Source organism: Macaca thibetana, chromosome 4 (genome assembly GCF_024542745.1).
Source record: "Macaca thibetana thibetana isolate TM-01 chromosome 4, ASM2454274v1, whole genome shotgun sequence".
Classification (NCBI taxonomy): Eukaryota; Metazoa; Chordata; class Mammalia; order Primates; family Cercopithecidae; genus Macaca; species Macaca thibetana.
The window spans coordinates 71,017,192-71,305,549 of NC_065581.1; the positions used below are offsets into that span (position 1 = coordinate 71,017,192).

Below are 288,358 nucleotides of genomic sequence, written 5' to 3' on the forward strand. Positions count from 1 at the left end.
CTGTAATTTCAGCACTTTGAGAGGCCAAGGCAGGCAGATCACTTGAGGTTAAGGGTTCGAGACCAGCCTGGCCAACATGGTGAAACCCTGTCTCTACTCAAAATACAAAAATTAGCCAGGTGTGATGGTACACACCTGTAATCCCAGCTAGTAGGGAGGCTGACGCAGGAGAATAGCTTGAACCTGGGAGGCGGAGGTTGCAGTGATCTGAGATTGTGCCACTGCTCTCCAGCCTGAGCAACAGAGCAAGACTCAGTCTGAAAAAAAAATTACTTTTTTTTTTTTTTTTTTTTTTTTTTTTTTACAATTAGGAGCATCTTAGTTTTATCAATAACTGTATTACCATTGTCACACTGTGCTCTGGTATGAATGTTTATGTCCCTCCACCCACTACCCCAAATTTGTATGTTGAAACCTAATCACCAATATGGTGGTATTAGGAGGTGGAGCCTTTTGGAGGTGATTAGGTCATGAGGGCAGAGTCCTCATGAATGAGATTAGTGCCCTCATAAAAGAGGCCCCAAGAGAACTGCCTTGCCCCTTCTACCATGTGAAGACACAGCAAGGAAGTATTATCTATGAACTAGGAAAGGGTCCTTACCAGACACTGAATCCACTAGTACCTTGATCTTGGACTTCCCAGCCTCCAGAACTGTAAGAAATAAATTTCTGTGTTTGTGTCTATTTTGTTACAGCAGCCTGAATGGACTAAGAAACATTGTTACAGACATATCTTTTTTTTTTTTTTAATTTTGAAATGGAGTCTCACTCTGTCACTCAGGCTATAGTGCAGTGGTGTCATCTTGGCTCACTACAAACTCGATCTCCTGGACTCAAGCGATTCTCCTCTCTCAGCCTCCCAAGTAGCTGGGATTACAAGTGTGCATCACCTCACCCAGCTAATTTTTGTATTTTTTATAGAGACAGGGTTTCACCATGTTGGCCATGTTGGTGTATATATATGCATATATGTATATACATGTATACACATGTAAAATTTATATATATATAATTTTTAAATTTTAAATGTATAGAGATGGGGTCTTGCTATATTGATCAGGCTGGTCTTGAGTTCCTGGCCTCAAGCGATCCTCCCATCTCGGCTTGCCAAAGTGTTGGGATTACAGGTGCAAGCCACTGCTGCTGGTTTGTAACAGAAATATATGTTCTCTTTCCCTTGATTTTACCCAGTAATCATTAACTCTGAGACACGAGAAAAGGATGAGGCTATGTGGGGTTCATGTAGTATCTCCAATAATATGTTGCATCAACTTCCTTGACCACTAGGTGGCAGGCTGGTGCAGAATGGCAGCTGCTAGGGAACCTGGACAGTGTTCTGACTGAGTTCTATGGACACTGGCATGATGATGACCATCTGCAGCAGGCTTTTCCTGTATTCAGAATGTAAAATGTAGATGAACTCAAGTGTCTGTCACCTTATGGACCTTCAGCCCCAACTGCTATTCTTCATTTCTGCTTTAGACCTTCATACACAAAAAACTAAGTGTCTTATTGAGGAAAATTATTATCTTAATGTTATTCCAGGGGTCCTTAGATAGACATCTGGAATGAAGAGGGGTCACACTCTAAAATTTTGAGTCATTTCTGAAAACCCATATAAACATGTAACAAAGATTAAAAAACAAAACAAAACAAAACACCAAAGAATCCAGAAGTGGTGATGGGAATTGTAAAGAATGTATTAACTACGGTCCCTGGAGAGACACTGCAGCCCAAGAGAATTATCTTTACTTTTCACTGTTTATGAGAAGTCAAAGGTTTCAGGGTGAATTGGCTTTTAGGGGTCCTTCCCTGGTGAGGTGAGGATCCAGATCTTTTCTCTTCCACTTTACTCTTTTCTCCTTTGTAATGGTATTACCTCCAGTATTGGGAGGGGAAGGCCAGTGTCTCAACCAAAATAAAGAAACTTTTGCTCTTAAGCTCTTTAGATTGAACAAACTCCATTTTGGAGACTGACAAATTGATCTGCCATAAATGACCTCCATGGGAGTGACGTTGTTGTCTGGTTGAGCTACTGCCTCTGGTGCTTGAATCTTTCCAGACTCTCCCCTTCCCTCCCTCCTTCCACTCCAGCTCTTGTCTTTCATGGCCTGACTTCTGGTTCCAGTGCTAGCCTTTCCCCCTGAGGTGAGCTATTTTATATCCTTGCTCAGTATTCCAAAGTTGCCTTGTTAGTCCTGTTGCTGTGTTATTGATGAGGCTTTATGACTGGCACCTGAACTTCTTACTTATCCTACTCTTCTGTTTTGAGACTCTTAGTGCTATTCACACTCAAAGTGTATTCACACTTTTACTTTTTTCATTTCCCTGTGGTTGCTTTATGGAAACAAATTAATAGAAAATTCAAGAGAGCCATGCGTGGTGGCTCACGCCTGTAATCCTAACACTTTGAGAAGCCGAAGCAGGCAGATTGCTTGAGCTCAGGAGTTTGAGACCAGCCTGGGCAATATGGTGAAACCCTGTCTCTACTAAAAATACAAAAAATTAGCCAGGCATGGTGGCTCATGCCTATAGTCCCAGCTACTTGGGAGGCTAAGGTGGGAGGATTGCTTAAGCCCAGGAGTTTGAAGCTACAGTGAGCTGTGATTGTGCCACTTCACTCCAGCCTGGGTGACAAAGCAAGACCCTGTCTCAAAATAAAAAAAGAAAGAAAGAAAATTCAAGAGGCTTTACAGACATACTTTTAGGAACTTATAAGAGTTCAGTGAAGAGTTCAGTAGGGTTGTTGAATACAAGCCCAAAATGCAAAAAATCTTGTATATCACCAATAACCCATCAGGTAATGAAATAAAATAAAATGCACCATTTACGAGAACGTTAGGTCTATAAATCTGACACAGGATACGTAGACATTTATGGAGTAAAGTATGAAATATTATTGTAGTACGCAAAAACATCAATATGGAACTATACCATGCTCATGTATAGGAACATTCAGTTTCATAAAGGTGTTGATTCTAAGTTAATCTACAAGTTAAATGGAAACATCATGGCAATAAAAATGCCATCACACTTTTCCCTCTGGAACTAGACAGACTAAAATTCAAATGGAGAAGTAATAGTCTAAGAACAGTCAAAAACAATTCTGAAAGAGAACTAAGGGTGGAGATTTGCCTATTAGATATCAAAACCTAACACAAAGTTATATTAGTTAAAGCATGAGGTGTTTGGCCCAGTGATAAATAAATCAATGGAAGAGAAATGAGAACTTGCAGATAGACTGAAGGATACATGGCAAATTGATATACATGTAGTATATTAGTTATCTCTTTCTATGAGTAATAGAAATCTCAAAGTTGCAATGGCTTAAACAAGATAGATGTTTATTTCTCTCACAAGAAGTCCAGAGGAGGGTGGGGGAGTGGTGACTTATGCCTGTAATCCCAGCACTTTTGGAGGCCGAGGCGGGCAGATCACTTGAGCTCTGGAGTTTGGGACCAAGCTGGGCAACATGGTGAAACCCTGTCTCTACAAAAAACACAAAACATTAACTGGGCGTACTAGCAGGCACCTGTGGTTTCAGCTACTTGGGAAGCTGAGGTGGGAGGATTGCTTGAGCCCAGGAGGCAGAGATTGCAGTGAGCTGAGATCACTCCACTGCACTCCAGCCTGGGCAACACAGCCAGACCCTAGTTTTTTTTTGTTTTTTTGTTTTTTTTTTTTAAAGAAAAAGAAAAAGAAAAAAGAAGTCCGGAGGAGCCAGGCGTGATGTCTTACACCTGTAATCCCAATGCTTTGGGAAGCCGAGGTGCAATTGCTTCAGCTCAGGAGTTCAAGACCAGCCTGGGTAACACAGTGAGACCTTGTCTCTACTAAAAATAAATAAGGTTATTCAGGTGTGGTGGCATGTAGTCCCCATGGGCAGGCTGAGGCTGAGGTGGGAGGATCACTTGAGCCCAGGAGTTCGAGGCTGCAGTGAACTATGATCCAGCCATTACACTCCAGCCTGAGTGACAGAGCCAGACACTTCAAAAAGAAAAAAAAAAGAACTCCAGAGGAGTCAGGGACTTAGACTTCTATCATTGGGCATCCTTTTCTTTTTTACTTTTACTTTTTTTTTTTTTTTTTGAGACGGAGTTCCACTCTTGTTGCCCAGGCTGGAATGTAGTAGTGCGATCTCGGCTTACTCCAACCTCCACCTTCCAGTTCAAACAATTCTCCTGCCTCAGTCTCCCAAGTAGCTGGGATTACACGTGCGTGCCACACCCAGCTAATTTTTGTATTTTTAGTAGAGACGGGTTTCGCCATGTTGACCAGGCTGGTCTTGAACTCCTGACCTCATGTGATCCCCCCGCCTCGACTTCCCAAAGTGCTGGGATTACAGGCATGAGCCACCGCGCCCGGCTGGCATGGCCTCCTTTTCTAAACTCAACTGCTGGTTCTAGATGGCTGCTTCAGCTCCAGCCACCATGTCTGTATTCCACTAGAAGGAAAGAGGGAAAGAAAGGGAAAAGAAATGCCTCCTCCCTTTGGGGACATTTCCCAGAGGATGCACACACTATTTTCACTAACAACTCCGTGGCCACACTCAGCTGCAAGTAAGACTGGGAAATGTAGTTAATTTTGGGTGCCCATGTTTCCAGCTAAAAATTCTTTTACTATTTTTAGAGCTGAGCCTGGGAGGGTGAGCAGAAGTGAAAATGTGGCAAGTGTGTGAAAGACACAGGCTCAGGGCGAGTCCTGAAGTGGGGACTGCATGGCAAAGCAAGTCCAGCCAGGATGGATGAGATAATGTCAGAACTGAGTCTGACGAAGTATATTTTGCTTGTAGAATGTCATGTGAAATGTAAAGGAATCACCATTGTTAATATAAGTTTTGGAGAAAAAAAGTTATATTCCAAAAATTTTTAAAGCCCACTTCTAAAGGTTTCTGCAGTTTACAATTAAAATGTCCTTAATCCTGTACCCTTGGATAATTAAAAAAAAAGTTTAATATTTTATCAAGCAGGGAAAGGCAGCATTTCATATTTTAATACTAGCAACAATAGAGAAAACAAATGAGAAAAAAATAGAGAAAACAAATGAGAGAAAAATCATAGATGTTTTTCTTTTCTTTTTTTTTTGAGATGGAGTCTCCCTTTGTTGTCTAGGCTGGAGTGCAGTGGCATAATCTCAGCTCACTGCAACCTCTGCCTCCTGGGTTCAAATGATTCTCGTGCCTCAGCCTTTGAGTAGCTGGGATTATAAGCACGAGCCACCACGCCCAGCTAATTTTTGTGTTTTTAGTAGAGATGGGGTTTCACCATGTTGGCCAGGCTGGTCTCGAACTCCTGACTATAGGTGATCTGCCTCCCTTGGCCTCCCAAAGTGCTGGGAATACAGGCATGAGTCACCACGCCCGGGTATAGATGTTTTTCAGTGTGGTTTTGGTGAACCACATTTTACGTGGAAAGTTTATGATAGTGTTTTGTTTTAGAGGAAAATAAAACTATACGTGGCTGATAAAGGATTCAGCCCAAGATCTGGGGCAGGTAACCTAAGAAAGTAAAGCCAAGACCACAAACCCAGAGATATGAGTGAATTTGTGATTCATTTCTATTTGGTTTGTTGCCATTTCAAGCCATTTTTATATTTCTACGACTATTTTCTAAATATATTACATGCAGATTTATGTACGTGTATTATTTTTTATTCTTTTTCTTTATACAATTCCTTTTTGAAGAAATCTGATTTGCTAGAAGTTCAACAGGCAAACACATTTTTGCATAAGGAGGTAAATATAATCTTTTAACAGCCGTTGAAGCTTGATTGATGATACCTTTGACTAAAATGTGCCAGTGGAAGGGCGTGGCATACTTGAAAGAAAAGTATTTAAGAGTAGGTGCGGAAATTGCCCCTAGGCAAAGACGGCTTAACCTTGGTAGAAATCACTGACCTGAAGGGTGTGTTTGTTGTATTTTGTGGGGGCGGACAGGATGTGAAAAATGAGCTTTTGTGTTCTGGATGAGCAGTGAAAGGGCAGTGGCTGCAGAGAGAGCTTTGAGGCAATGGTAGACTCTCCATGCAGCTGGCCAATCTTACCCAAAGGGAGAGTCCTCTGGGGGAAAGGTCCATGCCTGAAAGTCTGGTACTTAGTCAGGAGGTCCTTCCTGCAAAGAGATGGATTGATGGGGAAGAGGGCATTTGGCCCAGTCCAGGGCTGCTACAGCTGCTTTATTGTGCACTTAGTGATCCAGTGTTTTCTACCTCTCATTCCAATCTTCCCTTCTTGGGTGTCATTCATCTTCTGAGTTTCAAAGCATGGTGCCTGGGTTCTGGGCAGGACAAAAGTGGAAGAGCCAAAGGCTAGTTCCCTTGAGGTGTTGTCTCCATTCAGGAAGAGAATGCTTTCTCTTCAGTCTTCATTTTACATCTCTTTGTCAAGGATTACCATACATGGACACGTCTAGCTGGATTGAGCCTAGAAAGTTGCCTATTTTAGCTTTCCAGACTCTGGCAAAGGAATCCACAGCAGAAGGAAGGAGTGGATAGCTTTTTAGTGCCCCATCTGCAGTGCTCCCTCGTAAGACAAGTTGGTAATTACATAGGAAGTGTCTGAAAACCAAAAGTCCATTTAAATCCATGGCTTCGTTCCATCCTCTCTTTTTTACCCCAGTGATATTGAGGTGTAATTGACAAAATTTTATATATTTAAGGAATACAATGTGATGTATGTGATGTTTGATATACATTGTGGAATAATGACCATAAGCAAGCTAATTATAACATCCATCACCTTACAGTTACCATTTGTGTGTGTGTGTGTGTGTGTATGTGGTGAGAACGTTTAAGATCCACTCTTTAAGCCAAAGCATATTTCAAGAATACAATACAGTATTATTGTATTAGTCTGTTTTCATGCTGCTGATAAAGATACACCAAGACTGGGTAATTTATACAGTAAAAAGGGCTTAATGGACTTACAGTTCCATGTGACTAAGGAGGTATCACAATCATGGTGGGAGGCAAGGAGGAGCAAGTCATGTCTTTCACAGATGGCAGCAGGCAAAGAGAGAGCTTGTGCAGGGAAACTTCCACTTTTTTTTTTTTTCTGAGATGGAGTTTCGCTTTTGTCACCAAGGCTGGAGTGTAATGGTGCAATCTGGGCTCACTGCAACCTTCACCTTCCGGGTTCAAGTGATTCTCCTGTCTCAGCCTCCTGAGTAGCTGGGATTACAGGTGCACACCACCACGCCTGGCTAATTTTTATATTTTTAGTAGAGACAGGGTTTCACCATGTTGGCCAGGCTGGTCTCAAACTCCTGACCTCAGGTGATCTGCCCACCTTAGCCTCCCAAAGTGCTGGGATTACAGGCCTGAGCCACCACAACTGGCTGGAAACTCCGATTTTAAAAACCATCAGATCTCATGAGACTTATTCATTATCATGAGAACAGCACAGGAAAGATCCCCCCACCATGATTCAATTACCTCCTATTGGGACCTTCGCACAACATGTGGAAATTCAAGATGAGATATAGGTTGGGACACAGTCAAACCATATCATTCCACCCTGACCCCTCCCAAATCTCATTTCAAAACCAGTCATGCCTTTCCAGCAGTCCCCTAAAGACTTACTTCAGCATTAACTCAAAAGTCCACAGTCCCAAGTCTCATCTGAGATGAAGCAAGTCCTTTCTGCCTATGAACCTGTAAAATCAAAAGCAGATTAGTTGCTTCCTAGATACAATGGAGGTGCAGGCATTGGGTAAATACAGCCATTTCAAATGGGAGAAATTGCCCAAAACAAAGGGGCTACAGGTCCCATGCAAGTCCAAAATCTAGTCAGGCAGTCAAATCTTAAAGGTTCAAAATGATTTCCTTTGACTCCATGTCTCACATCCAGGTCATGCTGATGCAAGAGGTGGGTTCCCATAGTCTTGGGAAGTTCCACTCCTGTGGCTTTGCAGGGTACAGCCTTCCTCCCGGCTGCTTTCACTGGCTGGTGTTGAGTGTCTGTGGCTTTTCTAGGCACACGGTGCAAGCTGTGGGTGGATCCACTATTCTGGGGTCTGGAGGATGTGGTCCTCTTCTCACAGCTCCACTAGGCAGTGCCCCAGTAGGGAATCTGTGTGGGGACTCCCACCGCCCCATTTCCCTTCACAGGTTCTTGCCCTAGCAGAGGTTCTCCATGAGGACACCACCCCTACAACAAACTTCTGCCTGGGCATCCAGGCATTTTTATACATCTTCTGAAATCTAGGCAGAGGTTCCCAAACCTTAATTCTTGACTTCTGTGCACCTGCAGGCTGAACACCACGTGGAAGCTGCCAAGGCTGAGGTTTGCACCCTCTGAAACGACGGCCGGAGCTCTACATTGGCCCCTTTTAGCCACTAGAGTGGCTAGAGTGGCTGGGACACAGGGCACCAAGTCCCTAGGCTTCTCACAGCACAGGGACCCTGGGCCCAGCCCATGAAATCACTTCTTCCTCCTAAGCTTCCGGGCCTGTGATGGGAGGGGCTGCTGCAAAGGTCTCTGGCATGCCCTGGAGACATTTTCCCCATTGTCTTGGTGATTAACATTCGGCTCCTCATTACTTATGCAAATTTCTGCAGCCGATTTGAATTTCTCCTCAGAAAATGGGATTTTCTTTTCTATTGCATTGTCAGGCTTCATATTTTCCAAACTTCTATGCTCTGTGTCCCTTTTGAAACTGAATGCCTTTAACAGTACCCAAGTCACCCCTTGAATGCTTTGCTGCTTGGAAATTTCTTCCACCAGATACCCTAAATCATCTATCTCAAGTTCAAAGTTCCAGAAATCTCTAGGGCAGGGACAAAATGCCACCAGTCTCTTTGCTAAAACATAACAAGAATCACCTTCACTCCAGTTCCCAACAAGTTCCTCATCTCAGTCTGAGACCACCTCAGCCTGGAATTCATTGTGCATGTCAATATTTTGGTCAAAGCCATTCAACAAGTCTCTAGGAAGCTCCAAACTTTCCCACATTTTCCTGTCTTCTTCTGAGTCCTCCAAACTGTTCTGACTTCTGCCTGTTACCCGGTTCCAAAGTCACTTCCACATTTCTGGGTACCTTTTCAGCAGTGTGCTCTCTGCTGGTACCAATTTACTGTATTAGCCCGTTTTCACACTGCTGATAAAGACATACCTGAGACTGGGCAATTTACAAAAGAAAGAGGTTTAATGGACTTACAGTTCCATGTGGTTGGGGAGGCCTCACAATCACGGTGGAAGGCAAGGAGGAGCAAGTCACATCTTACATGGATGGCGGCAGGCAAAGAGAGAGAACGTGTGCAATGAAACTCCCGTTTTTAAAACCACCAGATCTCATGAGATTTATTCACTATCATGAGAACAGCATGGGAAAGACCTGCTCCCATGATTCAATTACCTCCCACTGGGTTCCTCCCCTGACACTTGGAAACTGTGGGAGTTACAATTCAAGATGAGATGGGTGGGGACACAGCCAAAGCATATCACTATCTGCTAATGGGCATTTAGGTTGATATCATAGTTTGGCTATTGTGAACAATGCTACAGTGAATATGGGAGTTCAGATCTCTCTTTGAGACTAATTTCAGTTCTTTTTGATATATATTGAGAAATGTGATTGCTGGATCATATGGTAGTTCTATTTTTAATTTTTTGAGGAGCCTCCACATTGTTTTCTCCTTCCTTCCCTTCCTCCTTCCCTCCCTCCCTCCTTCCCTCCTTTCTTTCTTTCCTTCCTTCCTTCTTCCTTCCTTGTTTTTACCTTCCTTCCTTCCTTGTTTTTACCTTTCTTCCTTGATAGGCTAATTGTCCTTCGTGAAAACATTGTCTTGATGAACAGAACACAGCTTTTTGGCAGATTTTGGTAACTGTCTGTGGTAGATTGAATTATTTGTCCCAATTTTCTCCCATCCATATCCTTTACCACATAATTAAGTTTGCAGTTCCTCTAACCAAAAGGTGGAGTATGCTACCCATTCTTGACTTGGTCCTTGACCATGAAACTTGCTTTGGGCAACAGGATCTTCACAGATGTCAGGTAAACAGGACCTAAAATGTGCTTGAGCAGTGGAGCTTGTTCTCTTGTGCTTCTACCATGACCACAAGAAGGCCATCCTTCTCCCAGACTACTTTTCTGAGGAGAAGAAGAAACACAAAGTGTGATCTGCCTCAGCTGGCCTGCAAACTTGGTATCTGAAGCAGAAGTTTATTGTCGGTGTAATTTTGAGGTTGTTTCTTTGCTGATTAATAGATTAATAAGTTTACAAATTGTCCCATTAGGCAACAAATTCCCAGTTGGCATTGGTAGATGTAATCTCAGATTAATGTATCTTCCCCAGATAGTACTTTGCTGTTCAAAATATAATAATTAAAATCATGCACTAGAAGAACACTAGAAACTTTGTAAGAACTCAAACTGTGATTCCTTTTTGTCTGGTAGATTTTTTTTTTTTTTTTTTGAAAAAAATACCTTTGCTTTTACTCTGATATTTATGATAATATATTAGTATTTTAATTTCTAATTGGCTGTTGTGCAATAAAAAATACACATATTGGTCTCTGCCCCCTAGTCCCTGGCACAGAGTTCTTAAAACTCTTGTAGTTTCCTGAGCAATAGGAGTGCTAGGAGACTCTTTCGTTTTAATGTTTGGTTTCTGCTCTGGTTCTTGAAACAGAGTTCTTAATACCTTTTTAGATAGTGGTGCTAGGATAATCTTTTGTTCTAATATTTGGTCTCTGCTCTGGTTCCTGACACAAAACTCCAAAGACATTTGTAATTTCCTGAATGTTAGCATCTGACACAGAGCTCCTAAATCCCTTGGAATTTTCTGGGCAATAAGAGAGTCTTTTGTACTAATCAGGTAACTCTTGGTAGGCTGCTGGATAGAGGCTGGTCACCAGAAAGATCAGGCTATGATTAGAAGCCTGGAACTTCCAGCCCACCCTCATTCTCTGGAGAAGGGAGAAGGGCTGGAGATGGCATTAATAATTATTCCTATTTGATGAAGCTTCCATAAAAATTCCTGGATTATAGGGTTCTCAGAGTTTCTTTTCTTTTTTCTGAGACAGGGTTCCTTCTGTCACTCAGGCTGGAGTGCAGTGGTGTGATCAAGCTCACTGCAGCCTCAATCTCCCAGGCTCAAATGATCCTCCTGCCTCAGCTTCCTAAGTAGCTGGGACTATAGCCACGCACCACCACATCTGCCTAATTTTTTTGATTTTTAGTAGAGACAAGGTTTTGCTATGTTCGAGACCAGGCTGGTCTCGAACTCCTGAGCTCCAGCAGTACTCCTGCCTCAGCCTCCCAAAGTGGTGGGATTATAGGCATGAGCCACCAAGTCCAACTGCTTCTGTTAATTAATTAATTCGTTTGTTTATAAATTATTCCATTGGGTGACATTTTCCAACTTCCAAACTAGCATTGGCAGAGGTCATTTCTTTTTTTTTTTTTTTTTTTTTTTTTTTTTTTTGAGATGGAGTCTCACGCTGTTGCCCAGGCTGGAGTGCAGTGGCGCGATCTCGGCTCACTGCAAGCTCCGCCTCCTGGGTTCACGCCATTCTCCTGCCTCAGCCTCCTGAGTAGCTAGGACTACAGGCGCCCGCCACCGCGCCCGGCTAATTTTTTGTATTTTTAGTAGAGACGGGGTTTCACTGTGGTCTCGATCTCCTGACCTTGTGATCCGCCTGCCTCGGCCTCCCAAAGTGCTGGGATTACAGGCTTGAGCCACCGCGCCCGGCCCAGAGGTCATTTCTTATACCCTTTATTAATAAACTGGGAAACATAAATAGCTTCCCAGAGTTCTGTGAGCTGCTGTAGCAAATTAACCAAACCCGAGGATGGGATTGTGGGAACCCCAATTTATAGCTGTTGGATCAGAAGCACAGGTCACAACCTGAGTTTGTGATTGGCATCTGAGGTTGGGGGCAGTCTTATGGGAAGGAACCCTCAACATATGGGATCTGCTGCTATTTCCAGGTAGTTTGTGTTGGGATTGAATTGACTTAGATGATGCTCAGCTGAGTCTGCTGTAGAATCTGCCAGAGAATTGATTGCTTGGTCAGCGTGGGGGAACCTCTTCTATGCATTTTGGTGGCCAGTGTGTTATATTGAGTGTATAAAAGTGGGAAAACCACTTTGGTTCAGTTTTTCTTATATCCTTAGACTACTTTATAGTCTTAATATGCTTATGACATATTTCTTGATCCAAGAAAACTGTAGACACTTTTTTTTTACTTTATAAGGTTCTTAGTGTCTCAGTCAGTGCTTTAATTCTTCATCCCTCTTTGACTTTGTAAATTTTTGTCATCTGTGCTTTTTAAATTTTTAAGTATTAACACCATTTACATTCTGTTTTGTAAACATTGTGTATTTCACATATTTCATAAAATTTAAGATATTCCACTTACTTTAATACCAAGAAAGAAAATATATTGTCGATTATTATTATGACACCATTGATTGTAAGATCAGAAATGTTAAAAATGTGAAAAACATGTATTTTAGAAATGGTGAAACAGTGTAATTAAATCTTCTTTGTCAATACTTTTATTCTGTTATAAATCAATAAACCATACTTACATCAACACGACTAAATAATTATTTTTCACTGCAAAGCCAACTAATGAATCATGATATTTTCTTTTTTATTCAGTGTTCGCTTTTCCCTTGAATTTCTAAATTCCCTTCCTTTTTACTGCACTATTTTACTTTATCATAGTCTCAGTTTTCTTGTATTTCATTATGTACATCTATTAAGATCCCTTTTACTGGCCGGGCGCGGTGGCTCAACCCTGTAATCCCAGCACTTTGGGAGGCCGAGGCGGGCGGATCACAAGGTCAGGAGATCGAGACCACAGTGAAACCCCGTCTCTACTAAAAATACAAAAAATTAGCCGGGCGCGGTGGCGGGCGCCTGTAGTCCCAGCTACTCAGGAGGCTGAGGCAGGAGAATGGCGGGAACCCGGGAGGCGGAGCTTGCAGCGAGCCGAGATCGTGCCACTGTACTCCAGCCTGGGCAACAGCGTGAGACTCCGTCTCAAAAAAAAAAAAAAAAAAAAAAAAAAAGATCCCTTTTACTTCCCTTAAGACCTTACCCCTGGAATTCTTCCTATTACAAGTTCTCTCTTCATCATTTTTTTCTGGGGTTATATATACATTTCCCTTTTTCTTGGCTTATTTCAGTGGGTTGCTAAATATGTCCTCCTAAAGTAACTTCCTAAAATGAATTTGTGAAAGGCAAAGTTTCTGAGTCATTCCATTTCTGAAAATGTTTTTATTCCTTTTGTTTGTTTTATTATGCAGCTGATGAACTTTTTTTTTTTTTTTTGAGACGGAGTTTCACTCTTGTTGCCCAGGCTGGAGTGCAGTGGCGCAATCTCGGCTCACTGCAACCTCTGCCTCCCAGGTTCAAGCAATTTTCCTGCCTCAGCCTCCTGAGTAGCTGGAATTACAGGCATGTGCCACCACGTCCGGCTAATTTTGTATTTTTAGTAGAGACGGGGTTTCTCCATATTTGTCAGGCTGGTCTCGGACTCCTGACCCCAGGTGATCTGCCCGCCTCGGCCTCCCAAAGTGCTGGGATTACAGACAGGTGTGAGCCGCCGCGCCTGGCCTGCAGCTGATGAACATTTTATCTAAAAAAGGTTTGTAAAACATGAAGAAATGCTTATGATGGAATAATTAAGTGGGAAAAGTAGGATACAAAGTTGTATTATGTTTATAACGTAATTACTCCTTAAAAAGGATACCAGCAAATTATGTGGAGAGAGAAAGAGAGAAAGGAAATACAATAAAATGAAATAATGCTTGTCTCTGGGTAGTGGTAAGACTGTAGGAGATTTCTTTTTTTTCCTTTTTTTTTTTTTTCTTATCTTTCAACATTTTGTGTACTGAGCAGCTACTCTACCTGACCTCTCACCCCTTCTCCAGGGGGCTAGATAGGGTCACCTTCATGTTTCTGCCCTGTTCCTCCCCTCTTCCCTTTCAGCCACCCACCTGCACTCTGCTTTCCTGCTCTTCTCCCCAGCCACCAGAACCCACAGGCAATTAACACTTTCTGAACAAAGGAGCCAAGGTTTTCCCCATCATTTTTCTAAAGGCAAAAGTGCATGGCTGGGGAGGGAGACTAGAAAGGCAAATAACTGCTCCCTGCCAGTCCTGGTCTCACCCCTCCCAATGTCCATCTGATGGGGACATGGACTCAGGTGGCCCCCGGGAAGCCCCCAGCTGGTGTCATGGGCAGAGCAGACTCTATAAAGGGGAGGTGGGGTATGCCATACACCTGTATTTTTTACTTTCTGAAGCTTGGTTTAGAGTGCTAGGCAGGAGAGAACACTTGCCCATATTGTTACCAATGCGCTACTTCACTTTTGTGGGTTTAGGGCCACAATCAGGCCTGTAGCTCCTTTATTTCTCAGAGGCTGTCTTCCTTCAGTTTTTCTGAATTGTGGGACAAATGCACATGCAGCTCTGGACAAAGGACACTAGCTTCTCCTGCAGGTTACCCATGACATGGAAGTTGGAGGTGGTAAGATGGACATGGATTCCACTTCTCAGTTTTTTCTTTATTCTTACCCACATTTAGCTTTTTTCCCCTGGCTGACTCATAGTTATGTTATGCTCCACACCACACACAGGGGCAATGGCCTGCACAAACTGCCCTACCAGCTCCCATGATTGCTTAGGGTCTGTCTCACTCGTAGTGGTTCTGCCTTTCTCATTGAACCACATCTGTATTACTCTGTTCTTGCATTGCTCTATAAAGTAACAAAAACTTGAGACTGGGTAATTGATAAACAGAAGAAATTTAATTGGCTCACAGTTCCACAGGCTATACAGGAAGCATGTCAGCATCTGCTTCTAGGGAAGCCTCAGGGAGCTTTTACTCATGGTCTCAACTTGAACATTGCCAAAGTATGGCGGAGCGGACTGATATATGGGTTCATGGCATCTTACATGGCAGGAGAAGGACCAAAAGAGGTGGGGGGAAGTGCCATACACTTTTAAACCACCAGATCTCATGAAGACTGTCACAGGAACAGCACCACAGGGGAAATCTGCCCCATGATTCAATCACCTTCCACCAGGCCCCACCTCCAACATTGGGGATTACAATTTGACATAAGATTTGGGCAGGGACACAGATCCAAACCATATCAACACCCTAAAGACAGCTCAGGAGGGACACAGGAACAATGTGGGATTCTTATCCAAGAGACCATTTGGTTTTCATGCAATAAGCATAGATGATATTTTTGGTATCAAAATTCAGAAATTTTATTCAAAAGAGCTTCTAAGATGCCTTCTCAAAAATTATTTACTAAAATAATATCACTATTATTGTTTTCTTCTTAAAGGAGATATATATTTATTGTAGGAAACTTGGCATATCCAGGTAATCACCAGGATACTAACATTTTGGTGAATATCCTTCAAGTCTTTCTTCAATACATAGATCTGTAATGTCTATGTACACATAAACACACTTTATTTTTTATAAAAATAGAATGAAATTTAAATTCTGTTTTATAAAACAGACTTCTCCTCTGATATGGTTTGGCTGTGTCCCCACCCACATCTCATCTTGAATTGTAGCTCTCATAATTCCCAAGTGTCATGGGAGGGACCCAGTGGGATGTAATTGAATCAGGGGGGCGGGTCTTTGCCATGCTTTTCTTGTGATAGTGAATAAGTTTCACGAAATATGATGGTTTTATAAAGGGGAGTTCTACATATGCTCTTTTGCCTGCCACCATGTAAGACTTGACTTTACTCCACATTTGTCTTCCACCATAATTGTGAGGCCTCCCAGCCATGTGGAACTGTGAATCAATTAAATCTCTTTCCTTTATAAATTACTCTTACCTTTAAAATATAAAATTTATAAATTTTCCTTTATAAATTTCCTTTATAAATAATAAAGTATGTCTTTATTAGCAGGGTGAGAACAGAATAATATACCCTCCTTAATAACATATGACTATTAGCCTCTAGATGATTAAACAAGCTCCAATTAAACAAATAGTTTTTAATTATTTCAGTATTCCATTGCATGGATACACTGTAATTTATTTAATCCTGTTTTTGTCTGTTTTGTGTTGCTATAAGGTAGTACCCAAGGCTGGGTAATTTATTAAAAAAAAAAAAGGTTTACTTGGCTTACAATTCTGCAGGCTGTTCAAGAAGCATGGCATTGGCATTTGCTTGGCTTCTGGTGAGGTCCTCAGGCTGCTTCCACTCATGTGAAAGGGGAAGGGGAGCTAATGTGCAGAGATCCCATGGTGAGAGAGGAAACAAGAGAAGCGGGAGGTGCCAGGCTCTTTTTAACAACCAGTTCTTGTGGGAACTGAGTACTCACTCACCCCCACCCCCAGGGAGGACATTCATCTATTCATGAGGATCCACCCACAGGACCCAAACACCTCACATTGTGCTCTTCCTCCAACACTGGGGATCAAATTTCAGCATGAGCTTTGGGTGACAAACATCCAAATGATAGCAAACCCAGTATCTTATTGTTACATGTTCAGACCATTTTCAGGTTTCCTTTTGAGACAGAGTCTTGCTCTGTCAACCAGACTGGAGTGCAGTGGCACGATCTTGACTCACTGCAGCCTCCACCTCCTGGGTTCAAGTGATTCTCATGCCACAGCCTTCCGAGTAGCTTTTATTACAGGCGTGTGCCACCATGCTGGGCTAATTTTTGTATTTTTAGTAGAGACAGGGTTTCACCATTTTGACCAGGCTGGTCTTGAACTCCTGACACAAGTGATTTGCCTGCCTCGGTCTCCCATAGTGTTGGGATTACAGGCGTAAGCCGCCATGCCTGGCCCATTTTCAGCCTTTCTTTTCTTTGTTTTCTTTCTTTTTTCCTTTTTTTTTTTGAGACGGAGTTTTGCTCTTGTTGCCCAGGCTGGAGAGCAATGGTGCGATCTCGGCTCACTGCAACCTCCAATGCCCGGGTTCAAGCAATTCTCTTGCCTCAGTATCCTGAGTAGCTGGGATTACAGGCATGTGCCACCATCCACACCTGGCTAATTTTGTACTTTTAGTAGAGATGGGGTTTCACAGTGTTGGTCAGGTTGGTCTCGAACTCGTGATCTTAGGTGATCCACCCGCCTCGGTCTCCCAAAGTGCTGGGATTACAGGTGTGAGCCACCACGCCTGGCCTCATTTTCAATTTTTCTTAATTAAAAAAACCCACTTCTGAGATGAACATTTTTCATTAATCCTTTTAACAAATTTTTATTGAATAGCTACTCTGTACCAGGCATGTAATAGCCTCATCTCTATGCAAATCCATATGCCTAAATTTCTGCATGACTACGCCTTTCAACAAATGTGTATTGTTGGAAGGAGGGCATAAACAGGAAGGTGGCATTACTTTAAAATTCACACAGATTTACTTTTATACAATGTGGTTCTAAGCCTTTCTGTAAGTCTTCTCGGGAGGCGACATTATCAACTAATCTTTTGCAGTCCCTCTTATGTTTGTCTACCTCTAGAATACACCTGAATTTCTTAATCCACCTTTATGAACTGAAAGATTGAGAAGAATTTTCTCAGTGTTCCTAATTGCCTTTGCTCATCAAAGTGCCCCCAAATCGCCCCCACTTGTAGAGCTTCCATGGCCCACTGTCTTCTAAAGTAAAGCAGAATCCCAGTCCTTGCTCCAGACCTGCCAAGTCAGTGTCTGTTTTCATGTGATTCCCATACAACTGGCATGTGAGAAGCACTGAGTTAGATCTTGGTGCTTGGCCCACCCTTGACCCTGGTCCTCCTCTCTGAGGTGAGGAGACCAGCAGTAACAGCTGTGTCAGGAACAGGTCAGCACCCAGGGATCCACACAGACACTTTTGGTCTTTCCTAAGTCCTGCCTGCAAAGGAAGTTGGACACTAAAGATAGGCTGCCTGTAGGAAACGACATAAGGACCTTTGCAAGCTGTTCAGCAGGGAGAGAAAGGGGTGGAACAGGAAAGGGAGGAAAGCAAGTTTCTGGACTCCCCAAACCACAGTGTGTCTAGGTGCTACTTTCTCACTTTTCCTTATTTAGCACATAGCTTTGTCATGAGACATCTTTTTGCTGACCTCTTTTCCGTTTGCATTTTGCCCCATATTAGAATGCTACCTTCTAAAACCCCTCTATGAATTAGAAAGTTTTAAGTTGTCAGGGACTGAATGTGTCTGTTTTCCAACAGTTTCTGGCAGTTCCCTGCTTTTATGGTGTAGTCATGGTGAAACCTGAGTCATCTGAAGATGGTGGCAGTGCCAGAGAGCAGGGGAGAGGAGCTGCAAACAATCCAGGAAGAGTTGGGCATCAATAACTCCTGGGCACCACCGGCCACTGGCCTTCATTCTGACAGGAGAGCCACCCGAACCCTAATTGTGTTCAGACAGATTGCTCCAAGCTTTACAGTTCTACCGAATTCTTTCTGTAGCAAAAACATAAAGGCATCTTCTTATTTTTTTTTTCAAGGTTCCAAGTAGCAACACCTAACGTCTGCAGTGCCAGTTCTTTTCTTCTTTTTGTTCTTCTTCTTCTTTTTTTTTTTTAGGTGAGAAATCATAACATTTTCCTGGAAAGGAAAGCAGTAGACCTCATTTTTTGTTTTAAAGAAAAATAGTTTTTCTCTGTTTCTATTCATATACATTAAGTAACTACCCAGGAAATATGACCCGGTTTGGCGCGCGTGTGCGTGTGTGTGTGCCGTTTCTCTAAAATTCTGACTCATAGTCTGGAGGACAATGATTGACTTTTTTCCACTTCACATAGCTGCTGTGAATTTCTCCTCACAAGGATGGGCCTGTTTACTCACCCTGGGCATCGTTGGTAGAGCGCTAGTGTAAACACCCTGAGGAACCCGGTGGGCCGGGGAAGTGGGCGCGCTCTGTTCTCTGCGGCCAGCCGGGACGCCGGGGCCAGGTGGGGCCGCCTGCGTTTAGCGACTGCTTTCTCACCCCCTGGATTGGCGATGTTTTTCCACAGCAGCGAGAAGCGCCATTGTAATAGGGATGGGAGGGGTGGAGCCTCCAAGTCCTGTCTCAATTTAGATCTCTTACTCTGCTGTTAGGCGCGCCCATTTCAGATTACTAAACTCGAATTAAGAGGGAAAAAAAAATCAGGGAGGAGGTGGCAAGCCACACCCCACGGTGCCCGCGAATTTCCCCGGCAGCGGACTGTAGCCCCTGCAGACGCCGTCGAGATGCAGGGCCCGCCGCTCCTGACCGCCGCCCACCTCCTCTGCGTGTGCACCGCCGCGCTGGCCGCGGCCCGCGGGTAGGAACGTGGGCGCGCGGGGGGCGCGCGGGCGCGCGGGCCTGGGCCGCTCTGTGGCTCTGGGCCGGGGCTTCGGGGAGGTGGCGGCTGCTGTGCCGCAGCGGGTGGGAAACGCCCGCGCGGCTGCAGTCCCCAGCCTGGCACTGGCCTGGGAGTTTGACCATATGTAGCTTCAGCGTGGCTCTCCATGGGACAGTTACTTTCTCTACTCATGAAGTTGTTTAAGCGTCTCCCTGGCCATAACAACTTTCTGAAGAAGAGTCATTTTATTTTTAGTTCACGTTGCCTCTGCCTTTTGCTTTTCAACTTTTTGCTCCCAGATTGCGTTTCTTCTCTCAAAGACATGATGTATTTTTTCTAATCAAGATGTCTCAACCTTAGCATTGCCAAAGTGTGGCGGAGGGGACTGATGTATGGGTTCAGGGGCAGACATTATAGGAAGATAACAACAGCACCCAATAATGGAAAGCCCCATTCATTCCTAAAGATTTCTGTAGTTGAGGCTTAACCCCTAATTAAAGCGGAGAAAGTGCTCCTTTAGTGACTTCTTTTTATGATCCGTTATACCTGGAATTTTCACCAGTTGTAGTTTATTTTCAAATGGTATATTTCAATCAACGGTATTGGTTAAATAATTTTTTATCCTCGTTGGGCAGCAACTCAAACATAAAGGTTTGAATAAGAAACAGGCAAAATCTTAACCACCACCACCACCAAGAAAATAATCACGCTGGGATAAGGTCGTCTGTAAAGGAGAAGCTTAGAGACTTGCTTTGCCAATAACTCCAGTATGCCCCGGTGCAAGCCATTTACATCATGGTTCCTTCTGTGCTGTTCGTGGTTTATAAAATGGAAATAACACAGGCCTTCCTCTAGTAGTGATGCATGAATTACTGCATTAAAATTGATTTATGGGAATTATTGTTGTTTCAGTAGCATTTCAATGCAGTTGCTAAATAGAGCAGTGGGCAATGTTAACGGAAACGACTGCAATTGGCACAGTATGGGGTGCCTATCGCACTAGGAAATCTGAGGGTCACAAAGGAGAGGAGATGTGAGGATAAGAAACTTTGTTTTTCCATTGTTGGGAACTCTTTAGGCCCCGGTTTCTGGTGACAACCCCAGGGATCATCAGGCCCGGAGGAAATGTGACTATTGGGGTGGAGCTTCTGGAACACTGCCCCTCACAGGTCACTGTGAAGGCGGAGCTGCTCAAGACAGCATCAAACCTCACTGTCTCTGTCCTGGAAGCAGAAGGAGTCTTTGAAAAAGGTAAGATAAACAGCATAAAGTCTTACCCTTCTGCAGTAATAATTGGAATATGTTAATAAGGTCATGTGTTAGGTAGTATAACAGAGAAACCCCAAATTTGCAGTAGCTTACCTAATATACTTTTAATTCTCACTCGTATAAAGTCCTAGATAGTGTTCCCGGATGGTCTTCCAAGTGCAGATTCAGAGACCCAGGTTCCTTCCATTTTGTGGCTCCATTATCAGCATGTGGCTCCCAAGACTGCAGGGGAAGAGCATGGAGTTTCTTCATGGGAGAAGGGGAAGAGCATGGGAAGAGCATGTAGAAGGTTTTTATGGGATAGGCCTAGAAATAGCTCACATCACTAATGCTCATATGTATAGGCAAAAGAGGATGGGAAATGTAGGCTAGTGTGTGCCCCAGAAGAGGAAATGGGCTAGTCTCTAACACAAAACCATATTTATTGAGTGCAAAGTATTTTACAGAATAGGCCTGTGGGAAGGAAAGGAAAAACTACACAGTAGTTAAAATCCAGTTTTATGGAATATTTCTTAAGTTTTAAAGTAACAAGAAAAAAAGAAAATAGTGTGAAAGTGGGAGCCATTTGTAACAGAACCAAGTTTGGTTCTTGTTTCAAGTCTGGGTTCTAACATGGCCCAAGATTAAATTGGGCCAATGAATGTCTTCTTTTTCAGTACTAAGGGAAAAATAATTTTGGGGGGAAGAGGTAAATACTTAAAACTTTTTTCATTAAAATGAACTTTTATTGCATTTTTTTTCCTTTTTTAGATTATTATAATTATTTTTAGAGACAAGCTGTCAGCATGTTGGCCAGGCTGGTCTTGAACTCCTAAGTTCAAGTGATCCACCCACCTTGGCCTCCCAAAGTGCTGGGATTACAGGCATGAGCTACTGTGCCTGGCTGAGACATACATTTTTGTAAAGTTGAGTTATTTTTAAAAAAATCATTTAAGGCATGTAATGAAGGGTGGATGGTATTCCATAACGGTTCATTATAGAAGTGTTTATTCTCTACGAGCATAGAGAAATGAACACCATCATGAAATGAAATAAAAGTAAAAGTTTATCTGCATCTGTGGTTCTTTCCCCACTGGAAGTTCACTGGGTAGGTATATTTGGAATAGGAGTCAGGACGAGATGGTGTGTGTAGGGGCAAGTCACTTTGTCCCTCATAGAAGCAATGTCAGGGAAGTGGGAGGTCTTATTTCCCTGGAGGGGAAGTATAGGTTAGCCCTTAAGATCTGAGTTTGAATCCTGGTACTACTTTGCTACTAGTTGTGTGATGTTAGGTAGGTTACTTAACTGCTTTGAGCCACAGTTTCCTCTTCTATAAAATGGAAATAATGAAATTGACTTCCCAGGGCAGTTATAAAGTTAAAATCTGTATGTAGTACCTCTTAGGCATACAATAAACAATTGCTAATATTATTAGTATAATAATATTGCAGAAGAGGATGCAGAAAGCCCATTTCCTTTTTACATGGGGGCAGACTTCAACTTTCATTATTGAACTATCATTTCTGAAAATGAATAACTCCTGATCTTATGATAGTTGCTAAAGAAAATATTGAAATATTAAATAACAGGACATAATACGTAAGGTAGTTCCACATTCATTGTTTATTCATTAAGAATTATGAGTGGGAAGAGGGAGGTGATTGAAAAACCACCTATTGGGTACCACACTTATCGCCTGGATGATGAAATAATGTGTACGCTAAAACCCTATGACAGGCAATTTTCTTATATAACAAACCTGCACATGTATCCCTGAAACTAAAATAAAAGTAAAAGGAAAAAAAGAATTTATAATATTGGCTCCACTAGTGTGGCAGTTTTCCTGCAATGCAGAGGTCCAGAATATATACAGATGTTTTTGATAAATATTTGAGCTTTGCTTGGACATTTACATACTCTAATTTTAGAATTTCACCTGTTAGGTCTTTTCTGTAATCTCCATTATCAGTCTCTCTCTTTTTTGCAACAAATGGTACCTCCATTATCAGTCTCTCTCTTTTTTGCAACAAAAGGGGGTGCATGTTGTTGTGGCTTGGTTTTCAACTTTATTCTTAGATCTTCTTTTGGGAGAAGGTTTCCTCATATGCCCATGGGAAAGTTCGAGTACTCAAGACTGGGTGGGGCAAAGCTGTCCTGGGAGCAGAATGGATCTATGGAAAGGAAAAAGGGAAAATGCTGCTTCTTTCGTGGGCTGTTTTTGACTGTATCGACATAGAGTTTCATTGACAATGGCATTGCTAGGAGCACTCTCCTCTTTCAAAGGAGAATGTTACTGTATTATCAGAGGCTGGGAGTTATTGTTCTCAGAGCAGATGCTTCCTGTAATGTGAGGACTTGAGGATCAAGACACTTCTCCCTGCTTGTCTTCACTTCCTTTGCTTTATTTGGCTTCTCCAGTTGTAACATATGTAGATAAACCAGGACTTCTAAATCAGGGGTCTGGATCTTCAAGTATCTGGATGTGGATTCGTGTTTTGTTTTTTTCTCCATCACATAAACACCAACAAATAAATACCTTTTGTTTTTAAGAGACAGGGTCTCACTCTGTTGCCCGGGCCAGAGTGCCGTGGTGAAATCATAGCTCACTGCAACTTGGAATTCTTGGGCTCAAGTGATCCTGCTGTCTCAGCCTCCTGAATAGCTGGGACTACAGGCAAGTGCCAGCACGCCTGGCTAGGTTTAAATTTTTTTTTTTTTTGTAGAGATGGGGTCTTGCTATGTTGCCCAGCTGGTCTTGAACTACTGGGCTCAAGTGATCTTCCTACCTCAGCCTCCCAAAGTTCTGGGATTATAGATGTGAGCCTGATTGTTTCATCATTTTCTTTTGAGCCACCCCACCCCCCCAACAGAAGGTTGGTTTTAATAAAGATTTATCTGGTAGTAGAGCTGGGTAAGGCAGTGGACTGTTTCTTAGTAGCTTATTTCCAGCAGTTCTGGACTTCTTAGAAATCCTCAGGGTAGGGAGGTGTTTTACCCAAACCACAATAGATTCTGTCTCAATTTGCATCAGAAATAGTAATAACTAAAGGGTTCAAATGGAAAATGTATTTAATAAAGATGAAAAAGTATGGCATTTCTTTAGGGAAGAGTTCATTTGTTTGTTTGACAGATATGGGGGAGATTTTATTTACATTTCCACTTTTATGGCCAGGAGTGTAGGTTATATTACTGTTATTCATTTAAAAAATACATTAATCCTGTATTTATTGGGGATTGATTGTAGTTTTTTTTTTTGAGATGGAGTCTCGCTCTGTCACCCAGGCTGGGGTACAGTGGCGTGATCTTGGCTCACTGCAACCTCCGCCTCCCTGGTTCAAGCGATTCTCCTGCCTCAGCCTCCCTAGTAACTGGGACTACAGGCATGTGCCACGATGCCTGGCTGATTTTTTGTATTTTTAGTAGAGACGGGGTTTCACTGTGTTAACCAGGATGGTCTTGAACTCCTGACCTTGTTACCTGCCCACGTCGGCCTCCCAAAGTGCTAGGATTACAGGTGTGAGCCACCGTGCCCGGTGATTATGGGCTTTTTTTTGGTGATTAATAGACCTTTAGAAAAAGTATTTCTGCTACACTTTGCAGAGTTCTGGAAAAGTGTATCAATGCCTTTCTAGTAGTGAGATTCAAAAGATTGCTTGTCACTGTCACCACTGTCACCACGTCTACCACCATCAGCATCATTGCCATCATCTCCACAGTGATTAGAACTATGTTCCTAATCTTATCTTCCTTTGCATAAAGAGTTAGTTAAATAAACATAATTGACAAAAACATAGTAAAAGTTCAGCAGGTAATAATTACCAGAGGAGAGAAGATGGCGCAGCTATTGGCATTTAAAATCAAGTCAGACTATTGTATTGGGTGGAGAGTGAGTCTGTCCCTTTATCTCTTCCTATATATATATATATTTTTCTTTTTCCTTACTGTGAGGTTGCTCTGGAGTTCCATGCCAAATCAAGAAAAAAAAGTTACGAACATTTTGAGAACTGTCCTCTCATCTGTAAGGCACATAAAATAATTTAATTTTTGTGATGTCCTTGAAACCATAATTTCTGTTTTATTTTCCCTTCTTTTGCTACAATTTGACATTTTCATTTGTAAACTTTCAGTAGTTTTCCTGAACAAGAGTCACTTCAAGTAATAAAGAATATAGCCTTTCTCCCTCACTAATGAATTCATCATCATTAGTTTCATGTAAACCTGGTTTAAGAAAAAAATCCTAGAGGCTGAGTGCAGTGGCTCACAACCATAATCCGAGAGCTTGGGAGGCTGAGGTGGGAGGATTGCTTGAGCCCAGGAGTTTGAGACCAGCCTGGATAACACAGTGAGATTATATCTCAAAAACAAAAACAAAAGAACCCCCCAAACCAAAAACTCCCAAAAAGCGAAATCGAAAATGCCTACCGAAAAATCTGGGGACTCTGCATGGGCGTCTCCTGGTAAGTGCCTGCTGGTTTGGTAGCACTATTTTTTAAATGCTGCCAAGCCTACTTCCATCTTCCCATTGAGTTATTGGGGTGGGATGTGCTCTATAAATGTGTCTATAGCCTTTAATAACTTGCTTTTTCTTTTTGCCCTAAAATTCTGGAGAGTTAATGGAGTATTAACCTTCTTTTTTAAAAGATTTTTTAAAAAATATGTTTTTTTTCCTTTGTTGTCTTTCTCACATTGACTGTGGTATATTTTATTTTCCATCTTGGCTCAGTAAGGGTGGGAAATTTTTAAAAATTGAGATATTAGCTGAAAAACTTAAAAAAATCATCCAGTTCGGTTAGGATGGTTTTCTGATGGAAACAAAGCTCCTGAACATGCATTTCATGCCTCGTAGATAAAAATCAGTCCCATGGTCTTTATGAAAGTAGATTAATTAGTGTAATGTGTGGGCAGATCTCCCAGAGCAGGTTTTCACAGGCAGCTTTGCCAACAGAACTCAGTCTGAACCTGCAGTTATGTGAGAATTATTTTTAAAGGGTGTAGGCTTTTCATTCACACATCGTCTTTGCTATTGTGTGTGATGTGTATTAACAGGTAGGTGGTGCTTGAGAATAAAGGACCACAGCGTAATCACGATGTGCCTGGGCTCTGGAGCCTGGCTACCTGGGCACAGATGCTGGCCATTCCACTTAGTGGTTGTGTGGCTGTGGGCAGTCATGATCTCACCAGGCTTCAGTTTCATCATCTGAAAAATAGTGGTTTCTGCCTTATACAATTATGTGGATATTGTGAGGATTAAATGAGGTAACATATTCAAGGCACTTAACACAAAGGAATTATTCAAGAAAATGGTAGCTATTGTTACTAGAAGAGAGTAGCAACAGTTTATGTCGAAGGCAATTATTAATCACCTATTGTGATGGTCTTGAACTGGGAGCTCTATAAAAGACACACCCCTAGGAAGGGATTGGAAGGGATTTAACATATTAAATATCCAGTTTCCTCATAGTACCAAGGACTTTATGCACAATATTTAATTTTAACACCTGATGAAGTAGATACTCTTGTCTTCATTTTGGAGGTGAGGAAATTGAGGCAAAGAGAGAACAATTAGTTTTTCTGAGTTAACCCAGTTAGTAAATGGTGAAGCCTGAATTTGAAGTTAGTTGTATCTGAGGTCCAGAGACAATAAGGTTTTCTATTGCTGGGAAGAGAGTGAAGTATTTTTGTTTCCTTGATTTTGGGATATTGATGCAATGTTGCATAGTCATCTTCCACTATAATCATTTTCACATTGCTTGCAGTAGTGTAGACCTGGAACTTACGAAATCTAATTTGAATAGAAAGAATTACAAGATGAAATGCTAGCTCTCCTCTTAGTTTACTTTCAGCCTCATAGAGTTTTGGAGCTGGAGGGGACCTCAAAGATAAGCCAATTCAATCACCTAATATATGGCTGAGGAGACTGAGGTGAGGCATGGGATCTGGGGATTTTCCCAAGGTCAAATCACTTATTGGTGGCAGAGTTCAGGTTGAAACAGATTGCAGGTTCCCAAATTTGCAGTCCAGTGCTATTTCCATTATACGCTACGAAACTTTCCTGACATATGGAGAGCTGAGCTTAAGACCTAAGATATATTTACATATGCTGATTCTTCTGATATGGAAGAAAATAAGGCTAACTAAGGAGTTTAAAAATGCTTACTTGCATCTTGTAAAAGTTTCTTATTTTAGCTCAAGGTGGAGTTGCTCTTTATGCACTAATGGTTCTGTATAAGGGATGGGGGCTGGGTTAGAAGCTTCACAGACCTTTTAAAAACTAAATTCTGTTGCTGTGTTTCTCAAAGTGCAAATTGTATTTATTAAAAAGGTTGATTCATGGCCTCCCTCAAGACATGGGTAAGAATCAAGAATCTCGGCTGGGTGTGGTGGCTCACGCCTATAATCCCAGCACTTTGGGAAGCCAAGGTAGGTGGATCACTTGAGGCCAGAAGTTCAAGACCAGCCTGGCCAACATGGTGAAACCCTGTCTCTACCAAAAATACAAAAATTAGTTGGGTGTGGTGGCGCGCGCCTATAGTCCCAGCTACTCGGGAGGCTGAGGCAGCAGAATCGCTTGAACCCAGGAGGCAGAGGCTGCAGTGAGCCGAGATTGCACTGGTGCACTCCAGCCTGGGCGACAGAGCAAGACTCTGTCAAAAAAAAAAAAAAAAAAAAAAAAAAAGAATCCAACCTTTATGTTCCGCCATCACCACAGGTGATTCTTAGTCACATTAGAATGAGAACAACTGCCTTTTGGTATCTCACAAATTGTGCTCGACCAAATGCTGGAGAGCTCGAGGGTGAGTAGCATGCCCCTGCAAGCCTGTGATGATTCATGGCAGCGGAGGGAAGGCTCCTCCTGGACTTTCATGTTTGCTTTTAAGCAGCCTTCAACCCTAAGCGCTGGTGTTCACTTTCAGCCACAGAGAAACATGACTTGGGGTTTGATTGTGAATCAATGATTGGGTGAAGTTAAAAGTGAACACACTGATTCTTTAAACTCCAAATTAAACATGTGCTGCTCCTCTTCTAGCACTGAATGAGTCACTGTCCTAGTGACTCACTGAAGGGTTGTGGTGGAAATAGAAAACAGATCCCATAAGAATTTGGGCTGGGTTACTGTTGATCCTTTATGTCCTGTGAAGAGGGCTTTACAATGCTGAAACTAGTTGTTTCCCCACAGACATTTCTTCTCATTAATGTATTATTTATTGATTATTTGCTGTATGTGAAACATGAGTGAATGGGGAGTGGGGAATAAGAGAAAGGAAGGCACTGGAGGAGATTCAGAGGTCCCAGAAGGATAATATAATATTAATAGTGCAGAAGGCTGGAGGAGTTTTTATTTTTTGTATAAAAAATTCAATGTGGTTTGTAAACAGTGCTTCTTGTATGTGACCCTGTGCCTGGTACTGTTACCTTTTACTTCCAGAGCTATACAGATGTCCATTCATAAATGTCCCATCTCTGCTGACATATTTGGCATTTGGAGGGAACAGTTACTTCCTGTACTAGAGACAGGAAGGGTGTGCCGGAGGAAAGAGCTGCTGGCTAGGTGTGGCAGTTAAGAAAAGGAGATAGGGGTTTGTGTATGTATCTTTTGAAAAGATGTTTCATTCTGCTTTGGATATGAATTTGGGGAGACATCCAGGTGGAGATGTCCAGCAGATAGTTTTGAAACTGCAGCTGGGGAGAGAGATTTAGGCATTGTTTTCATAGAGGTAGACAGTATTTTGAAGTCCTGGAAATACATAAGATGCACAAGAGAGACAGAGCTCATGGGAAGAACAAGACTTTTGAGAGAAGCTTGGAAAGAGGAAAATAAGTTAATGAAAGGGAGAAGACCGGACACAGTGGCTCATGCCTGTAATCCCAGCAACTTGGGAGGCTGAGGCGAGCAGATCGCTTGAGCTCAGGAGTTTGAGATCAGCCTGGACAACATATTGAAACCTCATCTCAACTAAAAATAAAAAAAATTAGCTGGATGTGGTAGCATGTGCTTGTAGTCCCAGCTACTCAGGAGGCTGAAGCGGGAGGATTTCTTGAGCCTGGGAGTTCAAAGCTACAAGTGAGCCACGATAGTGCCACTGTACTCTAGCCTGGGTAACAAAGCACGGCCCTGTCTTAAGAAGAGAAAAAAAAAACAGAAAAGAAAAGAATAGACAACGAGCAGTCAGAGAAGGGTAGATTGAAAATGTTTCAGAAGTCAAGGGAAGAAGAAGTTCCAAGAAGGAAGGTTTAATAGTATCAATTCTCTCAGAAGGCCAGAGAAGAGAAGATGAGGACAGAGGAAAGAACATTGGTGACCCTTAAGCAAGTGGCTTTAAGTCGAATGTTGGGAGCAAAAGCAAATTTGAAGGAATAAATGGATGGTGATAAATATAATCAGAATTTATTCTTTCCAGAAGTTTGGTGGTTGAAAGGAGAGAGGTGGATGTTCCCTCAAAAGGCACATTAGAAAGGTGAAAGTGGTTAAGGCAAAGGAGAGGGTGGATAATTCCTGGGTTAGAAGGGGTGAGCTCAGTATTAGGGGCAGAGGGAAGTGGATTATCCTTAAAAAACCCTCATACTTTCTTCTTTGAAGAAAGAAAGAAATAGAAGAGAATCAGTAAGGAAAGAAATATTTTGAGGTATGAAATTGAGACGAAGAATAAAATTGAAATACAGTTTTAGGAAAACTTATCTTTTTTTTTTTTTTTTTTTTTTTTTTTTTTTGAGACGGAGTCTCGCTCTGTGGCCCAGGCTGGAGTGCAGTGGCCGGATCTCAGCTCACTGCAAGCTCCGCCTCCCGAGTTCAGGCCATTCTCCTGCCTCGGCCTCCCAAGTAGCTGGGACTACAGGCGCCCGCCACCGCGCCTGGCTAGTTTTTTGTATTTTTAGTAGAGACGGGATTTCACCGTGTTAGCCAGGGTGGTCTCGATCTGCTGACCTAGTGATCCGCCCGTCTCGGCCTCCTAAAGTGCTGGGATTACAGGCGTGAGCCACCGCGCCCGGCCAGGAAAACTTATCTACCCACCTGTAAATTGCACAGATCTGGCCACCACTTTATAGGAAAAGGGGGTAAAAGTTAAAAGTAGTGGCACACCGGAAAGAGAAACACAGGATTGGAGATCTTCCCTGGTGGTGCCCTGAACTGGGTCACCATTGGATTGTAGGAAATTGGAATACAGGGGCTGAAAGTCATATTCATATCTGGGGGAGCTAACACAGAGGGGAAAGAGAAGAGGAAAGGGCTGTTTACCATGAAGATATGCCTCAGTTGAAGCTCAAGAGGACTGGGTGGAATTACTTTATTACTGCCATGGTTGTCAGTGAATTTGTAATTCACCATCTCTTGGTCTGGGCCAAGATGACCAGCATACGAAAGGTGCAATGATAAAACTTGGCGAGGAGGATTAAAGTGGATCTTGGTCTGGCTCTATCTCTTCCACTCTTCACTTCCCTTGGAGAATTCTTTGAGGTGATTTTCTTCCCTTGCAAGGCTCAGGGTGAAATTGGTCAAAGATTTGGTGGAGGGGGTAGCAGTAGGTAGGTAGATGGCAGATCTGTGGGTTGTTAGTTCTGAAGAAACGATTCATAAGTTAAATTCCGAAAACCAGACTGGTAAAGAGCTTGGAAATAAATGGAGAGGAACATTTTTAAAGAACACGTAGCAGCTCCCTTTTGGCTGGGCTGTGTTAGGAATTTACATTTATGAAAATGTAACTGGCAGAAATGATTTAGTATTACAAACTTAAGTTTCATTGCAATATATGTTAAAGCTCTTCAGGAATATAGATAAGATGGGGAATTTATTATTCTCAGCACTTCAAATTTATTCAGCACCAAACTACATATGGCACAATGCTGAGTGACAAATATTTGGTGACCACACGAGGTTCTTGTGCCCATGCTCTTCGCAGGGAAGCAGAGTAGGCTTCATTTGATGTGTCAGCCCAAGTTGATTGTAGAGGCTGATTGGAGTGCTGTGTTGACAGTTTCAAAGTCAAGCCTGGGTTTTCTGGACTAGAGAGCTGGATGAATTAGCTGTGTCTGCCATGGACATGGGAGTTGGGGAATGTGGTATGAATGCTGCGAAGGATTCTGCAGCCCATCCATACATTTTATTTGTGGATCAGTTGAAGAGGAATGGTCGAAGAGGAATGGTAACCTACAGAGCTACATAGGGGCTTGAGGTAGTAACAACATGGATAAGAGAGGAAAGATGAAAGAGTGGGTGTATCCAAATAGTAAATGAGAGTGCAGCAAGCTACAGAGGAGGAACAAGGAGAGAAGGAATATGAGGTTATGTTTGCACTACTGTTTTGGAAGGAATAGCTAGGTCTGTCCTGCACTTTTTGGGAGGCACAGTGGGTTTGAATGGGCGCTCGGAAACCACACTGAAATTGAACCCTAGCATCACCTAATAATAGTACCCACCTCATAGCATTGTTGAGAGGATTAAATGAGATAATACTTATGAGCTGTATCATCCAATATGGTAGCTACTAGCCACATGTGGTTTTGAGCACTTGAAATGTGGCTCATATAAATTGAGATGTGCCATGAGTATAAAATACACAATGGATTTTGAATACTTAGTTCCAAGAAACGCAATAAAACTTGTGATTTTAAAATAATGATTTCATGTTCAATGTTAATATTTTGGACATATTGAGTTAAATAAAATATGTTTATTAAAATTGATTTCACACACTTATTTCTATTTTTTTTTTAGTGCACATCTTTAAAACATTTATCACAATGCTTGGTACATAGAAAACACTCAGGGAATGTTAACTATGTTGTACCTGGTGTTTCCCAGTATCAGATATTAATACTGATGCCTGACCATGAGCCTGTGGCATGAGTCCAAGTCTCCCTGCTGATGACTCATTTTGGCTTAGGTGGATCTTCAACCTTATTCCTTATCCCTTGAAGAAGAAGAAAATCTCCCTAAAAAGAGCCACAGAGGTCGGCAAAATTTCTGTAAAGGGCCAGATGCTAAGCGTGTAGGTTTTGCCAACCTTCAGGTCGTTATTGCAGCTGCTAACCTCTGCCTTTATAGCTTGGAAGCAGCTGTAGATGGTGCGTAAACAGATGAGCATGGTTGTGTACCAACAGAACTTTATTTACGGATGCTGAAATTTTGAGTTCATATAATTTTTACTTATCACGAAATATTATTCTTCTTTTGATATTTCCCCCAGCTATTTAGAAATGCAAACCCATTCTTAGTTCATGAACTGTACAAAAAACAGGCGTGGGCCAGACTGGATCTGTAGGCTGTGGATTGCTGACCCTGCCATTAAGAATGCCCTGTATGGCCGGGCGCGGTGGCTCATGCCTGTAATCCCAGCACTTTGGGAGGCCGAGATGGGTGGATCACGAGGTCAGGAGATCGAGACCATCCTGGCTAACACGGTGAAACCCCGTCTCTACTAAAAAATACAAAAAACTAGCCGGGCGAGGTGGCGGGCGCCTGTAGTCCCAGCTACTCGGGAGGCTGAGGCAGGAGAATGGCGTGAACCCGGGAGGCGGAGCTTGCAGTGAGCTGAGATCCGGCCACTGCACTCCAGAGCGAGACTCCGTCTCAAAAAAAAAAAAAAAAAAAAAAAAAAAAAAAAAAGAATGCCTTGCACATTTATCAGCCAAGAACCTTGCTTGACTTTGGGTTTTTCATTTGTACTTAATCTAACATTTACTTTATAGTGCACCATTTTATTTATTTTACTTTTAGTAGGTTTGTGTTTGACCTGCTTTTTTTTTTACTCAGCAGTCTAAATGGAACAAAACTTTGTTTATGAAACTCAAATTTATTAAGATATTTGTAAGCAAAGGGAAACAAGAGAGAAAAATATAAAAGGAGTATGTAAGGGACGAAAGGAGATTTTTTTGTTTGGTTTTGTTTTGCTCAGAATACTTGTGTTTTCTGTGTAGATTGAATTTCCCCAATAGTTATTTTGCCTTAAAGTGACATTAAACTGTGAAGCAGAAACATTGTATTTTTAAATCTTACTTTAAGTTTTTAAAATTTTTTATTTTTATAGATTTAGGGGGTACATGTGCAGTTTTCTTACATGGATATTTCGGGTAGTGGTGGAGTCTGGGCTTATAGTATAAACATCAGCCAGATAGTGTATGTTGTATCCATTAAGTCATTTCTTATCCCTCACCTGCCTGCCATATGAATCTCCAATGTCTATTATTTCACTGTCTAAAAAATATTGTATTTTATACAAAAATTAGCCAGGTATGGTGGCTCATACCTTTAATCCCAGCTACTAGGGGGGCTGAGGCAGGAGGATCGCTTGAACTTGGAAAGCAGAAGTTGCAGTGAGCCGAGATCATGCCACTGCACTCCAGCCTGGGCAACAAAGTGGGACTCCGTCTCAAAAAAAAAAAAAAAAATTGCATTTTAAAGTTTTGTTTTCCATGAATTTGTGGGCAAAAACCCCTATTTCTCACCTTGTTTATCTGTATATCAAAGAAACTGCTGAAGCATGAGGAAAAAAATTTAGTAAATTGATAAAGAGATCAAAATTTTCAGCTAAAAAAGTGATAAACTTAAATGTATTATTGCATGAGACTGAGTAGCAAAAGGTTGCCAAAAATAATTAAGCAGCAAACACTGTCAGGCATATATATATATATGTATAGTGTATATATATGTATATAGTGGAAAATCCACTTTTTTTTTTTCATAGAGAGTATTTCTGTACCTAGTTGGATTTCCATTTACACAGTACTCCTTCCCTTCAATGATTTTCCAAAGCTATTTGGTGAGGACAGATGTCAGATCAGAAGAGGCAGCATATAATGGTATTACCGAGTATGTTTAAAAAGTTAAGGAAAGGTTAGTTTTTGTGTATGCTTATTACACAATTTAAAAATAGCTTTGACTCTATTTGTAAATCAAACGGCCAGTTCTCAGGCTGTGCCAAATGCAAAGTCTTCAAACAAGGTTTCTTCCGAGTTGCTTAAGCAGCACTGGGAAGGAGAAAGCATCTGAAAGGGATTTGAGATTGACTGTCTCTGGTTATACACAGAAATGATTGGAGTTTTATAAAGTTATCTATAAAAACGCTAAGAAGAACCTTACATAACAGAGTGTGTCTTTAGTTAGTGATTTAAAAGAGTGCCATACTGGGTTTCAAGAGGTGGTGACTGTTTCCCGTGTCCGAATGGAGCCTTGCCAAAAGGGAGAAAAATGTTCACAACAATTTGCAAATACTATCTTTTTAATTCTCAACCTAGCAACAGCAGAGAAAGAGATTATTATTCCTCTCTCATCTATACTGCCCCCATTCTCCTCCCCGCTGCTCCCGATTTTGTGTTTTGGTTGTGTAAATTATTTCTAAATGAATAGAACTTTCAAATAAGTCCTATGCTAGGACTTCATAAGTGCCTAGGAAATTCCAAGCTGTATTTGTAAATTTAAAGGGAAGATCAGCAGAAAAAAATGTCAAGTACTTAAAATCGACCTTTTAATAAGAACACATGAGACCAGCGAGTAGGCCTTAGATTGGATGTGTCCACACATCCTCTGAGTCGCTCCCTGGATCCAGCAAGAAACGCTACAGTATAGCGTTTGGGAAGAGTCCTTTGTATTTTGTATTTTTATTTGTTTTTAAATAGAGATGGGGTCACACCATGTTGCCCAGGCTGGTCTTGAACTCCTTGCCTCAAGGGATCCTTCTGCCTCAGCCCTCCCAAAGTGCTGGTATTATAGTCGTGAGCTGCCATGCCTGGCCTGGGTAGGACTTCTGTTTCTAACTCTGTATCTTTCTTGCATCGGTGAACAGATAAGGTCATGTGTCTGAGCACTAGGACCCAGGCATGCAGCTGAACTGCTCTTCCAACTTCTCTCTAGTGAGAGAATTCCTCAAAGATTTGACTTGATTCAGAGCTGCATTAAAAACAAAAGAAAACAAAAAACACTTCTACTATGAAATGAGATTTCCTGCACTTCAAATCTGTTTAGCTTGTTTTGAAGTGCCAGAATACTTGGCCTCCAATAAGTCAATGTCCGAGAGCCTCATTTGGATTGTAGATTCCCAACTGTTTTTTTGCTTTCTCCTTGCTGATGTCATTGGATAAAAATAAATTACCACCCCCACCCCCGTCATTCTTCATCCGTATACATTTGCTGCCGGTGGGTGGGTGGTAGCTGGTATCAGACCAGGGCAGGAAGGAAGCACATTACTTCCTCCAGTTATGGACCTAGCATAAGAGTCAACCCCTGATGATTTATCCTAATACAATGAAAAATAAGTAACTCTCAATAATGGAGGGTGCTGGTTTGTTGGGGCGAAGCTCACTGCAGTTCGTTTCTATTTTATTCCAGTGTGGGACATTGTGGTGGATGCTGTGTTTTAGGGCCCAGATCGCCCTTCAGGGATGAAGGACCTTTTCCTGAAAGCTGCTGGGAGTGTTGTGCCCAACTGCCTTCAGAGCCAGTTCCCTCTGATGATTATATCAGCTAGAGAATTGCCTTGCCCGTGGTGGCCTCCCTTCTGGGGATGGCCTGCATTATGTGACTGATTGATGTGGGGTATGAAGGTCCAGCCCTTTCGTCCCAGTTCAGGACAACTCTCACTGGCTGTGACTGCTTCTGAGCTGCCCTGGTGGATGCCTCTTTGGAGCCTGCATTGCAGCCCCACTGCTGTCTCCCTTAGTCCAGTTTCCCCCGTTCCCTTCTGCAGGTGCTGATCCACTGAATACTCCTTAGTAAACCTCCTGCATTGTAATTACCATCTCAGAGTCGGCTACTGTTTAATTTTCCTTTGAAGAGGAATGTTTCAGATCTTGGAATCAACTTCAAAACATGTCAAAACTGTGTAGTGTGAAGAATTGACATGAGTTGGGAAAGTGTTTAGTTTTTATATCCTTTTCAGAGTTCCTGTATGACACAAATTATTTTAGAGTTAGCTCCGCTGCTGCATTGCTTAGAGTATAACTCTAAGTTTCTTCTAAGGGCAACCTCATGGAAGAAGAATCCACAGGTTCTGGTGAGTGATAAACTTAGAGCTGAGGAGAGAAAAGAGTTCAAGATGACTGAGATTTTGAACATCTGTGATTGAGGAAGTGGTGATAGCAACATATACAAACAGGCTATCCAGGCTGAGAAACTTTTACTATAATCAAAAATATGTATAATAAAAATAATGGTGAGGCCCAGGGCCGGGACCGGTGGCTCATGCCTGTAATCCCAGCACTTTGGGAGGCTGAGGTGGGCAGATCACTTGAGGTCAGGGGTTCGAGACCAGCCTGGCCAACATGACAAAACCCTGTCTCTACTAAAAACACAAAAAGTCAGCCAGCTGTGGTGGTGCTCGCCTGTAGTCCCAACTACATGGGAGGCTGAGGCATGAGAATCTCTTGAACCTGGGAGGTGGAGCTTGCAGTGAGCTGAGATCATGCCACTGCACTCCAGCCTGGGCAACAGAGCAAGACTCTGTCTCAAAAACAGACAAACAAAAAAGCAGTGATGAGGCACAGTGACTCACATCTGTAATCCTAGGGCCTTGGGAGGTCAAGGTGGTAGGATCACTTGAGCCTAGGAGTTTGAGAGCAGCCTCGGCAACATAATGAGCCCCCATTTCTATAAAAAAATAAAAAAAGTTAGCCAGGCGTGGTGGCCTGTGCTTGTAGTCCTAGTTACTGGGGAGGCTGAGGCAGGAGGATTGCTTGAGTCCAGGAGTTTGGGGCGGCAGTGAGCTATGATTGTGCCACTGTGCTCCAACCTGGGTGACAGAGTGGGACCCTGTCCCCTCCCCCCCAAAAAAAGTATGTATAATAAAACCAACAGTACAACTGATTCTTTTTTTTATTTTTAATTTTTGTGGATACATAGAAGGTGTATATATTTACAGGGTACATGAGATACTTTGAAATAGTCACGCGATGTCAACAACCACATCATAGCAACTGGGGTATCCGTTCACTCAAGCATTTGTCCTTTGTGTTACAAACAATCCAGTTATACTATTTTAGTTGTTTAAAAATGTGCAATTAAATTGTTATTGACTACAATCCCCCTGTTGTGCTATCAAATACTAGGTCTTATTCATTTTTCTAACTACTTTTCATGCCCGTTAACCATCCTCACTTCCTCTCTAACCCCTCACTACTCTCTCCAGCCTCTAGTAACCATCCTTCTACTCTCTATCTCCATTGGTTCAATTGTTTTAATTTTTAGCTACCACAGATAAGTGAGAACATGCAAAGTTTGTCTTTCTGTGTTTGGCTTATTTCACTTAACATAATGACCTTCAGTTACATCCATGTTGTTGCAAATGACAGGATCTCATTCTTTTTTATGGCTGAATAGTACTTCATCATGTACATGTACCACATTTTCTTTATCCATTCATTTGCTGATGGACACTTAGGTTACTTCCGGTTACTTCCAAATCTCAGCTTTTATGAACAGTGGTGTAACAAACACGGGAGTGCAGATAGCTCTTTGATATACTGATTTCCTTTCTTTTGGGTATATACTCAGCAGTGGGATTGCTGGATTGTATGGTAGCTCTATTTTTAGTTTTATGAGGAACCTCCAAACTGTTCTCCACAGTGGTTGTACTAATTTTCATTTCCATCAACAGTGTACGAGGGTTCCCTTTCCTCCACATCCTCACCAGCATTTGTTACTGCCTGTCTTTTGGATAAAAGCCATTTTAACTGGGGCGAGATGATATCTCATTGTAGTTTTGATTTACATTTCTCTAATGATGAATAGTGTTGAGAGGGCCTTTTCATATACCTGTTAGCCATTTGTCTTCTTTTGAGGAATGTCTATTCAGATCTTTTTCCCATTTTTAATTGGATTATTAGATTTTTTTCCTATAGAGTTATTTGAGTTCCTTATATGTTTTGGTTATTAATCCCTTGTCAGATGAGTAGTTACAAAGATTTTCTCTCATTCTCAGTTGTATCTTCATTTTGTTGATTGTTTCCTTTATTGTGCAGAAGCTTTTTAACTTGACGTGATCCTCTTTGTCGATTTTTGCTTTGGTTGCCTGTGCTTGTGGGGTATTGCTCAAGAAATCTTTGCCCAGTTCAGTGTCCTGCAGAGTTCCCCCAAAATTTTCTTTTAGTAGTTTCACAGTTTTAGGTTTAAGTCTTTAATCCATTTTGATTTGATTTTAGTGTATGGTGAGAGATAGGGTCTAGTTTCTTTCTTCTGCATATGGACATCCAGTATTCCCAGCACCATTTATTGAAGAGACTGTCTTTTCTTCAATATATGTTCTTGGCACCTTTGTCAAAAATGAGTTCACTGTAAGTGTATGGATTTGTTTCTGGGTTTATTGTGTTCCATTGGTCACGTATCTGTTTTTATGCCAATATCATGCTGTTTTGGTTACTACAGCTCTGTAGTATAATTTGAAGTCAGGTAATGTGATTCCTCCTTTTTTTTTTTTTTTTTTTTCCTCAGTATAGCTTTGGCTATTCTGGGTCTTTGGTGGTTCCATAAAAGTTTTAGGATTGTTTTCTCTATTTCTGTGAAGAATGTCATTGGTATTTTGATAGAGATCGCCTTAAATCTGTAGATTGCTTTCAGCAGCATGGACATTTTAACAACATCGATAATTTCAATCCATGAACATGGAATATCTTTTCATTTTTTTGGTGTCATCTTCAATTTTTTTCATCAGTGTTTTATAGTTTTCATTGTACAGATTTTTCACTTCTTTGGTTAAGTTAATGCCTGGGTATTTAACTTTATTTGCTGCTATTGTAAATGGGATTACTTTCTTGATTTCTTTTCCAGATTGTTCACTGTTGGCATATAGAAATTCTGCTGATTTTTGTATGTTGATTTTGTATCCTGCAACTAGACTGAGTTTATCAGTTCTAATCGTGTTTTGGTGGCATCTTTAAGTTTTTCCAAATACAAGATCATATTGGCTGGGCATGCTGACTCACGCCTGTAATACCAGCACTTTGGGAGGTGGAGGAGGTCCAGATCACTTGAGCCTGGGAGTCTGAGACCAGCCTGGGCAACACAGGGAGACCCTGTGTCTATTTATCTTTAAAAAATAAATTAATTAAAATATTATATCATCTGCGAACAAGGATAATTTGACTTCTTCCTTTCCAATTTGGATGCCCTTCATTTCTTTCTCTTGTCTGATTGCTCTAGCTAGGACTTCCAGTACTGTGTTGAGTAACAGTGGTGAAAGTCTTGTCGTCTTCCTGATCTTAGAGGAAAGGCTTTGAGTTTTTCCCCATTTAGTATGATACTGGCTGTGGGTCTGTCATATATAGCTCCTTTATGTTGAGGTATGTTCCTTCTATATGCAGTTTTTTGAGGGTTTTTATCATGAAGAGGTGCTGAATTTTATCAACTTTTTTTAGTATCCGTTGAAATGATCATATGGTTTTTGCCCTTCATTCTGTTGATATGATGTATCACATTGATTGATGTGCATACAACTATTTTTTTTTTTTATACTCAGAGTCAGTGCAGAGCAGTGGTTTGGAGCTCAGACCCACGAGACAGGTGGCCAGGGTCAGAAGCTTGGCCCCAGTACTTTTTGTCTGTGTGACCCTGGGCAAGTCATTTCACATCTCTGTGTCTCAGTGTTCTCATTTGTAAATTAAGGGTAATAATAGTATTGTTGTGAGCTTTAAACCCATTAATATATGTAATGCTTTGGAACACTCTGTAGGTGATAAGTACTATTATTATTATTATTTTATTCATATAACTAAAAAATTGCATTCTGTCTGATCTGTTGGTTGTTTTATTATTGCTAAACACAAATTTAAGTCTTCTATCCCCTAAACTAGTTCTGTCCAATACAAGTATAAGTCAACTACATAAGTTATTGGAAATTTTCTAGTAGCCACACTAAAAAAAAGAGAAACACGTGAAGTTATTTGTAATAATATATTTTATTTAACCCAGTAATTTACAAATATTATTAGTTCAACATTTAATCACTATAAAGTTATTGACATGACATTCTACATTTTTTTTTGGGTTGTAAGTCTCAGAAATATGGGGTGTATTTTACTCTTGCTGCTTATTTCAGTGGCTCAATAGCCACATGTATTTAGAGGCTCCTGTATGTGACTGAGCAGCTTTAAAGAGTTGCTAGTTAATCTTGCTCATTTCTGAAGTGTTCCAATCAACTGTTGCTGTGAAACAAGCCACCCGCAGATTTAGTAGATTAAAACAACAGTGGTTGATTATTTCTCACAATTCTCATTTAGCCTGTACACGCTAGATTGGTGATTGTTGCCATTATTTTTGTGATAGTTGTGAAATTTTTGAATTCCACGATTCCTTCTACAATTATTAGTTGGAATTCTGTGGTAAGGAATAACTCTTTCTTCTCTTTCACTCAGTCATGTATTTAATTGTCTATCAGCATGAACTCATAGATTCTTGTTTTATTCAGTAGGTTGTAACCCATTATTTATTTTAATATTCAAGTGACCCGACCATAATATTTTAAATTAAGAAAACACCCTCTCCACACATGCTGAGGTACCTGGTGAGATCAGAACAAATTCTGCTATATGGATAGTATTCTCAGTTCCATCCACCACCACCCCTGTATTGCAATGTTTAAATGTTTCAACCCAAATATTTCACAAAGTCTGCTTGCAGAGCCCCATGCTTCTCTTCACAAATGTTCTTACAGTACAAAATTTGCCCTGTAAATTGTCTCTCTTTATGGTTCCTTTGAAGGTTTTACCAAGTTTACTTGCCGAAATATCCTGGGGCTTTTCAATTTCACTTCAATTCAGTATAGAATATAATAAGTCTTTCCCATTAAAAGTAAGCTTAATGAACAGAAGTTTCTTCCTACAAGGTAAGATACTCCCAAAGCACAGCTGGTGTATATCCAACGATATAAAATCAGTATGTTGAAGAGATATCTGCACTCCCACATCCACTGCAGAGTTATTCCCAATATCTAAGATACGGAGTCCATGTTAGTGTCCATCAATGGATAAATGGATAAAGAAAGTGTGCTGTATATACATAATGGAACACTATTCAGTCTTATAAAAGAAGGAGGTCCTGTCATTTTCAGTGACGTGGATGACCCTGGAGGACATTATGTTAAGTGAAATAAGCCAAGCACAGAAAAACAAATATTGCATGATCTCACTTATATGTGGAGTGTGAAAAAGATGAGCTCATAGAAACAAAGGGTAAAATGGCAGTTACCAGAGGGTGAAAGGAATGAGGAGATGTCGGTCAACGGACACAAAATTCAGTTATATGGGAGGAATAATTTCAAGAGATCTAGTGTACAGCATGGTGACTATGGTTAATATCAACATATTGTATACTTAAAAATTGCTGAGAGTAAATTTTAATTGTTTCTTTCCACAAGTAGTTATGTGAGCTAAGGCACATGTTAAATAGTGTGATTTAGCCATGCCATAAAGTATACCTCATTCCATAAGGTATGCATGTATCATCTATATGTGGTATACCATGAATATATACAATTATTACTTGTCAATTAAAAAAAGAATAAAACATTTTCAAAGTTAATTTATGTGCACATTAAACCCATCCTAGAATAATAATTTTCTAACCAAAAACAGATCCAGAACAATGCTAAATCAGGATGCTGGAATAACAGTGTCAACTGGGATAATCCTGGTGAGGACTCGTCTTGTCCAAAGAGCCCCTTGTGATCGGGCCAAGCCTCCTGGCTACTGTTCTCTTTCTGTCTGTGGTCTTTGCTCACCCAGCTCTTTGGTTTAGTAGACTCAGGTTGATCTCCACTGCTTTGCATTTGCTGCTCTTCTGCCTGTAACATTGTACCCCTCCTTGCTCATATGGCTAATTTCTTCATATCCTACAACCCTAGACACTGGCATCATTTTCTCTAGGTGCCTTCCCTTCATCCCTCCAATGTGCTCCTTGTCCTACCTGTACTACATGTATCTGTTCCACAATACTTCCTTCTTCACCTTTTTGAAACACCATGTTCAATATCCTGTTGTTTAAGAATCTTACTCTTTGCTTCCTACGATGACAGTTATTAGATGAACTGATCTGTGCTAGGTGGTAAGTGATGGTGATGAGTTACTTATCTGTTCCTGAAAACATACTTGTATTTCATTGTGGCCCACTGGGGTGGTAGTCTTCAAAGTGGGTGTGCACACATCTAAGAGTATATAAGACCATTTATAAGGATGGAAGTAGAAGATGTAGTACTTTTTATTTCTATTATTTTATTAAGCAAAGCTAAGAAGTTAAAGTTTTTCTCTTTTTCTTTTTATTTATTTATTTAATTTTAAGACAGAGTCTTGCTCTGTTGCCCAGGCTGTAGTGCAGTGATGTGATCTCAGCTCACTGCAACCTCCACCTCCTGGGTTCAAGCAATCCTCCTTCCTCAGCCTCCCAGGCAGCTGGGACTACAGGCACGCCAGTATGCCTGGCTAATTTTTGTAGTTTTCAGTAGAGATGGGGTTTTGCCATGTTGGCCAGGCTGGTCTCGAACTCCTGACTTCAGGTGTTCTGTCTGCCTCAGTCTCCCAAAGTGCTAGGATTACAAGTGTGAGCCACTGTGCCTGGCTATAAATTAAAGTTTTTCTAATGTTTAATATTTTGGTTGAGAAAATACATGTATATAAGTTTATAAATCTAATTTGACATTGGTAAGGTATACTAAGTGTTTTTATTGATGGAATACTCTATCATAAAAATTTGAAGACCATGTCTGTAGGGGCATACTGACATCCCCAATGGAAAACTCTTCAAGCTTTTTGACACTATAATAGCTAACATATATCAAGTGTTTTCTATGTGTCAGGCACTGTTCTATATGGTTTACAGGTATCAACACACTTATTCCTTACAACCACCTCATGAGATTGGTATGATTGTTAGCATCCTCATCTTATGGATGAAAAAAATTGAACTGGAGAATCAGGTAATTTGTTTAAGGACGGGCCAGTATGTATCAAATTCTTGATGTGGTCTGATTCCAGATGCTGCTAGCTTAACCCCTGCTGTGTACTGTGCTTTGCCCTGGTGCCTCTGCTCTCACCTGATAGACCCATTTGGCTTCCTGGAGGAGAGGGACCACATCTGTCTTGCACATTGTGCTATTTTTTAAATGAATGAAGTAACCGGGGCCTATTCTTTCCCTCTCTCTCTTTAAAATCATCTTTTGCTCCATTTTATTTCCCAAGGGCCTGCCATCTTCGATAGGAACTTTGGACAAGTACTCTTTTATTTTTAACATGAAACCATTTTTCCCCCGGAGATAAATGGATCTGATGAGAAATTGGCATGAGTTTAATTAGCAGTCCTATGTATAGAAACTTTACATGAAGAAAAGTCTGCATCACCCTAGTACTCATGAGTCAGTTATGAGTCCCAGCTCACCCCTGACATGACTAATGCCTTCCTTTTTTCTTTTATCACGAGGGTGTGAGAACAAGAAATAAACTTCAGGCTACTACTGTACAGTGAAGTGCCCCGCAAGCACGTATGATCTTAAAATAGCAACAAGGGCAGCAGCACCATGACAACAAAAGTAATAATGGCAAAGAGAAGCAGAACCTAATGTTTTTGGGTTCGCCCACTAGATACCCTTTTAATCCTGATTTTTAATCATTTGGCACAAAGATATGTAATAACTTATTGGGTCTTCTGGGCATTTAAATGTTATTTTGGTTTGACCAAATGTATTTATGATTCCATCTACACATATAAGTGTATTGGGAAAGTTTTGGAAGGTTTGTGTTCTATCATCATATTCAAATTGTGCTAACTCTGTTTTCTTTTCTGTTTTCCTTTTAGGCTCTTTTAAGACTCTGACTCTTCCATCAGTAAGTATTCATTTAAAAATTTTGGTTTCAGAAATATATTGCATCAGTGAGCTAAATAAATATTTCATTGGATTTTATGTCAATTCACACATTTCACATAAATTTGACTTGAGTTTAGTTCAGCCTTCAGATTATTTATGAATAATATTATTTCAAGGAGATTGATTATGAGGCTCTTCAAACTCTTGGCAGAGATTTTCCTCTTGTAAAATAGAGGACTTCACTGAAGGAAACTAGCCTGGACTATTAGCACAGAAATCTGTACTGGTCATAAAAAAGAATGAGACCATGTCCTTTGCAGGAACATGGATGGAGCTGGAGGCCATTATCCTTAGCAAACTAACATAGGAACAGAAAACTAAACACCACATGTTCTCACTTGTAAGTGGGAGCTAAGTGATGAGAACACATGGACACATAGAGGGGAACAACAGACACTGGGGCCTACGCGAGGGTAGAGGGAGGGAGGACGGAGAGGATCAGGAAAAATCGCTAATGGGTTCTAGGCTTAGCAACTGGGTGATGAAATAATCTGTGCAACAACCCCCATGACACAAGTTTACCTATGTAACAAACCTGCACTTGTACCCCTGAACTTAAAATAAAAGTTAAAAAAAAAAAAAGGCATCTGGACTGGTTTGGTCCTACTTCTGTGGTAATGAGCCTTCTAGTGTGGAACTCTGCTCCTCAGTTTCCTTGTCCTTGAAAAGAGCAGTGCCATGCTGAGACATACTAGAACTTGAGGCAAAAGGAAAAATCGGTAACATTGACCCTGTCTTTGTTTAAAGCGTCGACTTTTTTGTTTATAATTTTTTGCATTAATTTTGGTATTTTAAAATATTGTATTAAAATATTATTTGCTTGATTCCTAAGTTTTTTGGTACCCCCTTAAATTTTGCACCTTAGACAAGTGCCTCATTCACCTCACCATAGCCCTGGCCTTGGAAAAGAGAGTGAAGATACCATCTTTATCTCACAGCATGTCCTGGAGTGAAATGAGATGTGGAAGTGTTGTAGCACTTGCTATAGAAATGGAAAGGGGTTATTATTTTGTTGAGAGAGTCATAAAACCTCATTATTAAATGTTTGCGAATGAATCTTCCTATAGCTTTGATTTAGAGGTTTATACTTTCATTACTATGCTTTGTTTTGGGGCTTTGCACGCTTAATGTACGGTACAGTAAACCACAGCATCCAACATCAGGTGCAATTTGATAATATGTAATTTTCTGAGAACAGATGACTAATGACTTAGGCCCTGACACATTGCATACTTGATTAGTATCAGTATTACCTCATAAGCCAGGTTTGCTTATTACCTTAATTTTTTTTTTTTTTTTAGACAGGTCTTGGTCTGTTGCCAGGCTGGAGTTTGGTGGCACAATCATGGCTCACTGCAGCCTCAATCTCCCAGGTTCAAGCAATCTTCTCACCTCAGCCTCCCGAGTAGCTGGGACTACTGGCATGTGCCACCATGCCTGGCTAATGTTTTATTTTTTGTAGAAACAGGTCTCCCTATGTTGCCCAGGCTTATCTCAAACTCCTGGGCTCAAGCATCCTTTCTGCCTTGGTCTCCCAAAGTGCTGGGATTACAGGAGTGAGCCACCACACGTGGGCCACTTAGTACCTTTTGAAAGTTACTTGTCAAGCACATTCTGAAACCACATTTATATTGGGGGGTTCATAAAGAATATTATACTCTCAAACAATACTTTATAAAAATTACTTAGTATGCTATATCTATTCTGTTTCTTACATATTATATTTGTACTTCCTTTCCTAAGAAATATACTGTTGCTGATAATAGAAAGCGGAGGAAAAAAAGGCATAAGCGGGCAGAAGTAGGGGGAAAAACCCTAGAATCTTTGTGGCAATAAAACATTAGATTGCATTAAAATAACCTAAAACATTAGATACTGGCCCCAGGGCCTGTGTGCAGAACTTTGTTGAAAGGGTATTCCAGTGGTAAGAAGAAAATAAATCCTGTGTCATATATTTGCCCTATAGCAGAAGGAGGGTGGGGTTTAAGCTCAGGAATCACAGCCTAAAGTACAATAATTGTCTGGTTTCCTCAAGGGAGTTTGCAGTTTCACATACCAGAAGTGTAGAAAGGCTGAAAGGAGAAGGTGGGGCAAGATCATGAGAGTTTCTTTCAGTGATACTAGTATAAACTGTACGTGTCTGAGCTACTATTAACTAGAAATTTGGCAACTACACTTCTTTTTTTGTTTTGTTTTTGAGACGGAGTTTCCCTCTTGTTGCCCAGGCTGGAGCACAGTGGCGTGATCACGACTCGTCGCAACCTCTGTTTCCCGGGTTCAAGATTGTCCTGCCTCAACCTCCTGGGTAGCTGGGATTACAGGCATGCACCACCACGCCCAGCTAATTTTTTTTGTATTTTTAGTAGAGACAGGGTTTCGCCATGTTGGTCAGGCTGGTCTTGAACTCCTGACCTCAGGTGATCCACCTGCCTCAGCCTCCCAAAGTGCTGGGGTTACAGGTGTGAGCCACTGCGCCCAGCCTACTGTACTTCTTTTAAGTCTTAAGTATATGAAGTACTAACTCTCACATCCAGTATTTGTCTCTGATATTATGCCATTTCAATTGTATATAAATATAGCTATTATTTATTGAAAGCTTTACTAGATATTATATTTTGGAGTGTATCTCTTTTTAGTAAGGCACGGTTTGAAAGACTTAGAAATAAAGTGTATGGACAAATTGGAAATGCTTGACAAAAAAAGAAGGCTCTGCATTTCAATGAGTTTTCAATTAAAGCAGAACCAACTTTTGTTTTTTCCCAGTGAGAACATACCTGTGAATAGAACCACCTTTTAAGTGCACTTGAATTCTGACATTTGTAAATGTAATATTTTAAATTATTTTTAAGGTCTTTATGGCTTTTTAGTGTAAAATATAAATATTTCAAGAGTGTATTAACACAAATGTGTTTTTTATTTCTGATTTACTCATTGTACTTCAAGACACTAAAATAACCCTCAATATGGTAAATAAAAAACATAAATTGAGACTTAGTATAAATATTATTGTTTTGTACACAATATGGCAGAAAAACTTATTTTGTTCTCTTTGTCAAATGAGGGAGTAGTTTTATTTGATTAGAAATGTTTTTATTGTGTAAGTATAATTACTAATATATTTTTAATGGAAACTATCATCTTAGATTTCTCAATTTTATTTTGAAAAATTGTCTCCATTATGTTTAGTAACTGGCATTATTCCTGAAGTATATGAGGATAAATACTATTGTGTTGTCTCAGTTTCCTTATAGCAATGAATCCTTCAGAGAAGGTGAAATGGCTTTAGACAGCCCAGATTAGAATAAGTAATCCTTATTTATTGTCTAGCAAGAATGTTTTTGAGCATGCTTACCTTATGTATCCTAGGCAGAGAGCTATCATCTCCTCAGAGAGTTTGCATTTATGTATACACAAAATAGACGTGCATAAGTGAGAATCAACACACCCAATCCAGAGGCTGATTGATATTCTGTTGGTCAAAGCTTTGGGATATTGTCAGTTCCCAGACCCTTGTCCTGCTTTCAGACAGCCTCTCTCTGTGGGAACTGCACCTTCCTCCAGCCCTGTGCCCTCTGGTCAAGGAGTCCAAAATCTCTGTGGGTAAATAATTGACTCTGTGTAAGAGCTGTGGAAGTCACTTATCAAGGAACAGCTTTCCCTCCCCCACCCCCACCAATTTTGGGAACCCTTTTCAATAACTGTGGCCCAAGAAGGCAGAAGGCAATTTACCAGTAAAGATGCAGGAGCTTCTATTACCTCATGGTGTCCACTCTACTCTGGGCAGGTTATAACCCACTCCAGATCAGGCACAGAGAGAGAAACTTTCATTAAAATTGCTTAAAGTCAATAATCTTTTCTCCAGTCTCATTATGTGCCCCCATTGTTAACAATGGAGCACTGAAGTCTGCATTGACACCGCAAGACTCTGGAGCACCACCCAGAGAGCATGGTGACACCCCAAGACATGTGGTGTCTTGCGTGATGACCCGTGCTTCGTACAGGCACCCAGGTCTAATGACTCACCAAGGCCCATATTGTCATCTCTGGGTGGCCTCCCTGGGATTAACACTGAGTCTTTGAGGATCCAAAATTACCTAAATTTTATATATGGCAAGGTGGGGTGTTTAACAGGGAAAGTTAGAAAAGCAAATTAGTTAAGGTAACCCAAAAGAGCAGCAAGATAGTCAGTAATGTTTCCCCTGAGTCAGTGTCAGCTCCCTGAAGGAGGGTGGACTAGGAGGTAGAATAAAATGTTTTTGGGCACATTTGTGTTTATTTTAATTCTTTGACCGTTTAGGCTGCTTACGGTTAATAGGCTTCTTTAGCTCTAGGCCTCTGTGTCATTAATTTGACATCAGTCTTCAATCTAGCATCTGTTCTGGGACCTCTGTGACACTAAAAATGATAAACTTATGTCAAATCATGAAGAGCAATCCCATCAAATATATTTTTAAACATGAAATATTTAGAAGTCGATGCCATTTATAAGCATGTTATATTCTGTTTCCTGTGCCAGGAAACAGAATATTGTATGCTTATAAACAGAATATTATATATATATTTTCTTGTTTATAATATTAGAAAATCTGATTCAAAGAGTCTGAGGACTGAAGTATCACTTGAGAAAGTAGGATTTAAGCTTGCAAGTTCCAGGCTAGACTCTCTGCTCTACCAGGGAACAGGTCTTTGGTTCCTGTTGTATCCCACGTACCCAGGATAACCTGGTACACAAAGGGTGCTCAATAAATACTTCTTTAGGCTGGGTGTGGTAGCTTACATGTATAATCCCATCATTTTGGGAGGCCAAGGCGGGTGGATCACTTGAGGTCAGGAGTTCGAGACCAGCCTGGCCAACATGGTGAAACCTCGTCTCTACTAAAAATACAAAAATTAGCCAGGCGTGGTGGCGCACACCTATAGTCCCAGCTGCTTGGGCTGCTGAGACAGGAGAATCGCTTGAACCTAGGAGGTGGGATTGAGATTGAGCCACTGCACTCCAGTCTGGGCAACAGAGCAAGACTTCGTCTCAAAACAAAACAAAGCAAAACAAAAAACTTCTTTATTGAAGAAAAGCAAAAATTGACACCAGAAGTCATTTGAAGGTAACATACTGATTGTTTTTCCTAACATTTTATTATTAACTTTTCAAATATAGAAAACATTTCATAATGAACACTCCTATATTTGCCATTTAGGGTCTACTGTTAACATTTTACTATACTTGCTCTATCATACATCTATCCATCTATCCATCTATCCATCTACCCATCTTTCTATCCATTTATTAATTCATCTTATTTTTAAATGTATTTCCAAGTAAATTGCAGACATCAGTACTCTTCTCCCTAAATACTTCTTGCTGACCATTTTATTGTTGACAGTGGTTTCTTGCACTTTCTTCATATTCTTAACTACATTGATAGCATTCTGATGTCTGCTATTATTGGAAAATCCCCTTTGAGTTATCTGTAGACAAAACTTATTTGCAAAAATGAGTCAGGATATAGTTTCAGGACCTCAGTTTTAATATGAAAATCAACTAAAAGTCAAGCATGCTAGTTATCTATTGCTAAGCAACCCTAAAACTTTGTGTCGAACAACAATAAGTTATACTTTTATTACTTCTCACAGTCTTTGTGGGTGAAGAATTGGGAGCAATATGGTTGGGCATTTCTGATTTGGTGTCTCACGAGGTTGCAATCAAGATATCAGCCAGGACTGCAGTCATCTGAAGGCTTCCCCAGGGCTGAGACATTCTGTGAGGCAGCTCATTCACCAGGCTGACACGTGGTTGGTGGTGGTTGGTGGGAGGCCCTGGTTCCTCCCAATGTGGACCTCTCCACAGGCTTCTCTAGTGTCCTTACCACACCACTTTGGCTTCCCCCGAGTGAGTGATCCAAGCGAGAAAGAGAGACAACAGGGCAGAAGGTATTCTTTTTCTGACATAGCCTAATTCTAGGATTTAGAAGCAAATCGCTAAGTCTGGGGAATTAGGCTTCACCTTTTGAAGGGAGGAAAGTCAGATAATTTTTGGACATATTTTAAAATTACCACATCAAGGAGTGTGCGTGCGTGTGTGTGTGTGTATGTGTAGTGTGTGTGTCTGAAATGATTTTAATAAGAATATCCACCTGAGGGATTGTCGTGAATTAAAATGACATAGTGCAGGTAAACTGCTTAGTATGACTTTGGTCTGCTAATGCTAGAAGGTAGGATTTCTGTTGTTATTATTGTTATTATTATTATTATTATTTTGAGACAAATTCTTACTCTGTTGCCCAGGTTGGAGTGCAGTGGCACGATCTCGGCTCACTGCAACCTCCGTGTTCAAGCGATTCTCCTACCTCAGCCTCCCAGAGTAGCTGGGACTTCAGGCGCGTGCCACCACACCTGGGTAATTTTTGTAGTTTTAGTAGAGATGGGGTTTCGCCATGTTGGCCAGGCTGGTCTCAAGCTCCTGACCTCAGGTGATCCGCCTGCCTTGGTCTCCCAGAGTGCTGGGATTACAGGTGTGAGTTACTGTGCCCGGGAAGGATTTCTGTTATTCATAGTAGTAGTAGAGGTAGCAGCATCATCATCCCTCCCAAGACTATGACACATAGGCACAAGATGCATTAGGAGAATGCATCTCAGAAAACAGATTGAGAGAATATAGCAAGAAAACAAATTTTGTGCAAAAGAGCCTTTCGTCAGTTGACTACCTCAAATAGGGTGATCGTGGGAAAGAAGGTTGAAGGATATTAGATATTCTGACCTGCAATAACTGTTACGGAGGATGAATTTGCACTTGGAATAGGAAATGGCAAGGTGACTCCTGCAGAGGGAGAGCACTGGGTTATGTGTCCCCCATTCCAGGAGCCCTGTGATGTAATTGGAGAGCAAACTGCAGGATGTTAAAAGAGGGAAAACAAATTATTTAACTCTGATGCCTGGGAGGGGCAAAATTTCAACATCGCAGTTACTTTTGATATTACTGTGTATTTACGTTTTTTATTCTAACTTGTAATTAAAACATTTTTGAGGTAAAATAATGAGACCTTGATGTGTGATCTCTTTTTCCCCCCAGCTCCCTCTGAACAGTGCAGATGAGATTTATGAGCTACGTGTAACCGGACGTACCCAGGATGAGATTTTATTCTCTAATAGTACACGCTTATCATTTGAGACCAAGAGAATATCTGTCTTCATTCAAACAGACAAGGCCTTATACAAGCCAAAGCAAGAAGTGAAGTTTCGCATTGTTACACTCTTCTCAGATTTCAAGCCTTACAAAACCTCTTTAAACATTCTCATTAAGGTAAGTGCCAGACAGAAATGAAGCAAGGAATTGTAGCCATCTTACTAAACCCCTCTGGGAAGTTCTGCTTGTGTTATTGACACTGGAATATCTTAGAATTCACCTAAGATAAGCTTTCCTCCCAACATGGAACTCCTCTAATAGGAAGGGAGGTGGTGCATGCAGCACTGGGTTAAGAGCTCAGCCTCTAGAGTCAACCTGCTTGAGTTCCAGGCCTAGCGTCTTCATTGATTTATATAGTTGTCAAACATTTATTAAACTTCTGCGTTCCAGGCGCAGCTATAGGGCAGTGAACAGAAGAGATTAAGTCCCTGCTGACACTAAGTTTATTTTTCAGTTGGGTAGTAGGAGACAGACATAATAAACATACAAATATATATTTATAAAGGGACAGATATATATATGTATTTGTGTGGGTGTATGAGAGAGAAAAAGAGAGAGAGTTTGTGTTTGCTACTTTCTTTTTTTTTTTTTTTTAAGATGGAGTTTCACTCTTGTTGCCCAGGCTGGAGTGCAATGGCACAATCTTGGCTCACTGCAACCTCCACCTCCTGGGTTCAAGTGATTCTCCTGCCTCAGCCTCCCAAGTAGCTGGGATTACAGGCATGTGCCACCATGCCCGGCTAATTTTGTATTTTTAGTAGAGACAGGTTTTCACCATGTCGATCAAGCTGGTCTCGAAATCCTGATCTCAGCTGATCCACCCACCTCGGCCTCCCAAAGTGTTGGGATTACTGGTGTGAGCCACCGTGCCCAGCATGTTTGTTGCTTTCTCTAGGGTTGTCTGGGAAGACTGATTTGAGCAGAGAGCCAAAGGCAGTAAAAAAAAAATAAGCCCATACAGAGGGGGAAGCACATGGAAACACCTTGAGGGGGAGCTTGTTTGGTGCATTGGAGGAACAACAAGCTGGCAGTGTGCTGGAGCCCCGGGAGTGAGGGGACAGGTGCTAGGAGATGAGGTCATATACAAGTAGGTGGGTTAGGGTGGGGCTCATGCAGGGCCTTATTGGCCATAATAGGGACTTTGAAACTTATGCTAAGTGAAGTGAGAATTCACTGGAGAATTCTGAGGACAGACTTGATGTAATCTAACTTAACATCTTAAAAGGATCACTGTCAGCTCTAAGAAGAATAGATGCTAGATGCTAGCTGTGTGATCCTGGGTAAATTTATTAACCTTCTAGAACCTCAGTTTCCTTATCTAGAAAATATGTAATAATAGTAAAACGTCACGAGGTTTTTTATGAAGATTAAGTGAGATAATTCAAGTAAACCATTTAGAACTGTGTCTGGCACATAGTACATGCTCACTAAACGTTAACCATTATTATTATTTTAGGAACCCCTTTTGAAAGGTAGTAATTTTGTCTGCTGCTTAATACTCTGATGATTTGGAGGCACTGTGGTTAGCACACTGAGTGCTTTCTTGTGAGAATCAAGTTGAAGACAACTGAGATCCAGCTGGGCCTGCTTTTCTATATTTAAACAGAGAAGAACACTGGACATTTGATCGTTACTTGGAAATAGGGTGACTAACATCCCAGTTTGCCTGGGATGCCCCTGATTTTAAAACTGAAAAGTCTCTGGTCCTGGGAACCTCCTTAGTCTCAGGACATTGGTTACTCCAAATATTCTAATGAATAACATAGGGTGGAAGGTAAAGTAGGCCTTTTAGTTTGGTATCTTCCTATTCTTAGTTTATTTGTTGTTATAAATTAAAACAACAAAACCCAATCAAATAAACATGTATACATTTAACTTTGAGCCAAGATATGTTTGTAGCCAGTACCACATTGGTTGCCATGGTGCTCAATGCATATTTCTTGAACTGAACTAGCATTATTTCAGAGTTTGCCTTTGCTATGTAATGGAATGTTTGTAAGGCAGGTTGACAGAGTGAATAGCATTTCTAAATTCATGTCACCCTCTGAGCAGAGTTGAACTGGCTCCATTCATACCATCCTTCATCATTTATCCACATATATGGAGAGCTTACTGTATGCCAGAAAGTATGTGTACAATAGATGGTTTAATAAATGTATGGCTGTCTGTGGGTGTTTACATTCAATGCTTCCTTCTATTGCAGGCAAATAAAAGCACTGCATAAATTACCTGTTCTAGACACTAACCCAGAACTAACCCTGCTGGTTCTGGATAGTCTGTGCATTTTCATAGTTCTGCCTCTTTGCACTGGTATCTTCCTTTGAACATTTGATTTGCAGATTCTTTGGGCTCTTCTGTGCAGTTTGGGACTTAGCAGACCACATTTGGCTTTCTGAAAAGGGCTCAGAGAGACATTCCTCTTGTTAGCTCTGGTACTGATAGGACCCTCTTGGTCAGGGGAGGGGAGTTTAAACTAAAATTCTACCTGGAACCCAAAGTGTTTTGGAACTGTGAGTGAGGGGTGGCCATGCTCCTGTCTCTGTACCTGGGAGGTGATACTCAAGGTGGACTCAGGTCTAGCTGCCTTCCTCCTTGTAACTTGCAGAGGCCAGGTGGGAGCACTGATGTGAACTCTTTCAGCTGAAAACAGACAATTGGTGGCTTGGCAAAACTTTTCAGAAAAAATTGGGACTTAGCCTAACTGGAGCCCCTGACTGAGACAGTTGTACTCCTTGGCGCAGCACCACCTGCAGGCTGATGTGGAGAAGTGCACTTGAGAGTTAACTTGGGGCCCATCTTGCCCAGCCAGGAATGGCTGCAGGATGTAGCTAAGATACTGACTGTCACAGCACATTCAGGGTGTTCAGCGTTGTTCTTGGGGACCGCGGGCCATCTTTGGGTATTACTCATTTTGCATGCCCGGATAACTGGTCTTCTTAGGAGGGAAAGGAGCTTTGAGGCCTTTCGGCAGTAGAAAAAGCATAACCTATGTCTCCCATGCTTCTGGCCTCCTCTAGCCAATTTGGCCTGACACAGTGGAAATGAGTGCCTCTGACACTGCGGTGGCGGCTGGCATGGCTGGTTTCTGCTCTGACCTCTCTGTTCAGAAGCTGTTGGTACGGGTGAATGATCTTGTAGGGGAACAGGTGTTATTGGCTTGGGGGTATATCCTGTGACTGTGCCCTGACACTCTGTTTTGGAGCAGTGGTGGCCAACTCAGAATCTGACCCCTGGCCAGGTGAGGAGGCTACCTTATTTGAGTGATTTGAATTCTCTAATTCTACATGCTGGACAGACATGTCCTTCACACATAATCCAGAAATAGTACTCACGGACATATTCTCCAGCCAGGGAGCTTACTGCTTGAGACAATCAGGTACCGTGTGCTGTGTTGAGGCATCTGACAGAGATCCAGAGCCATCTAAAGGTGACTCGAAGGGCATGTGGGGCCACTATTCCAGGATCTCTGGCCTGAAGCTTTTCTGGCTGTGACGGGGGCATCGTTCATACTGTATGTGGCTGTGTTGTAGCAGCAGATGACCACATGTAAATGCTGGGCTCTGCTGTGACACCACCGTGTTTGGCTGGTTCAAATCCTGATGTGCCTTGTAGACTTCTGGTGTTTCTGCATTCTCCACCTCTGCCTTATTGGTGACAGTTAGACCTAGGTCCAAGACAGGCGTGGGAAAGCAGAGGAATTATCTCATTCACCCCCAACACTCCAGATCCCCCAGGTGCAAAGTCATCCATGAGGTCAGTTCAGACTTCATTGTCCAGGAGAAATGTATGCCCTCACTACCATAATGTTTCAGTCGAATATGGACTTTCCGTTTTCCTACACTTCAGGTAACACCAAGAATTATTGTTGTTATTATTTTTATCTGTGTCAGTGTGACAGAAGAAACACAATATTATATTGTTTTCGTTTGTATTTCCTTAATTAGTAGGCAGCATATATTTATTGGCTATTTGTATTTCTTCCTTTGTTCCTGAGCCTTTGAACTTCATAGCCTTCCCATGCATCATGCCGTGGCAGGCACAGTAGGACCAACTGCTGATTACAATGCTTGGCCCAGGAGTTTGCCAAGGATACAGCGACCTGCTTGTTCTTGACTTGCTTTTGGTCTCTGGTTTTCACAATTGGTTTCTGGCTTATTAGACTGCTTTCTGCACAGTTCTCAGCATTGTACTTACCCCAACTGTCATATCTCCACTCTGGGAGAGAGGTTTCTTCTGGTTTCTAATAACTGGCCCCACTCACTACTTCTAGTCAAAGTTTAGAGAATAAGACTAAGGGAAAATATTCAACCGCTGCTCTCAGTCACAGTCTAGTTGGGAGTAATAAAATATAAATTTTTGGCAAAATAAAATATGTAAAAGAAACATATTTTACTGCCTTTAACAAAAATATGTACTCAAGAGAGAGAAACTCCAGATATACTAGGGACTTTCCAGGAAGCAATCACCTCTGCCTATTGGAGGCATGTATAGGAGGCAAGAAGCTGAAACTGATTTCACCAGTGGACAAGGAAGGGAGGGATTTCCATGCAGCAGTTGCAGAGACCTGCATGCATGGGCTTTTGGGAATAAACTGCAAACAAATCTGTACGTTTGGAGGAAGATGAGCCTAGAAATGTAGATGGAGTCATATTAGTAAGGGCCTTGTAAACTATGCAAAGGAGTGTAGACTTCCTGTAGGCAAACAAAAGCCATGAGTACCTAGTGGTCTAATATAATAATCATATACTATAATCAGGGACTATAAAAAGTGTATAGTCACTGCTTTTTATATACCAGGGACTATGCCAAGTATTTTAACCACTGTAACTCATTCCCAGATTTGTGTTTCAGATGGATCACATTATTGGCAGCGGGGAAGATGTATTGGAGAGGGCAAGACTAGAGGGGGAAGATTAGTTGCATTAGTTAGAAAATAGGACATGGTGGCTGGATGTGAGGATGGAAAGAAGGAGACAAATTAGGGATATATTAATCTAACAAAGTTAAAAGGTCTGGAAATATGAGAGAGGAATCTAGGATGACTGCTGGAATGGCTTGGATGAATGTGCATGAAGGATTGTTGTTTGGGAGGTTATAGGAAGAGTGAAGTGTTTTTCATGTATATCCGTGATTGAAACATCTCTCCAATATGCTTTTGTTGAGTTAAAAGGCAGACATGAGTTTGGATTCTGAATTTCATCATGCACTGGTGCTGTAATATTGAGTCATGCCAGTCACTTGAATGCTCTGATCCCTCTCCAGGCATCAGTTTTCTCAACTATAAAGTGAGGATAACCCTGTCCTAAAGGAGAATTGTAATGACTAGAGATAAGGCAGAGTGCCTGACACATATTGGGCCTTTAATAAATAGGGCCTGTTATCTCTACAGTTAGATTTTCTTTTAACACTACTACCACCACCGCTGCCACCAGGGGTTTGGTGATGTATGTGTTGTAGTGTTTCATGTAGAAGGAAACAGGGTGCCAGGAATTAAAAGGTGGAGCAGAATCAAGATGAACTCAGGAGAAATATGAGAAAAGAATAAACTTTGATTTGTCTTCTTTAGTAATATAAAGCCTACATTTTCCAAAAACTATTCTTGTGTCATATTTTGGAGTAAAGTTCTGGATCTGGGTGGGAATGCGGCAAGGCATCATTCCTAACCTGATAAGATACACATGCACATGGGCAGCCTCTACATAGTTACATGTCTGGTTTTCATTTTAGGACCCCAAATCAAATTTGATCCAACAGTGGCTGTCACAACAAAGTGATCTTGGAGTCATTTCCAAAACTTTTCAGCTATCTTCCCATCCAATACTTGGCGACTGGTCTATTCAAGTTCAAGTGAATGTGAGTATAAATATATTTTTTGGGGGAATGTTAAAGTGATTTAATTAGGTCAGGTGGGGAAATATCTCCAAAGTCGTTTATACAATGAAGAGAAAAAAATTAAGGTGAACATTTAGACAATTTAAGCGGTTTATTTTTAACTTATGATGTTTATCAAGGGTTTATTTAGCCTTCATTCTAACATATTAGAATTTTCATCACTGTTGTCTTTTTCTATGATATAATGTGTAAAAGTTAAAACATTTTGGCATTTTAGTACACAGTGTTTACTTATTTGTTTCATGCATTGTTTTAAAAGTAAGTAATGAATACATAGCTATTATTTGGCAAATTTTATGCCTTAGAATAATGACTCCTAATGAATGATTAGACTAACCTACTTTTATCTTTGTTTTAAGAAACAGTGATTTAAATAACCACACCAACCTCTGATCCCCAATCCTTTCTCCCTAGCTTCTACACCTATTGCCTTTATTTGCTGCCGACTTGTATAGCTCTGAAATCTAAATGGAGGGCATTAAATGGCATATAAATCTAAATTAAGGGCATTCATTGAAATGAATGAGACACAAATACAATGAGACATAAACACTTTTAAAAAGCAATGAGACTTAACTGTTTTATGTGATATAAATTGGTCATTTAGTATATAACATGTAAACCTTTATATTTTTCTATAATATATTTATGTGACATATAAACATATAATATATAATAAATTTTTTCTGTATCTAAAGGGGAAGATATGTAATATGAAATGCATGAAATTATAGCTTATTCTAAGCATTGTTGCTGAGCCTTGAGTAGGTGGGACTCGTGTGTGAATTGACCTGTATGAGTGAGAAGAGTGCTGGAGGCACAGTGGACTCTCACCATTTGCTTCATGGCTACCCTGCATCTTTATGGGTGTTTGTATGATGTGTTTACCAATATTACCCTTTTTAATGTAGCAGAAGCTCTATTGAATGTATGATGTGGTTTTTAAAGAACACTGGAGGCCATATTATGAAAGGGGTTCATACTTTTAGAGAACAATGTAATGCATGACCATTAAAGTCATGGACAATTTGCAGTGTGGTCTTTGCTTATTTTCTTATTTATAACAGTGTAATAATAACCACTGTTATAAAGGAAGCCTAGAGCAGGGTGTGATGAGTTCTAGGGGCAGTGGGATTCTTTATATCTGAGCTTGTAGAGAAAGTGGAAAGAGAAAGGCATTTGTGAAACTTAGAAGATAGGGAAAAATTGGTGTAGGAGTAGGGAAATGGAAGAGAACCTTATGTGTCCGGGGATTTGGGAGAAGTTGATGTTACTGGAGCATGTGGAGAATGATGGCGATGTAGATTAGGAAGCACACTGTGAATTTAAAGTAGTTTGAATATTATTTTCAGTTCCCACTTAAATTCTTCAGAATCACCTTTTTTGTCCATCTGTCTATCCATCCATCCGTCCATCCATCCATCCATCCATCCATCCATCCATCCATCCATCCTTCCATCCATCCATCCTTCCATCCACCCACCCACCCACCCACTAACCCAGTATGTGTTAAAGACTTATATGGCTGTGATGAATACAAAGAAGGTAAACACATGACCTCCATTTTCAAAGGTCATTGTCGTGGTGACATGAACAATATGATAAAAATTAAATGACATAAGGGGGACAGACAAACACAAGGCAGTGCAGTAGCAGAGGAATTGTAAGGTGCTCAGACCAGCTTGGTGATAAAGAGGGTTTATCGTTAGCACAAGCACTGATGTTTTGGGGCCAGCTGCTTTTTCTGTCTCCCATGGTCTGCTCTGTTCTCCTTTCACTCTTCTGCCAACCTTTGAGGTGTTCTTCAGTTCTCATTCCATTGGCTTAGCTAAATAACCATCATGCCCAGAGTCTTTATTTTATTTATTTATTCATTTATTTTTATTATTATACTTTAAGTTCTAGGGTACATGTGCATAACGTGCAGGTTTGTTACATATGTATACATGTGCCATGTTGGTGTGCTGCACCCATCAACTCGTCATTTACATTAGGCATATCTCCTAATGCTATCCCTCCCCCCTCCCCCCACCCCATGACAGGCCCCGGTGTGTGATGTTCCCCATCCTCTGTCCAAGTGTTCTCATTGTTTAATTCCCACCTATGAGTGAGAACATGTGGTGTTTGGTTTGCGGTTCTTGCAATAGTTTGCTCAGAATGATGGTTTCCAGCTTCATGCATGTCCCTACAAAGGACATGAACCCATCCTTTTTTATGGCTGCATAGTATTCCATGGTGTATATGCACCACATTTTCTTAATCCAGTCTATCATTGGTTGACATTTGGGTTGGTTCCAAGTCTTTGCTATTGTGAATAGTGCTGCAATAAACATATGTGTGCATGTGTCTTTATAGCAGCATGATTTACAATCTTTTGAGTATATGCCCAGTAATGGGATTGCTGGGTCAAATGGTATTTCTAGTTGTAGATCCTTGAGGAATCGCCATACCGTCTTCCACAATGGTTGAACTAGTTTACAGTCCCACTAACAGTGTAAAAATGTTCCTATTTCTCCACATCCTCTCCAACACCTGTTGTTTCCTGACTTTTTAATGATCGCTATTCAAACTGGTGTGAGGTGGTATCTCATTGTGGTTTTGATTTGCATTTCTCTGATGACCAGTGATGATGAGCACTTTTTCATGTGCCTGTTGGCTGCATAAATGTCTTCTTTTGAGAAGTGTCTGTTCATATCCTTTGCCCACTTCTTGATGGGGTTGTTTGATTTTTTTCTTGTAAATCTGTTTAAGTTCTTTGTAGATTCTGGATATTGGCCCTTTGTCAGATGGGTAGATTGTAAAAATTTTCTCCCATTCTGTGGGTTGCCTGTTCACTCTGTTGGTAGTTTCTTTTGCTGTGCAGAAGCTCTTTAGTTTAATTAGATCCCATCTGTCAATTCTGGCTTTTGTTGCCATTGCTTTTAGTGTTTTAGTCATGAACTCCTTGCCCATGCCTATGTCCTGAATGGTATTGCCTAGGTTTTCTTCTAGGGTTTTTATGGTTTTGGGTCTAACATTTAAGTCGTTAATCCATCTTGAATTAATTTTTGTGTAAGGTGTTAAGGAAGGGATCCAGTTTCAGCTTTCTATGCATGGCTAGTCAGTTTTCCCAGCACCATGTATTAAATAGGGAATCCTTTCCCCATTTCTTGTTTTTGTCACGTTTGTCAAAGATCAGATGGTTGTAGATGTGTGGTATTATTTCTGAGGGCTCTGTTCTGTTCCATTGGTCTATATCTCTGTTTTGGTACCAGTACCATGCTGTTTTGGTTACTGTAGCCTTGTAGTATAGTTTGAAGTCAGGTACTGTGATGCCTCCAGCTTTGTTCTTTTGACTTAGGATTGTCTTGGCAATGTGAGCTCTTTTTTGGTTCCATATGAACTTTAAAGTAGTTTTTTCCAATTCTATGAAGAAAGTCAATGGTAGCTTAATGGGGATGGCATTTAATCTATAAATTACCTTGGGCAGTATGGCCATTTTCACGATATTGATTCTTCCTATCCATGAGCATGGTATGTTCTTCCATTTGTTTGTGTCCTCTTTTATTTCACTGAGCAGTGGTTTGTAGTTCTCCTTGAAGAGGTCCTTCACATCCCTTGTAAGTTGGGTTCCTAGATATTTTATTCTCTTTGAAGCTATTGTGAATGGGAGTTCACTCATGATTGGGCTCTCTGTCTGTCTGTTATTGGTGTATAAGAATGCTTGTGATTTTTGCACATCAATTTTGTATCCTGAGATTTTGCTGAAGTTGCTTATCAGCTTAAGGAGATTTTGGGCTGAGCGGTGGAGTTTTCTTAATATACAATCATGTCATCTACAAACAGGGGCAATTTGACTTCCTGTTTTCCTAATTGAATTCCCTTTATTTCTTTCTTTTGCCTGATTGCCTTGGCCAGAACTTCCAACACTATGTTGAATAGGAGTGGTGAGAGAGGGCATCCCTGTCTTGTGCCAGTTTTTAAAGGGAATGCTTCCAGTTTTTGCCCATTCAGTATGATATTGGCTGTGGGTTTGTCATAAATAGCTCTTAATATTTTGAGATATGTCCCATCAATACCGAATTTATTGAGAGTTTTTAGCATGAAGGGCTGTTGAATTTTGTCAAAGGCCTTTTCTGCATCTATTGAGATAATCATGTGGCTTTTGTCTTTGATTCTGTTTATATGCTGGATTACATTTATTGATGTGCATATGTTGAACCAGCCTTGCATCTGAGGGATGAAGCCCACTTGATCATGGTGGATAAGCTTTTTGATTGTTGCTGGATTTGGTATGCCAGTATTTTATTGAGGATTTTTGCATCGATGTTCATCAGGGATATTGGTCTAAAATTCTCTTTTTTTATTGTCTCTGCCAGGCTTTGGTATCAGAATGATGTTGGCCTCATAAAATGAGTTAGGGAGAATTCCCTCTTTTTCTATTGATTGGAATAGTTTCAGAAGAAATGGCACCAATTCCTCTTTGTACCTGTGGTAGAATTCGACTGTGAATGCATCTGGTCCTGTACTTTTTTTGGTTGGTAGGCTATTAATTATTGCCTCAATTTCAGAACCTGTTATTGGTCTATTCAGGAATTCAACTTCTTCTTAGTCTTGGGAGGGTGGATGTGTCCAGGAATTTATCCATTTCTTCTCGATTTTCTAGTTTATTCGCATAGAGGTGTTTATAGTATTATCTGATGGTACTTTGTATTTCTGTGGGATTGGTGGTGATATCCCCTTTATCATTTTTTATTGTGTCTATTTGATTCTTCTCTCTTTTCTTCTTTATTAGTCTTGCTAGCAGTCTGCCAATTTTGTTGATCTTTTCAAAAAACCAGCTCCTGGATTCATTAGTTTTTTGAAGGGCTTTTTTGTGTCTCTATTTCCTTCAATTCTTCTCTGATCTTAGTTATTTATTGCCTTCTGTTAACTTTTGAATGTGTTTGCTCTTGCTTCTCTAGTTCTTTTAATTGTGATGTTAGGGTGTCAATTTTAGATCTTTCCTGCTTTCTTTGTGGGCATTTAGTGCTATGAATTTCCCTCTACACATTGCTTTGAATGTGTCCCAGAGATTCTGGTATGTTGTATCTTTGTTCTCATTGGTTTCAAAGAACATCTTTATTTCTCCCTTTATTTTGTTATGTACCCAGTAGTCATTCGGGAGCAGGTTGTTCAGTTTCCATGTAGTTGAGCGGTTTTGAGTGAGTTTCTTAATCCTGAGTTCCAGTTTGATTGCACTGTGGTCTGAGAGACTGTTATAATTTCTGTTCTTTTACATTTGCTGAGGAGTGCTTTACTTCCAACTATGTGGTCAATCTTGGAATAGGTGTGATGTGGTGCTGAGAAGAATGTATATTCTGTTGATTTGGGGTGGAGAGTTCTGTAGATATCTGTTAGGTCTACTTGGTGAAGAGCTGAGTTCAATTCCTGGCTATCTTTGTTAGCTTTCTGATTCATTGATCTTTCTAATGTTGACAGTGGGGTGTTAAAGTCTCCCATTATTATTGTGTGGGAGTCTAAGTCTCTTTGTAGGTCTCCAAGGACTTGCTTTGTGAATCTGGGTGCTCCTGTATTGGGTGCATGTATATTCAGGATAGTTAGCTCTTCTTGTTGAATTGATCCCTTTACCTTTATGTAATGGCCTTCTTGGTCTCTTTTGATCTTTGTTGGTTTAAAGTCTGTTTTTTCAGAGTCTAGGATTGCAACCCCTGAATTTTTTGTTTTCCATTTGCTTGGTAGATCTTCCTCTATCCCTTTTGAGCCTATGTGTGTCTCTGCATGTGAGATGGGTCTCCTGAATACAGCAAACTGATTGGTCTTGACTCTTTATCCAATTTGCCAATCTGTGTCTTTTAATTGGAGCTTTTAGCCTATTTACATTTAAGGTTAATATTGTTATGTGTGAATTTGATCATTATGATGTCATTATGATGCTAGCTGGTTATTTTGCTCATTCATTGATGCAGTTTCTTCCTAGCATTGATGGTCTTTACAATTTGGCATGTTTTTGCAGTGGCTTTTATCAGTTGTTCCTTTCCATATTTAGTGCTTCCTTCAGGAGGTCTTGGTGGTGACAAAATCTGTCTGCATTTGTTTTCTGTAAAAGATTTTATTTCTCCTTCAGTTATGAAGCTTAATTTGGCTGGATATGCAATTCTGGGTTGAAAATTCTTTTCTTTAAGAATGTTGAATATTGGCCCCCACTCTCTTCTGGCTTGTAGAGTTTCTCCCAGGAGATCCACTGTTAGTCTGATGGGCTTCCCTTTGTGGGTAACCCGACCTTTCTCTCTGGCTACCCTTAATATTTTTTCCTTTATTTCAACTTTGGTGAATCTGACAATTATGTGTCTTGGAGTTGCTCTTCTCGAGGAGTATCTTTGTGGTGTTCTCTGTATTTCCTGAATTTGAATGTTGGCCTGCCTTGCTAGGTTGGTGAAGTTCTCCTGGATAATATCCTGAAGAGTGTTTTCCAACTTTGTTCCTTTCTCCCTGTCGCTTTCAGGTATACCAAGGAGATGTAGATTTGGTCTTTTCCCATAGTCCCATATTTCTTGGAGGCTTTGTTCATTTCTTTTTACTCTTTTTTCTCTACACTTCTCTTCTCACTTCATTTCATTCATTTGATCTTCAATCACTGATACCTTTTCTTCCACTTGATCAAATCAGCTACTGAAGCATGTGCATGCATCACGTAGTTCTCATGCCATGGTTTTCAGCTCCATCAGGTCATTTAAGGACTTTTCTACACTGTTTATTCTAGTTAGCCATTCATCTAGTCTTTTTTCAAGGTTTTTAGCTTCTTTCGATGGGTTCGAACATCCTCCTTTAGCTCAGAGATGTTTGTTATTACCGATCGTCTGAAGCCTACCTCTCTCAACTCATCAAAGTCATTCTCCGCCTAGCTTTGTTCCGTTGCTGGCGAGGAGCTGCATTCCTTTGGAGGAGAAGAGGCCCTCTGATTTTTTGAATTTTCAGCTTTTCTGCTCTGATTTCTCCCCATCTTTGTGGTTTTTTCTACCTTTGGTCTTTGATGATGGTGACGTAGAGATGAAGTTTTGGTGTTGATGTCCTTTCTGTTTGTTAGTTTTCCTTCTAACAGTCAGGACCCTTAGCTGCAGGTCTGTTGGAGTCTGCTGGAGTTCCACTCCAGACTCTGTTTGCCTGGGTATCACTAGCGGAGGCTGCAGAACAGCAAATATTGCAGAATGGAAAGTGGTGCTGCCTTATCGTTCCTCTGGAAGCTTTGTCTCAGAGGGGCACCTGGCTGTATGAGGCATTAGTTGGCCCCTATTGGGAGGTGTCTCCTAGTTAGGCTACCTGGGGTCAGGGATCCACTTGAGGAGGCCGTCTGTTCATTCTCAGGTCTCAAACTGTGCTCTGGGAGAACCACTACTCTCTTCAAAGCTGCAGATGTTTCTGCTGCCTTTTGTTCAGCTATGCCCTGCCCCCAGAGGTGGAGTCTACAGAGGCAGACAGGCCTCCTTGAGCTGTGGTGGGCTCCACCCAGTTTGAGCTTCCCAGCCGCTTTGTTTACCTACTCAAGCCTCAGCAATGGCGGACTCCCCTCCCCCAGCCTCACCACAATGTTCCAGTTTGATCTCAGACTGCTGTGCTAGCATTGAGTGAGGCTCCGTTGGCGTGGGACCCTCAGAGCCAGGCACAGGATATAATCTCCTGGTGTGCCATTTGCTAAGACCGTTGGAAAAGTGCAGTGTTAGGGTGGGAGTGTCCCAATTCTCCAGTTACCATCTGTCACGGCTTCCCTTTGCTAGGAAATGGAATTCCTCGACCCCTTGCACTTCCCGGGTGAGGCAGTGTCCTGCCCTGCTCCGTGGGCTGCACTCACTGTTGGACAAGCCCCCGGTGAGATGAACCCGGTACCTCAGTTGGAAATGCAGAAATCACCCATCTTCTGCATCGCTCACACTGGGAGCTGTAGACTGGAGCTGTTCCTATTCGGCCATCTTGGACCCTCCTCCGCCCAGTCTTTTAACGGAGCCTCTGCACAGGTGGCTGGCAGCCTGTGGGTGGGCTGCCCTTGGGTCAAGGTGTCCATTGTTGGTCCATTCAGATGCCACCTCTGCACAATGACCAGCAAGAGCAGTTTTAGCTGGATAACAGGTGCAGAGGAATTAATTTGTTCATTGAATGGTGGACAGAATAAGTACCCGATGAGAGGGGGATAGAAAAATAGAGGAAGACTTTGCAAAAGATGTGAGATTATACTTTGAAAGATTTGTAGGATTTATCATGTTGTGGTTTGTGGTCTTGGCTTGTCATATTGCTTTTATAGAAAGAAATGTTCTTAAGGAAATTTAAGTGCTTAAAAAATGAAAAGCATTTGCAAGATCTGGCCCTTGCCCACCTTTTCAGCCTTGTAAAGTGCCGCCCTTCCTTTTGAACTGTATGCTTTAGGCATCTTATGTCCCTTACGTTTCTTAAATTCACCCATCTGTCTCATTCTAGAGCCTTTCATCATGCTGTTCTCTCTGCTGGGAATGTTTTTTCTTCCTTATTCTTGCTACTTGCTTTTAACCTGCAGGCATTCTCTAAAGTGGCCTGACTGTTCCAGACATTCCCATAGCGCTGTGTGCTTCCCTTAGTTCATTCATGTCACTTTTAATTAGTGGTCCATGATAGACAGTAGCCTTTGTAAAGCTGGTGGCCTTCTGGTCTTGCTCACCTTTCTATTCCTGGGACCAAGTTCAGTGCTTTTGCATCTAAGTAGAAAGCAGTATTTGCTTAAAACGAATGTGTGAAAACTATGTTACAATAATTTGTCTTGAACCAAATATAATTTTCCCTTTTCTATATTCTATAAAGCATCTTTATCTTTTTGAAGACAAGTATATTGGTCAGGTACTGATCATTAGAGGTATGTTAATTTGAGTCATTCAACTAAGAAAAAATAAGCCCCTTAAAAAAAGAGCCCTTTTAGGACCACCAGGGGTCAGTATAACCAAGGAAATGTTATGAGAAGCAACTGAGGCCTTGGTCTCTGGCTTTTGTTTTTCTTTGACTAGTGCGCAGCCTTAAAGGACTGTATATTGCTTATTATTAAACCCCTTTTCTTTTAGTAGTGAATTATAACGTGGAGGAAATGTATTTATTATTTAAATAGCCCACCATTAGAGACTATATTTTTATTTTTCGGAGGCAGTCACCATTCTCAGTATAAAACTCAGGGAGAGGAAAATACTTATTTTCAAGAAAGTGTTTTTTAATTTTTTAATTTTTAAGAGACAGGGTTGCCCTCTATCACCCAGGCTAGAGTAAAATGGCACAGTCATAGCTTACTGCAGCCTCGAATTCTTGGGCTCAAGTGATCCTCCTGCCTTAGCCTCCTGAGTAGCAGGGACTGCAGGTATGCACCACTACGCCTGGCTAATTAAAAAAAAAAGTCTTTTTCATAGAGACAGGGTCTTGTTATGTTGCCCAGGCTGATCTTGAGCTCCTGGACTCAAGCAATCCTTCTGCCTTGGCCTCACAAAATGCTGGGATTACAGGTGTGAGCCATCATACACAGCCTTTGGGAGAGTGTTTTGAAATTCAATTTTGTCTGTAGAAAAAATATGGAATGATATGAGTGCTCCCACTGATGGACAATTTCTTTAAGAATTACTGGAGTTATCAGAGCTTTGATTTGTAATGACTATACAGGTGGTTAGAAAGTGCTGTTCTTCTGTTACCCTTTGTCGTAGGTCAGGAAAAGGATACTTTAAGTAAAACATACTTGAGGGCTCCTTGGCATTTCTCCACTTGTATTAATAATATGTTTGTTTGTGGAATAAGAGTGAATAAGTCCTTTATGATACCGTGTTAACCTTTCTAGATTAGTCTAAATTGTTTGCCCTTCAAGTATTGTATTGCTTTTCACCTTCAAAATTTTTTATGATAGTAATGGTGAATAATCATTTTGGTCTAGTAGGATTTCTAGTTTTCTTCTTTTTCTTTTCTATTTTTTTGAGACAGAGTATCACTCTTCTGCCCAGGCCATGGTGTGATCTCGGCTCACTGCAACCTCCACCTCCCAGGTTCAAGCGATTCTTCTGCCTCAGCCTCCTGAGTAGCTGGGATTACAGGCGTGCACCACCACACCCAGCTAATTTTTGTATTTTTAGTAGAGACGGTTTCATCATGTTGGCCAGGGTGGTCTCAAACTCCAGACCTCAAGTGATCCACCCTACTCGGCCTCCCAAAGTGCTGGGATTACAGGCATGAGCCACTGTGCCTGGCCAAGAAAGGAAACAGATGTTTTGGGGGATTAGTTAAGTGATTTGCCCGATGTCCCACAACTTCCCAAACTAGGATTAGAACCCAGGCCTTTTGACACTAAGTCCAAGGCCCTCTCTACACTGCCACCTTGCTTTTCCATCTTATATTTTATCTCTTTCATTGCTCAGCATATGATGGTGGGACGTAATAAGTTCTCAATATATACATAGACTTTTTTTTTTTTTTACAATGCTAGTTTAATTAATTGCAAAGAAACTCTTGATGATTATAATTTTTAAGACCTCTTAAAATTAGTAAAGTTTAGTAAGAACCCTGACTTTTTTTGTTCTACTTATATGTATGCTCAATTGACATACATATTCTAGTGTGAATAGTTCTTTGCTACTTTGGGGATTGTACTTCTTCTCTTGAGAATATGACCAAGTTTTCTACCTCTGCCATACTTTGATTGCCCAGCTCTTCATCATTTCTTTGTGTAGAGCACCAAGCCCTCCCCTCAGAGGGCAGAGGTATATTTTAGCTATAACATCTTTTCATAGAAGTGTGTTTTATAGGGCTGTTATACTTCAGGTACATTATAAGTTGAGTGTGGGAGTATATTCTGATTTGATAATTGACTTGAAAATAAACCTTAAGAAGATAATGTGTTTTAAAAGTTAGACATTCCTTGTATTTCATTTTTTTGCAATATACTTCTCTAGGAACCTTACCTTATCTTTAGGTATGTTACCTCTTGATTGGTGTTGACAGCTTTCTCAAATAATTGCAAATGGTTTTTTTTTTTTTTTTTTTTTTTTTTTGAGAAAGAGTCTCACTGTTGACCAGTCTGGAGTGCAGTGTGCAGTCTCAGCTCATTGCAACCTCCACCTCCCGGGTTCAAGCGAAATTCCTGCCTCAGCCTCCTGAGTAGCTGAGATTACAGGTGTGCGCCACCATGTTCAGCTAATTTTTGTATATTTTTTTAAATTATTAGTATACTTTAAGTTCTAGGGTACATGTGCACAACGTGCAGGTTACATATATATACATGTGTCATGCTGGTGTGCTGCACCCATTAACTCGTCATTTACATTAGGTATATCTCCTAATGCTATCCCTCCCCCCACCCCCTCCCCACAATAGGCCCCGGTATGTGATGTTCCCCTTCCTGTGTCCAAGTGATCTCATTGTTCAATTCCTACCTATGAGAGAGAACATGCGGTGTTTGGTTTTCTGTTCTTGTGATAGTTTGCTCAGAATGATGGTTTCCAGCTGCATCCATGTCCCTACAAAGGACACAAATGCATCCTTTTTTATGGCTGCATAGTATTCCATGGTGTATATGTGCCACATTTTCTTAATCCAATCTGTCACTGGTGGACATTTGGGCTGATTCCAAGTCTTTGCTATTGTGGATAGTGCTGCAATAAACATATGTGTGCATGTGTCGTTACAGCAGCATGATTTAGAATCCTTTGGGTATATACCCAGTAATGGGATGGCTGGGTCAAATGGTATTTCTAGTTCTAGATCCTTGAGGAATCGCCACACTGTTTTCCACAATGGTTGAACTAGTTTACAGTCCCACCAACAGTGTAAAAGTGTTCCTATTTCTCCACATCCTCTCCAGCACCTGTTGTTTCCTGATTTTTTAATGATTGCCATTCTAACTGGTGTGAGATGGTATCTCATTGTGGCTTTGATTTGCATTTCTCTGATGGCGAGTGATGATGAGCATTTTTTCATGTGTCTGTTGGCTGTATGAATGTCTTCTTTTGAGAAGTGTCTGTTCATATCCTTTGCCCACTTTTTGATGGGATTGTTTATTTTTTTCTTGTAAATTTGTTTGAGTTCTTTGTAGGTTCTGGATATTAGCCCTTTGTCAGATGAGTAGATTGCAAAAATTTTCTCCCATTCTGTGGGTTGCCTGTTCACTCTGATGGTAGTTTCTTTTGCTGTGCAGAAGCTCTTTAGTTTAATTAGACCCCATTTGTCAATTTTGGCTTTTGTTGCCATTGCTTTTGGTGTTTTAGACATGAAGTCCTTGCCCATGCCTGTGTCCTGAATAGTATTACCTAGGTTTTCTTCTAGGATTTTTATGGTTTTTGATATAACATTTAAGTCTCTAATCCGTCTTGAATTAATTTTCATATAAGGAGTAAGGAAAGAATCCAGTTTCAGCTTTCTACTTATAGCTAGCCAATTTTCCCAGCACCATTTATTAAATAGGGAATCCTTTCCCTAATTCTTTTTTTTTTTTTTGTATTTTTAGTAGAGACGGGGTTTCACCATGTTGGTCAGGCTGGGCTCAAACTCCTGACCTCAGGTGATTCACTCGCCTCGGCCTTCCAAAGTACTGGGATTACAGGCATGAGCCACTGTACCTAGCCTGCAAATGGTTTTTCCCTCCTTTTTTTTTTTTTTTTTTTTTTTCCTGTAATAAAATACACGTAACATAAAATTTACCATCGTAACCATTTTTAAGTGTATAGTTCAATGATATTAAGTAGATTCATATTGTTGTACATTCATTACCACCATCCATCTCCAGAACTCTTTTCATCTTGCAAAACTGAAAATCTATACCTGTTAAACAATAACTCCCCATTCCCTCACACCCCCCAGCCCCTGGCAGCCACTGTACTTTCTGTCTCTGTGGTGTTGGTTAGTCTTGTATCAGCAGAATCATACAGAATCCCTTTTTGAGACTGGCTTTTTTCTCTTAGCATAATGTTATTATGGCTCATCCATGTTGTAGCATGTGTCAGAATTTCCTCTCTTTTAAAGGCTGAATAATATTCCATTGTGTGAATATACCACATTTGGTTGCAAATGTTTTTGCATCTGTGATTTAAAAATTATATTCCAGGTTACTAGAAGGTGACTTTAGGTGTTCTTTAAAAGAAAGGCTAATGTTGGTGTCTGAGAACCAGGCTTCTGGGAGCCAGTAGGGATCTGGCCAGAGCAGTGCAGCCCACAGCCCAGAGTTCCAGGTCTCTGTGTGACCCAAGCACTGGTGCTCATGTTCCTCCGAGAGCCCAAAAGAAGAGCCTGAGTCACTGAGAGATTCCTGGTCATTTGATGACGGCAGCCCTGTGCTTTCTTTCCTCAGTGTCAGATGGAGGTCTTTTCTTCCTTCTAGAGTGGCTCAGGCATTTGAGTTTACCATAATGGCCACCTGAGGCTGCAGCTGGTTCTGAAACATCAGTGTGCCACAGAATCAATGGACTAGGAGCTTGTTTAAAGATGCATAGTCCAGGTCTCACTCCCAGATCACAATTTACTAATTCTGGCATGGGACCTAGGAGTTTGAATTTTAAATAAGCACTCCAGGAAATTCTACTGGTTTTTTGAACCACATTTCGAGAAGTGCTGATAAATGCCCGCAGCTAGGCATCTTTAGAATGCATCTTTTCCATTGAGAGGCAGTGTTGGGCAGTCAACAAGGTATGGAACTGGGGACAGGCCATCTGATTTATTCTTTGAATTCCCCAGCAGTGCTACTTTCTCTATTTACTTTACCTTTCTAGGTAATCAGCTCAGTAGAGCTCCCCAGCACCTGAGACACACCTAAGTCAGAATTTTTGGGACAATGTATGTCCTTACCAACAGCTTCTCTAGTGCTTCAGATGCACAGCCAGCTTGGGAACCGCTGAACTTGATAGTCTTGTAGTCTTTTCTATCTGTCACCAACTACAATTTCTTAACCCTTGTCTTAATCTTAAGCCATTGTTAGGGGTAGGGAACAAGAAATAGCAAGCCGAAAACTCAACAGGGTTAAGGCTTGAAATCATTCTTCTGGAGCCCTGTATAATGAAACGGGGTATCAAATTATTATGTAACTCAGAAGCCATCTACATTGAGTTATTTCTTTGCTTCTAACAGTTATATCTAGTTTCTTTTGAGTTAGTTGTTTTTTGTAGATTAGGTGAGGGTTACCAACACCTTACTGCTTTTTATAACCTTTCAGGATATTCCTTATTTTTTCTGGCCTTGTTGCCCAGCCTCTGCCTGGGTCAGCTTGCTGCTTCTGTTAAGTTTCTTTGGAGCTGTTTTTCTTTTGCAAAATAGCACATCTTCGTTTGGACAGTTCTTGCCCCTAAAGCACTCTACCAGTAGCATCTGCTTAACCCGCCTGGCTTGTGATGACAACTTAACAGAAAGTAAGGAGCAAAACTTTGACAGGTCAGAACAGAGGGGCATTCTCTCTGAAATGTGGTTGTGGCTTCCAGAATACTTTTGCTAGTCTTTGCTTATAAGAAGAATGCTTTTTTTGGGAAGGATCTCAAGCTCTTACTTCCTTGTTCAGTGAGAAAGGGAGGAAGGAGTTGGTTTTAGAATATTGATTTCTTAGAGCGTCAGCTGGCAGAGCTCCGCACTTTCTCCTCCATTCTTCCAAAGGCCCCGATAAACACCCCTAGAATAGCATTTATTAATCAGTGTAGTGTTATTTTCCTTTTAAAAAATTGTGGTAAGATGTACATGTAAAATTTACCATTTTAACAATTTAAAAGTTAAGTAGCATCAAGGGCATTCACATTGTGGTGCAACCGTCTACCACCATCCATCTCTAGAACCTATTGTTATCTTCACATACTTGAAAAAATGTCTGCCTCATTTCTTAAATTGTGAGCTCCTTGAAGACAGGAATTCTATTTGATTAATTTTCATATTTATTCTAATGTAATATCTGACCTGTTAATGGGAACTCATTCGTGCTTGTGGTATGAAAGAATGAGTGGATAGAGATTCTTCTAGATGATTGTTGTTATTATCCTTTGTGATGTTCTTTGACTTCTAGTCCCATTCTGCTATATGATCTTGCAACTTAGTAGAAATATCTTTGTATATTTTCATTTTGAGAATATATATCGTTGCTGTATTTGATGAACCTGTGAGCTAATGGAAAACGGGACTTTTGGATTAATGCCCTGGACTTTCTTGTTTTGAAAATTAAAAAAAGATCTTAGGCAATAACTGAATATTCTAGTTTGTTATACAGTCTAAAATGCACTCATAATTTTGGTGCCGTATTATTCTTGTGTCTTTATTGAGCCATTTGATCTGCTAGTGCCAGTCCTTTGGCAGTGTGCATTTTAATTTCTAGGCCTCATATACAGATTTTTATGAGGAGTACTTTGTTTTGTTCTTTCTTTCCAGAAGCCACAGGACCCCTCCTTTCAAATGTGTCTTCTGTACCCCTCTCTGAAGGTACATGTTTTTGGCATCAGTTAGAAAACTTTGGGGTCAGACTTTAGGATGTTGTGTTCATCAGTGAAATGGAGGGTCTGAATACGTAGCATCATCAGCACATATCATAGGGTCTCAGTGCTATAGAGGATCCTAGAGGTCACCTAGATCCATCTCCCCGCTTTATGGAGGGAGAATCTGAGATAAGTGACGTGACCTGGTTAGGCTCACACAGTGTGTTGTGGGAGGGTCAAGACTAGAAGCTATTTTACTGATACTTTCAGTTCTGTAAAATTAAATTATTTATTATGTGCAGCAATTGCTGTTTTATTTATTTATTTTTTCTGAGACAGAGTCTTGCTCTGTCACCCAGACTGGAGTGCAGTGGTGCCATCTCAGCTTTCTGTAACTTCTGCCTCCCGGGTTCAAGCGATTCTCCTGCCTTAGCCTCCTGAGTAGCTGGGATTACAGGCATGTGCCACCATGGGCCTGGCTAATTTTTGTACTTTTAGTGGAAACAGGGTTTCACCATGTTGGCTAGGCTGGTCTTGAACTCTTGACCTCAGGTGATCGGCCCACCCCGGCCTCCCAAAGTGCTGGGATTACAGGCGTGGCCAGCAACTGCTGTTTTAATATGGCCTCCTTTTAAGGTTTAATTTAGATGTCAACAGGGCTTGCTGTATGCATTGGTGGAGAAGATACCCACTTCTTTTATATGACTTGTGGATGCCACAGGGATCACCTTGTTTGCACATTGGATTGTTCCCACCGTGTCCCAGATTCTGACCACAGCAGCCATGTGTTTAGATTGAAGATTTGAGTCCAGCATGTAGGTTACTTGGTTGATCTATTTAATATCCATTAATATACTATTAAGGATTACGCTGCTGTCACCTCACAGCCTCTATAACCTTGGTCATATGAGGCATACAAAGATTTTTTTTTTGTTGTTTGTTTGTTTTTGAGACAGTCTCGCTCTGTCGCCCAGGCTGGAGTACAGTGGCACAATCTTGGCTCACTGAAACCTCCGCCTCCCAGGTTCAAGCAATTCACCTGCCTCAGCCTCCCAAGTAACTGGGACTACAGGCACCCACCACCATGCCTGGCTAACTTTTTGTATTTTTAGTAGAGACAAGGTTTTGCCACGTTGGCCAGGCTGGTCTTGAACTTCTGACCTCAAGTGATCCACATGCCTCTGCCTTCCAAAGGGCTGGGATTACAGGCATGAGCCACCGTGCCCAGCCAAGAAGATTAATTTTTAAAATAACTGTTTACCTTTAGGTAGATTCACAGAAAGTTGCAAAGATAGCACAGAGAGGCCCTATATAATCTTTACGTGGTGCACCCAGTGGTTATATCTTATGTTATTATAGTACAATATAAAAAGCAAGAATTTGATGTTAGTATGGTATGTGTGTATAGTTCTATATGATGCTTTGTTTTCAGTGGCATAGAGGGAGTTTTGGAAAATGATAACTCACTGGGCTCTGACTAGTGGTGGCAGCCCTGGGTGAGGGGGAAGATGGCACTGAAATGAGTACCAAGTCCCTGGGTGGAGTGAGGAAGGGGAGAAAGAGCAATAAATGGAGTTATTTTCCCTCAAGGGTAACTTTCCTATTCAATACGAAGCTGTAGCTATGCTACTGCTTTTTTTCCCTTGCTTGAGATAGGTGCCCAACAAAGGTGGTCATGTTACATGTCTTTAAAAACCATACTTCCTTCAACTTTGAGTAGGAACAGAGAGGGTTAAATGGGTGGTTTTTGTTTATTGTTTGTTTTTAAAGGGATATGTTTCTAGTTAGTACTTTTTTAACATTAAGGAAACAAGTTTGTCCCCTGTACTGCAGATGGTAACACTGTTTTAGGAGTATGAATGTGCTTGTGACACTGGATACCTGGCCACTCTCCTGCTAACTGGAGGCTTGTATGGTTTATGTCTTGGTCATTGGTTAGATCCATTATTCCCAAGTCCTATCACTATGAGTGACTGTCAGGTATAGACCAGCTTCAGTTCTTCAGGTGTTTAGTTCCGGCCTTGATAAGAACCAGAATAATATTTGTAATCCTTTCTAATGAGGGACAGGATTCAGGAAAAAAACTGTCTCCTGGGGAGGTTCTTATTCCTCCTTCCTCACACTCAGCAGATTATCTTCCTTTCCACTTCACAGAGAACACAGTCATCAGATGGGAATTTCTTTCACTTTTTCTGCCAGATTTGCATGTCTTGTCTGTGCCCATCTCATGCTTATTCTCTTCTTTTTACAGGAAAGGTCCTATTCTTCATATCTAAGACCAGCATCCTGATTTCTGCCTTGGCTTCTTTCTTCCTCTACTTTCTCAGAAAACTTACAGTGTTGACAATCTGTTTCTTCTCAGTCTTCAAACTGGATCTCTTTCTGTCTTCGATCTTTTTACAAAATCTAATATGTTTAATTCCTTCTCATTGAACAAACCAAAAATATAGAGAAATACTATACTTTAACTGTACTTCCTTTTCAGTGACTTCACATTCCCATTCTAGCCAGTCTTCTAAAAAAAATGTTGTCTAATCTGTCTGCCTCCATTTCCCCAACTCACTCCAATTTGGCTCTGAGATTTCTTTCTACTTGCTTGGTTTCTTCTTCTTGGTCACTTTTATCATTTACTCTCTATTACTTATTGATATCTTTCATTTCTCACTCTAGGGACATTCTTCCACAGACGTGGTTTCAGTTTCCATCTATGCACCAGTGAGTCTCAAATTGGCCTCTCTGAGAGGACCTACACCTCTGAGTTATAGACCTTTAAAACTATCTACCTATTCAACATCTGTACTTGGATGTTTCAAAGCACCCCAAGCTCTTCATGTCCAGTATCATTCTTAACAATCTTTCCCCACCACACCTGGCTCTTCTGTAGCATTTCCTATCTTATTTAATTGCTCTATCCATTCAGTTGTGCAGGCTGGTAACCTTAGAGTTCTTGACACCTCATGCTGCCTGACCACCCACATTCAGGCCTTCACCAATTCCCACAGCTTTTGTCCTTAAATACATTTCTTTCCTTCCATTTTTTTAAAACCCTGAGACAGAGTCTTGCTCTGTCACCTAGGCAATCTCAGCTCACGGCAACCTCCATCTCCTGAGTTCAAGTGATCTTCCTGCCTCCGTCTGCTGAGTAGCTGGGAGTACAGGCGTGTGCCACCATGCCTGGCTAATTTTTATATTTTTTGTAGAGATGGGGTTTCACTATGTTGCCCAGGCTGGTTTCTAACTCCTTAGCTCAAGCAATCTGCCTGCCTCAATCTTAAATGTATTTCAAATCCACCTACTTCTCTATTTCCACCTCTCCCTCCTGTGTCCAAGTCACTATTATATTGTTCCTAGATATTACAGTGTCTCCTAGTCTCTCTGCAGTTAGTTTTTTTCCCTTTGCAACCAATTCTCTACACAGCAGTAAAAATAATCTAAACATTAGTTGGATCATGTTATTCCCCAGCTTAAAACTCTTCAAAGACTTTCCACTAGCCTCAGAACAAAATTCAGATGTTTTCCCATGGCCTACACAGGGTCTTACCTGATCTGACTCTGTTTTTCCCATCTCATCTCCAGATTTCATAACTCTCTGTAAATGTTAATTCACAGTTTTTATCATAATTTGTAATATATACTCACGTATGTGGTTATTTGATAAATATCCTTCTTTCCACTAGATCAGAAGGTCCGTGCAGGGTTGTATTCCTATTACACTTGACACTCAGGTGCAATGAATATCTCTTGAAGGAATGGATGAATGAATACATTTGTTGTGTTTGGGCCTCGGCCCTGGTAATTCTGATTCAGTAGCTCTGGGGTAGGAACTGGACCTCTCTATTTATTAAACCCACCACAGCTGATTCTGATGCTGAGTTTGGGTTGAACCCTCAAGAGAAATACGTTGCAACTACAGTTTAGACCACAGATGTTTAGACTGTAAACAGGAAAGGGAAGGAAAGGATGATGTAAATGTTAACCAACATTTTCTCTCATTTTGCAACCCTGTTGACTCTGTCATTCCTCTAAGTAGGTCAGTGTACATCAACTGACACTTTTACAGGATGATGTTTCCATTGTGATTTCTTGTTTATTTTTAAGCTCTCCCAATTTTATGGTAAAAATAAAAGAGGGGAAAAATAGGATATTACATGATTGCTGTTATGTAGGCAATAGGTTTAGGCATAGTCAGATTAGCAGGGATCTGAAGAAAGCTAAAAATATGAAGCTTTTCTGTTGTATGCGAGGGTGGGAAGAAACACCAGTCAGTACAGCATCTAAAGGTGATAAGACACAGACCTGGCCTTCAAGGAGCTTACAGTCAAAGAAGCTTCGTGTAACAAATGCAAAGAGCATTAGATTAGGAGTCCTAAGACCTGGGTACTGTGCTCTAGTCAAGGGTGCATGGCATTTCAGCTGCGGTTCTCCATTTCCTCAGTGGTAAAATAAGCAGTTTGGATCAAGGGATTTTTAAGGATCTTCACAGCTTTACAAGTCCAAGATAGGGCTGGAGGGGACTGTAAGACTTTGATGGGAAGTGGTGGGCTCTGAGCTGGCTGACAGGGCTCTGGGGCCGGGAGCAGACACTGGCTGGAGTGGAGGGCTTGTAGAGAGTAGTAGTTGAAGAGAAAGATGGGGGAGTTTGTGGGCCGAGCTGTGGAGGTTATTGGCTAACAGGCTGAAGTTTTATATTTCGTTCTGTAGACAGCAGAGAGCTCTAAAAACTTTTGTGTGTTTTACTTTGAATTTCAATCAATGACGCAAATTTCAATATAGAACTTCTGAGGACAGAGGAAACAAAATGTGTGTGAATGAGTCTCTCTCAAATTATAGAAGTTATAGGATCATACATTCATAATTTTCCTCTAATTATAAAAGTAATGCACGAATAAGGTAAAAACATCCAAACATGATAGTGTAGAAAGTGTGACACCCTTATCATAAACTTCCAAACAAATAAAAATCATCAGTATGTGTTGTCTTCTTATTGCTTGAGTAGAAAGTTTCTACATAATAGTATGACATGATTAAAGTTGCATTTTAGGAAGATCACGTTGGTGGCAGCATGTGGGGTGATTAGAGGGAGAGAAGCTAAAGTCCAGGGGGCTACCAGGGAGTTAGTATTATTGTTTAACAGTATACGAATACCTTCAATGTTAGCTTGTAATCAAATACCTTCAGTGTTAGTAAGTTCAAAGGTAATAGGGGGCTGCTGTATGAGAGCAGAAAAAATTAAAGAGGAATGGATGAATTCTAGAGACACTTAAAGGCAGTATTATTAGGGTTAGTGACTGGATTTCGATTGGGCAGAGGAGAAAGAGGAGCAAAAGGTGCCTGAGAATTTCAAACTGGGTCTTTGGGAGAATCACCCGTGATCAGTTCTAGAGAAGTCAGGGATGGAAGCTCAGTTTGGGTGAGTGGTATGAGCTGGATGTATTTGGACTGAGCCATCAGAAATCACATTTAGGAGCAAAGCAGAGAAGCCATCCAAAGCAATAGAAAAAGAACAGCCAGTTTTGGGAAGAGAAAAGCCAGCAAGTTCAAGCACAGAGCAGAGGGGAAGAGATTCAGAGAGAGTGGCTTTCCAGGTGCTGCAGAGGCCTCAAAGAGAGTGAGGCCTGAGAAAAGTGACGGGCGGTTAGACGAAAGCAACGTGGCATACCGAGCATCTTCTGGTGCCAGTGAAATGGGAGAGGCAGAATCCAGATTTCAAGGGCAAAAAAGCACATAAATAGCTATACATAATATAGCTATGTAATGTAGGCTATTGTATACAAGAGTCTACAACTTCTGTTCCTAAGAAGGAGAGAATTAATATGATTATCTGGTGGAGGCAGCAGCAATATAATTTCATTTATGTTATGGTATTCCTATTCTTACTTAACGTATTCCTGCCCAGTTATTTATGTGTAACTGTGAGGTTGAACATTTATTACTTGACAGGTGAAGTAAAAAAACACATTATTCTTGTACCATTTTGTCCTGTTCTTTGGGATGAATTCTTCTCTACTCCTTGGATAAAATGCAGGGAAAAATCCCATCATTTTTATGGTTACTCTTTGGTAACAAAAGGTCCTGTCACGTTTGGTTACTTTCATATACACAAACGGTCTACATTCAGTGATTAATATGTACAGTCTAATAAAATAAAATGCTCCCTTCTCCAGCTTGGGTCTTCTTTGGTCCGGATGCCTGCCTCCAACTCACTAGGCTGCCTTTGACTCCTCCAGATTGAATTGGGTGGAGGAAAGAGAAGTAAGGGTAACAAAATTCTCATCTGATGTATAAGGATGGGTCATGTGAACTTGCTAATATTTGTCCTACAAAAATGGCAATTTAACGTAGTTCAATGTAATACTGTTGTCATTTGCATTAGACCTCTCTGGGAGGTCAATGGAAAAACTAACATTTTTTCTTTTTAAAACTCCTTTCTGTATTCCTAGGAGGACCCTTAAGATTGCTGGGAGGTCTTTCATCCAAAGTACCCTGGATGCTTTTGAATCTGTCTCCTCCAAATGGCAGCTCATAACTCCATCTTTAGCTCCTGGGCATCTAGATCATACACCTCCAGCTTCCCTCTTCTGAAGGCTTGCCTTATTCCTACTAAGGCTATTTTGATCAGGAGAGAAAGCAGTCCCATGCTGACTTGCTCTTTTGGCATGTCTAGTTGAGGGAAAATGCTCATGCTTTCTCTGATCCTCAACACCCAGGAGATGCAGACCACTTCTAGCATAGCACACTCTTAGCTCCACTGTCAGCACCAATATTATACCCTTTAGAGTTTTCAGGTGTGTCAAGAGCCTACTCACTGACAGCTTGAGGATGCTCCCAGGGACACATACCCGGTTGTCTGCATTGTCTATGGAAGCCCCTTTCCCTAGGGCTTGAAATGAGGGCCAAGCAACTCTACCTGATGCCCCAGGGTGGAGTGTGTGCCACTCCTAGTTCATTGAAAGCTCTCTCCTGAAATTCTCGTCTAGTTTTATTTTTATCTTGACCTTTCCACCTTGGTGATGGGTTAAGAGTTGCAAAACCAGTTTTTGGAAACCTCCTTTGCAAGTGCTATGTGGTAGTCCTTCACCTATGGAAGGTGGACATAGTTGACATCTATTGTCTTGGGGGACAAATGCAAAACTGAGTCTGACATAGTTCCCTTTTAACCTCCCATTATGTGCAGATCTCACAAATTCAGTGCCTTTCTTAATCTTTAAGTAAAAGGTACATCCAGACACTGGAGAGTAGTGCTAAAACAAACTATTAGGGAACTGAAATGACCATAAAAGAACATAATGAACAAGCAGAAATAATCCAACCAGCACCTTAGTTTTGATTCTGGCATTGCTTTTTACTCCAGAAGCAAGAGTTGAAAGAAACTGACCTGCATTTTAAAATGTATTTTTTAATGGTCAAGGAATATGCTATATTTCTTCAAATTTGTTAAAAATAGAAACTCAAGAGTTGGATGGCATCATGGTTAGGGAAGAAAAATTCTGTAACTGAAATAGATGGTTTTAGTAATTCACATGTCTCAATTTGTATTCTAGTCATAGCATACTTCTTAAAAGGGTGGTAAAAATAACGTGTTTTCTCTTTCCAAATTCATTTGTCTAGTTTCTGTAACATACACCCTCACAACGAATTACTAACTCAGGGACAAGAGGTAGAGAAATTACAGAGGTTGCTAAGAATACCTGCTGACTCTTATTTTCTACTTCTGCTTTAGAAGTTGTTTAGAAAATCTAATCAAGACAGGCTTACATCCAATAGAAACAGAGAGTGAATACATGTGCTTCGGAGCAGGTTTTTAGGAGAGAGCTTTCCCCATGGAACTGTGACCATATTGGGGAAAGAAGAGCTCAGAAGACATGAGTTATGCTTCTCTTGCCTGGGGAGGTGTTTGCTTGAAAAACATGCTGCCCAAGTATTTAAGCCTTCAGGTTAGCCTTTTTCCAATTGTTGGCAGAGTGAATGAGCGTAAACTATATCTGATGAACTACAATTAGCACAAATACTCATTTTGAAGCGGATAAAATTATTTCAAAACTGAAGGAAAATTGTTTAGTAAGAGAAACTTGTACTTCCTACAAAAGGACTGGATTTTTTTGCTCCACCTTTTTAGTAAAGTTTAGTAAAATTTTGTTTAGTTAGCTAGAATGAACAGAAGAGTTTGGGAATACATTTTATTCATTTTTTTAAACTAAAGGTTAGCAAACCCTGGCAGAAAAACCAAATGTAGCCTGATACCTGTTTTTTGTAAATAAAGATTTATTGGAACATAGTCGTGCTTGTTTGTTTACAAATTGTCTCTGGCTAACAATCTCTGTTGCATTGCAACAGCATTGTTAAGTAGTTGGGACAGAGACCATATGGCCTGCAAAGCCTAAAATATTTACTATCCTGTTCTTTACAGGAAAAGTTTGCGGATCCCTGTTCTAGATTAATGAAAGTACTCAGTATCGGTGTTTTTGTGGTTATATATGGCATAAATGGCTGTTAATTCTCTGAATTATTATTAATTTTAAATATTTCAGTGTCTTTTGTACTTGATTATATATTTCATTAAAACAACTGAATCAATTCTGAAAATTGGTATGGCCTGTTTGCCTAAAGGACAATACACTGGACATTACAAAACTCATTTCTGCTTTTCAAATCCCTTGGACAGTAAAATAATTTATTTGTTGATTTGCATTTTACTACTTATAAGCACCTTGGGAAGACATTGTGTAGTAGAAAGCATGCTGTCAGCACTCACTTACAAAATGTTTTCTAGATTTATTGGAACAGTTTAAAATGTCAGTGAAAAGAAAAACTTTTCTTCCTTTGTGTTCTTCGGTTTTCTATGATGGCTGGATGCCTCCACTCCTTGGGGCATTCATGTTCCTTCTACGTAAAGGGCAGAGAGTTAAGGTTACTCTGTGGATCATTTGCCTCTTCAGGGTTGTTTGATCCTTCTCAAGAGAAGATTATTTTAATGCGTTGCAGGAGATGCTGCCTAATAACTGAGGCTGATTTATTGAGTACTGTAAGAACCAGACTGGGGACAAGAATGGACTCATTTATTAATTTATACTTATGTTTATTTAACAAACATTGAAGGCATGCTTTACCAGGTTCTGTGCTCTCAAGGATTTCATAGTCTCTTACAGGAGATGGACACGAAGCAAGTGATTATCATATATTGTGTTAGGCAAGATGATTGAGTTATAGACAGGATATTATAGGAGAGAAGGGGCATCTAACCCACCATGGGGAGAGGGCAATCAAGAAAAGCTATTTGAAAGAGGCTAAATCCAGATCAATAAATCCAGGACATTGTGTCAGAAATTGAGGTGGAGATGTCTAGCAGGTGGATTTGAGTCTCAATCTGGGATAGAGATAAGGATTTAGGTGTCTTTATGCTAGAAATGGCAGTTAAAACCCTGAAGAGTGGGAAGAGGGCTCAGCATGGGAAAGGCTAACATTTAAGGATCAGAAACAGGTGCATAAAGGAAACAAGGAAGGCGTCAGAGAGATATTTAGGAGTAACAAGAGAACAAAAGACAAGAGTGTTTAGAGACTGAGTGAGGGAATGGAGACGGTCAGTGGAAAGATGGAAAATCCAGGATTGATCAGGGACTGGCAGTGTAGGAGGAGGAGGGGAGATGAAATTCATTTCAAATATAATCTAATGTAAACTACTTGTGTGTTAAACAAATGATGACCTAAAACTTAGTTTCAGGCTGTTGTTTTAAGTAGGCTCAAATAAGTAAGTTGATTTCCTATATTTGTAAAAGCCAATAATTTTTATTTAATCAAACACACATTTATTGAGCACTTATTTTGTACTAGGTTGACACCTCAAGGGACAAACTATGAGGGATACAAAAATGATCAAAAAATGAAGTAGCAATATTTAAGCTAAGCCCTGGAAAATGGGGAGGGATGGGAGTACATGTAAGTCAAGAATAGGCAAGAGTTAGAGCAAAAACACAGTGCATGAAACCCCAGGACCCTGTCAGTCTTGAATTATCGTTCTTGACTATGTCTGTCTCCACCACTAGACCCTCTAATGCTGAGGACTGTGATTTATAGAGCCTCAGATGGTGTTTTGCATGTCGTATTTACTCAGTTAATGTTTGCTATACGAATGAAACTTGAGAAACAGAAACATCATAATTGTTACTTATTCCATAGTCTTGCCTGTGCTGGCCTCAGTAATAAAGCAAAAACTAACTTAAAGACTAACATTCCTATGTTCATCAGTAAAACAGATAATAGGTAAATTACCTTCTTGATTTGACTTTTGAGAATGACATGTTAGAACTTATAAATGAATCAAATACATGTAATTTATAATGTTACTATATGATATGAAAACAATTTGAGATAGAAGCCACAAATATGAAATTCCTTAAGACTTTGATCAAAACAACACAATTTCTTGAGATTTCCTTTTTTATTAAAAAATTTTTATTTTTCAACAACAGCTAAGCAAAGATGGGATCTTCTTTACATGACAATGTCGAAGTCAATTTATACACAATTTATTTGTTAGCATGTTAGTGATTATATTTGTTTTATATTTTGAAGTGAACTATGGCCTTCTTTTAGGACTGAACAATAACTTCTTGGTGTACAGATGCTTTAGATTAACCAAGGGTACTTGTTAACAAAAACTATTATTTTATAGCTACATCTCAATGTTTGAGTTGATAAATTTGGGAATTAAATTTACAATACAAATTTCATTAGTGGAATTACATAGCCAGTTTGGAGAGGTTCTATTTATTGTGCTACCTTGATTAGAATGAACGATTTAGAAATATGAAGAGTTGACTGGGCATGGTGGCTCACACCTGTGATCCTAGCACTTTGGGAGGCCGAGGTGGGCAGATTGCTTGAGCTCAGGAGTTTGAGACCAGCCTGGGCAACATGGCAAAATCTCATCTCTACTAAAGAAAAAACAAAACAAAACAAAACCAAACATTAGCAGGGCTTTGTGACTCGCCTCTGTAGTCCCAGCTAGTTGGTGGGCTGAGGCAGGAGAATCGCTTGAGTCCAGGAGGTTGAGGCTGCAGTGAGCCATGTTTGTGCCACTGCACTCTAGCCTGGGTGACAAAGTGAGACTCAAAAAAAAAAAAAAAAAAAAAAACAGAAGAAGAAATATGAAGAGTTAGATAAATGATATGGTAATAGCCCACATGTTTTCTTGTTGATTGTGGAAAAGGAAATAATTAGCAGTATCTATTATAACAGCATAGGATGTATTGATTTAAGGATTATAGGAGAAAATAATTCAAGGAATTGGAAAGGTGAAGCATGTCGTTCCCTGAAGATTTTCCATCCTTAATTATTTATAAGTATTTGAGTTATGTGTAACTTCACTTTCTCCATTAATTTTTGATAATGATATCCAAAACAAATCTGAAGTTATTTGTTAGTTTGACCTGTGTTATCCTTGCTTCATAAATTCCTGAATTATCTAGTTTAATCTAGTGCTTATTTCACAAATGATGGAAGTCAGATTAAGCAGTTTGTTTAAATGACCTGCAATGAATTATAAAGATAGCTCACCTTTTTATGCTAACGGGTTGGCAAGAAAAATTCCTGAAATTTTACGGGCTTCATGCTGCAGTTGTCTACAAATACACTTCCATAAATGAAAATAAACAGGTTTGTTCATTGTATCATTATAAATGTAATTTAAAAATTAATTTTCTAAATTGTTTTATGCAAGTAAACAAGCAAGCAAAATAAATAAAAACTCTTATATTTTCTTGTCTTTTTTTTCCCCTGCCCAATAGGACCAGACATATTATCAATCATTTCAGGTTTCAGAATATGGTAAGAGTTCCTCAACCTACTTTGGAAGAAAAAAGCATTTGTTACTTTCAGCAGAGATTAGAGAAATTTTTAAGAGATGTGTTATTTGAAGTAAAAATATCAATGGAGTTAAAATTCCGGTTTTTTTTTTTTTTACAGGCCTAAACATATTTTTTTTTCCTTTGTAAAATTTCTAAAATCTCATTATACAGAAAAAAGTAGAAAAAAATCGCTTATAGTTGTATTATGCTAGTCTTTTTCTTATCCACAACATAATTTTTCTATTTTTCTACTTTGTCATGATCATAAAATATTTAAAATGTTGCACTTAAAAATACTTAACAAATTCTCTTCCATATTTTTCATTTGATTGGCATTGGTAAAGATGGTCTGTTTCTCAGGTAAATCCTTTTCTTGCAGGTGCCATACTTACAATATCAGTTAGAAACCCATAGATAAAAACAGTGGGACCCATCTATTTTGTTGGTGAATGGAGAGGAATGAGAGATGAGAGTGAAAGCATAGGATCTTAGTATTAGTTATAATTTGAGTAGTTATTTTGAGGTTACACATGGAGTTCTTCATTTGATTTGAGCTTCTTTTTGAGATTGGGTTTTATTTAGGCAGTAGAAATTATAATATACAGGTAGTAATATCTCAGGCTCTGTGGGCCATGTGTGTCTGTCATTACTACTCAACTTTGCCTTGGTAGCATGAGAGCAGCCAAAGATAATATGTACATGATTGTTGCTGTGCTGCAATAAACTTCATTTTATGGGCATGAAAATTTGAATTTCATATAATTTTCATATGTCATGAAATATTTTTCTTTTGATTTTTTCCAACCAGTTAAAAATTGTAAAAAATGTTCTTGGTTCATGCTGGTCATAGTTTGCTGAAGTCTGATCTGTAACTGTGCTCTCCAGTAGCGGGGCCACTTGCCATGTGTGGCTCTTGAGCGCTTCAAATGTGGCTAGTCCAAATGGAGACACCAGATGTCAAAGACTTAGTACAAGAAAAATGAAAGCAAGAAAAATAGTTCATTAATAACCATTTTTAAATTTTGATTATTTGTTGAAATGATAATCTTTTAGATATATGGGGTTAAGTAAAATATAAAAATTAATTTCACCTGCTTATTTTTGCTTTTAAAATTTGGCTACTAGAAATGAAAAATTACACATATGGCTCCCATTTTATGTCTTTTAGACAGCCCTGATCTAGAAGAATAAATCATAGGGGACCAACATTTTTATAGGCTATCTTTATATCCCATTGTGGTGGTATACTGGGTGGTTGTATGTTGTTGCATGAGGTATAGTGGAGGTGGGGAATTGATTGCAAACCTGTGATGTTTGAGGAAGAGGCATTTGGAATTCCTTGGTGGTGGGGATTGGGAGAGTCATAGTTGACTCATGTGACTTTTTTGGTCTCCCTGTCCTAGACTGGTCTAGAGTCTAGGAGTGTCTTGGTACATTCAGGGCCATTAGCCTTGATTGGAGCTGAAGGTCTGCCCTATATTGTTGACCCTTTGGTTTTTTTGATACTTCTCTTATGTTAATTGAATGGTGAGGTGCCTTGTTATGATCCATCTGCCTCAGCCTCCCAGAGTGCTAGGATTATAGGCATGAGCCACTGCTCCCGGCCTCATACCTTCATTATATGAGTTGCTTCTTTCGTCAGAGAACTATAGAAAAAAAGTTTTACAGACTGGAAAGAAACACACATTTTTTACTCTGGTGGAGTGCTTTATATCAATTATAGTATTAGTACTTATAAAATGGTTTATACCTTAATTATTATTATTATTTTTTGAGACGAAGTCTTACTGTGTCACTCAGGCTGGAGTGCAGTGGCATGATCTCAGCTTACTGCAACCACTGCCTCCTGGGTTCAAGCAATTCTCCTGCCTCAGCCTCCTGAGTAGCTGGGATTACCGGTGCGCACCACCATGCCCAGCAATTTTTGTATTTTTAGTAGAGACGGGATTTCACCTTGTTGGCCAGGCTGGTCTCAAACTCCTGACCTCAGGTGATCCACCTGCCTCAGCCTCCCAGAGTGCTAGGATTATAGGCGTGAGCCACTGCTCCCGGCCTCATACCTTAATTATATAAGGCTGACCAAACTAGGGATTTCTAGTTTTGGGTGAAACAAAGGGCTTTTCATCTGTCTTAATATGTATTTGGATTCTAATGAATTTAAGTTCAAATAGTACAAATTATCAACTCCTTCAGAACAATTTTATTTTTCATTTTGTTCAGTGGAAGATGATAGTGAAAAGATTTACCCTTGCTTTTCTTTTCCAGTATTACCAAAATTTGAAGTGACATTGCAGACACCATTATACTGTTCTATGAATTCTAAGCATTTAAACGGTACCATCGTAGCAAAGTAAGTGTCATTTTTCTTTTGATATGACTTGAAACCATTATAAGACTGTTTGACCAAAAGCTGATTATATACTTCAGAATATTAGGGCAATTTTTGCTTATTAAAATACCTTAGTGGACAGTAAACGACTATTTCTAATAAATAATTAAGCATAGGACAGATCTCTACATTTCTCTGCATCCATCGCTCTGCTTGCAAGCTGACCCAGTCCTAAAATATTTCCAATAGACTAGTGTCTTTCTTAGACTTATTAAGGGATTTATATTATAGATAGCACTTTTTTTTTCAGATGACATGGAATTGAGGTAACTTATCTTTACTTAAATTCTATTTTTTTCCACTGATAATGGAGATAGAGCTCTTGGGGGAGAGAATAGGTTGCCTTATTACAATTAACAGATGAGTAAATAATCCACATTTATCCATTACATCACATCGTATGAACACAGAGACTTCCAACCCACCTAACACAACAGATCTATGGTGGCTGTCATGCTTTTGACTCACTGTGTTGAACAATGCAAGGCATTTTGTTTTGCTGAGGCAAAAAGCGTCATCAGAGTTCCAGACTAGTGGTTCTCTGAAGTGCAGGCTGGGATTGCCCTCAAGTAATTCAAGGACTCTTCTCTTGTAGCTTGAGAGTGAAGTTCAGATTCTTTAGTTTATTTTGCAGGGCTCTTTTCTGGATTCATGTCTTTTGAAACATTCCACCTTTCTCTACTCCAGCCCATTCTCTACTGTCCCAAACTCTATTCTCACATTTTACTTTAGCTTCTAAAAATGTAAAATGCTTTTTTCTAATAGACCATTACATAGGTAATTTCAAGGCTTACTACTTGCCCCCAACCCTCCTTATAGCCCTCATAACACTAGTCACACAGTGCTGCTGTTTGCTCGTCCACCTTTCTGAACGTGGCTCTGTGTCTTATGTACTATAGTACCTTGGTGCCTACTACAGTGCCAACCGTGGAGTAGGTATCCAATATATACCTACTAAAAGAACAAATAGGCCAGGCACAGTGGCTCACACCTGTAATGCCAGCACTTTGGGAGGCTGAGGAGGGTGGATCACTTGAGACCAGGAGTTTGAGGCCAGCCTGGCCAACATGGCAAAACTCCATCTCTACTGAAAATACAAAAATTAGCTGGGTGTGGTGGCACACTCCCAGCTACTCGGGAGGGTGAGACATGAGAATTGCTTGAACCTGGGAGGCGGAGGTTGCAGTGAGCCAAGATTGTACCATTGCACTTCAGCCTGGGTGATAGAGGGAGACTGTCTCAAAAAAAAAAAAAAAAAAAAAAAAAAAAAAGAAAGAACAAATAGATAAGCAACATGACCCTTAAGATTTCAGCTCTAAGCTATACGTAGCACAGCAAAGGTCTTCATACCAAATCAAAAGCCAGATATTTGGAGTTCTGTGGATATAGGAAAAAAGAAATTCAGTTTCTCCTATATCCACATTCAACAATTAACACAGAAGACTTCTGTGACTTCTGGTCAGGAAGAAGTGGGTGAGGATTTCTCCCCACCAAAACCCAATCAATCAGTTCTGCAGGGGACACCAGGGGGTCTCCTCTAGTTCAATTCAAGCCTGACACTATCTACTGGGAGACAGCATCAGATCATAGATGACAATTTGCTCCAAGACTGCCCCTACTCCAGATGCCACTCACAAGTAATAGATTGTCACGTATGCTTCTGACTGATTGGCTGTAAATCGGAGTTACCACTACCTTCTCTTTGGGTTTGACTAATTTGCTGGAGCTGCTCACAGGACTCAGGAAGACACTTTGCTGGCTTATTGCAAAGGATGTTACAATAGATAGAGATGGAGAACTGGAAGAGATGCGTTGGGCGAGGCATGTGGGAAGCAACACAGAGCTTCCATGCCCTTTCTGAGCACGCTGACCTCCAGGAACCTCCATGCTTTCAGGTCTCTGGAAGTTCTCCAGAGCCTGTCCTTTTGGGTTTTATGTTTTCTTTTTCTTTTTCTTTTTTATTTTTTTCATTTACCACTGATCAGAAGGGAAGGTATTATTTTATAATCTTTTTGTCCTTTTTTGTGCTATGGCTGCTTTCAGAGAAAAAATTCCTTGTTTTGTTAATGATACTATCCTAGAATATTTTTATTTTTTATTTTATTTTATTTTTTAAGCGATGAAGTCTCACTCTCTCACAGGCTGGAGTGCAGTGTGCAGTGGTGCAGTCATAGCTCGCTGCATCCCCGAACACCTGGGCTCAAGCGCTCTTCCCACCTCAGCCTCCCGAGTCGCTAGGACTACAGGTGCGAGCCACCATACCTGGCTCATTTTTTTTTTTTCCTTTATAGAGATGGGGTCTTGCCATTTTCTCCAGGCTGGTCTTGAACTCCTGGCTTCACACGATACTATTGCCTTGGTCTCCTAAAGTGCTGGGACTACCGGCATGTTCCACCACTCCTGGACTGATTTGCTTTTTAAAAATTAGTCAAGCTTTTATTTTCTGAGTGATTAACTTATCCCAAATGCTTCCAGGTTCTATTTGGGACAATAATTGTATCTTTGTTTCACAATTATTATAGCCAGCTTTGTGTTTGGAAAACTAAATCTGTTTCACATTAAAGTCAAAATTAAAATTTTTGTGTCTGAGAGTACTTTAAATTATATTTGGTTTTTAAAGATCCTTTTACTATCATGTGATATAACTCTGTTAAAATACAATATCCTGGCATTCTAGTTTTGCTTTTATTTAATCTTTAGCACGATACAAGTAGAGTCAGGTTTTGAAGACTCTTGAATGAGTGAATTTGATGCTAAGGTTGCTAACCAGGGTTTCCACTGACTTTACTGTTTTTATTTGGAAGTGTGGGGCATTGGAACGTGGATTTTTTTTTTCTTCTTAGTTTGGAATATGCTATATTTTAAGATTTGCTTTTGAGTTGAGTTGATCCAGATGAGGGGCTGTTTCTGTGTTCAGTTAATGGACTCAGGAAGCAGCCATTTACTGCTATGATTTATAGACTGCAAAGCAAAATTGACTTCCATGTCTGGCTCAGCATTTCACAATAGAGATAGAAGCAACCCAGGAAATGTACTTAAAAAAGGCTTTCTGGCAGTAAAATGTATTGCCTCTTCTTCACATGAAAAGACTTTCCTATAATGAGAGAGGATAAAATTAATACGTAGAAAGAAAAGTAGCAGAGAATGATATTTGACTCACGAAGCTAAGTTTGGACTGGGCTAGGTGGCTCGTTCCTATAATCCCAGCACTTTGGGAGGCCAACATGGGTGGATCACTTGAGATTAGGAGTTCGAGGACAGCCTGGCAAATATGGTGAAACTCCATTTCTACTGAAAATACAAAAATTAGCTGGGTGTAGTGGCAGATGCCTGTAATCCCAAGTGCTTGGGAGGCTGAGGCAGGAGAATCGATTGAACCCGGGAGGCAGAGGTTGCAGTGAGCTGAGATCATGCCATTGCACTCCAGCCTGGGTGACAGACTGAGACTCTGTCTCAAAAAATAAAATAAAATAAAATTCGCTGGACGTGGTGGTGTGCGCTTGTCATCCCAGCTACTCAGGAGGCTGAGGCAGGAGAATCTCTTCAATCCTGGAGGTGGAGGTTGCAGTAAGCCGAGATCATGCCACTGCACCCCAGCCTGGGTGACAGGGTGAGAGTGTGTCACAAACAAACAAACAAACAAACAAACGAAAAAACAAAATAAAACAAAAACAAAAACCAGAAACTAAGTTTGGTATTATGGATTTTAAAAATTATTCTTATTTTAAATTTTTCTGCAAAAAATCAATTTTTGACAGCCATGAGCACATTTGGTGCTCCAGAATCTACGGTCTAATAAACCTTCCTGGCTGATATCGGAACATGCAGTAATAGACCATGGTGATTGCACTATCAGCTGACATTCAAAAATCTTTTAAAGCTGTGAAGTTTCGTGGGCAAGCAGTTAATGGGCCACTCCAGATTTCTAGGAGTGAAAGATTTATGTAATCTTTAAAAAATCTTTGGGCAGGAAACTGTCACTCCCAATTATGATCAGGTGTTTTCTGGAGTCTTTCAGATGGTCAGAGGTTGGGCAGAGTGTGTTTTAAGAACTGTTTTAAGGTACTATAGTTAAAAGTCTTCCCATTTTGGAAGCTTAAATTCAAGGATCACCTTTTATTATTTGTTTAGTTTTTGAGATGGAGTCTCACTCTGTTGCCCAGGCTGGAGTGCAGTGGCACGATCTTGGTTGTGGCCTCCGCCTCTTGGGTTCGAACAATTCTCTGCCTCAACCTCCTGAATAGCTGGGATTATAGGCACCCACCACCATGCCCGGCCAATTTTTTTGTGTTTTTAGTAGAAATGGGGTTTCACCATCTTGGCCAGGCTGGTCTTGAACTCCTGACCTCGTGATCCACCTGCCTCAGCCTCCCAAAGTGCTGGGATTACAGGTATGAGCCACTGTGCCCATCCAGGATCACCATTTATTAAATACATTTTTTGTTGGTTTTAGTTTAAAAAATTACAGTAGTAGTATGTTTTTAATGTAATTTTTTTTCTTTTTAAAATTTTCTTTTTTTAGTGTTTTGCCATCCCATAATGTATTATTTATTTATTTATTTATTTCTTTATTTTGAGACAGAGTCTCGTTGTGTCGCCCAGGCTGGAGTGCAGTAATACAATCTCAGCTCACTGCAACCTCCACCTCCTGGGTTCAAGCAGTTCTGCCTCAGCCTCCAAAGTAGCTGAGACTACAGGTGCCTGCCATCATGCTCAGCTAATTTTTGTATTTTTAGTAGAGACGGGGTTTCACTATGTTGGCCAGGCTGGTCTTGAACTCCTGACCTCGTGATCTGCCCGCCTCGGCCTCCCAAAGTGCTGGGATTACTGGCATGAGCCACCAGGCCCAACCCAGTGTAATTTTTAAAAAAATGTTGGATTGCTAATGTATGCTATTGAAAGTAGTATTTGTATTGTGTTCTGACAATATCAAGTTGATACATAAAAAGACTATGTTTATAATTATTCAGGTATACATATGGGAAGCCAGTGAAAGGAGACGTAACACTTACATTTTTACCTTTATCCTTTTGGGGAAAGAAGAAAAATATTACAAAAACATTTAAGGTAACTTTTGCAGACGTTTTATAACTTGTGATGGGTAAAATATGTGTATTTTTTCTAGAAATAAGATTTAGTATTGACTTAACAAAAAGTTAAGTGTAAGAAAATCAAGAGCTTTCTAGCACTGAACAAGTGAAAATTTACGCAATTATAGTGATTAAAATGGTACTAGAGCTAACATATTTTGTGACTTAGTTTGAGTTTTATTTCTAAAATTTGAATTGCTAAAATGATAATACTGAACTTTTAAACAAAACAGATAAATGGATCTGTAAACTTCTCTTTTAATGATGAAGAGATGAAAAATATAATGGATTCTTCAAATGGACTTTCTGAACACCTGGATCTAGCTGCCCCTGGACCGGTAGAAATTTTAGCCACAGTGACAGAATCACTTACAGGTTTGTAGACTTTAAAGTGAAGGTAAAACGATTTATGTGACACTGCTTTATCATCTTTCTTATTATAACTGGCATTTTCATTTGGGAGCATCACTGGCTTTCTAAAGATGCTATTTAATGTTGAGATTGTTATGACTGTTAGTCTAAATTGCAGGATGATTTTGTAATGGGGGACCTTATTTTCTATGGAAGTCACTACTTCAACCACATGTGATAGCTCTTTGTAATTTTTTTTTTTTTTTTCCCCATTTCTACTCTTTCCCCCTGAAAACTACATGGAAAGGCTTACATTTTCAGCTGGTTACCTTCTTTTTAAACTCGCTGAAATCTCAGCTGCTTCTACACAGTTTTCACTTTTAATATGCAAATAAAGTTTAGTTTCTTGGACCTTTCTGTTACTATTTCAACAGCGTTAGCCAATCCCCGAAAGAGCAAAAGACTATTCTTTCATTGGCCTTAATTTGCTGCTGTTGTACATGTCACTGTGGTAGAATGGCGGCAATGGTGCTTAGAAGGATCCATAGAGAACATAATAGAACTGTGTGGTGCTTGTAGTGTCAAAGCCAATACGGGAATGAGGCTTATGTGCTCTGATATTTTAAACCTGTTTGGCAATAGGTTAGATGGAGAGATTTGGTGGATAGAAGCTTTTGGTGAAACATTACTTCTGTTTTCTAAATTGTGCAATTTCTGAAAAAGGTATTGCAAGAAATGCAAGCACTAATGTGTTCTTCAAGCAACATGATTACATCATTGAATTTTTTGATTATACTACAGTCTTGAAGCCATCTCTCAACTTCACAGCCACTGTAAGTTGGTATATTTATTTCCAGTCCATAGCAGTAAGTTCAGCTTAATGAAATAGAATGGGAAATAATATTTTCAATGCTTTTCCAAAAATTTAAGCCAAACAGTATATAACTTTGTCTCTTTAGATATGGGGGGCATGTAGATTTGTTTCCAAATGACCTTTGTCTATTTTTTCTAAAAAAGTAGTTTTCAACAATAAAAATATTTTTTTGAAAATGTATTTTTTTATAAGCAATTTAAGTTAGATGTGGATTGCTACACTGAAGCTTTTATTAATTAATTGAAATAATTAGATGGTAGTCAAAAATTGCAATTTCGGTTTGGTTTTTATAATGATTAATTATAGTTCTAGCAAAGATGTTACATTAAAAATTATCAACAAATTTCATTTTTTTGGCCGGGCGCGGTGGCTCAAGCCTGTAATCCTAGCACTTTGGGAGGCCGAGACGGGCGGATCACGAGGTCAGGAGATCGAGACCATCCTGGCTAACACGGTGAAACCCCGTCTCTACTAAAAATACAAGAAAATTAGCCGGGCGAGGTGGCAGGCGCCTGTAGTCCCAGCTACTCGGGAGGCTGAGGCAGGAGAATGGCGTGAACCCGGGGGCGCGGAGCTTGCAGTGAGCCGAGATCGCGCCACTGCACTCCAGCCTGGGGCACAGAGCAAGACTCCGTCTCAAAAAAAAAAAAAAAAAAAAAAAAATTTCATTTTTTTGAGATGATGTTGAATTAACACATTAATTGTGTGAATTTTGACAACGAGCAAGGCATGGTGTTGGGCAGGGCTATGGAGCTAAGAAGGGCTCAATCTCTACCCTCAGGTTCACAGTTTTTGTGATGGTGACAGGAAAATATATACATAACTGTAACTCATGGCAGATTAAGATTAGTGTTACAAATTACTTTCTGTAGGGATTTAAAGCAGGGGTTGGAAAACGTTTTCTGCAAAGGGCTAGATAGTAAATATTTTCAGCTTTGTGGCCATGCAGTCTTTGTCACAGCTACTCAGCTCTGCCATTGTATCGTGAAAGCAGCCAGAGCGAATTTATAAATACGTGAGAGTGGAATGTGTTTCAGTAAAACTTTATTTACAAACATGCTGGATTGGACTATCAGCTTGCAGTAGTTGGCTGACCTCTGATTTAAAGAAAGGAGGAGTCAGGCTGGATGTGGTGGCTCACTCCTGTAATCCCAGCACTTTGGGAGGCCGAGGCAGGTGGATCACCTGAGGTCAGGTGTTCAAGACCAGCCTGACCAACATGGAGAAACCCCGTCTCTACTAAAAATATAAAAAATTAGCCAGGCATGGTGGCACATGACTGTAATCCCAGCTACTGGGGAGTCTGAGGCAGGAGAATTGCCTGAAACCGGGGAGGCGGAGGTTGTGGTGAGCGGAGATCATGCCATTGCACTCCAGCCTGGGCAACAAGAACAAAACTCCATCTCAGAAAACAAAACAAAACCAACCAAACAAAAAACACCAAAAAAGAAAGAAAGAAAGAAGAACGGAGAGGTCACTTGTTGAATGGGTCAATTATTGTTTCAAGTAGTTTCTAATTGCCGTGATCTTAATTTAGTTTGAAAAGGTAAGTTAAAAAAAAATTGAAGCTGCAAATGGTAATTTCTGAATGAGTAGAGTGAAACCATGGGTGTTCAGGGAGGGAGAGTTGGCTGTGGGATAGGCATGGAGGTTATTATGGGATGCTTTATGGAAGAGGACGGTCTAAACCGTTTTTTAAAAGATTAGTTGGATTTTAAATGCTTGGGCATGGGAGTGGGAGGTGGGGAGCAAGATAAGAAGTGAGACAGGAAGGCGAGCTCTGCTGGCAAGTTCAGGGTGCACTCAGAATTTGAGGGAGACTGCTCAGGCTGTGTGCAGGAGGAAGGCAGTAGCCCAGGAGTAAGGGGATGGGCAGCCTTGTGGTGGTAGCTGTGGGAGTAGAGAGGATGGAAGAGAGAAGCTTAGGACTTTGGTGTTCATTGGATTTGGGGGACGGGGAGGGGGAGAGGGAGGGAAAATTCAGAAATGTAAAGTCTTGCAGAATTGTGATGTTAGCAAAAATAGGAAAATGACATGGTTGCTCATTTTAGATGTGTGAATTTGAGGTGTCTAGGATATCCAAGTAGAAATTTCCTGCAGGTAATTGGAGGTGTTGGGCATGAGCTCCAGAGCAAGGTGAGGATGGGAATTTTGGCTTCAGGGTGCAATGACAGAGATGACAAGCTAAGCCATAGGAGTGCTGAGACCTTGGAGGAAGAGAAAAGAACAGATGTCCAAAATTCCCACATTTAGGGAGAGGGAAGAGGAACTGAAAAGGACACTGAGAGGATGCAGAAAGAGAGGTAGGAAGTGAAGGGGGTTGTTTTAGAGCCATGGAAGGTAAGGGAATCCATAAGATAAACAAGGGAGTATTCAGTGATGCTGGATGCCTCCTAGAGAGCGGCCACCGAATCTGGATATTATAGTGCTATCAATAATTTTTGAGAGTTCAATTTCATGAGAATACTACAGACGGGAACTGTATTTAATTGTATTTAAATCCTTTGGGTTTTAAAGATGTTTTGTTTTGACCATTAGGTGAAGGTAACCCGTGCTGATGGCAACCAGCTGACTCTTGAAGAAAGAAGAAATAATGTGGTCATAGCAGTGACACAGGGAAACTATACTGAGTACTGGAGCGGATCTAACAGTGGAAATCAGAAAATGGAAACTGTTCAGAAAATAAATTATACTGTCCCCCAAAATGGAACTTTTAAGATTGAATTCCCAATCCTGGAGGATTCCAGTGAGCTACAGTTGAAGGTGCCATCTGTTTCCCATCATTGTGTCACTGCAACAACACCATTACAGTTGTAATATTGTGGTAGGCACTCAACCTGTCAGACCTGAAAGTACATAGGAAGTGGACACATGTTTCTATTTTATAAAATGGAGGAGAGTGGTAAAAGTAATTTAATGACAGTGACTGAAGGTTAGACTAAATTTTTCCTTGTAAGTTCATTTTGAAGAGCACAGCAAAATACAGCAATGTGAAGATATGATGAAGTTCTTCAAACCCCTAGTCTAGGGTTTGAGGTCAGTCATTTGAAATTTTATTTTGGCAGAAACTGAAAGAACTGAAAGGAATATATATACACATACACACACACACACACACACACACACACACATATATATACACTTTCCTGTGTTTTAAAGCTATCAGTTTCTTTACAGTATAAGCTATAAAATGATGAAAATCCAATGTCTGGTGAATGTATTTTTCTTGCATTAAAAAAAAGTGAAAATAAATTTGGTTTTTAATAACTGTTCAGCAGGTAGCATGTTTTCTCAAGGTGTTATTAAAAATGAACATTTATAGCTCCTTTTCTTTTGTTACAGGCCTATTTTCTTGGTAGTAAAAGTAGCATAGCAGTTCATAGTATGTTTAAGTCTCCTAGTAAGACATACATCCAACTAAAAACAAGAGATGAAAATATAAAGGTAATGCTTACAACTCACTTGATAATTGTAATATAATTGGACTATCTTGCTTTCGATATGTACATATTAATTAAGTTTTTTTTCTAGGTGGGATCGCCTTTTGAGTTGGTGGTTAGTGGCAACAAACAATTGAAGGAGTTAAGCTATATGGTAATCTCTTATAGAATCTAAATTAATGATCTATTATAGAATCATCTTTTTATTCACATTTAAGTTCAGGGGTACATGTGCAGATTTGTTATATAACTAAACTCATGTCATGGGGGTTTGTTGTACAGATTATTTCATCACCCAGGTATTAAGCCTAGTACCCATTAGTTATTTTTCCTGATCCTCTCCCTCCTCCTACCCTCCACCCTCCCATAGGCCCCAGTGTCTGTTGTTCCCCTCTGTGTGTCCATGTGTTCTCATCATTTAGCTCACACTTATAAGTGAGAACATGTGGTATTTGGTTTTCTGTTCCTGCGTTAGTTTGCTAAGGATAATGGCCTCCAGCTCCATCCATGTTCCTGCAAAGGACATGATTTTATTCTTTTTTATAGCTGCATAGTATTCCGTACTATATATGTACCACATTTTCTTTATTCAGTCCACCTTTGATGGGTATTTAGGTTGAGAATGATCTTAAATGGTATCTACCTTATATCTACATTAAACTTACTAATTTTTATAACTCAGCCTCATACCTTTTTAGCCTGTCCTTTCTACATTGAAGTCAAATAAAAAACCTTTTTCATTTCTTCACCCATGTTTGCATTTCCAATTTAAAATAGATAACTAAATCTTGTTTTATGTTTAAGATTTAAAATTCTATTTGATAAGCAATATATATTCATTATAGAAAATTATACAATGTAAGAAAAACAAAAAAGAAAATAAAAAGTGCTATCCATGACCATGTAATTTTGCTAATTCAGCTTTCCCAATGGTGCCCTGTATTCCTTCCAATCAAAAATAGATTCTTGACTATGAAGCTACTGTTGCTCCAATCAGTATTACTTTAATCTTACCATTTTCTGTTTCTCGGTGTATGCTCTCTGTGTTTGTCAGAGAGGTTTTCCTGCATTCAAAAAGACTTTGAAGCTGGTTTAAGTCAATAATTTGTGTGTATGCATACAATTATGATTAATTTAGTTTCAGTTGAGATCCTACTAGGTTTGGCAATAAATTAAACCCATCTACTATTCTTTTCAGGTAGTATCCAGGGGACAGTTGGTGGCTGTAGGAAAACAAAATTCAACAATCTTCTCTTTAACACCAGAAAATTCTTGGACTCCGAAAGCCTGTGTAATAGTGTATTATATTGAAGATGATGGGGAAATTATAAATGATGTTCTAAAAATTCCTGTTCAGCTTGTTTTTAAAAATAAGGTAAGATTTAAGGTAATGATGTTTAAAAGAAAACTATATTAGTGAAGTCTGAGAAATGTAATTTTTTTTTAGAAAAGTATCATTAAACCAAATTGGTTAGAAATTTACATTATTCTATTTCTAGAACTATGGTTAAACTTTTTAATATTTAGCACTACATATGTATTTTCACTTGTGGAGTTATTGGGGATTGATAGTCTATTTGTAAACTATGGTTGTGGTCTTTTAAGACTTTAACTCAGATCATGAAACCGTTTCAGAATTTTTCAAATGGTTGAATTAATATTGTTCAGGAACAAAATTCCAGTGGTAACATGGAATTCGTGTGGTGTTGATATTGCAGTGATGATATAAAGGGTGTGGGAGGGAGTAAGGCCATCTAGGATAATATGTGGAAGCAGAGCTGGACTTTCATTCATCTATTTAATTAGCTGGAAACTAGCCCAGGGCAACTTTTCAATGAGCTTGATTACCTTGCATGTGAGGATCCGTGTGGAGTCTAGTCTCCAAGTGCACCAGTGTCTTTTTTAGCCCAATGTGACCAGCTTGAGTAGGAAATCCCTTTGGAACCCAGCTCTGAAAAGAAACTTGATTGCATCATCTTATGTATATCAGAATGAGCCATTGCTCTCACTAACAACTGCTGCCCTCTTGGTCCTCTTATGTAAAAAATTATTGCTTTAAATAGTGATTTGCAGAGTATGGTTCTTCTATTTCTTTTTTCTTTATTTGTTAAAATATTTGAGAAGTAACAGTACTGATCTGTACCTTCTTTTTTTAAAATTTGTGTTTATTTATTTTTTGAGACTAGGTTATGAGATTGGCTAAATTTTTGTGTTTTTGGTAGAGACAGGGTTTTGCTGTGTTGCCCAGGTTGGTCTCTAACTCCTGGGCCCAGGTAATCCACCTGCCTCAGCCTCTCAAGGTGCTGGGATTACAGACATGAGCCACTGCGCCAGGCCTGTACTTTACTTTTGTTGAGAATTATTACTCTCACTTTGATTGTTAAAATATAATACAAACTTCTGTTTTTTTTAGCTTGTGAAAAGAGTTCTTGCAAAGATAACACTATGTTTTGTTAGTGTTAGAGCACAATTTTTGACTTCTAGTTATCCTAGTAATTGCCTGACAAAGGTGAATTTTAAAGTAGAAGTTATGGAGGCTTAAACATTTCAGAAAGCAAGACCAGGTTCTAACGCTAGTTACAGTGTAAAAGATCATGGACTTTGAGGAAGCAGAGTAGGTTAATAGCATACTTTCAAGCAATTTCTTAACTATAAGAGATTGGAAATTAGTTTCAGTTCCATTTGCAACGATATATCTTCCTCTTATTTTTATGTGATAATCATCACATTTATAAAGAAACAACATAATTAGAAATGGAGTATGTCTAAGCAAGAGAAAGTTAGTGAATGTTTATTAATGTTCAGTAATGACTATGGAATAAGTGAATGAGCTGTAGGAGGAGCAAGAGATGTAGGTTTAGAAATCATCCACACAGAAGTGCAAGTTGAAGCCATGGGGCTCTGAAGTACAGAGTGAGAAGCACAAGGTCTAAGACTAAGCCTTGAACATGCTGCCCCCTCTCCCCCACCTGTTAGTGTGTAGGTGGAGAAAGTAACCTACATACAGTGGTTTGAGAGGCATGTCAGAGAAAAATTGCACTGGACAAGTTAAACAGGTAAGGAAGGCTTTATTCAAGACTATTGCAATAGAAGAGAAAGATTAAACTCAACTCTGCTGAAACAAAAGGCAGGAGAGTTTTTAAGCACTGGGGTGAACTCATCTAAAAGTGCTGGAGGACATTGTTGGGAGGTTGGTCAATGTGATTAGGTAGTCTGTGTTTGCTAATTAGTACTTACTGAAGTTAGGCTTCCACCCTCCCACAGAGACTGAGATCAATTGGGACTCTGTCTTTCTTGATGATTATACTTCAAAGGGATGGCCCAGAGGTCCTTGAGAAAGAATGCCTGGGTTGTAAAACTGCCCAGAGGCTGGGAGAAGATTTATATCTCAAAGGGTTGGAGAAAGAATTTATAATTGCATATTTTCTAAAATAAATGCTCTAAGAAAAGGGAGCTCAGGGGCTTATAGTTAGGAAGAGGCCTGCCTTTATGAAGTAGAGTCAACTTAAGGGGAACGTTAAGGCCCTCTTGGTCAGACATTATAATCACTGGCACAGCAGAATGTTGAGATAGAGCTAGATGAAATGAAAATTCCCAGTAGGGGTCAGGTGCGGTGGCTCACACCTGTAATCCCAGCACTTTGGGAGGCCGAGGCAGGCGGATCACCTGAGGTCAGGAGTTGGAGATCAGCCTGACCAACATGGTGAAACCCTGTCTCTACTAAAAAAGATACAGAAATTAGCCAGGCATGGTGGTATGCACCTGTAATCCCAGCTACTTGGGAGGCTGAGGCAGGAGAATCACTTGAACCCAGGAGGCGGAGGTTGCAGTGAGCTGAGATCGTGCTATTGCACTCTAGCCTGGGCAACAAGAGTGAAACTCCATCTCAAAAAAAAAATAAATAAATAAAATAAAAATAAAAAAGGAAAATTCCCAGTAGGAAGGGGCCTCATGACAAGGCCATTTGGTTTAGCAGGGATGCAATGACTGATGCTCTTTATAAAGTATTAGATTAGCAGGTCCAGGACCATGCTTTCCTGAGGGTAATGGTGAGGAAGTTTAGAAGGCCATGGAGACACAGAGCATGAGGGCCTGACTAGTATTTGCTCTAACCACCCCCTCCCTTGGAAAGGCCTCCTGTCACCCCCAGTCCAGGGTGGTTCTGTGAGTCCCGGAGGAGCTTTCCTTGCTTTCACAGCTAAGTTCACATCACCAACACATAGGCATCCTCTTTTGTGTTTCTCCTTTGTATAGTGGCCTTCCCCAGGTATGCTAGACACTGCTGTCTTCTACTCAGCACTGGCTGGGATCTGAGGGCTGGGAGATGGACAAAGGGAAGAAAAAAGATTCAGAATTGAAGAATAATTCAGATTTATACCACTGTGAGAAGTTCTATGTCTTGCAAACACTCTGGGAGTAGTTTTTTTATTCCTTTCCCTAGAGAAGGGTTATGTATGGTTTTAGAATTATCCCTGAGCCAAGGCAAATGTAGAATCTTTGCTATATTTTGAGCCATTGATCTGCTATTGGCAAAGATATGCTTTAAAAAAGTGAAATAAGTTAATCCTCCTTTCTCTCTTTTTTAGATAAAGCTGTATTGGAGCAAAGTGAAAGCTGAGCCGTCTGAGAAAGTCTCGCTTAGGACCTCTGTGACACAGCCTGACTCCATAGTTGGGATTGTAGCTGTTGACAAAAATGTGAATCTGATGTATGCCTCTAATGATATTACAATGGAAAATGTGAGTTTAGCTATTTTTTCATTATGAAAATTCATATTACAAGAGAAAAAAGAAACTTTATTGTATTACTTTAAATATTTAAAGAAAATTTCATGAGTTCCTTTGCATGTGTAAGTCAATAATTAGCAAAGCTTCCAAATAAAAAATAATCTGTATGGTAATGGTTATGTTGGAAAGAAGCTTATGTGGTTAGTGTCCTTGCTGTCTTTCATGAGAATTATCACCTAAAGTTAGATGGGAGGAATAAGTTCTGGAGACCTATGGTACAACATGGTGACTATAGTTAATGATAATGTACCATATACTTGAAAATTGCTAAGAGAGTAGATTTTAAATGTTCTCACTGCAAAAAATGATCAATATGTGGTATGTAAGGTAATAGATATGTTAATTAGCTTAATCATTCCACAGTATATACAAATATCAATATGTCACACTGTACTCCATAAATATATACAATAAAAAAATGCCACTTATAGTTTTCCTTCATTTTCATGTTACATTTTAAGACACTCAAGGAAGTACTAGGAAATTGACTTGCATAATTCTGGGTTACATTAGATAAGAGAGCTTTAGATAATTTTTGAAGCGTGTTCTATTTTGGTTATACATAATGGTTATAACTAATTACAGTTCCCATTGGGCCGGGCATGGTGGCTTATGCCTGTAATCCCAGCACTTTGGGAGGCCGAGGCGGATGGATCACGAGGTCAGGAGATCGAGACCACCCTGGCTAACACAGTGAAACCCCGTCTCTACTAAAAATACAAAAAATTAGCTGGGCATGTTGGTGGACGCCTGTAGTGCCAGCTGCTTGAGGGGCTGAGACAGGAGAATGGCGTGAACCTGGGAGGCGGAGCTTGCAGTGAGCCAAGTTCGTGTCACTGCACTCCAGCCTGGGCGACAGAGCGAGACTCCGTCTCAAAAAAAAAAAAAAAAAAAAAAAAAATTGCAGTTCCCATTGAATCAGGAATTTACAGTATATTCATGGGGTGAAATCATGTTACTCTGCAGAAAACTTATAAACCAAGAAGTATATGAACATCTAGCATTGCATAAATGAATCCCATATTCATTAGTCATTTGATTTTTATTTATATGTTCTTGATATATTCTTGTGTACCATTGTCAGTTGTAAACTAGATTGTATAATTTATGTCTATTAATGGATTCAGTAGAGTGATTAACAATACATCAGGAAGAAAGTTATACATAGGTTGATTTGGTCATTATATTGTAAAATTTAATTTACTTGTGAAAAATTGTACATTTTCTTCAGTTTATACAACTATTTTTTTCAATCTTTTCTTTTTTTTTTGAAAACTTGTTTTACAACCAATTGGTCATTTTTTTCTCTTTGACTTTTCCTGAGTTCACATTATTTTTATAAGTCTGTAGATCTTGCATTTGATTTAACTGAATATAATAGCATCTGTTATTTTATAGCTCTCTAAATACATTGGTAAATATATAATTACATTTTTTTCTTCTCTACATATGTGTATGTTTGTATGTGTGTACGTGTATGTGCTGTGCTCTATTTACATTTAAACATATGCATGTAATATATATATTTACAAGCATATTTATATATACATATAATATGTGTATATTTACAAGTATATTTATATATACAGATAATATACGTATATTTACATTTTTTTTCCAGATATTAAGATTGCTTTCTCAGCTTTCTTTTGGTTCATATTTTCCTGGTGTATTTTTACATTTCTTATTTTCAACCTTTTGTAAGTTTTTAAGTGTATCTTTTAAATAGCATATTACCGTATTGCTTTTGTTTTTCAATCTAATCTAATAGCCAACATCTTTTAATAAGCTTTTATAAGTATGGTAATTCTTTTCCTAATGGGGACTTTTTTCTGCTTTTTTTATATTTTAAAATTTAGATTCTTTTTCCGTGGGCTAGATTAAATTTGTTTTGCTGATTTAGAAGTTATGCATTCTATTTTTGTTACTCTGTTAGTTAAACTGTACCCATATTAATTTATCCTTGTTGGTTTCTAAAGGTTATCAATATTTGAATCTAGTATGCTCCTATATCCTTTTGGTCTCTACCTCTGTCTTTTCCTTCTCCTCCTACCCTGGCCAGATCATTCTGTTCGTGTACAGATTTTTAGCTCCATGTTATCATAGACTGCCCTTTCAATCTATGCTGTTCTTTCATTTTTTAATTGTGGAAATCTGTGTTGATTATTTCTTCCTCTCCATTTTATTTTTTCTTTCCTTCTGGGACTTTTGTTATTTAGAAATTGACACTTTTACTTCCATCCTGCATATCTCTTAGTTTTTTGTTTTATGTTTTCTAACTCTTTGTCTTTTCTGTGTTTCTCTGGGAGAGTTCCTCAGTTGACTATTCAGCTTAGTGATCATTCATTAGCTGTATTTATCCTACTTTAATCTCTTATATTGTGTCTTTTATGTCAGCTATTGTTTTTAGTATCTATCATTTTCCTTTGTTTCTTGTTTTTGTTTTATATTCTAATATTTCCCATTATCTCCTTGTGTGTATTTGATATGCGTATTTTAAATTATTGAATTGACCTTTTCAGTAATTTTGTGTCACATGCTATATGTTGTCTAGTTGGATGTCTTACTTTTACAGTATTTATACGCTTTGGAAGTTTAGTTGATTTGGCAGATCCTCTGATAATATCTATTTGGGAAGACTGAGCATCAGGTTCCAATCTGTGTAAGTCCTGTGAATCCCTCCTGAGGGGAGAGGACTAGCCTCATGGACTAGAGAATTACTCTTGATCCTTTCTGCAGCCTGCCTCTATTCAGAGTTTCACTCTTAAACCCTTGGGGAGAAGAGCACCAGTAAGAAAAGGTCTCCTGAGGTTATGATTCACCAGCCCTGAGCGTTTGGAGGAGGAGGAGAGGAAGAGTGAATGCTTGAGGGACATAGTTCTGTCTGCTGTTTTCCTCACTTTCCCACACTAGAAGGGCAGAGGTGCTGACCTGGTATTATCTTTTGGATACTTGCACAGGCAGTCTGAGCTGCTACTGCTGTTGATTTTGGCAGCGAAGTTGCCAGGACTGTGTGTCCTGAGCAACCCCCTGGAGGGAAATAAGGGCAAAATTTAAAAACCTCTCCTCCAGCCTGTTTTCTGACTGCTATGTCTGCTGCTGTGTCTGGCTGCCTTCTGCCTTAGACTGAAGCTGTGCAATTTCTCCCAAGACCAATTCAAGATGTCCGCCACTCTTCCTGGGGTTTTCTCATTATGCATGTTGAAGTTTCCTGCTTGCTTTTATTGTTTCTCCAGTTGGTTCTGGAGGAGGGAGTCAGGAGCCTGTCATAGTAGACTGTTTTGGCGTCTTTTTTTTTCTTGTTAAATTTACATGTGTTGTCAATAGCCTCTTGAATGCCTTGGAATAATTTAAGTATATAGATCTTCCAGGAATAATTTTAGATGTTAGCCTTCTTGTCGTTAGCCTATGCTGCAGCTTTGACAATGCTTTGTTTATTGAGCCAGTGAGAACAGGAAGATTTCTTTATGAGATAGATGCTGCTTTTTCTTTTTTCTTTTTTTAAAAATAAATTTTATTGTGTATATTTGAGGTTTGCAACATGATGTTATGGAATACATATAGGCAGTATAGTGGTTACTGTAGTGAAGCAAATTTACATATTTATCATTTCACATAGCTACATTTTTGTGACAAAAGAAGTTAAAATTGATTTAATGAAAACTCCAAATATCAGAATTCTATTAACTATATCTCTCATGTGGTAGATTATATAACTGCATTTTTTCATCCCACATATCTGCTATTTTGTATCCTTTGATGTCCATATTCCCATTTTCTTCTTCCTTCCCCCCTTGCCCCTGTAACCATGTTTTGTTTATTCATTTATTTATTTAAACTTTTAAGTTCAGGGGTACATGTGCAGGTTTGTTACGTAGGCAAACTTGAGTCATAGGGGCTTGTTGTACAGATTATTTCATCACACAGGTATTAAGCCTAGTACACATTAGTTGTTTTTCCTGATCCTCTCCCTCCTCCCACCCTCCACTGTCTGACAAGCCCTACTGTGTGTTGTTCCTCTCTATGTGTCCATGTGTTCTCATTATTTAACTCCCACTTATAAGTGAGAACATGTGGTATTTGGTTTTCTGTTCCTGTGTTAGTTTGCTAAGGATAATGGCCTCCAGCTCCATCCATATACCTGCAAAGGAGATGATCTTGTTCTTTATGGCTGCCTAGTATTCCGTGGTGTACGTGTACTATCATTGCTGGACATTTAGGTTGATTCCATGTCTTTGCTATTGTGAATAGTGCTGCAATGAACATATGGATGCATACATCTTTATAATAGAATTATTTATATTCCTTTGGATATATACCCAATAATGGGATTGCTGGTATTGAAATGGTGTTTCTGTCTTAAATCTTTGAGGAATTGTCACATTGTCTTGTACAATGGCTGAATTAATTAACACTCCTACCAACAGTGTATAAGTATTCCTTTTCTCTACAACCTCACCAGCATCTGTTATTTTTTTGACTTTTAAATGATAGCCATCCATTCTGATTGGTGTGAGATGGTATCTCATTGTGTGTTTTTATTTTATTTTATTTATTTTTGAAACAAAGTCTCACTCTGTTACACAGGCTGGAGTGCGGTGGTGTGATCTTGGCTCACTGCAACCTCTGCCTCCCGGGTTTAAGCAATTCTCCTGCCTCAGCCTCCTGAGTAGCTGGGACTACAGGTGTGCACCACCATGCCTGGCTAATTTTAAATTTTATTTTAGTAGAGATGGGTTTCACCATATTGGCCTAGCTGGTCTCAAACTCCTGGCTTTGTGATCCATCTGCTTTGGCCTCCCAAAGTGCTGGGATTACAGGCGTGAGCCACCACGTACATGGTCTGTTAGCAAAATTTGCTTGACAAAATCTCGGTCTGTTACCCAAGCTGGAGTGCAGTGACGTGATCTTGGCTTACTACAACCTTCACCTCCTGGGTTCAAGTGATTCTCCTGCCTCAGTCTCCCAAGTAGCTGGGATTATAGGTGTGAGCAACCACGCCCAGCTGGTTTTGTATTTCAATAGAGACAGGATTTCACCATGTTGGACAGGCTGGGTTCAAACTCCTGACCTCAAGTGATCCTCCTGCTTTGGCCTCCCAAAGTGCTGGGATTACAGGTGTGAGCACTGCACTTGGACTCTTTATGGTTCTGATTTTCATTTCTCTAATGATCAGTGATGTTGAGCTTTTTCTCATATGATTGTAGGCCACATGTATGACTTCTATGACTTCTATTGAAAAGTGTTGGTTCATTTCCTTTGCTCACTTTTTTTTTTTTTGGAGATGGAGTTTCCCTCTTTTTGCCTAGGCGGGAGTGCAATGGCATGATCTTGACTCACCGCAACCTCCATCGCCGGGTTCAAGCGATTCTCCTGCCTCAGCCTCCCAAGTAGCTGGAATTACAGGCATGTGTCACCATGTCTAGCTAATTTTGTATTTTTTAGTAGAGACGGGGTTTATTCATGTTGGTCAGGCTGGTCTCAAACTCCTGACCTCAGGTGATCCGCCTGCCTTGGCCTCCCAAAGTGCTGGGATTATAGGCATGAGCCACTGTGCCCGGCCCCTTTGCTGGCTTAAAAAAATTTTTTTTTTCTTGTAAATTTGTTTAAGTTCCTTACAGATGCTGGATATTAGACCTTTGTCAGATGCATAGTTTGCAAAACTTTTCTCCCATTTTGTAGGTTGTTTACTGTGTTGATAGTTTCTTTTGCTGTGCAGATCTCTTTCATTTAATTTGATCCCATTTGTCAATTTTTGCGTTTGTTGCAATTGCTTTTGACATCTCTGTCATGAAATCTTTGGCTGTGCCTATGTCCTGAATGGTATTGACTAGGTTGTCTTCCAGGGTTTTTATAGTTTTGGGTTTTACATTTAAGTTTTAATCCATCTTAAGTTAAGTTTTGTATATATGGTGTAAGGAAGGGGTCCAGTTTCAATCTTCTACATATGGCTAGCTGGCTTCTGCTCCCAGCACCATTTATTGAATAGGGAATCCTTTCCCCATTGCTTGTTTTTGTCAGGTTTGTTGAAGATCACATAGTTGTAGATGTGCAGTCTTATTTCTGGGTTATCTATTCTGTTCCATTGCTCTGTGTGTCTGTTTTTATGTGAGTCATGCTGTTTTGGTTACTATAGCCTTGTAGTACAGTTTGAACTCTGATAGCATGATGCCTCCAGCTTTGCTCTTTTTGCTTAGGATTGTCTTGGCTATACGAGTTCTTTTTTGGTCCCATATGAATTTTAAAATAGTTTTCTCTAGTTCTGTGAAGAATGTAGTAGTTTAATAGGAATAACATTGAAAGATAAATTACTTTGGGCAGTATGGCCATTTTAACAATATTGATTCTTCCTATTCATGAGCATGGGATGTTTTCCCATTGGTTTGTTCATCTCTGATTTCTTTGAGCAGTGGTTTGTAGTTCTCCTTGTAGAGATCTTTTACCTCCCTAGTTAGCTGTATTCTTAAGTATTTTATACTTTTTGTGGCAGTTGTAAATGAGAGTTTATTTCTGATTTGGCTCTCTGCTTGTATGTTGTTGGTGTATAGGAATGATAGTGATTTTCACACATCGAGGCTTTCCTGAAGTTGTTTATCAGTTTAAGAAGCTTTTGGGCTGAGACTATGGGGTTTTCTAGATATAGGATTATGTCATCTGCAAACAGGGATAGTTTGACTTCCTCTCTTCCTATTTGGATGCCCTTTATTTCTTTCTTTTGCCCGATTGCCCTGGCCAGAACTTCTAGTACTATATTGAATAGGAGTGGTGAGAGAGGGCATTCTTGTCTTGTGCTGATAACCGCTGTTTAGATGCTGCTTCTTGAATAGTTCTATGAATTGGTGTCTGAGCAAGAGCAGAAGCAAATCTTCATGTATTTGTATTTTGTGACAGAGTTAGAGTCATGGAACTATAGCCTTTTTCTCTCCAATATGCCTGGCTCTGGCTCCATTGTCTACTTGCCAGCTTGTTGAGACATTATGAAAATTTTTTCTTATTTTATTGTTTTCTTACTGGTGCCTGTTCTAGTTACTTACTGTGGATGCAGCTGTAGTTGTTGTTAGCATTGTAGAAATAGTGGTTGCAGGTGTTTAATTTTATGCTGGAATGTGTTTTTTTCAACTTAGATTTTTTTTTGTGATTTTTAAATTCTGACTTTGTCTTAATTTGGTTAATGTAAATTAGAGAGAAGTATCAAAATCATTATCCAAAAAGGTATAATACTTGATTGAAGTAACTTTATTGAAGTTAAATATATATAAAATAAAATTTGCTGTTTTTACCATTTTAAGTGTTTAATTCAGTGACATTAATTACTTCACAATGTTGTATGACCATCACCAATATTTCCAAAACATTTTCATGGCTCCAGACAGAGACTCTGTAATCATTAAGCAATAACTACTCATTTCTCCCTCCCCACAGCCCTTGGGAACCTCTGGTCTGCTTCTGTCTTTATGAATTTACCTATTCTAGATATTTTAGATTTATATAATATTTGCCCTTTTATATCTGGCTTATTTCACTTAGCACAGTGTTTTCAAGATTCTTCCATGTTGTAGCATGTATCAGAGCTTCATTTCTTTCTTTTTTTTTTGAGACTGAGTCTAGCTCTGTCGCCCAGGCTGGAGTGCAATGGCACGATCTTGGCTCACTGCAACCTCCGCCTCCTGGGTTCAAACCATTCTCCTGCCTCAGCCTCCCGAGTAGTTGGGACTACACGTGCCCGCCACCACGCCCGGCTAATTTTTTGTATTTTTAGTAGAGACAGGTTTCACTATGTCGGCCAGGCTGGTCTCAAACTCCTGACCTCATGAATCGCCCGCCTTGGCCTCCCAAAGTGCTGGGATTACAGGTGTGAGCCACTGCATCTAGCCTCAGAGGTTCGTTTCTTTTTACGGCTGAATAGTATTGTGTTGTGTATATATACTACATTTTGTTTATGCATTTTTCTGCTGATGGACACAGGTTGTTTCCACCTTTTTGGCTGTTGTGACTGATGCTGCAATGAACAGTGGCATGAAAGTATTTCTTGGAGTTACTGTTTTCAGTTCTTTTGGGTATATACCTAGGAGTGGAATTACTGGGTCATATTCTAATTCTATGTTAATTTTTTGAGGAACCAACAGTTTTACTCACTCTTTTAGCCCATTTTACCCATTCTTGCTAGCAATGATACTATTCTTTTTAAAGAAAGCATTGCTAATGGGGTACATGCAAATATCTCACTTTTGAAAAAACTGTATCTCATGGATGTTGTCATTTGCCTTGCTTTGATTATCAGTGAGGCTGAATATTTTTCTGCTTATTAATAACTTATATTCCTACTTTTGTAAATTGCCTCGAGGTTTTTTTTTTTTTTTTTTTTTTTTTTTTTTTTGTAAATGTAGGTCACTGACATTTTGCAGAGTTTATATTAATCTTCAACAAAGTTAACCTGTTTATCTCTGCCAAAAGTATGGGTCATTTTTAATGCTGACCTCTGCCTGTTGGTCTTGTCAAAGAGTAACATGTAAGTTCTCCCTGGCAGAACTCAAGTCCAGACTTCTTAGGAACTCTGAATTGTTGAACAGAGTAAAAGTAAGTGTAGGTAAGAAATGTAGTTTTGGCTGACGGAATGATGAACAAAGCAATTACATATTCACTGCTCCTCAATTTGTGTCATTTTCAAGGTGGTAAACATGAAGGCTAAGTCTTATCTAAGTTACTTGGAAGAAGTGTTGTGGAAGGTTGCTATGAATCCATTCATTCTGTGTATTTTATATTCTCCTTAGGTGGTCCATGAGTTGGAACTTTATAACACAGGATATTATTTAGGCATGTTCATGAATTCTTTTGCAGTCTTTCAGGTATGTTTTGCTTACTATATTGAAAAGATGTTAATGCTTTTTACTATTGCAAACCCTTTCAGAATTAGTGATCATTTTGAGATGTTAACCTTTTGTTAAATGTGTCACTGAAGTGCAGTCTTATGTAAGTATAATTTGAAATGGAAAGATAATCATCTTTCCAGTTTTAAAAGTGAATGGAACAATTCACCATTGGAAAAGTTAATAGAACTGACATTAAACAAATAATTTTTCCTTTATGTATATGTATTTCCGTATAAATATATTTTATATATATTTCCTTGACTGAAATGGCTCTTTATGCATGAGTGTGTGTGTGCGTGTGTGTGTAAGATCGATGTGTGTGTTTGAGTGGGAAAGATCGATTTGTGTGTGCGTGTGTGTGAGAAAGATTGATGTGTGTGCGTGTGTGTGAGAAAGATCGATGTGTGTGTGCGTGTGTGTAAGATCGATGTGTGTGTGCGTGTGTGTGAGAAAGATCGATGTGTGCGTGCGTGTGTGTAAGATCGATGTGTGTGTACGTGTGTGTGAGAAAGATCGATGTGTGTGTGCATGTGTGTGAGAAAGATCGATGTGTGTGTGCGTGTGTGTAAGATTGATGTGTGTGTGCGTGTGTGTGAGAAAGATTGATGTGTGTGTGCATGTGTGTGTGTGTAAGATCGATGTGTGTGTGCATGTGTGTGTGTGTTTGAGTGAGAAAGATCGATGTGTGTGTGTGAGAAAGATCGATATGTGTGTGTGTGAGTAAGATCGATGTGTGTTTCATGTGTGTGTAAGTGAGAAAGATTGGTGTGTGTGCGTGTGTGTGTGAGTGAGAAAGAGAAAGGTTGAATGTATGTGCATGTGTGTACCTAAGCTCTCAAAAATGAGCACAAGTGAGCAGTGTGGGAGAATGCCTTGATAATTCAGAGAGCATTTAAACTGGTGTTTTAAAAGAAAATTAAAATTATTCTTTTTAGGAGTGTGGACTCTGGGTATTGACAGATGCAAACCTCACGAAGGATTATATTGATGGTGTTTGTAAGTAATATATGGCAACATGCTTGTATTTGTCTTTCACATGATATTCAACACTACTTATATAGGTATGGGTATTTTCTAGATGAACATAGAGATTGTGATTTTCATTTTTCTGTTCTCTTCTCCCAAAATGTTTGGAGTTTAATGTACTTGGAGGTACATCTGGGCCATGACATGGAATGTTCATCTGAGCTCCTGTCTAGATCTTTGAAGTGAATGCTTTCCTTTTTCTCTTGTTAATCCTTTGAGGTAGTTATATTTTTGGACATACTGGAAGCTGCTGTGCCTCTGATTTGTATCACAAACTGTGCTATTCTTTTGGAATTATTTAAAAGGAGCAACATATTTTTGAAATATTTTTGTTCTCTAGCTTTTTGATGTTCACCTAGAAAATAGCCCAGATGCCATCATGCCATAAAGTATTCTGGTACACACACACACACACACACACACACACACAGAGACATAGACACCACAGACACACACACGCACACACAGACATAGACACCACAGACACACACACACACACACACACACACACACACACACACACACCCATCAATCTGAGTTCTTCCTGGGCAGGATTATATCTGTACATCCTAGTTTCTTGAATTGCTAAATATAGTTGGCTACCAACTAATAATAAGTGTGCTTTTAGAAAGAAGTCATAAAATATTTTGACTGAAGGAAATGTATAAATTAGAATGGTTAACCTTAGAAGGGGTTCTCTTTTCTTTCAGGTAAAATTATACTAATATCATCTTGAAAGGCTTCTAGAACTGTCACAGTTTCTATCCCTGAATTCCCTGTTTCTGTCAGGTATTTTGTTATTCCGTGCTAAGCCCCAGGGTCTCTTTGGGCTGATTCTTACCTGATCCTCTGTCCTGAAACTTAAAAGATAATTTTATAGTCTTGAAGATGTTATGAAGTCGTTATGATTTCTCTATATTAAAGACATGTGATTCATTTGGCTTTCTTCACATAACCCTGTATCGTAGACAGTCTTCCAAGCATCTTTTTCCATTTTTCAGTCTCAGTTTTTGCCCATCTTTGTTCTTTTTTACATATTGAATCCTTCTTGATGCCCACTGTAATACCCATTCTCTTGCCAGTAATACTTACTGTATCCTTTACCTTTTCTGAAAACCTTCTTCTACCTTTTCACTGTAATAGAAGGAACCCGAACTCTCACTGGCACATTATGTCTCTGGACACCTTCCCAAGTGATTGACATTCATTCTGTGTGTGGAGTTTACAATTCATTCTCTCCAGTGACTGTTTTTCTAACTCTTGTCCATGTTTATTTATAGATGACAATGCAGAATATGCTGAGAGGTTTATGGAGGAAAATGAAGGACATGTTGATATTCAAGACTTTTCTTTGGGTAGCAGTCCACATGTCCGAAAGCATTTTCCGGAGACTTGGATTTGGCTAGACACCAACATGGGGTAAAAACTTACAAAGTTCTTTGCCCATATATATTTTGTTCAGTGTTTGTTTTAAATAAGCTTTGCCCTCTTTCTAATGTTTAAGTACAAACATAGTGTAACTAAGAACTAAGTAGACCAAAATGATTTTTTAGGAAATGATATTTATTGAATCCGAATACAGTTTTTGATAAAGCCACACACAAATTATGGCAGGAAGGTCTCATCAATGAGGAGACAGGCTTTTTTTTTTTTTTTTTTTTAATTAATGAAGGGCGATTTTGACTTCCTTGAAGTCTCATGATTCTTCTTGAAGAAAAATTGCTGGGAGTACATTTGTTGTCACAGGATGGGAAGCACTCATGATTATCTCCTGCGACCCCTGGCAGTGCTGCTAACTGAACCATACTCCTCACAAAACATTCCCAGGAGTCACAGGGAGAAGGGGCATGGGTGGTGGAAGGAATTCAGCTTAGCTGATAAAACCCGTACTACCTGGCCTGATAATTGAGCAGGTAAATCATGAAATCCACATCGTATTTTATAGTCAGCTGTTTAAAGATACTTGAGTTAGCACATGAGTGAAATCTCAGGTAAACAAATAACAGCATTGACAGGGATACACAGAAAAACTTCTGCAAATTTAGAGAAAAAATTGGAGTTAAGGTTGAAAATATGTATTTATTATTTATAAAAAATTTGTGAAAAAGTGATGTTTATTCTGAAGATGTAAATATTGCAGGAAGATTTTATTAGAATATGGATTAATATGCAGTATTATGACCTTGCGATGACCTATTCTTTGAAAAGTTGGGATCTACTATTTTATAGTTAAACCTTTTAAATGGTTTTAAATTCAGATATGCAAATAATATGAAAAATTGAACTTCTTCCAAAAATAGTTTAGATTATGTTGACTTATTTCAAAATGTATCGGTTCTTGGTTTTTGTGATGTTTATGTTTATTATCTTGACTTCAGTTCTAGGATTTACCAAGAATTTGAAGTAACTGTACCTGATTCTATCACTTCTTGGGTGGCTACTGGTTTTGTGATCTCTGAGGACCTGGGTCTTGGACTAACAAAGACTCCAGTGGAGGTATTGTATTAAAGAGCTGCTTATCAATGTTACAGTGACATTAAGCTAATAGAGCATCAGCTCCTCAATGTTTTCTTTTTTTTTTTAAATGACTGCTTATAATGTTTATCACCGTTTAGAGATTCCTTGGCTTCGTCTTTTGCTTTTTATCTGTTTTATATTTAAGAATGTGAGCTATATTTAGCTTTATAAACTGTTAAATATGGGAAGCCCATATTAACATTTGGGTAGAAAAGTTTATTATTGACCTGAACTAACCATCTCCAAAGGCCGGAAGAGAGAGAAAGGAAAAGAAAGAGAGAGAGAAAGGAGAGGAGAGAGTGAGTTTTTCTATTTGTCCTCTTCAAGAATGAACAGAACTTCTCAAGATGTTCGCTAGCCAATATTCCATCATGTCTTTTGGTCAAATTGCATCATATATTGTTTTCTAAGCCAGTCACTGGCAGGAGGAATATAATGGCCATGAGTGGCCTGAATTGTCTCATTTGAAATTGAAATGTAATTTCAATTTACAAAATAGTTGTATTCATGAAAAATTCAGTGTATATTGAAAAATGCTTTGGGTTTATATAGAAATTGGAATTAGATTGTAAGCTCAGGCCATTATAAACAGACAATTCAGCTACATAAATGTCTGAAGGGACATTCAAGAATCATGAGGAACATGGGGCAATTTTTCATTGTCTGGGGCTATCCTGAGTATTGCAGACTGTCATCCACTAACTACCTATAGCACCTTCGAGTCATGGTGACAGTCTAAGACACCTTCACAAGTGTCCAGATAAACTCTAGAGGGAGTTACTGCTGCCAGCAAAACCACTGGCCTAAACTAATCCAAGTTTAGCTTTAGATGCAGGGGTGGGGCTTGGCCTTTTCTGTAGGACTTGGCCAATAATATCAGAATTGGATCACTGAGGAGGAAGCACATGTATTCAGATGTCCCACACATTTTCTCATCTGTATGTAAAAATAAATTGTATATATGTTTTAGAAATAATTTCCAATTTCCTCTTTAAATTTAGTCAGGAGGCACATGTATTCAGATGTCCCACACTAGAACAGGGGCTGCTGGATTTGGCAGGACTTTTAAAGCAGATTGGTGGAGTCAATACAGTATGAAAGAAGAGCAAATTGCTTTGGGATTAGACAGGCTGGGTTCTAGTTCTGGCTCCTCTACTTGCCAGCAATATGAATTTGTACTAGTTACAAAAATCTCTAAAATTTAATTTTCTTTTCTATAAAGTAGGAGCCTAACAGTAACCTCATGGGGTTGTAATGACCAAACAAAATAATGTATGTGAAGATCTTGGTTGCTATAAGGCACTGAATAAAGTATCGTGATGATTATGTTAAGTAACATAAATCAAGTCAATTTGCCATCATTCATTTGTGATAAGTTGCTGTTTGCTTTCTGTTGATAGCAAGTTGACATTTCTAGCTGAAGTTAAAAGCTTCACAGGTTTTATGAAGATTGCATTTAATTGCATAAAATGTGAAGAATTTTGACCTGAATAAAAATATGTACTCATTGTGTTCTTTCCAGCTGCAAGCCTTCCAACCATTTTTCATTTTTTTGAATCTTCCCTACTCTGTTATCAGAGGTGAAGAATTTGCTTTGGAAATAACTATATTCAATTATTTGAAAGATGCCACTGAGGTAATATATTCAAACTTTTGTTGATCATTTACACTACAGGAGAAAATGGAGGTAGCACGAAGGGATTGGGTTGTGTAGTATCTGGGCATTTGGGATTCTAAGCACTTTATACATTTCTGGGAGACTGAAAATAGACATGTCTTTTCAGTGATTTCTTCTGCTAATTAATGTCTAAGGATATCATTAGCATGTCTACATATTACCTCCTTGAATTTTCAGCATAGGTTTTCTACTTTTGCCATGGAAGTTCCTTATTGTCCCTGAAGCATGCCTTTCTCTTTCCTGCCTCCCTGCATTTTCCCCTGGTTTTCCCCACATCTGGAATGTGTGGCCACTTGTCACTGCCACTCTGTGCCCACTGCAGTTTTTTTTTTTTTTGAGACAGGGTCTTGCTCTGTCGCCCAGGTTGGAGTGCAGTGGCGTGATCTTGGATCACTGCAATTTTTGTATTTTTCATAGAGACAGAGTTTTGCCATGTTGGCCAGACAGGTCTTGAACTCCTGGCCTCAAGTGATCCGCCTGCGTTGGCCTCCCAAAGTGCTGGCATTACGGGCATGAGCCACAGAACCCGGCTGCCATTCTGTTATGTTTGTAGCCCCCATGTTTATATTTTCAAGGATTCACTATTGGATTCATGTACTTTGTATCTCCTTAGCTAGTCATTTCCCCAGGAGGCAGGAATTAGGTTCACTGTTTGTGTTGTGCCCACAGTATGTTAACCAAGTGACTGATTTTTCTTCCCCCAGAATAAATAGGGATATGTAATTAACTTTATTACATGCATGAAAATGCCATAATCTCTTTAGGCACTTTATACATAAACTTTTTAAATTAAAAATTTAATTTTTTAAGCTTTTTATTGGCATACTTGGCTGACAATGTGGGAAGTCAATTTTTTTTTATTTTTTAATTTTACTTTTTAACCCGGTCATCATGGTACTGTTTAACAAGCAAAAGATCTAGAATCAAAAGGCCTGGATTCAATGTTGAATCTACCACTTACCAACAAGTGACTTAATTGTAGTTTCCACATCTATAAAATGGAAATGATAATTATTATACCCATAAAAGATACTCTGAGAAGCAGATGAAAAAATCAATGGGAAAATAATTAATAAAATGTAAGGCCTAGATAAATGCTATTATTGATGAGACTGGTAACTTTGGGATAATTTATAAAAGTTTACAACCAAGATATGCTTCAGGACTAATGTCTGAGTTGTACTTTCCCTGCAATAGTTTTTTACAGAGACTTTGATAAATTCAGTAACATTTCATGCTGTTTTCTTCATATTTTTCTAATGGGACCAGTATGTTCCAGGATGACATAGTTAAATCAAGCTGGTGGTAATATCAATATATGAAATAGCCTTTCTGTGCACATCCTTAGAGAGAATTTAATATTAGCGGGACGACTAGAAATGGGGCTAAAGAGTGCGCTTTCCCCACCTATCTTGAGGTTGAGGGGAAAGCATAGAAAGGAAAGGAAGTTTTTCCTGATACCCTTTGATACTCTCCTTGGTCAAATCTTTGTCTCGTCTTTTCTCTAGTCTTTAGCCTCACAGATTTGACAGTACTTAAATTGGTGATGAAAGAGTACTTTACTGAAGGGCATTTATTATACAAAACCTTTGATTTATTTTTTCTTTCAGGTTAAGGTAATCATTGAGAAAAGTGACAAATTTGATATTCTAATGACTTCAAGTGAAATCAATGCCACAGGCCACCAGCAGACCATTCTGGTTCCCAGTGAGGATGGGGCAACTGTTCTTTTTCCCATCAGGCCAACACATCTGGGAGAAATTCCTATCACAGTCACAGCTCTTTCACCCACTGCTTCTGATGCTATCACCCAGATGATTTTAGTAAAGGTAAATATTTGATGTCTGAAAGCAATGAAATGGAAATACATAATTAAAAAGAGCAGAAGATTTTTTTCTCTTGGTTAAATTTTTTGGCATATCTAGTAGGTCGTCTTCTTTACCCTTCTGGTAATGCCTAATCACTTTGTCGTCTGTATGTAAAAATAAATCATTGAGAAATAATTGCCAATTTCCTCTTTAAATTTAGTCAGGAATGTGACTATAAAGACTAACATCTCTTTTGCAGTCATTTACATCTACAGACTGTGTTACATTGGGATCCTATTAAAACACGGTCAAGTTGATTTGTGGATTTGGAATTTTGGAATGTTTCAGTGAAGGTAAAAGAGATTTTGTAGATTTTTTTCAGAGAAGACATTCTAGACAGAAAGATAATGAGCATAGTGGATGAACACTTGTATTCTGGGGTGAGGCAACCCTGTGTTTGAATCTCAGCTCTGCCAAGTATGATTTTGAACAAGGCATTTAATCTCCCTGTCTTTGGATAATAATAGGAACTACCTCAAAGGGTTTTTCTCCTTACATTTTCATCTTCTTCTCTGTCATTTCCTTTTTTTTTGTTATTATATTTGAAGTTCTAGGGTACATGTACACAACGTGCAGATTTGTTACGTATGTGTACATGTGCCATGTTGGTGTGCTGCACCCATTAACTCGTCATTTGCATTAGGTATATCTCCTAATGCTATCCCTCCCCCATCCCCCCACTTCACAACATGCCCCGGTGTGTGATGTTTCCCTTCCTGTGTCCAGGTGTTCTCATTGTTCAATTCCCACCTGTGAGTGAGAACATGCGGTGTTTGGTTTTCTGTCCTTGCGATAGTTTGCTGAGAATTATGGATTCCAGCTTCATCCATGTCCCTACAAAAGACATGAACTCATCCTTCTTCATGGCTGCATAGCAGTCCATGGTGTATATGTGCCACATTTTCTTAATCTAGTCTATCATCAATGGACATTTGGGTTGGTTCCAAGTCTTTGCTATTGTGAATAGTGCCGCAATAAACATACATGTGCATGTGTCTTTATAGCAGCATGATTTATAATCCTTTGGGTATATACCCAGTAATGGGATGGCTGGGTCAAATGGTGTTTCTGGTTGTAGATCCTTGAGAAATCACCAAAGTGTCTTCCACAATGGTTGAACTAATTTACAGTCCCACTAACAGTGTAATAGTGTTCCTATTTCTTCACATCCTCCCTAGCACCTGTTGTTTCCTGACTTTTTAATGATCGCCATTCTAACTGGTGTGAGGTGGTATCTCATTGTGGTTTGATTTGCATTTCTCTGATGACCAGTGATGATGAACATTTTTTCATGTGTCTGTTGGCTGCATAAATGTCTTCTTTTGAGAAGTGTCTGTTCTTTGCCCACTTTTTGATGGGGTTGTTGGTTTTTTTTTTTTTTTATTTTTTTGTAAATTTGTTTGAGTTCTATGTAGATTCTGGATATTAGCCCTTTGTCTGATGAGTAGATTGCAAAAATTTTCTCCCATTCTGTAGGTTGCCTGTTCACTCTGATGGTAGTTTCTTTTGCTGTGCAGAAGTTCTTTAGTTTAATTAGATCCCATCTGTCAATTTTGGCTTTCATTGTCATTGCTTTTGGTGTTTTAGTCATGAAGTCCTTGCCCATGCCTATGTCCTGAATGGTATTGCCTGGGTTTTCTTCTAGGGTTTTTATGTTTTTAAGTCTAACATTTAAGTCTCTAATCCATCTTGAATTAATATTTGTATAAGGTGTAAGGAAGGGATCCAATTTCAGTTTTCTACATATGGCTAGCCAGTTTTCCCAGCACCATTTATTAAATAGGGAATCCTTTTCCCATTTCTTGTTTTTGTCAGGTTTTTCAAAGATCAGATGGTTGTAGGTGTGGTATTATTTCTGAGGGCTATGTTCTCTTCCATTGGTTTATATCTCTGTTTTGGTACCAGTACCATGCTGTTTTGGTTACTGTAGCCTTGTAGTGTAGTTTGAAGTCAGGAGGTGTGATGCCTTCAGCTTTGTTCTTTTGGCTTAGAATTGTCTTGGCAATGTGGGCTCTTTTTTGGTTCCATATGAACTTTAAAGTAGTTTTTTCCAATTCTGTGAAAAAAGTCATTGGTAGCTTGATGGGGATGGCATTGAATCTATAGATTACCTTGGGCAGTATGGCCATTTTCATGATATTTATTCTTCCTATCCATGAGCATGGAATGTTCTTCCGTTTGTTTGTGTCCTCTTTTATTTCACTGAGCAGTGGTTTGTAGTTCTCCTTGAAGAGGTCCTTCACATCCCTTGTAAGTTGGATTCCTAGGTATTTTATTCTCTTTGAAGCAATTGTGAATGGGAGTTCACTCATGATTTGGCTGTCTGTCTGTTATTGGTGTATAGGAATGCTTGTGACTTTTGCACATTGATTTTGTATCCTGAGACTTTGCTGAAGTTGCTTATCAGCTTAAGCAGATTTTGGGCTGAGACAATGGGGTTTTCTAAATATACAATCATGTCTTCTGCAAACAGGGACAATTTGACTTCCTGTTTTCCTAATTGAATACCTTTTATTTCTTTCTCTTGTCTGATTGCCCTTGACAGAACTTCCAACACTCTGTTGAATAGGAGTGGTGAGAGAGGCCATCCCTGTTTTATGCTGGTTTTCAAAGGGAATGCTTCCAGTTTTTGCCCATTCAGTATGATATTGGCTGTGGGTTTGTCGTAAATAGCTCTTAATATTTTGAGATATGTCCCATCAATACCGAATTTATTGAGAGTTTTTAGCATGAAGGGCTGTTGAATTTTGTCAAAGGCCTTTTCTGCGTCTATTGAGATAATCATGTGGTTTTTGTTGTGGGTCCTGTTTATATGATGGATTACGTTTATTGATTTGCATATGCTGAACTAACCTTGCATCCCAGGAATGAAGCCCACTTGATCATGGTGGATAAGCTTTTTGATGTGCTGGATTCGGTTTGCCAGTCTTTTATTGAGGATTTTTGCATCGATGTTCATCAGGGATATTGGTCTAAAATTCTCTTTTTTTGTTGTGTCTTTGCCACGCTTTGGTATCAGGATGATGCTGGCCTCATAAAATGAGTTGAGGGAGGATTCCCTCTTTTTCTATTGTTTGGAATAGTTTCAGAAGGAATGGGACCAGCTCCTCCTTGTACCTATGGTAGAAATCGGCTGTGAATATGTCTGGTCCTGGACTTTTTTTGGTTGGCAGGCTATTAATTATTGCCTCAATTTCAGAACCTGTTATTGGTCTATTCAGGGATTCAACTTCTCCCTGGTTTAGTCTTGGGAGGGTGTAAGTGTCCAGGAATTTATCCATTTCTTCTAGATTTTCTAGTTTATTTGCATAGAGGTGTTTATAGTATTCTCTGATGGTAGTTTGTATTTCTGTGGGATCAGTGGTGATATCCCCTTTGTCATTTTTTATTGAGTCTATTTGATTCTTCTCTCTTTTCTTCTTTATTAGTCTTGCTAGCGGTCTGTCAATTTTGTTGATCTTTTCAAAAAACCAGCTCCTGGATTCATTGATTTTTTGAAGGGTTTTTTGTGTCTCTATCTCTTCAGTTCTGCTCTGATCTTAGTTATTTCTTGCCTTCTGCTAGCTTTTGAATGTGTTTGGTCTTGCTTCTCTAGTTCTTTTAATTGTAATGTTAGGGTGTCAATTTTAGATCTTTCCAGCTTTCTCTTGTGGGCATTTAGTGCTATAAATTTCCCTCTATACACTGCTTTAAATGTGTCCCAGAGATTCTGGTATGTTGTGTCTTTGTTCTCATTGGTTTCAAAGAACATCTTTATTTCTGCCTTCATTTTGTTATGTACCCAGTAGTCATTCACGAGCAGGTTGTTCAGTTTCCATGTAGTTGAGCAGTTTTGAGTGAGTTTCTTAATCCTGAGTTCTAGTTTGATTGCACTGTGGTCTGAGAGACTGTTATAATTTCTGTTCTTTTACGTTTGCTGAGGAGTGCTTTCCTTCCAACTATGTGGTCAGTTTTGGAATAAGTGTGATGTGGTGCTGAGAAGAATGTATATTGTGTTGATTTGAGGTGGAGAGTTCTGTTGATGTCTATTAGGTCTGCTTGGTGCAGAGCTGAGTTCAATTCCTGGATATCCTTGTTAACTTTCTGTCTCCTTGTTCTGTCTAATGTCAACAGTGGGGTGTTAAAGTCTCCCATTATTATTGTGTGGGAGTCTAAGTCTCTTTGTAAGTCTCTAAGGACTTGCTTTATGAATCTGGGTGCTCCTGTTTTGGGTGCATATTTATTTAGGATAGTTAGCTCTTCTTGTTGAATTGATCCCTTTACCGTTATGTAATGGCCTTCTTTGTCTCTTTTGATCTTTGTTGATTTAAAATCTGTTTTATCAGAGACTAGGATTGTAACCCCTGCCTTTTTTTGTTTTCCATTTGCTTGGTAGATCTTCCTCCATCCCTTTATTTTGAGCCTATGTGTGTCTCTGCATGTGAGATGGGTCTCCTGAATACAGCACCCTGATGAGTCTTGACTCTTTATCCAATTTGCCAGTCTGTGTCTTTTAATTGGAGCATTTAGTCCATTTACATTTAAGGTTAATATTGTTATGTGTGAATTTGATCCTTTCATTATGATGTTAGCTGGTTATTTTGCTCATTCATTGATGCAGTTTCTTCCTAGCATCGATGGTCTTTACAATTTGGCATGTTTTTGCAGTGGCTGGTACCGATTGTTCGTTTCCATGTTTAGTGCTTCCTTCAGGAGCTCTTGTAGGGCAGGCCTGGTGGTGACAGAATCTCTCAGCATTTGCTTGTCTGTCAAGGATTTTATTTCTCCTTCACTTATGAAGCTAATTTGGCTGGATATGAAATTCTGGGTTGAAACATCTTTTCTTTAAGGATGTTGAATATTGGCCCCCACTCTCTTCTGGCTTGTAGAGTTTCTGCTGAGAGATCACCTGTTAGTCTGATGGGCTTCCCTTTGTGGATAATCCAACCTTTCTCTCTGGCTACGTAGTTATCATGCCTTGGTTTTTAGCTCCATCAGGTCATTTAAGGACTTCTCTACATTGGTTATTCTAGTTAACCATTCGTCTAATCTTTTTTCAAGGTTTTTAGTTTCTTTGCGATGGGTTCAAACTTCCTCCTTTTGCTTGGTGAAGTTTGATCGTCTGAAGCCTTCTTCTCTCAACTCGTCAAAGTCATTCTCCGTCCAGCTTTGTTCCATTGCTGGCGAGGAGCTGCTTTCCTTTGGAGGGGGAGAGGGGCTCTGATTTTTAGAATTTTCAGCTTTTCTGCTCTGTTTTTTCCCCATATTTGTGGTTTTGTCTACCTTTGGTCTTTGATGATGGAGATGTACAGATGGGGTTTTGGTGTGGGTGTCCTTTCTGTTTGTCAGTTTTCCTTCTAACAGTCAGGACCCTCAGCTGCAGGTCTGTTGGTGTTTGCTGGAGGTCGACTCCAGACCCTGTTTGCCTGGGTATCAGCAGCGGAGACTGCAGAAGAGTGAATATTGCTGAATAGCAAATGTTGCTGCCTTATCATTCCTCTGGAATCTTCACGTCAGAGGGGTACCCGGCCATGTGAGGTGTCAGTCTGCCCCTACTGGGGGGTGCCTTCCAGTTAGGCTACTCAGGGGCCAGGGATCCACTTGAGGAGGCAGTCTGTCCATTCTCAGATCTCAAACTCCTTGCTGGGAGAACCACTACTCTCTTCAAAGCTGTTAGACAGGGACATTTAAGTCTGCAGAGGTTTCTGCTGCCTTTGGTTTTGCTGTTGATGTTCTTCTTAATGTTAAAGTCTCTGAACAGTATTCAGGGCTCCTTCAGCGTTTAAGAAGTAGTCATCTCCATGTTTACACATTTTTGTTTCATTTTTTCTTTCCAAGCTTTCCATCCTCTTTTCAATAAAGGAACTGCATCTCGCTCTGTTGTCCAGGCTGGAGTGCAGTGGCGTGATCTTGGCTCACTGCAACCACCGCATCCTGGGTTCAAGCGATTCTCCTGCCTCAGCCTCCCAAGTAACTGGGATTACAGGTGCCTGCCACCAGGCCCAACTAATTTTTGTATTTTTAGTGTAGATGGGGTTTTACCATGTTGGCCAGGCTGGTCTCAAACTCCTGACCTTTAATCTACCCACCTCGGCCTCCCCCAAGTACTTCTTCTTTGTCATTTTCAAGGCCAGTCCATGAGATGCCTTATCTAATTTAACTAGAACTTACTAACAGATTTGAAGTAAGAATAACAAAATTTTAGGCACTGTGTCATCAGATTTAATTCAGTTCCATGGAAATGGTGCCTATTAAGTGTAAATCCTATTGAAAAACACATTTCAGTTAATGAAGTGTACTGTACTTAGTGAGAAAATGTAAAAGTAGGAAAAATTAATCAAAGTTATGGTAATTTATTATAATACAAACTAACAAGAAAACTCATTCTGTGAAATGAATATATTACTTGTTTAAATAAAATATCTAATTTAAAGAAAACAAAAGAAGAAATGATAGGTGCTTATCTAGCCATACACAAACCTTAGACATAACAGGTCAGATGTTTGTGTTCATATCTGTGTATAGTTCTCTGTAAATATGTGAGTAGAGACCATGTTGATTGTGTTCATTTTTTTCAACAGGCTGAAGGAATAGAAAAATCATATTCACAGTCCATCTTATTAGATTTGACTGACAATAGGCTACAGAGTACCCTGAAAACTTTGAGTTTTTCATTTCCTCCTAATACAGTGACTGGCAGTGAAAGAGTTCAGATCACTGCAATTGGTAAGAATAGAGTATATCACCATTGATTGATTTAATTGTATGCAATCATATATGTTGTTCCTGTAATTATAGATGTATTTTCTTATTGAGTCCTAATAAGAAGAGATGGCAAAAGTTTTAAATTGGGCCCAACAACTGATTATAATATGAAGGCTGGCAAATCATGTATCCTAAAATAGTTCTCAGTCATCAATGTGCATAAGAATCACCTGGGAGTCTGGTTTACTAGGTCTGGAGTGGGGCCTGGGAATCTGCATTTCAAACAAGCTCCTAGGTGTTGGTGATAGTTTTGGCTTGTAGAGCACACTTTGAGTAGCAAGGCCTCACTATACTGTGACTGGAGGTAGGGGTCATTCCTAAGACCAGAGCTTCTGGCTTCTGTGGCTCTCCGCCACTGGTGAATATCAGAATCTTCTAAGGAGCTCTATAAATACAGAAATGTCTAAGCTCTACTCTAGACCTACTAAGTCAGAATCGCTTGGGCTATGACTTGGTCATGTATATCTTAAAAAGCTTTCACAAGTGATTCTGATAACCAAAGGTTGAGTACTACTGCCCAGAGCAGTTCTCTGTGCAGGATATGAGTAACCTTTACAGTAGAAAGTTACTCACTGACTTCAGTCACCTCTCCTAGTTACTTTCCGTAACATAATAGTACTTTTCAAAAATTGGCAATTTATAATTGTATAAATTTATGGGATACAAAGTGGTATTATGATTTATGAATGCAATGTGGAATAACTAAATCAAGCTGGTTGACATACTCATCACCTCAAATACTTAACTGTTTTTTTTGGTGGGGGAGAACATTTGAAATTTGCTCTCTGAGCACTATTTATTTATTTATTTTATTTTTGAGATGGAGTCTCACTCTGTCACCCAGGCTGGAGTGCAGTGGCACGATCTTGGCTCACTGCAAGCTCTGCCTCCCAGGTTCATGCCATTCTCCTGCCTCAGCCTCCTGAGTAGCTGGGACTATAGGCACCCACCACCACGACTGGCTAATTTTTTTTGTATTTTTTAGTAGAGATGGGGTTTTACCATATTAGCCAGGATGGTCTTGATCTCCTGACCTCATGATGCACCTGCCTTGGCCTCCCAGAGTGCTGGGATTACAGGTATGAGCCACTGCGCCCGGACTTTATTTATTTATTTTGATGGAGTCTCTCTCTGTCTCCCAGGCTAGAGTACAGTGGCAGGATCTTGGCTCACTGCAACCTCTGCCTCTTGGGGTTCAAGTGAGTCTCCTGCCTCAGCCTCCTGAGTAGCTGGAATTACAGGCGCGTGCCACCACGCCCAGCTAGTTTTTGTATTTTTAGTAGAGATGGGCTTTCGCCATGTTGGCCAGGCTGGTCTCGAACCCCTCACCTCAGGTGATCCACCATCCTTGGCCTCCTAAAGTGCTGAGATTACAGGTGTGAGCCATGGCACTTGGCCTTTCTTAGCAGTTTGGAAATGTACAATACTCTTGTTATTAACTATATTTACCATGCTTAAAGTACTTTTTTTTTTTTTTTTGAGATGGAGTCTTTCTCTGTACCCCAGGCTGGAGTGCAGCGGTGTGATCTCAGTTCACTGCAACCACTGCCTCCTGGGTTCAAGCAATTCTTATACCTCAGCCTTCCACGAAGCTGGGACTACAGGTGTGTGCCACCATGCCCTGCTAATTTTTTGTATTTTCATTAGAGACGGGATTTTACCATGTTGTCCAGGCTGGTCTCAAGGTGAGTAGCTGGACTCAGGCATGAGCCATTGCGCCCGGCCTAAAAGTATTTTTTTAATTAAACACAGTGTCTATACAATTGGTGTTATTAGTCAGGGTTCTCCAGAGAAACAGAACCAATAGGAGATACTTATATATAAAAGGGGGTTTATTATGAGGAATTGGCTCATGCAATTATGTAGGCTGAGAGGTCCCATGATCTGCTTTTGCAAGCTGGAGACCCAGGAAAGCTGGTAGTATAATTCACTCCGAGTCCACAGGCCTGTGAACCAGGGGAACTGATGATGTAAATCCCAGTCCTCGGAGAAGATGAGATGAGATGTCTCAGCTCAAGTAGTGTGGCAGGAAAAAAAGGTGAATTCCTCCTTCCTCAAGCTTTTGTCTATTCAGGCTCTCAGTGGATTGGATGGTGCCCACACACACTGGGGAGGACAATCTGCTGGACCCAGTACACCAATTCAAATGCTAGTGTCATCTAGAAACACCCTCACAGACACTCAGAAACAATGCTTAATCTAGGCATCCCTCGGCCCACTGAAGTTGACACACAAAATTAACCCTCACGAATGGTTTGTTTATATAGTTGTGCTTTACAAATAACTGAAGAAAACATTTTAATTAATGACGTCTAATAGTTTGTTAGGTCTTTTTTTTTTGTGATGGAGTCTCACTCTGTCGCCCAGGCTGGAGTGCAGTGGCAAGATCTCCGCTCACTGAAAGCTCCGCCTCCCGGGTTCATACCATTCTCCTGCCTCAGCCTCCCGAGTAGCTGGGACTACAGGTGCCCGCCACCACACCCTGCTGATTTTTTGTATTTTCAGTAAAGATGGGGTTTCACTCTGTTAGCCAGGCTTATCTTGAACTCCTGACCTCAGGTCATCCACCCGCCTCGGCCTCCCAAAGTGCTGGGATTACAGGCGTGAGCCACCGTGCCTGGCCTGTTTGTGAGGTCTTTAAGGTGTTAGGACCTAAAACACGTTTTTACAGTTCTTTTATATTTTCACTGGCAGGTGTAATGCTTTTTTATTATAACCCAAACAACCAGTCCGTAGGTAGAGGACTTTCTTTGGAGGCATATATATATGTGTGTGTGTATATATATATATGTAGATATATACACATATATATACACACATATATATGTGTGTTTGTATCTATCTATCTATCTATCTATCTATCTATCTATCTATCTATCTATATATTTTTTTTTTTTGGAAGAGAGGGTTTAGCTATGTGTGCCCCAGGCTGGACTTGAACTTCTGAGCTCATGCAGTCCTCCTGCATCAGCCCTTGTGTAGCTGGGACTACAGGCATGCATCACTGTGCCTGGCCAATTCTTAAAAGGAATTAAATAAGCTCTCTATTTAGGGGAATAAATTCTTTTTAAGCATCTCACACAGTGTTGGGATGCTGGGAAATGCACTACACATACACACACACACATGCACACACGCACACATATACACAGAGGGAAGGAGCCTGGCTTTTTAAATATATACCATCACTCCTTACATAGGAACGATTCTATCTGTGGTCATGGAAATACCCTGAGGCTTAATTTTTATGCTTGATGTAAAGAATGGATTTTCAAGTTTTATTTTTACATGTTGTTTTAAAGGCCTATTTTGTATCCCAGAATGTATGAATTTTAGCTTCCTTCTTTGAACTTTGATAGTCTATGTTCACTTTGAATATTAAACACATAGCCTGCAGTGGTAATAATATAACCTCTATTTTTTTCTTTGTATTCACATCTAAAATTTAAGCAATGCTGGCACAGCTCCGGCCTATTCACATGAAACAGGTTCTTTTCCCTTTTTTTTTTCATAATTTTTAGGATCACATTTTCACTAGGTATTTGGACTTGGCATGGTATAAGTTTTCAAGTAAACGACATAGAAGGATACTGTTATCTATACAGCTTAACAATGGCAGGGCCAAAATTAGAACTCAGCCTTCATATTTCTGAATTTTTACTATTTTTCCCTGAGTTGTGGTGTTGGGATGTGGGTAGAGGGTTTTTAAAGCATGTGTTTTGTTTAATTTTAGATTACTAACTTTGAAGAATATTCCTAATCCTTTTGATCCTGAGATTAATTGAAATAGTTGTATTTGTTGTTGCTAAATAGAACACATTGGAAAACACTACAATCCTCATTGTTTTTTAAAAAATTATTTCTGAAGTGCTTGTGGTGTATTAGTAAGAAATAAGAATAAAATTTTGTTTGCGTGAATACTACTAATAAAACGTTTCTTTCCTGTATGAGTGATGGTGTCTTACTGATCAATTCTGTACATTTAAAAAATTTTTTTTAAAAATTATTTTTTGCCTAATTTATGCCATATGCTTAACTGAGCTAAAAATGTCATCTTTCATCACACGACCTACAAGTTCAGTACCAGAGCATTGTTATTTTTTTGACCAGTCTTCTAAAAGCTTGATGTAAAGTTTCAACTGTGTTCTAAGCAGTGGAATATTCATATTGCTTCAATGACAGAGGCCTTCTGTACTCAGTGGAAGTCTCTTTGCCACCAGCAGGTAGTTGTTACTGAGTATTTACTGAATGAATTGCATGTCTTGTGCTTCCAGGAGATGTTCTCGGTCCTTCCATCAATGGCTTAGCCTCATTGATTCGGATGCCTTATGGCTGTGGTGAACAGAACATGATACATTTTGCTCCAAATATTTACATTTTGGATTATCTGACTAAAAAGAAACAACTGACAGATAATTTGAAAGAAAAAGCGCTTTCATTTATGAGGCAAGGTAAGCATTTTAGAGACCTACATTTGTTCGTAGAAAAAAATTTGTTTTTTTTTTCAGGTAAGGTTCATTCTAGACCATATTGCAAAATAGGTGGATTTTGTCTTAGGTAAGTGATGGGCTACACGGTGTTGACATGTGCAGGAAGTGCAAACAGTGGAAAGCTGTTACTGTTCTTCCTTTAGCTAACTGTTCACTCACTGCTACTAAGATGTTTGTTAGTAATGGCTTAAGAGTTAGTTTCTGGAGGGGACTTGTAGTATACTAAGGGATCTGAAATTTAAAACTCCTTAAAAATCTAGAGGAATACTCATTCATTCATTATTTACACATTTGTGGAGTGTTTCTTAGTGCTAGGATCAGTTCTTGTGCCAAAAAAACAGAGGGAGCCAGGGCCTGTCTTCTTAAGGAATTCGCTGCTCAGTGGAGAAGATGGTTTGTATGTAAACAGATGCAGTGCTGTGTGGTGGGGACCTTCTCGGTGCATTTAAAATGTCAAGCAGATGGGGGTTAGGGGAGAAATGTTTGTATGAAGAGGACCTGCTGGACTCGAGGAAATGCCATGCTAGTGAAGACTGTATCCTGAATCCTTGAAAGGTGGCAACTGTTCACAGGCACCCAGATCCTTTGTTTTGGCAACTTGTTAATAATAGCAGTTGACATGAGATGAGTGTGTCCTGTGTGGCAGGCAGTGTTCTAAGCACTTTACATCTCATACCTCATTGAAGGCTCACCATTAGTATTAGCATGATCCTGTTTTTTTGCAGATAAGGAAGCTGAGGTGTGGAAAAGTTAGCTAACTTGTCCAGGGTCATATAATCATATAGAGCTGGGATTTGGACTCTGAGCCTATGCTCTTGACATCCATACCTAGGAGGAAACAAAGAGATGTGAGACACATTTAATGATAATAGTAAAGTAAATTTGATTTTCTGAAATACTGCGAAAGCCAACCAAAAATTACAGTCTCAGTTTTTCATTTCCTTATTAGTGGACCTCTAGCACAAACTCTCCGGCTATTTATCTCTGCACAATTTGTATGATGTATCTTGTCCATCAAATTCATGAAGATTAGAAGGGCTCACACAAACTGATGAAAAATGAGGATTCACTATAATCTAAGAAAAATGTAGTTCCACACTTTCCAACTCCTATTTTTTTTTTAGTTTTTGTTTTTTGTAACAAATGGATTAAATGAAAAGTAGAGGCAAGCTATTAATTGATTGCTGATTTTTCCACAGAAGAATTAGAAAACTCGGTAAAGACGCCATTTTAATACGAGCTTTTCTTCCAGTTTCCCTTATTGTGTAGAGATTTTTTTTATTCTAAACTAATTCTATGTAATGACAGTAATAGCAACTAAGTCTGTTTAAATGTTTTATGCATGTTTCATTTAATTCTCACAAAAACTCTAGGAGTAGGTGTACCATTATTATTTCCATTTTATAGATGAGGAAATTGAGGTACAGAGAGGTTAAATAATTTACCCATGGTGGCCTGGCTTCACCGTCCACCTTGTTCCTCAGAACACTATGAGATAATTCTGATTTGCGGTGTTCTCGGGTTTTTAGAAGCAATGGGATATGATGGAAAGGACCAGGAATCGGGACAGGATGCTTGAGTATCACCACCGTGTAAGAAGTCTCACTGGAGGTTTTGATAAAATAGTAAGGGAGGAACATGGGATCCTGTAGGGAAGGAGGCACCAAAGGTTAGAATATGGAGTGTCAGATTAGACTTAAGTAAGCTATAAGGTGTTGGGTTTAAGTAGATGAGCTAGAGTCAGTGTCTGAAGATCTCCCTGGGATAGAATGGCACAGACAAAGGCTGAGTGGGAGTCAAGGGGTTGTGGGTCAGGAACAATGCAGTGTATGAGACCACAAACCAAGGGAGACCAGCGTTTAGAATCAGGGCTGAGTGTGGCCTGAGTTCTGATGTGGGGAAGGACATAGTGGTATATTTTCTCTTAGATTAGGGCCAGACCCTGCAGGCACTGTGACCAGCCCTGAAACGCAGCAGGTGGTTAGGTCCTCGGGGAAATTTGTAGAGCTCCAGCAGTTGGAATTTCCTGTATAGAGTTGCCCATGTAAAATTATCCTTGTTTATACACATTTGTGGATTGGTCATGTTTTAAATATATACATACAGGAATAACCTTTTTCAAACTTTATTATAATTAAATTTAAGTGGTATCAAGTGGTCTCTGTGGTATATTGTGTGCCATGCTAAAAACAAATGAGATCTTTACACATTGGCATAATGGCTGTAATTAAGGAGATAAGTAAAAATTATTTGGAATTATCATGATTGAACTTTGTAGCTTTTGAAAACAAGATTCCAATTTGTATTCAAGATTTAGTTTGTTTTGAAGTAGAAACTACATAGGGATTAAACTGGTGCTTTATAATTTGGTATATATTCTTTGGGATATTTTAATACAATAAGGTAAAATATTTTAGAAAATGCCACATAACTCCATATTTATATATGCTTTATGAGCTGTAACTTTGGCTAATCAAATATTAATGCTTTAAAAAGATAGAATAAATTTTACATAGCTTGAAACATGTAAGCAGTGAAAACTCATTCCTTAAAAATAATTTCAGTAGGTGTTTTAGATACTTTCGCTGTCAGCAGCCATCCTACAAAATGAATGGTCCAAATCCTCAGTATCTGTTGTTTTCCCAAAGCAGTGCTAGTCCCTCAGGTCAGTCCTGGCCAGGTAGGTGGCCAAACTGTAGTTTTTCGAAGTAACCCAGTGAGGGTCTCTACTAATTGCCTGAGATCCCTCCTCACATCTGTTGGTTGTTAGAAAGTGCAGTGGCCAGAGTGCAAAAAAAGCATCATTCTCTAAATGCCAAGTAGTCCTCCCAAGTGTTGAGGATGCTGAGCGCTACAGCTGTTAAGTAGGCGAGTCCCCCCTTGGGAGGAAGTAGATTGGGGCATAGCACTGGCTGTGGAGGCAGTCAGACCTAGGCTTGCATCCTGGCTCCCACCTTGGACCAGGTCCTTAGTCTCTCCAAGGCTTGGTTTTCTCACCTGCAAGACAGGGATAGTAAAAGAACCCGCTTGGATAATAAAAGAACTCCTTGTTTTGAGGAGTCAGTGAGATATGTCAGCATTTTATTCAACACATAATAAGTGCACAACGAATATCAGCTATATTAGAATTGGTTGCCTCTAACTAGGGAGTTAGGGGTTAATGTCAGCGAATAAATGCTGTCCATTCTCCCTCTAAAAACTGATATGAAATTCTTCTACTTCTCTCCATCCCACTGCTTATTGTTCCATACAAGCATGATTGCTCGCTGGACTACTCCAATGGCTTGCTGAGTAGTCTGTCTTTTTCTGTGTTCCCTTCCCTTCTGTACATTCTCCATATAATATGAAAGGGATCTTTGAAAACGTCAGATCTTGTCACTTGCTTGCTTACGATCCTGCAGTGGGCTCCCAGCTTCAGCCTACAGGGTCCTGGGTGACCTGGCTTGGCCTCCCTCCTTAGCCTCATCTGGAGCTGGCTGTGTCTGGAACACTTTGAGCTCCGTGCTGCTTCAGGGACATGGCGCTTGCTCTTCCTTCTCCTGGCATGCTTTCCCCCTAGATCTTTCCATGGCTGCTCCTTTTCATCATTCAGTTGATGTTTGCCTCAGAGTGGCCTCCCCTGACCACTTAGTAACTCTAATTTGTACTACTCCATTTTATTTCTTCACTTAACATTATTTAAAATTCTCCTGTCCATCATCTGTCCCTGCATTTAGAGGGGGAGCTCTGTGACAGTGGGGACCATGTTTGACCTTCATTGTATAGCTATGTGGGCACTTCAATAAATCCAGAATGGGTGAATGACTTATTATTAATATTAACATTTTTGGACTTTAGGTCCATCATCCTAATGTGAATATTGGGTCCAGAAGATCTCTGAAGCGCCCCACAATGTAGTGTGATGATCTCTGGGCACTAATGGGTCTACCTGGCCTTGGCATTCTCTTAGCAGCTAAGAAGTGTGACCAGTGATTTCCATGTGCTACTCTTTGAGCTGGTGAAGTGGCTGATGAAAGTCAGCACGGTGGAGCTTCCCAAAAATACATCATCTCACAAACTGAACTAAATTATATTTCAAAGTATTGGACAAAAGCTTCTCGGTATAATGCTTTTCATTATGAAATCAGTGTCTCATTTCAGAGTCTCTCTTTTTTCTTTTGCCATCACATTTGCCAAAGTCCTTTAAATATACCGTAGTTGTTTTTATTGTTTTAAGAAATTAAAGTAGCTTCGGTGTGAGTCATGATCATATTATTTAAATGTCATTTATGGAACAGCGCATTGTTTTACTTAAATCATGCTTGGCCCAGGAGTTCTGTAACCTAAGCTATTATTTTGTTGGTCGAAACAACAGCTACATCATTGAATGAAGTGTCTTTGCTGTCAAAAAGCAAAACGGAACCATAACATGAAAACTGTTTTTGATAAGGACTGGAAATCCTGAACCTGTTAATTGAAGATTTAAACCATTTGTTTTCCTCAGATATTTAAATCATAGTGCTTGCAGTTCAACTTTTTAAAGTGAGACTCAAACCAAGTCTAATTGAAAACATTTTATTTCCTCCATTGAAATAAAAACAAGAGAAAGAAGGCTTCAGAATTCGGATGTTGCCATTGGTCACAAGTATGGCTAGTGGCCATAACTTAAAAAATAGCTTAAAAAACCGTGATGTTCTCCCTTTCCATTTCATGTCATAGAAAGTAAGCAAGTTCATAATGATTTCTTTTAATACAGAGAATTTTTTTATCAGCTTATTACCAGAGAAAATTCTTGAAATAGTCACAAGTAGCCAACTTTACTTCTTTTATTTACATGTAATTTTGACACTTAAGGTAAATCAAGTTAAACTATGTTTAGAATGTTACTTTTTCATTTGTTTGTGAACAGTGTTTTTATCTTTATTACAATAAAGTTTGAAATTTTACATTCATGGCTATTCCAAAGAAAATTTGTAACCCAGAACAGGATGTGTCTTATCTGACCGTTTATGAAGGGCTCATGGGTTTTTATCCTAATAGCCTCTGGACTTCTCTTGCATTTCAATATTCAGAAGTCTATGAAAGTTCTGAGCATATGATTACTTTTCAAACTCAAGAGCTGTTCCTAAAATGATTATCTTATAGGTGATACTCTTATTTCTTCATAAACTTTTGGAGAGAGCTGTTTTTGCCTTTCTCATCTCTTGTGATGTAAAGTCTCCAACGTAGATGACTGCTCTGGAAAGCTGAGTTGTTGTATTAACAACAAACATTATAGACAAGTCATCAGTGTCCTGTTTTTGAGATGGAGTCTTGCTCTGTTGTCTAGTCTGGAGTGCAGTGGTATGATCTCGGCTCACTGCAACCCTCTGCCTCCCAGGTTCAAGTGATTCTCCTGCCTCAGCCTCCCAAGTAGCTGGGACTACAGGTGTGTGCCACCACACCTGACTATTTTTGTGTTTTTAGTAGAGATGGGGCTTCACCATATTAGCCAGGCTGGTTTCCAACTCCTGACCTCAGGTGATCCACCTGCCTTGGCCCCCCAAAGTGTTGGGATTACAGGCATGTGCCACTGTGCCTGGCCCTGTTTTGTTTATGGAATGGAAATTAGGCTTGATACGCTGGGACGATTTGGAGGACAGACAGCCGAGGGATCCACAATGATGCATGCTGGTTTAAGATGAGGAAGGAAACCTCACAGGAGACTCCCACAAGGAGACATATGAGTTCTCTCTAGGTTCCGAATTTCTCCCTTACTTTTTCATGGGAGCAGAGCTAGTAGTTTGGATTCTCAGTGTTATCTAAACCTGCTCAAGAAATTCACTGCAAAACAGTGATTGTCTGTGGCCTCTTCTCTGGGCTGGCTGCCTCTAGTGGAAGAATGGTGCTAGTTGTTGATATTAATGGGGAATGTTGGAGGTCAGCCACCTGAGGGGTAATTTCCATAAGCACTGATCTCATCTTCATGATCTCATCTCTGACCAGTTTCACAATATCTCATACTTGGAACTGCCGTTGTTGATGTGATCTGGGGGCGTGGAGGCACATGGTCCTCTCCTCGAGGTTGGTCTTTCTGTCACAAAAGTACCTCCTGTAGGGATTGAGGGCCTCAAACCTCTTTTCTTTTTTCTTCTTCCCTCTCCTCTCCTCCTCTCTTCTTTCCTTTTCCTCTTTTTTCTTAGATTGAGTTCATAAACTCTGGCTATCTGAAGAATTTAGTCCTTAATTGAAAATTGAGGGAGAATTCCCTGGACTCTCTTGCTGACTTTTTTGGTGAACATTAATTATTTTGCTTCTCTGTGATCCCTGGCTGCCTCTGAAAAATGAGATAGTATACTGCGTTTTTAAAGTTTATGTGAAAACTAAAATATGATAAAATGAACTAGAGTAGTGATAATGCCTATCATTTAATTTTTTCCCACTTTTGTTTATGTTTTGAACGTGTAGAACATTAACATGCTTCCAAAAGACAAACTGATTGATTTTGAGAAGTATATTCAAAAGAGTATCTCTTCTTCCCCTTTTCTTTTTCCCTACTCCTCGTTGGTAACTGTATCAGGCAGTTCTTGCATTACTATAAAGAAATACCTGAGGCTGGGTAATTTATAAGAAAAGAGGTTTAATTGGCTCATGATTCTGCAGGCTGTGCAGGAAGCATAGTGCCGGCATTTCCTTCTAGGAAGGTCTCAGGAAGCTTACAATTGTGGCAGAAGGTGAAGTGGGAGCAGGCATATCACATGGTGAAAACAAAAACAGAGAGACAGTGTTGTGGGGAGGTGCCACAAACTTTTAAATGACCAGATCTTGCGATAACTCACTCACTCTCTCAAGGACAGCACCAAGATCCAATCACTTCCTACTGGGCCTTACCTCCAACATTGAGGATTATAATTGAACACGAGATTTTTTTTTTTTTTTTTAAAAAGACAGGGCCTCTCCCTTTGTCCAGGCTGGGGCGCAGTGGCACAATCATGGTTCACTGCAGCTTTGACTTACTGGGCTCAGGTGATTCTTCCACTTCAGCCTCCCGAACAGGTAGGACTACAGGCACGTACCACCATGCTATTTTTTTTTTTTTTTGTATTTTTGTAGAGACAGGCTTTTGTCATATTGCCCAGGCTGGTCTCAAACTCCTGGGTTCAAGTGTTCCACTCGCCTTGGCCTCCCAAAGTACTGAACCTTGGCAATAAGTGAACCTTGGCGCCTGGCTTCATTTCCCCTTTTTATTACACAGAAGGTAGTATATCTAGATGTACTATTTTATACTTTGCCTTTTTCACTTCACAGTGTATCCAGGAAATTACTCTGCATCAGTTGACCGAGATATTCCTCATTCTTTTTTTCACAGCTGCATAGTACGCCATCATGTGTATGTGCCATAGTTTATTCAATCAGTCTCCAGTTTTTGGGCACTAAGATTGTTTCAGTTATGTTACAATTACAAATAATGCTGTAATGAATAATCCTCTGCATATATATTTTTGTATTGTTGGAGGCGTGTCTTCAGGGTAGATTCCTAGAACTGGAATTACTGGGTCGGGGGGTAAGGTCATTCCCCTACATGGTAGTTATACCCTTCTGAATTCCCTCTAGCAGTGGTTTCCATACAGCTCACTGCTGGTTTCCATACAGCTCACCCAACAGAAGTAGTGATCAAAATTTTGAATCTTAATGCTAATCTGATGGGAGAGAAATGGTATTCAGTGTAGGTTTCATTTGAGTTTCTCCTATTATGAAGTTGAACATGTTTTCTATATTGAAATTTGTCTTTATATTTTTGTCTTTTGTGACTCATCTCTTTTGTCTTTTATTCACTTATTTTTATAGGACTTTTTATCCTTTACCCTACTTTTTAAAAAGTTCTTTATGGCTGGGCGCGGTGGCTCACGCCTGCAATCCCAGCACTTTGGGAGGCCGAGGCGGGTGGATCACAAGTTCAGGAGATCGAGACCACGGTGAAACCCCGTCTCTGCTAAAAATACAAAAAATTAGCCGGGCGCGGTGGCGGGCACCTGTAGTCCCAGCTACTCAGGGGGCTGAGGCAGGAGAATGGCGTGAACCCGGGAGACGGAGCTTGCAGTGAGCCGAGATCACGCCACTGCACTCCAGCCTGGGTGACAGAGTGAGACTCCGTCTCAAAAAAAAAAAAAAAAGTTCTTTATATATGTATGTACATGTATGTAATAACATATAAACATACACAAAAATTGTATAATATTGATATTAGCTGTTTATCCATCTTATATGTTGCAAATATGGTCTTTTAATTTATTTGTTAAGCCTTGCTTATAGTCTTTTTTGCCTTGGAATAGTTTAAAAACTTAAAAAAAAATCAAATGCATCAATGTTTTTATTTTATTGCATCTGGTGCTTAGAGAGCCTTCCTCTACACCTATTAGAGAGTAATGCCTATTGTTTGTTGAGAGCTTTCCATGTAAACGGTGCTATACTGAGGACTTTTCTTCTTTTATCATGTTTAATAATTGGAAGAGCTCTGTGATTTACTAGGAGCCAGTGGCCTTGGAGCCAGTGAGACCTTGGCTGCTCAACTTCACTCCGTCAGTGGTGTGATCTTGCACATGGTGTCTGTATCCGCTGAGTTTCAGTCTCATTATCCGCAAAAAAGGGAATAATAATAGTGTCTATGTCAGAGGGTTCTTGTGAGAATTACCTGAGTTAATCCTGCAAAGGACTTTGAACAATTCCTGACATCTTATGAGTGCTGAATGAAAGTTGGCTAATTACTGTACCATAATAATTCAATTAGAAACATAAAGGGTATAATGTAATGCTCCCTTCTTCAAATTGAGCAAAGTTCTGTCATCACTTTAAATGTTTATATTTCTTTTACCATAAGTTTTAAATATCACCGTGAAACAGAGTATCTTGTTTTCTTTTTTTCTTTATGCATTTTGTTTTATTGTAACTTAAATCAGATACTTAAGTCTAGGGTTTCTTTTGGAAAGACTCAGGGAGAAATTTGGGACCTGAAGGTGAGAGCACATTAACCGTAATTTCAAACCATTAATGCTTATGTTTCGTTAGTCAAATAAGAATTGTGTTATAGTTCTGGATGCTTCTAAAATATGATGTTCATAAAGTCAAACTTGTTTATTACTGCAGTTCATTGGGGAATGATTTCAACATTTTACAAATGAGTATGGTTGCCCGGCTTTGCCATGGCTGTGCTGCAAAGCTCAGGCTGTGTGCCCTTCTCTGCTAATAGTGGAATCCTGTAATTTTTAGAAGGATTTTTGGCTATTAGAGAGTCGTTGATAATTCCTTGAGCTGGAAATGTTCCTGCTAATGCTTGCTTTTTTAGTGATAAGTTATTGCTGTCTTAACTTTATTTTTAGCAAGTTAGTTTATTGCGGGTTGTTTGGTGAATCCTTTAGTGTTTGGCCTATGTTTACTCACACTGGACTTTGAGATCTGTGTGCATTGCTTTGCAAATGTGAAACATCTGCTTTTTATTTGCAATCATTTATTTGTAACTATTTGCAAATATGACACATCTGCTTTTATTAATGCAGATATATAAGCCTTAACCCCCTCCCTAATTTACTTCTGTAATGATGCTTCATTGCCACCACTGAATGTATATATATGGAAACATGGAATTGCTGGGTAGGCAGGCAAGTTGGTTTTTTGGTTTACCTCAGTTGGCGATGGCCCCAAAATTTAAGAGCCACTGTCTTAGATTATTTAGCATTTCCTCCTCTGTATTGCTGGTCTAAGAATAGAAAATGCTTTTATTTTCTACTTTGGCCTTAAACTTTAATTAATGATATCCTACATAGTATTTTTCTTGTGTAGCAAACAATTCTAGATTACTAAGCATTGAAACAATTATGGTGAACACTAGAGAGTTAAATAAAAGTCTACCTTTAATTTGCTTGCTTTTGAATGGCTAGAAGTATCATCTATGCCATGGTGATCTTTAAATTTACTTTAATTTGGGATACCACAGGTTTTTTTTTTTTTTTTGAGATGGAGTTTTGCTCGTTGCCTAGGCTGGAGTGCAATGATGCGATCTGGGCTCACTGCAACCTCTGCCTCCTGGGTTCAAGCGATTCTCCTGCCTCAGCCTCCTGAGTAGCTGGGATTACAGGCATGTGCCACCATGCCCAGCTACTTTTTGTATTTTTAGTAGAGATGGGGTTTCACCATGTTGGTCAGGCTGGTCTCAAACTCCTGACTTCAGGTAATCCACCTGCCTCGGCCTCCCAAAGTGCTGGGATTATAGGCGTGAGCCACCATACCCGGCCAGGATATCACAGTTTTTATTTTATGCATTTTGCTTGAAAAGTCCTGGATTTTAAATTTCCAACAGCACTTAAAATAGAAGCTACTCAATATTAGTTCTTGGTTTGATTTCTTCTTTCCCCTCTCTGCCCATATTTCCTCAAAATGAAGTCATAATTAGAAACTTTCATCCATTACAAGTTAATGATTACTTTGAAGATCTGTCCATTTTTATGTCTTTAGGTTACCAGAGGGAACTTCTCTATCAGAGGGAAGACGGCTCTTTCAGTGCTTTTGGGAATTATGACGCTTCTGGGAGCACTTGGTAAGTGTTTTTGCCAACTGAACAAATCTGTGTCATGGAATGAAATTGACAGATATATCTCTATATATTGTAGACTGGGAGGTTACTTTTTCCTTAGTCTGACTTTAAAAAGAAATTTTCTTTTTAAAGTATTATTTTCAAACATTAACAAATCAAATGTTTTTATTTAGAAAAGATAAGTTATAAATCTTTTTGTGTGTGTGTGTAAGAAACAGAAATAAAAATACTTTATGATGATGGTGCAGCTGATAAAATCAGTTAGAAATGCCGGGTGATTGTGGCACAGCTTTTTTCTTAATCTTCCATGACTAATGCAAGTGTTGTGTTAATGGAGTCAAGGTAGTTTCTTTAAGATTTTGTGTGTGTGTGTGTGTGTGTGTGAGAAAAACAAACACTGATGGAATTAAGTATGAACAGCCAGTTTCCTCCAGACTGGAATCTCTATGTGGCTGATTTTGGATGATTAATCTCTCTTCTTGTACTTATCTTCAATTTCCTATTGTACTCAGAAAAAGATTAACTCACTGTATCAATCAGGATAGACTAGGAGTGCTGTAGTAACAACCAACCTACTCAATCTAAGCAATTAACAGTGAAGGGATTTCTTGTTCTTGCTGCCTTTCCATTGTGGTCAGCAGGGGGCTCTGCAGCTGCCAACGTGTCCACGTCTCCAGTAGGAGGCTCCAGGTTTGCCACAGCCCGGAAAGAGGAGGCTGGAATCTATAGCACTGGCAATTAGAGACTTCATCCTGAATGTATCATTTCTACTCATTTTATCCTTCTCAGAGCTGGTCACGTGGCTATGCCTAACCTCACTGGGGCAGGAAAGTGAATTCCTCTGTGTAACCAAAGTAAAAGAGAACTGGATATTATTGAATATTAGTAATGTTTACCACACGAAACTTTATATAACAGGAAACAGATCTGCTTCACATTTTCTCTTGGCCTTGGCCTGAGTCAGGATATAGAACCATAAATAGAAACCTTTTAGTGTTTTAGTGCTTGATGTTCTTTTTACCTCAGTATAGTGTTTTGTAGCAGGGACTGGCCAACTGTTCTGTAAAGGGTCAGATTTTAAGTATTTCAGGCATTTCGGGCCACGTAGAGTCTCTGTTGCATGCTCTTCCCTCTTCCTCCCTCTCCTCCCTCTTTCTTTCCTGTCTTTGTTTTTTTCTTTTCCTTCTCCTTTTAATTTGGCAGGTGGGGGCTGGGGTGGTACACACATAAACAGGCCCTGAGCTGTATTCTGCTTGAGGGCCAGATTTGGGCCAGGCAGATTTGGCCCACAGGCTGCCGTTGGCTAACTCCCATTCTATAGGAGAGAAAAATATTTCCCCCACTTGAAGTACTACAGTTTGCTTGTGAACTATGTGTACATTCTTCATCCACAGCTTTGGGGTTGAGTGAAGTGTGTCGGAGCTCTTCTTTGGTAAATATCTAGAACAGTCCAAAGATGAATAACCTTGGACAATTTATTTAACTCTGTTGGACTGTCAAATTCTCAGTCTACAAAATAATGGAGCTGGATTACATAATTTCTAAATTCCTTTTCAAATCTGAAATTTTTGAGTCAACATGGAATTTCTTGGCCAAGCTCAAGTGGAAACCAGGTCTGCCTGCTAGAGAGAGTTGCTTACCTTGTCCCTTTGCTCTTTCTTTTTTGCTTTTTTTCTTTCCTTTGTTCTATCTTCAGTGATTCCCCCTTTGGTGAATCTTCTGATGGGGAGAAAGTGTTGTTGTTTTGCTTGCTCAGTGTTATTTGATGGACCTTATAAAGTGCATTTTATGTAATTTTTTTCCCTTTTCATAAAGGTTGTCAGCTTTTGTTTTAAGATGTTTCCTTGAAGCCGATCCTTACATAGATATTGATCAGAATGTGTTACACAGAACATACACTTGGCTTAAAGAACGTCAGAAATCCAACGGTGAATTTTGGGAGCCAGGAAGAGTGATTCATAGTGAGCTTCAAGGTGGCAATAAAAGTCCAGTAACACTTACAGCCTATATTGTAACTTCTCTCCTGGGATATAGAAAGTATCAGGTATTTCATCTTTAATTTAATAAATGATAGATGGGAAACACAAGGAAGGTAGGTCTCAATGGGTCAAATATGTGTGTGGAAACTTAACAAGTTGCAATTTTACAGCACATGTGAAATCTGAATTTGAGTACTCTTTTGCTTTGCATTTTGTGGCCATGTTCCAAAATCTGAGAATAAAAACATTAACCCACTCTTTCAGAATGACTAAGAGAATTCTAAAAATGCTTTTTAATGTATGTATTGTACTTGCTATTGGTAAGATAAGTCAATACATGTTTTATCATTGAAAAAGTTAATTTCTGAGGGGAAAGAAAATTATTTAAAATTTGATAATGTGTTCTAGCAAGTTTAGATTGTGAAGGATTTTTTTTTATTTCTAAAACATCATGGAACAGTTACAATATCTGTTAATTTAGTGCTGAGAACACTCATACCCTGAAAAGTGTGTTGAATGGGCATGGATGCCTGGATGAGAATGAGTGTGCATGGAAAGGTATGCTGACGAGCTTAAGTTTGCTCCAGAGCTGTCCTGGTGATTGATACCGTTACTGCTTACTGCCTACTGCATTTTATGAGATCACCAAAGCCATTCTCTTTATTAGGCCCCCCACTATTTTCCTATTCTACTACTAGGCATGTAGAAGCTAAACTTTTCCTGAACTTAGAGCCACAATAACAGAGATCAAATATAAGAAATATATTTCTCAAGCAGTTTGCTGTTCTTGTCTGAGTTTATGATACTGAGTGGGAGAAATACTAGCAAAAGCTCTACATTTTTCTTCCAGGTAATGATACCTGTTATAAAAACTGAAAAAAAGTATTATTTTCAAAATGCATGGCAAATCTTTAAATGTCAATGATCATGGTTGATTTTCATTGCCTAGGACAAGGTCAGGTGCTTCATAGACACGGAACTTACTTTTTAAATGCATGTTTCAAAGTACTTTTTGTTTCAATATGTGGTAATGGGTTACTTTGGATAGTAAAAAATATACTTTTTTTCTTCCAAGCCTAACATTGATGTGCAAGAGTCTATCCATTTTTTGGAGTCTGAATTCAGCAGAGGAATTTCAGACAATTATACTCTAGCTCTTATAGCTTATGCATTGTCATCAGTGGGGAGTCCGAAAGCGAAGGAAGCTTTGAATATGCTGACTTCGAGAGCAGAACAAGAAGGTAATGTGCCGGGCCCACTTGAGGTTGTTATGCATTATGAAATATATAACTTACGTGAGAAAAATTTTTAGCCAGGTTTGAAATTGATTACATCTACATCTTTTGGTGAAAAGTAAAACACACAATGAGATCAGGATGGGCCTGACATGGCCACAATACTTCTGGTCTCCCCAGAGTTTTTTTCTACAGAATTTCAGGGCTCAGTGTCTCTTTATTCTAGATATGTCATGCCCTATGTCACTTACCCTTTGAGTGTCTGATACCATTTCAGGTTTGGCAGCCTTGTAGTTTTCCAAGACCTTGGGTTCTGGAGAGACTTAGGTTCAAATTCTGGTTCTGCAAGTTACCTTTATGAGGTTCGGTTTTATCAACTGTACAGTGGGAATAACACCTATTTTAGAGTGGCTGTGAGGATTAATGTGCAATGCTGCTGCATAGCAAATGCTCAAAAATAGGAACGAAAATGCTAATTAAAAGAAATGTGAATACCAAAAAACGCTGCTAGTAAGTGGATTATGTGTATTTTATATATGAAGTAGACAGGGATCCAGGTGCGTGTGTGTGTGCGTGTGTAAGAAACAGAGAGAGATGTGAGTGGGTTGGCAGAAATAAGATAATGTCCAGTGATTCAAATTTCTGTTAATTCAAGAAGGGATAATTGTGGAAAGTGTTTAGAGGCTTCTTCTGAGACTGTAAAATATATTGTATTAACAGTAACTTAGATTGAATCCTTGTTACCTATTCCAAAGCTGGGGACTGGAAGATTATCGCGTAGAGGCTAAAGCAGTCTTTGACATTTTTTCTTGTCTGCTTGGCTAAGTGGTAGTTATGTAGTATTCTACCTAAGTGTAGTCATCATCTAAATAGTAATATTTGAGAGAGGGCACCAAGTGGGATGGTCCTCTGGGGGCTAGAGCAGAATTATCTCTAGGAAGGTTGTTGAGTTAGCTGGGGTTCCTAATTTTTTTCTTGGGGGCTTGAACCTCAAACTCATAACACCAACCTTCAGATAATGAAAATAGGAGAGTCTTCCCAGAATAGTAGAGCTAGTTAATGGCAGATTCCCAGAATAGGATTCTTTTCAATGTGTCCTAAAATATTTTGGGGATGGCCTGGTCAGATAAGTAATGTATATTATCTTCTGGAATATATTATTTTTTTCCTTTTATTTATAGCTATTTAGCCTTGAGCCAAACGTATGGAATTTCTCTTAGGAAAATTATTTTCATGAAAACATCCTCAAATGTAGGCAATGGGAAAAGGATGAAAATTTATAAATATATATGTTGAGCATCCCTAATCCAAAAATCTGAAATCCAAAATGCTCCAATGAGCATTTCCTTTGAGTATTATATCAGTGCTCAAAAAGTTTCAGATTTTTTAGCATTTCAGATTTTGGAATGTATGTATTCTGTAAATATTCCAAAAATTCAAACATAACAGAAATTGGACACACTTCTGACCCCAAGGTTTTTGGATAAGATGTACTTAACTTGTAGTAGTTTAAAAAAGTGACACATAGGCACATGTATACATATGAATGTGTGTGTGTGTTTGTGATAAATACATGTTTGGCATAAATAAATACATGTATACAAATAGATGTATTTTTATGCTAGTTAAGCACAACTTGGACCAGAGTAGGAATATTTAATTGTATAAAATGTAATTTTTCTGGATAATTGATCAGAATGTTTTTATTTTTCTCTTGTAGGAGGCATGCAATTCTGGGTGTCATCAGAGTCCAAACTTTCTGATTCCTGGCAGCCACGCTCCCTGGATATTGAAGTGGCAGCCTATGCACTGCTCTCACACTTCCTACAATTTCAGGCTTCTGAGGGAATCCCAATTATGAGGTGGCTAAGCAGGCAAAGAAATAGCTTGGGTGGTTTTGCATCTACTCAGGTGAGAGATGATAGTTTTTTCCCTTTAAACTATAATATATATAATATATATTTCTTGTTAGATATATTTTATATATCTAATAAAATATAAAATATATTTTATCATATAATTATATATAAAATTTATATTAAAATTATGTAAAAATTTGTATATATAAAATTATATATAATATAAATATTTAATATAATAAAATATAAAAATAAAAATATAGTATATATTATAATATATATAAATTATATATCATGTATTAAAATATATATTTAAGAAAGTATTTGGTTGCATTTTTTCCTTGATTTCTTTTTTTTTTTTTTTTTTTTTTTTTTTTTTTTTTTTTGAGACTGAGTCTGGCTCTGTCGCCCAGGCTGGAGTGCAGTGGCCGGATCTCAGCTCACTGCAAGCTCCGCCTCCCGGGTTTACGCCATTCTCCTGCCTCAGCCTCCCGAGTAGCTGGGACCACAGGCGCCCGCCACTTCGCCCGGCTAGTTTTTTGTATTTTTTAGTAGAGATGGGGTTTCACCGTGTTAGCCAGGATGGTCTCGATCTCCTGACCTCGTGATCCGCCCGTCTCGGCCTCCCAAAGTGCTGGGATTACAGGCTTGAGCCACCGCGCCCGGCCATTCTTGATTTCTTAAAATTACTTTGTAGTTTCAAAGTTTAGTAACTTAAGCAAAAGGCTAAATTCACTGATTTTAATTTTTTTCTCCTCATTATTATGAACTTTATATCTGATATTTATATGGAATAAACCAGTTCCCCATTTACATTTGCCATTTTTCATCTGTGGTAACTGATACAAGAGTAGATGTTCAGTTCCATATAGCAAATATTTTCTATTTTCTTTTCTTCTTTTTGGAAAGGAAAAACTGGAACTTTTAATTTATTGATAATATGTTCATTTATGTGCAAAATTGAGTGGGATTACAAAAATGCTACTAGGATTAACAAGTGAGTTTAGTAACATTGTGGTATAAAAAATCAATGTTCAGAAATCCATTGTATGTATATATGAGCAATGGAAACTCAAATCAAAGTAGCATAAAATGTTAACTATTTAGGGATTAATCTGACAAAAATCAGTAAGATCTGTACACTAAAAACTATGAAACATTTCAGCAAACATTTTCTGAGCCTCTCCTGTACTCTAGGCCAAGGAGATTCAAATATGAGTCAGGGAGCATTCTGCTGTGAAGGAAGGTGGTTGAATGTCCAGCAACAAAACACTACTAAATTTACTCTTTGAAGACCTTGACATATACTTATATGTACAAATGTTTTTTTTCCCTCAACAGGATACCATTGTGGCTTTAAAAGCTCTGTCTGAATTTGCAGCCCTAATGATTACAGAAAGGACAAATATCCAAGTGACTGTGACGGGGCCTAGCGCACCAAGTCCTATAAAGTTTCTGATTGACACACACAACCGCTTGCTCCTTCAGACAGCAGAGGTGTGCACAAGGGGCAGTTATTTAAAAATCAGTGTAGACAATTCTTTATGCTGGAATACTGCTTTATTTGTAATCTGTTGATTTCAACAAAGACTTGTTTCCAGAGCTCTGTAGAGGAATAGGGAGAAATGGTGCCCTCCTTTGGTTGAATTTGCTGAGCTCTGGAAGGGCAGGGAACTTTGGAAAGATTGGTGGAACAGGAGAAAACACGGGCACTGTAACATTGAGAAAGGAATGAACATAGAACCCTGTTGCGTTTCTGTTCTTCATAGGCACTGTGCTAGATTACTTTACATATTCTATTGCATTTACTTCTCAAAGTAACTCTAAGAAGTAAGTACATTTATCCCTGTCGTACATATGATAAAACTGAGGCTGAGAGAGGTTAAGTGACTTGCTCAAGATCATGTTACTAGTAACAGTTGAGCTAGGGTTTGAACTCATCATTCCAAAGACCATGTTCTTTTCAGCTGCTCCACATGTCTTCTTAGGAGAATTGATAGAACCAGTATTCTTACTTTAACTGGAATAAAAGAATATGCTAGTTCTTAACTTTATTCCCTTGATAAATTTGTGGGAGGTTGAGTACAATGGATGAAGGTGATAACTTCAATTCTGGAAAGTGAGGAAGAGTGGTGATGATAAAGGAAAAGAAGGAATAAAGTTAGGCACAGTCATAGACAATGTGTTATTGTGCTCCTGGGAAAGCCAGGGGATTAAGCCTTGATTAAGGGAGGTCAGGGGAGGGAGATGACTTTAGTTTGTTGTCTTTTATGCTTCAACCCCAATAGGAGGACAGACTTGTCAGTAGCACTAATGTGCCCTCCCATGAGCAGAGGTGAGGGAGCTTGGGGAGTGTGCACTTTTCCTTCCATCACCTTGCTTACCTATTTGACCCATAGCTTTTGATATGTGAGACAGTATAAAGCTCTTAGTGCTGTCAGTGATTGCTTCTGCTCCTAATGAGGGATAGGACTGATATGTTGTGCTACTTGGAAGGATCTACATATGGAAAATTAGCCTCATTCACTTTTTTTCACCTTGATTCAGCTTGCTGTGGTACAGCCAACTGCAGTTAATATTTCCGCAACTGGTTTTGGATTTGCTATTTGTCAGGTATGTAATGATGCTTATTTTTTTAAGTTAAATATGACTTTTTATAATAATTATTTGGTTTGGGGCTTTGCTAAATCTTAGATAACTTGAATATAATTCTTAATAATTTACATCTATGACTTAAGCAAGATATATCACTGTCTTTAATAAAAAGTATTAGAGATGTTGCCAGCCAGTGAATAGAGAGCAATTATATAGATTGATTTTCTATTTGAAAAATATTTCTTGGATATTATTTGCTTTTTGAAGTGAGGGTTAATGTCCTCCAATGTGATTCCTGATAACAAATACATGTTTTACTTACAATTTCTTAATATTCATCTGAGAATATGAAAGTCAACATGGTAGAATTATTGACTTGAGGGGAGGAATTGTGTCCCTTTAAAATTAATAAAATCTCATATAATAGTAAATATAACAATTAGAGCATAATTATGTTCAATCCTCTGGTACAGAAAGAAAATCTAAAGAAATCTACATTTTTATGGTACAGCGGGAGCTACAATAAAAATGGAAGTAGTATGAAAAATACTGAATAAGATAATCATTACACTAAATAGTACATAAAAATATTGAGGACTTTAAAATCATCTCATTAGAACCTCAAGATAATATGTGATAGGACCAAAAATGGTTGCGTGCTTAGGTAGAAACAAACAACCAAACAACCAAACAAAAACACTGAAACACTTACTGAGAAAGGAAAAAAATGGCTATTATGGAGAAAAAGTACTTTTTTCAAAAACCAGCACTATCATTCTAGTTGAGAGAGCAGATATACTTGCTGAGTAGGGCAGGTATACCTTGCTAAGTAGGTATAATTTAGAAACTTCCAAATAATTCTAAGATTATTTTGCATTACACTCAGAATACAGTACACATTTTTTAAAACTAAAGGAAAAATGATCACAGTGAAAAGGAATGGTATTTAGTGAAAAGGTCAGAAAGAGAAAGTAAACAATTTATTTCGATCTTTACTAACAAAGACCATGGGAAAATTCTCATTCTCAAACTGTCTTGCAATCCAAGAGTAAATCTAAAAGTAAATATGCTGTGTATTCTAGATAAAATTGAAAAACTATATGTACTTAAATCACCAAGTTGGTTGGAATTCATTTTTGATAAACCAAATGTAGAGAAATTACTGAAACCAAGTGATGTTTTACTTGAGGCTTGAAGCACACAGGGGTGAATGTGGTACTTGCTGGTCAGAATGTTCATCAATCCCATGTCAATCTCAAAATGCAGAAAACAAAAGGAAGGAACCAGTAGGCACTTCTCATGAGGGAGGAAAAAAAATTACAAAGAAGTTGGACACCCAGAAATGGGTATTGAGATTTCTTACAGTTGATATTTTTATATGTGCTCTGGAAAAAGGAAGGCAAAGAAAACTCATGAGTTTGTAGTAAATATTACCCTCTTTGGGTAATAAAATATTAAACTGTTGGAAATAAACTGCAAGATCTTTTAAAGTTCCCTGAGTGAGCAGTTGAGCTTTATTGCCAAATGTAAACCCTAATACTTAGTTATGGATGGGCATTAATTATGACCCGAGAGACAAATAGAGTAGTCCTTGTTTGTTTCCTGATAGCATTGGTCTCTAAAGGGATAATTGCATGCCACTGAAAGGGGAATGATGGAAATAATAGAGAGCATCTCTCCAATTTTATGAGACTATTCTTCAACTGCTTCAGGAATACTCTATAATTTAATCGTTATACTTTAAGGAAGAGTTGACAAATGTCCAAAGTAAGATAACCAGAAGGATCAAGTGGATGACAGATTATATGAGTTTGGATTGTGGCAGAATAAGAAGACTGCAACTTCTAGATTTGAAAAATGAAGGCTTAGAGGATTTTTTTAAGTGTGCAAATCCATGAGGGACATTAGATGTTAGTTCTGAGGTGTGTGTGTGTGTATGCACATGTGCATATGTGTATGTGTGTTAGGTATAAGTTAAAAGAAAACACAACCTTACAAAGTAACAGTAAGCTTTACGAACCTTGTTATAAAAAAGGGGATGAGGTAAAACATTTAAGTAGATTGCAATCCATCCGGGGATGAGACTGGACTAGGAAGTTTTGAGTACGTGCCTAAGCTTCTGATTTAGGATCCCTTTGAGAAAGACGCAGGTCCTCAGGCTCTCCCATTATGTCTACAGCACCTTTAACATCAGTGGTGGGTACAGAGTAGATGCCGAGAAAGACCCAGTTGACCTGAAAGCTGTCATTTATTTTATCATCTTTGACAAACGTTGTATGAACAAAAAGAATCCTCAGCAATGTTCAGCTAAGGCTCTTCAATGTTTTAGTTTTGATTTATCCTACTGAGAGTTTGTGAAGTTCTAGTTAGAGAGAAATGACTCCATTTGGGCAACTAATTTCCTTAGAAATTAGTGAATGCTCTCAAGATGGTTTTTTCCTCAAGGGAATGTTTACCCTCTTTGACAAAACATTATCCCCAAATATCGCCCATGGTGTTTTATTGTACTTGTTTTGGAATATTACCTAACAATGTTAAAAATAATTTTATAAATTGTAATACTACTTGTTAATAGTGATACTTTGTTAGCAAGTAAAATTAATTTTTTTTTCTAGTTTGAAGATTAAAAATCTTACTGGGTCCATCCAAAGAGAATCATTACCTAATACAGTATTTAGAAGGCATAATGATAGAAGTTTATGTCCAATTTGTTATTTATGCTAGTTTATTTTTTACAGCTCAATGTTGTATATAATGTGAAGGATTCTGGGTCTTCTAGAAGACGAAGATCTATCCAAAATCAAGAAGCCTTTGATTTAGATGTTGCTGTAAAAGAAAATAAAGATGATCTCAATCATGTGGATTTGAATGTGTGTACAAGGTAAGTGTCTGCTTAGGTCTCTCTCCTTTTTTTCCTTTAGAAAATAGACTTGAAGGTTTAATTATTTATAGTTGTCTAACTATATAAATATAAGAAGTTATATTGAACAAAGAATTCAATTATGTACTACACTTCAGATTACAAACTAGAAATACTACTAATTATATTCAAGCATTTATTAGATGCATACAAAAATTATTTACAGGTTTTCCCTGAATGTATAACAAATTTGAATAGAACAGTGTGTATATAAATTAATAAAACTCAGGTCTAATTTAGGAAATCATATTTAATACTTAGAATGGTTATTTCTTGTTATGAGTTATTTTTCTGTTGAAATAATTATTTCAGGTTCATACTGAACTTTAACTGTTAGGCATTTAACCCAAAACTTTATGATAACATGCAAATTCAATCAAGAGGACAGGTTTTTTTTTTTATATACATTGAAAATATTCCAGTTTAGGAGTTTCTCATATTGGATAATTAGACACTTAACAGCTGAAGCTTCTGGGAGTACTTTTTAAGTTGACTCTTAAATTGTTCTATATCCAAAGCATCTGAGAATCTTGTTAAGTAATAAAGAAAAAGGATTCTACCTCAACCCTACCAACTTCACAGTAAGACTGGGAAGCTGCAGAGTTTTGGTCATTCCACTGCACACAGGAATTTGAGCACACTCCTTGTGAAAGTTTTTGAATAGAGGCTTCACATTTTTTTCTTTTGTGAATCTATTCTGTTACATCTGCCTTATTTGGTCTTGAGCTGGGACTTAAAGATGCTCTGGCATTGAGGAGCTGCTGTTTGCTCTTCTAAAATATCCCATAGTGTCCTGGTTTCACTGAGCTTATTGTTGAACTAGAAGTCCCTGGTGTGGTCCTGAGCTGGCAGATGTTCTTCAAGGTCATCTCTGGGTGTTCATCCAGGTGGCCAGCCTTCACAGCCATTGCCTGGACCCAGTCTCCACCATTACCGCTACTGTCTGTCTTTATCTTTAGACCTTCTTGTTCATGATTTTGGGGTAAAATGTCCCACATTTGTCCCATTCTTCACCTTCTTGGGCATTTTGGGCCAGCAGTAAGAGGATATCAGAATCTCTGCAGTGGCATCCTTTTCAGCTGAGAAGAAAGTGGGACTCCAATTATTTTTTACTAGTCTTCCAATTGGTCTCTGTTATAGAATAACAACTTCAAGTTATTATTATTATTATTATTATTATTATAAACAATAACAACCTACAGTGATTACAAACTTATATGCCAGGCACCGCACCAAACACTTTTACATGCATATCATTTAATTCTTACAGTAACTCTGTAAAGTCTGTGTTATTATTATCCCTGCTTTTCTCAAATTCCTGACCTCAAGTGATCCTGCGTTGGCCTCCCAAAATGCTGGGCTTACAGGCATGAGCCACTGTGCCCTGCCTATTCCTGCTTTTCTCATTCATTTATTTATTCCCTCAGCAAGTATTGGTTGAGCCTCTACTATGTGCCAGGCATGGTGTCTGTGTGTCAGGTGTGGGAATGTAATTGTAAGCCAAAAAAGACACAAGCTCTGCCCTTGTGGAACTTGCTGTTTGAGATGGATACAGAAATTAATGGAAACAATCCCCTAAGCAAGTCTCAAATTCCAATTTTGAAAAGGGCAAAGAAGAAGACCCTCATGGAGTTATGAGAGGGAGACTTTTACCTCTTAAGAGACATCAGGTGAAGAAACATGAGGAAAATGAGGTGGAGCCAGGATTCAGACTATGAAGAGACCTCGGCATTTATAGGGGTTCATGTAAGAATGCAGTATTTCCAATCTTAAGCATCAGGAATCAGATGGACAACAGAGTTTGGGTGGTAGGTAGAGCCTGAAGAAGGGAACTGTTTTCATGTGAGGGTAGGGGTTTCATAAAAAGGGTTTAAATGCTGCTACTAGTTTTCTGAGAAAAATCTGGTATGAAAGACAAATAATATTTAAGTGTATTTTTTCACCAGCACATTATAAAAAAGAGGAAATGACGAGTTGATGGGTGCTGACGAGTTGATGGGTGCAGCACACCAACATGGCACAAGTATACACATGTAACAAACCTGCACGTTGTGCACATGTACCCTAGAACTTAAAGTATTAAAAAAAAAAAAAAAAAGATTACCTGATATTTCAGACACTTTATCCTATCAACAGGGTCCAAGACCTTACCTCATACCAGGCTTTCTGTGTGGCATGATAGTTTAACAAATTCTGCCCCAGGCTGGTAGAGAGATCAGATCAACCAAGGTACTTTTAATATGTACCAAAAGTATAATCTGCATTGTGCTTTTAAATGTTTAAGCATATTGACTGCTTTTTCTCATCTATATTTTTTCTCATATGCAAACACCTCTAGTTTCAATCCATTTATTAGTTCTTAATAACATCTACTTTGGCTCAGTGCATTGCCAGCAGATGGTTTCAGTTGCTTGGGATTGCAGAACCGGCTGAAGTCAGCAGTTGTACTCTATGGCTTTTCAATCAGTCATGTTTGGCAGGCATAGGTTTTCTGCTCTAAAAAGCAAGGTTTTTCTAACAGCCCTTCTTGCTTTTGCCATTTAAAAGGACAACAGGTACTAACTTAATGCTATGATCCTTTTAAATTGGAGGCAAACATCTTTCCATACTCACTTAGCTGGGCTCCTTCTGCTCCAAAGGAAAAACTCTTGCCATCAATTCATTTTAGAAAAATATTTATTTGTAAGGAGATAAAATGTTGTTGGTGCCCGGATCCTCTGATGCTCACATCATGTACAACAGGGTGAGAGAAGGATGCAGTGTAATAAAACTTTCCAAGGCTTGTAATTCCCTCATGGTGTCCAAAGAAAACACAAAATGTTCTTCAAGTATATGGGAGAACAAAGGGAAGGCCTTTCCCTACTGGTCTGAAGTTTCTAAAACCAGATGAATAAAAGGTTGCTAAGAACTTGGATGGGACTATCACTAAGTGGTCAAGTGATGCCTCCTTCTCAGGGCCTGGCTTTCTTGGAAGTTTGGTGCTGTCAACTTTTGACAAAAGAAAAAGTGCAATTCGGTTTGGAATCACTGCTAGAAAACAGAGTTGTCTGTTGAAAGGATGTATGTTGTACTGTCACAGTTTATAAGCACAAGCCTGTTACACTGCAGGCATTGCACACTATCTGTCAGATGAACACATTGTTGTATCATTGTTCCTTATATGGTTGAAAGTTATAAGATTACCACACATGTAAGAAAACGATAACCTGTTTTAAAATTCTCTATAGTGAATTTTATTTGAACTCAAACAGTATTTGGAATAACATTTGGTGGGTTTGATTTTTGTATGAAGATAATTTGATAACAGCTGTGGGTTTTTCCTGAGGAGTTTTCATTCATCTCCCCTTCTTTGATTTAGGTTTTTGGGCCCAGCTAGGAGTGGCATGGCTCTTATGGAAGTTAATCTACTAAGTGGCTTTATGGTGCCTTCAGACACAATTCCTCTGAGCGAGACAGTGAAGAAAGTGGAATATGATCATGGAAAACTCAACCTCTATTTAGATTCTGTAAGTAGGAAAACATAAGGTAACCTGTTGACAAAGCTACTATGTTTTGTGTTCGGATGTCTACCTTACTTTAAGTATGTTTTCTTTAAGTCATTGTTATTTCAAGTTTTTGTGTCCCTGAATGAGTTTAACATGGCAACCATATACTTATCTCCATTAGAAAGACATAACTATAAAATCAGTTTAGAGAGTTGCTGTTAATGACGAGCCTGATGCAGGTCTTCGTAACTAAATCTTTATTTCATGCCAGATGTGAAATACATAGAAATTTCCATATTATTATTAAAACAGTTCAGTCTAGATCTGAATTTGAGAGCCTCTTTGCCTCAGGGAATTGCCTAGGCTGGAGTGCAGTTGTGCAATCATAGCTCACTGCAACCTCCAACTCCTGAGCTCAAGTGATCCTCCCACTTTAGGCTCCTGAGTAGCTGGGACAACAGGTGCATGCCACCTTGCCTAGATAATTTCATGAGAATTTTTTTTATAGAGACGGGGTCTCACTTTGTTGCCCAGGCTGGTTTTGAACTCCTGGCTTCAACTGATCTTCTGGTCTTGGCCTCTCAAATTGTTGGGATTACAGATGTGAGCCGCGATGCCTGGCTGGAAGACGAATGCCTTCATTACACATTTTAAAATTCTTCCATGAAGCTTCTAACAAACCTTGAAGGGGTTAATGTTCTTACCTTGAAAAATTAGGTGCTAAATCATGGAGGATTATTCTCAGAGATTTGATCTTGACATAGAATTATTACATAACCTTCATGTACTCTTTCCATCGCTGAATGACTACTACTGATTCGAGAATAAGGTGAATACAATGTGTAGGTGAAGGTAAGTGAAGAATTCCAGACTCTGCTTGGTATGTCTCAAAACTGGTGGTATGTAAGTTTATTCTTTTCTTATAGCATTTATATGAGCTTCATAGGTTGAATTGATATTGAGTTCATAGTATTCTAAGGATTTCATATTACCTGGGTGGGTTTGATGTTTCTTATTTCAGTTTTGCTAAGTATGAATCAGAAATATATTGCTAAATATGTACTTTTAAAAAGACAGTTCTTGAATGTTCTCATTTGTTTTAGCACTTCAAAACCTCTTTGGTTCAAGCCCCGTTAAAACTAATTCAGTCTCAATATAATGTTAAATAACAGTCTCTAGATTCTTTTGCTCTTTAGGAATTATCTTACATTAATCACTGCTCGAAAGCCATGGGCCTGATTTGGAACTTAAAAAACAAATTTAAGGTTTTAATTTAGTAGTGTAATTGGTTTTGGAGTTTGTCTTCTATCTTTGATGCTCTTGTTAATGGTTATTTTAATTTGAGTGCCCAGCACTCTTTGAGTGGTCAGTTTGACTTTTCATTTACTACTATTGGCAAATAAGGGAATGTTTGAAGGAATTTACTAATTTCTGATTCTTTAACGAGTGTTGTTTGCCAAATTGGCCAAATCTATTCCTCTTGGAGACAGAGAGGCTGGCCTTGTGTACCCCATCTCAGTCATTGGCTGTGGAGTACAGCCCCATCTTAGTTACCTCACGTACTGGGTAACATGGCTTGCATGAACTGAGGGCGATTCCCAGGAGAAGGAGGCTGCTGTGAGCCATTAGTAGTAACTGGGGGTGGGGTACACCATCTGAGACAGGAGATCTAGGTACATGCACCCTCAGGCTTGCTACTTACTTAACCACTCTAATTCTCAGTATCCCATTCAGCAAAATGGAACTAAGAACAATACCTTTTTGTAAGCATTGTTTTACAAGTTAAATAACATAGTTCATAGGAAGTACTTACTGCAGTATCTGACATGTAGAAATCCTCCCTAAGTGTTAGTCTCGGTTTCCTAAAATGGTAAGAAAAAGAAATGTCTTTACTTAATGATGAACACACAGTGTGCCAACCCCTTAAGACTGTTTTGCATTTCTCAAGGTAAATGAAACCCAGTTTTGTGTTGATATTCCTGCTGTGAGAAACTTTAAAGTTTCAAATACCCAAGATGCTTCAGTGTCCATAGTGGATTACTATGAGCCAAGTAAGTATGCTCTGGAGTTCTTAATACTTTAGAAATTAAGCCAGGCATTCGTTCACTTATTGGAAGTGACCATCTGTTGGATTGGTTCTGTGGCGAGGGCAGGATTTGGTAGGAGGAAGTATAGGCGGTGGGGAGGCAGGAAGTGAGCATCCCATTTCAGTGAAGACTATTGATAATTTACAAGGGTCACATGATAGGTTTTAGCATATGAAATTTAAACATGATATATTTTTTTCATGTTTTAGGTTTTTAACTCTCACAATTATAAACTTTACAAAGAAAAATTGACATAGAGAGTCCAGTTATGTTTCATTTGCAAGGTATTGCTTCTATTCCAAGCACCCATTCCATCTGGTTCCAGCTTTAAAATGGGAGTTCTTCTAAAAGTAGAGCTACCATTTGTTCCCACAATCTCATTACTGGGTATATACCCAAAGGACAATACATTGTTCTACCAAAAAGACACCTGCACTCATATGTTTATTGCAGCACTAATTCACAATAGCAAAGACAGGGCATTGACCTAGCTGCCCATAAACTGTGGATTGGATAAAGAAAATGTGGTACATGTACATCATGGAATACTATACAGCTGTAAAAAAGAAGTAAATTATATCTTTTGCAGCAACATGGATGCAGTGGAAGGCCATTATTCTAAGTGAATTAATGCAGAAACAGAAAACCAAATATCACATGTTCTCACTTATAAGTGGGAGCTGAACATTGGGTACACATGCACATAGAAATGGGAACAGTAGACACTGGGGACTTCAAAAGTGGGGAGGGAGAGAGGGGAACAAGGGCTGAAACACTCTCTGTTGGGTACTATGTTCATTATTTGGGTGACAGGGTCAATAGAAGCCCAAACCTCAGCATCACATAATATACCCTTGTAACAAATTTGTACATGTACCCTTGAATAGTAAATAAATAAATAACAAATAATAAATAAAATGGGACTTCTTCAGGAGAGAACATGAACGGCATCTGCAATGCAGTAGCATTGGCTGGAGTTAACTGTTTCTCTATCAAGGGACTCTGGTGTTTTGCTGAAACCTACCCTTGATAACATGTTTTTAAAAGTGCATCAAGAAAAATATAGCCTGTTTGGAGAATAACTTGAGCTTCTTTGATTTTTCTGGTAACTCATTTTTATAAAATGATGGAAATTTAGGATGTAAAAAGAGAGAGCTGGTCTGGAGATGGCCCAAGTTTAATAGGACGAATCCATGTTCAGTCAGAGTGACTTTTTGTATGTGATCTCTGGCCTAATGTTTCTAATTGTAATATGTCTTATTTTGAATAAGCACTTGTGGTGGCTCAGAATCATCACAATGCATGAGACGCATGAGCATTTTTATGTGTTAGGTCGTTGTAGATAATTACACTTTAAATGAGATGAACTAGTTCCCATTGTTATTAGTGCTTCATAGAGTATTCAAGACTAAAATGTAGCACCAGTTCTCTCCTCTTAGTCAACAAGCCAGTTCCTCTTGTCTTTTGCCTCCTGTTGGCGCTGAGGAAGACGATTCACCCAGGTTCTTGTGGGACATTTGGGAAACAGTGATGTGACACTTTTTTCCTAGTGGACGGATGGAATACACTGTGGAGACCCAATGACAGTAACTAGTTATCCAACTTTATTACTTAACTTAGTTGCAAAATTCCCCAACTTATATTTCTTGGGTACATGGGGAACATTTTAAACATTTGAGAAACAAAAATAATTCAATCTATGCAAATTTTTATGGAAAACAACTTACTTATGAGGAGGCCATTTTAAAATGAAAATATGGGAAAGATCAGAATAAGCTAAACCTTCCAACCCATTTTAAAAAATCCCGAAACACATTTACGATATGGACAACAGTCTCTGAAAAATCATGAATAAATTTGACAATAGAATATGTTTTTAAAACATTATAAAACTCATTTCTGTTTTACAGTGAGTTTACTGTGGTGTTATAGGTACTTTATGTAGTTTTTTCATGTTAGCTTTTAGATACTATATGCTCAGTGTTTTCAAACAAGGTATTGCATAGGCAGTCTTCCCTTCATATTTATGTATTTTTTTACTAGAGCCCAGGGTAAAGCCTTTTTTCAGTAGTTCTAATGATTAGAATTTGATTTGAGTGCATAGAGAATGTCATCCTAAAATAAACTCTTGAGGAGGCTAAACAGTCCTCAACTGAAAATTCTCCCTGATGCAGTAAGAGATGAAAGTGGTGCTTTTGATTGCAGTGTGCAGCTGCAGTCTATTTGCTGTCTTTTAATGCTGGCCAACTGCTGGTGGTAGACAGATTGGACTGAATGCATTGTTTCTCTTTTGGATTTGGTTAGTACTTTGGATCATTCTTGGACATTTCAGTTGTTTCTTGTAAAGAAAAATAAAATTAGGTGAAGAATGGAAAACTCAGAAAAGTGTATCGAAATGCTCTTATGTTTTGGCAAAGTCAAGGTTTCTAAACAAGGGAGCCGTGTGAACTGATGTCTGCTTCTTTGAACAGGGAGACAGGCGGTGAGAAGTTACAACTCTGAAGCGAAGCTGTCCTCCTGTGACCTTTGCAGCGACGTCCAGGGCTGCCATCCTTGTGAGGATGGAGCTGTAGGCTCCCATCATCACCCTTCAGTCATTTTTATTTTCTGTTTCACGCTTCTGTACTTTTTGGAACTTTGGCTGTGATTTATTTTTAAAGGACTCTGTGTAACACTAACATTTCCAGTAGTCACATGTGATTGTTTTGTTTTCATAGTGGAATACTGCTTCTATTTTGAAAACAGTTTTTTTTTCTTTCTATGGGGTTATAGGGGTGGTGTACAACAGGTCCTAGTATGTATAGCTGCGTAGATTTCTTCACCTGATCTTTGTGTGGAAGATCAAAATGAATGCAGTTGTGTGTCTATATTTTCTCCTTTCAAAATCTTCTAGAATTTTTTTGGAGGTGTTTGTTTTCTCCAGAATAAAGGTGTTATTTTAGAATAGGCATTCTCCTCATTTTGTGAAAGAAATGAACGTAGATTCTTAAGCATTATTACACATCCATGTTTGCTTAAAGATGGATGTCCCCAGGAATGGGAGAAAACAGCTAGCAGGAGGAGCTTCATCTGTTCCCTTCCCACCTCCAACCTAACCCTACTGCCGACCCCACCCCAACCCACCCCATGCCCAGTGGTCTCAGTAGATATTTCTTAACTGGAAATTCTTTCTTTGTAGAATCTACATGGTGAATTTTTTTTTTTTAAGTGGCACGGTCTTTTTCTGCTCGAAACCTGATCACACACCCCAGCCATTTCCCTCCCTCTCTTTCTCTTCTGTAGAGAAATGTGAGGGGCAGTACATTTCCCTGTGCTTTGCACACCATCTCAGAGGTTGAGGAGCATACTGAAAACTGCCCTGGGGGTTGCTGGGTGTGCTGTGTCCTTCCCACATCCTCAGCCCCACACCAGCTCTATTTCAGGGGTGAGAGTCAGAGAGCACAGAAATATGTGCCTCATGGGACTTCGCTTAGAAGATCCTAGACCAGGAGACACTGTGAGCCAGGCGTACAGCAAAATACTAGATAAGTCACTGCAGACCAACCTCCCCGCAGTTTGGGAAAGAAGCTGGGTTTGTGGAGAATCAGAGCATCTTGACATGATTGCTGACCTACAGATCCCTGGCATTGGCCCGGGATCCTGTGTCAACTGTTCTAGGCTCAGGGGTGTGAGCATCAGACTGCCAGTTGTCTAGTGACATCTCATGCTGGCTGTGAACTTTTAAGATCCCCGAATCCTGAGCACCTCAATCTTTAGTTGCCCTGTATTCTGAAGGGTAATATAATTTATCTGGATGGACATTTTAAAGATGAATCCCCCTTTTTTCTTTTCCTCATTCTCTCTTTCTTTTCTTTCCTTCTCCCTTTCTTCTTTGCCTTCTAAATATACTGAAATAATTTAGATATGTGTCAACAATTAATGATCTTTTACTCAATCTAAGAAATGGTTTAGTTTTTCTCTTTAGCTCTATGGCATTTCTCTCAAGTGGACGTGGGAAAAAGTAATTGCCATGGGCTCCAAAGAATTTGCTTTGTTTTTAGCTATTTAAAAATAAATCCATCAAAAAGAAGGTATGCAAATGTATCTTTTAAAGTTGTTTTTTAAAAATGCTCTTGCTTTAGTGAATTTTCAGAAATTGTAGTGGAATGGATGCTCATATATTGCTTATGGATATTTTGGATACCAGGGTAGGAATAACTGACAATCAGTATTTTAAAGCTGGCAAACCTATACGTAGAAAATAGATTCTCAGACAGTGGTCTATGAAGAGGGCAGTTAAGTATCGAATACCTACTTTTCTTGCCTTTTTTTTTTTTTAGTGGGAAAAAGTTTCTAGATCTCTTACACTTCTGACACAATCTATTCTAAAACAGGCACTTGTTATGCTGGGGCCTCCTTGTAAACGTGTTTTTGCCCTTTATACTCTGGGAATTCTTTAAAGGTGAAATCATCTTATAAAGAAATCGGGGGAGGGTCTTGGCAAAGGATTTTCCCTTCCTCTTCCCTGGCCTGGGAACCTTATACTGACAATCAATACTTTATATTTTAAAGTACATAATTTATAGTTAACTTTTAGTGTAATATATTAGGAAACACTAGAATGGAAAGGCCATTGGAAGACAGGTCGTACCTTTTTCAGACCATATTTCCTTGTTTAAAAACTAGCATTTGAATACTTTTTCTATGAAGAACTCCAAGTTTTCAAGTTAAAAGTCACCTCCTAGGCCAGGCACAGTGGCTCACACCTGTAATCCTAGCACTCTGGGAGGCTGAGGCAGGTGGATCATAAGGTCAGGAGTTTGAGACCAGCCTGGCCAATTTGGTGAAACCCTGTCCATACTAAAAATATAAAATTTAGCCAGGCATAGTGGCATACACCTGTAGTCCCACCTGCTCAGGAGGCTGAGGCAGGAGAGTCACTTGAACCTGAGAGACAGAGGTTGCAGTGAGCCGAGATTGCGCCACTGCACTCCCGCTTGGGGGACTGAGCGAAACTCCATCTCAAAAAACAAAAAACAAAAAAGTCACCTTGTAACTCATCTCTTTTTATTGTAAGTTTATTAAAAGTGAAGAGGACAACAATGAGAAGGAAGAGAAAGGGTTAGCAAGCACTGCCTCCTGGGGCATGGGGCTGTGCAGGTGTCCCGGCCACTTCTTCCTTCATACTTCCCTTAGAGAACTTGCTCTGCTACAAGCAGTGGGGTTGGACTAAAAGTGATTAAAATACCACAGGCATAAGGAGAAAAGGAGAATATGTAGTAGTAATAATTAATAGTATAAATTATTTTCTTCATATGATATGAGTAATAATATTAACTCATTTCACCATTAAGATTGCTTATGCTGAAGCTCTTCCATTTAGAATACTGTCAATGTCATTTACTGGTATGAACTAAAGTCCCCCTTCTTTTCTACTCACTGTGAACCTTAGTAAGACACCAGCATATCTCACCTCCCTTTCTGATTGGCCAATGCTTCCAGAGACTGAATGTTGGGAAAACCTAGTAGCCAAACAATTCTAGGACAGAATAACACTTTTATATTTGGTTTCCCCATCTTACTACCTTTAGTTAGAGTTTTAAAAAAGAAATTCAAGCCCATTAAAATATGCCTGGTCAATGAAATGCTTCCTTTTATTGTGTTCTATTGTACTTTGTTTTTCAAAACATTCTAAAAATAGTATCTTTGGTTTAATATTTTGGATTATATATTATAATCTGAGGAGCATTTTGCTTATATAGAATCCAGATATATTTCTGTTACTTAGGAGTTGTTACTTACATGTGCAATACCGTATCCTGCACGTGGGAATTTTCAGAATTGTAGATAGCATAACTCTCCCTGCTCCTGTTGTTTTGAGCCTAGGTATAATTTTTTTTTTTTTTTAGAAAAAGATGTATTTAGCTTTAATTTCTATTTATGCTAAAGATAGTTATAAATAGTCTGTCGATATAGTACCAACTATTTTTATTTTGACATAATTCAATTATTTCATTTGACATGTCTGGCTGAATCAAGACATTAAAAAATTGGATCTATGTTGAGACCATCCTGGCTAACACGGTTTCTTTACTAAAAATACAAAAAATTAGCCAGGTGTGGTGGTGGGCACCTGTAGTCCCAGCTACTCGGGAGGCTGAGGCAGGAGAATGGTGTGAATCCAGGAGGCAGAGCTTGCAGTGAGCTGAGATTGCGCCACTGCACTCCAGCCTGGGCAACATAGTGAGACTCCGCCTTGAAAAAAAAAAAAAAAAAAAGGATCTCTTATTTTTCTTTGTCATTTTTAAAAAAAGAACCATTTTATTAACCTGCTGGCATATAATCTGGAGTTCTTTTGACAACCTTACTTTTTCTGATTTGCTTTATTGAATGATTGAATACTCATTTCTTTCTAAAAATATGTTGTAAATTCTCCCTTGGCAAGATTTCTCCCTATGAGGGTACTTATTATTTGAGTCTGCCAAGTGGTTACCATTGGGCAAGGTGCCATGATATATTCTTGGGTGCATTAGTTTTTTGCACGTTGTAAATTTAAGACACTTATAGTAAGTGGACTCATTCGTGGATGAGCTTCAGAACCTTTTACATTCTCAGTAGAGGCTTCTGTTGGACAGGCAGAAGAGTATCTTCCTCACTTTTTTTTTTGTTTTCAAATTCCAGGAAGGTATAGCACTTTTAAGAAATTAGAATTTTTCTATCATCTATGCAAATGATATTTATGTTAATATTAAATATCTTATGTTACACTGGGAGTAATTTGAGGTGCAATTATTTTTATCACTACTTTGAATAGAGGACCATTCTCCTTCTTTCTTCAGAAAACTAAGCAGTAAGTATAACTTTTAAAATAAGTATGTATCAGTGAAAGTAGGCTTGTTTTACAACTATTTCTAGCCAGTGAGTTGTGTTTTCATGTCTCATCAAGACGGTACCACGTTGCATCATTTTACAAAATACATTGTCATTTTCATTTCAACTGTAACATAGGAAAATAGATATTTCCTAGATGATTTCTGAGTTTCTTACTGCAAAGAAAAGTTATCAGTTGGTATACATGTGTCTCTGTAATAGGGATAAAATTGCTATATCTGTTGCGACATATTCAAGAATCATTCTATCTTATGTTGTCTTGAGGCCAAGATGTACCACGTTTGCCCTGTATATTGAATTGGTGGTAGAAGGTAGTTCCATGTTCCTTCCATTTGTAGATCTTTAAGATTTTATCTCTGATAACTTTAATAGAATGTGGCTCCATTCTGGTCCTTCAAGCCTTTATGGTTTGGATTTTCAGCAGGGGACAGTTGATGTGGAGTCAATCTTTTTTGTACACGGGAAGCTTTATAAAATTTCCTTCACGAATCTCCTATTTTGGGAAGCTGTTTTGCATACGAGAAGAACACTGTTGAAATATTATTTTTCCAGGAACTAAAGCTTTATATATTGATCAAGGTGATTCTGAAAGTTTTAATTTTTAATGTTGGAATGTTATGTTATTGTTAATTATACTTTATTATGTATTCAATAGAAAATCATGATTTATTAATAAAAGTTTAAATTCCCATCTATTTATTATGTGTTCTTTTTATTTTAGCATAAAGCATGTCTATAGCACACCTCCCTTATGTAAGCCTATTTATGAGAAACAGGATATTTGAGGCTAGCTTAGAGTAGGGATTATTGTGTTGCAAGGTAGCAATGTAATGAAGTTGAAGAAATTTGATCACCAGCCTCCTTTACCTCCCCACTCAGTGGAGAGGTAAGTAATACACAAATTGAAAAAAATTAATGTGAGGTGAGCACTCAAGCTCTGGAAATTATATAGAAGTATATAGAACACATAGTTTTTATACACACAGGAAAATGGAGGCACGGATTGTCTTAGCCAGAACATAAGATTTCATGTACATTTTCTTAATTCCCATCCAGTGTTATTTAATATTTCTGTTGCCATGAATTTTCTGGGCTTCTGTGAAATACTAAAGATGGCATTTCACAATTGGGGGTTCTCAACTGGAAGTGATTTTGCCTTCGGCTACCATTTGCCAATGTCTGGACATGGTTTGGTTAACATAGTTGGAGGTAGTGCTGTTGTCATCTAGGGAATGGAGGCCAGGGATGCTGCCAAACATCCTACAATGCATCAGACAGCTCCTTACAACAAAGAATTATTCTACCCAAAATATCAAAAGTTCCGAGGTTGAAAAGCACTCTAGCTAAGTGAAGCTGGGCCCTTCTAGATCACCTCATGATGCCAATTATTTAATATGATTAAGTTAATACACTCTCATACAGGAGTAGAGTCATTGGAATCACTGGACAGATATTTAGATTAACCAATAAGTTTATATCCCAAGTCTAGGAAACTTAGCTTGGAGACTGGGAAAAGATGAAGTAATTAGTTTTTGAAAATATCTACAATGGTAGTTTCCAAACTTGATAGCCATTAGACTCTCTAAGAGCTTGGTCTGATAAAAATTTCTGGCCTTACTTTAAGAAATCCTAATTCAGCATATCTAGAATCAGGTTCTGGATCTGAATTATTAAGCAAATAGGTGATTCTGACGATTATTTTAATCTGAGAACCACTGGATTATTTAATGAGTTTTCCAGGCCTCATTGGCGTGGGTATGAAATGAGATCCCGGAAATAGCATCATCCATGCCATCTAAATGATGATGTAGGGCCTCCAGCCCCGCCGGACAGTCCTTCCCAGTGATTCCTGGGGGCTTCCAGGACTGTTCCATGCTCTCACAAAAGATCCCAAGAGCTGTCACCTGGGATTTGCTTTGTTCTTTCTCTCCTATCTGGCCCACTTTGTTGATGTTCAGTGTAGCAGAGACTGCCACTTTCTTCCTCCTATTCAACCCCTTCTCTTCCTCCTCCTTAGTCTCAGGAGGAGCTACATTTCCCAGATGCCTTTGCAGCAAGGTTGAGTCCTCGACCAGGTTCTGGTCAGTGGGATATAGGCTAAAGATACTAGTGATACTTGTGAGAAGCATCCTTAAAAGGAAGGGAGTAGGTATCTTGCACAATTTTTTTTTTCTTTTTCTTCATCCTGCTGCCTGGATTGTGGATGACTGGCTGAAGCTCCATCAGTTTTTTGGTCCTTTACGGGGAAGACCAAACCCTCAAGACTGGAGGCTGGAGAGCTTGAAGGAGCTGGGGTCCCTGATGACTATGGTGCCACCCTGAACCACCTACCTTTGGATTTCTTCTGCAAGTGAGAAAACATCTACTTTGTTTAAACCAGTTGTGGCGGTGGGGAGGCCCTAGGGTGGGCCCCATGGCCCTTGCCTGCTGGTGATCAGGCCATTGTCGATCCCTTCCCTTGAGTGTGTGTCTGACTCGTGACTTGCCTCTGGCCAACAGAATATGGCAAAGGCGACAGAGTGTGTATTAGATTGTAGTTACCCGCTTGCTGGAGTCTCTCCATCCTTTTCTGGCTTGGAAGAAGTGAGCTGCCCATGTGGGCTGCCAATTTTGGGCAAGAAATTAACAGCAGATTTTAGGAGCTGACAGCAGCCTCCAGCTGACAGCCAGTAAGAAACTGAAACCCCTACAGCTGTAAAGAACCGAGTTCTGTCCACAAAAGTGGATGTTTCTCTCGTTAAGCCTCAGAACAGACTGCAGCCCCAGCTGGTGCCTTGGTTATAGCTGCAGGAGACCCTAAACAGGGAACCCAACTACGTGCCCAGTCTATTGATTCAGAGAAACTGTGAGAAAAAAATGTGTATTGTTTTCAATCACTAAGTTTGTGCTAATTTGTTATACAGCAATAGAAAACTAATAAGAAAATAAGTTAAAAAATTAATTGTGATGTATGCAGCTAACATTTCTAACTGGCAGCACTTGGTGTTGCCATCTTTTCTACCATTAAGGGCCTATAAACACATGAGCATTAGCCCTGGTGCACAGTCCTCCCTGAGTTTTGCCATTTCCATCTCTGTGCCAAAGATGAACTGTGTTCTCTGGAGGCCTCATTGCTCTCAAGCCACAGTGAGTTCCACAATGAAGTGAGGAGTTATTCTCTCCCTGTCTCTGTGCTATATACTTTATCGTTTTGTATTCTTTTTTTTTTGAGACGGAGTCTCACTCTGTCGCCCAGGCTGGAGTGCAGTGGCCGGATCTCAGCTCACTGCAGCTCCGCCTCCCAGGTCTACGCCATTCTCCTGCCTCAGCCTCCCGAGTAGTTGGGACTACAGGCACCCGCCACCTCGCCCGGCTAGTTTTTTGTATTTTTTAGTAGAGACGGGGTTTCACCGTGTTAGCCAGGCTGGTCTCGATCTCCTGACCTCGTGATCCGCCCGTCTCGGCCTCCCAAAGTGCTGGGATTACAGGCTTGAGCCACCGCGCCCGGCCGTTTTGTATTCTTAGTAGGGCTAGTTGTGCCTCAGTGCTCACAGAGTTTTTAAATGACAACTGTTCTTTTAATTTCTACCTGCCCCCCTCCTCCCCATGCTCTCTCTCTCTGAGACCTAAGATCCGGGGGCTGGACCTTAAGCCATGAAGTACAGGTATTTTACTGTCCTCCTAATCTCTCTTCTTTCTGACACAATCTCAATCTCCCTGTCTCCCTTTCTCTCTCTCTCTCTGTTATTGCTCCAAAATCTTCAAGCAAAATTGACTCCTTGTAGCCCTCCCTGCCAATAGTGCACTAGACACATTCATCTATAGATACTGTGATGGGTAAGAGCATGGGCTTTGGTGCCAGGAAGGCCTGGCCTTGAGTCTTGGATCTGCCTCTTGTTAGAGGGGAGAGAGTTTTCTTTCCTGGTGTGTATGAGGTGGAATTTTTCCTTAAATTTTCTTAGAGTCTCTTCCTTCACTCGCTCCATCCCAAAGGAGACAGAGCGCTTTTCTGCACTGTCAAGTTAGGAAGAATTAAATGGCAATGGTGGGCTCATCTCCCTCTTGGGTTCCACCCTGACATCATCCTCAGTTCCCCTGTGCTGACCTAGGTCTTGCCTAGGCCCAGAGCTGCCTGCAAAGGTTGAGGAATTCTGGCCAAGAACGGGCTATAGTGGGAAGATCCATTAGGTACTCACACCAGGTTGTGTCCCCCATTTAGCCTTTATCGGTAATAGAGTGAATATTTTGGTTCCTTCATTTGTTAGCTTTTGTTTACCAGATGGGAATGAAGGATTTATTGCATTTCCTCAGTAACCCCAACACCTCCACCAAGAGCATGATATTGGGCAGGTTTGCAGTATCTAGTATATATTAGGTGCTTAGTAAATCATGGTTATAACTATATGTGTGCATACATCGGTGGATACAGTTTAGGTGTTAGCTGTATATGTGTAACTTTGGGTAGGAGGGAAGGGAATTCTACTATTCACTAGCTGAGCTGCTGCCGAAGGATGGGTCTCTTTGATGCCCTGTAGCCTGTACTGATGTTATCTCTAATAATTACAATGGGCTAGAGGTGGTACTTGACTTGGGGGCTGATGGATTCTCTTCTCCTTCCCACTACTGCCTGTGCCATCATTTCTACTACAGTGAATTCATAAATGGGACCACAAAGAAGGAAATAATTTATTCAAAATCACTGGTGATAAATCCCGATTATAAAGATGCAGATATAGGAATATTGTGGCCCCTGATCTAGTTGCATTGTCCTGTCAGCCTGTACAGGAATATTAGACCTCACTGCCCAGACTTTGACAGTGTCCTATGCTAGCAGAGAAACTTGTGGGTGGATTCTCATTGCTTTGTTTAGGCTATGTCCCTCTTCTTCCCTACAGAAATCCCCTATTTTATCTCTGTTTTCCATTCTGAAATTCCCACGTTTTCCGCTTTTCCTGTCAGTTACTGTGTTTCAAAATCAGCAAGTCCCAGGTCTCCCTTTTTGCCTTAAGTTTTCTGTTTGTTTCATGGAAGTTGTGGGCCAAAGCTTTCTGTCTTCTGTCCGTCTACTGCAAGGTCATATCCCTAGGGTAAAGGGGTGATGAAAGAACTTTGGATGATTCTCCACTCTGATTGGTAGTTGGCTTTTATTTCCTTTTATGTTATTCCAATTATCTAAAAAGTCAGACAACTGCATGAGTTCAGGATGAGAGGGAAATTAAATTGCAGCACCCATGAGAAAGACTTGATGGTTAAGAAAAGTATGAGTCAGTGACAAGACAGCAAATGCTTCCCGTTTTCACATGAAGGAGGGTATTAGTTCTGCATGTTTCAGGGTATTATGTCCAGTTACTAATGTCACGATTTAGGAAAGTAGACCAACTGGAGTCCACATGCAGCAAAGCAGCCGTAATGGTGTCAGGATGAAAGATTAAAGGATATGCAGAGACTCAGCTGGTGGAAGAGACAACTCAGACTCTAACACTTCTCTTCAAATATACGAAAGACTGCTATGAGCAAGCTCAAGTCGCAGAATCATTCCAAGTGGGTAGAGTTTGGCTCAATATTAAGAAGAACCAAATAGAGCATCCCTGAATCAGAAGGTAGTGAGCACATGGTCCCTGAAGTTGGTTAGTAGAGTGGATGCTAATTAGTGGCTGACGCTTCTTAAAATGGTATCTTATCCATTACTTTTTTTTTTTTTTTTTTTGGCATCGAGCGTTGAATATGGTAGAGGTTAAAAGGTTTGTAAATTGAGCTTGTGTTGTGGGTTGAATTGTGTTGTCTCCAAAAAAGTATGTTGAAGTCCTAACCCTTAGTACCTTGGAATGTGACCTTAGTTGAAAATAAGGCCATTGCACATTTAATTAGTTAATATGAGGTCACACTGGAGTAGAGTGAACCCCTAATCCAATATGACTGCTGTCTTTATAAGGTTATAAGAAGACAGCCATCAGGAGACAGGGGCATACAGAGAGAGTACCATGTGATGATGAAGGCAGAGGTTGGAGTTATGCAGCTGTGAGCCAAGGAACGCCTAAAGTTGCCTCCAAGCCACCAAAAGCTAGGAAGAGGAAAAGAAGGCTTTCCCTACAGGTTTCAGAGGAAACATGGCACTACAGACGTCTTGATTCAGACGCAGCCTTCAGAACTGTGAGACAATACATTTCTGATGTTTTAAGCCACCCACTTTGTGGTACTTTGTTATAGCAGTCTTAGGAAATGAACACAGCTCCCCAATTATACTAAGACCTAGGGAGATGAAGTGCCTTGCACAAGTCCTAAAACTTCTATTTTTTCCTCCCTTCACAACTTCTCAAGAGCAAAATCAAGACGTCTGTGTGGCATGAAGCAGGGACTCCATGACTGTTGTGGCATGAATTTCCTTAAGTCTGAATTCTAGCAGGTTGATGGCTTTCCCAGTTCCTGCTTCCTGTCCTGTTCCTAGCCAGTGCTGTTGGCTCAGCCCCAACACTTACCCTTTGCTCTTGGCACACCTGCCTGCAGTCACAGATGGGAGGACTGGAATTGCCATCCATTCTAGGAAAACTTACTCATTGTGTTTTTAAAAATAAACTCTTACAGTTAGGATGCCAAATTGATGTCCTCTTGAGTACCAGCTGAGATCAGTTGGAAATGACTGCCCTGGGGGATTTTGCCAGAGTTTTGAGGGCCACTTCTGAACCTGGTGGGAATAAGAGCTGGAATTAACTGTGGATGTCTGCACGGATGAGGCAAGGCCAGATGGTGGCATTTGAGCGGGAAATTTGCCATTCCCACTTTAGGATCTGTACTATACAAATTACCATTTAACTATGTTGCCTCGCATTGTGAACTAATTTTTTTTTTAAAATTGGTGTTGTTTTAATTCACAGTCCACATCTTAAGTTCACATCTTTAGAATTTCTATCCTACACCATAGATTCTATCTATCATCTATCTATCTATCTATCTATCTATCTATCTATCTATCTATCTATCTATCTATCATCTATCTATCTATCTATCCTATCATCTCTATCTCTCTATCATCTATCTAATAAATGCTGAGATCTATGATAGATCTATCTATCTATCTATCTATCTATCTATCTATCTATCTATCTGTCTGTCTAATACATCTGACTGAGGTACTCAGTGTTCTCTGTAGGCTTTACATTGTATAATTTAGAAATAATGATAATGTTGTAATAATAAAGTTATGCACTAAAGGTCTTGGCATCACAAACAAGTGAAAATGGACAACTACCTTTCTTCCTGGAGTCTTTGATTTTGTAGTTTTCATTCCCCCACATCCCCCACAAGTTACCATACATTTTGTTTTCTTAGGAATTGGTTGACAGATATTGAAGAACAGGGTAAATTATTTAGGAATATAAGATTATATGGCAGGTTGGTAAGTAAAAACTCGTGGTTTGAAGGATTTTATTTTTCTTTTTTTTTACTATAAAGGAACACATAGGAAGGGACTTTTTTCTATTATTAGGAAATGCAAACTAGGTTTACATTTCTCTCGGTAGCTTCTGAGAGTCCTATTTTCACCTCTACTATTGCCCCTGTTTCCCTTTATCTTTTCTCTACTCTGCATATCAATGCAATGAGAAGCACATTGCTGGAGGGCAGGGGTTATGCCTTACTTAGTTTTTAATCTTCACTATCTACACAGAGTTCAGCATATAGTAGATACTCAATATGGCAAATGCCAAAACATTTAGTTTATTTAATGAAGGAAATAATATTTATTTTTAAATCCTATTGTCTGATATTCTGCAGAAACTCACTTAATTTGTTTAGCTACTAATTACAAGGACAAGTACAATGCTCTGTCTCTCACAGCATCTAACATTACCTTTAACGCTGTACATGTTCAGGAATGTGTAACTGAATAGAATTTGAGGTACCAGCAATGAACAACTTTCCCACATGAATAAATAAAAGATAAAGAAATGGCAGTAGAAGAAGTAAAGGGAGAAAATGATGGAAAGAAAGAAATGCAAATGAGAGGGAAATAAGAAATAGTTCTAAGCATGACTACTGGGTGATTTGTTAAATTTCAGTTATGGAGATTAGTGCAGAATCTCAGCTGAGTCTCAAACACCATAGATATTTCAGTCTTGTGTTTAAACTGCCAAATAAAAAGTTAACCTCACTCATACAATTATGAGCGAATGCTGCTCTGTGTGTTCTTATTAAATTATTTACTTTCTTTCTACGCTTGCCCAAGTCTGCAGGAATAAGGTTTCAATTGTTTTTGGTTTTAACTAATTTCAGTAATTAACATAGTAGTTGTGAATTATTAAATATACTTTTGGAGTATTATAATGACAAAATAAAAGATATTATGAAAAGATAGTAATTGACTTCTCTCTAGCAGAACTGAAAAAAATCCTAAAGCTTCCCCTCAAAAATTCTGCATCTTTCTCAGGTTTGACTCTATCTCATCTCTTTTCATAGCTAAACTTCTTGACAGAGTTTTTTATATTTATTACCTACATTTCTTTGTCATTCCTCAAGCCACTAAAACCTGGGTTTACCTTGCAGAAGCTACTCTAAATCTTCTGATTGGCTCTCTACTTCTCCATCTAATGGACAGTGTCCTTGCTTGTCTTCTTGACATCTTAGCATTTGGAACTGTTGACTACTCTTCTTCCTGAGTCCCCTTTTTCCTTTACCTTCTTTTAAAAAAATTTTTAATGATTGTGAGTACATAGTAGGTATATACATTTATGGGGTACATGAGATATTTTGATACAGGCATGCAATGTGTAGTAATCACATGAGGGTAAATGGGGTATCCATCACCTGGAGCATTTGTCATTTGGGTTACAAACAATCCAATTATAATATTTTTGTTTTTAATAATGTATAATTAAATTACTATTGACTCTAGTCACCCTGTTGTGCTATCAAATACTAGGTCTTATTCACTCTTTCCAGTTTTTTGGACCCATTAACCATCCCCACTTCTCCCCATCCCCCGACTACCCTTCTGAGCCTCTGGTAACAATTCTTCTACTCTCTATTTCCATAAGTTTAATTGTTTTAATTTTTAGCTCACACAAATAAGTGATAACATGCAAAGTTTGTTTTTCTGTGCCTGATTTAGTTCACTTAACACAATGACCTCAAGTTCCATCCATGTTGTTGCAAATGACAGGATCTCATTCTTTTTTATGGCTGAATAGTACTATGTTTTGTATATGTATCACTTTTCTTTATACATTCATCTGTTGATGGACACTTATGTTGCTTCCAAATCTTGGCTATTGTGAATAATGCTGCAACAAACATGAGAGTGCGGATATTCCTTTGATATACTGATTTCCTTTCTTTTGGGTGTATACCCAGCAGTGCCATTGCTGGATCATATGGCAGCTCTATTTTTAGCTTTCTGAGAACCTCCAAACTGTTCTCCTTAGTAGTTGTACTAATTTACAGTCCCACCAACAGTGGATGAGGTTTCCTTTTTCTCTACATCCTCGCCAGTATTTGTAATCATGTGTCTTTTGGATAAAAGCCATTTTAACTGGGGTGAGGTGATATTGCATTGTAGTTTTGATTTGCATTTCTCTGATGATCAGTGATGTCACACACTTTTTCATTTGCCTGTTTACCATTTGTATATCTTCTATTGAGAAATGTCTATTTGGATGTTTTTCCCATTTTTAATTTTTATATTATGTATTAATCCCTTGGCAGATGAGTAGTTTGCAAATATTTTCTCCCATTCTGTGAATAATCTCTTTATTTTGTTGTTTCCTTTGCTGCGCCAGTAGTTTTATAGTTTGAGGTCTTAGATTTAAGTCTTTAATCCATTTTGATTTGATTTTTGTGTATGGTGAGAGACAGGGTCTAGTTTCATTCTTCTGCATATGGATATCCAGTTTTCCCAGAATATTGAAGAGACTGTCATTTCCCCAATGTATGTTCTTGGCACCTTTGTTGAAAATGAGTTCACTATAGATGTATGGATTTGTTTCTGGGCTCTCTATTCTGTTCCATTGTGTGCCTGTTTTTATGTTAGCACCATATTGTTTTGGTTACCATAGCTTTGTAGTATAATTTGAAGTCAGGTAATGTGATTCCTCCAATTTCATTTTTTTTCTTGGTATAGTTTTGGCTATTCTGGGTATTTTGTGATTCCATATAAATTTTAGGATTTTTTTTTCTATTTCTGTGAAGAATGTCATTGATATTTTGATAGGTATTGCATTGAATCTGGAGATTGTTTTGGGTAGTACGGACATTTTAACAATATTGATTCTTCCAGTTCATGAGCATGTGTCTTCAATTTCTTTCATCAGTGTTTTATAATTTTCATCATAGAGATCTTTTACTTTTTTGGTTAATTCCTAGGTATTTAATTTTATCTGTAGCCATTGTAAATTGTAAAAAGAAAGCCATTACTTTCTTGATTTCTTTTTCACATTGTTTGCTGTTAGCATATAGAAATGCTACTGACTTTTGTATGTTGATTTTGTATTCTGCAACTTGACTGAATTTGTTTATCAGTTCTAATAGTTTTTGGTGGAGTCTTTAGGTTTTTCCAAGTACAAGATCATATCACCTGCAAACAAGGAAAATTTGACATCTGCCTTTCTAATTTGAATGCCCTTTATTTCTTATTCATGTCTGATTGCTCTGGCTAGAACTTCCAGTACTGTATTGAATAACAGTGGTAAAAGTGGGAATCCTTGTCGTGTTACAGATCTTAGGGGAAAGGTTTTCATTTTTTCCCCATTCAGTATAATATTAGCTGTGAGTCTGTCATATATGCCTTTTATTACGTTCAGGTATGTTTCTTTTATAACCAGTTTTTTGAAGGTTTTTGTCATGAAGGGGTGTTCCATTTTATCTTTTTTTTTTTTTTTTAGTATCAGTTGAAATGATCATATGTTGATATGGTTTGGGTGTGTCCCCGCCAAATCTCAAATTGAATTGGATCTCCCAGAATTCCCACAAGTTGTGGGAGGGACCCAAGGGGAGTTAACTGAATCATGCGGGCTGGTTTTTCTGTGCTATTCTCGTGATAGTTAAAAAGTCTTATGAGATCTGTTTGGTTTGGCAGGGGTTTCTACTTTTGCTCATTTTCCTCATTCTCTCTTGCTGCTACCATGTAAGAAGTGCCTTTTGCTTCCCACCATGATTCTGAGGGCCCCCCCACCAAGCCATGTGGAACTGTAAGTCCAATTAAACCTCTTGTTCTTCCCAGTCTCTGATATGTCTTTGTCAGCAGTGTGAAAACAGACTAATACAATAAATTGGTACCAGTAGGGCATTGCTGAGAAGACAGCTGAAAATGTAGAAGCAACTTTGGAACTGGGTAACAGGCAGAGATTGGAACAGTTTGAAGGGCTAAGAGGAAGACAGGAAAATGTGGGAAAGTTTGGAACTTCCTACAGACTTGTTGAATGGCTTTGCCCAAAATGCTGATAGCGATATGGACAATAAAATCTAGGCTGAGGTGGTCTCAGATGCAGACAAGGAACTTATTGGGAACTGGAGCAAAGGTGACTCTTGTTATGTTTTAGCAAAGAGACTGGTGGCATTTTGCCCATGCCCTACAGATTTGTGGAACTTTGAACTTGAGAGATATAATTTAGGGTATCGGCAGAATAAATTTCTAAGCAGCAAAGCATTCAAGAGGTGATGTGGGTGTTGTTAAAGGCATTCCATTTTAAAAGAGAAACAGAGCATAAAAATTCAGAAAATTTGCAACCTGACTATGCAATAGAAAAGAAAAACCCATTTTCTGGGGAGAAATTCAAGCTGGCTGCAGAAATTTGCATAAGAAGCAAGGAGCCTCATGTTAATCCCCAAGACCATGGGGAAAATGTCTCCAGGCCATGTCAGAGACCTTCATGGCAGCCCCTCCCATCACAGGCCAGGAGGCCCAGGAGGAAAAAACATTTTTGTGGGCTAGGCCCAGGGTCCCCATGCCGTGGGCAGCCTAGGGACTTGGTGTCCTGCATCCCAGCCACTCCAGCTGTAGCTGAAAGGGGCCAACATACAGCTCAGGCTGTGGCTTCAGAGGGTGGAAGCCCCAAGCCTTGGCAGCTTTCATGTGGAGACTGTGGGTGCACAGAAGTCAAGAACTGAGGTTTTGGAACCTCCACCTAGATTTCAGAAGATGTATGGAAATGCCTGAATGCCCAGGCAAAAGTTTGCTGCAGGACTGGGGCCTTCATGGAGAACCTCTGCTAGGGCAGTGCAGAAGGGAAATGTGAGGTGGGAGCCCCCATGCAGAGTCCCTAGTGGCATGCTGCCTAGTGGAGTTGTGAGAAGAGGGCCACCAATACCTTCAACCTTGCACCTGGAAAAGCCACAGACACTCAGTGCCAGCCCATGAAAGTAGCTGGGAGGGAGGGTGTAACCTGCAAAGCCACAGGGGCAGAGCTGCCCAAGATCATGAGAATCCACCTCTTGTGTCAGCGAAACCTGGATGTGAGACCTGAAGTCAAAGGAGATCATTTTGGAGCGTTAAAATGTGACTGCCCCCCTGGATTTCAGACTTGCATGAGACCTGTAATCCCTTTGTTTAGGCCAATTTCTCCCATTTGGAATGGCCATATTTACCCAATACCTGTACCCCCATTGTATCTAGGAAGTAACTAGCTTGCTTTTGATTTTACACGTTCATAGGCAGAAGGGACTTTCCTTGACTCAGATGAGACTTTGGACTGTGGACTTTTGGGTTAATGCTGAAATGAGTTAAGAATTTGGGGGACCATTGGGAAGGCATGGTTGGTTTTGAAATGTGAGGACCCAAGATTTGGAGGGGCTAGGGGCAGAATGATATGGTTTGGCTGTGTCCCCACCAAATCTCAACTTGAATTGTATCTCCCAGAATTTCCACGTGTTGTGGGAAGGACCTGGGGGGAGGCAATTGAATCATGGGGGCTGATTTTTTCTGTGCTATTCTCATGATAGTGAATAAGTCTCACAAGATCTGATGAGTTTATCAGGGGTTTCCACAGTTGATTCTTTCTCATTTTCTCTTGCTGCTGCCATGTAAGACGTGCCTTTTGCCTCCCACCATGATTCTGAGGCCTCCCCAGCCAGTGAAACCTATTTTTCTTCCCACTCTCTGGTATGTCTTTATCAGCAGCATGAAAACAGACTAATACATATGGGTTTTGTCCTTCTTTCTGTTGATATGATGTATCACATTGATACATTTGCATATGTTGAGCCATCTTTGCATCCCTGGGATAAATCTACTTGGTCATGATGAATGATCTTTTTAATGCATTGTTAGATCTGGTTTACTAGTATTTTGTTGAGGATTTTTGCATCAATATTCATCAGAGATATTGGCCTGTAGTTTTCCTTTTTTGATGTGTGTTTGTCTGGTTTTGGTATCAGGGTAATACTGGCCTTGTAGAATGAGTTTGGAAGTATTTCCTTCTCCTCTATTTTTTGGAATAGTTTAAGTAGAATCGGTATTAGTTCTTTAAATGTTTGGTAGAATTCAGCAGTTAAACCCTCGGGTCCCAATTTTTTTTGCTGTGCATTATTTTTTTTTTGTCAATTTTGGGAGACTCTGTTATGACTTCAATGGTACTCCAAGGTTTTCCTCTAGGATTTTTATGGTATTACTTGTTATTGGTCTATTCAGTTTTTGGATTTCTTCATAGTTCAATCTTGGTAGGTTGTATGTGTTTAGGAATTTATCCATTTCTTCTTGATTTTCCAATTTACTGGCATGTAGTTGCTCATAATAACCACTAATGATCCTTCAAATTTCTGTGGTATCAATTGTAATGTCTCCTTTTTAATCTCTGATTTTATTTATTTGGCTCTTCTCTCTTTTTTAATATTGTTTGTTCTGGCTAAAGGTTTTTCAATTTTGGTAATCTTTTCAAAAAACCAACTTTCATTTCATCCATCTTTTTTATTGCTTTCCTTATTTCAATTTCATTTATTCCTACTCTGACTTTTATGTTTTTTTTTCTTTTTCTAATTTTGGGTTTGGCTGTTGAATTTTGTCAAAAGCCTTTTGAGATAATCATGTGGTTCTTGTCTTTGTTTTTGCCTTTCTAGTTCTTTAAGATGCATCAGGGATATTGGTCTAAAATTCTTAGGTTTCCCTCTTTTTCTATTGTTGGTAGCAACTTTGCAGTTTTCCTACTTTTTTGCTACAGGCACTTATAGTTATAAACTTTCTTCTTAGTGTAACTGTCTCTGTATCCCATAGGCTTTAGTATGTTGTATTTCCATCACTTATTTAAATTTGTTTTCAATTTCTTTCTTAATTTCTTTATTGACCCACTGGTCATTCAGGAGCATATTGTTTAAGTTCCATGTGTTTGTATAGTTTCCAAAATTAATGTTGTTACTGATTTCTAGTTTTTTTTTTTTAGTCATTGTGGTTAGAAAAGATGCTTGATATTATTTCATTATATATTCAAAATTATGATATAGTTTTTTGAATGTTTTAGACTTGTTTTGTGACCTATGGGCTATCCTTGAGAATGATCCAGGTGCTGAGAAGAAGAATGTGTATGATCTCTAATGTTGATCTCCCATTATTATTGTATGGGAGTCTAAAGTCTTCAGGGTGCATATGTATTTAGGATAGTTAGCCCTTCTACTGGATCCCTTTATTTTGAGCCTATGTATGTCTCTGCGTGTGAGATAAAATGTTCTGTAAATATTTATTGGGTCCAATTGTTTTCTAGTACAGCTTAAGTCTGATGTTTCTTTGTTGATTTTCTGTCTGGGAAATCTGTCTAATGCTGAAAGGTGGGGGTTGAAGTCTCCAGCTATTATTGTGTTGGGGGTCTATTTCTCTCCTTAGGTCTTATAATATTTGCTTTATTTATCTTGGTGTTCCAGTGTTGGGTGCATATATATTTACAATTATTATATCCTCTTGCTGAATTGACCCTTTTATGATTATATAATGGCTTTGTCTGTTTTTGTAGTTTTTGTCTTGCAATCTATTTTGTATGCAAGTAAGCCATTCAATTCCTCTAATTTTTTCCAAGATTTTTAGTTTTCTCCTTTAGTATAGCTACTCCTGCTCTTTTTGATTTCCATTGGCATGGAATATCTTTTTCCCCAACCCTTCATTTTCAGTATATGTACATCTTTATAGGTAAAGTGTTTCTTGTAGGCAAGAGATTACTGGGTCTTGTTTTATGTCTCCCAGTTAGGCTACTCAAAAGTCTGTCCCTTCTCAGATCAGCCACTCTTCATTTGAGCTCCACCCTGTTCGATTGGAGAGTTTCGCTGCTGCCTTGCTGTCTATTTACAATTTAATACTGGTGTGCCTGTTTGCTTTTAAGCGCAATATTGGGGTGGGAGTTACCCGATTTTCCAGGTGTTTTGTTTCTCAGTTCCCCTGGCAAGGAAAAGGGATTCCCTTATTGCGCTTCCCATAAATGTAAAGACCTACTCCTGCATTTGAGATCATTTGAAATCTTTCTGGTTTTTTGTGGTCTCGCTCGCGCTCCGCAACCTCAGGAGCATATTGGAGACTGGAGTATGTTTCCTTATTCGGCTGATTTCTTGCTCCGCAAGAAAAGTTGCAGATATTATTTTATTTATATTTTTTTACAATTTTGTGTTTCCTGCCATTTTGTCATTTGCTTTCTGGTTGTTTTGTGGTCTTCTCTTTCTTCTTTCCTTCCTTCTCGTCTTCCTTTTAGTGAAGTTGATTTTCTTTTGTGGTATGCTTTAATTTCTTGCCTTTTATTTTTTATGTACCCATTGTATATTTTTTGATTTGAGGTTATGGCTTGCAAATAATATCTTATAATCCATTATTTTAAATTGATGAAAAGTTAACACTGATTGCATGAACAAAAAAGCAATAGGAAAAGGAAAAGAAACTCAACACTTTTAACTTTGTCCCCCTGCTTTTTAACTTTTCATTGTTTCTACTTATATCTTATTGTACCGTCTATTTCTTGAAAAGTTGTTGTAGTTATTATTTTTGATTGGTTTACCTTTTAGTCTTTCTACTTAAGAGTAGTTTATATACCATAATTACAATGCTATAATATTTTGTGTTGTTGTGTGTACTTAGAATTACCAGTGAGTTTTTGTCTTCAGATAATTTCTTAAGTTCATTATTTTTTTTTCTTTCTGATTGAAGTACTCCCTTTAGCATTTCTTGTAGGACAGGTGTTGATGAAATCCTTCAGCTGTTGTCTGGGAAAGTCTTTATTTCATCTTCAGGTTTCAAGGATATTTTTGCTGGATATACCATTCTAGGGTAAAAGTTTTTTCCCTTTGCACTTTAAATATGTTATGCCATTCTCTCCTGACCTGTAAGGTTTCCACAGAAACGTCTTCTGCCAGGTGTATTGGAGCTTCATTGTATGTTATTTGTTTCTTTTCTCTTGCTGCTTTTAAGGTCCTTTCTTTATCCTCGACCTTTGGAAGTTTGATTATTACATGTTTTGAGGCAGTGTTCTTTGAGTTAAATGTGCTTGGAGTTCCATAACCTTCTTGTGCTTGGATATTTATATTTTTCTCTAGGTTTGCGAAGTTCTCTGTTATTATCCCTTTCAATAAATTTTCCACTCTTATATATTTGTCTGCCTCCTCTTTAAGGCCAATAACTTTTAGCTTTGCCCTTTTGTAGTTATTTTCTAGATCTTGAAGGCATGCTTTATTCTTTTTTATTCTTTTTTTCTTTTATCTCCTCAAATGATGTATTTTCAAATAGTTTATCTTCAAGCTCATGAATTTTTTCTTCCGCTTGATCAATTCTGCTATTAAGAGACTCTGATGCATTATTCAATATGTCAATTATATTTTTCAACTCCAGAATTTCTGCTTGATTCTTTTAAGTTATTTCAATTTCTTTGTTAAATTTATCTGATATAATTCTGAAATCTTTCTAAGTATTATTTTGAATTGTTTTGAGTGTCCTCAAAATAGCTATTTTGAATTCTCTGTGTGAAAGGCCACATATCTTTGTTTCTCCAGGATTGGTCCCAGGTGCCTTATTTAATTCATGTGGTAAGGTCATGTTTTCCTGGATGGTCTTAAAGCTTGCAGGTGTTTGTTGGTGTCTAGGTATTGAAGAGCTGGTATTTGTATTTATTGTAGTCTTCACAGTCTGGGCTTGTTTGTAGTTGTCCTTTTTGGGATGGATTCTCAGGTATTCAAAGGTACTTGGGTGTTATGATCTAAGCCATATCTGCATTAGGGAACACGAGCACCTCCAGCCCAGTAACACTGTGTTTCTTGCAGACTTAGTGGTCTTGGATAAGATCTGGAAGAATTCTCTGGGTTGCCAGGCAGATACCATTGTTCTTTTCACTTACTTTCTCTCAAACAAATGGAGTCTTTCTCTCTGTTCTGAGTCACCTAGAGTTGAGGGAGGGCTGACACACGTACTCCTGTGGCCATCGCTGAGACTGTATTGGGTCATACCTGAAGTCAGTACAGCACTGGGTCTCACCCAAGGCCCACTGTAATCACTACCTGGCCACCACCTATGTTTAAGACCATGGGACTCTACGATTAGCAGGTGGTGAAGCCAGCCAGGCTTGTATTCTTCTGTTCAGGGCAGCAAGTTACCCCAACTCCTGGACAGGTCTAGAGATGCTATCCAGGAGCCAGGGAGTGGAGTCAAAAACCTTAAAAATCTGCCTTTTCTTCTATTCTACTACAGTTAAGCTGGCACTTAAACCACAAGACAAAGTTATTTCCATTTTCCTTCCCCTTTCCATAGGCATAGGAGTCTCTTCCTATGGCCATCATTACCACAGGCCCGTGGAAAGTACTGGCAGGCTATGGTCAATGTTCTCTTAAGGCCCAAGGGCTTTTCAGCTAGCTTGTGGTGAATGCTGTTAGGCCTGGGACTCCCGCTTCGGGGCAGTGAATTCCTCTCTGGACCAGGATAGGTCCAGAAATGCCATCCACAAGCCAAGGCCCAGAATCGGGGACCCCAAGAGCCTGCTTGGCGCTGTCCTCCACTGTGGTTGAGCTGGTATCTGTATCCTGATTTCTGCTTCTTATGAAGATGCTTTTTTTTTTTTTTTTTTTTTTTGTATAGATAGTTACTAAATTTGGCTTTCCTGCAGGGGGGACAATCATTGGAGGCTTCTATTCAACCCTCTTGCTCTGTCCCCTCCTTTGCCTTCTATGTTCGCACACTCCCACTTGTCAGATGCATTCTCTCAGTTTCCTTTGAATTCTCATTTCCCTTTGTCTATTCTTTATATGCAGACTTGGGATATTTTGGAGGTCTTATCAGTAAGACTTGGGAATAGATTGGATGTAGGAAGTGAGGAAAACAGAGGATTCAAAAAGTCTGGCCTTACTTCTAAATATGAAAAGCCCAGAAAAAGAAAAAATTTCTGGCCTTAGTAACTAGGGAATGGGAGAAAGGCACTTACTGAGATGAAGAAAGACAGAGAACGTGAAAGTGTATGTGTGTGTGTGTGTGTGTGTGTGTGTGTGTGTGTGTCTGTGTTTATCAAGGATTCATTTGAGTGAAGCTTATTTCATCTCATTTCATCCCTAGTGAGGAGAACCAGTAGATAGTCAGGACCCGTGAGTAATCTGCCAATGCACAGAATAACAACGTATTAACTAATTATTCTTATACAACGCTCTATTCCTATTTTTGTTCTTTCATAATTTAGAGGAGTTTAAACATTATTGAGAAATTCAGAAAAATCCAAAGGAATCCATACTGTGAACTCATTGGTGTGGGCTGTAGAATTTTGCTTTAAAAACATTTTTAATTTTGAAATAATTATAGACTCACGAAAAGTTGTATGATAGTACACAGAGGTCCTGCATGCCTGTCATCCTGTGTCCCCCAACAGTGACATCTTATCTAACTATGGTGCATTATTGAAGCCAGAACATTGATTAGCCGGAAACAGTTAACTAGACTACAGACCTTACTGGGCTTCATGTTCTTTTTACAGGCATTTATTTTTACATGTATTTTTTGTATAATTTTAGGACATTTTCATCACAGGTACAGATTTATGTAACTACCATTTATAGTTAAGACACAGATTTGTTTACTCATCATGAAGGAATTTCTTCATGCTGCTTAGGGTCACACCCTCCTTATCCTTCCTTAATCGCTAGTAACTACTTATACATTCTCTGTCTTGATAATGGTAATTTTGAGAATGTTATACAAATTGTCATACAGTATGTAAGCTTTGATGATTTTTTTCCCATTGAGCAAAATGCACTTAAGATCATCCAAGCTGTTGTGTGTGTCAATGTTCATTTCCTTTTACTGCTGAGCAGCATCTCAAGGATTTGCTTTTGATACCCTGCTGAAGTTGTAGCTATGGAGTGTATATTAGTTTATCAACCTGATATGGTGTTCAAATAAAATAATTGAAGTTGATATATTGGGGCATAATAGGTGTGACAAAGGAAGAAGAGTCACAAAGAATGAAATTCTCAGTCATCCTCAGGAGAAAACAATAGGGTTGAGAATAATTCTTAGATACCAACACTTCCCCAAATGGTATTTTGTAGGACGCTAACAGGTCTAACGTGAAAAAAAAGTATTTAATGGCAAAGTTTAGGAAATCACAAAAAGCATCATTGCTGTAGGATTTATCTTTAATATAATAATGTATACTTTGAATTCTAAAAGAAGGATATGATATTCCATGCTTTCTGAACCTTTAGCCCAGCACATGAATGTCATTTTACCCAGAATACCTCTGGGCGTTTTCCAGGGAAAATATTTTAGATAAAGTTGTTGTAAGTTAATACAGAATATATAAGTACTAGAATAATCGTGAAGTTTTATTGCATAGTCAGATGTGTTTATTAAATTGGTTTTAAGGTTTATGACAGGGGTAAAATACAATAGAGTTACTCTAATGGTGGAAATATAACAACCAGATATTCAAAATGGCAATTATCTTGTATGACATAAAAATATGCGACCATTAGAGGGCAGAAGAGGATTAGAGGGAAGAAAGTACCTCCCCCAAATTGTTGCCTAATTTCAACGTTCCTGTTGAATACTAAGAATGAAACGAGATCTCAGGGCTTTTTCTCTTTTCTGGGAAAACAGGTGATAAGGTTATTAAAATAATCTGCTTATTTCTGTTACCACATACTTTTTAGGATGCATTCTTATTTTTGGCATGTAATTTATACATAATAATTTGTTATTCTTAGAGTAAAAAAAAAAAAGCCATGTACAGAGTGGGAGTTTCTTTTTGACTTTATAAAAGTAAATCCTGATTTTCAAAACTGAAGAAATCATTAACCTCTGGACAGTTTAGAAAGAGGTACTATTGCCAAATTCTACTGTCATTTCTCTAGCCTGTTTTGGTTAGGGAATAAGTTATGGCAAGTAAAGTTTGACCTAGAATTTGTGGAATTTTAATCTCCTAATGGAATCAAGAATCCTGATTAATCATAGAACACGTATTTATTACTATCTTTTTCCACCCACTTTTGCTTTGTACTTGAAGTATGTTTCTCCCCAGGGTGTCCTCTTTTATAGTCACAGCTGGAGAAGAATAAACATGACAGAAAAGACAGCAAAATGGACTTGTTAGTGGAGGGTTGGTTGCCTGGAGGGCTTCTCAAAGCCCAACTTCATTGTACAGCACTCAACTTCTGCGTGTTCTTTTTCATTGTCAACTAGCTTTTCTATAGAGAAACGTTTTATGATAATCCAGGAAACCCTTCTCATTTGGGAGGATTGTCTAGAAATTCTCTAACAGGAAAGTGCATTACTGGGTTTGATACCATAATGAAGGGAGCTTACCTCCATAAGGCCCAGCCATCCTCTTTTTCCCTTCAAGTGAATACTTGTTTGTGACACAGTTGTCCTGGTGAGAGAGGGAAGGTCCTGGGGTGGGAATTTCTTCTCCCTAAAGGAGACAGTAATTCCTGGGACCGTAATCTGGGGGAAGTTGTGGGTCCTTAGGAAGAAAACTGGAAATCGGGAGGTGGGAGAGGGAGCTCTCGCATTTCTCTGGGTATTGCTGTCTTGGCTTTGGGCAGGGATATTTAGACACGCCTGAGGATGCTCCCAGGAAGGAGGGGTTGAAGACACCTCTGTCATACAGACAGGCTGGGAAACAGGTGAAGATGGGTGAACTGTGCCACCTAAACCAGATTATTTAGTTGCCCATTTTTTTCTCATTCTGTTTTCCCTTGGATGTTAGTGATTTCTAAATGTTTTGGACCTATTTCAGCTATACTGAATGGAATTTAAGAAAGCTAAAATTGTAATGTGAGAGCCATGCCTCCAGGTGAGGCCAGCGTAGGGCCTAGCCCTCCTTTTGCATGAGAGCGTTTGTTTGTTCATTGCCACCTTAAAGGGTGATGGGGATTCCACTCAGAGACAGTTGTTATTTCTTTTCACATAAAATGCTACAGAGAGCTGCACTCTAAGCTTCCCCCTTGACGGAATTCTTTCAAATCTATCAGTTATTGGGTAGAAGAAGAAGGCCAAGCAGAGGACTTATCCGTTTGAAGGAGAAGGCCAAGCAGAGGACTTATCCGTTTATTATCAATTTAGAACTGACTCCCTCACCCAGCTGTTTTCAGGTGAGGAAACCAGAAACAGGTTCAGAGAGGCCGAGTAATGTTCCCCACATTACAAGGTTAAAGTTGGGGCAGGGGCTAAAACAGGTTTCCTGCATCCAAGTTGTTTTCACATTTCCCCAGATCAGGATGTTTTCGCTTTCTTGGCTAGGTCTTACTTTGCAATGATACAGAAGTGTCAAGATACAAGAGACAGAGACCAGTGAAAAGAGGTTTCTGCAGGTTCTTTACTTTAAGACAGTGCTGTGCAATATTAGGTGTTAATTGCATTGTCTTCAGTCCCTGTGTTGAAAGTGGGGTTCTTTCAAGGACTTTGTGGCCCATTGGTTGAAGGGCTGAAATAGAAGGATTCTCCTGCACCTGCATTTGAAGGCACGACAAAGTGAGTGCTTCAGTGTGTGTGTGTGTGTGTGTGTGTGTGTGTCTAGGTGTAACTCCTTTTACTGCTTCTTTGGGAAAGATATGTTGTGCCAGGTTGCTGTCAGATCACTACCCTCTTCCTTTATCCAGTACACAGAAGGATAAGTCCTCTCTAATGCTGGGGAGGACGTGAAAGAAGCAAGCCATCCCAATTTTAAACAAAGGAGCTTTGAGCAGGAGAGTCCAGATGTTTCATTTTCTCTTCCTCAGGGCAGTTTATTTCCTGGGAAAAGAACACCAAGATGTTGATGACAATTGCTTAGTAATCACAGAGTATGGACTCTGTGTTCTCTGTGTTCCTGTGAGAAAGGAAAATCATCATATGGCATTGTCAAGGGGCTCATCCATAACACTTGTCCAGTCTTCTCTCCAATAGGGCAGCTGTTGCTGGCCACCATCTGTCACTTGTGGCAGCAGCTAACGTTGACTGCTTGACTACAATGTGTCCAGCATTGTTTTAAGTGCTTTACATGTTTAATGCCAGGTAATCCTTCCAAATGCCTTACAGGGTAAGTGCAATATTATAGACGGAGACACTGACAAATGAGGTGAACTATGTATCACATGATAGTAGGTGTATAACCTGGACTCATATCCTAGCAATCTGGTTCCAGAGCATGTGTTACTAACCATTATACCACCCTGCCGCCTCATTTCACTCACTGACTTTCACCAAATCCTATTGACCAAGATTAAGTCTTGCAGAATTGATCCACAATCCCCTAGCTCCTGGTGTGATCACATACATTGAAGATGTATGTTTTGGGGAAAGCAATCTAGAGTAAAAACTGGAGTCTGATGATAAAACACTACAATGCCATTTCAGGAATAATAGGATCTGGTATATCATTGTGTATTCTTAATATTATCTTCAAATATTCAGCTAATATGTATCAAAATATTATTTAGTACTTAAAGCAAATGTTTTAAATTTATTGCCTCTTAATTCATCTAGTCACCAAATGGGGAAAGTACAATTATTGTCCCTAGTTTAAAGATGAGTTTAGAGTTGTTGAGTTATTTCCCAATGTTATATAGCTTCTTAAGAGCAGAAGTGAGATTTGAACCCACACTGTGACTCCAGTGCCCACTTTCTTAATCACAGAGTTTATATCAGCCTTCTAGTTGGCTCTCTTGCAATTCAGGACAGACATCTTTCCAATCAGTGAGCGTTCCTGAGGATCTTGGGGCAGTACAGGCTTGGTCTTTGTGTTCTTGAATTTTGTTTTGCTGATTCCGTTCTTCTCTTGAACCATCTGTGTGCCATTCTTTCTTTAGTATTCAGCTTTTGTCATCTGGCTTTGATTTGCTCAAACTCTTTTCTTTATGCAATTTGTATTGTTTTGGTTTCTTTTACTATGGAAACCATTTTTTTGGTAGTTAATATAATAATACATGTTTTTACTACTTTAAAGTCTTCTTTCACTATAGTAAAGGAATTTATATAATATGAATTCTGGTGTTTTTAGTAAAAATTATATATAATGATACACATATATAATTTTAAGTTTATAAACTTTTAGCCCTGTAATTATCCTTATGAATTGTTTGTCAAACACCACAACTGACCCAAGCTTGCTTGCCAATGCCACCTTTTCCCTGCAGTTAGATTTGTAGAGTGTAGAAAAGTTTCTGCCCTAAAATATTTGTTAATGGCATAGAGAAATAAAACATTTTATCCAGAAAGTCTTGTGAAACTGCTCACAGGATCACTCAAGAAGGACCATGTGTTATCATAAGAGCCAAATGGATTGTTTTGAGTTGCAGAGTGGGATGCAGCCCTTGGGAAAGGGATTTGGGACATGTAAATTCCTCCCTAGTACAGAGTAGTTTATTTAAGGTATGTATGGGTGGGCCAGTGAACTTACAGAATCTGATAACCTTAGAGAATGTAGGTGCCAGTAAGAGCAAGGGATATGAAGAGAAAATGAGCAATTTGGAAAAGTATGGAAAGCTAAATATGTGTGTGGGTTTGTAGCAGACATCCGTGTAGCTACCTGGCCACCCCAGTGGTTTTTCCTTCTCTGGTAACTCCTCATTCCTTGCCCCTGCTTCACTGCCCCCCACCCCAAGGCCATTTACGTGACTACAGTAGGAGCATCCAGGTTCACACAACCTGTCTCTGCCTTCACAGGTGATTGGACAAAAGTGGGGCAATGTATCCCTTCTCACATTTAGCTCTGAGACCAAGAGATTCAAGACAGTGGTTGTTCTCTCAAACAAAGGAAGTATAAACCAAGTCTGCAGTGAGCAAAAAGGAATGAGGCAGATGACAGACAGTGGCAGAGATGAGAAATAGGATCTTCTGGTTCTCTCCAGTGGTCTAGTCACTTTTCCTAATTCATTTCCCCAGGACCATGAGTAGCTCTGCCATTGGCATTGACAGACTCCTCTGCCTTATAACATATCTTCCTTTTTGCTTAAACTAGGGCACTTTATTGAACTTCCTTCATGCATAACTTGCAACGCTTTTATCATGGTAAAATATATATCATATAAAATTTTACCATTTTAACTTTTTCAAGTGTATAGTTTAGTGGCATTAAATGCATTTCACATTGTTGTGCAACCATTACCACCATCATCTCCAGAACTTTATTTCCCTAAATGGAAACTCCATATCCATTAAAGAACAACTCCCCATTCCAGCTCTCCACAGCCCTGGCAACCACCATTCTGCTTTTTGTCTCTAAGTACCTCATATAAGTGGAATCATACAGCATTTGGCCTTTTGTGACTGGCTTATTTCACTTAGCATAATGTCATCAAGGTTCATCCATGCTGTAGCATATCAGAATTTCTTTCCTTCTTAAAATTGAGTAACATTCCATTGAATATATATACTTTATTTTGTTTCTCCATTCATCTGTCAATGAACACAGGTTGCTTCCTTTTAGTTATTGTGATTTATGATGCTATTAACATAGGTGTACAAATATCTGTTTGAGTCCCTGCTTTCAATTATTCTTTCTGAGTACGTAACTAGGAGTGAAATTGCTAGATCAAATGATAATTCGGTGTTTAACTTTTGGAGGAATCACCATACTCTTTTACACAGAAGCTTCATCATTTTACATTTTCACTAGCAGTGCACAAGGGTTCCAATTTCTTCTCATTCTCACCAACACTTGTTATTTTCTGTTATTCTGAAAGTAACCATCCAAATGGGTGTGAAGTGACATCTCGTGGGTTTGATTTGCATTTCCCTATTGACTAGTGATGTTGAGTATCTTTTCAAGTGCTTACTGGCCATTTATATGTCTTCTTTGGAGAAATGTTTATTTAAGTATCTATTGTTTAGTTGGATGTTTCTTTCTTTGTTTTTTATTATACTTCATGTTCTAGGGTACATGTGCACAACGTGCAGGTTTGTTACATATGTATATATGTGCCATGTTGGGGTGCTGCACCCATTAACTCGTCATTTACATTAGGTATATCTCCTTTGTTGCTGAATTGTAGGAGTTCTTTATATATTCTGGATATTAATTCCTTATAAGATATATTATTTGTAAATATTTTTTCCCATTGCATGAATTGTCTTTCACACTGCTGATAGTGTCCTTGGATGCACAGAAGTTTTAAATTCTGATGTAGTCCCACTTATTTATTTTATCTTTTGATGCCCATGCTTTTGGTGTCATATACAAAAAAAATCATTGCCAAATCCAATGTCATAATGTTTTCCCCCATTTTCTTCTAGGAGTTTTAGCTCTTACATTTAGCTCTTTGGCCCATTTTTAGTTAATTTTTCACATGGTGTAAGGTAAGGGTCTAATTCCATTCTTTTGCATGTGGATATTCAGTTTTCCCAGTGGAATTTGATGAAAAGACTGTCCATTCTCCATTGAATGGTCTTGGAATACTTATAAAAATCATTTGATGATATATAGAAGGATTTATTTCTGTGCTTTCTATTCTATCCCATTGGCCTATATGTCTGTCTTTATGCCAGTATCACACCATTTTTATTGCTATAGCTTTTATTTATTTATTTGACCTGCTCCTCATTCTGAGACATGATTACTATAGCTTTGTATTAAGTTTTGAAACTAGGAAGTGTGAGATATCCAAATTTGCTCTTCTTTTTAAAGATTGTTTTGGTTATTCATGGTCCCTTGAGATTCCATATAAATTTTAGGATGGATTTTTCTATTTCTGCAAAATTGTCACTGGGATTTTTTTTTTTTTTGAGACAGAGTCTTGCTCTGTTGTCAGGCTGGAGGGGAGTGGTGTGATCACAGCGCACTACAGTCTCAACCTTCTGGGCTTTAGCCATCCTCCACCTCAGCCCCCGAAGTAGCTGGGACTACAGGTGTGCACTACCATGCCCAGCTAATTTTTGTACTTTTTGTAGAGACAGCATTTTGTCATGTTGCTGAGACTGGTCTCCAACTCCTAGACTCAAGCAATCCACTTGCCTTGGCTTTCTATAGTGCTAGGATTACAGGCATGAGCCACCATTTTGATAAGGATTTTCTTGCTTGAACTCCTGTATTTTTGCTGTGAGCTCCTGATTTATAGAACTAATTAGTTCATTAAGTTTTAAAGTTTGCTTTTATCTGCTGCATGGAAACAATTTTTCTTGTATTTTTTACCATTTGTTTTATCAGTTCTCTCTTCTCTTTTATTCTTTCTCCCTCTTTTATACTACACACACACACACACACACACAAACTCAAACACACGAACAGACACATAGACACGCAGAGACAGACACATATGTGTACGTTTTTAGGTGGTATTTTGGTGAGGTTCATCTGATGGCTCCTTTTTTGTTTTTTCGTCTCTCGTTCTTGAACCAATCGTGTTCTTTCTGTACTGTATATAGTAGAGAAGCTTTATGTGAAACAGGGGTCAGGGAATTTTCCCGGCTTGTAGAACATTTCCCTTACAAGTAAAATTCCTTATGACACAGGGTTATGTGGGTAAACTCTTTTAGCTTTTATTTCTTCCCAGCCACCTGAGATTGGCAGGCCAGCATGTATGTAATGTATTCTACTCAGCCTTACCTCCCTTCCTGACAGTTTTCTGAAAATATGGTGTGTGTGAGTAATTGCTGGTTTACCCCTACCTTTCCTAATCCTCCTTGATCCAGGCTACACACTCTCTCAGGTTGTCCTACAAGCCATGGAGACCTGTACTCTTTTGGCTTTGTTTGAAATCTTCAGCTAAATACTTCATTTCTGGGTGTCTTCCCATACCTCCATTTGACCTGCAATGCATTTAGCAGCTCATCCTTATGTATTATGTTTTGAGATTATAAAAGTCTCTGAATTTTATTAAAAATAGAGCTCACCTTTCTGTTTCTCATTCTAGTAGTTGTTTTGGGGTGATTTCCTGACGGAGAAGAAACTAGCCTTATGGTTTCCAACACTGAATCTGGGAAGCAAGAATGTTAACTAGTTGAAATAACAATTATAGAAAGTTGACTTTCACGGGCAAGAAATGTGAGGAGAATGGATAATATCAGAATACTAAACAATTTCTTTATGGTGAATTTTAGCTAAGTAAAGATACCTGCATGTCTGGGAGAGCTCATAGATGATGAATGACAACACGTGAAACGCATAACTGATGTGAATTTGCTGCAACTGCCCTTAACAGTTAACCTTAGGGTGCTCTGGAGATCTCTGCTTTAGTGTTGTGTGTGTTTCTCAGATTTCCCTTTTGAATCTAGGATTGTCATTTGGTGTTTCCACCTCTAACTATCCTGGCTCAAATGCTTTTCATATTCTTCCCTGTGACCTTTATTTTGTCTTGCTTGGTCCATTGTCTCTATTTTCGTTTCTCCCTTCCACCCATCACCGGTAACCAAGTATCTGCTTAGAAGACTGGGCAGATTTCTGGATTTTCAAGATAATGTTAATGTGACAGGAAAACAGTTGTCTTCATTTCTATTAAGGCTGTTGTAACTGGAATTACAAAGAAGAGATAAGAAATCTATGGTTGTCACCATGACACACGTTTACATGTGTAACAAACCTGTGCACCCTGCGCGTGGAACTTACAATAATAATAATAATAAAAAAAAGAAATCCAGATTGTATCTTACATTCAGGACATCATCAGAAACTGGAATCAGGTGTATAAAGAAGAATTTTGCATTCTACATGAGATTGAAAATGTTCAAATAACACTAGTGCTTGGCCAGTCAAAAAGTGGCAATGGATATTGCAAGGAGGTGATGTGCAGAGAGGTTTAGATAAGGGGTTTGTTTCCTTTGTAATTGACACCTACAGAAATATTATCTGGAACAAAGTGCTCCATAAAATACATTAATGGGTAATATCAAAGTGGTATGTTGAAGAGGAGTGGCTAGGTAGAGTCTTTAAAGCAGTGGATTCATTCAAGTAGTGGCATATGGTAATAGTCCATAAAACATTCTCAAAGAAAATGGGTTGGACTTCCCCTTTATTTTTCCAACTGTGCCCTTTTCATATTTTTCTTCTTGTGATTCCTTTTCTCCTTCAGATCTGCTTTAGATGTTCATTTTCTCTTGTATAAAATTGTGAGATGTGGCAGATGATTGAAGAGGTTGATGAGCTCACACCTGTAGAGAGGTCCTTATGTTAAGCCATGTAGATATCCTTGATATTACAACAAAGAATAGAAGCGTTATTTAACCAAGGTCATAAGATTAGCCATCAAAATACTAGAAGTAGAATACCTTTTAAAGTTCTATAGTCCTGGTTACAGTTTCCCTTATGTTAAAGCATATTACTTCTAGGTGTTGCTTCTACAGAGAAATAATGTGTCTCCTGAATCTGTATATTAAGGAAGGAATAGATGTGTATGTGCTGTTATCAAGCATAATCAAGTACATATGTTCTAAGTTATACAGTTAATTGTTTAAAGTTTTTAGAAGAACAAATTTTATAATATACATTTCAATTTCCAGGTAGCTTAGGGTATTAACAATTACACACTTTCCAAATGAAGAAAATCGGTTATATTAGAAAAATTAAGAGAGAAACCATATACTTGGTTCTAAAATTAAATAATGTGTTGTCACATTCTTTTAAAGTTGTCTAAAATCTCTTATGTGCTATATATATATCGTAATAAGAATGAATTGATCTCACTCTTTTCCAACTGCATCTCTTTCTATTATATGAAATACATGTTTTTCAAGTTCCAGGAAAGATTCTTTGTCAAATTTATATTTGGCTCCTTTAGTTCCCAGAGCTTGAGAATAATGTTGGAGTGGGAAATATTGTGAATTATCCCAAATAATTGGAATTTTGGAAGTGAAATTATTACTCCATACAAGTAAAATAAAATTTTTGCCTATAGTATGTTAATTCCAATTTTAATACCCATCTTATTTGTAAAGTTTCCTTACTTTTTATATGGAAAATGTAAGGAATAGAGTGGCTATAGACATTTCAATTATGAGAACCTCTATAGTAAAATAAGCCAAATTGTTAAAAATGTGCAACACATTTGCACTTCTAGAGTAAATATTTCCATAACTATTATATAAGAAAGGGGATCTTTCAGTGCTCTTTTCCAAATGTGATATATCTTTTAAAAAAGCGCATGGAAGATTTATTTGAATGATGAACCCAGATTCTAGAGAGTTCAATTTTTCAGATGTCCAAAGTAAGATACAATCCAGAGTTCGAACCAATTTTTCTTCCCCTCAAAGGAGAAATAGAATTCCTATGTTTTTCATTTACATAGTATAGAATCTTGTTGGCAGAGATCTAATTTACATTTTAAATCCATAGAGGTTACTTATTTTCAAGCTATTTGATCCAAGAATGATGGGCTTCTTCTTGGTTGTTTGTTTCCTGGCCATGTTAGTTAAGGGTTGTTAAACTAAAACATCAAAGAAGTAAGCTTAGGTTAAAAATAAAAACTGTGCATTGTGATTGGGTGCTAAGTTTGCCAGATATTTTTGTGCAATCTCCTGGTATCCATTAAATGGGTTTGATACATCTGTAGGAAATGATGCCCCAGTGCTTTATAGACTGATTAGATGCGTTTCAAGTTTAATGGCTGGTATTTTCATTTTTCATTAAGCATTTGTAGTGTAAGTAGTAACATTGAAAATCTGAGCTGTGATATGAGGATAATGTGAATCCAACAAGATGCATCTCTTCTTATTGTTAAATATTATGTAAACATTAGAAAAATTTATTGAGTGCCTAATATGAAAAAAATCAGTGTATTTGCATATTATAGTACACATATGCTTTTACATAACATAATGCACTATTTATTTATTTTTATTTTTATTTATTTATTTTTAATTGTTTGTTTTTTATTATACTTTAAGTTCTAGGGTACATGTGCACAACGTGCAGGTTTGTTACATATGTATACATGTGCCATGCTGGTGTGATGCACCCATTAACTCGTCATTTACATTAGGTATATCTCCTAATGCTATCCCTCCCCTCTACCCCCTCCCCACAATAGGCCCCGGTGTGTGATGTTCCCCTTCCTGTGTCCAAGTGATCTCATTGTTCAATTCCCACCTATGAGAGAGAACATGCGGTGTTTGGTTTTCTGTTCTTGTGATAGTTTGCTAAGAATGATGATTTCCAGCTGCATCCATGTCCCTACAAAGGACACAAACTCATCCTTTTTTATGGCTGCATAGTATATATGGCCACATTTTCTTAATCCAGTCTGTCACTGATGAACATTTGGGTTGATTCCAAGTCTTTGCTATTGTGAATAGTGCCGCAATAAACATACGTGTGCATGTGTCTTTATAGCAGCTTGACTTATAATCCTTTGGGTATATCCCCAGTAGTGGGATGGCTGGGTCAAATGGTATTTCTAGTTCTAGATCCTTGAGGAATCGCCATACTGTTTTCCATAATGGTTGAACTAGTTTACAGTCCCACCAACAGTGTAAAAGTGTTCCTATTTCTCCACATCCTCTCCAACACCTGTTGTTTCCTGACTTTTTAATGATTGCCATAGTAACTGGTGTGAGATGGTATCTCATTGTGGTTTTGATTTGCATTTCTCTGATGGCGAGTGATGATGAGCACTTTTTCATGTGTCTGTTGGCTGCATGAATGTCTTCTTTTGAGAAGTGTCTGTTCATATCCTTTGCCTACTTTTTGATGGGGTTGTTTGTTTTTTTCTTGTAAATTTGATTGAGTTCTTTATAGGTTCTGGACATTAGCCCTTTGTCAGATGAGTAGATTGCAAAAATGTTCTCCCATTCTGTAGGTTGCCTGTTCACTCTGATGGTAGTTTCTTTTGCTGCATAATGCACTATTTCTACATGCAAGATATATTGCTAGATACTGTGGGAGATAAAAGTTAAGGAAGGTACAATTTCTCTCTTCCAGGAAATTAAAATCTAGCAGAAGTGATACATGTACACAAATAAATGGAACATGAAGCAGAGTAAGGAAAGAGCTAATGTTATTAACTGAGTTTCAAATGTATGTAAGAAACATTTATAAATAGAAAACAAAACATGGTTTACTTGCATGTTAATTAATATTCAATTTTATTAAATGTGTACATTTTAAAACGTTGTTTTTTTATGCCTGTAAAATCAACTTATTAATTTAATATTTTACTAATAAATTTGATTTTTTTTGCATTGCAGTCACTTTTACATTTGTTTTTGGAATAATGTTTAATAAATCTTAAAGTTTTAATATATGAAATGTTTAATATATAAATATTTAATGCCATTTGTACGCTTGATTAAATTCTCTTAGTCATTTCAATCTTGCTATGGTTTGAGTTTGTCCCCACCAAAACTCATGTTGAAATTTGATCCCCAGTATGGCAGTGTTGGGAGACGGCGCCCAGTGGGAAGTGTCTGGGTCATGTAGGAGGCTCTCTCACGAATGACTTGGTGCTGTTCTTGTAGTGTGTGAGTTCTCCCTCTGTTGGGACTGCATTAGTTCTCTTCAGAGTAGATTAGTCCCTTGAGAGTAGATTATTTAAAAAAAAGCAGGACATCCTTCAGGTTTTGCCTCTTCACATGTGTCTACTTCCTCTTTGACCTTCTGTACCATATTTTGACTCAGGATGAAAACCCCCTTCAGAAGCCAGGGCAATGCCCTTGAACTTCTCAGCCTGCAGAATTGTGAGCTAAATAAACTTCCTTTCCTCTTAAATTACTCACTCATAGGTATTCTGCTGTAACAGCACAAAATGAATGAAGACAAATCTACATTTGCAAATTTAAAATAATTGATTCATGAAAACTTGTAAAATACTTATAAGGTAGTGTTATATATTTAACAAACATAATATATCTTATAAATATTATACTACAAACTTCATATACTTAGTATATCAGATCATGTTAGTGTTTCAAAGTCTTTAAAAAACAAAATATACACAAAGTAATATAATAATTACAAAACCTATAAATACCAATACTTAATTTACCCCCCAAATTAATACTATGTAATTAATTAATTTATTCATCATATCTTTTAATTCCATCTCTTCCTGGGATTGCAAGAGGAGCAGAATTGTTTGCGTAAGGCTGCAGAGTTACTTGTTTTGGTATTTGAAATTGAAACATGGCACTTGAGTGAACTTTCTAGGATGGTTTGTTCTAAACAGGTGCTTTTCAGGGTAACCCTCAAAAGGTAGGTATGAAAATGTGTTGTGCTAGGGATTTGAACTTTGGTAAAAACTATTGTAGACTTTTGAGTAGAGAACGTACACAATCTGGGTTGGGTTTTAGAAAGATTGATAGTTTCAAATTGTTTTCATGTATGTAAGTGTATAAATTCTACTTTGAATAACTGTAGAGAACAAAATTTTGTTCTATAATTTTAAAAAATCAGAGTATATAATAGATAAAACCAATTCAGAATGAACATGACTTCCCTCCCTTCTTTCCTCATGTCTCTCTCCTCTTTGTTTTGCTTTCATCAGTCATTTTATACAACTTGTTCTCAAATAGGGAAGAGTTTTTATCTTCCTCCCCAGAGTACATTTGACAATGTCTGGAGACATATTTGGTTGTCATTTCTGGGGAGAGGTAGAGAGTATGTGCTGCTGGAATCTAGTGTTTAGCTGAGACCAGGGACTCAGCTAAACATCTTACAAGAGTAGGACAGTTATCCACAACAAATGATTATCTGGGCCAAAATGTCAATAGTGCTGAGGTTGAGAAACCCTGGTCTACACATGTTGTGGGAATACTCTATGCAAAGCACTGAACTAAGCTTGTCACTCTCTAGTTTTCAGTCCTGTTTGATTGTCATTTTGGTGGGAATATAGGCCTCTTTGAGGGACCTGGGTGATCATTTGTATTTTCTAACATCTGGATGATTATATAGAATATGCTTTGAAATTAAGTTTTTAAAGTAATTCAGTATTAATAGTATCTTTATTTTTATTTAGATATGTTTTTGTTTAAGTCACATTTCCTAAAATATAATGTATGAACATAGTGAAAAATCAGTAAACAGCTTACATCACAGGTATTACTGCGGTCTCACAAAACTAGAGTTATAGAAGGTCGAAGTTCATATGAAAGGACGGTTTAAAGATTCTATGTTATTTACCTCAACAATAGTAATGTTGTAGTTATTTTTTCAAGGTAAACTTTTAGTAGCTTAAAAAGCAACAAGAAGTGGTGATCATATTTTTTAGATATTCTTAGGAAGTCAATCTGAAAATATATTTGATTTTGAAGTAACTCAATTTTTAGAAATCAAGACCTGCATCAAGACCTGTGCCTTTGTGACAGGATTTTAAACTTGTAACACTTTATTTGGAAAAACTTCAAATCTTGCAAGAATAGAACAATGAATTTGTGCATACTTTTCACCTAAGATCACTCATTACTAACATTTGTCCTATTTTCTTTCTTTTTCCTTCTCTTAATGTGTGTGTATACAGATATAATGTTTACATCTTTTCTGTGCCTCCTAAAAACAAGGAATTCATTTATATAACCGTAATCACACTATAATGATCAAATTAAGAAAATTTAAAATTAATACAATAATTATCTGACATAGAGGTCCTATTCAAAATTTGCCAACTGTGCCAATATTGACATTTATAGCATGCCATATCTCCCTCATCACTTTAATCTACAATATTTCCTCAGTGTTTTTTATGACTGATATATATTGGGAGAAGACAGGCCAGTTATTTTGTAGAACATTTCTTAATTTAGGTTTGTCTGATTGTCCTTCATTTTTTCCAGATTATGATTATTTGGTAGAGTTATTACGATATAAGATATGCTGTGTCCTTCTCACTGTGTCATACCAGGAAGCACCTGATGTCAGTTTCTCCCATTATTGATGGTAACTTTGATCAGCAGGTTCAGGTGGTATTTTCCAGATTTCTATACTATAAAGGTACCATTTGCCCCCTTTTGAAATTAATTAATAAAATTTCTGTGGGGAGATATTTAAGACATTGCAAATTATCTGTTCCACACAAATATGCATTAGGTGATTTTAGCATCCAGTGATAGTTCTTGCCTGAACCAGTTATTAGTATAATGGTTGCAAAAGAGTGATTTTTCCAGTGCGATTATTTCTTCTATATTTATTAGAATGTGGCTTTCTAATTTAAATAACATTTTCTCTTAGTTAACTTGTTGTTTGCTTTAGTCTCGGTATGGATTATTTTTATTCAAGGTACTATATAATCTGTGACTTTGATTAGTCATTTTGATGCTTAAATTGTTGAAAGTATGGACACTAGAAACTGTCAGCCTGGTTTCTGTGTCGTTTTGATAGATCCCCATCATTTCTTGAGCCCCACTTATTGGCATATTAAGATATTTCAGGTTCAACTTACATTTTCACTGGAATCAGCCTTTCTCCCTTTAGTTAGAAATGGTATGTAGAAAACAAGATCTGGATGTCAGATGTGCCCACTGCTACTGGGGATATCATTGCCTCTAGGCCATTTCAGTAGTCAGAACTAGAAATATATATATTTTTTCTTTTAAAATTAGTTTAAAAATTTAATTGTGGTAAAAGATACATAACATAAAATCTACTACCTTGACTTATTTCAAGTGTTCTGTTCAGGAGTGTTAGGTATTTTCACAATGTTGTGAAGCCAATGTCCAGATCTCTTTTTGTCTTGTAAAACTAAAACTCTGTACCCAACAACTCCCCATCTACCATCCTCTAAGCTCCTGGCAACCACCATTCTACATTATATCTCTATAAAGTTGACTTCTCTACCTCTTGTAAGTGAAATTATACAGTATTTGTCTTTTTGTGACTGGCTTATTTCAGTTTAGGTTTATTTTTAAATCATGAATTGAGTAAGAGTATTTTTGAAGCATCATGTAATGGATTTTATTAAAGTTGATGAAACTTTTTTTGACAAATATTATTTTAGAAATAAAACTTCCAAATATATTTATTATAATTAAGGATGTTGATCAAGTATTTGGCATCTAAATAACTGTCAGTTTCATTAAAAAGTAAAAGTTTGTCCTCAGTAGCTTATGAATCTCATCTACTTTTTTCTCAGCACACTTATTCTTTTCTTCTAGAATTGTGTGAGTACTTAGAAAAGAGAATATGATTTAAGGTGTATTCTCTTAAATAGGACTGGGATAAATAAATTTATAAGTAGTTAGTGAAACTATCACTGAAGAACATGAATTTTGTGTTACATTTTCTAGCTGGAGCGCTGAAAAGTCACTGAATCACATTTTAAGATATAAAATATATATCTACATATCTATCTATATATAGGACAGACATATATCGAAATAGTAAATATCTAATTTCCTAAGGGAGTGTTTCAAATATACGAGGTGATGCTTTTGATAACTGACCAGTGAAGCCAAGAATTACTGAGGGCTGTAGAAGATGGACACTTTGGAACTACACGTAATTTAGAAGATTTTTGGATGGATTCCCAGAGTCTAGGTTAGGCAGAATATGTGAACAAATTTGGGTTTGATTTGTGAAGAATTTTCTTATCATATCATGTAGTAATGAAAGTTGCTTGAACATGAGCTAAATAAGACAAGACATTCTAACCATCTCCTTTTCCTTTAAAAGATCTACTGTAGTGTACTCATTATTTAAAATGATATAAATTAGCACTGTCTTTTGGATTTGGATTGAAGAGATCTGATGAAATTCACTGTGAAATATGGGCCCAGGAAGTAGGTATAGGAAATAGAATTGGTTCCCCCAAATGAGTTTTTCATTAGGGCCACTTAATCACTGGGCCAGAAGGCTCTGGAACCATAAAGATCATCTAGTCTAAAACTCTTTAACTCTCTCAGAGACATTGCCAAACCTACACCCTCACCCTTTCCTAAGGCTTATGTTTCCATCATTAGAAATCTCTGGCTGCTAGAAAATTGTCTCCTGATAGCTTTCACCCACTTATCCTGGTCTATGTAGCCATAGAGAAATGTCTAATCTCTAACATATGACCAGCTTTCAAATCTTTATAGACAATATTCTATTTTCAAAGACTGAAATCTTTCATCAATATAGCCCAGGGCTCAATTCAAGATGCAGAACAGATTGCAGAAGAGGAAAACAAAGAACTGACAGATCTGTCCATTCCCCTTCCGTCCCCCACTTCCCATTACTTCATACATCAGAACAAGATTTGCTGGTTCTGCCAGCCAGGGGTGGTTTCCCCACTCTGCCCCCTACATGCAGCCCTGTTGTCAGTTAGCCTAGTGCAGGTATACTTCAAATTCCATAGCCCGCTCTCACAGTATTTTTTTGCTTTTGATTAAAAAAAGTTGGCACGTGTGGATAAATTTTATACTCCACTTCTTAGCCATTTAAGGATGAACAAAACTTGCTGTTTCACAATTAAGAACAAAACAGGAAAGTGAAAATTACCATTCTTATCAAAATCGCCACTATATCCCAACCTGGGCAACAGAGAGAGATCCTATCTAACAAAAATAAAATTAAATAATAATAATAAAAAAAGCAGGGACTGAGTGTGAAGGTCATTATGTTCATCTTTTCATTTGACTAGAACATTGACTTTCCTACATGTATCATGTTTGGAGTGCTAATTGTTATAAAAATCATATAAAAACTGTGTAAGGTTTATGACGTGTGAGTCTAAGAGCTCAGAAAGAAAGAAGAGTGGCCTGGCACGGTGGCTCACGCCTGTAATCCCGGCACTTTGGGAGGCCAAGGCGGGCGGATCACGAGGTCAGGAGATTGAGAGCATCCTGGCTTACATGGTGAAACCCCGTCTCTACTAAAAATACAAAAAATTAGTCGGGTGTGGTGGCGTGTGCGCCTGTAGTCCTAGCTTCTTGGGAGGCTGAGGCAGGAGAATGGCGTGAACGCGGGAGGCGGAGCTTGTAGTGAGCCGAGATTGCACCATTGCACTCCAGCCTGGGCGACAGAGCGAGACTCCGTCTCAAAAAAAAAAAAAAAAAAAAAAAAAAAAAAAAAAAAAAAAATTAAAAAAAAGTTAGTAAATAAACAAAAAAGAAAAGAAGAATACTTGAATTCGCTTCCAGCATTCTCACTGTCTTACTGCTTTCACTGGTTTGTACTCCATAGCAGGTACCGATGGTGCTGTGAACAGCAGAACCATGATTTTGCCCCAGGATTCACACTTCAGTTGACTGTGTGCTTCAAAGGAGAAGGCCCTGTATCCAGCCCCAAGGGCTGATGACAGTGATTCTTAAAGTTGGGAATCCGTATTTTAGACAACAGGTGAATTCTTTGCTTTGTGGGAACATATCATGCATTGCAGGACATTTAACATCCTTGATTTCCATTGTCTAAATTTCAAAAACATCTCTGATCACTGTATCACCTAAATACTCCAAACATTTCTAAGTATCCCATGTGAACAGGGTATGGGGGGAAGTGTAGGAGGACATGCTGAAGTGTAGGTAGGAGATCTGGTTCCATGTGAGAACCACAAGTCCAGGGCAACACGGGGCCCCTTTCCTCTTGCCAGTGACTGGTGTAGGCATGGGGATCTGACACAATTCTGATCAATGAGATGAGAGGGAATGTCTGCTGGATGGCTTCTGGGAAAGTTTTAAGCCGTTGTTAAAAATGATACATGAGAAGAAATAGTTTCTTATTGGTGTCTTGCCATTTTCATGAAGATATGTTGTGTAGAAACTGTGGCTGTCATTTGTCAGAGGATGAAGTGAAGTTGCCGAAGACAACTGAGAAAAAGAGGAAAAGAACCTGATCCGTAATGGTGCCAGTGAGCTGCTAAATTAATCAGTCCTGGAACATTTTGTATTTTGACTTCTTGCTATGTGAGATCATAAATTCCTTATTGATTGAATAAATTGAACCGAAGTTTTCAGTTACTTAAGTTAAAAGCATATTAAATGATATGTTTTGTCCTGTTTTCTTTCTCCCTCCCCAAATCTGAAAGATCACTTTGTTAACACAAATCAATATTAAAAAATATCCACATTTGAAGAAACATCAATCCTCTTTGAAAGACCGACCTGGGTATGTATTCTACACTCTTCATTTGTTAGATTGAAAAGTCTTCTATTTTAACAGAATAATAACTTCAAAAATCTGAATGTTTGGACCACAATATAGTTGGGAGATTTGTCCTCCCCAAATCTCATGTTGAAGTGTGATCACCAGTGTTGGAGCTGTGGCCCAGTGGGAGGTGTTTGGGTCATGGGGACGATCCCTTTATGAATGGCTTGGTGCCCTCCCCATGGTAATGAGTTCTCACTCCATTCACGCACAAAGGAGCTGGTGAATATAAGTCATAAAAATAAAGGCTGTGTCTTAATTCAAATAAATGATTCCAAAGCTAGAACTAATTCTATGAGTAGTTAAACGTTTTCCTTTTAAAAGTTTACTGGTATTTGAATATTATTCATATAATACCATGTCATGTCACAACATTTAGTCATGGTGGCCTTGTCTTTTTCTTTTTGTATTTTTACTTGAATTATAACATTAATTTTAAATTTTTTTTTCCAGTAGATGTTTTCCAATTTGACCATGGCTTTTGCCTGAAAATAAACACATGCTTGGAAACTAAGGGCAATGTCTCATGAATGAATCTGTTAGTGGTGATCTTAGATCTTATTTTAACACCACAGATCTGTGGAATTTTGGTGCTTGGGTGGACATCAGAGGTAATCTAGTATGCATAAATCATTTTTAAATCCTTAATTGGAAGGGGGAAAGTGGGTGGTAGAGTGTATTTTAAAGTTACTAAGAATTATTTAAGAAATAGCATGGCATGGTGAAATAAAAGGCACAGGTATTGGGGATGAGAACACTTCATTTCTTCTGATCCCAGGTATGATGTTTCCCAGGTGCATGGTATGAGTACATTATTTACCTCGGTTTCTTTATAAAATAGGCTTAAAAATAATGCTCTGCTTGTGTTGGAAAATTGTAATGAGAATTAAATACAATGTGTTATCCAGACGGCAGATTTTTTTTTTCTTTTCTTTTTCTTTTTTGAGACAGAGTCTCACTGTGTCACCCAGGCTGGAGTGCAATGGCGCGATCTTGGATCACTGCAACCTCTGCCTCCTGGGTTCAAGCAATTTTCCTGCCAGCTTCTCAAGTAGTTGGGATTACAGGTGCCCACCACCATGCCTGGCTAATTTTTTGTATTTTTAGTAGAGATGGGGTTTTGCCATGTTGTCCAGGCTGTTCTTGAACTCCTGACCTCAGGTGATCTACCCACCTCAGCCTCCCAAAGTGCTGGGATTACAGACGTGGGCCACCGCGCCTGGCCTGACAGCAGATGTTAAAAACAATCACAACTACCACAACAGCACCCTGCTGGGTGAATTTATTTTCAGTAAAAACCATTGTAGATATAAATGAAAAATAAAAACTCAGCCAGGAGCAGTGGCTCACGCCTGTAGTTCCAGCACTTTGGGAGGCCAAGGCGGGCGGATCACGAGGGTCAGGAGATTGAGACCATCCTGGCTAACATGGTGAAACCCCATCTCTACTAAAAATACAAAAAAATTAGCCGGGCATGGTGGCAGGCGCCTGTAGTCCCAGCTACTCGGGAGGCTGAGGCAGGAGAATGGCGTAAACCCGGGAGGTGGAGCCTGCAGTGAGCCGAGATCGCACCACTGCACTCCAGCCTGGGCGACAGAGCGAGACTCTGTCTCAAAAAAAAAAAAAAAAAAAAAAAGAAAAAATAAAAATAAAAAATAAAAACTCCATTGCTTGCTAGAACTACTTTCCTCCTTCTGTCATCAGGTTCACTCATTATCTGTCATCAACCTCTGCTCAGACATCACTTCGAGAAGCTTCTGCTTCCTCTTAAGAGCAGTTGAAGTCAGGTGCTCTGCCTTGTGCTCCTTTAGTCGAGGACAGCATTTATTTGTCACTGTCTTGCTCTTCAGCAGTGGTTCTCAAAGTATCCTAAGAATCACTGGGAAACTCATTAAATAAGAGATTATTGGGCCCACTCCTGGAGATGGCGATTCAGTAGGTCCTGAGACCTGGGAACTTGAATGTTTAGCAAGTCACTACTGGTGCTCTAATGAAATCATCTTTGGGCCGTACTTTGGGAGCTTACTAATCTTGAGGATGATCTCCACGAGAGCTGGGCTCTTATTTTCCTCTTGCATTCCTTGTACCCAGAACCCCTTGTACCTAGAATATATATATTATTCATTTGACTTCCCACATATAATTCAGACATATTGCAAAAAGCAGTACACACCTAAAAAGTTTTGCTTTTTGTGGTCTGTATTAGTTTGTTTTGGAGTACTATAAAGGAATACCTGAGGCTGGGTAGTTTGTACAGGTGTTTATTTGGCTTATGGTTCTGCAGGCTGTACAAGCTTGGCACCAGTATCTGCTTGGTTTCTAGTGTGGCCTCAGGGAGCTTTTATTCATGGTGGAACGTGAAGGGAGTGGGCAGGTGGGTCACATGGAGAGACTGGAAGCAAGAGATGTAAGGCTCCTTTATTTATTTTTATTTTTTTATTTTATTAATTTTTTATTTTTATTTTATTTTTATTTATTTATTTATTATTATTATTATTATTATTATACTTTAAGTTCTAGGGTACATGTGCATAATGTGCAGGTTTGTTACATATGTATACTTGTGCCATGTTGCTGTGCTGCACCCATCAACTCGTCAGCACCCATCAACTCGTCATTTACATCAGGTATAACTCCCAATGCAATCCCTCCCCCCTCCCCCCCCATGATAGGCCCCTGAGATGGTGCATGAAATGCTTTTGTGAGCATAATCTTTTATTTATTTATTTATTTATTTATTTATTTATTTATTATTATTATACTTTAAGTTCTAGGGTACATGTGTGTAACGTGCAGGTTTGTTACATATGTATACTTGTGCCATGTTGGTGTGCTGCACCCATCAACTCGTCAGCACCCATCCCTTCCCGAGTCCAAGTGATCTCATTGTTCAGTTCCCACCTATGAGTGAAAACATGCGGTGTTTGGTTTTCTGTTCTTGTGATAGTTTGCTAAGAATGATGGTTTCCAGCTGCATCCATGTCCCTACAAAGGACACAAACTCATCCTTTTTTATGGCTGCATAGTATTCCATGGTGTATATGTGCCACATTTTCTTAATCCAGTCTGTCACTGATGGACATTTGGGTTGATTCCAAGTCTTTGCTATTGTGAATAGTGGTAAGGCTCCTTTAAACGGCTGGCTCCTTTGTGCATGAATGGAGTGAGAACTCATTACTATGGGAAGGGCACCAAGCCATTCATAAGGGGATTGCCCCCACGACTCAAACACCTCCCACTGGGCCGCAGCTCCAACCTTGGTGATCACATTTCAATGTGAGATTTGGAGAGGGACAAATATCCCAACTATATCATGGTCCAAACATTCAGATTTTTAAAGTTATTATCATTCTATTAAAATAGAAGACTTTTCAGAATGTTTTTAGATGTCAGAGAAATGCAGAGAAAGTGCTCATTAAAATAGTAATTTATCAGTTGCTTTCAGCGTGTGTACACTGTGTTGGGGAACACAAAGATGGAGGTATTACAAACAAGCGTAAGAGTTCAGATGCTCAGGAAATAAAAGGTGTATAAAATAACTCTGCACTAATATGAATGATAGAATGTAAATTAGATGAGGTACAGGGAATAGGATTATTTAGGAAGAGATTTGAGGAGTTGCTGAGCCTTGAGGAACTGGAAAATGAGAGGGAAATACTTTTGAGGAAGGTGGAACTATCTTATAAAAGGCTTAGAATCAACACTAACATGACTGTGTCAATATAAAAAATATGAAATGATGGATATGTTAATTTGCTTCCCTATGGAAACCATTTTGCTGTCTATATGTATCTTATAACATCATGTTGTATGTCTTAAATGTATACAATAAAATTTATTTAAAAAAACAGGCCAGGCGCAGTGGCTCACGCCTGTAATCCCAGCACTTTGGGAGGCCGAGGCGGGTGGATCACGAGGTCAGGAGATCGAGACCACCCTGGCTAACACGGTGAAACCCTGTCTCTACTAAAAATACAAAAAATTAGCCGGGCATGGTGGCGGGCGTCTGTAGTCCCAGCTACTCGGGAGGCTGAGACAGGAGAATGGAGTGAACCCGGGAGGCGGAGCTTGCAGTGAGTTGAGATTGTGCCACTGCTCTCCAACCTGGGTGACAGAGCGAGACTTAGTCTCAAAAACAATAAATAAATAAATAAATAAATAAATAAATAAATAAAGCAGGTAGGAAGGAGATTCGGACAGAGTAAACAATAAATGACCACCCACCAAGAGCATAATAACAATATTGATACTTGCTGAGAAAGGCAGCCATGAACAGCTTGCTTGACCCTTGCAGTGTCTGATACAATTGTGCCTCAGGCCTGGAGCATTTCCTTCCAGAGAGACAGGGAGCCATCATAGCTTGTACTGGACTCATCATCTTGTTTGGAAGTATCTTTCCCTGTTGTTTCCTTGATGTGTGCTTTGTTCGGCTTGAGCGTGTTCATATCATGGCTCCTGACCAACCCTTAGAGGGTTGCAGTGCAGACTGTCTACCTGCATTGGCTGTCGGGTGAGACCTGCTGGGCTGTGGGGGACCAGTGCTCACTTATTAAAGCTGATCTCGCTCTGTGTCTTCTCTGTGAGTAAAGTGTTATTCCATTTATAATCACAACAACAACAACAACAAGAGGTATGGCTCTAGCAGATAAACAGTGTTAGAGGAGTAGTGGGTCTCAATAAACAGTGCCTCCTCCTCCTTCCCTTACTGCTGAATAAACAGAAATAAAACAAAGGAATGGCAGATGAGAAACCAAGACATCACATTCATTTCTAATAAAGGTTAAATCTGATATTCTAGTATTGTGTGAGACCCAAAAGACCTCATAACAGATCCCTGAAGGAGTAGCATAATGAATGATATCTATAGGCAGCTCACTCTTAAGAGGAGGAAAGAACTAAACTGGGCATGCTGCCCACATTTGCTAATCATGTGAGTCACTGCATCTCATCTGCTTTGAGAGAGGAAAGTGGCAGCAAGAGGTCAGAATGGCCACTTCGGTTAAGCAACCTCTACCTGGAAGGAAACAACAGGAGTGTCGAGGAATGTTTCCCCTAACATTCTCTGCCTTGTGCTCTCTTGCTCATTGGGCTTAATCATTAAGCTCAAGGTCAACCGGGGGCACAACCATCCCCTTTGGGTAAGATGATCGCTGTCTTCAGGATAATCCTGATCCCATCTTCACCTGGTTACCCTTCAATACCAAACACTGTTCCTTTAGTTGTTATTCTGGGACCAACTGGTAGGCAACATAGATTTTGACCCAGAAAGTACATACGTGGTTAAAACATATTAACGAAACTCAAAAACCACTTTGTGTCCAAGGGTGAAAGTTATTTCCTCTTCTAATTGCTATCCCAATTTATGCCCAACATTGTCTCTCAAGGTTTTGTTGTGATTATATGACTAGTAAATAAACATAACAATAAAACCCAGCATAAATCCTTTGCCTTTTAAAGCAGTAATTAGTTTAGCTTTTTCCACAACTTTGGGATGTCCAAAATCTGAATTCAAACTTCTGCCCTTATAAAATTCCCTGAGAGAAATTAAAATGTATATTAAAAAATTAAGGCCACAAATCATGTTCTGTTGCTTTTATGAGTTAATAACATAAATTACTGTCCTTCCCAGTTTCTCATTCTGTTCAGTCTTGGTTAGAAGTCCTTGGCCTCTGTGTACACACCTAGATCCCGCATGCCACTCATTTGTATGGGTACAATTGACTTAGGGCCTCAGAATCTCTGATGCCAGTTCTCTGACAAACCTCCTTTTTGAAAAGAGTACAAAGAGTCAACAGAGCCTCATAGTGCTAGTCCCACACCAAACAACTTTAGTGAGTAACTTAAATGATATTCCCAGAACCCAGTATGTAGTGTTGCCAAAGATCACAGAAGAAACCCTAGTATCTGATGTTAGAAGTTTAGATGAATCCAGACAATAATAACCAACCAACCAATGACAGAAACCAATAGTTGGTTTTAGTTTTATCAGGATGCCAATCAATGCCAGTTGTCCAGAAACCACAATGAATTAATAACCTAATATCAACTGGAAGAAATTTCTCATCAGTTTTGTTTAAGGGAAAAAAATCCATCCTATTTTCACTCTCAGAAAGTGGTACCTGAGACATCGCTACCTTCTTGCAAAGTTGAGAAATTTGCAGTGGTGGCAGCCCTACCACCCTTTCTTGTGCAACCATTTTGGTCCTGCACCCCTGTAGCTGTTTCCACTATTTCTTCTGTGGAGTTGCGTAGGCCTGTGAAATCTGCCCCCTGGGGAAGGGTACTTTCTCACGTATGATTCAATTCAGAGCCTAGTTGATAGTCTTTGCTAGTGAGTAACTGTAGATGTGTTGACAAACCATGAGGTTGGTCGTGCTACAGCTCCCTCTTTGGAAATGCAGAATGAAATTCTGTGCAGCCAGCCCAGAACCTAGTCCTGGCTCTAATGAGTTAAATCTAGAACCTTGAGCGTGCTCAGTAACACTGGTAAAATTCATCTGCCCTGAAGACCTGGCTGAGAAACACAACAGCCTGAAGGACTGGGGAAGAATCTATTCCACCTATAACAGAGTCTTTACCCCAGCCTGCCTTTGTGGCTCACTGGCTTAGTTTGGGATGCTCAAGGCACAACTCCCTCCTCCCACTGCAGGTTCCTTCAGATGTACAAGTTCATGGTTAAGCTCTACAGCTGTGTCCTGAGGCTGCCTGTGAGGGCTCACTTACCATTTGCCTCAGCCTACCCTGTATCTCACTGTAAGCGAGAGATTCAAGTGAAAAGCCCCATGTGCTTGCCATTCTTCCTCATGATGCTCTCTATTCTTCCTCGTTTTTACTTAAGGCCAGGCTTGCTAAAGACCCTCCTCTTTGCTGAGGCCCTCACAGCCCATTATTACCTAGTTCAGTTCCACTTCAGGCTGTCCAGGTCAAACTGTCTGTGGTTAGCTGCATTTGGCTGAGTTCTTTCCAGTCATTGGAACTATTATCTGTGGGCAGACATTTAGGATAGGAAGGGTGAGTCTAGTCTGGATGTTGTGGTGAGCCATTTGAATAAGAATTGTTTTTGTTGTTGCTATTCATTTGTTATTGAGTTGGGGAGTGTCAAACTGCATAAACTTTTTTTTTTTTTTTCCCTTAAAGGCAAATGTGGTATGTGGGCTGATTTGGAGTAGATAAAAAGGTTGATTTTGGAGTGGCTATGGGGATTTTGGGAGGTTATTCCAGTAATCCAGATCACAGAGGTGGTGGGGACAAAGGGAATAGTTTCTGAGATATTTACTAGCATTGGAAGGAATAGATGACAGGGTCAATGGGATGCAAAATCCTGCAAGCAGTCTTGGCTACAGACTCAGGGATACCCTCCCCGCTTTTCCTTTCTCTCTGCCCCTGTGGCTTTTGGGGGGAAGGACACATCACCTAGGGGGATTCAGGGGGAACATTCATTAGATAACAATGGAGTAGTTATAACAGATGTCATGAAAGAGTCTTGGCGTGTCTTGAGTTATGTTGTTGGACAGCATTGGAATGTGTCTGCTTTTCCCTCTCAGGTAGTTAAATGATGCCCTCCTATCCTGAGATAAGATCCATCCCAATGGTAGTTTTAGACATCTGGGGCTAAGACAGTGCTCTTGATGAATAGCTAATATTTTTAATAAAGGAAAATATTGCATCAGAGGATTTTGCTTATTTCTCAAATGGCACTAAAGCCACTAGATGTGTCATTGTTAAAAAGTCTCCTGGACTCTGGAGAGCTGGAAGTAATGAAGAGAATTTTGCACTTTTTCCCCAAATTTCTAGGCCCTAATTTAAAGAGCATTCCCCTGACAGACTCATCGCCTTGCCTCCTGTAAAGGGAGATAAATTACTTTTTATCCAATGACTATTTGACCATCACGGTAATGATGTCCACCTGTTTTCTTTTTTTAAACAAACACAGCTGTTTTCTTTCATTCCAGGAGCACTGGGCATAAAATGTCTCACCCACCGTCAGCACTTGGCCTCTAGGGCTTGAGCAGCATCCAGATCGACATAAATTCCTAGCGATCTTCTAATGAAACACAGCCTCACAATCCATAAGTGATGTAAGGTGTCCTGTCCTAAACTGGGCCCCATGCAATTCACCCCAGAAGAAATGGGGATGAGATATTTTTGTTTCAGGGAATTTTCAATTTTCCCACTCCTGCCCCCAGGGCCATTTGTAACCCATCACTGCGATATTTTATTTAATAAACTATTTCACTAAACTCCAAGTGAGAGGGAAACATCTGGAGGAAAACAAGAGTCTGTTTTTGTATTAAAGGAAAAATGCCACTTGATAGTTGCCATAAAAATGGGCCTGTGAAGGAATTGAGCATTACTTAATGATAAGGCATTGGGCCTAATGCTGAACAAGATTAAACAAAGAAGACGATCTAGTCCCTGCCAGCAGGGGATATGCAATGTAGGCAGGGCCTTCCTGCTGTTGGCCACTGGCTGGCCTGACTTGACAGGCTGCTGGCCCCCTTCTCTACCTTACAGTGGAGACCTTTCCTGGGCAATCTGTGCTTTATTCTCCCCAAACCACCAAACTAGCTGTTTAGGTGTTTGCAACTTTCTTTACTAAGGGGCCTAGGCAATTAAAAATAAAAATAAAAAGAACTTAAAGGAAGTGGGAAGTAATATGATGTACTTAGTGATATTTTCTCCGAAATCCAAAGAGCAAGCAGTTAAGAAAGAAGCAAGCCCTTCTGTTTGAGAGGGTTTGGAGCACAAGTCCCTCTGTAGGACCAGGCCAGGTGAGGGCCCATCTGGCTATTTACCATTACTCCTGTTAAACCCAACAAGTGCTCACGTATCTCCCAAGGTTAAGTTTTAATTCTTGGGCAATGGATCGTTTCAATTCCTAAAGAAGACGAAATTGTTTTCTTGTCTTATAGTTTGCAAGCTGTTTCTCTCTTTTCATGTAGGCTAGCATTCTTTTTATTCCTGTTTCCAGATCACGCACCTTAGGGACTGCAAGGGCAGGAAAGGATCTGCATCCCTTTCTGTCTTTTTCTTTGCATGTATAAAGGCAATCTGTGAGATGACTGTTCTAGCAATGATTTTTCTTAATCAAGGAGCTTATTAGTCTCTGGGACAAGGCAAGAGGTAGGGCCTATAGTCCAGCCACATCGTTTCTAATCTTGCTAATAAGGCTATATATCTTAGTTATTTAATTAGCACCTTCCGAATACTAATGAAATCAAACACTTTCATATATTTATCTCTCGATTTGTATATCTTTAGAAAATTGTTTGTTCATATTTCCGCAGGCATGTCACGCTTTTTAAAACGGATTTGTAACAGTATAAGCACAAAATTTGGTAGTGTATGCCGGCATGCAAAATTAATGTGTTTTCTCCCTCCTCTTGTGTAGTAACTATTGTGTTCTGAGAAAATTAGGCCAGATAAAGCCCTTCTGATTCTGTTTGTGGTAGAATGTTTGTCGTAATTTGAAGGAACAAGATTGAGGATTTGTATTAAATAGGAAGTATGATACCTTATTTATATATATATATTTTTATTTTTATTTATTTATTTTTTTAATTTATTTATTATTATTATACTTTAAGTTGTAGGGTACATGTGCATAACGTGCAGGTTTGTTACATATGTATACTTGTGCCATGTTGCTGTGCTGCACCCATCAACTCGTCATTTACATCAGGTATAACTCCCAATGCAATCCCTCCCCCCTCCCCCCTCCCCCTGATAGGCCCCGGTGTGTGATGTTCCCCTTCCTGAGTCCGAGTGATCTCATTGTTCAGTTCCCACCTATGAGTGAGAACATGCGGTGTTTGGTTTTCTGTTCTTGTGATAGTTTGCTAAGAATGATGGATTCCAGCTGCATCCAAGTCCCTACAAAGGACTCAAACTCATCCTTTTTTATGGCTGCATAGTATTCCATGGTGTATATGTGCCACATTTTCTTAATCCAATCTGTCACTGATGGACATTTGGGTTGATTCCAAGTCTTTGCTATTGTGAATAGTGCTGCAATAAACATACGTGTGCATGTGTCTTTATAGCAGCATAATTTATAATCCTTTGGGTATATACCCAGTAATGGGATGGCTGGGTCATATGGTACATCTAGTTCTAGATCCTTGAGGAATCGCCATACTGTTTTCCATAATGGTTGAACTAGTTTACAATCCCACCAACAGTGTAAAAGTGTTCCTATTTCTCCACATCCTCTCCAGCACCTGTTGTTTCCTGACTTTTGAATGATTGCCATTCTAACTGGTGTGAGATGGTATCTCATTGTGGTTTTGATTTGCATTTCTCTGATGGCCAGTGATGATGAGCATTTTTTCATGTGTCTGTTGGCTGTATGAATGTCTTCTTTTGAGAAATGTCTGTTCATGTCCTTTGCCCACTTTTTGATGTGGTTGTTTTTTTTTTTTCTTGTAAATTTGTTTGAGTTCTTTGTAGGTTCTGGATATTAGCCCTTTGTCAGATGAGTAGATTGCAAAAATTTTCTCCCATTCTGTAGGTTGCCTGTTCCCTCTGATGGTAGTGTCTTTTGCTGTGCAGAAGCTCTTTAGTTTAATGAGATCCCATTTGTCAATTTTGGCTTTTGCTGCCGTTGCTTTTGGTGTTTTAGACATGAAATCTTTGCCCATGCCTATGTCCTGAATGGTACTACCTAGGTTTTCCTCTAGGATTTTTATGGTATTAGGTCTAACATTTAAGTCTCTAATCCATCTTGAATTAATTTTCGTATAAGGAGTAAGGAAAGGATCCAGTTTCAGCTTTCTACTTATGGCTAGCCAATTTTCCCAGCACCATTTATTAAATAGGGAGTCCTTTCCCCATTTCTTGTTTCTCTCAGGTTTGTCAAAGATCAGATGGCTGTAGATGTGTGGTATTATTTCTGAGGACTCTGTTCTGTTCCATTGGTCTATATCTCTGTTTTGGTACCAGTACCATGCTGTTTTGGTTACTGTAGCCTTGTAGTATAGTTTGAAGTCAGGTAGCGTGATGCCTCCAGCTTTGTTCTTTTGACTTAGGATTGTCTTGGAGATGCGGGCTCTTTTTTGGTTCCATATGAACTTTAAAGCAGTTTTTTCCAATTCTGTGAAGAAACTCATTGGTAGCTTGATGGGGATGGCATTGAATCTATAAATTACCTTGGGCAGTATGGCCATTTTCACAATATTGATTCTTCCTATCCATGAGCATGGTATGTTCTTCCATTTGTTTGTGTCCTCTTTTATTTCACTGAGCAGTGGTTTGTAGTTCTCCTTGAAGAGGTCCTTTACATCCCTTGTAAGTTGGATTCCTAGGTATTTTATTCTCTTTGAAGCAATTGTGAATGGAAGTTCATTCCTGATTTGGCTCTCTGTTTGTCTGTTACTGGTGTATAAGAATGCTTGTGATTTTTGCACATTAATTTTGTATCCTGAGACTTTGCTGAAGTTGCTTATCAGCTTAAGGAGATTTTGGGCTGAGACAATGGGGTTTTCTAAATATACAATCATGTCATCTGCAAACAGGGACAATTTGACTTCTTCTTTTCCTAACTGAATACCCTTGATTTCTTTCTCTTGCCTGATTGCCCTAGCCAGAACTTCCAACACTATGTTGAATAGGAGTGGTGAGAGAGGGCATCCCTGTCTTGTGCCAGTTTTCAAAGGGAATTTTTCCAGTTTTTGCCCATTCAGTATGATATTGGCTGTGGGTTTGTCATAAATAGCTCTTATTATTTTGAGGTACGTTCCATCAATACCGAATTTATTGAGCGTTTTTAGCATGAAGGGCTGTTGAATTTTGTCAAAAGCCTTTTCTGCATCTATTGAGATAATCATGTGGTTCTTGTCTTTGGTTCTGTTTATATGCTGGATTATGTTTATTGATTTGCGAATGTTGAACCAGCCTTGCATCCCAGGGATGAAGCCCACTTGATCATGGTGGATAAGCTTTTTGATGTGTTGCTGAATCCGGTTTGCCAGTATTTTATTGAGGATTTTTGCATCGATGTTCATCAGGGATATTGGTCTAAAATTCTCTTTTTTTGTTGTGTCTCTGCCAGGCTTTGGTATCAGGATGATGTTGGCCTCATAAAATGAGTTAGGGAGGATTCCCTCTTTTTCTATTGATTGGAATAGTTTCAGAAGGAATGGTACCAACTCCTCTTTGTACCTCTGGTAGAATTCAGCTGTGAATCCATCTGGTCCTGGACTTTTTTTGGTTGGTAGGCTATTAATTGTTGCCTCAATTTCAGAGCCTGCTATTGGTCTATTCAGGGATTCAACTTCTTCCTGGTTTAGTCTTGGAAGAGTGTAAGTGTCCAGGAAATTATCCATTTCTTCTAGATTTTCCAGTTTATTTGCGTAGAGGTGTTTATAGTATTCTCTGAGGGTAGTTTGTATTTCTGTGGGGTCGGTGGTGATATCCCCTTGATCATTTTTAATTGCGTCGATTTGATTCTTCTCTCTTTTCTTCTTTATTAGTCTGGCTAGTGGTCTGTCAATTTTGTTGATCTTTTCAAAAAACCAACTCCTGGATTCATTGATTTTTTGGAGGGTTTTTTGTGTCTCTATCTCCTTCAGTTCTGCTCTGATCTTAGTTATTTCTAGCCTTCTGCTAGCTTTCGAATGTGTTTGCTCTTGCTTCTCTAGTGCTTTTAATTGCGATGTTAGAGTGTCAATTTTACATCTTTCCTGCTTTCTCTTGTGGGCATTTAGTGCTATAAATTTCCCTCTACACACTGCTTTAAATGTGTCCCAGAGATTCTGGTATGTTGTATCTTTGTTCTCATTGGTTTCAAAGAACATCTTTATTTCTGCCTTCATTTCGTTATGTACCCAGTAGTCATTCAGGAGCAGGTTGTTCAGTTTCCATGTAGTTGAGCAGTTTTGAGTGAGTTTCTTAGTCCTGAGTTCTAGTTTGATTGCACTGTGGTCTGAGAGACAGTTTGTTATAATTTCTGTTCTTGTACATTTGCTGAGGAGTGCTTTACTTCCAATTACGTGGTCAATTTTGGAGTAAGTATGATGTGGTGCTGAGAAGAATGTATATTCTGTTGATTTGGGGTGGAGAGTTCTATAGATGTCTATTAGGTCTGCTTGCTGCAGAGATGAGTTCAATTCCTGGATATCCTTGTTAACTTTCTGTCTCGTTGATCTGTCTAATGTTGACAGTGGAGTGTTGAAGTCTCCCATTATTATTGTATGGGAATCTAAGTCTCTTTGTAAGTCTCTAAGGACTTGCTTTATGAATCTGGGTGCTCCTGTATTGGGTGCATATATATTTAGGATAGTTAGCTCTTCCTGTTGAATTGATCCCTTTACCATTATGTAATGGCCTTCTTTGTCTCTTTTGATCTTTGATGGTTTAAAGTCTGTTTTATCAGAGACTAGTATTGCAACCCCTGCTTTTTTTTGTTCTCCATTTGCTTGGTAAATCTTCCTCCATCCCTTTATTTTGAGCCTATGTATGTCTCTGCGTGTGAGATGGGTCTCCTGAATACAGCAGACTGATGGGTCTTGACTCTTTATCCAGTTTGCCAGTCTGTGTCTTTTAATTGGAGCATTTAGTCCATTTACATTTAAGGTTAATATTGTTATGTGTGAACTTGATCCTGCCATTATGATATTAACTGGTTATTTTGCTCATTAGTTGATGCAGTTTCTTCCTAGCCTCAATGGTCTTTACATTTTGGCATGTTTTTGCAATGGCTGGTACCGGTTGTTCCTTTCCATGTTTAGTGCTTCCTTCAGGATCTCTTGTAAGGCAGGCCTAGTGGTGACAAAATCTCTAAGCATTTGCTTATCTGTAAAGGATTTTATTTCTCCTTCACTTATGAAACTTAGTTTGGCTGGATATGAAATTCTGGGTTTAAAATTCTTTTCTTTAAGAATGTTGAATATTGGCCCCCACTCTCTTCTGGCTTGTAGAGTTTCTGCCGAGAGATCTGCTGTTAGTCTGATGGGCTTCCCTTTGTGGGTAACCCGACCTTTCTCTCTGGCTGCCCTTAAGATTTTTTCCTTCATTTCAACTTTGGTGAATCTGGCAATTATGTGTCTTGGAGTTGCTCTTCTCGAGGAGTATCTTTGTGGTGTTCTCTGTATTTCCTGGATTTGAATGTTGGCCTGCCCTACTAGGTTGGGGAAGTTCTCCTGGATGATATCCTGAAGAGTGTTTTCCAACTTGGTTCCATTTTCCCCCTCACTTTCAGGCACCCCAATCAGACGTAGATTTGGTCTTTTTACATAATCCCATACTTCTTGCAGGCTTTGTTCGTTTCTTTTTCTTCTTTTTTCTTTTGGTTTCTCTTCTCGCTTCATTTCATTCATTTGATCCTCAATCGCTGATACTCTTTCTTCCAGTTGATCGAGTCGGTTACTGAAGCTTGTGCATTTGTCACGTATTTCTCGTGTCATGGTTTTCATCTCTTTCATTTCGTTTAGGACCTTCTCTGCATTAATTACTCTAGCCATCAATTCTTCCACTTTTTTTTCAAGATTTTTAGTTTCTTTGCGCTGGGTACGTAATTCCTCCTTTAGCTCTGAGAAATTTGATGGACTGAAGCCTTCTTCTCTCATCTCATCAAAGTCATTCTCCGTCCAGCTTTGATCCGTTGCTGGCGATGAGCTGCGCTCCTTTGCCGGGGGAGATGCGCTCTTATTTTTTGAGTTTCCAGCTTTTCTGCCCTGCTTTTTCCCCATCTTTGTGGTTTTATCTGCCTCTGGTCTTTGATGATGGTGATGTACTGATGGGGTTTTGGTGTAGGTGTCCTTCCTGTTTGATAGTTTTCCTTCTAACAGTCAGGACCCTCAGCTGTAGGTCTGTTGGAGATTGCTTGAGGTCCACTCCAGACCCTGTTTGCCTGGGTATCAGCAGCAGAGGCTGCAGAAGATAGAATATTTCTGAACAGCGAGTGTACCTGTCTGATTCTTGCTTTGGAAGCTTCCTCTCAGGGGTGTACTCCTCCCTGTGAGGTGTGGGGTGTCAGACTGCCCCTAGTGGGGGATGTCTCCCAGTCAGGCTACTCAGGGGTCAGGGACCCGCTTGAGCAGGGAGTCTGTCCCTTCTCAGATCTCAACCTCCGTGTTGGGAGATCCACTGCTCTCTTCAAAGCTGTCAGACAGAGTCGTTTGCGTCTGTGCAGAGGTGTCTGTGTGTCTTAGTTTACTGTGCCCTGTCCCCAGAGGTGGAGTCTACAGAGACAGGCAGGTTTCCTTGAGCTGCTGTGAGCTCCACCCAGTTCGAGCTTCCCAGCAGCTTTGTTTACCTACTTAAGCCTCAGCAATGGCGGGCGCCCCTCCCCCAGCCTCGCTGCTGCCCTGCCGGTAGATTACAGACTGCTGCGCTAGCAAGGAGGGAGGCTCCGTGGGTGTGGGACCCTCCCGGCCAGGTGTGGGATATGATCTCCTGGTGTGCCTGTTTCCTAAAGCGCAGTATTGGGGTGGGAGTTACCCGATTTTCCAGGTGTTGTGTGTCTCAGTTCCCCTGGCTAGGAAAAGGGACTCCCTTCCCCCTTGCGCTTCCCAGGTGAGGCAATGCCTCGCCCTGCTTCAACTCTCGCTGGTCGGGCTGCAGCAGCTGACCAGCTCCAATCGTTCGGCACTCCCCAGTGAGATGAACCCAGTACCTCAGTTGAAAATGCAGAAATCACCGGTTTTCTGTGTCGCTCGCGCTGGGAGTTGGAGACTGGAGCTGCTCCTATTCGGCCATCTTGCTCCGCCTCCCTATATATTGTTTTATAACTTAAAAAAGATCTTTTATACATGTAATCGTATCTGGAACCCAATGAAGTGTTCTCTGAGTTCTTAGACCAACTGGAATGGAGTCTCTTTGCATATATCATAATGATTTGATCTGTATTAACTTGTTATTGTTTATATTTCATGAGACTTTCAACTGCTTGGCTGTGGGCTTTGTATTACAGCTAAATGCTATGACTCTACCCTCGTTAATGCTAAGCGATGGAAGAGAAAGGAGTGTGTTCCTTGGCACTGATGTTCAATTTGGCTGATTCACAGTTGGACTGGGATTCAGTGTATCTCAACTGGAGGTGCCATTGCATTTTTAATGGTGGTAAAATATATGTAACATAAAATTTACCGTCTTAACCATTTGTAAGTGTACAATTCAATGCTGTAGAGTACTTCACATTGTCGTGCAACCAATTCCATTGTCCATCTTCAGAACTCTTTTCATCTTGCAATACCAAAACTCTGTACCCATAAGATAGTGACTCTCCATCCCTTCCCTGATCCTCATTCCCATCTGCTGGTGACCACCATTATACTTTCTGTCTCTGAATCTGACTACTCTAGATACTTCATATAAGTATTTCTCTTTTTGTGACCGGCTTATTTTACTTAGATAACTTGCATTTTAGTGGGGACAATTCTTGGTTGTATGGGAGTGTCCAACTGTCTCTCACATGACATTTGGCTCCTTGGGTTACCCTCAGATGGGAGATGCCTGAGGAATTATCCCCACAATGTGGCAATCAAAACTGTGGGACAGTATTTCTCCCAGTTGAGGACTCCGCCTTTGACTGGGTCTCCAAATAAAACCTGCAAACCATCTGAAGTTGTTTCTTTCAAGGGCAAATATGTATTTGAAATGTAAATAGCTTTTTATCCCAATCTTTGTAAACAAGTCCCAGATGCCACTCTCTCAGACCTGTGAAAGCCAAAGCCAAGTTTGATCAAAGGCTCTTTCAAAGTTCAGTTCCTTACTAGTCACTTGTAAACATGTTTAAATGCCCTGCTTGAAGTGTGTGGTTGGGACTGTTAGAATCCAGAGCTCTTGACTTCTTCCAGCAGAAATAGACTACAGTCTTTTCCTCAACTCTCCAGTCAACGGCTTTTGATAATCCCACTTAATGCTCTCCACATAAACAGTTTACCATCACATTTATTACTTACTGCATTTTTCCAAGTATTATTTTAGTAGAAATGCCACAAATAGCTTTGAAATACTTGAAGTAGCAAGCTTGTTTTAAATGCCAGCATGGAAGTTGGGCTTGAGGCAAATAGCCTTTCTAGTAGAAATGGGCATCCTGATAACTCCAGGCTTTCATTAGGCACAAAGAACAGGTCATCTTGAGGGTCATTGTGAGACATATTCACCAACTAAGCCTTTATTTTTTGAAATTTCTTTGTATTATAAGAGTCCAGGTTTACACAGGTGGTGATGTTTCCATTTTAGGCACTCCTTTTAATGTGGATTAACCATGTAGCTGTTCTCTACCACGTGGTTAATGCACACCTTGAGGATTCAGTGATGGTTATTTGTGCATTGAGTCTTCCTAATAGACGGTACATTCCTGGAGAGCCTGATCTGTAACTTACATTTCCCATGACTTCCTCATAGCATAACACACAGATGCAGAGCCCTCATGTGCATGGGTTCATGCCCATCTGCAGTAGGGTTTTCAGTATAATAATTTAAAGAGCATCACTGCATCACAGGGTTGCTTTGCATGCAGTTGGGGGTGGAAAGAGGAAGAAGATGATGGGTGATTTGGGGATATAACCTCAGGCATCAGTGAAGGGAAGAGAGAAAACAGAAGGTTGGAAAGAAGGGCTTCAGATTACCAGGATAAATTTTATCTACATTCAATTTTTCCTGGAGGCAGGCCTGAAGGTGGAAAGAGTTTGGCTCATGTTCAGTCTTTTGGACAAGAATACTTGGAGAGAAGGACATGTACACTACGTCACAGGTCAAACCCTACCCTGCCACCTCTGCTCAGGTGTGCTTCCTGCTTTTACCTTGTCATTCAGATCTGGGCATAAATGTCATTTCTCTGACATTTCCCTGTCCACTCAAGCTAAGGTTACCCTGTCTTCTACCTCCCTGAAGCAATCACTTTTTTGATGCATTTTGGATTTCTTTCTCTATGGTCCTTATCACTAGTTGAAATGTTACTAATTCTTTTATAAACTTACCATTTTATTGCTTGTTTTCCCCAGTAGATTATAAGTTCTAACTCTCTCTCTCTTGATTTCTCTTGTTTGCTCTTAGAACAGTTCCTGGTGCTCAAGAAATGGTGGTTGAATAAATAAACAAATAAGTTACATATAGTCACAATTAGCTGTAAGGAGACATCCAATTAATCTGTTGACTTGAAATTTTATTATCAAATGTTGCTTTAAAATTGCACTACTGTTGGAAGGCTGAGGCAAGTGGATCACCTGAGGTCAGGAGTTCGAGACCAGCCTAGCCAACATGGCGAAACCCTGTCTCTACTAAAATTACAAATGTTAGCTGAGTGTCGTGGCACATGCCTGTAGTCCCAACTACTAGGGAGGTTGAGGCAGGAGAATCGCTTGAACACAGGAGGTGGAGGTTGCAGTGAGTTGAGATTGTGCCACTGCACTCCAGCCTGGGTGACAGAGCAAGACTCCTTCTCAAAAAAAAAAAAAAAAAAAAAAAAAAGTTGCATCATTTGGATCAGTGTTGGAACTACTTAAGCACAATTTTTTTGTAGGGGAAATGCAACTTGAACTACTATTATTATAGTACCTATTATGTTACCACTACATGGCCACGGAAGATGGTGGTTAGTAGTTAGGATAGAAAAGAAAGCCACTATAACATCGGGGACCAAACAATGGACCAGGTGTAAGGCTCTCTTATCTTAGTTTTATCTCAACTGTCAGATGACAAGGTTGGTGTATCGATGATCTCCAGGGTACACTGTAATTATGTGAGCTTTTTGTGAGAAGAATTAAGAAAAAACAGAGAATCTTAATATGTGCATATAAACTAACATGTTAGAACATTTCTTTAGAAGAAAATAGGACATCCTTTTAAGCCATTGTGAAGCATGTCAATGAATTAAATGATTATGGTTCAGTCTTGTAGGAAGAGCTTAGAGAAAAATATGAGGGAGGAAACAATTTCCAACATTTCATTGTTGAACAGATAGCTGTCTAGTCAATACAGGAATTTTCCTTTAATTTAGACCCTAGTTGATGACATAAGTTGGCTAATCCAAGCATACTGAGAAATTTGTAGCCAAACTTGAAGATTTCTTTTTTAATCATTAATTTTAATCAGAACTTGTGCCCCAACTCAAAGAATAAATTACTGCTGTTTTCCTTTCCAGCTGCAGGCTATTGCTTTTAATTTTACCTGATTGTTATCTTGGCACTAGGTTTGGTATGTGTGCTAACAGAAGCATTTAAAGTAGAAGCTAGTAGAAGGCCAATGGTTCATTTACAGATGCAGGTAATTTGGAATCCTCCCCGTTTCCCTTTTAAAATCCACTACAAATAAATACATAAAATAATGGCAATGCTTAATGAATGGAGAAGCTGAAAAAGGAGTGCCATCGTAGTGAATTGTGACAGCAACGTGCTGAATGACGGAGGGTCTCTGAGCAGGTATAACTCACTTTCATTAGATACTAGATCCTTCCTACTTTTTCTTTAACTTATTATATTCACCATTTAAGAAAATGAACTTTCCGCTGGGTGTGGTGGCCCATGCCTGTAATCCCAGCACTTTGGGAGGCTGAAGTGGGTCGCTTGAGCCCAGGAGTTGGAGACCAGCCTTGGCAAAACCCTGGTCTCTACAAAAAAAATACAAAAATTAGCCGGGCGTGGTGGTGCGTGCCTGTAGTGCCGGCTGTTTTGGGGGCTGAGGTGAGCAGATCGCTTGAGCTGGGGAGGTTGAGGCTGCAGTGAGCTGAGATTATGCCACTCTCTCCAGCCTGGATGACAGAGTGAGACTCTGCCTTAAAAAAAGAAAAAAAGGAAGTTAACTCATGTTTCTGTTAATGAGCGTTAAGGTAATTTTTTCCAAATAAATGAAAAAAGAAGAAGAAGAAGAAGAAAAAAAAGGCATGTATAGAGCAAATCCCAGGCAGGAAATCTGGATTAGTTAATTACCATTTGTTTTTGCTGTGCTTATTTAAGTAAAGCTATAAATACCATTGATGGTTTTATAGGGAGACACAAATATGTTCTGATAGTTCAGCAAAATTTCTTGGTTGTGAATTAAAACATGATGGATTGAATGAGATTTCCTTTAAAAATTTATCTTTGGCCGGCGCGGTGGCTCACGCCGGTAATCCCAGCACTTTGGGAGGCTGAGGCAGGTGGATCACGAGGTCAGGAGATTGAGACCATCCTGGCTAACAGGGTGAAACCCTGTCTGTACTAAAAATACAAAAAATTAGCCTGACGTGGTGGCGGGCGCCTGTAGTCCCCAGCTACTTGGGAGGCTGAGGCAGGAGAATCAATTGAACTGGGGAGGTGGAGGTTGTGGTGAGCCGAGATTGTGCCACTGCACTCCAGCCTGGGTGACAGAGTGAGACTCCGTCTCAAAAAAAAAAAAAAAAAAAATTCTTCCAAAATGTGTATATGCATAATTATCAGAAAAGTAACATAGTGTGGAAACAATTTTGGACTAGTGGTCAGGACATTTGGGTTCAAGTCCTGGCTCTCTTTTAAGAGCTGTCCTACAGCTTCCTTATTTATAAAATGTCTTGATTTGGACTTCTTCCTGCCGTACAATCCTACAGAATTTAAGATTTATGTAAAAATTGTATTGATCTTTGAAAAAATAAATGTGAGGAAATCAGAATGAATTTATATGATTTTAAAGACAGTCTTTGATTATTTTTACTAGGATTTCCTAATTCTTGCTTCATCCTCTTTTTGCATGGGAACACAAACTCCCTATAAGATTTAGGAAAAAATATTTTTCTACCCAGTTGAGAGGTAGAGTTGATTCATCCTGGGAACAGTGCTCCTGGTTGGATACATCGTTCAACTAAAGATTCCTCTTGTCTCTCCCCCGAGCTGAAAGGCAGGAGAATGAACTAGAAAATCTTCAGATGTGTCTCGATTGGCAGCCCCAAACCTTGGTGTCTTCTGGACTTTGCTGTGTGTCTTGGGGCCTCTGCCTAGGAGCCCAGCTCCTTTGGTTTGTGTGTGTGTGTGTGTGTGTGTGTGTGTGTGTGTATACATCTGTGTATGTATGGAGGGTAGGTGAGAGGGGATGAGGAATTTATTTTTGTCTTCCTGGAAGGATAGATTCTTCTTTTTTGAATTAGCCCCATTAAATTTTTAAGTAATGACTCCTGAAAAAGGACAAAGGGATAAGACTCTTTTCCAAAGAGTTATCGTTTTGTGCCAGCAATCAGTCATTACTCCCATACCATGCCATGTGACACAGGATGTGGTCTGATACTTAGTTTAAATACATGCTTCACTTTTTTTCTGCTACAGAGAAGGCAATTGTAATGCTCCTTTTGTTATGGAAATGACTTCTCCGAAAAGTGCCTTCTCTCCTCCTTAAAAGCTAGATTTATTCAGACTAGGGTGAAAAAAAAGTCAATCCTGGCATTTAAGTGCTTTCTGGCCCCCAGAAGCCATCTTAGTAGAAGGTGATGAATATGTTTAGTGGCTTTCTACTTCTGGAATATGAGCAGGGTCAGTTTATAGCAGAGTCAGAAGGGCTGTCCCTCCAGGGATCCAGGAGGGCCTGCTAACCTCACTGTATAACCCAGTCTTTTGGGGAACAAAGTTGACACTTCTAAATTGTCCTGTATTTCATTTCTTTGGACCCTACCCCACTAAACTATACATAAAATTGGGGCAAGTGGAATGAATGTAATAAATCATCCTTTTCACTCACATATGTTAGTGGTATATTATCTTTTATGTAACAAAATGCCTTAAGTTAGTTATTGTATTTATCTAGAATTTTCCATGATGGGGAGGTTATTTCTTATACAGGGTTATTTCAAATCAAAGCAATATAGTTGTATGATTTGCCTACAAATATGAATAGCTATTGATATTTTTATTAATTTGCTGATGTTCTCCTTAAGTGAATAAAGCATATCATTAAATAAAACTTTTGTGAGGCCTTTAACGTTTCTGGAATGCTGGCTTCCCTGCTCCCTATGTTGTTTTAGTTACTTCTGTTGGCTTTAGCTATGCTCATACATGACATGTGCTTATATTTTCTTTTCTTGCCCTGTTCTTATATAGTTTTGGGGGAAAAAATGGCCTGATTAAACAGGCTTGCATTCTTTTACTGTTTTTGTGAATGACTAGTAGTAATACAGAATTTAATGATTCAGTCACACAAAAAACTGTTTGGTGTTGTTTTTTCTTTTTCTTTTGTGGGGGAAGTGAGATCTTTACCTTTTCAGATTCTTTAGTCCTAATTGGCTTATCTAAGTTTTCTATTTTTTTCTTGCATCAGTTTTTGCATTTAAAAATTTTCTAGCCATTTAATATTTTCATCTAGATTTCAGAATTATTCACATATAATTATTTATAATATTTTTATTATTTTTTAAGTTCTCCCAAATTTTTATGGTTAGTTTCCATTTTTTCATTCTGCATTTTATTGGTCAATATTATTAGTCTGTTCTAGAATCAGCTTTAGTTTTATTACTTTTCTCATTATTTAATATTTGGTCTCTATTCTATGTATTTTTCTCTCTGTCTTTATTACTTCCTTCCTTCTTACTTCTTTAAGTTTATTCTGTAGCCCTTTCCTTAACATCTTGAGTTGAATGACTCATCAATTTATTTTTAAATTTTCTTGTATCTTGACAAATGTAACGTTAAAATTTCTCTGAGTACTGCTTTAGGTATGTCCAACAAAGGCTGAAAAGCAAAGTTGGTATTACCAGTCAGTTCTTTATATTGTTTCTCTTCCTCTTTAACGCAGGGACAATTTGGCAACATACATTTCCAAACAGGTGAGTTTTTTTTTTTTTTTTTTTTTTTTTTTTTTTTGAGACGGAGTCTCGCTCTGTTGCCCAGGCTGGAGTGCAGTGGCCGGATCTCAGCTCACTGCAAGCTCCACCTCCCGGGTTTATGCCATTCTCCTGCCTCAGCCTCCCGAGTAGCTGGGACTACAGGCGCCCGCCACCTCACCCGGCTAGTTTTTTTGTATTTTTTTTTTTAGTAGAGACGGGGTTTCACCGTGTTAGCCAGGATGGTCTCCATCTCCTGACCTCGTGATCCGCCCATCTCGGCCTCCCAAAGTGCTGGGATTACAGGCTGGAGCCACCGCACCCGGCCTTTTTTTTTTTTAAAAGCTCTCTGTTTGTTTGTTAGTAGTCACTAATTTTAATGCATTGTGCTAGAAGAATGCAGTATATAAACCACTGATACTGTGGAATGCATTGAATCTTCCCTTATAGACAAATACAAGATTTAACTTTTTAAGTGTTATATGGTATGCTTAAAAAGATCCAATATTCTCTTTTAGGTGAAAAGTTCTCTATTGTCTAATAATTGGAACTTATTGTTTAAATTTCTTCAGGTTATTGACATTACTGCATATTATTTTTTTCTGGCTGATATATTAGTCTCTAAGAAGGTATGTTAAAATCTATATCTAAAATTGTTGATACACTGCATCATTGACTGACACATTTTTCAATTGTTCCTGTTTTTTGTAACATTCTTCTTTATCTCTTATGATTGTTTTTGCCTTGCATTTTTATTTTTCAGAAATTATGATTCCCATCCCATGTTTCTTTTTCTTTTTGTTTAAATTTTTAAATTTATAATATATATAAATTTATATTAGCCCACTCCTTCCTTCAGTGTGCCATGGATGTGAGACATGGTGTCAAAATAGATTATTTTGAAGTTTTGATTCTTAAAGACTGCCCTACTGGGTTTCAAACTTGCATGTGGCCCAAAGACCTTTTGTTTTGACCAGTTTCTCCCATTTTGAATGTCAGCATTTACCCAATGCTGGTACCCCCATTGTATCTTGGAAGTAACTTATTTTTGATCTTACAGGCTCAAAGGCAGAAGGGACTTGCCTTGTCTTAGATGAGACTTTGGACTTGAAATTTTGAGTTAATGCTGGAATGAGTTAAGACATCATGTGACTATTGGGAAGGCATGATTGGTTTTGAAATGTGAGAAGGACATGAGACTTGGAAGGGGCCACAGGTGGAATAATATGGTTTGGCTCTGTGTTGCCTCCCAAATCTCATCTTAAATTGTAATCCTATGTGTCAGAAGAGGGACCTGGTCGGAGGTGATTGAATCATGGCGGATGGACCTCCCCCTTGCTGTTCTCAAAATAGTGAGTGAGTTCTCATGAGATCTGGTTGTTTGAAAGTGTGTGGCACATCCCTTCCTACTACCCCTACTCTGCCATGGTAAAATGTGCGTGCTTTCCTTTCACCTTCTGCCACGATTGTAAGTTTCCTGAGGCCTCCCAGTCACACTTCCTGTTAAGCCTGTGGAACTCTGAGTTAATTAAACCTCTTTTCTTCATAAATTACCTGGTCTCAGGTAGTTCTTTATAGCAGTGTGAGAATGGACTAATACAGGTAGTGTAATGCCTTTAGCTTTGTTCTTTTTGCTCAGGATTGCTTTGGCTATCTGGAGTCTTTTACGTTTCTGTATGAATTTTTAAAGATTTTTTTCCTATTTCTATGAAGAATGCCATTAGTATTTCGATAGCAATTGCATTGAATCTGTAGATCACTTTAGGTAATATGGACATTTTAACAATACTAATTCTTCCAATCCTTGAACACAGGATATCTTTCCACTTATCTGTTTCTTCTTTAATTTCTTTCATTATGTTTAGTAGTTTTCATTGTAGAGATTTTTCATCTCCTTGGTTAAGTTTATTCCTAGGTATTTTATATTATTCATTGTAGCTATTTTGAAAGGAATTATTTTCTTGCTTTGTTTTTCAGATTGTTTGCTATTGCTATATATGAACACTACTTATTTTCATATGTTGATTTTATATTCTACAACTTTACTAAATTCATTTACAAGTTCAAACAGTTGTTTTTGGTGTAGTCTTTAGGGTTTTCTCTATGTATAATCCTGTAATTGCAAACAAGAACAATTTGACTTCCTTTTTTCCAAATTTGAGGCTCTGTTTCTTTTGCTTGCACAATTACTCTGGCTAGAACTTCTAGTACTATGTTGAATAAAAGTAGTGAAAGTGGGCATCCTTGTCTTGTTCCATATGTTAGAGAAAAAGTTTTAGCTTTCATCATTTAGTATGATGTTGGCTGTGGGTTTGTCACATATGACCTTTATTTTGTTGAGGTATGTTCCTTCTATGTCCAGCTGGTTGAGAGTTTTTATGATGAGGGATGTTGAATTTTATCATATACTTTTTCAGCATCTATTGAAATAATCATATGGCATTTGTCCTTAATTCTTTTAAAATATTTTCATTGACTCATTGGTTATTCATAAGCATGTTTAATTTCCATTTATTTAAATAATTTCCAAAGTTCTTCCTGTTTTTGATTTTTAGTTTTATTGCACTGTGGTCAGCAAATATACTTGATATGATTTCAATTGTTAAAAATTTTTTGAGACTTGTTCCTGTAGTTGATCCTGTAGAATGTTCCATGTGCTGTTAAGAAGAATGTGTATTCTGCAGCTGTTCAGTGGAATGTTCTGTAAATATCTGTTAGTTTATTTGGTCTAGAGTGCAGTTTAGGCCGGGCACTGTGGCTCATGTCTGTAATCTGAGCACTTTGGGAGGCCGAGGTGGGTGGATCACCTGAAGTCAGGAGTTCGAGACTAGCCTGACCAACATAGTGAAATCCTGTCTCTACTAAAAATACAAAAATTATCCAGGTGTGGAGGCGCATGCCTGTAATGGCAACTATTTGGGAGTTTGAGGCAGGAGAATTGCTGGAACCTGGGGTGGGGTGCGGTGTAGGGGTGGAGGTTGCAGTGAGCCAAGATGGCGCCATTGCACTCCAACCTGGGCAACAAGAGTGAAACTCTGTCAAAAAAACAAAAAACAAAACAAAACAAAACAAAACAAAAAAACGGCGTAGTTTAACTCCAATGTTCCTTTGTTGATTTTCTTACTGGGTTATCTGTCTATTGCTGAAAGTGAGATTTTGCAGTGCCCTACTGCTATTGTATCACGGTAAATCTATCCCTTTAGCCCTGTTAATATTTGCTTTATATACTTAGGTGCTTCAGTGTTGAATGTATATATTTAAAAATTATTAAATTATCCTGCAGTATCGACCCCATTATCATTATATAATGGTCTTGTCTTTTTAAAAAATAATTTCTGACTTAAAGTCTATTTTATCTGATAAGTATAGCTACTCCTGCTCTTTATTAGTTTCTGTTTGCATGGAATATCTTTTTTTCATTCCTTTGCTTTCAGTCTATGTGTGTTTTTATAGGTGAAGTGAGCTTCTTGTGGGCAGCATATGATTGGGTCTTTTTAGCCATTCAGTCACTTTCTGTCTTTTAGTTGGAAAATTCAGGCCATTTACATCCAAGATTATTATTGATAGATTAGGACTTAATACTGATATTTTGTTACTTGTTTTTTTGGTTATTTTATAAATCTTCTCTTTTTTTTTCTCCCTTTCTTATAGTCTTCCTTTGTGGTTAACTGATTTTCTCTGGTAGTAGGTTTTAATTCCTTGCTTTTTGTTTTTAGTGTATCTATTGTAGTTTTTTGCTCTGTAGTTATCATGAGGCTTACAAAAAACATCTTATAGTTATTATAAGTTACAAAATTTTTCAGACCTTGTATAATTGAGAAATTTTTTACTATATGCTCAGTGTTGAATGACTGGATATAAAATTCCATATTCAAGACTTTTGCTTGAATACCTTAATAAATTACTTCACTGTTTTATTTCATCTAATTTTGCTTTGAGAAGTCTAATGCCAGTCTAATTCTTGATCTTTTGTAGGTGATGTGCTCTTTCTTTCTGGAATCTTTGAAAGTTTTGTCTGCCCTTAACATTCTAATTTAACTTTAATATATCTCTGTGGCTCCCCAGTCTCTTCTGTTTGGCACAGAATTGGCCTTTTTAATGTGAGGTCTTTCATCTTTCTCTAATTCTAAGACATTTAATTCTATTATTTTTTCTAATATTTCTTCATTTTTTGCCTCCTTTTAAGACTCTTATTATGTGGATGTTGCTACATTTAGTTTTGTACTCTCTGTATGTTTTTCCTTTTCTCTTTCTCACCGCCTTCTGGGGAAACTCCTCAACCCAGTCTTCTTACAGTTGATTTTTAAAGCATCTGCCTGCTATTACACCAATCTACTATGTTCTTTCTTTTGAGTATTTCATAGATAATATTTCCACTCGGTTGTTTGAAAAAATTTTTCTTTGTTTTATTTTATTTTCCCCTTATCTTCTAAAGAATATCTATCATGCTTAATTTAAAATCTTGTCTGTTCCAACAACATTGTTTCAAATGATATATATTTTTCAGTTTGTTGACTTAAATAACTTATACTTCCCAGATATCTTGTTTGTTATTTGAGTCTGTAAGGCAATGTTTTCCTGGGACTACCAGCTATTTTGTTTGGTAATATGTTAGGAAGGAGATAAGTACTAACCCCTACTCAGTCAGCAAATTAGGAAGAGGGAGGAGGAAAAGTCCAGGAGCCACAAACATTCATTGATAGTTGCTGTTTGCTGCCATTCTGCTCAGCTGCTCTCTGGTCAGGGACTGATCTTGAAATTCCTGGAAAGAGACATCACTGGAGGAGACAGCCTCCTGTGTTTAATCCACAGCCCTGGGTTTTGAAGAGTTGAGGTTGGGTGGTCAGTCGGCATATTTTCCAAAACTCTTTACCTCAAATGGACTTGTGCACTGCTCTGATATTTCCCCTCCATGATCACAAAGGGCCCAGGAAGTTGCTACTATCTGTGATATAGCGTCAGGAAATGAGTTTTCCAAGACAAAGCGGGGGTAAGACTGGAGAAAAAGCTTTCCTCCAACCCATTCCCTCATCACTGGCTCCTGGGTTTTGGCCACCCTACTCTCACACAAATCAATTTATAGCAAGCTTCAGTCTGTGTGGTTTTCTTACCTTTTTTTACTTGCTGTTAATTGCTGCATTCTGTGTTTCCATCTAGCATCTATAGTTTTTCTAGAGTTGATTTTGGGGGAGGGATCCAGCAGCCTGTCCTAGATTAACTCTTGGCAGGAACCAGAGCTATCTTACAATTTCTCTTCCTGTAGCCCTGACCTCATTAATAGTTGTTCAGAGTGTATGAAGCAAATATTTGGGAGGTAATTTATGAAGTCTATTTATTTTCATCCAGTAAATTATATAAGCATCTGCGGACCCCTGTTTATCCTCTTAGTAGGAAAAAGAAGCTTCGTTTGTGCAGACATGTTGTAGCAAAACTTCCCCCATTCCCTTTTATTTTTCCAAAAGACATCTAGAAAACAAATTTTATAATGGATAAAAGTAAAGCAGCTCAACTGGAGTAGGAGAGGGGCTGCACTAGGCACTCAGCTTATCCACCTCACAGTGCAGTACATGGGGTGGCCTCCAAGGCACTGCTGCAGAACCTCAGGCTTCCATCAGTTAGGAAATTCACTTTTTAAGTCTTCAGAATATTTTTTCTTAATAGCTCTACTTGAGACTAACAACGTAGGAGGCCATTTGCCTGAGGATGTCTCCATACTTTGAGTTCCTATGTAACAAACTACAACCTAACTTAGTATGTAAACAAACAAAAGCCTAACTTAGGAGTGTAACAAACAGCCAATTCTCAGACAATCATAAACAGCCAAGCTTCAGCCATTATGGGCAGCCAAATGATCAGACCATACCCAACCAACACAAATGCTTATCTGCAGTCAATCAGATGACTTCTCTACTTTGCTTCCATATTTGTGTTATAAAACCTCACTGTTCATGCTGCTGGGTGGAGTTCTCTGAACTTCTCTGGTTTTGAGTGCTGCCCAACTCATAAATCATTCTTTACTCAAACTCCGTCAAACTTGCTTTGTCTAACTGGGCACAGTGGCTTACACCTGTAATTCAAGCACTTTGGGAAGCTGAGATGGGAGGATACTTTGAGCCCAGGGGTTCAAGATCAGCCTGGGAAAAAAAAATAGGGAGACCACATCTCTACAAAAAAAAAATTAAAAAATTAGCCAGGCATAGTGGTGCATGCCTGTAGTCCCAGCTACCCAGGAGGCTGAGGTGGGAAGATTGCTTGAGCCCAGGAAGTAGAGCCTGCAGTGAGCTCTGATTGCACTACTGCACTCTAGCCTGGTGACAGAGTGAGCCTCTATTAAAAAAATTAATTTGTCTGAAGTTTTTCTAACACAAGTTGTTTGCCATACCTTGCCTAATAGTTTTACTTTATTCTTCCTACAACTTCCTCAAATAAAATAATTCTACCCATTAGTGACAATTACTTGGTCTTTATTATATTAATAAAGTCATTATGATTTTTTGTTAATCAATAGCCATTACTTGTATAACAAGTCATTTTCATGTTGGGTAAGAGAAACTTTATTTATTTTTACTATCATTGTATTAATATTTTTCAGTACATACAAATAGACTATACCATAAAACACATTTACATAAATACATATGCTTTAGAAAAACAGCCTTCAAGATTATTTTCCTTTTGGTACTATTAAATACATTGAAGAAATAATAGTTTTCTTAATATGAGTCCACATAGTTTTCAAATAATGGTAACACTTCTTTTGGCATATATTAAATTGAGTTTTACTATCAGATTATTATATATTCATGATAAAAACTTAGGAAACACAAAAGAGAAAAGGAAGAAAGAAAAATGGAAAGAAAAGTTGTCAACAATTCCATTATTCATTGCTAACATTTTGGGCTATAACCTTCGTCTCCTCCCCATGTATATGCATTTTGTGCTTTCTTTTTGGTAGAGATGTGAGATTATATTGTTTTCTGTTTAGGTTTAAAACTTAGCATATAGCCAATATCTTTCCATTTCATGATTTATTTTTCCACAGTACATTTTCCTATTCTTGGATACTTAGAATGGCTCAAGGCCCACTTTTATAAATAGTTTAGTGCATTAGTTAAGGTGCTTTCAGTGGCAAGCACCAGAAAACTTGATTTATAGGAACACTCTTGATTGACATAGAAGAATGAGGATCTGGGAATGGGGTTACCTTTACCTGACTCACATGGAGGAAAGAGTAACATCTGTAAGGAAGAAGGAAAAATAAATTTTGAATAGGCATCCAGCACTACTATCACAGAATTAACTTCAAATTATTATCTCCCAGTGAATGTGCCAACATTCTTGCAATTGTGTGATGGATCTAGAGTAGGCAATATCAGATCTTCTCTGATAAGAAAAGCACTATGGAAGAGAGCTCCTTTCTACCTGCTTTCGTCCTTTCTGCTTGGAATGCTGAGAGCATGACTCTCAGATCTGTTGCAGCCATCCTATGGTCATGAGGGAAGACACTGTTGTGCTGAGGATGGCAGATGGGAAGAGTGGAAAGGGCCAGAGTCTTAGTCGACATTGTTGACTTAGTGAATCCACTTGGGACCATCTACCTCTCTACTTGTAAACAGTAAATGTCTTCATGGTTTTAGCCATCATTAGTTGTGTATTCTGTTACCTGCAGACAGATATATCCTAAATGAAATAGAGTTTGTCTAATAAGTAAATCAAAGCAGATTTTCTCCAATTCCCATCTTGATTTTATATTCTTAGTAATACCAAATAAGACATCACCTAATTATGACAAATACAAATGTATGAATTTTTTTTTTTTTTTTTTTTTTTTTTTTTACTATATTTTCCCTTCTCTTCCAGACACCCCATTGTGGCATAGATAGACATGCTTTTCTGAAGAATGCTTTGGGCTGGTGTTTTAGAACCTCTGTTTCAAAATAATGGAAGCTAGAATGGCATTCCAAAACCTTGCTTTTGTCATACAATTGCTGATATAAACAAATAGAATGTTCAGACACATAATAAAACACACTGTTTGTATCATTCTTTTTTAATAAGAGGAATTGTATTTTCACCTGACACATTTTCGTAAGTTGGTGTGTCTCTCCTGATGTTTTTACAAAGTCTGACATGGGGTGTCTGTTTCAAAGTCCATACTACAAGGCCTTAAGTCATTAATTTGAGTTCTAGGATTGGCAAGCCTCCACTTTATAAATTTTGTGAATGTTCAGACCTTTGATAGGAAGGGAGCTAGAATTTGGAAAATGGAATTTTGAACTAGAGGAAGTCTGGTGAGTTAAGAATTTCAGTTGTGGATTTCATGGAACAAGAGACAGTTTAGATGCTCACTGAACATAACGAATATTTATTTCTGAGTACAAGAAAATATAGATAGTGTGTATATGATTAGAGTTGTTTTCTATCATTCTTAATACTCTTCTTATATTGCTCCAGATGTTCTTAGTCTCAGGATAATTGGTTTCCTTCCTGTGTTTACAAATATGTAAAAGTTAAACCTTAGCATTTTTTGAACTTAAAAAATTTTCAAAATATTCTCCCTAGCCTAGTTTTTATTCTGATTTTGTAACTTCACAGTGATAGAAATAATGTCTCTGAAAAATCCCTCCCTGATATTGTGTTTTAGACAAAGACCAGCAAAGTGAGCACCAGCCTAATGATAGATTTTCCAGATAACTTTGAACAACTGAAACATGTTAGTTTTAAAAGACATTTTAAATAGTTCTCTTGTGGAATTTATGGCTTCTGATGCAATTTTACACTGTTCATACTTTTAAAATAAAGTGCTATTAAGGCCATAAAAGTGTCTAGGACACACAAAACAGAAACTTTGAATGATGTTGTAGGCAGATTCTAAGATGACCTCCAATGACTCTTACCCTTGTATGATCCCCTCTCATGTAAGTGTGGGTAAGTGTAGGAGAAATTACTCTCATGATATGTTATATGACAAAAGAAAGATTATCTGTGGGAGGAGGCTTGAAGACCACTGATTAGGGGCATTTTATACCTTCCTCCTTTACTGAGAACCAAAATTGTGAGTACATAATCACACTTAGAATAGATAATCCAAAAGAGAAAACTAGAATTCAAAAGAAAAGTGACAGGAAATACTTAAAGCAAGGAAGGAAAAGGGAGCAAGGCAACCTGCTCAGCCAGGATCATCTGGGAGCCAAGAGACTCCCCAATACAGGGAAAGGGGAAGTGAAGAACCCTTACTGGTACGCATTTCCACAACGAACTCCTGCATGCCTAGCCATGGGAGAGCCTATCGACCCTTGCAGGTCCTGAAACTAACATAGGGAGCTACCAAGAAATCGTGGGATGAAACTGTCCAAAGAGGGAGCTCATATGGGGTCCCACACATTCCCTGGGACCTAAGCAGCTATAGCAAGGCTCCGATTTAGAGTTCTACCCCCAGGAGACTGAATACTGTCTGGAAGCCCAGCAGCACTGGGCCTAAGGCATGAGAGAAGCATGGCTGCTGCCCATAAGGCTTAGATGTGAGTGGCTGCAGGCTACTGCAGCAGGGGCTGAGGCATGGCCAATGCACGGGCTAAAAATGTTGGGCCTAAGGCCTGAATGTGATGCTGCACATTAAGCAGTGGCTAAGGCATGAACACACTGGGGCTAAGGCATGAGAGGTGCATGTGTTCCTTACCAGCCAGCCTAGGCTGCCTGCCACTGAAGGCAGTACCACCCTCCACAGTGGAAAGGTAGCAGTGTGGTCACTGTCACCTCTCACTTGAGTATCCTACCAATGACCTGGGGATTTCCTGCCCCTGCCTACCACAGCACAGACCACTGGGGTCCTGAGAATAAACCTGCCCAGCCTAGCTTTGCTCCTCAGTGCCAGAGTACATAGTCTAAGGGCTAAGAGATTGCCCAGTTTCATCTACTTCCATTGGCATCTGAACAATCCTCCTGGGGGTGTGAGGTTGGGCCTCCCCACTCAGATGCTATACCATAGTTGGCACTTACCTGCACACGCCTCTTGCAGGCCTGGAGACAGACACACTCAGCCTATCTAAGCCAACACCAACACCAGCATACTGCCCAGGAATTGGAAGGTCATCTCACTACTGCCACTACCATCATCCACACCATGCTAGCCTCCCAGTGGCCCAATAACTCATCGTGCTTTCCAACCCACTGCTGCGGCTACCAGCAAATGAGTAGGCCACATGGAGACCCGAGAATCAGCTTGCTTAGACACACTAACTCCAGGTGCCAGCATATCCCGCCTGGGTCCTGGGGATACGCAAGCTCAGCTCACCACTGAAACCACTGAGGCCTGAAGACTGGCCCAACTGGCATCCTAGTCCCCAGAAAAACTTCACCACAGCCTCCAATAATAACTGCACCCTAAGCCACTGAGGAAATCACAGATATCACTGATGCTATTATCTGAAGAAATCACACAGAGACTACATTCCTGCATGCACCCAGAATTGAAGCCAAAGTGCCCTACTTAACCACCATCATAGATTCATCTCTAGGAAATAGTCCCCTCATATGAAGGTAATTCAAAAAATTAGAAGAAGCAATGGTTACACCAGATGAAGAGATATCAATATAAGTATGCTGGAGGCATAAAAAAGCAAGGGAACATGACACCTCCAAAGGAGCATAAAAATTTTCCAGGAAGAGATCACAACCAAAAATAAATTCACAAAATCCCAGAAAAAGAATCCAACTTATGATTCTAAAGAAGCTCATTGAGATACTAGATAATTTTGAAAAACAATAGAAAGATAGCAGAAAAACAATTCAGGATATGAATGAGAAATTTACTAAAGAGCTAGATATTATACAAAAGAATGGAATAGAAATTCTGAAACTGAAGAATTCATTGAATGAATACAAAATACATTTGAGAGCTGCAGCAATAGACTAGACTAAGCAGAAGAAAGAATCTCAGAAGTTGAAGACAATCTTTTCAAATAATCCAGTCAGATAAAAATAAAGAAGAAGAAGAAAAAAGCAATAAGCAAAGCCTTTGTGACTTATAGGGTACCATAAAGTGACCAAATATTGAAATTGTTGGGATTAAGAGGTTTTCACTGGAAGGTGAAGAGAAAATGAAAACGTTAGAAAACCTCTTAACAAAATAATAGCTGAAAACTTCCCAAGTCTAGCAAGATATTTAGACATACAGATACAAGAGACTCAGAGATCCCCAAAGAGATAGAAAGCAAAAAGGTCTTCTCTATCACACATTATAGTCAAACTGTCTAAAGTCAAAGACAAACAGTGATTAAAAAAAACAGCAAGAGAAAAACGTATAGCCACCTATAAAAGAACTCCTATCAGACTAACTGTAAACTTCTCAGCAGAAACATTACCAGTCAGGATAGAATGGGATAATATATTCAAATTGCTAAAATAAAAAAAAACTCTGCCAGCCAAGGAAACTATATCCAGTAAAATTATCCTTTATAAATAAAGGCAAAAAAGTATTTCCCAGACAAGCTGAAGGAATTCGCTACAAAAGCTGAAGGAATTCACTACTACTAGAACAGCCCATTGAAAAATGTTTAAGGGAGTCTTAAATCTAGAAGTGAAAGGACAAGATTTACTATCATGAAAACAAAGTTAAAAAACTCACAGGTAAAGTAAACACACAAATGAGGAAGAGAAAGGACTCAATTAGTACCATTACAGAAAACTACCAAACCACAATACAAACAATAGAAGAAAATGAAAGGAACAAAGAAAAGCAAAACAACCAGAAAATATGAATAATATGACAAAAACAAAACTTCACATAACAATAAGAACATTGACTATAAATGGATTAAATTCTACCCTTAAAAGATGTAGACTGGTTGAATGGTTAAAAATGTATATGGTGCCTACAAGAAATGCACTTTAACTATAAAGACATGAATGGAAAAAAGATATTTCACATAATCAGAAACCAAAAGTGAGCAGGAATAGGTATACCTATATCAAATAAGACAGACTTCAGTCAAAAGCAGTAAAATACAACAAAAAAAGATGTGGGGGTCTGTCCCGCAGACCCTGACCCAACAACAGATGAATAAAGTATGCTGACACACAGAAATTCTGCCTTGTCAGTTCGGCTGAGCATCTGGGTCACTTAGTAGCAGCCGTGGCCTTGATCAGTCAGTGAGACTTGTATTTATTCAGTAAAGATTAATGGACAAAGGTCACGAGTAAACACCACTAGAGGGTAATTGGCATTGTGGACCTCCTAAGTAGAAAGCAAACACCCGAGATAGATCAAAGGTTAGTCTTAGGACCACATGAGTAAACAAGCTAGTTAGGTAAACTACTCTATCTTCCTTTGTACCCACTTTAAGCTATTTACTCAAGGTAAGGCTTAGGTTGCCTTCAGCCATAACCTTATCCTGAGGCTTTTGCAAAAACCTTCAGGCCTTCCAAGAAGGTTTGTGGCTTATAATTTTACCCACCATCCTGACTAAATCCCTACAAAAAGACAAAGAAGGTCGTTATATAATAATAAAGGGATCAATCCAGCAAGAAGATACAATTCTAAATACATATGCACTTAACACTGGAACACCCAGATTCATGAAGCAATACTACTAGACCTAAAGAGAGAGATAGATTGAAATATAATAATAGTGGGATACTTCAACACCCAAATTTCAGCCTTAGATCATCTAGACAGAAAATCACCAAAGAAACTTTGGATTTAAGCTGGTCTTTAGACCAGATGGGCCTAACAGTCATTTATAGACCATTCTATCAAAAAACTGAAGAATACAGATTCTTCACATCAGCACATCAAACATTCTCCAGGATAAACCATATGTTAGCCCACAAAACAAATCTCAGCAGATTAAAAAAATCAAAATCGTATCAAGTATCTTCTCAAATTATAACGGAATAGAACCAAAAATCAATACCAAGAGGAACCTTGGAAACTATACAAATACATGAAAATTAAACAACATTTTCCTGAATCATTATTTGATCAATAAAGTAATTAATATGGAAATAAAAACAATTCTTAAAACAAATGAGAGCAGAAACATAACATGTAGACCTGTGGGACACAGCAAAAGCAATTCTAATAGGAAAACTTATAAACAAAAAACCTACATCAAAAAGTAGAAAGATTTCAAATAAACAATCTAAGGATGCACCTCAAGGAACTAGAAAAGGCAGAACAAGCCAAATCCAAAATTAGCAGAAGGAAAGACATGACACAGACCAGAGTAGAACTAAATGAAATAGAGAATAAAAATTACAAAGGATCAAAAAACAAAAGTTGGTACTTCAAAAACATACACAAAATTGATAAACTGCTAGCTAGAGTAAGGAAAGAAGAGAGAAGAGCCGAATAAACAATATCAGAAATGAAAATGGAATATTACAACTTATATCACAGAAATACAAAATTCATCATCACAGTGTATCATGAACAACTATATGCTAACAAACTGGAAAACTTAGAAGAAATGAACAAATTCCTGGAAACATGTAACCTGCCAAGATTGAATGAGAAAGAAGGAGAAAACATCCAACCACCAATATTTAAAGTGAAAACCTCAATAATGAGTAGTGAGAGTGAATCGGTAACAAAATATCTTCCAACAGAGAAAAGCCCAGGACCAAATGAATTTACTGCTGAATTCTACTAAACGCATAAAGAAGCTAATACCAACCCTACTCAAACTATTCTCAAAGATTGAAGAGGAGGAGATTCTCCCTAGCTCATTCTATGAGGCTAGTACGATTCTGATATGACCAGACAAGTACACAGAAAAAAAAATCCTTCATGAACATAAACGCAACACCCTCAACAAAATACTAGCAAATTGAATTCAACAGCATATCAAAAAAAGAATACCCCATGATCAAGTGGGAGTTATGCCAGGGATGTCAGGATAGTTTAACATACCCAAGTCAATAAATGTGATACATTATATCAACAGAAGTAAGGAGAAAAATCATATGATCATCTCAATGACACAGAAAAAGCACTTGATACAATTCAGTATCACTTTATGATAAAAATGCTCAACAAACTGGGCATAGAAGGAACATACTTCAAAACAATAAAAGTCATATATGACAAACACAGAGCTAACATACTGAATGGAGAGAGAAGATAGACAATTGAAGAGATGCAGCTATGAGCCATGAAACCTCAAAGATTGCCACTAAACCATCAGAAGTTAGGAAGGGGCAAGGAAGTTTTCCCTTACAGGTTTTGGAGGAAGCATAGCTCTAATGACACCTTGATTTCAGACTTCTAGTTTTCAGAATAGTAAGACAACACATTTCTGTTTATTATATTAGGAAACTAATATACCTGCTAATACCTTCACTGAATTAAAAAAACCTGACCCACTTGTACCTGGCTGTAGGTAGCCTGAAGGAATTATGTGCAGGATGTCAGTCATGCCAAAGAGCTTGGTTAGCTGCTAACTGCAAAATGAATGGTGGCAGAGATATCTCTGGGAAATGTTGCCCCCTGCCACTGTCGCCCTGCTCTTTCCCAGCCAATCCTAGTTTCAGGTGAGTGTGACTTTGATTAATACTTTATCAAGGGATCCACTTAATACCCTTTGGGTCACAAAATCCTAGGTCTTTTTTCATTTATTTACATATTCTGTAGAAACCTCTACCCTCTTAAATTTTTTAATAATTCTGCTTTCTTGAGGAAATTTTCTTTCTTGAGAGTGTTTTTTTGAGCCGTAATTCTTGAGAGTAATTTTCAAACATCAACACTTTTGCTAATAGAAAACTTTGAACAATGTTTCTCAAAGTGTGTTTTATGGACTCTCAAAAGATACTGTTTAATAAAAGTTTTTCTGAGGCCAGATACATTTAGAAAACAGTGAATTAAACAAAACTAAACATGTTTCTTCCTCCATTCCTTCCTTTTAAGATTTCTCATGGCCTTCAATAGGTTCCCTTGTATTGGGAATTTCTTTTTTTCTTCTTTTTTTGAGACATAGTCTCGCTATTATCACCCAGGCTGGAGTGCAATGGCATGATCTCAGCTCACTGCAACCTCTGCCTCCCAGGGGTCAAGCGATTCTCCTGCCTCAGCCTTCTGAGTAATTGGGATTACAGACACCTGCCACCATGCCCAGCTAATTTTTGTATTTTTAGTAGAGACGGGGTTACATCAGGTTGGCCAGGCTGATCTCGAACTCCTGACCTCAGGTAATTCACTTGCCTCGGCATCCCAAAGTGCTAGGATTATAGGCCTGAGCCAAAGCGCCCGGCCTGTATTGGGAATTTCCTCTTCCTCTTCCTTCTCCTCTTCCTCTTCCTCTTCTTCTTTTTGTTTTTTACAGTTTTAAGTCTTTTGTTTGTTTAAGTCCTTAATGTGTTTTGAGTTCATTTTCATATATGATGTGAGATGAGAGTCTAATTTCTTTCTGCATATGGATATCCAGTTTTCCCAAGACCAAGAAGAGATTGTCCTTTCCCCATTGCAAAAGGCCATTGTTTTTGGCCTCTTTACTGAAAATCAATTGACTTTAAACATGTGGATTTATTTCTGGACACTCTATTCTGTTATGTTGATCTATTTGTCTCTTTTAATGTCAGTACCATGCTGTCTTGATTACTATAGCTTTGTTGTATATTTTGAAGACAGGTAATGTGATGCCTTCAGCTTTGTTCTTTTTTTTAAATTATACTTTAAGTTCTGGGGTACATGTGCAGAACATGCAGTTTTGTTACATAGGTATACATGTGCCATGGTGCTTTGCTGCACCCATCAACCTGTTGCCTACATTATGCATTTCTCCTAATGCTATCCCTCCCCTAGCCCCCCACCCCTTGATAGGTCCTGGTGTGTGATGTTCCCCTCTCTGTGTCCATGTGTTCTCATTGTTCAGCTCCCACTTATGAGTGAGGACATGTGGTGTTTGGTTTTCTGTTCTTGTGTTAACTTACTGAGAATGATGGTTTCCAGCTTCATCCATGTCCCTGCAAAGGACATGAGCTTATCCTTTTTTATGGCTGTACAGTATTCCATGGCATATATGTGCCACATTTTCTTTATCCACTCTATCACTGATGGACATTTGGGTTGGTTCCAAGCTTTTGCTATTGTTAATAGTGCCGTAATAAGCATAGCTGTGCATGTATCTTTATAGTAGAATGATTTATAATCCTTTGGGTATATCCCCAGTAATGGGATGGCTGGGTCAAATGGTATTTCTATTTCTAGATCCTTGAGGAATCACCACACTGTCTTCCACAATGTTTGAAATAATTTACGTTCCCACCAACAGTGTAAACGCATTCCTATTTCTTTACATCCTCTCCAGCACTTGTTGTTTCCTGACTTTTTAATGATCTGCATTCTAACTGGCATGAGATGGTATCTCATTGTGGTATTGATTTGCATTTCTGTAATGACCAGTTATGATGAGGATTTTTTCATATATTTGTTGGCTGCATACATGTCTTCTTTTGAGAAGTGTCTGTTCATATCCTTTGCCCACTTTTTGATGGGGTTGTTTGATTTTTTCTTGTAAATTTGTTTAAGGTTTTTGTAGATTCTGGATATTAGCCCTTTGTCAGATGGATAGATTGCAAAAATTTTCTCCCATTCTGTAGGTTGCCTGTTTACTCTGATGATAATTTCTTTTGCTCTGCAGAAGCTCTTTAGTTTAATTAGATCCCGTTTGTCAATTTTGGCTTTTGTTACCATTGCTTTTGGTGTTTTAGACATGAAGTCTTTTTCCATGCCTGTGTCCTGAATGGTATTGCCTAGGTTTTCTTCTAGGATTTTTATGGTTTTAGGTCTTACATTGTATCGGGAATTTCTAATGAATAAAATGAAAATGTGAATAGATTTGCGTGGTCTCTTAAAGGTTTTTGCATATGTACAATTTTTGTTTTGGAGAAAACATTAGAAGGACCACTGTTTCCTAAAATATACTTTGAGAAATGCTAGCAAAATGATAAGATTTTTAGAGCTGGAATACAATTTGGAGATGACTTATTCTAATCTTAAGATTTTAAGTTATCTAAAGTCACAAAAGTAGTTAATGGCAGAAATGAATCTTAAAGCTCAGGCATTCTGAAGCCCAGTATAGCTGCTGTCAACCATTTTGTATAACTTACATTTAAAAATAAATATCTAAAATTATATAAGTTTATTATAACAAAATAAAGGAGGTTAGCCTGGGCTTTTAAAGTTTTAATTAAATATAAAAGTGATGATCTATCTTTCTGTTATCTGAATAATATTCTCTAGAATTGTTGCATTTCCTTCTCGATCTACAGTAATCCTTTTGATTACTATGCATACTTTTCATGAGAAGAAAGTGTTATCATTAGATTTTGGCATTGTCTGTCAATGCTGAAAGCAATTCAGAAACAGATGGAGACCAGGAGGTGTATAGATGGCAGGAGTGTGGGGGAATGGGAGACAGCAAAGGAGCCATCCAAGTGAAAAATGTTGGAATGGCTGAATCAAAGCGGAGCTTTATTAAAGTTTCCAGTTTCTGTTATGAAATTTGGAAATGTTACCATTCTGTAATTCCTCTAGGGGTTTCTACTTGCCTTTTTTTCAGACTGGAGAGGAAATGGCAAGCAGCCTTGTTCTATCATCAATCCCAGGGAGCTCTTGCATCTCCAGCCCTCATGCTCTGTGTGCATGCCAGCAAGTTGATAATTCCAAGAAGCTGATCTCATCTCAGGCACTTGGGAAAGGTATGAGTTCTAGGACTGGGAAAATCTTTGTCAGTTCATTCTATTGGGCAACATTGAAGATAACCATGGCAGTCTTCTCAAATCAATTTCCAGGTGTTTTGTCTTCCTTACCTGATATAGACCCCACCCAAAATGCAACAATCAAATGAACCTTTGGAGATGTCTGGGATCTAGTCCAGTGTCTAATAATCATCAGTCTGTGGACATTTCACAGGACCCTGGATGAGATTCGAAGGGTCTGAGAACCCCTGAAATAGTACACAAAAGTTGTGACCAAGTTCGTTCTTCTGAGAAAGGAGTTTATAATTTCATTAGATTCTCAAATGGGTTGATATCTCCAAACCATTTAAAAACCACTGATCTAGTCTCTCCATCCTAGATTACACATTTGAGGAATTGAGCCTCAGAGGGGCTTAATGAATGAAATTATTTAAGAATAAAACCATGCAGTTTTCAGAGGAGATTAGGCTTATAGTAGTTTTCTAATTCTATTTAAATTAACCATCAAGCATTAAATAAGTAACTTTTTAAGAAATAATAGTTTTTCATATTTGGACTTTCAAATTTTGAAGAGAATCTGGCTTCCATGTGGGATTAACTATTCCAGGATGAGGTTCTTTTTTCTTCTCTGTTGTTTTGAGACAGAGTCTTGCTCTGTTGTTGCCCAGGCTGGAGTGCAGTGGCACATTCTCAACTCACTGCAACCTCTCCCTTCTGGTTTCAAGTGATTCTCATGCCTCAGCCTCCCAAGTAGCTGGGACTACATGCGTGTGCCAGTATGCCCCAAATTTTTGTATTTTTAAAAATAGAGACAGGGTTTGACCATATTGGCCAGTCTGGTCTTGAACTGCTGACCTCAAGTGATCCACCTACTTTGGCCTCCCAAAGTGCTGGGATTACAGGCATGAGCCACTGTGCCTGGCCCAATATGAGGTTCTTAATAGTTATTTGTGAGACATTCATAAGTGAGAGGATAAAGTCACTCCCTCTGCTATGATATTGCTCATACATTTTCATCCACTCGTCTACTAAGCATCTCTTTTTTCTTTTTTCTTTTTCTTTTTCTTTTTTTTTTTTTTGAGACGAATTCTCACTCTGTTGCCAGGCTGGAGTGCAGTGGTGCAATCTTGGCTCACTGCAACCTCCACCTCCCTGGTTCAAGTGATTCTCCTGCTTCAGCCTCCAGAGTAGCTGGGATTACAGGCACCTGCCACCACACCAAGCTATTTTTTGTATTTTTTTTTTTTTTTTTTTAGTAGAGATGGGGTTTCACTATGTTGGCCAGGATGGGCTCGATCTCTTGACTTTGTGATCTGCCTGCCTCAGGCTTCCAAAGTGCTGGGATTACAGGTGTGAGCCACTGTGCCCGGCCGCATCTCTTTTTTCCTGGTTACTTACATACACCCATAATGAGGAACAAAACTTGCAAGGAAGTCTCATCGTGTATGTAGGATCAGTATCAGTTAGAGTCCAGCTAGGAAACAGTATAATCACTATAGCTGTTCCCCAAAGAGAATTTAATAAAGGCAATTGGTCAAACAGATGATAAAAATGCTCAGCAGCCAAACAGGGTATAATAAGGCAATCCAGAGAATGGCAACAGCAACACACTACTCTCTCCATCACATGAGAAAAACAATGGAACAACTAATGTTTTCAGACCCTAAAATTTTAGAATACCTGGAAAAATTTAGGAGCATGGTAGAGGCTGCAGCTGAGAGCTAGTACTACAGAAGAAATACAGCCATTGCCAGTGGCACCACCAAAGGCAAAGAGAGAGAGGGAAAAATACTCTGGCTTCACTACTCTTCCACTCCTATCTTCTGCCATTGCCTGTCATTGCCAAATCTTCCAGAAAGGCGGAAGATAAGACATCCTGGGAATTTTAGTTTTCTGAAATACAGGACATAATAGGAAATGGGAATATGAGCAACCTGAGAGCCAAAAACCAGTCATATGGCATAGATTCTAAACCTAATATAAAAAGCAAGGGCCCCCACACTACCATTGCCACTGCTGCAAATGTCCACACAAAGACTGGCAACCCTGTACCTGCCAGTGCCCCACCTCACCCAAAAAGCATGCACCAATGCTGCACTACTGCTGCTGCTGCTGGCAAGTGTGAATGAGTATGGATCCTGCCACCACTGCCTGATGAAATGCTTTGGCTGGCACCACCAACAGTCTGGGAACACATTGGCCCCTCCAGTACAGCAGGTTCCTAACCTTGAGGACCCAGAGAACAAAGCTGTGGATGTGATACCAGTACCCCCTAGAGTTCGAGAATGCAATTCAGAAGTCCTGAGCTGAGCTTTGGCCCCCTAAAATCTTCCAGAAATGAAGCCAGTTGACTGAACCCACCTTATACCACAATCAAACCTTCAAGGACATTACAAGGACAAAGGAAAAACAATCCAACCAAAAGACAGTAATTTCAGAGATTGAAGGAACATCAGATCACAAAGATAAGAAAGAATTCTGGCAACTCAAAAAGCCAGAGTCTTCTTATCTGAAATGACTGCACTAGTTCCCCAGCAACAGTTCTTAACTAGGCTGACATGGCTGAAATGACAGAAATAGGATGCAGAATATGGATAGGAGTGAAGATTATTGAGATTCAGGAGAAAGTTGAATCCCAATGGAAGGATTCTAAGAAATACAACAAAATGATACAGGAGATGAAAGGTAAAATGGCCTTTATAAGAAAGAACCAAACTTATGTGATAGAGCTGATAAATTCACTACAAGTATTAATATTTCAGAATTCAATTGCAAGTATTAACAGCGGAATCAACCAAGTTGAGAAAAGAACCTCAGAGCTTGAAGACTGAATCTCTGAAATAACTCAGACAAAAATAAAGGAAAAACAACAAAAGAAGGATAAACATAACATCTGAGAAGTATAGGATTATATAAAGTGGCCAAATCTATGACACACTGGCATCCCTGAAAGAGAGGGAGAGAAAGCAAGCACCTTGGAAAACATTTTAGGATATCATCCCTGAAAATTTCCCCAACCTTGCTAGTAAGCCCGACATTCAAATTCAGGAACTGCAGAGAACCCCTGTGAAATACCACACAAGAAGACCAATCACAAAACACATAGTTATCAAATTTTCTGAGGTCAAAATGAAAGAAAACATATTAAGAGCAGCCAGAGAGAAGGGTTAGGTCACCTACAAAGAGAACTCCATTAGGCTAACAGTAGACCTTCTAGCAAAACCCCTATAAGCTAGAAGAGACTGGGGGCTCATATCCAGCATTCTTAAAGAAAAGAGATTCCAACCAAGAATTTCACATATAACCAAACTAAACTTTATAAGTGAAGGAGAAATAAGATCCTTTTTCAGACAAGCAAATGCTAAGAGAATTTGTTACCACAAGACCTGCCTTATAAGAGGTTCTGAAGGAGGTGCTAAATATTAAAAAGAAAGACCATTACTGGCCACTAAAAAAACACACTTTAAATACATAGACCAGTGACACTATAAAGCAACCACACAAACGTCTGCATAATAAACAGATAACAACAAGATGACAGAATCAAATCTACACATATCAATACTAACCTTAAATGTAAAGTAGCTAAATGCCCCAATGAAAAGTTATAGGGTGGCAAGTTGAATAAAGAAGGAAGACCCAATGCTATGCTGTGTCCAAGAGCTCTATCTCACATGCAATGACACCAATGGACTCGAAGTAAAGGGATGAAGGAAAATCTACCAAGCAAATGAAAAACAGAAAAAAGTAGAGATTGCTATTCTAATTTCAGACAAAACAGACTTTAAACCAACAATGATCAAAAAAGACAAAGAAGGATATTAGATAGTGGTAAAGGGTTGAATTCAACAAGAAGATCTAACTATCCTAAATATATACACACCCAACACGGGGTGTCTCAGCTCAGTCAGTGGCGTTTCCCTTGGACAGAGGATACAATGTCAAATCAGCTCTAGGATGCTGAGCTGCTCAGCTTAGCCAGGGCACCGATTCTGCAGGGTGCCATTTGTCAGTTTGGCTCAGGCCTGGGTGTCGTGACTACTCTGGGTGGCCCAAGCACTTTATCCCTGGGATGCAGGTTGGAGCTTTGGCTTAGGTACTATGGCGCATAACTGCTCTGGGTGACCAGGCACTGTTTCTTGAGAGGTAGGGCATTGCTTCCATTTAGACACCTGAGAGGCGTGATTGCTCTGAGTTTCCAAGGTACTGTTTGCTCAGGATACAGGGTGGTGCTTCACCTCTGGCCCAAGGGGATGGGGGGAGAAGTAGGTGGCAACCTCTGCTTGGCCCCATGGAAAAGAGTATAAGAGATGATGACAGCTCAGCTTGGGGATGTCAGACCATTGGACTGGGGTGGTTTGGTGGTGGCTTAGCCTCAGTATGAAGGAGAGCCATGGCTACTTGTCTCCAGAGCAAGACACTTCCAAGATGCTTAGTGCAGTAGCCATGTGGGCCACAGAGGGTGGGGCACAGTGTTGGCATCTTTTCTGGAGGGAACATGGCTATGTGGACTCTAGCCAGCTCACTCAGCTGGGCTTACTGCCTGTGGCTGTAAAGATGGCAAATGACTCCAGTGGTGAGGTCTGTAGGTGTCCAAGGTGTTGTCAGGGGTTGCTGTGATCCACCTGCTTATCACCTTGCCTTGGAAAGAAGTTCCTAGAGATTTCTAGCTTATCTCAGTTGGGGGATGGGATGGTGTTGTCCTGAGATTTCCTCTGATTCTCTATGTGGCCATCCTGAGTTTCTGTGCTCACCAAGACTTCTGTTACTTCTCTGATGCGCTGTGATGCTCTCCTTCAGTTATTTTGGGAGGGGATGAGTGCTAGGGGCTTCTAGTCTGCCATCTTGCTGATGTCACTAGTTAGTTGTGGTGACTGAACAAACAAACCAAATAGGTGGGATACAAGTTGAATAATGCTGGTCTCAAGTAACTTATAACTCTCTGGTTGTTTTTGGCTCCTCCAGCAGAAATAAGAGTGTCATCCCTAGGTGGATCACCACTTTCAGCAATCTATTTTAGCCTTTTAAGTCCTTTAGGAACAGTGTAGTATAGTGAAAAGTGAATGGGTTTTGGAATTAGAAGAACTGGGTTCAAATTTCTGCTCAATAATTGTCTGTTTGACTTTGGACTAGGCATATAATCTGCTAGAGTCTTTCTTTTCTTATGTGAAATGAAGAAAATAGTACCTACTATGTAGAGTTGTGAGGATTCAAAATAATTACTGTAAAACATCTGATCTGAAAGCAGGGCCTAATAAATTGTGGCTATTATTGTGGATTTATATTTATATTACAGTTATATATAACTCTCCACATATTTATAGAAATCTATATATATAGATTTATATATTATATTATAGTTACCCCACACTGGCTTTATTAGACTTTGGTTGCTGAAGAAAGATTCATTACTTTTGAAAGGAGAGTTCCAGCCAAAATTTAACTAAAAAAAATCCATTTCTCCTCAAGAGTTTCTTTTCTCTATTGCAGCTTTCTACAAAGGTTCTTTTAATTTTTGTTGTTGCAGTTTTCTATGAATTTGGGGTCCTTTGTTGCACAGTTTGAAGGAGTGCTGCAGAGCTAAATGGTTGTACTTTTGCTTAATGGACCTCCAGTAGGCTAGTACCAGTTGTGTATCTTCTTCTTCTTTTTTTTTTTTTTTTTTGAAAATTATAGGGTTTTATTGTTTATAAAATTCTATTTTTTAAAATTTAGATTTGGGGGTAAATGTGCAGGTTGGTTACAAAAGTATATTGTGTGATGCTGACATATGGGCTTCTAATGAATGATTCCTTTGCCCAAGTAGTGAACATAGTACCCAATAGGTAGTTTTTCAACTCTTGCCTCCCCATCTCTTTTCCTCCTTTTGGGATCCTCAGTGTTTATTGCTCCTATCTTTGTGTCTCTGTGTAGTCAATGTTCAGCTTACACTGATAAGTGAGAATATGTGGTTTTGATTTTCTGTTTTTGTGTCAATTTGTGTAGAATAATGGCCTGTAGCTGCATCTATATTGCTGCAAAGGACATGATTTCATTCTTTTTTATGGCCGTGTAGTATTCCATGGTGTATATGTACCACATTTTCTTTATTCTATCTACCATTGATGGACACCTGGGTTGATTTCATGTCTTTGCTGTTGTGACAAGTCCTGTGATGAACATACAAGTGCAGGGGTCTTTTTGATAGAACAATTTATTTTCCTTTGGGTATATACCCAGTAATGGGATTGTTGGGTCAAATGGTAATTCTATTTTTAGTTCTTTGCAAAATCTTTAAAGTGCTTTTCACAGGGGCTGAACTAATTTGCATTCCCATCAACAGTGTATAAGCATTCCCTTTTCTCCACAACCTTGCCAATTTCTAATTTTGGACTTTTTAATAACAGTCATTCTGACTGGTGTGAGATGGTATCTCATTGTAGTTTTGATTTGCATAGCTCTGATGTAGTGATGTTAAGCATTTTTTTCCACATTTATTGGCCATGTGTGTGTCTTCTTTCAAGTGTCTGTTCATGTCCTTTGCCCACTTTTTAATAGGGTTATTTGTTTTTTCCTTGTTGAATTGTGTAAATTTCAATAGATTACGGATATTAGTCCTTTGTCGGATGCAGAGTTTACAAATCTTTTCTCCCATTCTGTAGGTTGTCTGTTTACTCTTTTGATAGTTATTTTTTTCTGTGCAGACTTTAGTTGTTTACCTTTATAAAGGTGCTGTGAATATGTGAATCAAAGCAAAATGAGATGTTTCTTAATTACTTGGGACATTCTAAATATGAAATTTGGAAATAATGCCACCTAAACTACATGTTCTAGGATTATTTAGATTGTTCTGCTCATTTTCTTTGAGGACATATTTAATCAGCTCTTAAGGATGTTCTTCACTGTTATTTTTTATTTTTATGGAACAGAGTCTCGCTCTGTTGTCCAGGCTGGAGGGCAATGGCAATCTCAGCTCACTGTAACCTCTGCCTCCTGGGTTCAAGCAATTCTCCTGCCTCAGCCTCCTGAGTAGCTGGGACTACAGATGCATGCCACCACACTGGCTAATTTTTGTATTTTTAGTAGAGATCTATTGTATGCATATGTACCCCAAATTTCTTACTATCCTTCTAAACTTTTTAATATGGCATTGTCAGACTTTCTGAAGTTATAGGCTTAAAAAAATTCCAAATAACAAGTGATAGGTAGAATATTGACTTTGTTACTGTCTGCAGTTCTCACGAGCAAGGACAAGACTGTCGATTTGAGGCTGAGAGTGTAATCTGGAGAAAGAGGAGAGAAAAGTAAAAAATTTAGGAAATATACCTGTTTACAAACTGTAATCTCTTTCTTCCTGTACTTTTTTTTTTTAACCACTTCTTTAGTTTCTAATTCTGCATTTTCATCCATGGATTTGTTACTCTTCCTGTAGGACATCAACTTTATTATAGCCAAAATTACAAAACACATTCTCATAGTATTTCTAAGGTAACCTGTAACTTTTCAGTGTTACACTTGCACAACTTTTCAGCGAACTTCCATTTGTCAAGTATGGAACATAAGGGACAGAGGGAGAGAGTGAGACAGGGAAGGAGCAAAATAAGGGAGAAAGGGAAGGACCAGGTGATTTCTTACAGTGCCCTGGAAATAAAGGGATGGTAGAATAGCTCCTTTAGATGAGAACCTTATCTTTATCTCCGTTTCTGAGCCTCTAGTTTCAGCCTCTCTCTAATCCCTTCCAAAATGCTCTTTCCTACATGTTAGCAGATGCAGAATTCCCCATTGTTTACAGAAAAGCTTAGGAGCACAGCATCTAAAACTCTTTAAAAACGCTTTTCAGCCTTTCTTTCTCCTATTACATTCTTCAATTTGCTTTCTGTGCCAACCCTATTACACTTCTAGATGTTTCCTGAAAAGTATATACTTTTTTTTTTTGCATATAAAAATATATTTATATATGTGTAAGATGTAAAGAACAGTAATGAAGTGACTACTCTTTTATAAACATTACCAGTATCCCAAAAAGCCCACGTGATCCTTCTTACTGCTCCACCTTTCCATATACATTTTTTTGTATTAGTATTTCAGCTGGAAGCAATACAATCTTGAACTAAAAATGGCTTAAATAATAAGGACATACATTATTTGGATAACAAAAAGCCCAGTGGCAGATGGTGTTGATAATTCAGCTGCACAAGGACAAAACCTTTTAATGTTTAATTTGCATTCCACACATGTCAGCTGTGGCCTGTGTTCATCCCCAGCCAGGCTTCACACAATCACATCCAAAGAAAGGAAGATGTTTCTTCTTGCATTTTCTTTTCTTTTAAGTCAGAGAGGAAAGTCTTTTCCAAGAAGGCCCCCAGCTAACTTCTTCATAGGTCTCGTTTGCTAAAAGTATGTCCATCCTTAAACCTGTCTTGACAAAATATCACAATTTTATTAATCCCATGTACCTGAGCAGGATCTCACCTCTCTGGAGGGTAATGCTGCCTAACTTTTGAAAAAGCAGGGTTCTAAAAGTCAGGATGAAATGGGGTTGCCATTTATTTAATGTACTCTGTGTGTTTTCAGAAGTTGTCCTAACAGTCTTGAATTCCCTTTCTTCTCTTCTCTACCTGGCTTTGCTGTTTGTAAAGATGTATCTTAAAATCATTTCTATACAACATTTCTCCTAACTCACTTTACCATGTAGCATTGCTTTATTCAAAACCACATTTTTTAGTAATGACAGAAGAAATTTATAAAACCACAATGATAGTGTGAGCCTTGAACATGGATCTCTAGGAATCTGATCTATCAAATTAAAAACAAAAAGTCGATGTGTAGGGAATTTGAATAATAAAATTAACATTTTTTCTCTCTTTCTCTTTGTGCCTACCATATAAAAATATTTATTCTATTAAAATTATGATATAACATTTATAATCATGTTTGTTAGTCACACAAAATTTCAGTGATTTTCAAAGTAAAAATAATACACACTATGTTTTCTGAACACATGAAAGGAAAAAAATAAAAACTGACAAAAAATTAAAAATGTTACCTATACATTTGAAAATTCAAAAATATTTTTCTAAAAACCTTTTGAACTGAAGACTCAAATAAAAAGTAAAATAATTGTCTATTAGAAATGAATAAAAGTTAGACTACTTACATCATAAAAATTCTATAATATACTGCCTAAATAGTACTAAATAGTCTTAAAGGCATGTATTAAGAAATGAGTATCTTTACAATTTTGGATTTTATGAAAACTAGATAATTGGAAGGCATAGAGAAAAATATTAAAAGATTTAATTACATAAAATGTTAAAACTTTGATATGGCAAATGACACTATAGTTACTATTAAGAAATAAGTTCACATATTTGCAACATGTAAAATAAAGGCTTACTATGCAAAAAATATAAAGATAACATACATATCAATAAAGGAAGAGGCCATCAATATAATAGAAAAATGGGTGAAAGATACAAACAGGCAATTCAGATGAAATACAAGTGGCCAAAAATCTTAAAAATATGTAAATTTAAAAAATGAGGTAATACTTTTAGACTATAAAGTTAGTAAACATTTTAAAGATTGGTAATGCTGGTATGGGTGAACATATGAAGAAGCATATACTCTCACAAACTGTTGCAGGCAGAGTAAATTAATACAGCATCTTTGGTGGGCAAATTGGCAATACCAATTTATGTTACAAACACATATGCCCTTGAAACCAGTAATTTCAGTTCTAGAAACCTATTCTATAGTATTTGTACAAGGACGGTCATTTTAGCAATATTTATAAATGAGACAAACCATAAAATTGCTATTGGGATGCCACTGCTCCCAGGCCCTTTCAGTGAATAGAACTAGAGAAAACAAGAATTAATATGTGCTTAAATTTGGAAATTATTAAGTAAATATGATATATTCATATTATAAAATGCCCTTTTAGAATGTGTAGATCTATGCATAATGATAAAAAATGACTATTATATTTTGTGAGAGAAAGGAAGTTGCACAATGCTGCTGAAATATGATCATCTTTAGGTTAAAAAATTTGTATTAATACCAAGTTTCCATATTTCTAAGATGTGCATTTCCTTCTTAATATATCTGTAATTGGAAGGTGGTGTGGAAAGACAAACTGTAATTGTCTGCCAGGCATAGGAAAGTTGTCAGTGTCATTGTACATGCAAAAACCATGTTACCCACAGATGTCATCAGTTTACATAATCACCACTTCAGTATAATTATGTCATTATTATCTTCACAAGTGATTGAGTTTTAAATATGGATCACTAATTGTAACACAAAACATATTCAAAAAGATGATATAATTATGTATTAATAGCAGTAAAACAAAAATTTGTTCCTGTCAAAGAATGCGTGACATTCTATAGATGATGCAATGAGAAGTAGTAGAAATTGTCAAGTGTCTTAGAGTATATCATACAATTTTCAAAGCTAAGAGAGCTTGCTCTTTTTTTGTGTAATTAAGAGATTATTGTACATATAATGAACACATTTCTGTCAAAAACTCACCTGACTTTCAGGAAAGACTGTGTAACTTCATTTGATATGGAGGTCAACTAGGGAAAAAATAAACAAGAAATGGAGTTAATATCTTCCATATACCTTGAGATTCCACTGTCAGTCTTAAATATGGTGAAAAGTCAAGATCATTATCTTGCATGATAAACAGCAGATCATTCATGGTGCTATGCATAACTGCTGATGTCTAAAAGTGATTGAGAAGAGTCATTAAATTTTGTCCACGAAGAAGCCCTAAACTCAGACCTTGAGTGTGATACTGGAGAAGAAGGCAGAATGTAATCACATGAGCCCATGGCAGATTGTTGTGGATTCACGTATCTGTTAGAAATGCATTCATCTCTAAGTAACAGAAGACCTAACTGCTTAATGGCTGATATGACTGGGATTTTCTTTATAGCTCCCTAATACCATTTGGCAGGGAAGCTCTCAAGGGCTGTATAGGAATCCCAGGTTCCTTCTAGCTTTTTGCTCCACCATCCTTAGTGACGGCTTTTATTCTTGTGGATCCAAGACGGCTGCTCTATTTCTGTATATTATATCCATATTCTAGGCAGGACGAAGGGAGGAAGGTAAAGAGAATAGGAATATACTAACTGAGTCTTTTCATTTTTAAAGCTCTTTCCTGGAAGTTCCATCCAGAAACTCATCGATCAGATGGTGTAAATGCACCAACCCCTCTTTGGCTGGGGACAGTTTGCCCATTGTCTCAGATTGAGTTTCTAGGGGGACAGACTTTGAGATGAGTATTTGCATGCAGGAAATTTACTGTGGCAAATCCTCAGGAAACTTACCTTTGGGAAAGCAAAAGGAAATTGTACTGGGCAGAGGAAAGGGTTGGATTGAGATGTAGTTGTAAAAAGATCACCTCCAATCCCTGCCATCATTTTGATGATGGTGCAGACTTTTAGAGTTTGGTCACTTAAAGTAGAGTAGCGTTGGATCTTTGTGTTCTATATTGACCGGTTGAAGATGCAGACTGCTGCTGAGGAGGAGTGCAGACTTGGGCAAGGCGGCTCTCTTTGGCTGGGGACAATCTCTTAGGAATGGCTTAGCTGAGAGGGGCAACTGCCAACACTCCTGGAAGCTGGAGGAATGAATGCCTCAGTTCTAAAGGGAGCATCTGGGTAGCCCAGTACAGCATCTACAGCTGGATACCGTGCTTCTCTGAACAAAATTCGGCTTTGTTTGCAAATGTTGCAAATGCTTTTGTTCAGTTTGCTATTTCCATTGAATTTATTTGTTCTTGGCTATATAAAATTTGAAACAACATACCAGTTTTTTTCTCTATGATACTCTTCTTTGCTGTTTTGTTGAGAAAGTTCTTCATTCAATCTAATTATTTTAAAGTTTTAGCAATTTTTTTTTTCTAAAATCACAAGCCTGAGAAAAGTTATAAGAAGAGGAGAGAGAATACTTATTCCCTGAACTATTTGAGAGTAACTTTATGATCTTATGCCTTATCCCTAAAATATTTAATGTGCATTAGTTAAACTCATCTAAATCCCAGGACATTCCTCTACATAACCACAATGTAAACATCAAAATTGGGAAATTAACATTAATACATTTATACCATGTAATCTTTCAATCTCACTCACTTTAATAACTATCACAATAATATTTTTCCTATCAAGTGGATCTAATTTAGAACCACAGTTGTTATGTATTTTTTAAGTTCCTTCAGTCTTGAGCAGTTCTTTAGCCTTTTAAAAATTTTTGTGTCTTGATAATTTTGAAGATTCCAGGCCAGATTTTGGTAGCATGTCTCTCAGTTTGGTTTTATATCTTATATTTCCTCATGACAAGATTGAAGCTAAACATTTTCTTTTGTCAGGACTATCACAGAGGCAGCACTGAATGCTTCTCATTGTATCCTACCAGGTAGCATGTGATTTCAATTTGTTTCACTAATGATTTAAATTTTGATCACCTGATTAAGATGGTACCTGCAAGGCTTCTCTGGGTTAAAGTTATTGTTTTCCCCTTTGTAAGTGATACATATTTTGTGTGGAGGTATTTTGAATCCATTTCTTATCAAATAGAGTTTTAATTCATTCACTTATTTATATTGACATGGACTCAGAATTTTCTATTTTATCTTATGCATTATGATGATTACAATCAATTATTTTGATGCTCAAATGTCTCCTTATTTAGCTAGTGAGAGTTTATTCATGTTGGTTTCTGTGTCCTTTTGGCATTTCCCCTTCATTATTTGACCACCTTCTTATTTTTTATTTTTTGACACAATGAGATGTTTGTTTCACACTCATTTTGTGCTTATCCTGCCTCAGCCTTGAAATGAATCATTTCTCCAAAAAGAGTGGTTCTCTTGTTCCTCTTAGCAGAGATGGTCTTTAGAAGTCAAAACATGGGTACCTGGTGGGCTCATTGTTATTGGGATGCCATTGCTCCCAGGCCCCTTCAGTGGATAGAGCTAGAGAATATATTGTATATATTTACATCTCTCTATATCATCCAAATCTTAGGGAGTTAATTCTAGTTTTCTCTTTTTCCATTTTTGTAACTCTCTTCTCCAGTATTATTTGTTGTTAAATCTTTTGTTGCTATTGCTTCTCTTCAGTCCAGTGGAATCAGCATTCCATGTCAGGGTGCCCCTTCATGGTAATAACCTCCTCACTTCATTTGGGCTCTAATACCCTGTGGCCATGGGCACACACTTCCTCACTCTATTCTTGGCTTGATTGACATCTCCCAAAGTAAATATGCTCACCCTGCTCAAACTCTGAGACCTGGTGCCAGGAATTGTACCCTTGCCCCAACATGGATGTGCTTTTCATTCTTCTTAGGCTCTGACACCCAAATTTGGGTTTCTGCGTTTCCTCTGTCTTTGATGTGGACACCTAACCTTATTTTGCCGCAGCCAATGGCTTTAGAAGTAAACTATTAAACAGCGAGGGAAGTGAAAAAAAGGAAAAAAAATGAAGAGGAATAGGAAGGGTTATGGGCTGAATAATTCCCTGTCCCCCACTCATATATTTAAGTCCTAAACCCAAGTCTCTCAAAATGTGACTGTATTTGGAGATAGGGTCTTTAAAGAAGTAATTACATTAAAATGAGATCATTAGGGTGGGTCTTAATTCTAAATGAGTGATATCCTTATACGGAGAGGAAATGAGCACACTGACATGCAGAGAGGGAAGACTATGTGAAGACACAGGGAGAGGATGGCTATTTATAAGCCAAAAGGGTAGGGGCCTCAGAAGAAACCAATGCGGCTGACACCTTGATCTTGGACTTCTAGTCTGCAAAATTCTGAGAAAATAAATTTCTGTTGTTCAAGTTACTCAGCATGCAGTACTTTGTTAGGGTAGCCATAGCAAACTAATACAATGGGGATTTAATTTTTATATTTAATTTTAACATATTTTGGTATGTTGAGGTAGGAATTTAGTTTAATTCAACTTACCCCTAACTCCAAATATATAGCCAGTTGTCCCAGAGCTATTTGTTAAATGATCTTTCCTTTCCCCATGTATTCTCTTTTCTTATAAAATCCTAAATTTTTATAATATTAGGGTCTATTTTGGGGCTTTATGTTTTGTTTAATTTGACTACTCTTGCCCCATTCAAAATTATTTAAATCGGTATATTCTTTTAAAATGTTATGGTATTCAGAAGCATAAGTCCTTCTACTTCCTTCTCTCTTTTTCTAAAATGTATTCATTATTTTCACATGTAGAATCCCTTTACAAAATAAAATGATAATCTTGTTTAGGTTTTCAGTTGTAGTTGCATAACATATACGCTAATTTAGGACACATGAACATCTTTAAAATATTGAATCTTCTCATTCAGAGACATAGAATATCTCTTACTTTTTAGAATGTTTTTAAAAACTATGTTTTGGTAATGTATTGTTATTTTCTTAAAAAATGTTCTGTACGTTTCTTATTAAGCTTATTCCTACCATCAGGGACTACAAAAGTAACATGGTCTGTTGACCACAATGCTAAACATCCTGAGACTGCCCTTCTTATTGACTGCTTGATTCTAATTTTATAGCTCTTATAGTTTGCACTCTTTCTGTCTTACAGTATGCTGTTGATGCCGACTGCTGCTCAAAGGTCTCATTTCAAATGTGCTGCTTCTAATGTGACATGGGCTGGGTAATTAATTATTAATGATGACCAACAGTCATTGGATATTTAACTTGGAGAGGTTAAATGATGCAGCCACGTTTACACAGGCAATAATGCTGCGTCTGGGATTCAAACCCAAGTAGTTTGACTTCAAAGCTGTTTTCTTACATGTCAGTGCATCTTAAATATTTGTCTGAAATAAGAGTAATTAATGTGCTTAAAGTTCTGTTTGGTTGCCTAAAGTTGAGTTTATTCAGTGGCTTTTAAAATATTGTTCTTGGTTCCCCATGTTCTTCTATCTCTGGGGCAGCAGCTACCATTGGGTGATTGAAGTGATGACCAAACAGTGACGTATTATTTTTGCTATTCTTCCACAAATCTTGCTTGTATTTTTTATGATTACTTAAAAAATGCTATGAATTTTAACCTCAGTGTTAGATGTACCAAAATCAAATTCAACCATGGTGACCTTGATCTCATATCTGAGAAGGTTTTCTATAATTTCAGGAAAACTCTTTCCTCTAAAGCATTTACAAAAGGGAAATGAAATGAAAATAATAGGTATTGTACCTAGCATTTTGTTTTCAAACCTGAGTTAAGTGCTTGATAAAAATAATTCTGCTTTCTGATTCATGGCTAATTTCTCCATTAAAATGAACCTTGCCCAATATCTTCACTTTTATGATCTTTTAAAAATGTACATATTTTAATGCATAATTAGTCTTCCATTGGAATAAGCATAGCTAGGTTTTAGGAGTCACAGAATGGGAATCTAACTTGAAAATCCTCTCCTATATCTGCTATTTGAAATATTCCCTATTCATCTCACTTGCCATTTTAAAAAATGATCTCTTTCTCAACATTCAGTTAAAAATTCTGTGTCTTTGTGGTACCTTGATTGTCTTTTCCATGAGACTGTAGATTAAAATGTTGAGGGCAAGAAACAGGTCTCCTTTGGCTTTAATCTCCCATAGGCTTTCAGAGTTTATATATATGGTAAATGGAATATTTCTGAGAGCAAAAGTTGAATGTGAAATAAGCCTGTAGGGATTAGATAGTTCAACAACTTAATTTATATGGGTGGTGAGTATGGCAATTCCTCTGGCACAGCAAATTAGTTTGTATGAGGAGAAGGAAAGGAAGAGAGGTATCTAGTTTATATATTTGGGTTAGTCATATTTTTGTCCATCAATTAATCATTTTAAGTTTTTATCTTAATACATTTTCTTATTTTCAATCCAAGCCTATTCAGCTGTTTTGTTTTGAGGAATTATAAGTAATGAGCACAGGGTGGGGATTGTATGAAAAGATTGGCACTGAGCTCTTTTGATGTTTAGTTTTTTTATTCAGAATATTTTAAAAGATCTGTATCTAATTTCATCACAGTTTTTATCTAAAGGAAATGAAAAGTTAAAGCCATAAATTAAAAGCTGCAAGCTATAACAGATGAGTCAGCTGTTTGATCATTGCTAAAGTGCAAAATCCCTTAAAGCAATGGCTTACTACATTCATTTTAGCAGCTGTGAGAGAGATATACAGTGGAAGAAATGGGCACTAGATTCTAGTTCTGGCTACGCTACTTACCGACCAGGGGCAAATCATTTATTCTTTATCTGTAATTAATTTATTATTTATCTGATTTAATTTCTTTATCTGTAAAATAAGACGACTGAAGATAATATTGGTAAGTTTCTTCCATCTCTACTGTTCAGTGACATCTTCCAGTGTCTAGTAATTCCTGAAAAGTCTCAGGTATTTTTTTTCCTTAAGTGTGCAGTCACTTTAGTAAATGGCACAGATTCTTCTGGGGAGAATTCGGAGGAAAATGTATAGTCTATACTTGTGACAATGCTGAAGGATTCTTCCTCAAGGGGACCTGGCCTCCCCTTCACTCAAGAGGCACCAGGTGTATAAATTTGTTTAGGACTGAAAACAGAATGAGAGCCATGACCCTCCACTGTAATAAGTCAAGTTTCTGGTCACCAAGCTGGGAGATTTTTCTGAGGTATTGGTGTTTCTAAGATAGTAACATTTTAGTAGGCTCTCCATCTCTTTCATTCCCAAGGACACTGTGACTTAGCTGTGCCAAGGATTCCTATAGGTCGAATAACTCTGATTGCCATAATGCCCTACTGCCCTTTATGGTGAATTCATCCACGTTGTCTCTGGCAGCTAAGCACTGTCACCTGGGCTTTGTCACCTGGTCATGAGGTCACCAGGATCTCATCATCTCCACGGAAATCTGGCAGTCATCTCAATGGTGTCATCTTCTACCATGATACATGGCCTACACAGAAAGCAACAACAGAGCTTTTCAAGAATGTTAATACCCTTCTTACTAATGTATTTCTTAATGCCTTGGTAAGGGGAGTATCCTCGGGGAACTCTCAAGGGATGTAGCAGGAGTGAGTGTGAATGCAAGTCACATATGATACATTTACTTTACCATTCCTATCTCCCTTGACCTTTGGTTTCCTTGCTCTGCATTATGTCAGGGAGGTTCTGAGACCCCAGCTTCATTAAATGTAGGTCAAAGTTAAGTCAAAGTTTTAGCCAAAAATGAAATAAACTATAGGAGCTAATTCCAGTTGCATATACTGCAACATTAAACCCTAAATCTCTGGAAGTCTACCCATGTCACTAAATGTAGCCAGATTCAGGGTTATAGTCTGTTCTCTTTGGTCGCAGGTATATATCTACACACATGAGTAAAATCTCATAATTCTTTTGGTATATATGGTATCTCTTTTGAGTTTGAACTTTGTCCTTTCTCCCAGGAGCATGATGAGATGGGACCCTAGTATTGGGTCTAATGGCAACAAATGGTAGTTGGGGTGAATCTTGGTGAGAAGTCATCGTCCTTAAAAGACATCTGTCCCAGATGAGGCATTACATGATGTTCAAGCAAGGGATGACTATTTCCTTAGACCTGGGAGGGCAAGCTGGAACAACTGGTAAAAAGAGCTAGTTTCTGCATGCATGGTAGGAGGAGTGGTGAGAGCTGAAGCTGATTTAGAGTCCTTTAATAAATACCTGATAGAATACACTTTCAAGATGAATTATGCCTCATGAGCCATGTTGATACACATGCTTGAATAAAGCTTCTGAGAAAGAAGTAAGTAGTGGAAAAACAAAACAAAAAAACCTGATCATAAGGTCATTTACAAGATGGCAAGTACTGCAGTATCCACTGAGCTGTCTATTCAGTCTTAAAGCTGCTTCTACTGCTAGAATGTTATGTTTATAATAGTTCAATCATGAATACTCATATGGACTAGGTTAAATACAAAAAGGCTACCTTACCTTTATTGTATTGTATTTCTTTGCACAACATGCTTTAGAACTTTCACTTTCTCTTAAATCCACTTATTGGAGGCATTTCTTGACAATGGAAATATCTCCAGTACTTTTTGTTTGTTTCCTACACTGTTCATGGTTTGCTCTTTCCAAAACCTTTCATCTCTGCTAACCCCATCCCAGCCGAAACATTTGTGGACAGCATACAAACCAGAACTACTTTTGGATAGTTCAATATTTTCTTTCCCAAACAACACACACACACACACACACACACACACACACACACACACACACTTCTAGCCTCTTGCCTTTCATTGGAGTATAATTCTCCCCTGTGTACATTTCAAGTTTAGTTTCATTCTAATATCATAACAGCTATTTTCATTTTTCTCGTATTTGCTTATTTTTAAAAGCTCATTTAAAGAATGATTTACCCACTTCACAGACTCGTCATTTTTGGACAAGAAAAAGACCAACCCTTAGATCATCTGGTTTCTTTCTGCCTCCTACTGCCAGAGCTGTTCCCACAATGCATTTGCCAGTGACAATCTTAGTTCATTAAAAAAACTTTCAGGCACTAGCACTTACACTATTCTCTTGGGGTATGACATACAGAGTAAGACACTTCATTTAGTAAAATGTTCTTTTCCCACTGTAGATTTACTTAACCTCCACTAAAAACTTAAAAATAGTCGCACATGAGTAATATTTTGACTTGGTTTCTACCTTAGGAATTGGTTTCTACCTTAGGACTTGGTTTCTACCTTAGGAATTTTCATATTATGGGACTTTCAATTGAATAAACTCTCATCTGTAAATTCTCTTAAAATTGGAACTTTTCTGCTTTATATGCAGCGACCTTGATTTTCTCTCTTTTTTTAAATTGTCTTTTAACATCATAACTGTTTAACATGCATCTGTAGAGACTTGGTAGGTCTTAAAATGCCAAGTATATTTAAATACGACTTATTTTTCATTTATTTACTTATTTTTATTTAATTTTAAAATTGATATTTTACATATTTATGGGGTACATGTGATATATTGTCACATGCATAGAACAGGTAATGATCAAGTCTGGGTATTTAGGGTATCTGTCACCTTGAGTATTTATTATTTCTGTGTTGAGAACAATTCAAGTCCTCTCCTCTAGCTACTTTGAAATATGCAATATATTGTTATTAACTGTAATCACCCTACTTTGTTGTCGAACATTAGTACTTGTACCTTCTATCTAAATATATGTTTACACACACTGACCAACATCTCTTCATCCTCCCACCCTCTGTCCTCCATGCCTTCCTAGTCTCTAGTATCTTTCTATTGTCTACCTCTATGAGATCAACTTTTCAAATAGTCACTCTTCTCTACTGTGAAACATTAGAACTTATACCTTTTATCTAAATGTACCTTTGCATTCATTAGACAACATCTCTTCACGGCCCCGCCTACCTACACACCCTTCCCAGCCTCTGGTATTATACTGTCTTTCTCCATGAGATCGAGCTTTTCAGCTTCCACACATATGAGTGAGAACATGGAATATTTGTCTTTCTGTGCCTGCGTCATTTCACTTAACATAATGGCACCCAGTTTTATTCATGCTACTGCAAATGACATGATTTCATTCTTTTTCATGGTGAAATACTGTTCCATTGTATATACATACCACATTTTCTTTATCCACTAATCTATTGATTGACACTTGGTTGATTAATATCTTTGCTGTTGTAAATAGTGCTGCAATAAACATGGGAATGCAGGTTTCCCTTTGATATGCTGATTTCTTTTCCTTTGGATAAGTATCCAACAGTGGGATTCCAGGATTATATGGTAGCTCTAGTTTTAGTTCTATGAGAAATCTATGCACTATTTTCCATACTGGTTATACTAATTTACATTCTCACCAATAGTGTATAAGCATTCCCTTTTTTATGCATCTTCACCAGCATTTGTTATTTTTTTGTCTTTTTCATAACAGGCATTTTAATTGAGGCAACATGATATCTCATTGTAGTTTTGATTTGAATTTCTCTAATGATTAGTGATATTGAGACCTTTGACTATTCTTACATCTTCTTCTGAAAATTGTCTGTTCATGTCATTTCCTCATTCTTTGATGACGTTATTATTATTATTATTATTTACCATGGAGTTGGCTGAGTTCCTTGTATATTTGGGGTATTAGTCCCTTGTTGGATAAATAGTTTGCAAATATGTTCCACCATTCAACAGGTTGTTTTTTCATTCTGTTGATTGTTTCCTTTGCTGTTCAGAAGCTTTTTAGTTTAACATAGTCCCATTTGTCTTTTTTTTTGTTACCTGTGCTTTCAAGGTCTTAACCATAAAATCTTTGTTATTTTCTCTATCCCTGTATCATGATATAATAATTTTCTTTGTCTTTTTTTGCTTTTGTTTTGTCTGTTTTATCTGATATAAATATAGCTATTCCCACTAGCTTTTGTTTTCCATTTGCATGGTAACTTTTTCTATTCCTTTCCTTTCAGTGTATAAATGTCCTAAAAAGTAAAGTGTGTTTCTTATAGGCAGCTGATAATTGCATCATGTTTTTTCTTTTTAAAAATCCTTTCAGCTAGTCTATATCTTCTAAATGAATAGTTTAACTCATTCACATTCAAGGTTATTATTGTTCTGCAAGGTTTTGTTTTTCTCATATTGTTAATTGTTTTATGTTTTTAAAAATATATTCTTTGTTCCTTTCTTTTTCTCTTATTGTTTTTCATTGTAGTTTGGCTGTTATTCGTAGTGGTACCATTTGAGTTCTTTCTCTTTCTCACTTGTGTGTTTGCTTTACTATTGAGTTTTATACTTTTGGGTGTTTTCATAATGGTAAATGTTGTCCTTTTGCTTCCAGGGCTCCCTCGAGTGCTTCATGTAGGACTAGTCTAGTGGGGATGAATTCTCTTAGCTTTTGCTTGTCTGGGGAAGACATTTTTTTTTTCTCCTGCATTCAGGAAGGATAATTTTGCTGGATATTGTATCCTTGGCTGGCAGTGTTTTTTCTTTCAGCACTTTGAATATACTATCTCTTTCTCTTTGATCTGGAAGATTTCTGCTGAGAAGTCTGCTGCTAGTCTGAAAAGGATTCCTTTATAGGTGACTAGATGCTTTTCTCTCTCTCTCTTTTTTTTTTTTTTTTTTTTTTTAGAATTCTCTGTCATTGATTTTAGATATTTTGACTATAACATACAGTGGAGACTTTTTTTTTTTGCATTGTATTTTCTTGAGGATCACTGGGCCTCCTGTACCCAGATGCCTAATTTTTTGCTAGATGTGGTAAGTTTTCAGCTGTTATTTCATTAAATAGGTTTTTGAACACTTTCATTTTATCTTCACCCTCTGGGATACCAATAATTCACAAATTTGATTGCCTTATGGTGTCCCATATATCATGAAGGCTTTGTTCACTCTTTCAAAGTGTTTTTGTTTTTATTTTTGTCTTACTGTGTTATTTCAAAAGACCTATCTTCAAGTTCTAAGATTCTTTTGCTTTATCTAGTCTGTTTTTGAACTGATTAAATGTGTTTTATAGTTTATTCAGTGAATTCTTCAGTTTCAGTATTTCTGTTTGGTTCTTTCATGTGATATCTATCTCTCTGGTAAATTTCTCATTCATATCCTAAATTGTTTTTCTGATTTATTCATTTTCTTGAAATTCTCTGCTATCTCCCTGAGCTTCTTTAGAATCAATAATTTGAATTCTTTTTTTCCAGGATTTTGTTAATTTCTGTTTGATTAGGATCTATTGCTGGAGAATTTTTTGGTTCCTTTGGAGGTGCTGTATTTTGTTTTTCTTTTTCACATTTCCTGTGTCCTTATGTTGATATCTGTGCATCTAGTGTATCCATCATGTCTTCTACTTTTTTGAATTTGCTTTCATAGGTGATTACTTTTTCCTGAAGATGAATCCAGGGTGTTGACTGGGTAGAGCACTTTGGCTTTGATTCTTGGTGCATGCAGCAGTATAGTCTCTGATTTTTTTTGTCTGTGAACAGCATCAGTTGTATCTATGATTTCCCTTCTGGCTTAGGGTGTGGTTGTTAGTTGAGGCTGTGGTGATGTTCTGCTGGAGACTGGGATGCCAAGTAGGCCAGTCTTTGGGCCTCAATGGGTATAGTGGTGGGCTAAGCATGCCTATCCTTTGGTCCCAGGGTGGCATATGCTGGCATGGGTGTTAGTGGGTCTAGGCAGGCCAATTCTTGGGCCTGTTGGTGGCTTACTCATGGCTTACTCAATGTTGTCAGCCATGGGCTGGGCAGATGGGTGAGTTCTCAGGCCCCTGGGCAGCCAGTGCCACATGGGTAATGGCAGTGACAGGATAACCCTCTGGGTCCTGAGCAGTATGCGATGGTGTCGGCAATGGCCGTGATGGGCAGGGTAGCCCAGTCTCCAGGCCTGTGGGTGGCTCCAGCTAGGTGTCAGATATGGTGGTAGTGGCTGGCTAGGTAGGCTAACCTCAGTCTCTTGGGAGAAGTGATCAGGTGGTGATGCTGGTGAACTGGGCTGGACAATCCTGTGGCTCCCAGACTGTGTGCTCTGGCATGGGGACAAGGGGCAAAGTGGGCTGGGCTGGATCATTCTGAAATCCCCTCATGTTGTATATAGGCACTGACCATGGTAGGCATGGTAGGCAGGGGTGGGACAATCCCTCGTGCTGCTGCCCTGCCACTGTGGTGGGAGGTCACTGCCTTCACTAATGGCATTCTAGACTGGTGACTGCAGAATATGTGTACCACTTGCTCTTCAGCCCCAGGTGCAACTGCTTGCACCTAAGACCCCTAGTCAGCAGCTAGCTCTTCTTTTGCAACTTAGCCCCAGAATCACTGGGCTCCAGAATGGTTCACATTATGTTGGGTTAGGCTCTTACATGGTGCTTCACTTGAGTCTCAGTCCTAAAAGTGGCATCCTGCACCTCCTTCATGCTTTTGCCTCTGGTGCTAAACTCCAGGGGCAGCAGCCTGTGCTTCTCTTGAACCTCAGCCCTGGCACTACTGGGTCCAGGCTACTCTTAAAAAAAAACTTTTCTAAGAAAGGAAACAATCAGATAGGCCATAGTTAGAGGGAGATTTGGGGTTAAGGGGAGGGTCTTAAATATGGAATAGGTTTGTTCATGGGAATAGGCTGAGAAAAAAGGCAGCAGGAAGGGAGAAGTAAAAGATTGTCTTGATGTGATAGAGTCCCTAAGACAATAAAGGGGTTGGGATACAAAATAGAGCAGAGAGACTCACTGCAGACTGAAGAAAAGACAGTGGTGCATGGAGATGAGAGAGAAAAATGGGTGGATAGATGTAGAGAGAGGAATTTGAACTTTCTTATTCCAAATATTGACCGGGCAGAGCAAGGCCAAGGACAAGAACATTTATCCAATCTGCTCTAGGCATCAACTAAGAGTTAGAAAACGTATTCACAGAAGCTTGTGCCAATGACCTTTATTTTCTTTGTGAAGTAGATAATGACCATTAACTAGGAAGGGGAGGGAGAAGTAATAGGGCTAAATACTTGAACAGACTTATGAAGATATGAAAGAGCCTCAAGATGGAATATGAAGAGAAGCCATTCAAGGACACAGAAAACTGTTTACCAGCATTAAAATCATAATGGAGTTATATATGTGCCACATTTTCTTAATCCAGTCTGTCATTGATGGACATTTGTATTGGTTCCAAGTCTTTGCTATTGTCAATAGTGCAACATGGCACATGTATACATATGTAACAAACCTGCACGTTGTGCACATGCACCCTAGAACTTAAAGGATAATAAAAAATAAATAAATTAAAAAAATATAATGGAGTTCTACATCATAAATATGTAGGAGCTCAAATTCTCTCACCTCATACTTCATTTGTAAAATCTCTGTTCAATGGCGCTTAATAACCTGGATATGGAGCAAAGAAGAACAGCTGGATTGGTTCAGAGGTGTATTTCTAAAAAAGCGAATGGAAGGGCAAGTGGCAAGGGAGTTTGGATTTTAGTCAAGGTATGTTTTAAATGATGATCATGGTAAATAAGGAAGAAAAAATATAAAGTGGAGGAATAAACCATATTGGAGGACATATCAAGGATGAAGAATAACCTCAGCAGGAAAAAGAGAATGAGAGAGCAAGGTAGACAAGAGACAGATATGAGAGAGAAGACCACTGAAATTTGACATCTCAGGGCTGGGGAATCACTCAATAAGGACAGGATGCCAGGCAGTGGCCAAGGGAGGGAATGGGGGAAGGAGGAAGGAAATAAAATTTGTGAAATTAGAGGAGGTTAGGTAAAACTGAGGTTGTAGAGCGTACTTGAACACTGAATTCCTTCAGGGTAATGAAAACCAAGATGCCATACATCCTTACTTGTTGCCCCAAAGATAAAGACAGTTATTTTCCAAATACTGGCCAGCAAAGCACAAGATTATGGCTTACTTGTGTTTGGAATTTCCAGTGTATAGCAAAATGACTGAGACATATCAGTGCTCAATAAATCTTTGTTGAATAAATAAGAAATCTAGAGGTGATAGGTAAGTTTATGTTCTTCCAATTTATTTATTTCTCAAATGAAATAAAGGAAATGACATTCCTTGTTTTCCACCAAAGAAAGGATTAAAAAAAGGTAAGTAAAGCTGAGAATGTGCAGAAATTATGAGGATTTCTTATGGAAGAGGCTTGTGATTTTGGCTCAGGTATTTGAGATTGTTACCATTATTGATAACTGTGCCTAAGCTTATAATTAAAAAACACCGTAAACTAGGCCAACACATCCAAAATTGATATGTTCTATTAATTATTTTTTGGCATTAAGCCCTGGCCAACAAGGTAGGGAAACATAAGGCAGCAATTGGGAATACAGCCAGGTTAGGTCTTTTTTTGTTTGTTTGTTTTTGTTTTTTGAGATGGGGTCTCGCTCTGTCACCCAGGCTGGAGTGCAGTGGCACGATCTTGGCTCACTGCAACCTCTGCCTCCCAAGTTTAAGTGATTCTCCAGCCTCAGCCTCCCAAGTAGTTGGGACTACAAGCATGCACCACCATGCCTGGCTAATTTTTATATTTTTAGTAGAGATGGGGTTTCACCATGTTGGCCAGGCTGGTCTTCAATTCCTGACTGCAAGTGATCTGTCCACCTCGGCCTCCCAAAGTACTGGGATTACTAGCATAAGCCACCGCGCCTGGCCAGGTTAGACATTTTCTGTGTCACACCTGCATCCCCTAACTCTTTGTGGTTGAGAGGGCAATTCTTGCTCTTGCTTCAGTGGAACAAGAAGTCAGTCCTGAGGCTTATGATCTTCCATTTCCCTGTCCATGTGTTTACTGCTTTCATAATTTTAGCCGGGCATGGTGGCACACGCCTGTAGTCTCAACTACTTGGGAGGCTGAGGCTGGAGAATCACTTAAACCTGGGAGGCAGAGGTTGCAGTGATATTGCAGTTGTATTCCAGTACAACCTGCTGACTCCTTCATACAAATCTGACAATTGGCATTTACAGAGGTGCCACCAACCCGTCCTTACCCTCAGCCTTACTTTCTCTGACTGTTGGCTTCCGTTAAACTTGACTTCCTATTGATATTCTGCATCTCCTTGGCTGAGTTCCTCTAGCTTGCAATTTCTTTGGCTCCTTTTCCAGTTTTTGACATTTGACTCATTCCATTTGGCAAATGTATTTCCTTTGGGGATGGAAATGGCATGGATGATGTGAAAAGAGGGTCTGAAGTGGCCCAGGAGAAATTTTACTTACTTTATTATATTCTGGGGATCTCACTGATATTCCAGTTCTGAGGATTGGTAGTAACAACAGACTTTAATAACCATGTATAATTATTTCTTTTGTTATTTTTGGTAGTATTTACTTAAATATCACATGTTTGGAAGGTGTTCACAATGCATTTACTAGTGTGGGTTTTGTTCTACTCAAGCAATCCTTTTGTTTTCTCACAAAGGCTTTGAGTTACAAGCATACCTTTAGATACGACCAAGGTGAGATCTCTGAGCTGGGTAAATCTAGGTTTATATTTAAAGTATTATGGGCCAGGAAGAAGACTGTGACTGAAAGGTGCCCAAAGGCCTTTGCCTGTTTGACTGTTCCATGTGATTAGAATGGTACCTGCTCTTTTTGTAATAAAAATATATTCTATAGTGCTTTCACTATTTTAACTATAGTCTCTCATAATGATTTTTTTCATCTACTTAAAGATTTGTAGTAATCGAAACAGCATGAGGCATTCCAATAGAATGCTAGTAGTCCTTTCTGTTGAAATGATTATCCACATTTTAGAGGTGCTTTAGATAAACATAATTTTCAATAATGATATTCCATAAACTAAAGGCCAAAAGACATTTTAATAGCATGAATAAAGGTCATTTGGTCCATCCTGTCTGGTAAAACACATTTTGTTTTTTAGATGATAGCATTTGTTTCCTGTGCCTTTATATACACTTTGTGCAAGTTGTAGAAGTGTAAAATGCAAAAGTTATTTATTTTATATTCCTTATTCTTATGTTACATTTATAGCAATGTCTTTGTGTTTTTGGGAACTTATTCAGCATTGTCAAACTAATGTGTTTGACAATGATTAATGCAATGTAAAATACACAGATTCAAAGATTAAATTTCTGGCTATTCTATTATTTTGCTCCTCCCATATTAGAAGATTAAAATAATCTTATTTACTTTACTCAACAGAAATGCATAGGGACCCAATTTGTTCATCCTTTTCAAGTGAATTAAAAGCTTGAATGCTTAGTTGAGATGGTTTATTTTGATGCTGAGGATTTTTCATAAATTTAATCCTCTGAATATACCTTATTTATTTGTGGAATTCTGGTATGTTTTATTTTTTCTCATTTTCTGCTGCCAAAAGTGTTAATTTCATGAACATTGGGAATTTGGGCCAGGATTAGTTTGGTTGGTAGTATTTTTGATTTTGCTGTCAATCTCTTTCAGTGTAACTAATTGGGTAAGTAAATTTTTGTTCTAAAACAAGTTGGCCAGGAAACTTCTCCCATCAGCTTCCTACAATATCTCTACCTTATATTTTTGTACCACAAAGGCAGTTTAGGAATGCAATTCTAACTCCTGCAGTTACCAGATCATTGAGGTAAAAAAACTTTTAGATAAAAAACCTGCAATAATTCCACTATTGATTCACAGTTAAAGTTTGAGGTCAGGGCTCAAGGTTTTAAAAGAGAGTCTGTGGGCCTCAATGCTCATGGGACTTAGGTGCTAATGTACTTGGTCACTAAAGGGTTTCTGTGGATTACACTGCTGCTTGAACTACTATACACAGAGGTACTTGTTTGTTTGGTTAAATTATTGAATCAAGATCCCTGCAATAAGTAGACTAGATTTCAAGGATGTTTTACAATGATTGTATTAGGGGCAAAAATCACCAGGTCATCGCTACCACTTGATGGCCCATTACCCTATATACATGGGAGAATCAGTTTGGTTTGTCATGCAAACTAGAAATCACAGCATGTGTATATATGGGCTGGGAGGGGAGGGGTGATAGTGGCAGGAAGTTAAGGGTAGCCTGGCTCCAGGGGTGGTGGGATATACTGTCAGGGTTATACATTACAAACAAATTGTAGTCTTTCAAATTCAAAGTTTAAGGCACTGTTTAATTTAATTTTATCATTATTATTATTTCAGTAGTTTTTGGGGAACAGGCAGTTTTTGGTTACATGGAAAAGTTCTTTAGTGATGATTTCTGAGATTTTAGTGCACCCATCACCCCAGCTGTGTACACTGTACCCAATGTATACTCTTTTATCCTTCACCTCCCTTCCACTATTCCCCCCGAGTGCCCAGAATCCATTGTATCATTCTTATGCCTTTGTGTCCTCATAGCTTAGCTTCCACTTATAAGTGAGGACATATGATGTTTGGTTTTCCATTCCTGAATTAGTTCACCTAGTGTAATGGTCTCCAACTCCATCCAGGTCACTGCAAATGCCATTATTCCATTCCTTTTTTGTGGCCGAGTAGTATTCCATGGTATGTATGTGTATGTGTGTTGTGTATATATATATACACACACACATATATATATACACACACACACACACACCCCATTTTATTTTTTCCACTTGTTGGTTGATGGACATTTAGGCTGTTTCAACATTTTTGCAATTGCAAATTGTGCTGCTAAAAACATCCATGTGCAAGTGTCTTTTTCATATAATGACTTACTTTCCTCTCGGTAGATACCCAGTAGTGGGATTGCTGGATCAAATGGCAGTTATACTTTTAGTTCTTTAAGGAGTCTGTTTTCCATAGTGGTTGTACTAGTTTACATTCCCACCAGCAGTGTAAAAGTGTTCTCTTTTCACCACATCCATGCCAACATCTATTACTTTTTGATTTTTTGATTATGGCATTCTTGCAGGAGTGAGGTGGTATCACACTGTTGTTTTGATTTGCATTTCCCTGATAATTAGTGAAGTTGAGCATTTTTTCAAGTTTGTTGGCCACTTGTATATCTTCTTTTGAGAATTATCTATTCATGTCCTTAGCCCACTTTTTGATGGGATTATTTGTTTTTTTCTTGCTGATTTATTTGAGTTCTTTGTAGGTTCTTGATATTTGTCCTTTGTCAGATGCAGAGAATGCAAATATTTTCTCCCATTCTGTGGGTTGTTTGTTTACTCTGCTGATTTTGCTGTGCAGAAGCTTTTTGGTTTAATTAAGTCCCATCTATTTATCTTTGTTCTTGTTGCATTTGCTTTTGGGTTCTTGGTCATGAACTCTTTGCCTAAGCCAACGTCTAGAGGAGTTTTTCTGAAGTTATTTTCTAGAATTTTTATGATGACGATCCAGTTTCATTCTTTTACGTGTGGCTTGCCAATTATCCCAGCACCATTTATTGAATATGGTGTCCTTTCCCCATTTTGTGTTTTTGTTTGCTTTGTCAAAGGTCAGTTGGCTATAATATTTGACTTTATTTCTGGGTTCTCTATTCTGTTCCATTGGTCTACATGCCTATTTTTATATCAAAACCATGCTCTTTTGGTAAGTATAGCCTTGGTTCGAAATCGGGTAATGTGATGCCTTCAGATTTGTTCTTTTGTCTTAGTCTTGCTTTGGCTCTGCGGGTAAGGCTCTGTTTGAAAGTATGATGTGTTGATCACCTGCAGCAGATTACTTGGGGTGCTTATGAAAACGAAGATTCTGAGGCTTCACTTTGCACCTTATGAATCAGAAACTCTGAGTGTTACAATCAGGAATCTGTATTTCCAACAGTCTCCCTGAATGATTCTAGGATGTTGAGAACAACTGCAATCCTAAGTAAACAAGGCATTTGTCTGCTTTCTATCACTCCAACCACTAAAGCACCATCTGCCATCCTTTTATAGTCAGAGATTTTAGCATAGCACTTCAAAATGGCAGCCTTCTGGGTTACTAAAATAAAACACTTGCAGATTTTAGATCAAGTAAAATGAAAGTGTTACGGAATTCTGAAATTCCCATTGCTTGGTAACAATCTCATTATTTTGGCCACAAAGAGTTTTTAAAAATTCTCTTTATGTGAAATTCCTCTTTTGGAGAAGCTCTCATGTGCCCCTTGCCTGTTAAGCAAAATGCAACTATGACTGTCCGGATCTACACAGAAAAGGAAGAATATTATTGTTTAAGTAACAAACTTAACACATTTAACACAGAATTTAGCTTGCTAAAATATAGAATTCTAACCCAGTTTTTAGTACTTCGTCTATTATGTAAATTGAGATAACCTTTTGATGTGGTTGGCTAGAAAATGGCTTTGTGTTGTGGGAAACCTGGAAAGGTCGGGAGGATTCAGCGGGAAAATGTATAGGTAAGTTAAAATTACCTGGAGTGCAACTAATTTTACCATCTCTGCAGAAACCCTGTATTGTGTGATAAGGCTGATTGGTTGTTGATCAGTCACTGACTCAATGCTCATTTCTGAGCATTTGGGATATGTGATTTCTGGAGGAACTGCCAAACTCAATTACTTGTACCTGCTGGGACCTAACACAGGCGAAGCCCAACTCATTGCAAATCTAAAATTCTGACATTCTTTTTCTCTAAAACTTTGGGCCTTTGAAAATATTGTCCTTAAGCAATAGAGACCTTAGCTCCAATGGTGTCTCTCCCAGTTTTTGCCATAAATAGTCCCCTTCTGGACAACTCGTACATACCTTTTACCTCTGTTTTTGTTTTGGGTCCTTTACTTCTCTGTCTTGACATGCATTTTGTTGTATAACCTTATATCAGCAACAGAGAAGTTGTCTGCCTCAGGCAGTTTGGAATTATCACAGGGCCGAAACAAAGGGGCTTTTTGTGTTGTTGTTATGGCATGTTCAGGATTTCACTAGTTGATCCAGTAATTCTAACAAAACTTAAATATTTAGGATTTTAAATGCATTTTCCATCTTATCTGTTCAAAAATTGCTTCTATTTTAATAGTATTCTGGATATGATCTTTGAAAAATGAAATGTTTCTGCTCTCACCACATGCTTTTCCCTAAAAAAGAGCCAAGGATTTAAGTTCAGTAATTTATATCTGTTGGTTGATAGTTTGATTGCATTTTTGTAGGAACCCATTTACTTTAAAGTGTTACTACAACTAGCATATATGTCTGTTTGGACTTTTAACTCTAAGAGATTAAAATGTTTTGTTTTTTCCTTTTAAAGCAGTTTTAGATATCAACAAGGAGATAAAATGAAGGCAACACCTCAAGGTTATAACTGGGATGCGAGTTGGGATAATAAAGGACTAATGACACAAGAGATGGTCTGGGGCATCTTCTCCAGAGTGTTCCCTCCACCCTAAGGCAGATGAGCTTACCTGGTTTAGTGAAGGATGCTGGAGTTCTTAATTCATCACTGGATTCTGCCAGGTCCCAGAACTTTTTGGGTATGAGTAACAAGGACCCCAAATAATGGTGGCTTACCCAAATTAGAATTTTTTCTCCTACATACAATTTTGTAAGTAGACAATTGTTGTGGATTGAATTGTGTCCCCCCAAAAGATATGTACCCCCAGAAAGATACCTTTCCCCTCCTTACCTGTGAATGTGAATGTGGCCTTACATGGGAATAAGCTCTTTGCAGATGTCATCAAATTAAGATGAGGTTATACTGGATTACAATGTACTCTAGTCCAGTGACTGGTATCCTATTAAGAAGAGGGAAATTTGGACAGAAAGACACAGAGACTGTGCCTTGTGATGACAGAGGCAGAGACTGGGACGATGTAACTACAAGCCAAGGATTGCCTGTGTAAGGGTAAATACAAATTAAAAATAAGAGGCTTAATTTTCCCTGTGAACATTTACTTTAGAAAACTTGTAATTATAAATTCTTTATCTGCCTGTTAGAAATTATGTAAATCTTTTAAAAGGTAAATAAGCTTCTTTTCAGCTTTCTTCTCTTTTGAAATGTCTTTTTTCCCTTACCTGGGAGTCATCTCTTTGAAATTCAATCATTAAGGAAGATAGTACCCCTATTTCCCAGTCTTCTTCTTCTCCTTCTTCTTCTTCTGAGTGGGAGCCTAACTTGGGCAGGCACCACTCTCTAAAACTATCTCTTGCCACAAAGATAGGAGAAATTTATTTTTCCTTTGGGTAGATCCAATCAGCAAACACAGACTGTCACCCAGCTGCCAGGTGAATCTAGGATGTGTAACAAATGGTGCAGTCAAGTCCTCTTACTTAAGGACTAGTTATTTGTTTATCTTGAGAACATGTATGGAATGAATTGTATAGGCCCGTCTGTAGAAAAGAGTGAATTTTGTTTCCTAGGTTTGCAATCTCATTTCCTAGGTTTGAAATGCCTATGATGAACATCCCATTCTAGTTCACGCTTACTGATTAATAAAATTTTCTTTTTCTTCTAGCTTTGTTGAAAGGTTTTCTGGGTTAAGTGACTATTTTGTTTTTAATTCATTTTCCCAACACCAGCAAACACCAGAGACGGGAGAGGCCAGGAAGGATCCATACCTAGAGGCTTCAGAGTGAGCATGGCCTTGGTTATGTGTTGATTTTGAACTTCTAGCCTCTAGAGCTATGAGAGGATACATTTTTTCTCTTTTAAGCCACACAGTGTGTGGTATTTTATTTATTTATTTTTTTTGAGATGGAGTTTCACTCTTGTTGCCCAGGCTGGAGTGCAATGGCACAATCTCGGCTCACCACAACCTCCGCCTCCTGTGTTCAAGTGATTCTCCTGCCTCAGCCTCCCGAGAAGCTGGGATTACAGGCATGTGCCACCACGCCTGGCTAATTTTGTATTTTTAGTAGAGATGGGGTTTCTCCATGTTGGTCAGGCTGGTCTCAAACTCCTGACCTCAGGTGATCTGCCCGCCTTGGCCTCCCAAAGTGTTGGGATTATAGGCGTAAGCTGCTGCACCTGGCCAGTTTGTGGTAATTTGTTATGGCAACCCTAGGAAAGTAACGTAGTAATCTAAGGCTGGATGGTAGCAATGCTTCTCAAAGTCCTCAAGGACTGAGTTCTTCTCTGGCCTTTATTCTGCCTTCCCTAAGGTCCTTGTCTTCATAGTTCGAGATGGAGATGAGGCCATCACATCTGTATCCAAGCAGCCGGATGGAGGAAGAAGTAAGAAGGGGCCAACAGCTAATACCAATTGTTTCTTTAGGAAATCTTCTGCAAACTGTTACAGGAACTTCTACTTATATCCCATTGGGTTAAAGATCACTGAGCCACATCTAACTTGTTGGAAATTTAGCGCTTATTGAAAGTGGTCAGGTGTGTAGCTGAAATGTGGATTACTATTAGAAGGGTGTAAACCAAAAAAGTGTCTAAGATAGTTCTCAATCAGTTTAGAGGGTTATTTTGCCAAGGTTGAGGATGCATCCAAGGAAAGAAGACACAAGCCACTTTGGCCTGTACTTTTTCCAAAGAGAATTTTGAGGGCTTTAATACTTAAAGGGGAAAAAGCAGGCAGGAGGATAAGGAGAAAAAAAAAGAGACAAATGAGACAAGCGGTTACATTCTTTTGAGGCTTTGAGTAGCACTCACTGAATCCATATGTTGCATGGGAAGAGGAGCGGGTAGAGGAGTTTTTAATTATGTATTCATCTTATACTCAGTAGGTCTATATTTGACATAAGATAAAGTAAACATAGAGTAGAGGAAGATGTCCAATAAGCATTCATCTCAAGGTGGGTGGAGGGGCTATTTCTAGTCTCCTCTGTCCCACACCCATGAAGATAAGCTGTCAATTTACATTTGTCTGGTGAGGGAGGCCCCCTGTGAAGATATGTGGACTTCTATTTGTAGCTGTTTAGGAACAAAAGGAGAGACAGCTGTTTTTGCATGACTCAGTTTCCGAGCTTAACTTTTCTTTTTGGCATAGTGAGTTTGGGGTCCCAATATTTTATTTTCCTTTCATAAGGGGAAAAATAGAGATGAAGGACAACTTGTACTCTTTAATGTTCCCTCCTGTCCCCTTTCTTAGTTTGTCTTCCTGAATACATGACACATTCCTAATCTGAATTTAACACCTCTCACACTTTTTCTCTCCCCAGGATGGTTAGAGCCATATTTTGTAATTTTCTCTCAGAGTCAGATGTTATTTGATTAGTTTAAAAATATTTTCATATACATAACATCCTTCCCTCAAATTGATGTTCCGAAATGAACCCCCATGATTGAAAAACCAGGCCCATCTCAGGCAGTAAGATTTCCAACCCAGCAAGGTGGCTTTGGGAATTCTTCATCAATGTTGAACTGTTACCATGGATATGCTTTCATAGGAAAAACGAATTCAAGAAGAAATAGAAAATAAAACTGTCCTTAAATAATCCATAAATGACCTAACTCAATAGAAAGGCTGTTACATTGCAACACGTGGTACCAATTTCAAAATTATTGTCTTCCCACAAGCATCACTGTTTTAGAAAATATAAATGGGATGAACCTCAGAATGTAGTCTAAAAACTACAGAAATATTTTAATTTTCAGCTTTTATCATACTAATAAATAATGTGGTCTTTTAAAAAGATGTGACTAAATTTAGTTTTTTAATTGAATATTAATTTTGGGGGGTAGAATAAGTGATGGTGGTGGGGTTTCCGGGTTTTTAAGCTTTGCTCTTCAATTCTACATTATCTCTAAATCCTTACAACAAATAAAGTTCCCATCTGTTTCACAAAACATTGAAAGACATTGAATTAGTGTTCATAAATACATCTTTCAATGAAGAGAGATTCTTCTTCCTTTTTTTAGTGTGTTGAGTGCTCAGTTTAGCTGTCTTCTCACTTTATTCTTGGTGTGTTTCTGTTTTGTTTCAGCAATCTCTACAGCAAATTCTTGTTTGCACTAAAAAGTTGTCATATGGATTGTTTTGACTGTTTCCATGACATGTAAATGGATAAGGATTTTAAAAAATGTTCTCGGCTTTAAAACAAACTATATTTATTTACACATCTAGGTAACCAGACCTCCTCTTAAACTTTATCGCTTGTTCTTCCTCTGGCTGAAAAGAGAACATTTCTGTACTTTTATGAGATATTGGCAAAATGCCTGTTAATGCTCTAACCTACTGCTAAATATCACTCTGGCCTATTACCTGCTTTATAGCCTTTTAGTTAGTAGTAGTACTCCTGGACAACGGCTACCACAGCTCTGCCCATAGCCAGTTGGACAGAATTTCTATCTAGTAGGTTGTATTAGCAAATGAGGCTAGAAGCTGAGCAGGGAGCTGAAGAGCCTTCAGATTTCTATGAAGCAAAAATGCCCTGACATAAGGAATCTCTAAGGGCTCAGCTGCCTGTCTGAAATAGCAGAAGAGGAAAATGCAGGGAGAGGCCAAAGTTAGTATCCCGATAAAATGATCCTGTCACTTATGAATGAAATTCAGAGCTAGTTAGGAAGACTTGGGAGGCATTTGTATAGAGATGATAGTTGAAGCTTTCTAAAAAAGAGAATAGTTCAAATGAAGCCTCAGAGAAACTCTGGGCAGAAGGAAATAGAGTCAGAGATGCAGTATCAGGTAGGTCAATGAAGATAATGATGGAGACAAGGCCCCTAGGTTTACTGGTTGAGAAACCAGTTTTAGAAGCACGTAGGAAAATAAATCTGATTTTCAGGGGATGAAGAAATAAGTAAATGATAATATGCAAACAGGGGTACAGATAGCCCCTTTGAGAAGTTGCATGAGAAGGAACAGGATGGAGTAGCTAATGAAGGTTGTATGGGGGCGGAAAATGTTTTTCCAGGCTAAGAAGATTTTTGATAGCTTTGTGCGCAGGGGGAAAGGAGAGATGGAGGATGCAGGAGGACCCAACAAGGTTAAGGGGAGGCTGTTGTGTGTAGGGAAAAGAGAGTTTAGACCCTGAAAGTGCTTGCTAGAATCCTCTAGCTATATATTGGTCAATTTAATTGGCACACCGGAATCATTTTATTCGTCAGCAAAATAAAGACAAAATGCAGATAAAATAAAGATAAAAGTCTAGTGCAATAGTCTGACTCCTAGTGTGATTGAAGCATGAGGAGAGATGACAGGATGTTAGGGCTGGGAGAAATCTTCGAGACTGTCTAGTGACAACATGCTTATTTTACAAAGAAATGACACCCAGAGGAATAGAGTGGCCTGTTTAAAGTTATGCAACTGGTTGGAGAACTAGAATCTGCACCTGGAATTTCTGATTCTTAGTCCTCTTCTACTATGTCATAGCACTGACAGAGGAGGAACTTTACAGGACAAACATTAACAGTAACGCTCTAGGCTTGGCTTAAAGAACAGGCTACATGAGTACAGTTCGGAGAGGAAGGTTAAAAGGATAGTTGACTTATTACCAGTTTAGATAGGATAAACTTCAGGGATCTTAGTTTTCCACAAGTACAATATGAGCCAACAGTACAACCTGCTTCTGGAAAGGGTGACTCGGGAGACGGTCCAAACTGAGGATTTCAAACCACACCAGGAGTGTTCTGCCCAGTGGGGTTCCTTGGTAACTCAATGTGAGACCAGAGGACCAGTGAGCAGAGTGGTGAGGTGGCAGTTTCCTTTGGTGAAGAGTTTTAGGGTTAAAATAATAATATTTAAAGGACTATTATGACTATTTAGACTTACAGAAAAGTTGCAGAGATAGCACAGAGAGTTCCCTTTATACCCAATATACAGATCCACTTTGCCCATCCATTACTGGAGACATCCAATTGCTAAACCAACCTTGCCTCATAACAGCGCCCAGTCCCTAGTTAATCCTTATTTTTCCTAGTCTTGCCCCAAGAAACAGCAACCAATGTAGAACTTGTCCCTGCTTCCCTTAGATCTTCCTCAGAATTTTTCACAGAAGACAAACTTTAGAAAAGTTGCTTCCCTCCTCCTACCTGCTGAGTAGCATTCTGTGTTTGCTTGGTTGTGCCCTCCCTTGCTGCATCTACATTGATAAATCTGAGTTTGTCAGAGTACTGGCTTGCCTCCAGTGGTCTTTGGCAGATCAGACTTTAATAACTTATATAATAGGAGGTCTGCTAGACTCCGCCATACTTTTTAGAGATTTAAAGTTGATTTTGTGCATGAATGTACTGAATAGCCTATTTGATGCGATTTTGAAGGCAATGGATGAGCAGCCCTCTGGTGTGTCTGAAGTGGTGGTGAGGTTGGTAAAGATGGACCAGGGCTTTGCTATACTAGATTAAAATTTTTATATACAGTGTCTATTTTGTTAATGAACAATTAGAGATGGTAACAACACTAATAGCCTCCTCGGTTTTGGTAAATGCCTTTTCTTGAATTCACAGGATGCACTAGGCAGTGTGTCAAGTGCTTCCAGACATTATTTCATTTTATCCTCACAACACTTCCAATTTTCGAACAGGGAATGTGTGGTTCTGAGAAGTCAAGTTAGTTTTCTTTTTTTTTGCTGGGAATATTTATTTATTTATTTGGTCTATTAACACCAAGATCTGCAAAAAACAACCTCTAAACACAAGATAAGAAAACTCGAACATTAACATTCTTCAATTTTGTGTAAACTCTGCAGTACGGAAAATATACAAACTTCAAACAGCTGCAAAAATAGTGTCTTTGGGAGAAAATAGAGTTTCTACATCGATACAAGAAAAATAGGCATTTTTCTAATCCAATCCAGCCCTGGGGCGGGCGGAGAATATAGATTTGCCATTTGCCACCTGGAGGAATGCCAACTCTCCTCCCCACTACCCACCTGGGGCTGGGCGGGCTGGCCTGCTACTTAAGACAATCTTTAGTCAGGGTGAAAGCGAGATGAAAATGCCACTTGGGGAAACACTTGTTTCCTCCTTCTGCCAGCAGCTGAATTGGTCAAGTGTTATGGCCCATTAGGACTGCTTTGGTCAGCTCCTCTAATGAGAGGGAGGCGTCGGGATAGGGCTGAGAGGATGGGGGATCTATCTTATGGTCTCCTGGAAGGGAGGGAAGGAAATCTATGGCGTCCTCTCTCCTTCATTCATGGCCAGCTTGCTCTGTGACAAAAATAAGGGCCTCCTATACAGTCATTTGGACTGACACCCAGGGGTGAGGGACTCCAGACCTTCTGGGTGTTTTCCACCAAGTGAGGGATGTGGCAGCTACACAGGTGTGAGTTGTGAGCTGCCCAGCTGCTAGTGGAGAAGGCAGGTCCCATCACGTTCAGAGGGGCCAGTGCCCATCAGAAAGAGGACCCAGGACTTTGACACGATAAGTGAAAGAAAGTGCTCAAAGGCCGAGAGGGAAGGGCCCCTCCATACCCCATCTCAGGGGACCTGGGGAGGGACCTGCCACCAAGGCACTGGTCTCTATGGTAAAGTGGGGCAGGGATGGGACCCTCAGACCATCAGGGAGCTCTGGAAAAGCACAGACTCTTCTGATGGTGGGGTGTGCTGCCATGGCTCGAAGGGCAGTGGGGAGGCCTTGGAGGCCTCCGGATCCTTCCGAGGTGGTGGCCTGGGGCTGGCCGGGGGAAGGGGAGACCCCGGGTTTGAGGGGCAGTTACGGAAGATGAAGCCCATGCCAGGGAAGAGGGGCTTCATCAGGTTGACGGGGCAGAAGGCTGAGCCGGTCGGGTTGAAATGGACTTTGTTCTTGTCAGGACAGGAAGTCAGGAAGGCCGGGTCAGGACCTGGGGACGTGGCTTCTTCAAACACACGCACTTTCTCACAGCCTTCTGGGGGCTCCCGTTTGAAGACGTAGCTATGATTAGGCCGAGGGGAGGCAGCAAAGGCAAGGACAGGAGATGGGCTGCCATCTTCAAGAAAGGCTGGGTGGCCTGGAGAGGAGGCTTTGTCGTTGGGGGTGGATGCCAGCTCCTAGGCGGCACCCCGGTGTTCCTCATGACTGGCCGGGCCACAAGGCTGGGGGGATGCCAAGGAAATGGAAGGAGAGCTGGCAAGGTTGCCAGACTCCAGGAGGAGGAGGGGATGATCACAGCTGCCACTCTGGGGAGGAGCTGGGGCCCGGTTCCCATCAGGGATCTCAAGGATCCTCAGCAGCTCCTCTTCTCCCTGCTCCTTCACAAACACCTCCTCCAGCTCTTGGTTGAGCCCTTCCAGGCTCCTGTGCAGGCAGGGGCTGAGTCGCAAGACAGGGGACCCTGAGGGGAAGCTGGGAGGGGACGCCCTCAGTGCTCCCCGCACTGCGTGGTCCCCTGGGTGTAGGGAACCTCGCTCCTTCTCTTTCCCACTGCGGCTCAGCTTTTGTCCTCTGCAGTTGTTGCTTCAACTTGGAAATCTCTTTTCGGTGGTCTGTGCTGCCCCAGGATGCTGAGCGCTTGTGTGCACAGGAGCTGGCACGCTCACCTTCTAGCTCTTGCCAGGACAGGGGTGTCTGGGTGGCCTTGTCATTGGTGCAGCAGGTGAAGGCCCCATCAGCATCTCGTGGCCACTGGCTCGGAAGGTAGGAGCTGAGGATGGTGTCCAGGGAGAATGTACGCCGGACCTGAAGTGGCTGAGGCCTAGACACTGACTTTTCTGGGGCCACCGAGCATGGGACGCTGGCTGCACGGCCACCCCCGTCCCGGCGCTGGTGCGGCTGCTGCAGCTGGAAGGGGATCGTGGCCCTGAGCGGCTGCAGCCCAGCCCGGGGGGAGCCGGCGGGGGCTGGGGGAGAGCAGCCCCGTCGGAGCACCCCCGACCCTCCGCGCCCCGGCCCCCAGGCACCTCCGCCTCTGCCGCCCGCTGCGGCCCCTGCCATGGCCAGCCCGGCTGCCTGCCTCAGCCCCACAGCGAGCCCCACGCCGTCAAGTTAGTTTTCTAAGATGGAAAGTAGCAAGGTAGGATTTGGACTCAGGGCTCTCTGATTCTGTTTTCTTAGCTTCTGTTAAGTTGTTTCGTTTACAGATTTTTTAGGAGCTCCGAAATTGTGAGTTTCCACCCAAACCCCTGTCCCCTGCCCCAGTTAAGTTTCAGAAAAGTCCTTTAACTTTTGTTCATTGTAAAATGTATCTCCAGTAGAAGGGGTATGATATGGTTTGGTTCTGTGTCCCCACCCAAATTTCATCCTGAATCGTACTCCCATAATTCCCACGTGTTATGGGACAAACCTGGTGGGAGGTGATTGCATCATGGGGGCGGGTCTTTCCTGAGCTGATCTCGTGATAGTAAATTAGCTTCAGGACAGCTGATGGTTTAAAAAAAAAAAAAAAGAGAGTTCCCCTGCACAAGCTTTCTTTGCCTGCCGCCATCCACTTAAGATGTGACTTGCTCCTCCTTGCCTTCTGCCGTGATTGTGAGGCCTCTCCAGCCATGTGGAACTGTAAGTCCAATAAAACCTTTTTCTTTTGTAACTTGCCTAGTGTCAGGTATGTCTTTATTAGCAGTGTGAAAACGGACTAATACAGGGCATCTGGCTTTTCGGGGTTTTGCCTGCACTGACGGAGATGTGGCAGCCATTGTCTCTGGTCTCTGATTCTAGTTTTGGCTTTCTATGATCTTCTCTGCTGTCTTTGTAGGGACCAGAGTCATGAAAATAACCCTCACTAAGGTGACCTAATATCCCTTTCAAATTTTAAACTGATGTGTGTATTTGACATTACTGCAAGTTTTAATGACGTCTTCTAAATATTTACTACCTTATTGTAAATCTCTTGCTTAATGAGGAGAACCCAATGGAAGATTCTGATACTCTGACTTTGGTTTTTGTTGTCTATAAGGACCTTGAGCTTCTAGATCTCTCGCCTCGGCAGAGTTTGATTGGGACAGAGTACAAGTTGCTTCTCATGCAATTTATGTGGTTGCGGCCCAGTGAAATAGTTCTTTTAATGTTTGGGAAACACTCAAAGGGAACTGAAACTTTTTTTCCCACAGGAACCCTTCAGTGAATATGCTATTTCAATAGGCCAGCTAATAATTCTCTGAGAGCTGGGGACTCACATGGGTCCTTGCCCACTTCTTTTTCCTAAAGAACCTTAGGAGCAAGTATTTACCACAGATGTGACCACTAGCGGGGCCCCTGAGAATACTCAGCCTCTCTAAGGTTTTGGTTCAGGTCATTTTGTTCTTTGCAAAGTCTTTTGCTAGTGACAGAAAGTATCTGTTGACCTGGTCTCTCTATTGCAGTTAAGTGATACCTTAGCCACTGAAAAGATTATTCCCTTGAGTAGAAATGGAAGAATGTTTCTATTTGGTAAACAGAAAAGTTGGAGAGTGGGAAACTATAACTGTGACAGGCTGGAAATGGGGGTTGGGAAATATTTGACAGCATTTACATGGCAATCTTGGATATTGGGATGGCTTCATAGGGGGTATGCAATAGAAAAATGTGATATTTATTATAAATGTGTTTGGAAAAATAAATGCTTTATACAGAAAAATCCTAGTCTTGGCAGGAACTAGTACTCCCTGACCTAAAAGGCCTTTTCCATATTGAATTCATCTGATTCAATCAAGGTTTGTGAGTCATGAAGAAATGTATATAAAGGTTACAGCTCCAACAGAAGGGCAAAAGATGTATTCCTTAGTAGAAAGCCGCAGAGCCCAGTAAAAAACAACACACACACACACACACACACACACACACACAATTTGAAATCAGAAAAATCTAAAATCAAATCCCTACTTTGTTACTTTCTGTGTAATGTTAGGCAATTTGCATAGCCTCCGATTTTCTTGTCTGTAAAAGTGAGGTAACAATACTCATCTTATAGGATTACACAAAAGAACATAAGTAGAGAGTAGATTAAAAAAGGATAATTCTCATGGTGGTTATGTAGTCCCTGTAAATAGGATGGAGTCCCAAATCAAAGAACAGGCAAATGAGAACAGAAATATTTAACTGTGGAACCAAGAATTGCTTTAAAATTTAAAGCACTTTAAAATTCATATTAAAGTGAGCTGAACAGTAGTTTAAACTTTCAAATATAAAAAGTTGGTTTGGGAGAAATGAAAGAAGAATAGTTATCAGCTCCTGAAAATGGTGAGTGCTCCACGCTGGCCCTAGAAAGCAGCCCAAGCCTCCAAAGGGCTGTTTAGCCTCACCTGTTGGCAAAAGGGAACACCTGAAAGGATGATTTGGGAGTTCACTATTGCACCTGGCTCTATAAACGCCGATTTCCCTTCTCAGACATTTTAAGAGTCTTGCAAACAGAGCTTCTCTTTGGCTAACAGGAAGTCTTGCAAGAGTATTCTTAGAGTCCAATTAGGGCATTTGTTTCCACTTACAATTAGGCAGCATTTGCTCAACTGTCGCAAATAATGAGGGATCTAAGAGCTCAGAGGGTGGTAGCAATATAATTTAACTCTTTCATAAAGATCTTCATGATGTTGCATTAGGTGCTTGGGTGATATTTGGTCAGCCTACAGTATGGCCAGGTTAATCTGGAATGACCAATCTCGTGAGCCTATTTCATTATAGATTCATTTTCCTTTTGCTTTATATTAAGATATAAATTCCCCATTCCTGTCAAAAGTATCTTCACTGTCTCCAGGCCCAGGGACTTGGTCATTTGTCTTTAATTAACTCAAAACACACCTCAAGTCCTCAAGTGTCACTATGAAGGTCTCTCTCCTCCTCACTGTCCTTTCCTTCCTTTGGACCACATAAGTTAGCACAGTTGCTAGTTGAGCATTTGGATTTCTTTTTCTTCCTCACTAGGTTGTAAATCTAAGAGTTGGTCTTATATATCTAGCTTTAATAATTATCGATTAAATGATTTTTAACACTCATGTTAAAATTATAATATGCTGAAGCAAAATAAGGTTATTTGTAGACTAAGCACAAGAACATGCAAAGAAAGCATAAAAATAGCAATTCTCTTTTTATTTAATGTTGCTTGGCTTTAAAAGGAATTGGTTTTTGATTAGCCAAGCACAAAAATGATCTGTTTTTTGAGACTTTTCATAGTTCCTTTAAGTCTTCACCAGAGGTGGTTTTATTCTGGGGGGTGTGCTGTAGGATAAGCTCCTGTCCTTGTTTTTATTCAAATGACATTATTACATGATTCAATAAACACCCTTGATTGCTTTGAAAGAAAGCACTTGCTCACTTGACTGCATTATATCCACTAGATGGCAGGCAACTGTTAGAGAAAGAAAAGGGAGAACCTGAATTACGATTTTTTTTTTTTGGCAGTGGTGGGGGTGGTGATTGGTATATTTCCACTGACCTGTCTCAGTCAGCAGGCCTTGCCAATAACTCCTTAATTTCTATAAAGTTCTTCAGCTTTAGCTTTCCAGAGATTTTAAAAGTGATTGCAAAACATTCCATAAAATATAGCAGCCAGATATTTTTCCACTACAACACTGAACCCTACACTGACCTTTTATTCCCCCTAATTTTCTTAAACTATAAATGGTGTCCTGACCTAACATGGGAATTAAAATAAACTATAACGAGGAAAAATGTATTTTTCAGAGAAATGGAGAAACCACACAAGTTTTTATGTATATGAAACCTGCAGTTTAAAATGTCAGAATTATTATTTTTTAAAACAATGATGTGAAATACAGTTTTGCCTACATGTGTGTAAGTGCTCTTTGAGAGAGCTTGGTGCACACTGTATCATAGATGCCAGCGCTTCCACTTGACATTCCTGTCAGTGTTTGAGATGATTGCAACGCCTCTCAGTAAATCTCCATTCTACTCCAGTGCACTCGCTTCCCAAAGTAGTCAGATGCTACTGTTTGTGCATTTCAGTGACTGCTAGGCTTCCTCTACCCTAGTTATGAGTATTTTCTTATTTTCTGCTGCATTTTTCATATGTGATTGGTCCTCTAGGTATGCTAATAAGATTCACAGATGAAATGGATGGTAAAATGAATGAGATTTAATTCAACTGTGCTGGTTCCCATACCTTCTTTAGAATCACATATTTCCCTATCACTATGAATAAGACGAGGTGAACACTGCCCAATTAACTTATGGTGTTCAGAATTATAACTTGGAATTTGTTACATTAAAAAAACTAAACAATATTGCATATGGGCTTATTAAAAGCTTTTTATTTGCTGCCTTCAACATTTGTATCCTTATTTGGTTTAGTTTATTGAAAATGAGGCTCTAGCAAGAACTATGAAAGTTTGAAATGTGAGAGAGGAAATTTTGACATAATTACTAAACTCGTCAGATTTTGACTATCAGGACAAATGAACAACACCTGCATCTCACACCTGTGACTCCAGGATCCTTGCTGAATGTTGAGAGAGAAATGGGGAGTGAAGTGCCTGGGGTCAAAGGAGCTGCTTGCCAGAGTGCAGCACTTAAACTCTAGCCCTTCTCAGCTGTTAAGGATTTTTTTTTCTCTCTCTCTCTCTCTTTTTTTTTTCTTTTTCTGAGACAGAGTCTTGCTCTGTCACCAGGCTGGAGTGCAGTAGCGCGATCTCGGCTCACTACTACCTCCGCCTGCCAGGTTCAAGCAATTCTCCTGCCTCAGGCTCCCAAGTAGCTGGGACTACAGGCACAAGCCACCACGCCCGGCTAATTTTTATATTTTTAGTAGAGATGGCGTTTCACCATGTTGGCCAGGATGGTCTCAATCTCTTGACCTTGTGATCCACCTGCTTCAGCCTTCCAAAGTGCTGGGATTACAGGCATGAGCCACCACACCCAGCCTGTTAAGGATTTTTAATGGATGTGTAGAAATGAAAGCTCAGGATCTCTGAATTGGGCTTTTCATACCCTCCCATGTGCAATAAAAAGTACTATTTGAAAAGTGGCAAGATGGCTGAATAGGAACAGCTCCAGTCTGCAGCTCCTAGCGAGATCAATGAAGAAGGCAGGTAATTTCTGCATTTCCAACTGAAGTATCCAGTACATCTAATTGGGACTGGTTAGACAGTGGGTGCAGCCCACAGAAGGCAAGCAGAAGCAGGGTGGGGTGTCGCCTCACCTGGGAAGTCCAAGGGGTCAGGGAGCTCCCTACCCTAGCCAAGGGAAGCTGTCATGGATTGTGCTATCCAGCCCAGATACTATGGTTTTCCCATGGTCTCCCAAGGTTTCCCAGGGAACCTTGGTAGGTTCCCAAGGAGATTCCCTTGGGTACCTACACCACCAGGGCCCTGGGTTTCAAGCACAAAACTGGGTGGCCATTTGGGCAGACACCGAGCTAGCTGCAGGAGCTTTTTTCATACCCCAGTGGTGCCTGGAATGCCAGTGAGATAGAACCATTCACTCTCCTGGAAAAGGGGCTGAAGCCAACGAGCCAGTGGTCTTGCTCATTGGATCCTACCCCCATGGAGCCCAGCAAGCTCAGATCCACTGACTTGAAATTCTCGCTGCCAGCACAGCAGTCTGAAGTCGACCTGGGATACTCAAGCTTGGTAGGGGGAGGGGCGTTGGCCATTACGGAGGCTTGAGCAGGTGGTTTTCCCTCGGTGTTAACAAAACCACTAGGAAGTTCAAACGGGGCAGAGCCCACCACATCACAGCAAAGCCACTGTAGCCAGACTGCCTCTCTAGATTTCTCCCCTCTGGGAAGGTCATCTCTAAAAGGAAGGCAGCAGCCCCAGTCAGGGGCTTATAGATAAAACTCCCATCTCCCTGGGACAGAGCACCTGGGGAAATGGGCGGCTGTGGGCGCAGCTTCAGCTGACTTAAATGTTCCTGCCAGCCGGCTCTGAAAGGAGCAGTAGATCTCCCAACATAGCACTTGAGCTCTGCTAAGGGGCAGACTGCCTGCTCAAGTGAGTCCCTTACCCCTGTGCCTCCTGACTGGAAGATACCTCCCAGCAGGGGTCAACAGACACCTCATGCAGGAGAGCTCCGGCTGGCATCTGGTGGGTGCCCCTCTGGGATGAAGCTTCCAGAGGAAGAAGCAGGCAGCAATCTTTGCTGTTCTGCAGCCTCCACTGGTGATACCCAGGAAAACAGAGTTTGGAATGGACCTCCAGCAGACCTGCAGAAGAAGGGCATGACTGTTAGAAGGAAAACTAGCAAATAGAAAGCAATAGCATCAACAAAAAAGGAGGACCACGCAAAAACCCCATCCGAAGGTCACCAACATCAAAGACCAAAGGTAGATAAATCCACGAAGATGAGGAAAAAGCAGCACAAAAAGGCTGAAAATATAAAAAACCAGAATGGGTCATCTTTTCCAAAGGATCACAACTCCTCGCCAGCAGAGGAACAAAACTGGACAGAGAATGAGTCTGACGAATTGACAGAAGTAGGCTTCAGAAGGTTGGTAATAACAAACATCTATGTGGCTAATGAACATATGAAAAAAAGCTAATCATCACTGGTCATTAGAGAAATGCAAATCAAGACCACAATGAGATACCATCTAAGGCCAATTAGAATGGCAATCATTAAAAAGTCAGGAAACAACAGATGCTGGAGAGGATGTGGAGAAATGGGAACACTTTTACACTGTTGGTGGGAGTGTAAATTAGTTCAACCATTGTGGAAGACAATGTGGCGATTTCTCTAGGATCTAGAGCCAAAAATATCATTTGACCCAGCAATCCCATTACTGGGTATATACCCAAAGGATTATAAATCATTCTACTATAAAGACACATGCACATGTATGTTTATTGCAGCACTATTCACAATAGCAAAGACTTGGAACCAACCCAAATGTCCATCAATGATAGACTGGATAAAGAAAATGTGGCACATATACACCATGGGATACTATGCAGTCATAAAAAAGAATGAGTTTATGTCCTTTGCAGGGACATAGATGAAGCTGAAAAACATTATTTTCAGCAAACTAACGCAGGAACAGAAAACCAAACACCACATGTTCTCACTCATAAGTGGGAGTTGAACAATGAGAACACATGGACATGGGGAAGGCAACATCATACTCCGGGGCCTGTCAGGGGGTGGGGGCCAAGGGGAGGGATAACATTAGGAAAAATACCTAATGTAGATGATGGGTCAATGGGTCCAGCAAACCACCATGGCACATGTATGCCTATGTAACCTGCATTTTCTGCACATGTGTCCCAGTACATAAAGTATAATTTAAAAAATACTATGTGATTATATTCTATGCATTTAATAGTTAATTTAACTTTCATCTTTTCAATGTACAATTATCTTTACTTTTTCTCTAAAATATGTTGGGTTACCTAGTAGGATAAGACAAATGGAAGCTTATAACTATTATTGCATTTGCAAATAGACATAATCAAGAGACTTTGTCCTGGCAGTAACTGATGGTTGTCTTTGGCAAAAACTGTCAGTTTAGCTCAAGGAGTCATTGGGAGAAAAATCATTGAATGAAAATTAATTAATTCTGATAAGTATTTATTTCATGCCTAATATTGCTAAAACAGTTTCTTGAAAGAAATGGAAGATAATGAGCTAAACGTTCTTGCAACAGATTTCTGCCCTTGTCCTAAAGACTGTTTGAAACCATTTGAAATGATCTCACCATTAGAATGAGCTGGCCCCATCTTTTCCAAAGATTGCCTGCTTTACAACCATCTTATTTTTCCGTGCTGCTCATTCAAAATTGTATTCCCAGCATTCAGCATAGTACCTGGCACTTTGTTTGTGATAAATGAATAAATATAAGTGCTCTCAGGCCTTGAAATAAATTTTGACTCTTTTGCTCATATTTTGATTTTTTCGTTTAAAGTCTGGTTATGTTTTCCTTTATTTTGTTTGCATTTTGGAAACCAAATTTTATTTTGGCTAACAGACCTTCCTGGATGCTCTAAAGTATAACTTAACATTCTTTTAAAAATAGTTACTTGGGTGATTTTTCAGTTTGGTTTTCTGCCTTGACTAGCTGGGAAGATGTGATCATTTTGCCTAAAAGTATGGTGGCTGTGTAATTCATTGTTTCCAAATCAGGATGCTATTGTGAATAACAGGGCATTTAATAATTATGTCAGACAATGTGTATAAATTGGAACCATCCCAAGAACCTCAGCTTGTATGATCACCTTACTTAGCCCACTTTTGGCCTGGCTTATTCTTGTACTTCCTGCTCATATTTGAGAGTAAATAAATTTCGATGACCAGTTCCAAGGTAGGTGATGATCTCACAAAAACTATCTGATTTTTTCTTTTTCTTTTTTTCGAGATGGAGTCTCGCTCTGTCGCCAGACTGGAGTGTAGTGGTGCAATCTTGGCTTACTATAACCTCTGCCTCCCAGTTTCAAGCAATTTTCCTGCCTCAGCCTCCGGAGTAGCTGGGACTACAGACTTGCACCACCACGCCCAGCTAATTTTTTGTATTTTTAGTGGAGTATGGTTTCACCATGTTGGCCAGGATGGTCTCAATCTGCCCGCCTCAGCCTCCCAAAGTGCTGGCATTACAGGCATGAGCCACTGCGCCTGGCCTACTACCTGAGTTTTCTTGCCAGCTCATCAGAAATTCCCAACATTGTGCACTGTAGATAACTGGTTTTTTCTTCTTTCTTTTGTTTTTCATGGCTTTATTGAAGTAGAATTGACATACAAAAACTGTACATTTAAATTATACATTTTGATAAGATTTGACATATGATGTTTATACCTGTGAAACTAACATCACAATCAAGACAATGAACATATCCATCACTCTCAAAAGTAATCCCCCTTCTTCTCTCCCTACCTGCAGGTGACACTGATCTGCTTTGTTTCAATAGATTATTTTGTGTTTTCTAGGATTGTATATGAATAGAATCATATAGTGTGCTATCTTTTAGTCTTCTATTTTGTCCTGGCTTCTTGGAGAGTCAAGAAGATTCTTCTGATTGTTTTTGAGTAGTATTTCATTGTATGGACATTTTGTAATTTTGTTTACCCATCTGTTTATCACCATTTGTGTTTTTTTCCAGTTTTCAGTTATTACAAATAAAGTCCCTATGGACATTTTTGCATCTGCCCTTTCATGGAAAGATGCTTTCATTTCTTTGGGGTAAATACCTAGGAGTGGACTGACTAGATTGTCCTGGAGAGTTATATGTAACTTTTAAGAAACGATCAAAGGTATTGTT

The 288,358-nt window shown here is 39.0% G+C and overlaps 2 protein-coding genes and 1 long non-coding RNA gene across 3 annotated transcripts; 1 reads left to right on the plus strand and 2 right to left on the minus strand.

The window, feature by feature from the left end:
- Positions 1–17,171: 17,171 nt before the first annotated feature.
- LOC126952153 (uncharacterized) lies at positions 17,172–18,916 on the minus strand. The gene is made up of 2 exons (XR_007724807.1): positions 18,770–18,916; positions 17,172–18,529 (listed from the first exon to the last, which is right to left on the minus strand). It is a non-coding gene; the product is annotated as an uncharacterized LOC126952153 (long non-coding RNA).
- Positions 18,917–18,999: 83 nt separating this feature from the next.
- On the plus strand, positions 19,000–162,045 carry CD109 (CD109 molecule). Its single transcript, XM_050786473.1, has 33 exons — positions 19,000–19,230; positions 20,330–20,502; positions 43,265–43,293; positions 50,401–50,631; positions 56,242–56,367; positions 83,591–83,630; positions 85,916–86,000; positions 91,010–91,106; positions 91,363–91,504; positions 92,204–92,313; positions 94,893–95,117; positions 95,697–95,798; positions 95,886–95,948; positions 96,993–97,169; positions 100,381–100,533; positions 109,353–109,427; positions 110,387–110,447; positions 111,758–111,896; positions 112,856–112,973; positions 114,517–114,630; positions 116,283–116,501; positions 123,101–123,245; positions 127,559–127,735; positions 138,242–138,323; positions 140,136–140,364; positions 141,375–141,540; positions 143,255–143,445; positions 144,735–144,890; positions 145,941–146,006; positions 148,727–148,869; positions 152,267–152,414; positions 154,342–154,444; positions 156,952–162,045. Exons 1-33 carry the CDS (start codon positions 19,157–19,159, stop codon positions 157,125–157,127), a joined length of 4,335 nt encoding a protein of 1,444 aa, XP_050642430.1. The 5' UTR covers positions 19,000–19,156; the 3' UTR covers positions 157,128–162,045.
- Positions 162,046–277,319: 115,274 nt separating this feature from the next.
- Positions 277,320–279,215, minus strand: LOC126952126 (protein FAM117A-like). The gene is given in 2 exon segments (XM_050786522.1): positions 277,320–278,683; positions 278,685–279,215. Coding segments are annotated over 2 exon segments (1,362 nt in total). The 5' UTR covers positions 279,180–279,215; the 3' UTR covers positions 277,320–277,816.
- Positions 279,216–288,358: the final 9,143 nt, after the last annotated feature.

Bases quoted from the DNA above. Each gene is read 5' to 3' on its own strand.
- CD109 (XM_050786473.1), top strand. From the start codon at position 19,157: ATGCAGGGCCCGCCGCTCCTGACCGCCGCCCACCTCCTCTGCGTGTGC. The intron at 109,428-110,386 runs GTATGTTTTGCT...TATTCTTTTTAG, and splicing joins ATTCTTTTGCAGTCTTTCAG to GAGTGTGGACTCTGGGTATT. The intron at 123,246-127,558 runs GTAAGAATAGAG...TTGTGCTTCCAG, and splicing joins AGTTCAGATCACTGCAATTG to GAGATGTTCTCGGTCCTTCC.